The following is a 288358-nucleotide window of genomic DNA, read 5'->3' as shown; positions in this document are numbered from 1 at the left end:
CCCCCTCCCCAAAAAAAATCTGTAAAATGGAGGTTGTGGCACTTCTGACAACATGGGTCAAACCAAGACAAAGGCATTTGTTTCATGACGGTGTATGTTAATTAGCTGACCAAGGCTACGATATCAGTGTTTTGTTTTTTATTCATTGCATACATACCTTTCTGCCAAGGTAGTTTACAATTTAAAATATGAAAACAAACCCACAGTACAAAATATTCTCCAGCCGACTTCAGGACCTTCACTCCCTAACCCAGGCTTACTCACTTCTTGCTTCCCTCAGAGCACCAGGTCTTAATTGGCTGAAAGGAAGGCGGGGCATAAGAGGGTGGGGCTGCCACCTCACTCCTATCAGGTCATTGCTGGTTCCTTCAGGAGCTGGTGGTTAACCCTGGGCCTGGCTTCCTAACTTCCTGTTGTCATCACCAACAGCTGTATGACACCATGCTTGTGTTTTTATACTTGTAAACCGCTTAGAAGCCTATTTTTGTATTAAGTGGGATATAAGAGAATACTAATAGTAACAGCTACTTATTTTCTTTTCACCTCGTGATTGACACTCCCCCTGCCAACCATCGGAAAGGGAAAGGGCAGGAAGTGGGTGGGGGTGGAGTGTAGGCATTGTTCCTGGACACACATCCCAAGAGAGGCCTTGAGTAGTTGAGCCAGCAGTTGATAGATTTCCCCCAACCCAAATCTAAAGACTCTCATCCATAGTTGCTGCACCCATATAATACAAAGGAAGCTGTCTGGTTCACATGTCAAACCACAGTATAGTGTGGAAGCGCAACATGCAGGCTCAAAGAGAGCATATTGCAGTCACTTTGCTCTTTGTTGGTCATTTGGGTGATGCACTAAGCTTAATGGGCTCGTGGTTTAGCTCTCTCAGGCAAACCATGTATTGTAAACATAGGACAAACCTTGGTTATGCTGCATAAACTATTAAATTTAGTTACCTCATGTCACAGAGCCAGAGCAATGCTTCCTGCCCCCCTCTAAACAGGCTAATGTCATTTTTACGTGTGCACACATACGTATTCACTGGATTGTTTGTCTGTTTGTTTGTTTGTTTGTTTGTTTGTTTGTTTGAACCACTTGCCCCTCCAATTTGGCTCAATCCTAACCACAACCAGTTCAGTGCTTACTACAGCAGTAAGTCACAAAAGCCTTTAGGAGCCTAGGCACCAGTTCAGTACAGGACTGTATAACTGTTTCAAAATTATTGGCAGCTGCATTGAATTTGTATGCTGGTTTCCACCCCACTTCCTATACTTGCCTTGTATTAATCTCAATAAAAGCATGTTTCCAAAGTCCTAACATGAAACAATCAATGGACCATATAAGTTAACTAAGAAACAGAGGGAAGTTCTTTTGTAAGTAGTATTTAGAAAATAAAGAAATTTATTTTTGGGACCTGGACCACAAATGCAGATATTCTACTTCCTTCTGCAGGAAACTATTTTCAGCTAATTAACTCTTTATTGTTGCTTCTACATGCACAGCCAGTGAACAGTTAGCAATTTTTAACGTGTCAGATGCATCATCTGCATCTTTATACTGAGAGTAAAAGATCCTTCCTTCCTTCCTTGGCTGTGCTTCCATTTCTCTTCTTCCAGCAATCAAATATAGGTTTCAAGTAGGACTGATCATAAACCACATCTTGTTAACCTATAATTATATGTAACATTTCACCTAGCCTTTCTAAAACATGAAAGGATTAGAGCTGTTCATGAATATTAAGTCCGAAAAAAGGCTCCCTTGCAGCCATGGCCAGGCAGGAATGTTACCGCAGATGAATTCTACCGAGCAACAAAAGGCAGCTCTTAATTACCCACCATGGCGTAATTAGGTGGTAGCGGTAGCAGCAAAGTTCTAATTGCTTGAAGAGAACAACTGCAGCCAAGGAGTCGGATGGGCGATACAAGGCCCATGGCTACAGGACACCCTTGCAATCTGACTTCTCCATCATATTTGAGAATCGTAAGCACCTAGCAACTCCCTCCCACCCAAAACCTAACCCAGCAACTGCCTTACAGGCAAAATCTCTCAGCATTAATTTTGAAAAGGCTTGTGTGGCAAGCCCAGCACTTTGATTGCTCTTAATGCACCAGCTGATAAACCCGTCTGTACGTACCTGCAGTAATATGGATGCTTCTGGATGTTACATTACATTGAGAAAGAAAAGGGTAAACAAAATTGTCTCTTGTGAAAATGGACAAACCTGCACAGCTGCTGAATCAGTTTAACCTGCTGAACTTTCTAAAGGCACCATCAGCAACACTGTGTGTGCCGCTGAGCCAAGGAGAGAGAGACAGAGAAAGAAAGAAAGAAAGAAAGAAAGAGCGAGCGAGCTGCTCTTTAGGATATATTTAGCTATTTCATGGTCATACTGCCCGAAGGCCGTCTCCTCTATCTGTAGAATTCTGGGATAAGCCCTTTCTATCAGGATACATTTCAGTGTGCTTTGGGCTTAGGCAGAAGTCCTACCTCTTTGTGGCACTCCTTGAGCAGACGGATAATAAGGTTGCATTCTTCGCTGTGCAGATGAGGAGACAGATCTGGATGCATCGCAAATTAAGGAGAGCTCATGGGCAAAATCTGAAGTCTTCCACCTGTCAATATTGTGATACATTTTTATATCCAAGAGAATGCCAGATAGGGCATCTTGCCCTATGTATATTTCTTAGCGAAAAGATCAGGACCAAAGCATGATTATACAGTAAAGTACTATTTGCATTTGGCTCTTAATCTTTTGTAAAATCAGAGAATCTATAGTGAGCGATTAATTAATCAGTTTAATAACGATAATATTTTTCATTTATTAACTGCTTCCTACAAGACAGTTAGGGAAGCAGGTGGTGCTGTGGTCTAAACCACTGAGCCTAGGGCTTGCTGATTGGAAGGTCAGCAGTTCAAATCCCTGCAACGGAGTGAGCTCCCGTTGCTCGGTCCCTGCCCCTGCCAACCTAGCAGTTGGAAAGCACGCCAAAGTGCAAGTAAATAAATAGGTACCGCTCCGGTGGGAAGGTAAACGGCATTTCTGTGCACTGCTCTGGTTTCGCCAGAAGCGGCTTAGTCATGCTGGCCACATGACCCGGAAAAACTGACTTCGGACAAACGTTGGCTCCCTTGGCCAGTAAAGCGAGATGAGCACCGCAACCCCAGAGTCGTTCACGACTGGACTTAACGGTCAGGGTCCTTTACCTTTACATGACAGTTTCTTTAAGCAACTTACATTATATAAAATACACAACTGCCTGTGCATAATTTAAACCCAAATACATAGAATAAAACATAATAGAACAGAGATGTATTGAGGAGTTCATCCAACAACAAAAGTAAAACCTGACCCTACTTGTAGATGTACAATACGGATAGGCAATGAATCATACCACAGTACAATGACGATGACAACAACACAACAACCAGAACAACATAATTTAGTTCATGTTCTACAATGGGTTGGTGATTTTAGTTCAGCTCATCAACTGAGAGCAATTCCTCTTTTTCCTGTTTGCCCAATTAAAGGTTCTACTTAGTGGAAAAACCTTACATACTCACTTATCAACAGATAAAATGGGCCAGGAGCCAACAAATTAGGAGACTGGTTCTGTGAGCTCAAAGAGCAGCAAATTGGTTTTGAAACCATAGGGAGTTTCATATAGTTTATGGTGCATCCCAGACACGTAGGGAATGGGGAGAGCATTAGCTGCCCAAGTAAATCAGTCCCATTGGGCTAGTTTAAGCCCCTTGTATGAACCCACAGCTGCAATCCTAATAGGCACATTTGAGCTTAAGTCCCACTGAACTGAGGGTAACTCATTCCTGAATGCTTGTGCAAAAGTCTGCGCTGCAGGACTGGCTCTTTGGATTCTAGCCATAAATCACTGCAAATTTAGTTTTAAATAGAACGGGATCCTCTGAGCCCCACATACATAATGATGAAGAGAATCAGTAGATTAGGCAATGACTCCTTTAGAAGAAAGACTTTTTTTAAAAAAATGGCAGAGAACACAGTTGTCTGATAAAGCACAATTTGTTCAAAATATGTTGAAATTCATACATTGGGTATCAATACATTTATCCCCAGTATCTGTTGGGCTTCTCTGTGTGTCCCTTGCCTGTCCCAATGCAGCTTCTTTGGGGGTGACCTTTTGCTACTAGTTTCTGCTCTGCCACACCTCAGCCTCCATTAATCATTTTTTCAAAGCTGAAGCTCTATTTCCACCTCATCTCTGTTAACTATACAAGAATAGAGCAGCAGTAAATGTCTCAGCTTCTGGCTGCCTGGGTATGTGCACCACTAACCGTGCTTTCAACACGTATCTCTAGGCATCAAGGTGCGCAACTGCTTCAAAAAGTAATCAAGAAGTAAATCTTCCTGCAAGGCTTTCAAGGTTGACCTCAAGGGTCTAGCCATAAGCCCAGAGTATCAGAAATACCAAGCCTGAACAACCAACTTTAATAAACCTGATCTATCGGGTGTTTTTGTGATTGTATAGTATATAGAGAAGGGAGCATGACCTCGGGATAATTTTCCTGTACCCATCTTGAAAGCTATTCAGCTTTGGCAAGTTAGAGGCAACCTACAAAATGAGATAAGGAAGGGCTGTCACACCCCTTTGAGCTTTTAGGGTGAGCGAGAAATCAGAAGCTAGCCGGCCAAGAAGACATATACCAAAGTGGTAAATGGAACAGATAAGAATGTAAAAACCTGAGAAGGTAAGAACAAAGGCCTGTTTAGGTTTCGCATCTTGCTTCTCACCCATGCCAGCGAGAAGGCCAAAAGCAAGGCACAAGCACAATGTGTGGGCCTCCGCTTTGGACAAAGCCCCTTTTGGAGAGATTTTGAACAGACATGAAGGACGGCTTCTATAAAGTAGCCCAAAGATAATTCGGTAGCTCCCGAAACTACAGAACAAATTCAGAAGGTACAAGAACATAAGAAGAACCCTGCAGGATCAGGCCAGTGGCCTATCTAGTCCAGCATCCTCTTCTCACAGCAGCCAACCAGAGGCCTGTGAGAAGCTCCCAAACAGAACCTGAGCACAAGAGCCCTCTCCCCTCCTGAGGTTTCCAGCACCTGGTATTCAGAAGCATGCTGTTTCTGAGCATGGACAGAGCACAGCCATCAGGGTTAGTAGTCTTTGGAGCGGTTAAGAGCCGAAGAGTGTCTTATGTTTGAGGAAAAAATATAGATAAACTGGAAATAAAGATAATATAGATAAAACTATATAGATAATATAGATAAAACTAGATAGATAATATAGACAAAACTAGATAGATAATATAGATAAAAATATAGATAAAACTATCACAGATAGAGTATCTATCACAAAGCATTGGTTTGTACTCATTTCCCTCTGGGGAGGGAGGGGGAAGAACCAAAGAGAACAAGAAAGAAAAAAAGAGCCTGGCTAGGTCAGAACGTAAAAAGAAACCTCCTGGATCAGACCAAAAGGCCTGATCTAGCCCAGTTTCCTGTGTCCCGCGGTGACCAATCAGAAGCAATAGCACTCTTCCTTTATGAAGCCTAAGAACTGCTATTCAGACAAATGCTTGACTGAATAGCGTGACTATGACTATAGCCATTTTTTTATATTATTATTTAAAAGGAGATTTTAAACAACGCCTTCAAGCTTAACACAGTTTAAGAACTGGTATTAGTAACGTAGTTCCAACGCCTGCAATTTATCAAATACAACCATCAAACTTGTTAAATTTACACGCAGAAAATAAAATGCACTGGACTTGGATGCATAGAATAAAGAAGATAAACATTTGTAGTGGACAATGCAACATAACATAAGGGACTTCCAGGTCAAAACATATAAAGCTACAACAACTAGATTTTGGCTCTGTTCCAATAGCTAGCAAACTTTTTTTAAAAAAAGTAGTTTGTTTAAGAAAGAAAAACTTCAGTTCATTTTCTTCTTTGGCATGGAAAAATGACTGAAGCACTTTTTACGTTGACAAAACAAAATATAAGGTTTGCACGTGATACATAAATACAAACTCCTGCTCACCTGTGAAGCTTATAGCATCGCCCTGGGCAAATCACTATCTCCCAGGACAACTTACTTCATAGCATTGTTGTGAGGATATGTAAGTAATTTAAACATTGGAGAGCTGCTGCCAGTCAGTGTAGGGCAGAGCTTTCCTAACTGTTTGTTGTGACACACTAGTATGTCGGCTGCAGTGTGTAGGTGTGTTGCAGGAACACTCCCCATGCTTCTCCCAGGGCTAGAAAGGGGTTAGTTTAGCCTCCATTTTGCTAGTAAAAATTGAATTACTGTGTTGCAAAATGATGCATGTCTAAAAAGTGTGTCACCAACATGAAAAGTTCGGAAAGGTCTGGTGTAGGGAATACTGGGCTAAATGGATCAAATGTCTGCCTCCGTATAAGGCAGCTATTTCTAACCTTTGAAAGCCTGGAACAATATAAAAATTAGTACTTACCTGGGAAATCTGACTTGTGTGCCTGCTGTTATCCGTCAATTCACAACTGTGGGTGGAAAACATGAATGGCATTTTTTAAAAATCAAAATTCTGTCTGCTGAACTTTGTTTTTAAAAGTTACTGCAGTTTGTGTTCCTAATGTGATTGTGTATATATGCTTACTACTGCAAGGACAGGAAGTCAGAATTCAATTAAAAACCTACAAAATCAGAATGTTTACAGAAAACTTGGACCTTGATAAAAACAGGTCCCACTTTATACAACTTGGACTTTGGTAAAACTATGTGAGTTTAAAATCAGATGGATATTTTCAAGAAACGCACAAGGCTTGAAGCCAGTAAAGGAAGGAAAGAAGAAATGTTTGTTTGTTTGTTTGTTTGTTTGTTTGTTTGTTTGTTTGTGTACACATGGATGCGTGTATGTATGTGTGAGAAAACTATTTGGTACTCCAAATAGTACTATTTGGTAGTCCAACAACTGCATAATTTATTATATATAATAGTTTTTGCAACACAATATTGGATACATAGAACATCAAGTTAACACTCCAGCATAGGTTTCTACATTCCCTGGGTGTCATGCAATGGTGATTGGTGAAATTTCTATTGCTATTATTTATTAAATTTGTATACTGCCCTTCACCTGAAGATCACAGGGCAGTGAAAAGCAAGAAAAGTTTACTGTACTGTGTTATACTGCACTCACTGACAGGATAAAGGTGCAAAAGACACACAGAGATGCAGTTATTGACCATAACATTGTTACTTTGTTATAATATAAAGAGAGGCCATAGCTCACTGGTAGGGCACAAGCATTGCATGCAAAAGATCCCACACAACTTCGATAGCTGTCCCTGGCCAAGGTCCTGTAGATAGTGTCAGGTGCCACTGTGGTCTAAACCACTGAGCCTAGGGCTTGCCAATCGAAAGGTTGGCAGTTCGAATCCCTGCGACAGGGTGAGCTCCTGTTGCTTGGTCCCAGCTCCTGCCAAACTAGCAGTTCGAAAGCACGTCAAAGTGCAAGTAGATAAATAGGTACTGCTCTGGCAGGAAGGTAAATGGCATTTCCATGCACTGCTCTGGTTTCGCCAGAAGCGGCTTAGTCATGCTGGCCACCATGACCCAGAAAAACTGTCTTCGGACAAACGTCGGCTTCCTTGACCAGTAAAGCATGATGAGCGCTGCAACCCCAGAGTCGTTTGCGACTGGACTTAACTGTCAGGGGCCCTTTACCTTTTTAAGACTCGGGAGACCCAGTTTCAAATCCTCTCTTGGCCATAGAGCTAATTGGGTGACCCTGGGCCAGTTCTCTCTCGCAGCCAAACATACTTCTCAGGATTGCTGTGAGGATAAAATTAAGCTGGAGACTCTGCGTATTGTCCTGAGCTGCTCAAGAGAAAGGCAAAATAAAACAGTAATGAAATAAATTCGGAAAGGGGCCATAGCTCAGTGGTAGCATGTCTGCTTTGGATGAAAAACGTCTCAGGTTCAATCCCTGGCATCTTCAGGTAGGGCTGGGAGAAACTCCACATGGAACCCTAGACAGCCACTGCCAGTCAGTGTAGACAATACAGGTCTAGACAAATGAAAAAGTTGATATGATATAAGGCAGCTTTCTTTCAGAGACCCATGAGATCAACTGCTGGCCAGAACAGACAATACTGAGCTAGAAGATATTTAGCCTTTGACAAGTGAAGGGTTGTAGCTCAGAGGTAGGGCATCTGCTTTGCATGCAGACATTTGCAGGTTCGGTCTCTGGCATCTCCTGGTAAAACTGGGAATGTGTCATGTTTGAAACCCTGGAGAGCCTCTGCCCAGTACTCTGAGCCACATGGACCACTGGCCTGACTCAGTATAAGGCAGCTTCCTATATTCAGATAATTAGTGGTTTATCAGAGCAAGTATTATTTGCATAGCATCTACACATGTCCAGTGGCTGCATCGCCCTCCCTTCATCATAGAAAGCAAAGGGGGAGACAACTGCATATACACACACAGCTTCGTCCCCAGATGTCTGTTTGCACTCTGCTACTGAGCTATTATGCCAGTGCCTTGCTCTAACCATTCTCTCTTTCCACAGTCAAATCATTCTGCACCACTGAGTTCGCAGAAGAAAATGAGCAAGACTGTTCTGTCAAACTTCAAGAGATGATTTATTTATATTGATCACAAAGCAGCATTATCTCGGCTCAATACATTTAACCTCAGGGTATTAAGGAGCCCCCACAGAAATGGCATTTCTCTTCTTCCTCAGGAGGGAGCGCTGTTCAATAAATAGTAGGCTGCCAGGGTTTTTTTTACTCTCTTACAGAATGAATGGAACAGCTTTATGTCCCCTAAGGAGACCTAACCGTCTACTCTCAGTATATAGGTTTGACAAAATGGGCTAATAGTGAACTCCTTCTCCGAATCAGGTTCTTTAAGTGGCATAAGTGACACCACAAACACACACACACACACATACAGAGGAGGTATCAGGCACCTTGGAGTAACCTCGTAGTTTGCAGAAATACAGAAACAACTCAGACTTATACAACTCAAAAATTATTTTTAAAAACTGCATGCCTCAGACGGTGACATGGGTATTACAGAAAAATTGGTATTGATAATTTTTCAGTCTGCATCAGAACATTTTCTGTTGTCCTACAGGGTGATCTAATTTAGCATGCTTATTTTATTTGCATTTAGTAAACGAAGCTAAACACTTTGAACTGCCAAGATTTCCTTGTATATATTCACAGTTGCCATGCATTAATCATTACTAATGAAATTATGAAATGGAAAATCTTCCACAGGAAAAGGAAGTACTGGAAGAATTTGCACTCCAAGTCACTGGTGTCAGACTTACATAGTACTGTATTGTGATATTTCACTGTGCAGCACAATTGTTACTTAGCCAGCAGTGTTACAGCTGCAGCCAAGCTTTCACCACAGAAACAAGAAAGGCAGATTAAAAATGGATAGTTAGATGTGAAAAATCTACACTTTAAAGATGGGGAGTGTGAAAAAAGCCTCTGAGGGATTGCAGAAAGCCTGACATTGCTGTGGGTGAACAGGTTTTCATAGCAACTGTTTGCTAACTAGCAAGAGTTTTCATCTTCTTTTTAAGGAAGACGGGATCATTTCTCACTGAAAATGGCATAAATGTAGGAAAGCTTCCACCAAGCCTCATTTAACTTCCAGTCCTGGTGTGATTAATATGCACCATTATATTTCTCTCTCTAAAAGCAGGCTGTGAGTTGGTTTCTATTTAAATGCACATAGAAGCTATTTACAACCCACAGGACAACAACAAAGTGTATATAAGAATGACCACAAGGTGGTGCCATGGCCAAGAAAAGCAAGCATAACTATTAAGATGCTTTTCTAGTCACCACCACTATAAAATTCATTCATTCAAACAGTGCTTCTATTTCTATTCCATTTGTAGAATTCTGCTGTCGGAAAGTTCAGAGTGATCCGAATTTATACATAGGCTAGTTTTTGTTCAATATACAAGGTTCAGCCACACCATAAGCTACTTTAAGATCCCAACATTTTCCACAAAAATTACAGTTTCGGAAAACCAGTCATACTGTAGAATGTGGTGCATAAAGTAATGTTGTTGTTGTTGATTTGATTTCTTAGCCATCCTTCACAATAAGGTCCCAGGGTGGATTATAGCAATATTACAAACAAATTACACGCAAGAGAACTGGGTGGGTCCTAAAAATACATAGCTCAGGTGCTAAAGGGGAGGGTAAAGTGATGTATCTTCAACATGCAATCGAAACTATATAGTATAAGTGCCAGACACACCTCTGTGGTGAGCTAATTCCACAACTTAGGGGCTGGCACAGATAATGCCCTCTCCCACCAAAGCCTTCTTATAGTATATAAAATCATAAAATAGTCAATGAAAGAAAAATAGAAGGTAGACGTTGTCAGCGCTGCCCAAGGTCCCAGCTCACACAAGACCAACGCTGCTTCTTGCTCAAGTTTAAAAGTCTTTATTGAAGTTCAGTTTCATTTCCAGACGCGCAGCGCGCAACGCTACGTCTATCCATCAGACCGTAGAAGTCCCATCTGAATCTCCTCCCCCCTGACACCAGCTTAAGATTCTAGCCTTACTCCACCTCTTCCTCTGTTCCCTCTTTCTCTGGGTCCTTCTGCTAGTCGGAGTCTCAGCCCTCCTAGATTCCTCTGACGCTGATTCTGCTGACTCTTCTCCCCCCCTCCTTCTGGCTTTAGGACCTGGCTCCCAATCCGGGTTTTCTGCTGTCCCGCGCTCCTCCACATTTGAACTTGGCGCGCGCGCGCAGCCTCCCACTTTCCTTCTGACCGTTACACTTGTGTCACTGCTCCCCCTTTTGGGGAGGCTAGCTGGACCTGGCCTTCCCTCCGTCTCCCCACTCCCCGATGGAGAAGCTGGTCCTGACTCACGTGACTCTTCCCCCCCACTGTGCTCTGGTGGGGGAACTGGCCCTACTCCTCCGCTACTCCTTTGGGACTCCCCTCTGGTTCCTTGTTTATGGATCGTCCCCCCTGGGACTAGCCTCGCCCTTACCACAGGCGCCCCCTCCTGGGAATCTTCTGATTCGCTGGAGAAGCTCATGGAATCTCTCGGTCCACTGTCATATTCCCCTACGCTCCCCTCTGATTCCTCTCCTCCGCTCTCTATTTGCTCTCTCCCCTGCTCTTCTGCTCCTGAGCCTCTGACAGACGTACAAATCCAGCATAGCTACCCATTTCCCAACACAATATGACAAGGGAGGGGAGAGCTTTATTAGGACAACACTACCATGCAGTGAGCAAGCCTACTTTGAGATTTTCTGCTGTTCCTAATATTGTTTTTAATCACAGTTTTAGTGAGAACATACTAGCATACGGACACATCATAAATCTAATCCATTTTCAAAGTATACAGAAAAATACATAAATGTAAGAACGAAAGGACTGAAAGTACATCTTCGCACAGCATACAGTATTGTTTTTTAAGACTGGGTTTTTCATAAAAGCACAGCACACAGTTAAACTATGGAATTCACTCCCACAAGTAGTGACGACCATCAACATGGGTAGCAAATTCATGATGAATAAGGCTACCTATGGATGGGTTCCATCTCCGCTGTCAAAGGATCTCCGTTCAGATCCTGCTTCCAGGCTTCCCACAGGCATCTGGTTTGCCACTGTGAGAAAATGATGTTATGATATATACAGGCCCTTCGCCTGATCCTGCAGGCTCTTCTTATACTCTTAAACAGCAAAAAATAAAAATACAAATCCTGATTTGCTATTACAACTAAAGTACTGAAATTCCAAAAATATTACTACCTTATAGGCAGAGCAATCCAAACTCCCCATTCCGCTGGACTTGAGGAGATATGAATGGCATAAATGTGTCCCTCCACTGCATTAATTTCAATGGATCTACGCTGAATATGAATTGGTCAGATACAACTCAACTTATATTACATATATACATTACATAATTTCCCCATGATATAATACAATAGATATAAACGGGCAGACAACAAAATTCAACATCCTTGCCATTCTTATCCTTCCTCCTCTCTCACATTTTCGCTCAAAGTCACACAAACACCCGCTTACTGAAGACCCCGCTTCACACCTACCTACCTAAGTTCTGCAAAACTCCCAGCACGCCTGGAACAGCAGAAAATTCAAAGAAAGGGCAAAACCCGGATGTAAGCTTCGTTCAGACCCGGAAGTTGTTGTTTCTTGACCGCTTCCGTCACACGGAAACCCCACCTCTTCTCCTGCTGCAGCTGATTGCACACTATACTAACGCTGGCACAATCGGAACAGGAGACGAGGAACGCTAGGGGGCTTCTGTTGACTATCGCGGTTCGAGCTCTGCGCAGCCGCCAACGCGGCGCGTGGCACCGCTAGGGCGGTGATTGGCTTTGGCGGACGAGAAGGCGGCAGCTGATTGGCTGGTTCAAAGCTGAGGGGACGGTTTGGCGGCCGCGGCGGGCGGCGCCAGTCGTGAGGGGCTCGTAAGCCGAAAAAGAAGATGGCAAAGAGGCGGCGGCTGAACGCCGGAGATGGGAAGGACGGGGCTGAGTAAGTTTGACTTGAGGGTGGGGGATCGCCGCTGAGGTAACAGGGGCTGCCCTTTTCCCTCAGAAGAAAGCGAGCCGGGGAAACGGTACGTTGTAAATCAGTCAGCTTATTTTTATCCGGCTCTTCCTCCGAGGAGCTCAGGACGGCCGTTAACATAGTGGGATCCCCATTTCGTCTTGGCGACAACCCTGTGAGGTAGGATAGGGCCGGGAGAGGAAGTCTCAACCAGTGAGAGCTTCGTGGCCGAGAGGGTTTGAACCCGAGTCACGGCCTTTGGGCCTGGGGTGCCCGATGTCGTGCTCTCCTGGTGTTTGAGACGGCAACTCCCATCAGCCCCAGCCAGCAGGCATAAAGGGCATAGGAGCCCCGCCCCGTAGTCCCGAAAGTAATGTCAGTGAGTGGGTTGGAGTGGGGAGAATGCTGCTGCTCATTGATGAGGATATTTTCCAAATTGTTATAGATCTGGGGGGATCCCCCCAAACTCTAGGAATAAATAACTGTTAGGAGTTTGGTTAAATGGGATGTGGATTAAGACACCAACTTCACAGCTGTGCCAGGCAGGGAATTCCTGGACTGGCTTATGGCTATCAAGGGTACAATAGAGGCGGTTAACAAGACAACGAAACTTCCCTCTTGCCCGCAGGTGTGAACTGAGACTGGGGATTTGGGAGGTTGCCAGGGTAATAGCTGGGTGGGAGCTAGGTGAAGAAGGATAAAAGAGCTGAGATCCATCATTTGGAGTGTGCTGGCTGCAGGCTACTTATACTGCTACCTTTTGGAATGACTATGGTGTAAAATCTGGACTTCCTTCATTCAGACTGAAGGTGTAAATAGGTGAATAAACCATATTTCTTAAAGCATGACATTCTCCGCCATGTCTTCAATTCCCCAAAGGGACACAGACCCCATGTGTCTGCCTAGGACCCCATGGGCTTTTGCCACCAAGATGCTCGGAGACGCTCTGTTATTTTGCATACTTCAAGCATTTTTATATTCAATAACATTTATAGACAACTTGATTGTAAAAACAAAATACCCTCTTACAAAAATATATCTTCCAACAACTCTCAGAAGAAAGTAGGGTCCAATGTACGCTTATGTTGCACTGCTCTCACAAGAGTAAAAGCCAGTATAAAGTGGCACTTACAGTGCCAGACTAAAAGCAGGTATCTGATAGTCCCAGATTCACATCCTCATTCATCCACAGAGTAACCATGCACCAGTCACTTCCTTTCTCAGCCTGGTCTACCTCACAGAGGTTGTGAGGATAAAATGAGGGGAACATGTATTTGGAGGAATGGCAAGATAAAAATAGAATGTACATGTAATTGAACTACAGCTTGCATCATCCCTGACTATTGGCGGTGCTGACTAGGGTTGATGAGAGATGGAGTCCAATAGGATCTGGAAGGTACCACACTGATTACCCCTGTTGTAATAGTGTGTCCTGTACTGGCTTCTGAAGCAGGCTGATGTAGCCAAAACACAGGAGAAAATAAGTATTTAATATCTACTTGTTGTGGATAGGATGATTGATTCACAGTAGGTTCTACTTTATAGTATGACTAGACCTTAAAATCTCAAGTGATGAAGATCTAAATTTGTTGTGATTATCCTGAATTTTGGGAATATGTAGCTATACCACTGAGAGGTTTCTCACCTATACTTTTGCCAACATAATTTTGTAAATATTACTATCCTACCCTCTTAATTATATTTTCAAAACTCCTAAGCTTCTAAAACTTTAGCTCATCTCTTGATTGGAAGGTGTTTCAAACCTGTAATTATTTTAGGGTTGTGGCTGGGGTTTTTGAAGCTTCGTGATACCATTTTAAGATGAAGACAGACTTGTAACAGGATTCCAGATGTGGCTGCAGCAAATACTTATAGTAGCATTTCAATTCTTGCCATTTATTTTCAATCCCTTTCCTACTAATTCTTAATACTGTATTGGATTTACCTTTTTCACAACTGCTGCATGCTTTCTATCTTCAGTGTGTAATGCAGGCATCCCCAACCTGCGGCCCTCCAGATGTTTTGGCCTACAACTCCCATGACCCCTGGCTAACAGGACCAGTGGTCAGGGATGATGGGAATTGTAGTCCAAAACATCTGGAGGGCCGAAGGTTGGGGATGCCTGGTGTAATGTATCTGAATATTTAATCTCTATTTTATTTTGAAGGGTCTTCATTATGGATGAGAGAGTAGCTGAATACATTAGAAGAACTGTGCTGCGAATCCCACGTTCCGAAATGGGGAAAATGCTGGCTACATGGGGGTTTCTGTCTGAAACTCAGCTTCAGTCTTTAAACATCCATCAGCTAAAGGAAAATGTGTCCCAAGAAGTAGTTCGGCTATGTGAGGTGAGAACAGTATTGGAAGGATCATTGTGAAATTTGTACAGATGTCAGTGTTTTTTCTGCATAAAATAAAACACATGCTTACTGGGAACATAGTACCGTACTATTTAAGTACTATGACTGTACTTTTGGTGGTCTGTGTTTTAAAATTACTTTTAATAGGAGTTGGTCTCTTAATACTGAAATCTTTCTCAAGTGCCTTTAATAGGGGACCCACCAGACCTTTGGTGATGTCTTCACCCAAATAAGAGGATGAGGCAGTGATGTGAGCACATGGGAGCATGTGTAAAAAGTAGTGGTCTTTGCAGTGAGAGAATTTTGAATGCACATTTGGGGGGGCACATTATTCTTACATTTATACCCCATCTTTTTTCTGTCACTATTATTCCTTGCATGGGCAATGATGTAGAACAGGCTTCCTCAAACTCAGCCCTACAGTTGTTGTTTTTGGCCTATAACTCCCATGATCCCTAGCTAGCAGGACCAGTGGACAGGGATGATGGGAATTGTAGTCTCAAAACATCTGAAGGGCCGAGTTTGAGGAAGCCTGATGTAGAAAATAGCACTGGCTTTGGCCTTTGGGGTGCATATCTTCTTGTTCCAGTTCTGAGAACTGGAGCATACTGTATCTTCTTGCTCCAGTGCTGGAGTATAGCAGGGCAATGTGATGGAGCTCCTTTTAGCACCTAATCCAGAAATCTGAGCACTGTGTAACTGGAACCCTGGGGCCACAAACCCCTCCCACTGACAGTCTGTTACAAATTGTACATGTTGTATGGGAAATGTGACCTTGGAGCAATTGTGGTGAGGCTCAGGGATACTTTGGCTGTAGATACATTTTGATTTGTATAATGATTCTGCAGAATTTCAACAAACTCCATGACTGTTGTAGCCCTTGTTCATCTGTAATGGAGTGCCCCCAGTTTCTTGTCAACGAAGCAACTAATGAATAACTAATAGATTTTACAGTTTCAGAGCTTAATAATGAAACAATATTATTTTAATACAAATGCCGTTTTTAACCAGATCTGGACATAAGAGTAAGCCATGAATCATGATTTACTGTGAATGAGTAGCATGCTGGTGCACACAGCTCTTTCACATCCACCCCCTCTTGCATGCTTGGAGAAAACAAATCAGGGCATAGACTTGGTTTTATGTGGGAACGAATGCTCACACATTTGCTTACCTGTTTAGAGAAAACAAACCACTAATGCTGGTTCACAAGTAATACAAGGTCACTGTTCTACTTTGTTTTCTCCTAACATAACATGGAGGGGAGGGGGCTGGTGCACCAGTACATTTGGAAAAAACTGTGGCTTGCCATTGTATGCAATTTGGGCCTATATAATATCGTCAAACTTTTTTGATTAGTTGTTCTTATTGTCTTGAAGGAAAACCATGCAACTATCCAGCATGCAGCAGATCTAGACATAATTTGTAAGTGAAGTGTTTTCTTATATTTTGTTGTTGTTGTGATTAGTTTCTGTTTTGGTATAAACCAGTTAGATTTTGGTTAAGCACTCAGCACTTCCTTTTGATTAGATTAATATTTGTCTTGTCGAAAAAATAAATCATTTAACTTTTAGGTAATACAAGGTAGTTGATGACTCCCCTTCCCTCTTAATTTGATGGTATTGTTTTCATTACACAGTGATACTAGGCCCAGCTATCCATGTACCATTTTCAGAAGGCAAGAGTCCTCTCCAACCCAGTAATTGTGTTTAGCCAGTACTGTAATCGTATTCCCCAATGAACATTCCCAAAGCAAAGAAGTTTCTACTAGACTAAGATTTCATTTCTTTGCAGTATACATAGCTTGAATTACATTTAGAGCCAGATAAGGAAATAGGATGCTCTTTTCAACTTAATCCTCTGTTTATTTACAAGTGTCACTGTTTAATTTGGCTTACTGCCACAAGTGTTTATAGGATTACAGTACTATTAAATGGTATTTGCATAACTCACTAAATACAAGCTTGAATATTTGTCAGAATCTGAAGGTTTGAATTCCATTGTGATCTGAAATCAGTAGTATTTGGTAAACATTTACATTGCAGCTATTTATAGTTTACATTGTGAAATGTTAAAATGTAACTACAGTACCGCAGATCATGCATTGATTTCTAGTTTGCTTCAATTTTTGAAAAGTAAATGGAGGTTGAAAGAATCTATATCCAATGTCAAGTTAAGGAACCATAATTTCTCCTCCTCTCATAATTTGGAATAAATGTTTGGGTAAATATTTGATCTTTATTGTATTCACATTTATTGTAAGCTGCTTTATAGTAGAAATAACAATAAGAAGAAATAACTCAACTAGTCACTTGCAGGTTGGATTTGGCTCCTGAATAAATTTTGGGCACAAATGGCCCTATGCAAATATAATCAGAATGATATTAAAATTTGCTGACAATTATACTTGTTAGGGAAGTAAATTTTGGCTGCATGAAGGGATGAGGAAAGTGGGAGTATCTGTGTACAGTATTGTTTAGTAAGACAAAATGTATGACTTAGAGTTATCTGCAAATGTGGCCAATGAGAATAGTATGTATCTGCACTATTTGGAAATCTGTTTATATCTTACCATTTGAAAACACATGTCCTATTTCTGTGAAGCTCTTAATTGTTGGGTGGAACCAGTTTTATTATATGGAAACTGATCATCCATGAAGAGGGTTGGGTTGGATTGTTCTAATCTCCAGAATGTGTAATAGATATGGGTTCCCAAGCATACAGAACTTAGCCATCCTTTCTGTAACAAAGAGCAAAACTGTTGACTAATCAGCAAAATGAAATTCCTGTATTCTGTAGGGAGGAGTTGCTAGCTTATAACAATTATGGATTCTTGTGTTAATAAGCAATGCTGTTTATTGTCAAATATTTTTCCTCAGACAACTACACATACAGGGACAAAAAGCTTTGGACTGTTTATCAAATGACAAAAGAAGGTGGTAAGTGTTTATAATTATCAAAAGCATCATATAAATAAGTGAAGTGCCCAGTTATCTGTTATAGTCTTATTTTGCTTATCCTCACTTTAAAGTGGATTATGTCAGCTATCTTATAAAACTTGCTGGAAACCTCTAAAATTTTGCTGTTTTTCTTGCAGACCTTTGACTGTTTAGCAGAGCTCAAAGGGTTGGGTTTTTCTTAATGCTACTTAAAGGCCAAGATATACTTCTTCCTTCCATAATAAAACATTTCCCCCAGGAAATGAACAGAGCAATCTAACTGGGATGTGTGTATGTATGGATCCACCACCATATCCTAAGCCTCACCAACTCATGCCAGCCAGGGTGGCAGATTAGTTTTCATTACACCAGCTCTAGACTTGCTTTGAGGAAAGAGCAACTTTATTATGCCCTTTCCAGAACTATTGTCTACAGCAGCCATTCCATCCTATAGGAGAAGGTACTGCAGGATCTTTCCATAAACTCTGCTGGAAGATCAGAAACGTTGGCCCCTTCTCTCCTTGAATTCCTGTAATTCCAGGTGATCGTTATAAGAACTGAGAAACAGTGACTAAATTTTATTTCTCTCCCAACCCTTTTTCGTTTTGTATTTCATATTTTTGATTGCATTCCTGAGGGCAGGGATATGAGACCGTCTCAGAAAAGTTTTTTAACTAAAGAGCAGGATTTTTAAATTATTAATAATAAATAAATAATTTGGTATTTTGCATGATTGAACTAAAATAATGCAAGTTATGTTTGGAATGAAGCTTATTTTAAAATGTTTTATTTTATTGGCAGGTGATGAATATGACATTTTTGACTTGGCAGATTTTAAAAAGAAATTTAAAAGAAGTCTTCAGTCAGCTTTGAAAAATGTGAGCATAAACAATGCTAATATTTTGGGTTCTCTTAAATGTTTTGTTATCCTGTTGTATAAAAATAATGTAAATTTATAGTAATTTGGAACTAAATGGAGAAATGTCTACCATCTATCCAATTTAGCAGTGATCCTTGAGTTTGTTTTTGTTTTTTTAAAAATGCAGTATTTAGTATCATATTGGAAGGTAATTAGGTGTGCTTCATATCTCATAACTTCTTTGTATACATTGTAGAAACCATTGTGTTAAAGTAGTTCATGATTTGTTTGCTGCCTCTTGTAACACACATATAAGAAACAAGGATGTCTATACTTCTTGGCCTTTAAATATAGGGTTCTCAGTAATTTGAGTGTCCACTTCTGCCAGCTAGACTGCAATATATATTTTTCCTTTATCTTTACTTCAGGTAACTATCAGCTTTAAAGAGTTTGAAGACAATGCAATTTGGATTCGCATTGCATGGGGAACACAGTATACAAAGCCCAACCAATACAAGCCATCCTATGTAGCTTACATTTCACAGACTCCTTATGTGTTCATATCCAGCTCTAGAAATAAGAACTGCAAACCGTTACTTTTGCAGGTAAATACATTATGTCTGGTAAAGATTTGTTTTTCTGTCATCAAGGTAATTTCTAAACTTAGATTTAGTAAGAGTGAATGAACAAGCAACTGGAAATTACTGCTCAGCTGCATGATATCCTACAGAGGTATATACTCTGAAATTCAATATCAAATTCCAATTCTAAAACAGAAATAATGGAACAACTCTTTCAACTTCAACTAAACTAGCACCTTCATTTTTAATTAAAGGCCCTGCTGATAGCTGCCAGTTACAATGACATCCATGAAATGGACCTCCGAAGCCGTTGTTTAGACTCGCTTAAAGATATTTTACTTAAGCGATGTAGCCAGGTGAGTTATTTAAGTATACTATTCTAAGTCAAATCTTGGGGGTTTTTTTAAATCTTAGGCCTGGTTCTAAAATTCCCAGGAGGTAAGGAAATTTTCTCCTTCAAAGAGATTGCTTATAGTACTACAGAGCTGTACAGTCTTACAATCAGGAAGAGATAATAAGGGCCAGAATTAGTTTCCCTCCTGCTTTTAGAGCCATTATTGAGTTTTTATCATTTCTGTCTGTTATCACTTAATCTCCAAATATGCCATTGAACTGCTTTGCATTACATGCTAAGCTGAACCTTGCTAAGTCACTTTGCTTCTCCCCTGTCCTTTTTGCTATTGTGCTGAGCCAAGGTTTGGCTAGATGTGCTGTCTGAACTGCGGCTTGTGGTTAAGATCTCTGTTCACTAACCATGAGCTGTAGCCAAGGTTTGTTCTTGGCTACATTTCATGGTTAGTGAAGAGAGAATTGAGCCAAGGGTCCTTCACTGAGCACTGGCAAGAAGGAAAAATACTTGGTTTAGTCTAATGTTCAAAGCAGAGGTTGTGGTTTGTTTTCCTCTAAACAAACCACAACAAGAAGTCAGCATTTTTAATATAAATCAGATTGCAGTTTTGTGATGCTAAGCCAGTGATTTGGTTTGTTTCTTCATAAACTAGAAGGAGGAGCAAAACAGCCCTGATGGAGTCATTAAGCATAATATATAGTTAACAGTTTCTCATGGCATGCAAACTGGGTCTTAAGTCAATGAACTTGGAATATTGGTTGTATACAAAGTCCTACTTGGAGTAGACCCATTGAAATTGATGGACCTAATTTAGTCATGCCCATTCACTTCAGTGGGTCTTCTCTAAGTAGGACAAGCATTGAATGCTATGCAGTTTCATACAATCACTCATTAGAGGCAAAAATACACTAACAATGTTCTATCACTATTCTATCTCTCCATGGACCCCCTCCTCCAGAAATTTCAAACACATCACCCACAACCTCTACAAGAACGAAATTGCATTCTGCAAAGAGGTACCCATAATATCTTGGTTTAAAACTCTATATAGCAAAACAGTTTATTTAAATATTAAGAAGTCTGGCCATTGTAAGGAGGCCCATGTTTACAACATGACTATCGGTTTTGGGTGCCCATATCCCCTGTGTGTGCACAGGAAGTGGTTCAGCAAGTTGTGCACTAGTTGGAGAGGTTTATCAATCTTCTAAAATATTTAAATAAATATTCAGAAACTTCAAATAGTGGCTAATATTTATCTTGCATGCATTAAACTCACAGCTGGAAGTTCATAGCTTTGTCTGGTGTTGATCTGTTCACTTTTAGTATGTTTGTTATAGAGTAAATGAATGGGGGGGCACTGCAGCACAATTCATAGAGTACTTCAAGCACCCAACAGTGAACTGCGTGTGTATGTCTTACTCTGTTGCATCATGACCTTTACATCTTTGGAATTCTGTTCAGTTCTGAATGCTACTTTGAAAGGGATAACATTTTACATGAGATTTTATATGGTTCTGTACTTTCAGTGGATCCAAATATAGTAAAGGAAGATAAACTTAAAAAGGAAAGAATTGAAAGAGTTAATGAGGAAGCCTTTGGTGATGGTCCTCAGCCAAAACTGGAGTTTGCACAATACAAGGTAAAATTATATTTAATGCATATTATATAAATTTAATGCACAAATATACATTTATTATGTATATGTATTCTATAGAATTTATTTTTGCACAAAACAATACTTAGGGCTGAAGTGTCAGTTAACTACTTAGATTAATTGAATAAGACTATTTGATCAACAGAAAAAGGTGCCATTAATCAGATTTAAAAGAAATACATGAAACTATATGGTAGGCACCATCTCAGGGGAGGTACTCCCCTGTGTAAGATGCACAAACAAGTTCAGTTTTTATTCTATTACTACTTCAATCCCATTTGTTTACTCAGAAGTAAGTTCCTATGTTCAGTTAGAGTTGTTTGTGGCCTAAAATTCATATAATTGACTAAGTTTTCTATTTCTGCAGCAGCCCTGCAATTTTTTTAAGATAGGCCAACTGTTAGCGTGCAGATTTCATTGTACTAACTGAAAGAGTATTGATTTGTTCCTCCGTGTTGCATGAGTCCATTCCAATACTGTATAGACTGCTTGAAATACAGTCTAAAACCTTGGGCTTAAATGGCTTACTTTTCTTAAATGAACTATTTTACATGCACACAGGATTTCCAGCCGTGCATGCAGATCATTACCCTGTATACAGAATGGTGATATTCCTTTGATGTTGTAATTGATACATCATGGTCTTGAAATGTTAAAGTACTTTTCTCAATTCACAACAACCCCAGAGGGTAGTGTACTGAGACTGAAGTAATTCTTATGCTTTTTAATTGAGCCAATACTGTAGCAATACTGAGACAGTAAATTAGAATATGTAGCTTAGTGCAGTGATAAAAATGCAATCAAAATTGCTGCAGGTGTTTTGGGTTCTTTAAAACTATGAATGAGGCTGTTTTAGGCATTGTTGCCTATTTGCCACAGGGGGGCACTCTTTGGTTTTTTTTAATGCACATCTATTGAACCTGTTTTATTTAATGTCTTTGTGACAGAAGGCCCAAGTAACGCTTGTTTCGTGGTACAAGACAGGTAGAATTCCACCAGAGTGATATAGTTCTCCATATGTTGAGCTCAATCTTCACTGATTGGCTCTGTGTGTGTGTATACACACAAATACTTAAGAAAAGATAAGTACTTTGAAAAATCAGATTGTAAAATCTGAAAAAGTTGCTGTTCCTGTTTGTCAATTTCTTAAAGAAAACGCATAAAGCTCTTTTAAAATGAGGTGCAGGAAAGGATAACTGTTGAATTCTGAGTGGATCCTGAGTGTAATAATCTGTTGGCTGAAAACAAAGTGTAGTTTTAGCACTTTGAACTGTAAAAATAATTATCGGCTTATTATAAGCTACAAAGAGCGCTTTTTTATAAACCCATTTATTGATTTGACTTACAGCTTGAGACTACGTTCAGAAATGAACAAGAAAATGGTATCTTGAACAATAAAGACCCGTTTAGATGTATGGTCAAGTTTTCTAGTCCTCATCTTTTAGAGTCACTGAAATCCCTAGCACCTGCCGGTAAGTGTTCCAGTGTCTGAGAATGCACACTCATAGTATTATGTTTTGTATGCTTATCTGGTGCATAAGGATTCCATAGAAGCAGTAATTCCTGAGTTTCAGTACCACCACTGCCAAACTTATTTTTAATCTTTCAATGTTTTAAAACTGGTTTAGGCTTTAAATGACAGCTGATAATCAGACAACTGGCAAAATGTACTCTGTTTCACTTGTCAGTACAGTGGAACCTCTACTTACGACGTAATCAATTCCAGAGGTCTGGCCATAAGTCAATCTGGGTCGCTGGTAGAAGCGCTGTTGTGTGTGGCAGCCGCTTTTGTGCATGCACGAATCGCAGCAAACCCGGTATTTACTTCTGGGTTTGCCATGGTCGCAACTTGGATCGGGCCCAAGTAGAGGCAGTCATAAGTATAGGTTCTACTGTATTTAAATGCCAAAAAATTGAGTTGAGGAATATTGGCTGTGCCAACATTCCAACATAAGCTAAGATGCAGGCAAATGATTCCATAACATCTTCAGAGCCCTTTAGCACTGCAGCTGAATGTTCGTACTTCAGTTCCTATTGCTTGACTTGCACAGGGGAGTGAGAAACTGAAATGTATCAAACTATGCTAGCAGGAGACATTAGGGGCTGAACTTGACTAAAGGTCCCCTAGTGTGGGGTAGGGAACTATTGGATCAATCCCCATGACGTCTAGTAAGTAAGGCAAATTATGAGAGTTGTAGTAAGCATGGCTAATTAAGGGTCATCAGTTCTCCAGTCCTGGTCTAGTGTAACATACAGAGGATTATAGACTATTATAGTGATCTAGAATAAAAGGCAAGTGCATAAACCAAGTGAAGAGCTGTGTTTAAAAGAAAAGGCTTATGTGACCCTTAAAAGACAGGTCCCACCAAACTGTTTTGTTCTTTGGACAGCTGTACTTTCAAGGCAATATGGAACCATATGCAAAACTTAGAACTGATTCTAATTTTGTTTTCTTCTATTGTAGGGCTGGCAGATGTTCCCCCCTCACCATTACTTACTTGCATCACCCAAAAAGCCAGGAACTATTTTAGAATTAATGAGAGAAAAAGTGCACTATCACAAACCCTTGCAAGCTAATGGCATTTTTAGACAAAGGAGTGGATTACTTATTTCTCTTCAGCAAAATAAAACAACATGGAATGTATTCCTATAAACCTCTTACAATTCAGTTGGTCAGATTACAATATGACTTCTTAGCAGGCTGTAGCCTGCTAGCTGGTGTGACCTGTTGACCAGAGTCTGTATGTACTTCCTGGACAATGAGTAGGTGAACTTCTTTAGCAAATAACTGAAGTTAGATGTAATATCAAAGTGCTTGATTGTTTAAGCAAATGAAAGTTTTACTTATCTTTAACTTTTCAGGCAACTTTTCAAAATTCTTATTGATATGGTATTAAAATTATAATAAACATGGTGCTTGTAATATTAGTTTTTAAAAAAGCTGTGTGATTAAATAAATGAAAGCTTATAACTGCTTGTGTCCAAGTTTTTTCACAAGAGTAAATAAAGCTATTACATTTTACTGCCACTTCCCATTTAATACAGTAGTGTGCTTATCGAAGAACTGGAATTAGTAATGCATTTCCTTGTTCTCTAGTCCAGTGGCTTACACATTCTTGCTGTTTTACCTCCAAATGTAGTCATCAGTAGTGATAGTGATATGATGTATACAAAACTCAAGCTGTGTACAGTATAATGAGACAAACTCTGAAGCAGCAACCCCCTCTGAATAACAAAATACCCTGATTCAAAGCACTGCAAAGTCTGAGCATGTAACTGGCCCCATTAAACTGGTAGTATCTCTTTTATATCAAGTATGTGTGCCTCTGTTGAATTACAATCAGATTTCCAAAGAAGGTTGAGACACAGCATATTTTAGAGAATCAAAGATTTATTTACTATAGATGTAAAATCATTATTTTGAATTTTTAAAGGTTAAACACTGACATTAATGAATATTTAATCCAACTGCTAACGGTATTCCTTCTTCTTTAATATAAGCCTTTTTTAGATTTTCTTCCTATTCTTATTCAATGTCCAAACCTGTTTTGAAGTTAATTCACATGTTGTGGGGTACTCATTTTGACTTGGAAGAAAAACACAATTTTATAGTTCAAATTGGGAAAAATAAATACAGTAAATGGACAAAAGTACAAAGATTCATAAAACGTTTAGGGGTATGCGTACCCCTGTGTCCCCCCAGAAAAAGCACTGTGTGTACATATGAATTTGAGTTCATTTAACAGGTAGATTTGGAATGTAGAGATCTGTATTCCAGTGTTAATGACATCCATAGTTTCATACATATGGAAAAATTCATACTTTTTTTTTGCGCATTGTCCCTGTGTAAAATGGGACTGAGTTCATCTGAGGATGTACACATGGGCGTCGGCAGGGGTTAATAAACTGAGGATTTGCCCCCTAAAATGAAGCCTGCCCCCCCAACATAAATCCTGGCTACGCCCATGGATGTACACAAGTTGCAAACAAACGGAAAAACGTAAAAGGCGGATCTACACGGATCCTCGTGAATTCATATGATTTTTTCATTCAAATTAAATAAAACCACCATGATACTGTAGACCATGTCTTACTCTGTAGAAAGCATCAAAAAAATCACGCATCCACTGTTTCGGGGGGGCGCAGGGGCGCAAAAACATGGTTAAAAAACACGGATCCTCATGGATCCTCATGATTTTTCCACTAGATCAGCCCAAACTCACCATCAGATCAAAGATCATGGCCATGGGCACAGCATCCACCACAAAAATCACGGATCCACGGCTTCCTGGCGAAACCGTGGCCCAAAAACGTGGTTTTGAAGAACGGATCTTCATGGATCCACACGCTTTTTGCATCGGGCCAACCCAAACTCACTGTCAAATCACACATCATTCCCAGTGGCACAACCTGCACCACAAAAATCACGGATCCACGGCTTCCTGGCCACTCCATGGCTCAAAAACGTGGTTTTCAAGCACGGATCCTCATGGATCCTCACACTTTTTGCATTGGGCCAACCCAAACTCACCGTCAAATCACACATGATGTCCGGAGGCACAGCCTGCACCACAAAAAACACGGATCCACGGCTTCCTGGCCACTCCATGGCCCAAAAACGTGGTTTTCAAGCACGGATCCTCATGGATCCTCACGCTTTTTGCATTGGGCCAACCCAAACTCACTGTCAAATCACACATCATGGCCAGGGGCACAGCTTACACCACAAAAAACTCAGATCCACGGCTTCCTGGACACTCCATGGCCCAAAAACGTGGTTTTCAAGCACGGATCCTCATGGATCCTCACGCTTTTTGCATTGGGACAGCCCAAACTCACTGTCAAATCACACATCATGGCCAGGGGCACAGCCTGCACCACAAAAATCACGGATCCATGGCTTCCTGGCCACTCCATGGCTCAAAAACATGGTTTTGAAGCATGGATCCTCATGGATCATCACACTTTTTGCATTGGGGAACCCCAAATTCACCCTTTATTCACATATCTTGTACATAACCACAGATCTGACCACAAACATCATGGATCTACTGCTTCATGGCCCTGGCCAGATGCTACCCTGGATATATTGGCCAATTTTTAGGTGGGTGTGCTGGGATGGAGGAAACGGAGTTGGCTGAATCTCTATCCTTTAAAGATGGGCGTCCAATGGCTGGGCCAGAATAATTTCAGTTTGGTTTGCCAGCTCCCAGCTCTTCATGGGGCGCAATAGTCACCTGTAGCTGCCATCAGGAGTCCCTGTGTGATCCTGGATGCTTCTGTCTCTATGGAGGCATTGGTCACAAATGTAGCCAAACTGGAATTTTCGAATCTATGTCAGGTTAGGCAATCGGTACCGTACCTGTCCCTTTCCAACCTAGCCATGGTGATCCATGCAGTAGTCACCTGCATACAGTGGTACCTCACAAGACGAATGCCTCGCAAGACGGAAAACTCGGAAGATGAAAGGGTTTTTGGTTTTTTGAGCTGCTTCGCAAGACAATTTTCCCTATGGGCTTGCTTCGCAAGACGGAAACGTCTTGCAAGTTTGTTTCCTTTTTCTTAACACCGTTAATACAGTTGCGACTTGACTTCGAGGAGCAACTCGTAGCACGCGGTGTGGTAGCCTTTTTTGAGGTTTTTGAAGACTTTGGTGATTTTTGAAGCTTTTCCAAAACTTTTCCGACACCGTGCTTCGCAAGACGAAAAAAATCGCAAGACGACAAAACTCGCAGAACAAATTAATTTCATCTTGCGAGGCACCACTCTACTAGACTACTTTAACTTGCTGTACACCTGAGCCGGGGAGTGCAGGGTATAAATGTGAGAGAGAGAGAGAGAGAGAGAGAGAGAGAGAGAGAGAGAGATGCAGGGCTACCCTTGAGACTGCTCCAGAAACTCCAAATGGTCTAAAATGCAGATGCATGAGTTCTTACTTGGACTTTGTGGAGAGCCCACATTCAGTTGGTTGTTCATCAGCTGGATTGGCTCCAGGTGGAGTATCAAATCAGGTTCAATGTTTTGGTGCTAATCTTTAAAGCCCTAAACAGTCTGTGACCTTTCTTATCTGTGGGAATTATCTTCCAATACACCCCCATGAGTGTGACGCTCATCTAACAACAACCTACTGGTGGTCCCTGGCCCAAAACATATCCAGCTGTCCTCAACCAGAGCCAGAGCCTTTTTGGTGGAACACTTTGTCTAATGAGACCAGGGCTCAGTGCAATCTATCTCAGTTCTCTCACTTGTCATGGTGAGTGGGCTTGCACATTCCTATGACCCTTGTGAGCGAAGCCGTTGGGAATCTCGTACTCCCAGCAGGGTCACCCAAGGTGGTAAGGTCAAAGAAAATTAAATATGCTCAGAGTCCTGTAGTGATTTCATGCTCTTTATTGCAGCTTGTAAAACAGTGACTGAATTTCCCCCAAAACCTCAGGCTTTTATATACATTATTTACACAATGAGTCCCGTCTGACTGGCTGATTCTGCTTCCCTCCTGGAGCCTGATTGGTCTTTTCCTGCAAGCCAGTCAGTTCTTGCATTCTAGGATCCTACTTGCCTATTGTTCTAGGATCCAAGCTTAGTACATAACAGGGAAGGAGCTAGACAATGAATGATCCAAGAAGTCCTCAACGGCAGGACAGACGGGTGATAACAAGCAGTGTGTTACAACAGCTGTGAAGGCAGATGAAGGCTGCAGCAGATAGGATTCACCAGTTCGTCGTGACTACTCATGCCATCAGAACAGAGCCCTACTGCGAAGACTGTGCGTTGGTCAGTGTGCACTGATCTACACACATAAAACAAATTCACGCACAGGCATCTTCCAAAAACCCAACCCAACCCCCCCAAACCCTCCCCCCATGGCGATCACTAAATGGCTACGGGGGCAGGAATGTGAAGCCCCTAGTCATGAACCGACACATGGGCGTTCAGTCGTTCTGACTCAAGGAATGAGGCAGTTGAGCAGCTCAGCAGCTGTATCCATGACTGAGCAGCCCCTTTTAGGATCCACTATGCTCACCCCGAAAAGGGGAAGGGGCTGGAAACAGTGCCCTAAACATAGTATGCCTCCCTTTTTCCCTGACTGGATTACCGCGCCCAGGTGGAATCTCTTTTCCCATAGTTTGAATCCATTATTCTGCATCCTAGTCTCTAGAACAGCAGAAAACAATCTTGCTCCCTCTTCAACATGACATCCCTTCAAATATTTAAACATGGCTATCATGTCACTCCTTAATCTTCTCTTCTCTAGATTAAACAAATCCAGCTCCCTAATTCTCTCCTCATAGGGCTTGGATTCCAGACCTTTTACATTTTGGTCACCCTCCTCTGGACATGTTCCAGCTTGACAATATCCTTCTTCAACTGGACACAGTATTTCAGGTGTGGTCTGACCAACCAGAATAGTGTGGTAGCATTCCTTCACTTGATCTAGACACTATACTCCTATTGATGCAGCCCAGAATTGCATTGGCGTTCTTAGCTGCCACATCACACTGTTGACTCATATTCAGCTTGTGGTGGACTAAGACTCCCAGATCCCTTTCACTGGTACTGTTGTCAAGCCAAGTGTCCCCCACCTGTGCATTTCATTTTTTCTATCCAGGTGTAGTACCTTACATTTCTCCCTATTGAACTCCATATTGTTGGTTTTGGCCCAGCTCTCTAGGCTATTCAGGTCATTTTGAATTCTGACCCTGTCCTCTGGTGTATTAGCAACTCCTCCCAGTTTGCAGTCATTTGCAAATTTGATTAGCACGCCCTCTATTCCATCATCCAAATCATTTATAAAAATATTGAATAGCACCAGGCCCAGGACAGAACCTTGTGGAACCCCAATAGTCATTTTTTTCTAGGATGAAGGTGAGCCACTGATGAGCAATCTTTGGGTTCAGCCCGTCAACCAATTACAAATCCACCTAACAGTAGCTTTGTCTGGCCCACATTTTACTGGTTGTTTTGCAATAATATCATGGGGGACCTTTTCAAAGGCCTTACCAAAGTCAAGGTAAGCTGGTACAAGGGAAAGCAGGATTGTAATTACCGTAAAAATTACTGATCACTTTGGATCAGCAGTCTCAACCTAACCCGCTATGTGGGGAGAGCCACATGTTCCTTTGGAAGGCAAGTGGAATACAGTGTGATATACTGACAGCTGTTTTAAAAGATGTATCTGTAACTTAAAATCCAGTATCAGAAAAAAACAAAAATAGATGGTCCCTGTGTGGATAGTCATGTTTGCATGATGGGGCCACCTCCAGTGACCATGTGGCCTGATATAAGAGGGTTCTAAAATCAGTCCTGAAAGTAGACTGATTGAGAATGACACACTCATAGCTTTTGCTCTGCCATTAACAAGGTGAGCTGAAGCAAATTATTGCCTCCCTTTGGGCTTAGCAATATTTCCTACAGCATTCTTGTTGAAGGGCATTGGAGAGTTAGGTGAGGGTCACTTTTCTGTTTTTCCATCAAGCCCCCAGACAAGAATGCTACGGCATCAGCCCCAAACACTCAGTCTCATAACAAAAAATACTCAACGGAGTTAGGGCTGAGGGTAGGGGAAGTACAATCATGATCTTTACAGTCCTCTAGAAGCTGACCCTTTTGGTCATTGTGGTCATGGAGCCAAATATCTGTTCCCAAGTTTAAAGATCTAAACAAGTAAAGAACAAGCTTGCCCTTTACATGCAAAAGCCCTGAAATTCAGCCCATTGGGCAACGGATCATGGGGCTGGGAGGAGGGAGGTAAGGACTAGCACCTTCTCTGCCCTCCACCTCCAACAGCTACACCTGAAAGATTCATGATGGGGTTCGATTTGAGAAGCTGAATGTTTATAAAGGCACTTAGCCAATTTCTGCCACAGAAATTCTGAACAGAAACACTCTGCAGGATCAGCCCCCAAAAGAAACTGCTCTATGGTCTCTGTGTTGGGAAATGGGAACAGATCTTGCTCATCACCAACCTTCCCTCCACAAATCAGTATCACTACGAGGCTGAACTGAACAGCTTGCTCTAGAGTTTTAAGAGATACGTTTCTGTGGTGTAGTGGTTAAGAGGGGTGGACTCTAATCTGGTGAGCTGGGTTCGCTTCCCTGCTCCTCCACATACAACTGCTGGGTGACCTTGGGCCAGTCACACTTCTCTCTGAACTCTCTCAGCCCCACCTACCTCACAAGGTGTCTGTTGTGCGGGTGGAAGGGAAAGGAGATTTTTAGCCACTTTGAGACTTCTTCAAGTAGAGAAAAGCAGGATATAAAAACTAACTCCATAAATAAGAATTCTATGGAAAAGGACCATCCCTGCCATGATGATGAAAACTATATGCTTGGATTTTGCTGTATTATACCAACCTGTGGAATATGACAGTTCGCAGTTTCAAAATCTATTTGGCCACAGTGGATTGACAGTCTGGACACACGAAAACCTCTGGAAGATCTTTTGAATCAATGGCTATGCGAAAGCAGTGGTACCAGTCCTTGCAGTTTCCTTCACAGTAAACCATAGTTAGGTCACCACTGGGCCTCCTGCACCCTTCCTTCAAGAAACATAGTGACCAGCAGCCTTCGAACAAGGAAGGTAAAATATCTGAGCAATAGGTTAGTGTATCCTTCCATCCCTCTGGGCATGATCGAGACACAGTAATGTAACTCTCGTTCAAGATTTGTCTCTTTGGGAGGAACAGCATCAATTTCCACTTGAAAATATTTGTCTTCTCTTTCGAAATAGGTTTTCCCACAGGAACGGGGTGTCAGAGACAGAAATAATGGGAGAGGTCCATTGACTGTGAATGGAATATTTTGACAGATAACTAAAGAAGAGAAATAAACTGATTCCAATGTTGCCTTTTGCATTCTAATGAAACAAAATATCTGAAAAATGAAAATAATTTTCCTTTGCTGGACTTGCCTTAAAGAAATGGATACAAATAGAAATTGCTTCCTCTAGAGGGAGCCTGTTAAATTGTTGCTACAGTCTACTTGAGGACTCAACAACTGTCAGATTAAGATCGTGGGACCAGACTTGTTTGACCTTGATAAAGTATGAGCAGGAAGGAAGTTTGGGTGCTTGCTTTATGCAAGACAAATGCCTTGCTGGAACAGATGCATGAAAAGATGGATTTGATGAATGAGAAAATGGACTTGGTGACTGTTGTGGTTAATAACTGTGGACAAGCAGGGAATATTGAGACAGAAACCATTCAAGGACCAACCTATGAACCTGTATTGACTGGGCAAGTGCAGAAGATAATGGAGGAGGATGTGGCCGCATCTCAAACATTACAAATGGAGAGACCCGAGGCCCTACAGGAGCATAAACCGCTGTCATTGAAGATTGAAGTTGGAGTGGGCCAGGGGGAGTCTGGAGCTGAGGAGGTTCTTAACTTTGGAGAGACTTTGAAATATGCTTTTAAATATCTTTTGGAGTACACTGATGACTGTGGAGAGTGGAACTGTGGGGAATGGGCGGCTTTGATGAAGGGAGATGGAGACAATTTTGGATTTGAATCCCCCAGAGATCTGCTCCCCAATGAGAAAGGGAAGAAATTAAGAAAGAGACCAACAATCGACAAGGAAAAGGGCAAGTATAAACAAAAAGAAGAAGATTTGCAGAAGGGGCATGGAAGAGACTTAAGAGCCTCGGACATAAGACTTCCAGGTTGATGGACTAGATGGAATGGACAGTAAGGAATGACACGACCCGGGACCAGGAAGAAGAGACGCTGGATGAAGATTGGAAGAAAATTTATAAAGAAAACTTTTTATTGGGGGAATTAGCCTAAAATGAATGAATATTAGGGAAAATGTTAGAAGGAAACTATATGACTCTAGCAGAATATATCAGGAGTTATGGATAACTGAGCATTAAGTTTTAAGCCTTAAGGCGTTTTATGGTAAGACAAGGTTAAATAAATTAAGGTAATTTGAATAACAGAATATGGGGAAAGATGGAAAGGATCTGTTGAGTTAAATAATAGGTTAAATTGATAAGATAAATTATTTAACAAAAATTGAGAAAGATGGAAAGAATTTGCTGAAATAATTAACTAAACTAGAATACAAAAAGGGAGGTGTGAGGAGGTCAATGAAACAAGCAAATGGAAGTTGGAGATATGTAACCCGGGATTTGTGTTTTTTGTTTTATTTCCTTTTTTGCCGTATTGTTGTATTGGTTTTTATGTTTTTGCGTTTTTCTCTCTTTTTTTCTCTTTTCATGTACTGTAGTTGTTCTCTATTTTCTTTTTTTTTGTAATTTTGAAATTATTAATAAATATTACTTTTTTTTAAAAAAGGTTTCCTCACAGTACTGTATTATTTCTTTTGCAATCCAGGGTCTAATGGCAGCCATATCCTTTTGTATGAACTGTAATTGGATGTTATTGCATCAATCACAGAGTGGTTCAATCCATGTTTGGAATCTAGATAGAACATGGTCTTCCTTTTAAAAATGATTACTATCAGTATCCAGTGGACTTCTCTGTCATTTACTGGAATAATCAAAACATCTTTCTTTAGCACTCCAAATCTCAAACAGTTCTTCAGAGCTTACACTGGCAATCTTTGACATATCTGCATGAAGTGGCAAGTATGGTAAGTGGGAAAATTGTTCCATCATGACCTAGCTCTTTGGCCATGATCACCCTGGAGGCAAGAAAGGCATCTATTATGCGATCATTTATCCAGTTTGATCCTTTCAGTGTGGTTATGTCATAGTCATACACACGGATGTTGCCAACTGAACCCACAAGTCCCATGGTTTGTAGACTGAGTGTGGGGAAGGTACAGTTGTGCCATGGGGAAACTGATGTACAAATCAGTGATTTGTCCAAACACTTCTCACTTTGTGTTGAGAATATGGGGCTGCTATCAAAAGAATCAATATTGGTCACTGTTAAATCCTCTTTCCCACTTTTTGGAGTGGAGGTCATCTGAGGCTGAGTGCTTTCCAGGTGTCTCATAGTCAGTTGGTGATCTTAAGGAGCCAAACCCCTCAGCAGCCTGCACTGAGTCAGCTGCTGGAGCTACTGTTATCTTTTCCTGCAGCCTGGGGAACTTTCTTCCCGATCTACTCTTCTGTCTTTTATTTCACTTCAACTGTGTGAGCTGCAACTGGCAAGGCTTCCCTGGTTCTGGTGGCATGCTGATAGATTTTGTGGCAGCTATAATATGGTAACAAGTCCTGGCTGATGGGTGCGCACACAATGTCCTGTACGGACTGTGCATGCATGGCAGCCCGTATGGCCGCTGTGCGTGTGGCAGCCCGTATGGTCGCCAGGAGAGCGGCTGCCCATACAGCCTGTACGACCGCCGTGAGAGGGGCTGCCTGTATGGACGCTACGCGAGCAGCAGCCTGTACAGTCACCGCGAGAGCAGCTGCCCATATGGCCCATACGGTCACTGCGAGAGGGGCTGCCTGTACAGTTGCTGCAAGAGCAGCAGCCCACATGGACGCCGCACAAGTGGCAGCCGGTACAGCGACCGTACTGTCACTCTCCCCCCAGCATGGCACCCCGGGGCACCATCACCCCGCTGCCCCTTCATAAGTCCCTGCAGTCAATCAAATGTACTATGAACAATCTGAAGTCATGCTGGGCACAATTCACCACTAATCCTGTTCTTTTTCTAAAAACACGTGGTGGACTCCAGGAAAGCTGTCAGCAGGTACCATGATGCCCATGGGCACCACGTTGGAAACCCCCTATTTCAAAGTTTGCACTGACAAAATCTGTTGGCAAGAAAACTTGCAGTTAAACCTCCATTTATAATTACCACCCCCGCAAAGCAACCAACTTTTGTCCCAGAACCATTTGTAGCTGAATTGACGCAAGACAGGTGATTGTTTTTCATGGTTACTTTGGTGGTCTCCATCTAGTTGGTTTGATAATTTACATTCACAGGTAAGATCATCACAATCTCTGCCTTGGATACTCTTGAGGTTTAGCAGCGTCAAAAATTTCCAGGTGCTGTTCTTCACAGTGGAAGCTATGAATATGAATGTCATTTTAATTCAATGTTCTTGCTAATGCAGAACCATTTCAGATAGTGTTTGTATTTCGGTCATTCCATGGACATTGGTGTGATCTTACAATATAATTTGGTGGAGTCCATTTAACAATCATGCCAATCCATGAGGATTAAAGTATTTAATATAGTGTTTGTTCCTTGGCTGTGCTCTGTGGTTTTTGTGGTTCATTCTGTCTTCATATACATCATGTGTGATTTGATAGTGATTTCAGGGTGACCAAACATAAAAAACCTAAGGATCCATGGGGATCTGTGCTTCATGAGAATCTTTTTACAGCATGGCAGTGCCCCAAAGTGATCTGGCCATGAGCAGCATAGGTGGTCGGGTAATGAATATGGGGTGACCAAGAAAACTGTGAAGCCGTAAATTTTAAAAATATATATATATATATTCAATTTTATAAGGATAGGGAAGTACAGAAAGGGAAAAGGGGGAGGGGATAGATATATAGATAGATTAGAAATTTAAAAGACCTATAAAGATTATCAAATCCTACAAAGTACTACTACAACTACTACTAATATATTTGTACCCTGCCCATCTGGCTGGGTTTCCCCAGCCACTCTGGGTGGCTTCCCCCCAAAAAATGAAATAAAAATACATTAAAAAGTCACACATTAAAAACGTCCCTAAACAGGGCTGCCGTCAGATGTCTTCTAAATGTCAGGTAGTTGTTTATCTCTTTGACATCTAATGGGAGGACATTCCACAGGGCAGGCGCCACTACCAAGAAGGCCCTCTGCCTGGTTCCTTGTCGCTTTGCTTCTCACAGTGAGGGAACCACCAAAAGGCCCTTGGTGCTGGACATCAGTGTCTGGGCAGAACAATGGGCGTGGAGATGCTCCAAAAGCATGAGGATCCATGAGGATGCGTGCTTCAAAACCATGTTTTTGGGCTATGGAGTTGCCAGGAAGCCGTGGATCCGAGTTTTTTGTGGTGCAGGCTGTGCCCCTGGACTTGATGTGTGATTTGACAGTGAGTTTGGCCTGGCCCAATGCGAAAAGCGTAAGGATCCATGAGGATCCGTCCTTCAAAACAACATTTTTGGGCCACGGAGTGGCCAGGAAGCCGTGGATTTCAGTTGTTGTGGTCCGGGCTTTGCCCCTGGCCATGATGTGTGATTTGACGTTGAATTTGGGCTGATCTAGTGCAAAAAGCGTGAGGATCCATGAGGATCCGTGCTTGAAAACCACGTTTTTGGGCCACGGTATGACCAGGAAGCCGTGGATCCGTGATTTTTGTGGTGGATGCTGTGCCCCTGGCCATGATGTGTGATTTGACAGTGAGTTTTGGTTGGCCCAATGCAAAAAGTGTGAGGATCCATGAGGATCCGTGCTTGAAAACCACGTTTTTGGGCCACGGAGTGGCCAGGAAGCCGTGGATCTGAGTTTTTTGTGGTGTAAGCTGTGCCCCTGGCCATGATGTGTGATTTGACAGTGAGTTTGGGTTGGCCCAATGCAAAAAGCGTGAGGATCCATGAGGATCCGTGCTTGAAAACCACGTTTTTGGGCCACGGTATGACCAGGAAGCCGTGGATCCGTGATTTTTGTGGTGCAGGCTGTGCCCCTGGCCATGATGTGTGATTTGACAGTGAATTTGGGCTGATCTAGTGCAAAAAGCGTGAGGATCCATGAGGATCCGTGCTTCAAAACCAGGTTTTAGGGCCACGGCATGAACAGGAAGCCGTGGATCCGTGATTTTTGTGGTGCAGGCTGTGCCCCTGGCCATGATGTGTGATTTGACAGTGAATTTGGGCTGATCTAGTGCGAAAAGCGTGAGGATCCATGAGGATCCGTGCTTCAAAACCACATCTTTGGGCCATGCCGTTGCCAGATAACCGTGGATCTGAGTTTTCTGTGGTGCAGGCTGTGCCCCTGGACATGATGTGTTATTTGACAGTGAATTTGGGGTGGCCCAATGCAAAAAGCGTTAGGATCCGTGAGGATCCGACGTTCAAAACCACGTTTTTGGGCCACGGTATGGCCAGGAAGCCATGGATCCATGACTTTTGTGGTGGATGCTGTGCCCCTGGCCATGATGTTTGATCTGATGGTGACTTTGGGCTGGTCTTGTGCAAAAATCATGAGGATCCATGAGGATCCGTGCTTCGAAACCACGTTTTTGGGCCACGGAGTGGCCAGGAAGCCATGGATCCGTGACTTTCATGGTGCAGGCTGTGCCCCTGGACATGATGTGTGATTTAGCAATGCGTTTGGGTTGGCCCAATGCGAAAAGTGTGAGGATCCTTGAGGATCCGTGCTTCAAAACCACGTTTTTGGGTCACGGTATGGCCAAGAAGCCGTGGATCCGAGTTTTTTGTGGTGCAGACTGTGCCCATGGACATGATGTTTGATTTGACAGTGAGTTTGGGGTGGCCCAATGCAAGAACTGTGAGGATCCGTGAGGATCCATGCTTCGAAACCACGTTTTTGGGCCATGGTGTGGCCAGGAAACCGTGGATCTGAGTTTTTTGTGGTGGATGCTGTGCCCCTGGGAATGATGTGTGATTTGACAGTGATTTTGGGTTGGCCCAATGCAAAAAGCGTTAGGATCCATGAGGATCCGTGGTTCGGAACCACGTTTTTGGGCCACGGTATGGCCAGGAAGCCGTGGATCCATGATTTTTGTGGTGGATGCTGTGCCCCTGGCCATGTTGTTTATCTGATGATGACTTTGGGCTGATCTTGTGCAAAAATCATGAGGATCCATGCTTCAAAACCACGTTTTTGGGCCACGGTATGGCCAGGCAGGCGTGGATCTGAGTTTTTTGTGGTGCAGGCTGTGCCCGTGGCTATGATATGTGATTTGATATTGAGTTTGTGTTGGCCCAATGCAAAAGCGTGAGGATCCATGAGGATCCGTGCTTCAAAACCACGTTTTTGGGCCACGGTATGGCCAGGAAGCCGTGGATCTGTGATTTTTGTGGTGGATGCTGTGCCCCTGGGAATGATGTGTGATTTGACGGTGAGTTTGGGTTGGCCCAATGCAAAAAGCGTGAGGATCCATGAGGATCCGTGCTTGAAAACCACTTTTTTGGGCCACGGAGTGGCCAGGAAGCCGTGGATCCGTGATTTTTGTGGTGCAGGCTGTGCCCCTGGACACGATGTGTGATTTGACAGTGAGTTTGGGTTGTCCCAATGCAAAAAGCGTGAGGATCCATGAGGATCCGTGCTTGAAAACCACGTTTTTGGGCCATGGAGTGGCCAGGAAGCCGTGGATCCGTGATTTTTGTGGTCCAGGCTGTGCCCGTGGCTATGATATGTGATTTGACATTGAGTTTGTGTTGGCCCAATGCAAAAGCATGAGGATCCATGAGGATCCGTGCTTCAAAACCACGTTTTTGGGCCACGGTATGGCCAGGAAGCCGTGGATCCGTGATTTTTGTGGTGGATGCTGTGCCCCTGGGAATGATGTGTGATTTGACGGTGAGTTTGGGTTGGCCCAATGCAAAAAGCGTGAGGATCCATGAGGATCCGTGCTTGAAAACCACGTTTTTGGGCCACGGAGTGGCCAGGAAGCCGTGGATCCGTGATTTTTGTGGTGCAGGCTGTGCTCCTGGCCATGATGTTTGATCTGATGGTGACTTTGGGCTGATATAGTGCAAAAATCATGAGGATCCATTAGGATCTGTGCTTCGGAACCACGTTTTTGGGCCACAGTATGGCCAGGCAGGAGTGGATCCGAGTTTTCTGTGGTGTAGGCTGTGCCCCTGGCTATGATGTGTGATTTGACAGTGACTTTCGGTTGTCCCAATGCAAAAAGTGTGAGGATCCATGAGGATCTGTTCTTGAAAACCACGTTTTTGGGCCACGGTATGGCCAGGAAGCCATGGACCTGTGATTTCTGTGGTGGATGCTGTGCCCCTGGCCATGATGTGTAATTTGACAGTGAGTTTGGGCTGATCTAGTACAAAAATCATTAGGATTCATGAGGATCCGTGTTTTTTAACCATGTTTTTGCGCCATTGCGGCACCACGAAACAGTGGATGCGTGATTTCTTTGGTTCCTCCTACAGATTAAGATGTGGTCTACAGTAGCATGGTGTTTTCATTTTGTTTCAATATAAAAATCATATGAATTCATGAGGATCCGTGCCTCGGATCCATGTTTTTGTGGTGCTGCAGCGCGGCAAAGTGTTGGATCCACGTTTTTTATAGTCCAGTTTGTAGGCGTGCCTTCTAAGTGTGATTTGACACTGCATTTGTTGGAATTATTTTTTAAAAAGTGGAGGATCCATGAGGATCCGTGTAGATCCGCCTTTTATGGAGACCCCAAACAAACTTTTGCAAATAACAAAAGAATTTCTACCTATCGGTTCTCAGTTGCGCTCAGGCCTCAGAACCCAAGATCTTTCATATGCAACTGCTGAATGGGGGGGGGGACCACCCTGTTTTGTCCACATACTTATCAATAAGCCATATTCCATTTTACAAATGGAGAGATAGAAAATGCTGGTCTTTTATTTCCAGCCGCGGATAATATCTGGAAGGCACTAGGAGCAAACTGGGTGTGAGACTTGCTTCGTAGAACGCGGGCCCCTCATGAATATGGAAAACGCCAGGTATAAATATGTATGAGCTGCCTGTCAGTCTCTCCGCCGAGTTCCCTTCCACGCTCTTTCTCCCTCTCCTCCCGCCACCGGAAGTGCCCCGCCGGTCGGCGGATCGGGAACGGCCGAGAGCAACATGGCGGCTACGGCAGCAGCAGCGGCGGGGGCAGGAGGAGCCGCAGCAGCCGTGTCACGGGCGCCGCCCGCTCGGCGGCCCGGCCTGGGCCTGGGTCTCGGCCGCCCTCCGCGCTCGGCGCCGCGCGGCCCCCGCGAGCGGCCGTCGAGCCCGTGGGAGCTGGTGAGGCCCTCGGTGACGGAGCTCTCGCGGGCCGTCAGGAGCAACATCCTGTGCACGGTGCCCGGCTGCGGCAAAGTGCTGCCCAACCCGCCGGCGCTGAGCATGCACCTCAGCAAGGCCCATGGTGTGCAGCAGCAGCAGCAGCAGGTAAGCGGCGGCGGCGGCGGCGGCGGTGCCCTCCCCTCTCCCGCTCCTCCGGGGACCCAACGCCTTCCCTCTCCCTCCAGAGGCGCGCCAGAGAGGGGTTTCATTTCAGCCCCACTTTTTAGCATTCGGTTTCTTTATAAGCTTCCCAGGTAACAATGTACTACTGATGGGTAGCTATCAGAATTCAATTATTTTCATTGATGGCGGCTATCTGAATTCAAATGTTAATGTTAATAATCACTCCCTTCCAGCATCGGTTTGTTCACAACGTTCCCAAGTATTGGTGGGTAGCTGACAAAATTCAATTATTAATTATAATATTCAGCCCCTCCTCGTATCCCACGCAATAATTATTAACTGGTAGCTATAGACAGTCAGTTATTAATAATAATAACAGCAACAAAAGCCCGTTTCCTATTCTCCGCACCCCACCCCCTTTTGGTTGATTTACCTCAGATACCCCTTTCCCCTCCCTCCCTCCAGTGGCATTCTTAATATCTTTTTAATGCTCTGTTGTTGTTGTGAGCCACTTTGAGCTCATTTTCTTTGCTTGAAAAGTGGTATGCCAATACAATGTTAAATCAAACCTCAGAGACTCCCTTTCCCATTCACAATTCCTTCTTAGCTTTATTTAAAGGTTTCAGGCATATCTAGCAAAGCTGCCATACAACCATGATAATAAAATAACTTTTAAATAAAGCAAATGTTAGGGAGGGCCCATAGCTAAAGTGATGCACATCCTTTGCATGCACAAAGCTCCAGGTTCAGTCTTGGGACAAGATTCAATTTCTGCTAGTTGTGGCAGATGATACTGGACTGGATGAACCATTTGATCAGATTTGGTGTGAGGTAGCTTCCTAGTTGCTCATGTAGAAGATTCCTTGTTGAATACTCGCACCTCCAGTTAAAAGTATCTTATTGGGAAATAATTATCCTTGAGATCCGAGAGACCTGTGGCCAGTCAAGATAGAAAATACTGAATTAGATAACCATTGGTGTAAGACTGGGAGTAGCCAACATGGTGCCCTCTAGACATTTTGCACTACAGCTGCCACCATCAGCCCCAGCCATCATGGCCAGTGATCAGATATTATGGGGGGATCGTAGTCCATAACAACTGGTGACCACCACATTGCCATTCCTGATCTAAATCATAGGAATATGGTATATGAAAGTGCCATACTGTGTCCTTTGAGTCAGTATAATGGGCTGTATCCAAGGTTAGTTCTACTCAGCGAAGACCCATGGAAACCCAACCCACTGTAACCTCATTTCATATGCTTTGAATGTAGAAGGTTTCAGGTTCAATCATCAGTATCTCCAAATGTTGGGAGTATAGTCAGACTATACTCAGCCTGAAATAAGTTAGTGAGGGTCTTTTAGGGGGGAGGCAAAACACTGGGTTTATTGAAATCAAAGTTAGAGAGGTCTCATACACTCACAAACACTCTGTGATGGAGTGGGGTTTGTGGTGGAAGCTTTACACTGCAGAGATCTTGCCCCTCCCCAAATGGTTCTGTCCCTCTAATACCTTTTATCCCTCAATAACTTTATCATCTGAGCCTCTTCGTCTGTTCACTTAGTACTTCCCAAAATTCTCTAGTTCGTAACTTGGTTGATTGGCATCATAATTGCAAGTAACTTTGGTATTATCAGGATGTTTTCTGTTCTTCCTGGGGAAGACTGGGTACCAGCTATCCCTGGAATGTTATTTTCCTCTCATGCTTCTGGAATTTCTGTTAATCATAGGTTAGCCTGTGACTTCCAAGGACTGTGGCTCTTATTGTGGGTTCTTAGCTCTGTAGCTTCATGATGATTCTGTAGAGGCGGAATTCTAATGCTTTGTTCATTTGTGATACTCAGTATTTCAGCTCAGCTGCCATCCTACTTCCTTTCCTTTAGTAATTTTTCAGCAGAAAGTATCCATTCTAACCATTCATTCACAGAGTTGCAATACATACCGTAATTGGTAATCATCCACCACACATTCTGCTTGACCTAGAACAATGTGTAACATAAGTGCAGTGGTACCTCAGGCTAAGTACTTAATTCGTTCCAGAGGTCCGTTCTTAACCTGAAACTGTTCTTAACCTGAAGCACCACTTTAGCTAATGGGGCCTCCTGCTGCCGCCGCACCGCCGGAGCACGATTTCTGTTCTCATCCTGAAGCAAAGTTCTTAACCCGAGGTACTATTTCTAGGTTAGCAGAGTCTGTAACCTGAAGCATATGTAACCCGAGGTACCACTGTAAAGGGTTGTTTGAGTAACAGGGCTGGGGAAGACATGCCTGTAATATTGGAGAACCACTGATCTTGCTCCCTCATAGTAAGCAGGTTTAGAACCAAAGCCCGAACTAGAAGTCTCAAGTGACTACATAATTTGAACTAGACCTTCCAAACACTTGCTGCTGCCACCACCTATTTAGCCCCATATGATGATATGTCTTTCTGCAAAAAGGAGACAAGTAGTGGCACCACTAATCTGTGACCCTCACCATAAGCATCTGACAAATCCCCTCACTGTGGTCCTCCTGTAAACGCTCTCACACAAACATATTTACACACACAAAAACTTTTTCTGTAAGCAAATATGAGGAGGCGCCTCTTGAAGGGCCAAATAATGAACCCACCCTAAAATCTCTTTCTTAGCAGAGTCCTCAGTAGGCTCTTATATAAATGTACTAGGTGCCGGTCAGGGTTTCTTCAAACTCTCAGAATCCTTCAACTACTATGGCCCACTGATACATGTGGCAGCTTCATGTGGCCTTGTTGCAGCCTTTCCTGATTCCTCACTCCAGCCAAACATCCAGCCTGCCAAGCTGTTGTTAAAATCAGGCAAGAGCATCCCCATTTAAAATATTTAGAAATCCCTTCCTAAGCTCTGAAACTGCACTTCATCTAAGCTTTCTAGGTTCAATGAACAGTATCCCCACACCATCTACATTGCTTTATCGCAACCTGTGTGCTCTTTCATTCCACAAATTCACTCTGTACAGTGGTACCTTGGTTCTCAAACTTAATCCATTCCGGAAGTCCGTTCCAAAACCAAAGCGTTCCAAAACCAAAGTGTGCTTTCCCATAGAAAGTAATGCAAAATGGATTAATCCATTCCAGACTTTTAAAAACAACCCCTAAAACAGCAATTTAACATGAATTTTACTATCTAACAATATCATTGATCCATAAAATGAAAGCAATAATCAATGTACTGCAGTCACACAACCAATCAATCAGTAACTGAACTGGGTTCCACACAGTCACAAAATCAAAACAAAAAGAGCTACAAAAATGCAAAATAAATAGCAAAAACAGACAGACCTCAGCATAACACTCAAAACGGAAGTGTGGCACTCAAAACGGAGCATGTTCAACTGCCGGGGGGAAATCGCAAACCAGAACACTTACTGCTGGGTTTGCAGTGTTTGGGTTCCAAGTTGTTTGAGTACCAAGATGTTGAGAACCAAGTTACCACTGTACCTTTCTTAAAATTTCTGAGTATGCCCCAGGTAAGGACAACTTCATAACCTTCCCAGACCTAGCCTGAAACCCTAGTAACCTAATCACTGTATCTATGAAAGGCTCACTGTATTTAATTACAGATTCCTTCAGCTGCTCTGTGTATTTCAGACTACGGAAGGAAACCTCCTCTCACCAAAGCCAGAATCCCTGCCGCTAATCTTTCTTTTCTCCTGTAACTTTCTCTTCTCTTGTGTTTATCTTGAAAATGAGCTTTGTGCCTGAGCCCATGGTGCTGTTTTCAAAATCCTGGTATTTAAGTGAAGTACTCACATCTTTGCTACTGCCTTTATGGTTGGGTTCCTGCTTCTGATTGTACTTTGTTGATAATATTATTTAAGTTTTAATCTCTTTCCAAATTTGAAATGTGACCTTTAATGGGAAGTGGCTGGCGGCTTCTGCCAAATCCCTTCCAGAAGTGCTTGATAAAACCTCTGGTGGGAAGCTGTAGCTATTTAGAGCAAAACAAGTGTTTATAAAACAATGTCCTCCATCTTGCAGCCAGATACTTTGTTTGGAAAGTACTGACTTAATTAAGATTTTGAAGTAATGTGACAATAATATTGCAACATGTCCTACTTGGACTCCTTGTGATCCCTCCTCATCCCTTTACATATCCCAGGGTGGCATATTGGCTTGTTGGGCTTTTACCTCAGAAATATCTTTTCAGACTTATTTTCACTCCAACCAACAATTTTTCCCCTCAAAATGGTATTCCATATTTTAGTGCCAATATTACAGTAGACAGTAAGATACCTGATAGTGCTTTAGAACTATGAGTACAGTGGTACCTCAGGTTACATACGCTTCAGGTTACATACGCTTCAGGTTACAGACTCTGCTAACCCAGAAATAGTACCTCGGGTTAAGAACTTTGCTTCAGGATGAGAACAGAAATCATGCTCCAGCGGCAACAGGAGACCCCATTAGCTAAAGTGGTGCTTCAGGTTAAGAACAGTTTCAGGTTAAGAACGGACCTCCGGAACGAATTAAGTACTTAACCCAAGGTACCACTGTATATGGAAATCTGTATACCCTTGTGAGTGAATTTTGAAGTGAGACTTGCATTGTATATGGGGAAACTGAGCTCTGTAAAATAAACAGGAAGACTCCAGTCACTGGGTCTGTGAGCCAGTTTTAAGTCACCACTCATCCATGGATCTCACTAGGTGACCTTGAGGCAGTCATTATTCTTCAGCCTAACTTACTTCATGTAGTAATTGTGAAGATAAAATGGATGGGTGGAAGCCTGAGATGAAAAATGTAATAAATAAACGCTGGCAGCTTTTTGTTGTTTTTAAAGATTCTTTTGCTTAAGGTTTGGAAATATTTTTCATTCCTAGGGATTTATATATGCTACCACTGCTGTTTATTAACGGAAGGGTAGGGAGGGCCTGAAGAGTAGAGAGAGTCTTCCTGCATTCTTCAGGACTGAATCGTTGCATTTCAGGTTTTAGCATCTCTAGGCTGTTCTCTCACACTTTCCCCACTCCTTTTTGAAAGGGAAGATAAAAAGAAGTTAGAGAAGAGGTTGGGCACCGATGATGAAACTTACACTCCAGCCAGTCTGAGCATGTGTTTAATTCAGCTGGTTTGGAAAGCCTTGGATTACGAATACTTGGGGACCTTAATGTATAAAGAGAATGCCACACTTTAAAAAGCCTTTAAAAGTTCTGCAGTCCAAATTTTACACCAAGGAAAGCTGTCTCTTTGTATTAATTGAACCACACCCATATACTTCTGCAATCAAACTATTTTGTAATGTTGGGCACTGAATCCCTGTCCCCAAACTACTGGAATTAAGCCCTATCTCAAAGCTACTGGAAATCCTACTGATTTCCTTCTGGCTTCTGAGATTTTAGGAGCCATATCCACGCATATTTCAAGCAAATCTTTCCAACCAGAAGTGCCAGAAACTTTGCGTTTTTTAATATATTATAGGAAATAATATGCTCATTATTCTGTGTTTTTGTCCATTCTTGCTCTGAATCACAATATGCTTAAAAACGTGCTCAAGTTCAGCTATGGAGAGACTGGAGCAATCGGTGGTTCCTTGATCTGGTTCATGGCTCTTGACATCACAAGTCATTGGTATAGCACTAGTCTCCTTAGCTTCAGTTTGTTCTGAATTTAATATTACACTCTCTTGCTGTAAGATGTTTGGTTCTAAATTGGTTGGTCTAAAAGTTCAGCATAATGTTTTCTGCAAAATGTTTCTGTTTCCTAAGTGACAGTGTTCACTCAATCATATCTTCTTGGTTTAACAAACCCAGATGTGAATAAGCCTTGTGTGCACACACACCCTTCCCTCCTTCTTGGTGCCCCAAAATTAGCCCCAGAATCTACACTTATTACACTAGCACTAGGAAACTGGTTAGGTTTGGAACATTTTCAAACCATGGTTTAAAATCCTGGGTGGTTTGGAACATTGTAACTGTGCTACTGGGACCTATTGCTAATTGAAAATTGCCTTGCTTCTCACAGCGTGCCAAGGAAAAAAGAGGCAGCATGAGAATAGCATACCCTCCAAAATTTCTCTGATGAAAATAGGGACATCCCATTCCATAATGATAATTTTACTATTTATACCCCACACATCTTACTGGGTTGCTCCAGCCACTCTGGGCAGCTTCCAACATATATGAAAACATAATAAAACATTTAAAAAAAACCTTCCCTATACAGTATTGCCTTCAGACAGTTCAGGGGTTAGATGACTCCATACCATCCAACATTTCTCCAGTGAAAACAGGGACATACTAAGGAAAAGCAGGACATTCTGGGATCAAATCAGAAACCAGGATGGCTTCTCTAAATCAGAGCACATGAGATAGAGCACATGAGCAAAAGCCTTGTACATACCTCTGCTTATTTAGCCAGGATTGACCCAAACTGGGCTTGTGAATAATCAACTACCTGTCACATAATCTAGGCAATTAGAGTGAGCTGGGATATAAACTACCTAAAGTTTTTATTCCATATAGGGAATAACTGAAACATGTACAGAAGTTTCAAGTGGAGAGTCTCTTCAGTATGCAGGCAGGCAAAATGCTGTATAAAGACAAGCTTTATTTGTATTCCAGATACTTCTGAACCCCAAACATTAGATACAATTTAATAATATTCTTCTCCTACAGGATGGAAAAATAAATCCTGCAATAAGGAAAGACTTGAAAACGCCACAGAAATACTACTGCTGTCCTATTGAAGGTTGCCCTAGAGGACCAGAAAGGCCTTTTTCACAATTTTCTCTTGTAAGACAGGTATGTATTCTAACTACACTATTCAATAAACAGAACAATATAATTTATATGGAACATCTTATTCAAGAGCCATGCATCTTTCTGAATTGCAAGATTTCTGTGTAAATGTATACCATTATAATCATAATGGTATACATATTGTCAGTTGTCTATTGTTTATGGGATCAGTGTGTTGGGAAAGAGCGCTCATGAAAGGGAGCCTGCAGCATCCTTGCACAGGTTTTATACATGCTACTCTTTCGTTAGAAAATTTAACTTATTAAATGTGTTGAGATATGCCTTCAGTAGCTGAAAATGAAAGAAGCAAATTGGACGGTAATTTTGCTGTAGATCTCTGACTAGTTAATTCAGTTACTCCTTTAACTCTCTGTAATATGCCCTCTTTTCACCAGAAGTACATAACTGTGTAAATCTTATAATGGGCCTGTGTAGATTATTGAGAACCTTAACTGCAAACTTCATGCAGGCTGCATGTCAGAGGTCTGGATCTTTTAAGAAATGCATTCTCTGATTCTTAATAACTTTTGATTTTCAGGAATTCCAGAAAAATCTTGAACCCCCTCTATCAACTCCAGTTAGTCATTTAAAATTGCATGAAAATGCATCAAAAATTATGGAAAATTCAGTTGATGACAGCATGCTTAAAAGTGCCTTGTCTTGGATAGAAAAGGCTGGAACTTGAACAGCTTTGTGTCTCAAACATAGTACCACTTTCTTTTGTTTGGGAAGGACCATCGCTCAGTGACAGAGCACTGGCATCTCCAGGTAGGGCTCAGAAAAAGCCCAGTCTGAAATCCTGAAGCTGCTGCCAGTCAGTGTAGACAATACTGACCTAGATGAACCAGTGCTATCCAAGGCAGTTTCCTATAACTTACCTAACTTTTTTTTTATATTTCAGCATTTTATGAAAATGCATGCTGAAAAGAAGCATAAATGTGATAAATGCAGCAATTCCTATGGCACCATATGGGATCTGAAGCGACATAGTGAGGACTGTGGCAAGTCTTTCCAGTGTACTTGTGGATGCCCCTATGCTAGCAGGACAGCATTATTGTCTCATATTTATAGGACACAGCATGAAATCCCTGTTGAACATAGGTAAGAGCAACATTTTTCCTTTGTTAACTGTTTCATATATGTGCACATATATTTGCCTTAAAACATTGGAAGGTGGAGGAGTTCTAACACCATTCTGTGAAGATCACTGCCACTGACAGCTTCCCTTATCTTACCAACAAATTTTTTTTAAGGATAACTAAAGAGGCATGGATTTTTCCAGGCTTTTATACAATCAATTATTATCCAACATGCTGCCACCAGTAAAAGTGATTCTGTTTGAACTATCTAATAATTCAGAATGCATTTCCATTCAATGTGGGGAGGCGGGGTGACTACTGCTTTTGAAGTCCTGTATCAAAATGCTTAATGCACAGTATTATAGACTGTGTGGAATTGCAGTGCAAGTTTTACTTTTAGGTCAGCATTGTTGGCTGCTAAACTGCTGTAAGATTATGCTTTGGTTGAATAGCACAGAGGCACAGAGTTTAACTGTAACTCTGACTTATTTACCCAGCAATGCAGTTTTCTGCTTAACATTACCCTAATTCAGTGTGTTACTATTTTGATTTCTCTAATTATGCTTTCAAGGCAAACAATTCACATTATTCTAAATTTTGTTATAGAAATGGTAAAAGTGGTGGGGTGGGAAAGATTTGGAGGGAATGAAGGAGTATGTGCTACAGCTGTACCTAGTCAAATATTTTGTAATATTTACAGGGATCCACCAAGTAAGAAAAGGAAAATTGAAACCTCTGTATCCAATCAGTTGGTGGGAGAAAAAGTTAAAGGAGCTTCTGCCAGTGTCCAGACCAGATGTACTAGCACTAAAGACTTGGAGACCTCTGAGATGAAGCCAGCAGCTTCCTTTGAAGATTCTAGCTGTTCCTATACTACTAAGCAAACACAAACGCAGCCAAAAAATTCACCAAAGTTGCTTCTGCCAAAGCCAAAAGTGGCTTTGGTTAAACTCCCTGTAATGCAGCTTACTCAATTGCCTATCTTTGTATCAGCACCAGACTCTTCTGTCAAACCCGTTGTAGTTGCCGTTGATGACAAAGGCTCTGTTATGAGTACTGTTCACTTAATGCCTCTGCCGGTAGGATTTATGATACCAGGACTGGAGGCTGAAACACTTGCATTTAAAAGCACCTTGCCCCTTTCAAAAACCAAAAATGCTGGCAGTGTTGAGCCAGTCAGCACAGGTATCCAGGTCAATTTGGGTAAAGGGGCATCAGATAATACAATCCAAGATCTGGAAGCCATATGCTACAAGAACGGGATTTGTTCAACAAATGTGCAGACGGACTTATCTTATATTTCGCAGAACTTTGTGACATCTGCAGCCTGGACTCCTGATTCATCGGTGTCCTCTTGTTCTCAAACAGACCTGACGTTCAGCTCTCAGGTTTTGTTGCCAATTAATGTGCAGACACAGACACTGTTACCCAGTTCAAAGTTGACTTCTTCCATAGCTGCTCAGACAGATGCACTTGCACAGGCTTGCTTTCAGTCATGTGGAATTTCTCGGGAGACTCAGACCAATAGGTCGCAGAAAGATATTGATGGGAGAGTACAAATGGACCAGGCTGTAATGTGCAATGACATTTTTGACAGTGTTAGTTCATCATTCAGTGATTCAACCACAGTGGGACTTCCAGGCAGTAACTTGATGGCTGCAGGCCTGGGTCAAAGTCTGCTGCAAAGAGGAAGCTGCAAATCTTTGAGTCCAGACACTAAGTGTGAGCCAGTTATCAGCTTCAGTGCACAAAATAATATTCTCCCACAGCAGGTTATGACAGACAATCAGACCCAGACAATGGAGTTACTGAACGATCTTGAAACTATTTTTTCGAATAACACAGCGGGTCAGTCATTGGATAACCGTAGTCTTTTGACTGACACTAGCTCGCATGCTGGCACACCCTTGCCTTCTGGCCCTACGCAGAATGCAGGAATTGATTTTGACATTGAGGATTTCTTCACAGCCTCCAATATCCAGACACAGACAGAAGAGACCCAGCTGAACTCTGAGCCAGTCTTGGAGTTACTAGATATTGAAACCCAGACAGATTTATTTTCAGATAATGCCACCCAGTCCTATAGCTGCAGAGGTAATCCCAATTTCTTAGGTTTGGAGATGTTTGACACACAGACCCAGACAGACTTAAATTTCTTTTTAGACAGCCCCTATTTGCCTTTGGGGAGCATCTTGAAACAGTCTACCTTCTCTATGAGCACAGACTCATCTGATACAGAAACACAGACAGAAGTGCATTTTCCTGCAAAAAATTCCTCTAACCAAATGGCAGAAAGCAAAGTCCAGCTGAATAGTGCTGAAACACAGACCATGGATAGCTGCTTTGAAACCCTTGGCAGTTTATTTCTTACTAGCAATGAGACTCAGACTGCTATGGATGACTTTTTGTTGGCTGACTTGGCCTGGAATACAATGGAGTCACAGTTCAGTTCAGTCGAAACACAGACTTGTGCAGAATTGTGTTCTCTGTTTCAGGGTCCTGATAAATCAAACCATTGAGTGCTGTTCTCAAACTCTCTTTTCTTTGAGGATTAAGTTATGTGTGGGTAGGAGAAACTGACATTCAAGTCACCTCCACTGAATGTAATTGACCACATATGGTTGGTTTACAAACTGTGTCCTACTATAAGGTACTTTAACTGTTTTGTGTTTACTAATATGAATCCCGTGTGCATATGTTCACTGCTGTGTGTTTGTGTATGTTTGAACACTTCATAACTGGTAGTAATATTGTGTCTGCCCTCTGCTATGCTGAGTTACATTTTTTTTAAAAAAAACTCTTTTAAGTTCCAAACTCATAGCTGTTAGTAATACCTGTCCTCTGATCTTGACTATTAACGCAGCAGTCCTGTATTTGGGAAGTCCACTAAACAGAGTGGAGTTCTTGAGTAATCAAACATGGAATTGTGCTATAGGTTGTTGTTGTTTTTTAATGGACCAAAACCTAGTTTTCTTTAAATTCTGGCTCATTCCCCAAATCCTGAAAATGCAGCTCTTCTCTTTTTTCTTCTTGTTTTTGGAGTTCTTTGTTGCAATTCAGCTCTACAGGGGTTACATCATGGTTGTGCCCAAGAATTCCTACAGATTCATGCTTCCACATGTTGCTGTGACATAGGCTAACAATTTGGCAGGAATGTGCCCTACATACTTGCAGCAGCTTGTTGCTTGCCAGAAAACCAACCAAAGTACAGAACAAGTTTTTGCTCTCTCTCTCTCTGTCTGTCTGTCTCATCTGGCTTCTAATCCATATAAATTTAGTAAGACTTCATACTTGCGACTGTGGGTAGGTGGACAACTGAATATTGACATCACCATGCTAAGAAAAATGTGCAGCAGTACACTTTGGATTCTGTACAACTAAGCTATACTCAGACTAGGTTTACTGAAATTAATCTAATTTAGTCATGTCCATTAATTTTGGTTGGTCTGCTCAATGTATGACTAATGTTGAATACAACCCAACATGTTTAACATGGGTAAATCCTTGTTGATCATGGATTCAATTTTCTTGAAACAATGTTAGTAGCCTGTAAGACGTTTAGTTTCTGAACAGTCTTGCCAAGTTCTAGCAGACAGTTTGGAATTAAGCTCAATGGCTTGCAAAAATCTATATTAAGTAAGGAAAAGGAAGGAAGGCACCAATGCAGAAATGAAAGAGGATACTTCAAATATACACTTGGATATATGTTATTTAATTCAGTGTATTTTGTGTCAGCAACTCTTCAGAGCTGCTGGTTTTCATTGCCTCTGAAAAGGGATTATTGACTAAAATTTCCAATGTACCTTTTTTCTTTTTAATCTGTCCTAAGAGCTTATGTCAAACAATCACTTTGGAAACATAGCTGCAAGGCAAACTATAAGAAAGCAGTGAGTTCCTATCTGCTCAGGACAAGATTACGAGGAAGCTCTTCTACCAAGTGATAAAGGAAATTGTTCATCAGAGTAGCAGATGGCATGTGTTCCGCTACAGCTTTTACCTGCTGTTGGACATAAAGTTCTGTTTGTGCTTGAATTCTTTAAATTCATGTTGAGCCCTCAGCTCCTCCAAGAACAACCTATCTTTCAAAGGGCAAAAAAACTTAGGGCTAGGATGGAGGATCTATGGTTCTCCAGATGTTCCTGGGCTACAACTGTTATCATCCCTGACAATTGTCCCTACTGGCTGAGGCTGATGGGAGTTGGGAGTTCAGCAGCATCTGGAGAGCACCATGTTCAGTGATAGGGCCTGTTGTTGTCTTTGTATAGTGCTGCTAATGGTCTGTCAGCATAGACCCATCACTTCCACACTGATTTTGTGTCTTACCTTCTAACTCTTACCCAACATACTCTGTGCAAAGTCTAAAGTGTTAGCAACTGCTCAGTGTTATCTGTTGATGTTCTTCAGAAACTTCTATTTCCGTTTTATGTTTAATGAAGAGAATATCCTACACCGGATATTTGCAATCTTCATTAATTGTATGCAGGGTTTATTTTTTCTCTCTCCAAGCATTTATTCCACAGAATTGAGCATCTATTTCCCACTGAGCCTTGGATAAGCATTTGGAAGAAGAACTCTCAACTGGGTCCTGTACGTACATAACACTTTGTTATGCACCAGCTGATTGCTTCAGCCAAAGAGTGGCAAACAGCTTCCAGGTTGATGCAGGTTACACACTGTTCTTCAATCAATCTCTAGATTGATGCTGTTTAACAAGCGATGAAGCTGAAATGATGCAGTTTGGTCAGAGTCCCAGGCAGCAGTGAAGTAATGACATCACTAGGGTGCACTCTTTATGTATCATGCAAGTTGTTTTGATCTAAGGTCAATTGCCAGTCAGGAGTGGAACTGTTATTCCTCCATGGTCACATGAATTATTTATTATTAATTATTATTTGATTTATTACTTGCCCTTCCACCATAAGATCCCAGGTTGGTTCACAAGAATTTAAAATACATTAAAAAGATGGCACTCCAGAGATTTAACTATACTCTTCTTGGGATGCAACTAAAAAGTCCCTTATCCCTCTGAAGCTTAGTGCTCTCCTAGTGCTTCCAGTGCAAAGCTAGTGTCATCTGGCTTGCTGTGGTATACAGCTTGGTACTTGCAGTTCAGAATGTAGTCGCCTAGGTGCACTTTTGATTAAAGTGTCCATGGGCATCTTGAAGTGTGTTTGAATTGTTGATGTGTATCTGTGGTCAGGGTGTTCAGGCACTAATATGAGTATGTATATTAAGCTTTTCCACAAACAAAACAGGCAGCTGTTCTGGGTCCCCCATACCTTAAACAAAGTACCACTAATGCAGTGGAGATCATGTTGGTATATAATCGCCTTCTTAAGTTGATGTGATTGTCTTTAAGCAGCTACTTATAGATGGGTACTGCCAGTGCCAATAGTGCAGATTGACCTTTGGGCTCTATTCTGTTACTGGTATCTTATCCTACATAGGGTGCTTATGCAAGAGCTCGCCTTGAACTGCTGCTGTGACTAAATCAATCCCTGGATTTCTGCTTGTGGGGGAAGAAATGTTCCACACTCCTTGAACTCATAGAAGACGACTTAAAAGCCATCCACAGCTCAGTGTACAAAACTACAGTAGCTTATTTTCTCCTCCAGGAATGGCAGATCTCCTGCTTGCCCCACCTTTGGCTATCTTCTTTCTTTAGTAGGAGATTCCAAGAATATATTTGCTATAGAGAGAAAATATTGACTCAGCCTGGTCATATTTGCAGAAAAGACCTGGTTTCTGAACACCTTTCACGTTCCTGGCATCCTTTTAAAGGAGATTTTGAGCCTGTCTTAGAAATGAATCTTGTAATATTTTGTTCTTTGTTTCTATTGATTGTTTTCCCCCCACCATTTCATCAGAGTGATTGAACCAGAATGTTGCTCAGTTTGCAACTGTCTGCACACAATCCTTGTATTTGATTAATATGAGTTAATTAAAGGGAGTTTGGTGCATAAGCTACATCTTCTGCCTTTGGTTTTCCAATTCCATAGTATTTTCTAGCAATCAGGGTAACCTACCTGCTAATGAGGGAGCAGTAAACAGATTTGAATTTTTAAAGAATTGGTTTATATGCAAATGTTTAGCATGATTGTCATGACCTAGACACAGAGGGCCCACTTGCATGACACAATAGCTACAGGAAGGTAAGTTTCTGTCAGCATGAACCAGCTGACCTGAATAGAGGTTGATACCACATATCCTCCTTCTGAGCTGGAGATTATCCCTTGTTAGATCTAAACCACCCAGCCCTCTGCAACCTATCAAACTCAGCATGTTGTTGTCAAAAGCAAACTAAGAATGCTCAGCTTCTACATACTAATCTTCTACTTCATAGAAGGTGAAAGATGCTAATATACATACTGATATCTTAGTGTTTGACTAGCCCTGATTGATATAGTACTAAGAAACAAGAAATGCCTTTCTCTCAATCTGATGGACGCTGATATATACAGGCATGATCTTCCTTACAATCCCAAGTATAATACAGCATGCATGGTGCATATAGTCAGCTGACATTTACATCAGCTCTAACTTGAGTCCTGTCTTCTATAGGGAAACTCTCGTCCTTGAAATTCTTCACTTTTTCTTCAGTTAAGGGTTAAAATTAACTTGAACTAAAAACCAACCATATTTGTTTTTTGGCAATGATAATAAGTTACTACCTATCGTGAGGCAAGCAACAAGAAACTTTGGCAAGCTGTTCCTCCCAGGGTTTGGTTGCTTCCTTTTTCACGCCTGCTTCTAGAGGGCTTAGTTGTCTTTTTCGAATGTCTGAAAACAGGGCCTAACACTCACTGTACTGGGTGAGTTGCTTAGTATCATTTTAGAAAGTAAAATAACTCATTCACAATCACTGTACAGTAGCCTTTGCCAACCTGGTGCCTTCCAGATGTTCCCATAAGCCCTAGCCAACACAGCCAGGTTGGCAAAGGCAGCGTTAGAGGTTACCTGTGGCAGTAGATGCACCCAGGATATTTGCCTGTCATTGTAGCTGGTTCGAGATGGATGAAAAGAGTAAAAGAGGATGAGCACGCAGGAAATAGACAACCACCTCTTAATTGTTTGCAAAGCTTATATTAACTTTTAAAGGAAAATTCTTGAATATCATTTTGCACCACGAAATAGCACTAGTCTGCTTAATGGATATTTCTAAACTTGAAAACAAAAAACATGAGTTGCAGAGCTTAGTGTGATGTCTTACTCTTTCTGGATCAAAGTATGGTATTTCATTTCATTATGCTTGCTAATTTTCAAGAAAAATTCTAGGTGTGCATACATACATACACATGCTTCACCTCTGACTGCAGATTGAGATGGCGTACACAGACACTGGAAATGAAACTCTGTGAGCCTCTGCATGCTTTATGGGGATTTGGGTTTTTGGAGGTCAGGGACTTGTTTCTGACTAAATGTAGGATTGCACTGTGAATAAACTTGTGTCTAGCCTGTGTATGGGCTGCAGATGGGAACACGTATGCTTGATTACACCTCAGCCCCCCTGCAATTTTTTTAAAAATTCCCTAATACCTAGTTTTCCATATAGAAAATAAGAGGGAACCCTTTTGTATGGAGGAGCATTCAATAATGTGAGCCCCCACCTGCAGCCTAAGCATGGGTATACCATGTCAGAAGCAATACTGTGTCATTGAACAATACCAGTGAACTAAGGGGTTTTGTCCACTGCAAGTTGCCTGAAATGTGAAAATGAGTCAATACACCCAGTTTATCTATTAAAGGGACAAGGGTTGTATCAGAACTTTGGCATGTAGATGAAACATCTAAATGACACCATATTAAATTCCAGCATCGATCATGTATATCATTGAATATTTTCTGTATCCAATTCTTGCACTTTATGGAGCTTTTGCAAGGAAACAACACAGTGCTGCTGTTTCCTAGCCTCAAGAGAATGACTTTCATTTCATCACTGAGGGGATAGGGAGCAGATGGGCTGGAGGAATCCTGAATAAAAATGAAACTGGCCTGTTACCTTGAAGAGGAGGTTGTCATATGATTACAGTTTTAATATCTGGCTGGATATGGGTAAGTGAAAGAAAATCTCATTCTCGTTTGCAGCTGCAATTTTCACTACACCCTCCTTTCTGCCATGTTTAGGGACAGAGTAGTCCTTTTTTTCTAGGGGTTTCCCCCCTCTCATTTGTGCCCACTTTGTTAAAGATCAAATTTATCTACCGCAGTTAAATCTGTTAATCTTTATGGAGCCACAAGCCTCCTTTTTCTCCTCCGATGCATACGTATTCTCTTCAGGCAGCTAATCAAGATGAAATGCCAAAGAGCACATTAATCTTACACGTGCATGCAATGACAATTTAGACCAACATGCAAGTGCACAGTTTCCTCTGCTTTCAGACAGTAAAATGGTAGAACTGACTCTTCTCTGTCCATTAGGTGTTTGCACACACAACTGCATGCATAGAATTGCAAATACTGTGAGCTTTAAATAAATGAACTCTTTGTCTTGAATAAAACTGTTCAGGTTAAGGGCCTACCTGTATATATAATGAAACACATTTATGTCACAAAGATGAACAAATAAATGTCTTTCTGCCTTAACTCACCAGTTTTTCGCCCTGCCTCTTGTTTTACACTAAATGGTTACTTGAACACTTTGCCATTTAATTCCTCTATTGTAAGAAATAGTTGGGTCTAGAAAGTGGATTACCGTATTTTTCGCACGATTGGACGCACCGGACCATAGGGCGCACCTAGTTTTTTGGGGGGGAAATAAAGGAAAAAAAAATTCCCTTTATTTCCCCCCCCCCCCCGCAAAAGCAGGTCAGGGAAACCGAACCAGGTCGAGGAACAGCGGGATAGTGGCGCTGCGCCTCCCTGCTGTCCCCCGAGCTTGTGGGGCTGGCTGATGTCTGCCTGGCGCGAGGGGCGCTCTGCTTCAGGGCGCCCCACCCGCCGGGCGGCAGGCTGCTATCCGCAGCTTGGAGAGCCTTGCAGGGAACTCCTGCAGGGCTCCCCACCCTGCGGATGTCTGCCCGGCGCGAGGGGCGCTCTGATTCAGGGCGCCCCGCCCGCCGGGCGGCAGGCTGCTATCCGCAGCTTGGGGAGCCTTGCAGGGAACTCCTGCAGGGCTCCCCACCCTGCGGATGTCTGCCCGGCGCGAGGGGCGCTCTGATTCAGGGCGCCCCACCCGCCGGGCGGCAGGCTGCTATCCACAGCTTGGGGAGCCTTGCAGGGAACTCCTGCAGGGCTCCCCACCCTGCGGATGTCTGCCCGGCGCGAGGGGCGCTCTGATTCAGGGCGCCCCGCCCGCCGGGCGGCAGGCTGCTATCCGCAGCTTGGGGAGCCTTGCAGGGAACTCCTGCAGGGCTCCCCACCCTGCGGATGTCTGCCCGGCGCGAGGGGCGCTCTGATTCAGGGCGCCCCGCCCGCCGGGCAGCAGGCTGCTATCCGCAGCTTGGGGAGCCTTGCAGGGAACTCCTGCAGGGCTCCCCACCCTGCGGATGTCTGCCCGGCGCGAGGGGCGCTCTGATTCAGGGCACCCCGCCCGCCGGGCGGCAGGCTGCTATCCGCAGCTTGGGGAGCCTTGCAGGGAACTCCTGCAGGGCTCCCCACCCTGCGGATGTGTTCCCGAAGCGCCGGGCGCTCTGCTTTCAGGGCGCCCGACGCTCCGGGAAGCAGGCTGCTATCCGCAGCCTAGACATCCCTGCGGGACCTCCCGCAGGGTTGCCTAGGCTGCGGATGTGTTCCCGAAGCGCCAGGCGCTCTGCTTTCAGGGCGCCCGACGCTCCGGGAAGCAGGCTGCTATCCGCAGCCTAGACATCCCTGCGGGATCTCCCGCAGGGTTGCCTAGGCTGCGGATTAGTTCCCGAAGCGCCGGGCGCTCTGCTTTCAGGGCGCCCGACGCTCCGGGAAGCAGGCTGCTATCCGCAGCCTAGACACAGCTAGCGGAGCGCTAATCCCGAAGCTTGGGGCTGCGGAGCTCAGCGCGCCCCAAGCTTCTGGGTGCCGGCAAGGTCTAGACGGCTAGTGGAGACCTTGCCGGCACCCAGAAGCTTGGGGCGCACTGAGCTCCGCACGCCCCAAGCTTCGGGATTAATGCAGCGCTCCGCTAGCCGTGGGAGAGCTGGGTCTCCCATGGCTAGCAGATAGCTTCCTGAAGCCTGGAGAGCGAGAGGGGTCGGTGCGCACCGACCCCTCTCACTTTCCAGGCTTCAGCGAAAGCCTGCATTCGCTCCATAGGACGCACACACATTTTCCCTTGCTTTTTAGGAGGGAAAAAGTGCGTCCTATGGTGCGAAAAATACGGTATACTGTGAAATGGAACGCAATGTCACACTTTTCACTAGCCCCCGTCAAATTGCTGTAGTGCAATAGCCTTTGGCTGTGTGGATGGAGATAGCATTTCTTTTTTATTCCTTGCCAGAAAACCAAAGTAGTGATAAAGGTTATGGTTTTGCCCTGATGCAAGGGGTTTGCAAATGATGGGCCGTGACTGCAGGAGATGTAGCCATGCTGGCATTCTTTTCCCAGGGCTATGCAAGCGTGGCTATGGTTTAATATGGGGTGGCCAACAGTTCTGAATGCAGGGGCTGCATTCCGTGGGGGAAAGGTGGTCAGAGGCCGCATAATGGCAGTAGGCAAGGCTGGAGCCAACGGATAGCCCACCCCTTTTTCCTCACAGCTTTTCTCCATTTCATCAACCATTCTTCCTCACATAAACCAACCCCTTCCATCCTTACACACAACAGACATGCTTCCATCCTCCATCCAGTCTCAAACACACATACACAAACCCTCTCATACCAACTATTCTTCCTCTCTTCCATTCTGTTTTTCTGTTCGTTTCTCTGTCGTTCATCACATTATTTTATCACTTAGTTGCTATTTTTGCCTCCCTCTCCATCTACTCTTCTTTCCCCTCACCTGTCCTATGCCCCTCCACCTCTGCATCCACAACCCCATCCAGGCACTCAAAAGTAAATGAAAGGATTGCTGTATACAGCCTCCAAAGCTCCCTCAGCACCTCCTCTTTGTAACTGGGATCCCGTGCTTTGCCACCTTGATCCTTCCCTGATCACAAGGGAGCCACGATAGGCAGGCATGCTAGCTGCTGTGTCTGGGGCTGACCCCCACATACTTTTCTGTCTCCAGCAGCAGCAAGAGCCAATCTGGAGAGTGTAGGGCCTACAAGGGCACTCTGAAGGAGTGCCTTGGCCTCTGTGCCTTGACCACACGTGTACAAATGCCTGCTTGAAGCTGTTTTGTTCAGTGGGGCTATGGTATTGGGGGGCATCAAAAAAAGGTGGAGATCCACATCAAGCTCACATCTGTCTCAAGACCACCACCCCCCAAGACCTTCAAAGCAGCTTCAAATGTTGGAAGGGATGGCAAGGGACTGGTACATTTGCCCACAGGTGGCAGTCATGTTCTTTGATAGAGGCGTTTGGGGGTAATAATTTTTTCAATAAAACTAACAATATGACCAAAGAGAACATTTCAAAGACTGACTCCTTTATGTGCAATTCTGGTTATTTCACCAAACTACTTAATTAGTCTACACTAAAATAAAAAGTCTTTATTTTAGCCTCTTTATTGGCAGCAAGAACTGTAATTGGAACACATCAAAAAGTTCTGCAGACTCCTCTGTGAAGCCTTGGGGTTCATCCACACTTCTGTTTGTGCCACACCTAGAAAGCTCAGGTCCAAGTGGCTTCCCCCTTGCCATGCTCGCTTTCAAGGGGAAACCAGCTCTTTAGCTTGAAACAAATGGCAATCTGGGGGAAACCCAAATTGCTGTTTGCTCTGAGTGATGAGGAGTGAGTTTTCACTAGGGAAAAGCAGCAGGACAAGAGGAAGTGTGGATAAGCCCTGTGTTTCAAAGCGCCATTTATTAAAGGACAAACACCAAACCCATGAAGGTTCTTAGAGGTCATGTAAAAGGAAAAGGCTACTCATTTTAATGTGTGGTTATCATACCTCTTAGAACTAAGCCTCCAAATAATTATAAGATTTTGCTGCCATGCTAAGAGAATAATTATAGTTTGAAGGCTGTACTTGATGTATCCTAACTTAATTGGTAATTTTTTTTAAAAAAAGTTTGTGGACTATATTTAGCCCATGTTTACTGTAAAGGAAAATTCCACATTATAAGAATATTATTTTTAAAGTCTATAAAATGCAGTAGGCATTGAGCAGGGAGGGCTTTTTACTCATCAGTAGGAAGGAAGCTCTTCTGCATCTCAGGTAGGCACACCCGGCACAACTAGACTGCCACACAATAGACCTATGTTTTGGGGTGAGGAGGGAAATAATTATTCCACTATAAGCTTTTTAAAAAACAAACAAACACAGGAGTTGCGGAATAACTCTTCTAACTGAAGAATCACGAAGGATTAATAGAATTATATTTTCATAACCAGCCAGATTTCTAATGCTAAGGCTCCCTATTCTCAGCAAATTAGTTTTAGGGTATAAGCTGACATTCAAAATATCATTGCCCCAGTGTTGCAAAAAAAGTATTTTGGATTGTGCTTGATTGCAATTCTAATCTGCAACCTTACAGCACTAATATTCAGTGCCCTGTCTTAATATATTGCATTTTTATTTAATAATAATAATATATTGTAACATCAAAATTTTCAATATTTAAAACACAGCAAATTCAGTAGTTCCCCCACATAAATCTGTGAAAACTACCTGTAAATAGGTTTCTTTCTCCCCCAAACCTCAAATGCTGAATTGTGTTGGACTCAAAATGCTGTCCCTTATTATTGTACTGTAGCAATTCCTATGTCCCATGATTTGGTCCTGGTTTTCCCAATTTTTTGAGGAAATTGGGAGGGTTGGCACAATTGTAACTGATGTGCTGTATCAATCAAACTAATCAAGGCATCCTTGCTTTACAAAACTGGCATCCATTGCTTCATGGTTCCTTGACCTGCTGCAGAGACAGTAATTTCAGTATCCCCTGTAACATTTGGGTCTTGCAAAAAGCTTTCATTCATAGGGAATGGAGGGATTTCCTTCTGGTGGCAGCTGTTCTTATCCTGGGGCCAGAGGAGTGTGCTCTGGAGGGCTTCCCAATGGGATGAGTTTCTCTGGCTGTTTGTGCTACCACTGAAAGGGGCAGCTGGGAAGGCCAGGTGTGCCAAGTGAAAACCACCCATGGTGCTTTGGGACTCCAGATATTGGGAGAAAGAATAACCACCTTAATATATAGCCATTCTGAATTATAGCAACCTACTAGAACCAAAATAGCATCAGAAACCAAGAGTGCCCCTTAAATCCCAGCTCATTGGCCTCACTGGTTTAAAATTAGTCACTGCCAATTAATTGAGATGATCAGTCCTGTTGAGTTAAAGCAATTGCCCTTGCTACTATCATAATTTTACAAGGGCAGTACAAACCATGCAGGTGTTCGTATTGCATTTAGAATAGCAATGATTTGGAATGGAAGATAGCTTGAATGTAATCTTAATTCAGTGCAAAGGAAAAAGTCAAACAGCTTTGAAGACGAGACAAAATAGCTGAGCACCATGGACAAGTCAAAGGGCGATACATGATTTTTGTATTTGCTTTTTCACCGTATTATTCATACCAACTTTTTTTTCACTCTTCTGCTTTACTTTTTTAATTACGTGGCTATAGGAGACTGCGTCCGTGCTGTCCTCTTCCTCAGTTCTCTTGACTGCCGTTGCTTCATGCTTTGAAGGAGGCTCCAGATGCAAATTGATTACATTGCCTTCATCTGGTCTGAAGACCAAAAATGCATTTAGGGTTATACAGCTCAAGCTGTTAGGAGGATTGCCGTGGATTACTCTGGGCAGGCCGATCTCATTATATTTCAGGATGTCAGGTTCTGTCTGCCGTTGTGAGTACTTTATTTCATATTCCTTTATTGGCAAGCTCCTTTTTTCACCTAGGAATGTTTGGATAGAATCTAATTTCCCTCTCTTTCTGTCTCCCTCAGCATGGGCTGTCATCATTGGGACATAGTTGTATGGTTTGATGCACGAAACTTCAATCTTTTTGTTGCTTGAAACTGGTTCTCCTTCAGTAAATTTGCTGTCCATTTTTTGTCTCTCTCTTGCCAACTGTGTTACCCAGGCCATGTTTTTCTTATTAGCAGGCACCATATTCTGGTGCGAGATGCTTGAGACTGTTTTGGTTACTCTTGGTTTCTTGGTCTCTTTTTGGATCTTACAGCATGTGAAAGGAGTAGCTCTCCCCCAGCCTTGTTCCTGGAAGGAAAGAAGGGAGGGGAAAAGATGGTGCCTTTAAATTCAGAGTCTTGCAGCCACACCAAAAACGTGAATCTTTCACTTTCACAAAAAACACTTAATATAATGAATTTCACCAAACCTCTATACAAAACTTGTAGTGAATTTTGGCCAAATTCTTCTTAAACTTTTCAATGTCATGTTAGGTAACTTTTCCATGCTCTCTAGGACTTGCATTTGAAAAATGAGAATTTTCCACTAAATGTTATATTGGATATGTCCTGCTGGTGATGATTTATTGAACCAAGTTAGTAATGAAATCCTATAAAAAGACCCAATGTCAGCCCTCTGGGGGCCCCTGCCAAAGTGGCAAAAGTGTAAAAGCAGGTGTAGTCCTTTTTTAAAAGGATACATCGGCGTGGGAGTCCTGGGAAAATCACCCAAAAATATTCTGGTATAACAGAATCACAGTAGGGTGTCCACAGAACTGGTCAAGTTTTTTAAAATGGATATAAATTCAGGAGGGTCTTGGGGTGCATTTGCGGGGGGTGGGGAGGAATCAAATGATTATTTGTATCTAAAGAAGGCTCTATATTTTTAAAGCTAAATGATTATTAAATTCTGCTGTATTCTCACATTCTTTGTGATGTACATTATCCATGCTGTTATCCCCCTATTTTTCCACATTTGATATAATGATGATTTTAAAAAAAAACCTCAAGTGTTTAAAAGAAAACCAATAGTATGAATTTTTTTTTTAAAAAAACCCATAATTTTTTTTAAAAGAATGAAATCACAGCTAAATTCCACACTGTTATCATTGACAAAGTCCACAGAAGAACTAAGAAAAAAAACTGTTAAATATATATGCTATTTTAAAAGCTAGTTAGCAATACACACTTGTGTTAGTGTGCAATGCTACACACATTTACTTGTGTATGTAATCCTATATACACTTATTTTAGAGCATGCACCATTGAGTATTGGATTGCGGCATCTGTTCTCTTTGTGCAGGGCAGAAAAGGGGAGTTAAAACAAAGGGCATGACCCAACCAACGCTAAGAAACTTTTAAAGTCCCTACTTATTTTCAGTTAGCTTTCTGAACATGCTTAAATCTTTCCCACTGAAATCAGTGGAATATGCATCCTGGCCCTGGACATACCTACCCAGAAGTGGGCCCCACTGTGTTCAAGGAGGGGAACTGGAGTCCAGCCGTCTCCGGAGGGCCACAGCCTTCCCCCCACACCACACCCTTGACTAAGTAATACAAAATTCATACTTTGTTCATTGTAATGCCAAATTGCTTTTTGAAGCTTTCCTAACTGCAGCATCAGGAAGCATGACTTGTAAGTACTATCAAGCATAGCTTTTCAGTTCACTAACTTGGTTTAGCTGGTAAGTAACAAGATCAATCATTTTAGATTCGCTGAAAAGTAGCTGCTATTTATTTTGGTTCACTCATCAATGGAATCATTAGAAAAGCAACTTCAAGTTTATTTATGCTCACAAAGAATTAAAATTTATTGACATTTTTATTCTGCTTGTAATTTTGAAAAATGAAAACACATATTAATTGGTCCTTAAGTATGACATGTTATTTTCTGTAAAGCCATTATTTCACAAGGTACAAGTCTACATAGGTGAAGACTGACAACCATTTAACTACATATCTGTATTTTGTATGAGAGGTAAAACTTTCATCCACTTGGCCTAACAGGATCACACAGGTAACTGACTCAGCAAGTGGTTACAGCTATAGCATGGTTAAGCAACCACTTTGTAAACGACTGCTTGTATCCATCCATTATCCAAAACTTTGCTTAAGCCCTGTTTTGTTTTGTTTTAAACTGGAGCACAGAGTTTCACAATTCTTAGCAGTAAATGTGATGTGCAATGAGGGTAGCAGGAAGCCCTTCGACAGTGTTCAGTAAAAACCAGCATTTCTACAGAAGTGGTAGTAGGAGCAAGAGGAAGGGTTAAGTCTAGCAGCCAACCCAAGAAAAGGCAGGTCAAATTAACAGTTTATAATGGTTCAAGCAATTTTGTCTCCTATAACGGGTAGTGGTGGTGGTGAGGAAATGACACCATTTAATTGGTGGTTCACCTCAAAAATCTTTGCCCTACACTTGTAGAAACAGGTGTGGTTTCTTAAATATATGTTTGTTACAACATTTCTGTCAGTCACTGTTTTAATCCCTTTTTTGTAGGCACTGATGAATCCTGAAAAAATGGTCATGCTATTGAACACTTTTGCTTTAAATAATTTCATGCCTGTTTTAAGAACAAGAAAGGAAGATCATTTTTTCAACTAGCCTACTGTGTTCTTGCATGATGTTTATGCACATGAATTCCTGATGAGAGCCTTTGCTACCATTACCAAAACCAAAAGGAAAAGGCCACAGCTCTCTCTTTTTTTTGCATAAGAACTCAAAATATTTAGTTCAAGGACTACGATCAGTTTATGTGCAAACTTGTTTGTTTGAAACTAAAAAGAATTTGGCAAGATTTTATAATAAAACTAATTGAACAAGTTTCTGTACAGTTGATCAAATATAAGTGGATTCCATGAATCATGGGTGAGTGACATTGGGACTCTTGCAATTGGATATCCAGAAATGTCATTACCTTCCTGCTACTCCAAATGCATCAGATAAGGTGTAGGATAATTATGGCAGATGTTGACAGGAAAATCTCTTGGATTGAAATACTGAGGAACATGCTGTCACTGTGCATACAGAAAAGTATTTTATTGAAGCTATCTAGATTATAAAGCAATGTGAGTTACCTAATTTTGCAGAGGGGGACAAGTCCTAGCTAACATAAACAAATCAAGAAGTATATACAGTCAATTCTACACACACAAATATAACTAAATATTAACTTTGCTTCCTTAGTCTTATCTACACATTGTTTGAACATTAAACATAAAAGAAAACTTTAAAAATAAACTTTTTACAACATCTAAAAACAGCTAAGGCTTTGCACAAATTGGAGGGCGCTTGAAAATAGTACATCATTGTGGCAGAGACTACGCAGATAATTTTTGGTACTTTTCTAGGTTCCATATGGTGAAGCACTTGGTCTAGGCCTGTACAACTGTACAACTCATTGAGATAAATATAGCTCATGAGCAACGTAGTCAGGCCTGACAGATATTTGACAGCCTTCTATTGCCATTCTTGACAGAGAGCAAAAACAGGCATTGTGGCTATGTATGGCTCGATGACTTCCAAATTGTACGGGCTTAATTTAGGCAAAATCTGATCCCTTGCCCATCTATTCTGAGTTTGGTGCAGTAGTTCAGGTATTCCTTGAGAAGACAAACTACACAGGTCATGGTGCTTCTGTAGTGGTCCTTCCCAAGCAAAAGGACTAATAAGAACAAAACAGACCAAAGTAGCTTGCATTTACCATACATATAGTAGGGATTGGAAGTACTGAAACGCTATGCCCAATTTTCTAAATAAGAAATAGCTAGGTGTACTTTTAAAGACAAAAAGTTTTTGGCAAACTGGGGGCATCATCCAGGCAATGCAAATTAAGGCTCATCTCTGAGAGCCTGAGTCTACACTGTAGACTCTATTAGGTCAACTAAACATATTTAAGGATCTACTGAAACCATTATCATATTGTAAGAGGTAATCAATTGGTATTTTAATTTTGTACAGAAATGAGTGGCAGTCAACTCTATTCAAAATAGCACCTATGCAAATTAACAAATCTGCCCAGTATGCTTTACAATGACTTTTCAGTATTTTTTCTCATTATACAGAGTGCTCCAAACAAATCCATGAATAGCCCAACAAGAAATTACAATTTAAAAAGTCAGGTCAGCCTAAAGGGCAATGCAGCTATTGCAACACGGCTGACCGTTAAGGAAGGGAATAGTCCAGAAAGCAGAGGGATCTCCTGTGTTTTTGACTCATTTCCTTGTTTGGTTCCAGTGTGACTCCTGCTTCTGGTGCAAGGGTCTTGCATCTCATTAGCTTTGTTGATTCGCGCTCCTTTTGCATGCAGAAAATGCATGCTGTTGAGATGATTGTGTCTTCGCAGTGCAATTGAATTAGACATGGTTGCCATTTTTGTATCTGGTGCAAATGCACAATGCCAGTAACAACGATCTGGGTTTCTTGAGATGAATGAAGTCTTGGAAAGCCTTGAGTCAAAAGAGGCTATTTCATGCATTTTTATTTGCTCCTTCACTGCATTACACATTGTGTCTATTCTTTTTTCACTCTTTTGCTCTTTGGTTTTAAAAACCTGACCGCAGCAACTTGTCTCGGAAACAGCATGGAATGATTTTTCACTTGCCTGGGAAGTAACAGTCTTGCTTTTCTTTGCTGAAGGATCCAGGGTGGTTTTGAGAGTTGCATCTTTCAGAGGTGGCAGTACTAATGATGGCTTAACAGTAGCAGTTTCAGTGCCAACATGATTACATATGGGAGGCTCGTAGCCTTTTGTGTCTTTGTATTTCACAGTTTCTAGAGTTTTGGGTTTTCCTGTAGTCAGTATACTATACTCCTTTATTGGCACTGTTCTCTTTTCTCCTTGGAAGAGAGGACTCTCTTTCATTAGAAAAAATCTCCTTTCACTTAAAGTAGCTTGAGCATCCTTTAAGGACACTTTTTTCTTTTCTCCTTGGGATGTCTGACCAGAATATATTTTGCCATAACAGTTTTCCTTTTTAGAGTCTTCTGTTGCAGAAGAGTCTATGGTTGCACTCTGTAAAAGCAGAGTATGTTGTTTTTCTGGAATACGATCTGTGGCAGCACATGTACTTAATTTGAAATCAGTTTTCAATGGTTCTGTACCCTTGGGGTCTTGTTCCAAACTTTTGTCAATAACTTGATTCAGATCTAAGCAGTAAAGGCATCCACTGACAGACTGGCATCCACTGACAGACTCACTTGTCTTTGCTTTTCTAGCTTTCTTCTGTAGCTGAAGATAAGCGAATGGGGCTGTTTTGCCCCAGCCTTGGACCTGAGAGCAAAATGATGTGAATATAAGTTAGTATTTTAAGCAGCAGAGCAACTAGATTTACTGGTAATCTCTTGCTAATTTTAACTGTGGACCAATATGCAGGAAAAGATATTATCTGCTCAAAAAAAAGTGTAATTGAAATGAGGTTCCTAGACCATTTTAAAATAATGCCCCATTATCAAGAAAGTCAGATAAGACTGTTCAGCAAACCTTAAATGAGTCATAGTTTAGTACTAAACAAGAAGGTCCAGCACAAGTCAACTCCCGACTTTTGTTTCATACCAATCTACTTAAATAACAAAGCTGTGCATATCATATTACGGCTAATTTTTAGTCTCAAATGGGAGGACCAAAAGCTATTATTCATGTTCTTAATGCTTTCTTTAGAGCTCTTCACTAACAGCATTCCTACCAATGGGACAGCAGAAGGCAGAGGATTTGAATAACTCAAAGCCATTTTACTGGGCACATGGTAGCAAAACAAAAAGGTGGAAAGCGTGGTGCTCTTTTTTATTTGTCCTTTCTAAATGCTTGTCTTCTAAGTTTTTATTATTTATTTCCTAATGTTTCCAGTAGAAAGGAAAATACATATGTCAGTTCCAAGGCTGACATTTATTTATCTCAATTTATTTATTGGGCAGGGGTGGAGTCAGGGATATGGAAAGGATTTAGATCCAAACCAACCCCTTTCTTTGCTCCAACCAACATTTGAACTCTGACATTGGTAAGACAAATGGCCACAGTGACTTCCACAGTGGCTGGAAGAGGCCTTGTGAGGTTCTCCACCCTCAACTTGGAGATTTGAAACATCCAATGGCCCCCTGGCACACCCTCCTAGGGACAATGGGATTTTAGCCTCAGTACTGAATTTATTTTTTTAAGTAATAGAAAGTATAAAATATTTTATAGAAGAAAGGAAGAGACTTGCTTTTTTAAAAAGCAGACAATGGGCCTTAAAAAGTATCTGTACTTCAATGCTCCACAGACACACTATACTAGACTATACTTCAGTGCACAACTGGAGGTGCTTTACCTCTAGAAAACACAAGTTGCTTTTCTCCAGAACAGCCCCATTGCCAGTAGTAGGAAGTCAGCTGTGAAGGCTGCGTAATCTCACCCTGGCACAACAAGTGTTCTGATCAATCCTTTCAGGGTTTTTTTTTTAAAAAATAGTGAATATTATATCTACCATGAACTTCTCAGAGCACCTTACAGTAAACTCACAAGTTATTTTCAATTCAGTTTTAAGGACAAGTCCTCCTAAGGCAGTGTACCATCACATTTAAACCAGTATCATAAAACCACACCACAATTAATATAAACAAAAACAGAATAGACCACATGAAACAAAAGCCAGCAACACCATCCCCAAAAAGTTGCACACAACAACCAAAAAAACTCTTTAAGGCCCATTTAAAACTCTGAAGCAGGAGGCCAATTAAGTTCTTATGGGAGGGAGATCCAAAGATGCAGGACTATCACTGAAAAGGCCCTGTACTTGGTGTCTAGAAATCTGATTGGTCTACCTGTAAAGACAGTCATAAATAGAAATAACTTCACCCAAGGCAAAAAAAGTCTGAATAATCTGTGCCACGCAAAACACTGAAGCATGGTGGCATTGCTAGCATGGAGTCCTATGTACCATACAAAAGCCAAAATAGGTACCATCACAGCAGCCAGGCTGAGCTTTTGTAAGCAAACCCTTAGGTTATGTTAGCTTTGCTTCTGGGAACAGTTATGGTTCTGAAAGCTGCCACCTACTAGTCTGTCAGCATAAATGCCTTCCACAGTAACTTCTCCAGTGGTGCCTGTTAAGAGCCTGAGTTTGAATACAAGGTGGAAAGCTGGATCATGCACTCCTGACTATGTGAAAGTGTTCTTCAAGGACAGCTTTGCTGTTTGGTCAATAATTCCTGGTCTACTGGAGTAACGTAAACTACATCCTCATGCCCATGACAGACAACCACTGCAGAGTAGCCTACTGCCACATTCCTGATTATGACAAAACCAGACCACACTATGGCAAACTCCTTCAGAGATGATCCAGTCCAATTTTTTTGCTCTGAATCAGGATGCATTATCTCCTAACTAGAATCTTAGTTAATAGAACTGAATTTTTATTGTTTTGAAATTGTTATACTTGCTCTGCTACATTGTAAGCTGTTTTAAAAATGTCTTTTGCCTCGAAAAGTAGGATATAAAACAGGCAAAGGACACCCAGAGAAGGGTCTCTGAAGAGAATCTCAGCATTCAGGCAGCTAGTTGTGGCTTCTCAGTAGTCTTCTAAGGCATCCCTTTCCTTTTTTTTTTTTTAAATATATTTTATTAGTTTTTCCATACAATCATTTCACATTAACAAATTGTAATACATTTCCAATTTTTTGACTTCCTTCAGCTTCTCTGAGAATCATTCGAATTCTAATTTTTTGATACACATTTCCCAATTTCTATATTACCTTTATGCTTACCCCCATCTTATATTCTGCTTTTTTGCAATATTCCTTAATCTATTACAGAGCTTCTTTAAATGCCACTAACGTTATTTCGTTATCACTTATACATTCCCAATAATCTGCTAATTTTTTCCAATCCTCGATGAAACTTTGATCTCGCTGATATCTAATCTTCCCTGTCAGTTTATCAAGTTCTGCATAGTCCATCCCTTTCCATCTGAGTCTGGATGGGTCAGTTGATTAGAGCATGATAATGCCAAGGTTGCAGGTTCGATCCCCTTATGGGACAGCTGCATATTCCTGCTTTGTAGGGGGTTGGACATTGCATTAGCTTAACATAAGAGAGTCATCAAGAGGAGGGGTGAAAACTGGCATAGCAGCTGAAACTGGAAGAAAGTGCTTCATGCAACATCTCACTTGGGCATCCAGATATAAGAACAGATCTAAACAAATCTCCAAGCTCTGCATTTAATTCTTCAAGGAAATGCAAAACCACCCAAAATAGACTCAACGTATCAAGCTAAACCACTTATAAACCAATTATAATCAGTACCTCCATCTTGTCTGGATTGAGCTTCAGTTAGTTAGCATGCATCCAGTTCATGCAACCCAGCCAGATGGACAGGGTATAAATAATAAATTATTATTATTATTATTATTATTATTATTATTATTATTACTCATTTCAGACATCAGTTCATCTTATCCACCACCACTTCTGAATTTTACAAGAAAATGTCAGCAGCATACGGATGGCACCTTACTCCAGGATCCCAAAGGACCTCAGGATTTTCAAACAGAAGAGATTCTAAACAGCATAAGAGACAAAATAAATCCCTGCATAATACATTAGTGATAATCTCTCAGCACCACATTCTGAAAATGGCTCTCCACATAGGAACTGAAGCACAATGTCCCAGGAAATATACACCAGAATAATATCATAACTGATGATAACAAAACCTGCTGAGAAATTTAGGAAAAATAGCAGGGTTGCAATCAGGGTTGTGATAATTACCTGCTAGATAACTTTTATTCACAAATGAGAAATTAGCAACCAATAGATGGAACAGCCTGCAGGTTAAGAGAAGGTACATATCTGCTTCCTTCAAGGTGGCTCGGATTGCTCCCTCTCACAAGAAAGCATCACTAGACCTTGCTGGTCATTCTCTTCCCCCAACACTTGCAAGGTGTTATAAACTAGGAAATACAAAGCATGTATACAAGGAAAAGATGGACTCTGGATGAAGCCACTGGCATGATTGCAGCCCTAAAAATAAGTACCATGTGGACATAACCACAGGGCTTCTTAATTAGATACAGAAATCTGGACACAAAGCAGAGCTCAAAAAATGTAGTAAACATGAGCCTAAAAATAGAGTAACAATGGCATGGCAGTAGGAAGAAAAGCTTTGACATTTGCTTCACAATCCAAAATACAAGAAAACTGTAAAAGTAATTACACAATTAACTGCAGTCATATGAAGACTTACTTGGGCATAAGCCCCAGTAAATGCAGGCTGACTTCTTTCCATGCATAGCGCCAGCTGCACATCTTTAAAATGACATATAATGGGAAAGTGTAGAGTACCCTGAGCAAAGAATTAAATTATTGCTACATATACTAACCTGAACCAAATCACAAATACTATCATTATAATAATTTCATCAAAAGCACTGTCTAATTTAAGGATTATCTTTTATGTAAATTTTGGAACCCAACACCACTGACTTTAGTCTGGACAGGATGAAATTATTAATACCTATAATTTATTTTTATTAATTCCTTTGTAAATAGATCAACAAGATTCTTGCCATTCCTTAAAGATTAACACGTTTATCATGGCATAGGTTTTTATGGATTAAAGCTCGGTCTATCTCCCAGATGTTTTTATCATGCTAAATGGACTTAACGTGTCACAAGAGTTTTGTTTTTAAATATTTTCTTTAAAATAATTTTATCCCACATTTGAGTATATAAACTTTCTAAGCAGCTAAGAAAGTTTAAGAACTACAATACAAACCATAAGAATGTCAACAAATGTACCCAGCAGCAAAGGAAGTGTTAAAACAATTAAAAATCTAGGAGAATACAGTTGTATCAACCTCATTCTAAAGGCTGAGAGTAGGTGCCAGTCAATTTGTCCCTGGAGAAAATCTTCCAAAACCAGGATACTATCTGATTGCCACCCACTTTCCATCTGAAAGTGGAAGTACCCAAAGCAAGGCCCCTGATGAATGTCTTAAAAATCAAGCAGGTTCATATAGGAGCAGTCAAGCCTTCAGATACTCTGGTCCGAAGCCATATGAGACTTTATATGTTAAAACCTGTCACAACCAGTATCTTGGAAAATCCTTGGAATCAAATTAGAAGCCACATAAAATTGGCAAGCTACATTCCAAGTGGTAATTGAAGATAACAAATAGTTTCCAAAGGCCTCTCCAAGTCCACTAGACTAGTCAGACTTGGATTTTCCACAGCATATATGGACAAGGCAAAGCTAACTCTGTCTAGGCAGGGCCATAGGTAGTATTGCAACTTAAGGTGAGGGAAGGTGCATGCATCCACAGCTGCAACATTTATATTGAAAAGATTCAGCAAGAGAGACCTGTATAACTAAATGGACTTCTGCAACGGTATCACCTGATGGATTTGAAACCAAGGATATAATTCTTATATTCATCAGAATGCACATTTGAACACAAGATGCTTCAACTGATACTACATTTGAACCAGCCCCTAGGAGACAAGTGGTGCCCATTTATAAACTACACTATATTATAGCAGATTCTTTTTAATGGATAATTTGTGACAGAGTATAAATGTTCACAACATAAAATTCTTACTCACAGCTTCCTCCCATCCTGTTCCATTAGTACAATCCAAGGACCTTTCCTCTTGTTCATTTATGCTGTTACTGATGCTTAGAAGGGTGTAAATCTGATTCCTCTCCCGCCTCTCATTTGGGTAGGTGCAGCGCAATTCTGTTTCCACAATTCTTGTATTTCCAGCGACTCTTTCAGACTCTATTTCATTTTGCTTCTGTTCAGAGGAAGTCATTACACTTGCTGACTCTGTAGGTTACACGCGCTCTGCCTGTGTTTTAAGGATTTTTTAAAACAAAATAATAATACTGCAGTTAGACAATTTATTTTATAATAGCATGAATGAAACAAAATTAGTATGTTTCTTTTTTTACTGATCAGCTGTTGCTGGGTGATAACAAGTAATTTTACCTCTAAAATCCTTTAACAGAATACAAGGACATGCTTTTTTACCCCGTCTTACAGAACTCCTGCTGACTCAGGAACTGCATAGCAGCTCTGGATCACAGCACCTACATTATTTCTAGACTTGTATGATAAAGAAGGGATTGAATAAAATTTTGTTTTGAGATTGGAGCTATGATGGTAAGCATTCCTTATTCCTCTCTCACCCCTTCTAGCCTAGAACAAAGAAGCAGGTATTATTCCTCTCTACCCAGGGCTAATTTCTCAACTCTGCAGCCAAGCTGAATGATGCTCAGGGAAAATCAATCCTGCCCAGCCTCCACTCCTGAAAAGTTTTCCAAATCTAAGTCAGGGGACACTCAGATTTCTTTTTGGAGCCCTTGGAATTCACCTAGCCAAGAGCCAAATATCCACTCCTTGTTCTCCAAGCCCCAAACCCACAAATTACTCAGTAGTGAAAACCAGGTGCCAGATTTAGACAAAAGCCTACCATAAGAAGCCACAGCAATAAAGACAAATACTTTATTAAGAGACCACAAGACTAAAATAGAATCCTTTTCATACTAAAAATTACAATTTAAGAAACAAAAAAACTTTTGGGAATTCAGGTACAGACCAAAAAGAACAGCATTAGCTTGCCTCACCCTACCACCAACCCCGTAGTCACAGATCCCACCAGCAAGCTACATCCAGGTCGTTGCAACACAATCCTTCATCTGAATGGGCCTCCCCAAAATAAATCAAAAGGCTACTTTTTAATACCAAAAAGCCTGGTTACAAGGCATATTTTTGCCAATCACAGCCTAGGGCCTAGTTTTCCCAACAATAGATAATGTACATACTGGAACACTATCCAGCTGCTACTACAAAGTTCATTTTTGCGCCATTTCTACGACCTTGAGCAGGGGTCAGCAAGGCTTACCGGGCATGTGCCGGATCACTCCTGCGGAGATCCTCCATGGGCCAGGCCGATGCAATGCAAGAAATCATGTCTGTGCATGCCTGTGGCGCCAGAAATCGCTTCTGCACATGCCAAGAGGCCGAAAATCACGCCTGCGCGGCTCGTGGGCCTGTTAAACAGCCTTTGTGGGCCGCTTCTGGCCCATGGGCCTTAGGTTGCCGACCCCTGACCTTGAGCAATCTGGCAGCAAGCTCTCCACACTGGTGGCACATTATACTAATTAACTGGGACCTTTCCCTCAGAAAGGCTACACCCAGTAGCCCAAGATGCTTCAAACAGATCAAAGAAATGGGGATTTATTTACAGATATCATCCCTATACAGTGGTACCTCGGAAGTCAAACGGAATCTGTTCTGAAAGTCCGTTCAACTTCCAAAACGCTCGGAAACCAAGGAAGCTTCTGCAGCCAATCAGAAGCCGCGGAAGCCCCTTCGGATATTCGGGTTCCAAAGAACATTCACAAACCAGAACACTCACTTCCGTGTTTGCGGAGTTTGGGAGCCAAAACGTTCAACTCACAAGGCGTTTGGGATTCAAGCTACGACGGTATTACTTTGTCCCCATCTTCCAAAAAAACCCTGTGGTTTGATGTGGGTGTAAGTTGGGTGTGTGGATGTTAATGCTCCAGCCCACTGCCAAGACTGGACTAGCCACACAAACTGGCACAAGTTCCCCGAGTATCGCCCATCAGCTACATGTGCCCCTGAGGAACAGTAAGGTTGTCCACCCCTGCCTTAGAATGAAAGCAGACATCAGTTCTAAAGTGTGATGGAAACCTGTTTCCTAAAGTCCAGTGAAAAGACTGCATTGCTAGGCATTTGTCTTCAATGAAGAGAAGAGCATTAAAATTTTCACCACCTTACATAATGCTTGGGTCTGCAAAGTGTTTTATTAGTTTTGGGGATGTTTTGCCTGGATTGGACAGGGAGCAGGGTCTGAGCACTGACAGTTCTTATGTGAAATGGGTAGCTTGTGGTGCCCATGAGAGTTTCTTCCATTTCCAAATATACTCAGGCCCAAAAACGTTGAGTACCCTGCAGTATAATGAATTGCTGTCTTCACCCTTAGCTTCACCTGTCTTTCCCTACTTCCCCCTTACGTTCTTCCTTCCCATAATTTAATACCATTTCATATTCTTTTAGAAGACTATTCCTCCCTCAGTTACACTGTTGTTCAGAAAACAAGCTGTCAAGTGTTCTCACAGCAAACATGCCCATAGTTCAGCCCCTCATTTCAGAACATGCTGACATGTCCCAGTAACTGCAGGAGGGTGGAAGGCAGTGACTGTGCACGGTCAGGGACACCCTTGTCTTAAAGCACCAGTTACCTATGGGAAGACATTGGGGCTGGTCAGGAGCACCCTTCTTTTTAAAAATCCCAGTTGTGTATGGCTAGCCCAGTGTTTCCCAAACTTGGATCTCCAGCTGTTTTTGGACTACAACTCCCACCATCCCTAGCTCGCAGAAACAGTGGTCAGGGATGATGAGAACTGCAGTTCAAAAACAGCTGGAGACCCGAATTTGGGAAACACTGGGCTAGCCCAACCTTTCTGAACCTTAGGTCCACAGATGTTGTACTACAACTACCCTCATCCTTGCCCATTGGTCTTGCTGGCTAAGAATGCTGGGTGTTGTAGTCCAACAACATCTGCGGACCCAAGGTTGAGAAAGGTTGGGCTGGACCAGTGTTTCCCAAACTTGGGTCTCCAGCTATTTTTGAACTACAATCCCCATCATCCCTGACCACTGGTCCTGCTAGCTAGGGATGCTGGGAGTTGTAGTCCAAAGACAGATGGTGACCCAAGTTTGGGAAACACTCGGGGCAGAGTAAGAGTTCCAGTTACTTTGTGGGAGCGCTCTGCAGGCGCTCAGAGGTCCCTCGCCTCGCCTTGCTTTCCCTCACTGTCCCCGTGGCGTGGCTCCAGTGTCGGCCCGGGTCCTCCGCCCGTTCCCCTCCTCTGGCCCCCTCGGACTCACCCCATAATAAGGCCTCCTTTTGACGTTCCTCGTGCCCCTTCCTCCTCCCCCCGCAAGTCTTGTGACCCGCCTCAGCCTCCTCCTCCGCCTGCCAGTCCCCCACGCGGGACCCAGAGAGGGAAGGAGGGGAACACGGCGACGAGGGCACACCGACGGACGGACCAGGGGGTTGAGCGGCGGCGGCGCTGGCGCTGCTCCGGGAGGTGGGTGGGGCCTCCGCTGCGCTCACAGTCCCCTCGCCGTCCCGCGCCTCTGTCGCCGTCACCGCCCATCCCCTCCCGCCTCAAAGCCGTTGCCCCGGGTGACGGGAGCGGTCGTTGTGAGGGAGGGGAGGAAGGCGCGGCGCGGCGCGAGGGAGGGAAAGGGGCGGGGCCAAGGGGAGGCGGCGATTGTTTAGGAAGGCAGGCCTGAGGGGGAGAAGTAGCGAACAAAGGCTGGCGGGCGGGGCGGGGCGAGAGGGACTCATTACCAGCATTATTCCTTGCATTTATATCCCACCTTTTCCTCCAAGGGATTCAAGGTGGGCCACACGGTTCGCTCTCAATTAATCCTCGCAACAGCCCTGCGAGGTGGGTTGGGCTGGTTACTGGCCCGAGCAAAGTCACCCAGCGTGTGATTTCCGTGTGGCCGAGTTGGGATTTTGGACACGAGTCTCCCTGGTGCTAGTCCTACATGATAACAGACCGTTACACCACACTGGCTCTCAGCATCAGCATCATCCCATAAGCTCTGCAAGTTGAAAGCTAGCACATCAAGAAATGAGCCAAGATAGAACACTAAGATAAAGAGTCCCTCCATCATCATGATCTTGGCCATAGCTGTCAACCTTCCCTTTTTTTGCGGCAAATTCCCTTATTCCAGCGCCGTTTCCCGCTGCTATCCCGGATTATTAGATATCCCGTAGACTGTCCCTGGTACAGGTGAGACTGCTGATCCCTTATTTTCAAATCTGAAAGTTGACAGCTATGATCTTGGCCAGACTCTGCGTGTAACACTACTAGACCAATGGTCCTTCTTGGTCGAGAGTTGTTGAGAGAGGGAGCTTTGCAGCAGCCAGAGGGAAAGGAGAGCTTAGCTCTTCCCCTGGCAACTGTTCGCCCCATAAAACTGCCCCTCCCTGCTCCGCATCAGAAGTCTGAACATGTGCTTCCATCACAAACACAGATGGGACAGGCCACACATGCAACAAAATTCAGCTTCAAAAATGTATTGCTACTAGCAGCGAGGGTCAAGAGAGTCATTTCTTTAGCAATTTTCCGCTATGTCAAGATAATCCGTCACCTGGGAGTAAACATGTCAGTTCAGCTTCCTATGTGGCTGACTCATACAGTGAGCACAGTGCACTCAGAAGAAATCAGAAAAGTGTGTTATGAGGTGTACGTTTGAACCCACATCATGTCTATGAAGCCAGCAATACCCTACTGAGAGAAATGAAGCCTTTTGCGTGAAGTCAGGACATGTGTCTTTTTAAAATGCATATATACCTTTCACCCATATACTCAGCTAAGAACTTGTCACACCAGGAAGTATAAACATATTAGTTTATTACACAGAAACAAAAGACAGTGGGTATATGGGTATTGCTTTGGACAGCAAGTTTTACAGTTATGCAGGCGGCCAATATGATTCATAGTCACACACCTTAGTCTTAAAAAGAGTTCCCAGCTATCCAAAAACCTGGAGCGTGAGAAACAGATTCACACTAAAGAGAAATTAAAGAAATTAAAATAAGAGTTGGAAGTATAACTGATCTTATGAGCAAGTGTAGTGCAAAGTCAAGAATTTGATATCTGTGCCTTCTGCCAGGCCACATTCACACCATACATTTAAAGCAGTGGTGTAACTTTAAACAGTCATGGCTTCCCACAAATAATTCTGGGAACTGCAGTTTGTTAAGGGTCCTAAGAATTGTTAGGAGACCCCTATTTCCCACGCACAGCTATGATCCCCAGTGTATCCTATGGGAAAATAAATAATGAATAATAATTTTATTATTTATACCCCACCCATCTGGCTGGGTTTCCCCAGGCACTCTGGGCGGCTTATAAAAGAAGAAGAGTTTGGATTTGATTTCCTGCTTTATCACTACCCTAAGGAGTCTTAAAGAGACTCACAATCTCTTTTCCCTCCCTTCCCCACAACAAACACTCTTTGAGGCAAGCGAAGCTGAGAGACTTCAGAGAAGTGAGATTGGCCCAAGGTCAACCAGCAGCTGCATGTGGAGGAGCGGGGACGTGAACCCGGTTTACCAGATTACGTCTACTGCTCTTAACCACTACACTGCATATATTAGATATACAGTGGTACCTCGGGTCACATACACTTCAGGTTACATACGCTTCAGGTTACAGACTCCGCTAACCCAGAAATAGTACCTTGGGTTAAGAACTTTGCTTCAGGATGAGAACAGAAATCACGCAGCAGCGGCGCGGCAGCAGCGGGAGGTCCCATTAGCTAAAGTGGTGCTTCAGGTTAAGAACAGCTTCAGGTTAAGAACGAACCTCCAGAACGAATTATGCACGTAACCAGAGGTACCACTGCATATCTAAAAAATAATAAAAGCATCAAGCATTGAAAACCTCCCAATACAGGGCTGCCTTCAGATGTCTTCTAAAAGCTGTGTAATTCTTTATCTCCTTTACATCTGAAGGGAGGGCATTCTACAGGGAGGGTGCCACCGAAAAGGCCCTCTGCCTGGTTCCCTGTAACTTTGCTTCTTGCAGTGAGGGAACCAGCAGACGGCCCTTGGAGGAGGACCTCAGCGTCTCGGCTGAGCAATGGGGGTGGAGATGCTCCTTCAGGTATACTGGTGCCAAGACCATTTAGAAAAAGCCACGACTGTTTTAAGTCATACTTTAAATGTATGGTGTGAAGTCACCTTGGGCTCTTCCTCAGAATCCTACGCCAGCAAGGAAACAAATCTCTCACCTGTTCCTTTGGTCTGCAGTCAAGTAAAGGTAAGTAGCAAAGGAAGAGTGGTTGGAGCTGTTTGCTTGGGGTTTAAGTATACTTTGATCAAACCTAACTTCTATGGGAAGGGAAGGGGCTTACCTAGTGAGTGAGTAACAGAACACCAAAACCTTTGAACTGTTGTTTGTACATATCTTCTGGTTTACTACTACCTTCCTGAGACACAAGTTTGAAATGAAGAGGACACAACCTTTATCTTTACAGTTCCTGGATCATAAATTTAATCTTAAAAGAGATAATTGTCTGTATGAAATCTGGTTCCTGCTTATAGAAGGTTTATAACTAGATATTTATGGCATATACAAAGTTAGGTTCATATTGTTACAAAGTTTAAGGTAAGAATTCACATACCAGTAACTTGTTACTGTAATAAGAGTCCATGAGCATGTTTTATTTTTATAAGAGGTTTGAAAATTCAGAAAGAAAATTGTCCTTTGTCCTTTGAACGTCTTACCAAAAATGGAGTGATCTATTCATGATCACAAAACTGGCTTACAATTTAGAAGTGCCTGGTCAATAAAGGTGCTAAACATGTTTCTGTGACGGAGAGTGACAATCATATATTCCCAGTGCTCAGTCCTTCAGTTTTTCAAATATTTTCTTTTCTGCTATGAACTTTTATAAACGGTTATGAACAGGTGTGTTCTGCAATAAGGTCATTTCAGTGAACATTAACATGACTGTTATTTACACAGCAGAAAGGGTGTTTCTTGTTTTAATCAAAGCAGTGTGACATAATCAAAAGTGAAGTGAGAGCATTTAAACCTCCTTGGCTCATCTGTAGATTTTTCTTTTTAAAATCCTGCATGTCTGTCTAAGCAGGAACAAGCCCTAGAGGAAAATGATAATCACCACACTAAGGGCATGAACACATGACTTGGGTGAAGAAACAGAGTGACTCAGGAAACTCTGAAAGAAGTGCCTTCATATTCCCCTGAGCTAAAGATACGTATTATCAAAACAAAGAATGTATTGTAGTCGTTTATTATTTATTTATTTATCATTTTTATAGTATGCCCTTCATCCAGAGGTTGCAGAGTGGAAATGCATACAATTGAAACCAGAAGTTAAACAATAATATTTTAAAAAGCCAACATAAATTATGTGTAAACAAAACAGCAGCAGCAATTTTAAAAAATCTAGTCCAGTGTACTTCACCCAAAGAGATGCATCTTCACCCAACAAAAAAGCAAGAGCAATGTCATGGTGAGATGCAGTTCAGAAGAGAGGTCATTCCAGAGGCAGGGAGCCAGCACTAAGAAAGCACACTTAGTCCCCACCCCATGGATCTCACTGGGTGAGGAGATCACTACCAGGGCTTCCACTAGAGATATTTGTGCACAGGCAGGGTGATACGTTCTTTCAGAAACTCGGGATTTAACTTTGTCACAACCCTTGAATCCAGCAGCAATCCAGACACAAGAGTCAGAGGCTGCTGAGGCATCAGATGAGGAGACCAACCAAGTTGAAGGCTCTGACTGGAGGTCAGGAGACCACTGCACCAAGGAGGTCAGATAGGAGCCTTCAGAAGAATATCCAGGACCATCAGAGAGACTAGATGTTGAGGCAGGATTCTGGTAGGCACCTTCCCTTCAGCCTGGGGAACCAAATGGCTCCCACAGTACCTCAGTGCTCCAGCAGGACAGGGTGCTCACAAGGCAGAAGGTGATGGAAGGGTGGAGAAGGGCAGATTAGAGGGCTGGTCCTTTAAGAATCTGAAGCCTCTAAAAGTGGGCAAAAAGGTAGTCTGGAGGCAGAGGCTTAGAAGGCCCCAGTGTGTTCTCGGCTTCTGTCAGAAGTTCAGAACAAGTCACCGACTCGGGTCTATCAGTGGTCCTGCAACCTGCCTTGCTCCATGGGAGTGCGTGTCAGACCAAAACACAACAAATGTAATCTACTGCAGACTGCTTTCTCTGCTACACTAATGTTTGTCTCACAAATTAACTATGCTTTCTACCCACCCACCCACCCTGCAAAAAAATATCCATTTTCTACATGAGGGCCCTAGCTCCATGTGCCTACATGAAGTGAGCAGGGACAGAGTGCAGGGACTTCACTGCCATTGAAGTTATAAAATCACTACGCCAAAGTCCGAAGTCACACAGTTCTTGTGATTGTCTTTCAGAAAGGCCATGAAACCCAGCTCTTTCCCAAAAGTCTCTGACAAAGTGGGCATTTCTGATTCTGCAAGAGCACTGCTACAGAATACACCGCTTTTGGCTGTTGTCATTTATGTAATTTTTATTGGGTTTTGTTAATATTGTGTTATTTTGTTGGAAGTCATCTCTAACTTTTTAAAAGAAAGATACAAATGTTCTAAATTGTGTCTGTGTGTGTGTGTTTCAAATAGTTATACACAGAGATTACCTTTGCTAAATTATTTCTCCAGTTATAGAGGTTTGGCAACAGTGTATCTGACATTGCTCAAGAATTCTGAGAAACTAAAAAAAATCAGTGCAGTTTTGAAGTCAGTAGTTAAAAGCAATGGTTTAGAAACATTCAGTCCATCATCTTGAATCAAAATGGCATCCAATCATACCCAAACATAGAACAAAATCTGCTCCTTGATCACAGACATCATCATGCTAAATTTGGTAATGATGGTTTAAAAGGTGTCCAAATGCATAGAGAACAGATGAATGGAAAAAACTACTTTCTGAAACAAATAGATACAAGAACTGAGAGAATCTTTGTCACAGAAATTTGGCAACATCCCTTCCCTCCCCGCCCCCAAAATACAGAAGGAAAAACATAATTACACTTACTTAGTCCTCTCTCCTTCTATATTTATCCAAATTACAGTGCAAGTAAGAGACGGGGGGGGGGACTTTATTAACTAATTCTGAAATATTTTAACATGCTTTAAAAGCTGCTTCTTTTCTACATATATTGCAATTCCTCTTCTGACATAAACACTAACATTAGAGTTTAGCGGTTTACACAAGATAGCAGCTTTGTAAATGATCTGAAATTCATTAAAAATTGACCATGTTTCTCAGTGTTTGAATAAGGATAACCAATTGTTTACAAAAACCTAATTAGTTTAATTAAGTATTGTATTGATGTTTGGCACCTTAGGATGCAAAATCCTTTGCCAGATAATGGATTCCACACTTTCAGCAAGCATGCCTTGCTTAGAATGAGAAGTCCCCAAGGAACACTGCTCTTTCTGCCAAAGTATGTGGACATAAAAGAGTTTTCAGACATAAACCGTTGGCTATTCTTTATCTGAGGATGCATAATTTTACATGAGCTATCACAGGCATCTAATAATCCTAAGAACCTATGATTTATTTGTACATGGTGTGCAAATTGCTCTCCTGAGCGCTGAAAGGATGACCCTTTTTACAAAAAGTGCAGAGATTTTCCAGATAGCTTCTCCACAAGCAGCTTAATAACCACCATATCAGAGAGTTAGATACCATCACCTGCTGAATAAAGAGCAGTTCAACTCTACCATGGTTAAAAGGCCCAAAGTGTGATGCGGGATAATATAGGTTGTATAGACTCCCCTTTGATCAAACCACACAAGCTGTACTTTAAACAAATGTTTGTTTTATTAACAGAATATATAGAATATCTAGAACATGAGATTGTATTAAAATAAACAAAAAAAAAGTTACTTCTCACATGGATCAGCCTAAAATCACAATCTTTCCTTCTTCCCTCTGGCAGATGACCAACATAAACTTCAGGCAATTGAAGACTCTGAACACAGGACTCGGCTAACCCTTTATAGTTTTTTGTGCAGTGCCAAAATTTGACACCCCATCCCAAAGCATATTTGTGGCATTCCCAAGGCTCCACACCCAGTGCCACCAAACTGATCATGCACCCCTAAATCTGCCTCTGATACGTGCATTTAGATCAGGAATGGCGGATAAGAAACCTACTTAGTGATATTTTGGTTTGTTGTTATTTGCGCTAGTATAGAAGATAATATGGAATGCCTTTGTTGTCACGTCTCTTTCTTCCATAATTATTGCTGCTCTAGCCACCTCCAGAGTCCACTGCCTGAATCCTGTTTAAATTTTTTTTTGTTAGATTAAGGGTTCAGGTGGAAACGACAACAATCTTAACTCAGAGATACATCAAAATGGCAGTGATGCTTGGTCTTTCCTATGCTTAGTCAAGCACAAGTCACGTAGTTGCTCCCATTCACTGTAATACAGGATTAGTTTCTCCGTTATTTATGCAATTTCCATAAATCTCCTTCACAAAGCAAAACACGGAGGCTGCATTATATTTAACCGAGGAATATTGAACGGGTGACAAAATTCCTTCTGCTCCCATCGAACTAGCATTATTTTCCTCCCCTGATCTTCCTTATTAAAACCATAATTAACTTTCTTTCAAGAAAATGGAACCAATCAAGCTCATTCGGCGCCTAATGAGTATCTTTTGTTCTTGACCGTGACTGAGCAGCTCTGCACTCCCGAGCGCGGCCGATTTATTGAAAAATGCATTACATGGGATTAAACTGGATTTCCTCCTTTTTAAATCTACGCTGCCAGATCCGGCGCGCAAGCCAGCTGCATCTCCTCTCTGCCGCGGACTTAGGTTTCCCAGGGAGCCTTGATTCTGCTATTCCGGTAACAGGCTGGAGCGGGGAGGGAGGGAGCCTTCTCCGGGGGAATCCCTCCCGCCGCCCCCTCCCTTTGCTTTGGGATCAAGTACTTAAGGACACGGCAGGGGGGGTGGTGAGGGGGAAGAAGAAGAGGAAGGAAGGCGGGTGGCACAATCGTCACAGTTTGCAGGGGGGGGGGCGGGTTGATCGTGAGCCGAGATGACAAGGAGGGAGGTGGCGGGGGCAGAGGAGCGAGCAGGCGAGGCGGAGATGAAGGGGCGGAGAGCGGAGCGGTGATGAATTGGAAAGATGACACGAGGCCCGGGATGCGTATATTTTGCTGCGGCGGCGGCTGCATGACTCCACGACGTCAGCCGCAGCCCGGGAGCCGCGGCGCGTCACGGTGGTCTCCCCCTCCATCGTGCCGGGGTCTGCGGGAGTAGGGCTGCCACCGCCAGACGCGGAGCTCAGCGGGCAACTCACGGTCACAGCAGCGACGTGCGCGCTCGGTTGTTCCCGCGGCCGCGAAGGAGAGGAACGTCTTCCCAGCACCCAGAGAGAGGAGAGGCGCCGCGCCGCGAGGGGCTCCGAGCTGGATCGTGACCCGTCACGTCTGCAAGCCGGCCAAGGTGAGCCCCGCAGCCCAGCCCCGAGGTAGCGGGAAAGGTGCCCAGGCGCGCCATGGCGCCGCCGGAGAGCCGGCTGTAGCCGCCGCCGCCGGCTTGGTGAAGGGAGGCTCCTGCCCGACGGTCCCCTCCGAGGAGAGCGCCCCGCTACTGCCGCCGCCATGGACAAGGCCGGCTCCGTGCACGCGTCGGTGCCCACGCCGCCGCCGCGCCTCTACCTCCCGCGCAACTTCAGCTGCAGCGCCTGCCTCTACGGCAGCCTAGCCGACCAGTGCAAGGGCGGCTGCAGCCCGGAGCCCGAGCCCGTCGAGGGGCCGCTGTCGCTGTCGTCGTCTCCGCCGCCCTGCTCCTCGCCGCCGCCGCCCTCCCCGCCGGTGACCCCAGAGGCGGCGGCAGAGGCTGTCGCCCCCCCGAAGCCGCCCCCGCTGCCCGCCCCTCGCTCCCCGTCGCCGCCGACCTCTCCTCCGCCCGCGTCGCCCTCTTCCCGCGGCCGGGAGCCCACGCTGCCGTCGGTGCCTCCCAGCCCGACCCTCCGGCGCCGGGCCAAGTCTCTGCCCACGCCGGGCGAGCGGGGCTTACGGCCGGCGCTGCAGCAGAGCCCGTCCCGCCGCAAGACGGTGCGCTTCGCCGACTCGCTGGGCTTGGAGCTGATCGCCGTGCGCCACTTCTGCCAGGCCGACGTGCCGCGGGTGCCGCCGGCGCCGCTGGCCGCCTCGCCTTTCCCGCTGCCGCCGCGCGCCGCCGACCTACTCAAGACGCGCAAGCCGCCGTCGCTGGGCGAGCTGGAGCCGGTGCTCTTCGGGCCGCCGGCGCCCGTGCTGGAGCCGCTCTTCCCGCCGCAGCCGGGCGCCAGCGCGGGCTTCGCCGAGCGCGTCCGGCAGCACAAGGTGAGGCTGGAGTGGGTGCGCCCCGAGGCGTCGGGGCTGCGCGGCGCCGTGCGCGTCCTCAACGTGGCCTACGAGAAGCAAGTGTCGGTGCGCTACACGCTCAACCGCTGGGCCAGCTGCAACGAGGTGCCCGCCGCCTACCTGCCGCCGCCGCCCAACGGCCACAGCGACCGCTTCGCCTTCCACCTGCCCGTGGGCGCGGGCACCACGCTGCTGGAGTTCGCCGTGCGCTACCGCGTGGCCGACGCCGAGTACTGGGACAACAACGACGGCCACAACTACCGGCTGCGCGCCAGGCAGAGGCCGGCGGCCGCCTCGGGCCACGAGCCTGGCGCCGGCGCCTGGATCCACTTCATCTGAGGAAGGAAGCGCGCCGGCCGCCCCGCCGAGGTTCTCCGACGGCTCGAGGGGCCTCCTCTCCACCTTGGCGGAGAGCAGTAGGCTCCTTTCCCTCAACGGATATGGCGACACCCAGGAGAGTTTATTTTAGGATAAGGCGCATGGTCGGACTGTGAGGACCCAGGAGGAAAATGATCCGTCGTTAAAGGCAGAGCCGTGGGGTGGCTCTTCTCTGTTATGCTCATCTTTCCTTATGGCCAGTGGATGTGGAAAACAAGAGTCCAAAAGTCCCCTTTCCAAATTAACCTCCATTGGATTGCAATAGGTAATAGCTTTGTTTGTGGCTCACTTTATCCATCTCCAACCACCTTTGAGTTGCCCTCCAACCAGCCTTGATCAAATCTCTCTTGGCAAGGAGGCTTGCAGTTCTAATTAGATATTTAACGGGAGGTAAGCACCATGACAACTCCAGCTTAGTACTCACGCAGAGCAATCTCTGGGTATATTAACACCTAGTACTGCAATGAAGGCAGCCATGATGGAATGCTCCTGTTTTGAAAATAAGAAATCCCTCCACCATGAAAATTGGCATGTCAGAGAGAAGGTTATGAGACAACCCCCTCCCACATGCTAGTTTTCTGTGTGTAGGGATTTTAAAAAGACACTCCCATCATATGAGACATTCCTGCAGTTTGAGGCTGTCCAGCCCAGACATAGGTTAGCTTCCTCAGTGAGGAGTACAGTAGGTGACATACATTATACCATAAACAGAGCATTCACTGTAGAAACTCACTCGCTGCATTTTGCTTAAGTGTAGAATCTTCTCCCATATCTGGATCAGGGAGAACCAGCCTGCAACTTGCAGCAAGAGCTGGCTGTGCACAGTGCTGATTGGCTGAAAGCTAAGTGACATCACTAGCCCACATTTCCCCTTTTCGCTGAAATAGGTTTTCAGCAAGAAAAAGAAACAAATCTGCTCCTCTTTTTAAAAAGAGGAAAGAGGGAGTGAATATACGTTTAAGCCAATCAATGTGCAAGCAGTATCTTTCAAAAGATGGCAGGTAGCCTGCCTGAAGCAGTGGGAAAGGGCAATGCAGGTTACTGAATCAGTACAATTGATTTGTCTGCATCTGGAATGGGGGAGGAGGGATGAGCCAGGCTCAAGCTGCTGGGGGGGTTGGGGAACACACATGATCTGCACGTCCACTTGTATTGCCTAGTGAAATGTGTTTAGGTCTGGGTGGTTTCAGTTCACCATGATGTGAGAAGAATCTGCACAGAAACCCCAGTCTGTAGGGATGTGGTCTGTTCATCGCTAGAATTCAGCAGACCACAGTGCTGCTCTCGCAGTTCCACTGAGGGTTTTGTATGTGTCTGCTTTTGAGAGGTTATCCAGTGAGGTTTCTTTCCAGATCAGGGAAGACCACCTGACTTACTCAAGCCCCACAGCCTTCTCTTCCTCAAGCTGGTCTGGACCACGAGACCTTGTCTCCTGTTCTCATGCGGGTACCTTCTCCTCTGCCGTTCTTCACTTGCTGTGTCTTGAATTGTAAGATGTTCCCTTATTTATATACACCATCAGATGATATTTTCAAAATTGTGTGTTTCCAGGTTAAATACAGATGGTTTATATTTTATATTTTGAGAAATATATTGGGGGGAGGGGAGGAGCTGTTTCAAGCTTCCGTCAGAGGAACAACTTGCAGGCAAAGTACAGGAAAATAGTGTTGTAATAACTTGCAAGGGCAACGATTTCTTACACTGTAAGCTTCCTCCTTTTTTCTCAGTTGTTATGAAACAGCTGCTTGTAGTATAACAAACTAGGATATTGCACCAGACTGTAACAGAGTGGCAAGATGTGTAAACCAGTGGCTTGATACTATTTTTGACTAGGTATTTGGAGCAGAACTGGAAAACTATTTCCAATTCCTAAGCGTGTTGCCATTTTTAGGTGCTAGAGTCAAATTTTGAGGCACTGGCGCTGCAGATGGCTGAATAATTATTTCAAATTTCTAAGTGCTTGGGCTACCTGAGATTGTCCCAATTGTGACTGAAAAAGCAAACAACTGTTCTGCATCAGAAAGGATATGACACCCAAGGGAAATGGTGAAAAAAGCATACAGCCTAATCTGCTTTTTGGCTGTACTTGCAACCTGGGCCTATGTATATGTGTTCTGATGCAAGGGCATTGAGGCTTGCTCTCAAGTCAGTGTGCATGCAGACTTAGGCCAAGAATTTGAAAATGAAAGCACGTGTGCTCTAACAGTTGTTCTGCTGATTCCAAATGACTAGAGATTCGTGTACAAATCCTGTACCCAGCTGATGGTGTTATGGCTTCCTCTTAGCTTGAACACTTGTCCACAGGAATCTGATGCTGGCACTCTGGGAATTGAATATTTTCCTGAGCTCTCTCAGGACTGGCACCTAACAGTTTGGGTAACTGCTTACGATTTTGAAATATTTTTTCCAGCCTTGCTTTCCGGATCAGCCTATTAAAAGTCCACTGAAACTTAGGTGTTCGCTTTGCATGTGCATCAGTCTTTGGCTTCATCAAAATGTGCACTCTTGGTCAGCAACTGGTTTTCCTGTAAAGATGTCTTTGAGTTATTCTGTCACTGCTGAAGCTTCTGTATGCTGTGAACCACTATTATCATGAAATGCATGCAGTATAGCCATGTTTAAGTTGGATGGGAAACAATGGCTATGTCCACACATAACACTAAACCATGATTTAGTGCTACATGGATATGAGTCTCTATGAGCCAGAGTGAAGCATCATGCTTATGCACTCTTCCACCCCTGCAGTTGGAAGGAGCAGTTCTATCAAGTTTAGATTTGCTTTAAAAAACAAAACAGAACAAAACAAAACATTGGCTTAGCTTTATGTACCAACCAAGGATATTGGTCATGAAACTTGCTTGTTTAACTTACTATAATTTGTTGTAAATGGGCTAGTCACACTTCTTTGAAGTCTCTCAGCCCCACTCACCTCACAGAGTGTTTGCTGTGGGGGAGGAAGGGAAAGGAGAATGTTAGCCACTTTGAGACTCCTTCAGGTAGTGATAAAGCGGGATATCAAATCCAAACTACTACTACTACTACTACTACTCTTCTTCTTCTTCTTCTTCTTCTTCTTCTTCTTCTTCTTCTTCTTCTTCTTCTTCTTGTAAAGCAGGGTCCCTGGTTTGTACATAACACTGAACTGAGTTTCTGTGGAGGCAAAACAAAACTCGGCAAAAGTCCTCCCACCTGTGTGGGAGAAGAAGAGACGTGGTGGAAGAATAGGATGAGGACAAAATCCAATTCCTTTCTCATTTCAAGGTGAACATACCTCATTTGTACTTTCCCCAACAATCTGCAAACTGAAATGCAGCCATCCTTTGAAATTCACACTTCAATGAATTTTGCAGAACAGTTCCCCAGACAAGTAATGTGAACAAAAATGCACATACTAGGGGAAAGTGCATCTGTTAATGAAAATAACATAGAATGTATTATAGCAGGATATTGAAAGAAAGCACTGTCAACATACTTGCTCATCCCTAGGGGAGAGTGCACAAATCCATCATTTCACTCGGGCTCATGACGTTTCTTCCACATAGTGCTAAAGCCATGTTTATGTGTTACTTGTGAACTGGATAGGGGAGTAAAACACTCAAACCACAGGTCCGAGTTATGTGGATACATGAAGAAAAAGTCTTGGCATTTGGAAAACAGAGTGAAAAGGAATTGAATAAGAATTTTCTTTAGGCAAGGGCTTTCCCATCAGATGCCATCTAGCTGTACCCTATTCCCCTCTAGAAATTAGAATCAGAATCTTTCTGTTTGTTTTTAGTTATGTGTGGAAGGACACATAGAAGAAATACTGTGTTGAATTTTCATTCCCCCCCTCAGTACAGCGCAGAGGTGGTGCAGATGTTTCTTTTATGAAAACCCTATTATGGGGAACCTTTGGCCCTCCAGATGGTGTTGAACTTCAACACTCTTCAGCCTTGACTATTAGCCATGTTGGCTGCGGTTGATGGGAGAGAGAGCTCAGAAACATCTGGAGAGTCAAATGTTCCCCACCCCTGCCCTATATCTTATCAGGGATGTGATGAGTTGTAATCCTGTTGACTCAAGTGAGATTGCTCGCTTTTCGGGGTGAATCATGTGTGCTTTCCTGAAGAAAAGAGGCCTTATCTTGATTGTTATTCAGGTTGCAAGATGGTGGATAAATTTAAGTGAGAACTTAAACCTCACTTTAAGTCCATTGACTTAACTGCAATGGACATTGGTTGTGTTGACTTTATTCCCTTATCAAAATCCCTCCCACAATGGATGGGCACAAAATATATCCACAAATAGAGCCTGGGCCACTGATGCTGTCAAGAGGGAGAATAATCCACTGAGGAATTTTCCTGTTGCACTCCTCGGAGATGCAGGAGACATTTCAGCAGGGCTGAACTCTCCAGCGGATTGTGGCCTGGGTCTTTTTGTGTTTATTTATTTATTTATGTTTGGGTCACTTCTTTGCGCCTTAAGACAAGAGAGCAAAATTAATGGAATGTCATTTTAAAAAATGACATTCAGATTTATTTATTTTTGCAAGCCATCTCCTTTCTTTTCTCCTTGGAACTTCTTCAGCCCTTATTCAGTGCAACTCACTAGCTATTCCTCATGGAGGGAGAGTTGCTTGGCCTTTGACCAAGTTGGCACCACTTCTGATGATGCAGCAGCCATGCATGGCAACCCAAGAGATGCCGAGCAATTCTGCTTGCCCTGGACTGCAGAAAAAGTCAAGCACACGGCAGGCTGCTGTGTTAGCTCTGTGCTAGAGCATCTGCTTGGCATGCAGAAGGTCTCTAGTCCACAGCATCTTCAGGAAGGGCTGGGACCCTTGTGTGAAACCCTGGAGAGCCACTGCTGGTCATTGTGGACGGTCGTGGGCTGGATGAACTAGTGATATGACTCAGCCTATGGCAGCTTCCTATGCTCCTAGGCTATAAGAATAAATAAGTTTGTAAATATTCCTTATGCTGCTATTTTTGAAACTCACCTTTGACTGCTGCCTGTTTATATCAGGACCAACGTTCTTAGGAAGGGAGGGCTTTTGGCTTAATGTAAGTTTTTAAGCAGAAAAAAACTACACATGGTACAAATAATTTGCAGTTATGAGAGGGATATAAAGCAACTTGTAAAGGCAAAATATATTCTAGTAGTTTGAGCATGGCTGCATCTTTGGAGCTGTTTTGAAAAACAGCCGTTCTCACAGCTGTTGCTTTGGGTAGGAAGACTGAATGCAGAATCGCAGCACTGCACCAGTCAGTTAATGCCCAGCAAATAACAATCATGCTTCATGCCGCTGTTTTAAATTCTGTGTTTCTAAGGGGTATCCTTGTAGCAGCGTTGCCGCCTTCTTTTGTTTTGTGCCTGTGCCTTTAACGCCAATAAGAAATTAAGCAAGTGGTACAGTTCATGGCATGGCAACAGTCTGTTTCTGAGGGGGGGGGCAGTTGAACAAGATATTCTCAGTGAGCCCCCTTCTCCACTTCTTCACCGCAGTTGCACTGCCCATTCAGTTGCAGCTCCCTCTTGACCCGGTGTATACCATATTGGAAGGGGCATGCAGGAGTTGCTGTTCATTCCCTTTGCTCTAGTCAGTGCCAGCAACAAGCAGCAACAGCAAGAATTCAGAGGCTGAGCCTTCCACTGGGACACGGGCACTAGTAAATGCCCAGTGACATCCTATCCTGATGCAATGATAGGAACAGCTTGACTGCTTAATTTCTCTGAACCTGGCCACCTCTGAAGGCTCAGGAGCAACACTAGGAAGGGGGCGGAAAGGTTGCACTATTTGAGAGCTGTGTGCTGCTGCTCGTGTACTCGCATTAACAGTATCTCTCCAACGCTTACAGTTACAGTAGCTTTCCAAATGTCAGTGGATTTATGTGTGCATGATAATATGTGGAACAAGCCTAGAAACAAATATTCTTTTGAGATACTTGGCTTTTGGTCCAGCACATGCTTTAAGCTTGTGTGCTAACTGTATTCCGAGGGGGTGGCAGTGCTTTTCCTCCCCTCCCCTTTTTCTTCCAGAAAGAGTCCTCGGACCACTTAGGTTGCTCGAGTTACTTAATCTGGATTGGGTCTCTTGATCTCCCAGCGATCTTTTTTTAGTAAGTGAGCTGGTAGGGCTGATTTCATACTCAAACATGCTCTGAGCCCATGCTTATATTTTTAAGCCTACATGCAAACATTTTCAGGATCGGGTTCCCAGCATGTAAATTGCAACCAGCAGTTTTCCAAGAGAATATATGGGAAACAACTAAAAGTAACAGCTAGCTACAGTCTGTATATGTTCAAGTGCAGGGCAGCAGGCAGGGAACTGCTGCAGATCTGTGCTTTACTTTCCAGACAAGGAGACCAAAACTGGCCGACAACATTAATACTTAGCAATCCCATATATTGTATCAGTGACATGACCTATTATTTGTATACAGAGCATTAGTAAAATAGTTTCTTTTAAGCACTGCTAAGAACCCTGTAACACTGACGAGGAGCACTTTTAAAAACAAATTCTGTGTGTGCTTGTGTGTATGTATAACGCTGCAGTATGTATGTAGTCAAATGCTTACAAGAGGTTGCTGCCTAGCACTGTGATAGATAAATGAGCTAGAACTCAGTGGTGTTACCTACTGAGCAGCGAGCAGCACTTTTCTGTATATTGACAGCTTTTCAAGGAGCTAGACTTAAACCTGGTTTTGTTGACTGTAACTTCTGTGGACCCAGGTACGAGCCAGTTATTCATGTGAACCAAATGTGTACAGTACTCTCATAAAGCAAAGCTATAAAGCTATATATTGCCAAGGTAGAGTCTAATAGATATATATATAATAGATCTATATATTTTTCCCCTGGAAGGAAACATGAGTGTTTTTAAATGCAATATATTTTTAGAGAAACTGTCTGCTGTATCTGTCTTAATCTTAACACAAACCAGCGCACGCCAATCATCCTTTCCTCATAGCATTAGAATGTTTTCCTCCAAAGAGGAATGTTGAGCAGTGGTTTGAATCTGTGAAACCCTTTAGCTTCCTTGGAAGCTTATAAGGGGTTCCTCCATGAAGAGGAAGCAATAGCGGGCAAGCTTCCCAGATAAAGACAGCTTGTTCACCATGACTAATCTTCACTCACACAGCATAGAGCCTCTGAGAAATGCTGGGTATGTTGCTCAACCCATGAGGGGCAGCAGTGAGGGCCAAAATATCTGGCTAGGAGAGAGCTGTCAGGGCAGGATTTTGAGATCTTAAACCGCAGGTGCAATTGGCTCACCACAGTGTGAAGTAATGCACTTTGCTTCTAACGTGGACTTCCATTAAGTCCACAGTCTGAAATTACCTAACTGCACCACTGCTGGCGACGACTGAATGTGTGGGTGCCCTAGAGAATGTTCCAGAATCCTTTTGTAGCCAAGTGGGGGCTCTGTAATAGACGATCGCAAGATGTGCCATATTGAAGGTGGAATGTTTGAAATCCATGGGTTTAGCAGGTTGCCGAAATGTGTGCGTTTCCTCATTGTAGATGCTTTGTAGTTTAGCTTTTGTGTTCATAAGCTTACTGCCAGCGTAATGATATAGTTTTATGAAATGTGCCATGTTTTATTGAAATGTGCAATATTTCGCCTGGTTCCTTTCATCCATATAGAAAACCTTTAGTAACGCTCTCAACAAATACAGCACTCAGGTAAAGATTTTAGCTGCTCCTTTTTAAACTAAATGTGTTGTCAACCCATGAGCATTGCTTTTAAAAGAGTGATTAAAATGTAGAGTGCCCCCTCTCTACCTCCCTATATAAATTATGCTGTTTAACGTGAGCTTCTCTTAGCTATGTAAAAGTGATTTGAGAGCTCCTGCTCTTGCACCCCTATGCTGTTTATTGAAAGGGGAGCTACCCAGTTGCTTTTGCTCATAAACTACCACATGAACAAATGTTTGTTCATGCATAACATTGTTCTTTTATCAGCCAGCTGAAGCATGGGTTGATGAGGCTCACAGGCAAAAATCTGCAAAATCTATATCCTCAAAAAAGAAGTCAACCCGCAGTGAATTCAGATTGTTTAGGTGCCTTCTAAGGATAATCACTACAACGTTGGATGTGGTCCTTAAATGCTTTTCTTAATTCTTAAAGAATATGTTTTATGGCTTCAGGATGAGTTTATATTGTAAACACAGAAACTGGACTAGCGTTTCCCCCCATCCTGCTGTCAGAACAATGTCCTTTGGACATTTGAGCCAGTGTTTTCAAAAGCCCAATGGGCTTTTAAACTTTTGCTTTTATTGTAGTGAAAGATGTAGCGGTGAGAAATGTCTTTTTGTGCATCACTATGAACCACATTCATATATTGAGCATAAAAAATAATAATATAGATCATAGCGTAATATATATTTGCACAACTCTTATGCAGATGTATTTTTACACACACACATATGTAATCAAATCTTAGGGTTTTTTTATGGGGTTGATTCTGTGCAGAGTTTATTTTACAAATGTGTTGTAATCTTACGCTGCATTGGCACTCCCGGTGGGTTTTATTTCTCTTGCACATTTTTTAGCATTCACACAAAGAGGAAGTTCTTCTCTGAAGGAATTTGCTTTTACATTTTTAATTGATATGCACGACTCTTATGCAAAACTTGAATAAACTTCTGTCGTAAGTGTATCTTGTGTGCACCCTGTGTGTCGTGGGAAAGGCTGAATCACAAGTCCGTTTGTCACATAGCCCATTGCAAGTGTGGTAGCTGTGATCTTGTCCTTTGTAGCCCTTTTGGGGGGGTGGGAATATTTCTTTAATGATTAGCTTAACTTTCTGTAAAGAGTTCATTACACAAAACCATAAAACATTAGCATTGTCTTGTCATTGACTAAAAGTTAGCATGCAAAAAGAGTAAATGTATTTAGAAATATGGTATGTACACTAGCAGTTCCAAAGAGCATAGGTAAACTTTTCTCCATTTAAATGTAATTTGTGCAACTTTAGAATGCTTGGCCTTTGTTCTAGTTAAACATAGTTCCACAAAACATACCATCTCTAAAAATAAAAGCATATATTTACCAATGCTTTTTCTATGCAATAATCTAGTCACCTTCTGTGTTTCAGTTTTTTTATTTAAAAAAGAGAGAGGACTTGAAAAGGACATGACCCTATTGCAATTAAGCACTTTTAAGACTACAGCTCTGTGCATGTATACTTGGTTCTATTGAACACAGGGAGACATACTCCTAAGTAAACTTGCATAAAATTGTACAGCAAGCTCTGTTGTTGAACTTACATTTTAAATTTATTTTCTTGAAGTTGACAAGGGGTTAAGTGTTTCTGTGTTGTGATTCCCTACAGCAAAGGGTTCAGAAAGCTTAATAGCAGCGCAATTAGTCTTAACACTTAAGCAGACACCAGTAGAGTGCTGTAGAAAACTGATTTTTTTTCTCCAGGAAAGTTAAATGAGATCCTTTCTACAATGCAAAATGCATTGTTGCCTTTTTGATAATATGGATTTATAGTCCTATTATATCCTCTGTGTGTGTGTGTGTGTGTGTGTGTGTGTGTGTGTGTGTGTATTTGTGTGTGTACTGTGGATAGTGCTAATGCTAGACAAAAATAATCTGGCAATCATCCACTGTTGTAGCAATGACTAAAATTACTAATTTTAATATTGAACACTTTTATATTGGACAAATAGTTTTTGTTGTTTTTTACTCCGGCCTCACAGGCTAAGTCTTGCAAGCCTATCCCAAGGTTACAAAAGTGTATTTGACAGACAAAGCTAAGGTTGTGATCCTGTACTCAGTTACCTGGCTGCAGGTAAGCCTAATTGGACTCAAAGGGGCTTCCTTATGGGTACACAGGCATAGGGGTTGCCCTGTGAATTTTTCTGATCCAGTCCCATGCCCACAGCAGCTATAAGTTCTGGTGAAGTAAGTGGGATGTTGTTCGGAACATCCATAGGATTGGACCGCAAAGCTTTGTTTCATTTACATAAACACAGTAATTTGGTTCTGGGGTTGAGGACAACATTCTGCTTTTTGAAACCAAACTATAGCCTAGTTTAAAGTAGTTATCTCCCTAGTCATCATAGCACTGAAATCCTGTGCAGGTCTACTCAAGAGTGGGTCCTCTGGGGCTTACTCCCAGGTACGGTAAGTGTGTACAGGAGCACGTTCAGTCCTGAAGCTACTATTCATTTCAGCAGGATTTGCACAGAAAAGCCTCTGGATGGGTTATGCCCAAATTACTAGCTCTTGGAGAAGAGTCCTTATTTAGCAACATGTTCCTGTTGTGATAGTATAACTTTTTTTGTTATTTATTTCCACACATCTTGACTTTCTTCAAAGTTATTTCTTAACTGCTGGACGCAAACTGGTATCTGAATTCTGTAATGTTTGTACTTGAGATGTTGTTTGGTTTGTAGTTTTTTCTGATTAATATTACTGGTATTATTTTGGTTAAAAAAAATACTTCATGTCATTTGATATTAATGCCTTCTACTCTTTCTGAAGCCAGTGAATACAAATGTAATATATCTTGCCTTATGACAACATTACATATCTTGTCTACCTAAAGCATTAGCCAGTCACTGGTTGTACTATTATGGTGAAAAGTAGAATTTATAAATGTGTCATTACTAATTGTCATTAAACTTGAATGGTGCAAAATGGGAGTGTGATCCTGAGAAAATATCTGTTCTGTATGCGTTCTACGTTCATGGGTAACATCTATATTTAGCCTTTCTCGCTAACGTATCCATTCAAAAACTTTCTAGATGGAAGGCAGAGGTTCTCTTGGTCAGAATTTCTAAAGCAGGCATGGGGAATCTCAGCCCCAAAGGCTGAATGTATATCCCTCTCACTGAAGACCAGTAGTGTGCTGTGTCTGACAATTGGTTCTAGTCTGATGTCCGTCTAAGGGTGAAACTATATGTTACGCTTAATGCATCGTGTGCAGCTATATCTTCATTTGGTCTTAATTGTATCTGCCAAACTTCAGCACAGGGACAGAGGAGGGCTAACCTTTCCCAACCACAACAGCATCCAGAAAAGTGCTCTCCCAGGGCAACTATGAGGGCGAGTTTTTTCTTCTCCTTTAAATATTCCATTTGTGGTCTGTAGGTATGGTGGAATCTGGAAGCAGAACCAACAGCTGTGACATGCGTATTTCCCACCAAGCCACAATGAACACCCACCACTTTGCAAACCCTCCCTAATTTGCAGTTACATCCATGTGCAACTGCACTTTGTCAGTTCATTGCATCATTCTTAACATAGTTAAGATTCCTTAAGCATGATTTGATGTGATGTTTGAATTGAGCTGTACTGGTAAGAGTTCCCATAGGTGTAGGCTATGTTTGGGGTGCAGTGGGGGGGCACCATCACTGTTGTTTAGGCTTCCCTTTCTCCAAAGGTGAGATCAGAGCACTTTCCAATGCTCATCTTTTCCCCAAGTACAATTTTTGCCATTGCGAGCCACGATTAAGGCAACAATGGCAGAAGCAGAGATTTAACAAGCAACTGCAGCAGCCTATAAAATTCCTGACTCATTCTCTGCAGTAATAAAATGGAGGCCTCCCAAGGTGCTTTGCTGTTAGGATCTCTCTCTCTCTCTCTCTCTCTCTCTCTCTCTCTCTCACACACACACACACACACACACACACACACACACGAGAGAGAGAGAGAGAGAGAGAGAGAGAGAGAGAGAGAGAGAGAGAAAGCGCGTCCTGCTTCACTAGTTCAGTGCTATATAACCACATTACCACCTGCTTTCTTCCTAATACCCTTTATGCAAATTCCGTGTTCAGAGCTGGCTTTTGGAGTGTATGCCAGACCCTTCCTCACCCCATTGCTTTTAAAACAGAGCACTGTACATGTTTCCGTATTTGTTGGCTTAACATAGGCTATGCTGACATGATACAATGCTGTTTAAAGATTTCTTTTTCCCCAGAGGGATACTCATGTTAAGTTTTTTTGCAGCAGACAAAAAAAAGGTTGAAATGTTATTATGGCATAAGCTTTCATGGGCTGGAGTCTACTTGAGTCTGAGGAAGAAGACTCGAACCCACATTGGCATATGCCATAATAATAAATGGCATTTAAGGTGCCACTTTGTTTTTCTAATGTGCTTGTTCTGCAAATGCATGTTCAGGTTACCCTCCTGCTCTTACAATCTTAAATAAATGCTGATTGGCTGTTGAGACCTGCAGTCCAACAACATCTGCAGGCCTGGAGTTTCCCCATTGTAGTCTTACAGCAGCCTTCGCCAACCTGGTGCCCTCAAGATCCTTTGGACTACCACTCCCATCAGCCCTAGCCAGCACATTCTGTCTGGTGGGAGGGCACCGGGTTGGCGAAGGCTGCTGTAGAGCTTCAACACCATCTTTCATAACTTTGTTTACTAAATAGACAAGTAGATTATATTGGGAGCAAGGGATGCCCACAGTGGAGCAGCAGATCGCCAGAGAGTGGGAGATCCATTTCACCTCACAGAGCTTTAGCTTCTGTCCCCAAAGTTCAATGTGCAAAACCAAAACAAGCCCTGCCTGCTTTTCTCTTGCAGCCTTGCAAAACGCTGGTCTCGGATCCCACGCTTTGCTTATTCATGAGAGCATTGGCTGCTGCTAAAGGAACATTAAGGGCATTTCTGTCAAATCATTGACTCCTGTCAGGCAGCACTTCAGGCAAAGCAGTAATCAAATCGCACAAACCCATAACAGTGTCTTAAAAGCATCTGTTAATCTCGCCTGTTTTTTAATGCCTCATAAAATTATGGCAATATTAGCTTGGAGGAGGCCGGGGGGGGGGAGGCCTCCTTCTTCCACCCCCACCTCCTGGGCCTTTTCCTCTCAGGAAGGGATTGTCCTTTTTTATATATGTACCGTGAGACTGGAACCAGAGCAGTCCTCTGGGGCAGAAGATGGAAATTGTAGCCCCTAACGTCTGGACCCTACCACGCTGAGAAGAGACCTGGATACAGCTGTGAAGCTCATTGGCTGATTCTGGGTTAGTCACTCACTACCTCTCAGGTTGCCCTATCACAGAGACTGTCCATTTATATAAAAAGCAAGGCGTCATCATCTTGGACAGCTTCAAAAGAGGATTAAACAAATTCACTGACGGAAAGGCAATCAGCAGCAGCTAGCCATGATGCTTGTGTTCTGCCTTCCCTCTCGGAGGCAGCATGCCTCTGAATGCCCCTTGCTGTGAATCACAGGTGAGAGGAGGGTCCTACTCAGGGGCTTCCCACTGACATCTGCTTGGCCACTGTGAGAACAGGATGCTGGCCTAGACAGGCCTTGGATGGATCCAGCAGGGCTCTTCTTATGCTAACTTACATCTTGCTTTTCAGTGTTTTTCTCTCTCAGGGCAGCTAACAAAAAAAAACAGCTAAATCAGCAAAAACAATGCAAGGGGGAGGGAAATCAAATGTATTAAAGCAGTAAAAGGAATAGAAACGTAAGCACAGCTGTTGTTGGGAAAGCGCCAAAGTGCTGTCCCCCCTTCCAAATCGATTGCCAGCCTTGAATGTTGAAGTCAAATACAGTGGTACCTCGGGTTAAGAACTTTTAAATTTTCTTAATTTTTTTTTAAGAATAATTTTTTATTAACCGACCAATCACATCAAATGAAACCAAATTACATAAATTCCAAATTACACAGCCGAATTTTAAATTTTTGTTGGGGGTACCCATATTTCAAGTTCCGAAGGGGATCCAATCAACTTCTTGCTTATTGCTGCTGTTTTAATGTCCACAAATCTAACCATATGATGTTCACAGTACTATCCAGTCCTTTCTTATTGTTTTTCCACATCTCTTGTTGTTATTTTCATATATTTTTCCTTTCTCTTTGTGACCTCTGATAGTACCTCGGGTTAAGAACTTAATTCGTTCTGGAGGTCAGTTCTTAAACCTGAAACTGTTCTTAACTTGAGGTACCACTTTAGCTAATGGGGCCTCCCGTTGCTGCTGCCCAATTTCTGTTCTGTTCTCATCCTGAAGCAAATTTCTTAACCTGAGGTACTATTTCTGGGTTAGCAGAGTCTGTAACCTGAAGCGTCTGTAACCCAAGGTACCACTGTACTTGGAAATCTTTCATGTTTTTTTCCTCTGAGCATTCAACTTCATCACCCAGAGAGTGCAATGCCAGCCTTCTTCCACCTGCCACCATTTCCCCTTCCCATGGTCTGAAGCACCATAGCACTATGTACATTTTGGAGGGTAAGGGTGACACACCTTCCCTCCCCACATGCCCCCCCCCGTGTCATCTTTAAAAGAAGTATCCATGCCTTTTTAGTCCTGATTTGTAATAGCAAAAGCTCTGTGATTGAGCTCCAATGACTTTAATTATGGTGTCCTTTTACTTAATTGCTTTAACACGATTCTTCTTCCCTCTCAAAGCCTTTGGGGGGGGAGAAGTGAGCTACTAATCTCAGTTCTTATTCAGAGAACCTCAGTGCCCTCCTTCTTTTAGTTAATCATCTCTCACATTTTTAAGTTAAGCAAGAGGAGGGGAGATTACCTCTATTCCCTTGAAGGCAAGTCTCTCAAATAATGGTCTTCAATCAAATGTCATTTGTGAATGAAATGTTTGGGCCAAGGAAGACCCCTTCTTTCAAAGCCTGTGCTCTAAGCAGCAGCCAGGACTCCTGGAGCAGGAACTTAAAAGGGCATTGTCTAGCTTGCAGCTCAGTGTAGCTCTTAAATAAAATATGGTCTAATGAAGCACAAGTCACGTAGGCCGGTCATAGTTGGTATGCACTGTGAAATGAAACTGGCAATTTCCCACTTTGACTGAACATTGGTGTCGCCTCAAAAATGGTGCCCAGTGCACCAAAACAGATCTGAAATGGATAGAAAGAAAAGGCGTTTTTTTACAGGGGTTTTTTTTAATGCAAGCAATTCACCATGAATTTCCCTTCACCATAAGGACAACAATCATCCATAGAATTTGTCACATCTGAGTGGTTTTGAGGGCTTCACATAAGCCAATCCTGAGCTGCTCTTTTTAACTTGAGCTTTCCTATAATAAAGGGAAGCACAAAGGAACACCTTGGGAGCCTCCAAATGATGGAAGGTCCATTCTGGATCTCTTGACTCCATTCTTCTGTGGATACTCTCAGTTGGAGCAGCAGTGCTGGGGACAAGGAGAGGTTAATGTTCCAACCCACTATAAATCTGTGCCCTGGAACTACTAAACTTGCTGAAGAAAAGAAATGCAAGGACATCTGTCATGCCCCAGCAGGTTAACAGCAGTTTAGTTTGTGTGAGAAAGAATTAAATGAGTGATTTAACATACCTGTTGTCTTTTTAAAGTACCGGTAGCTTTCAACAGTATTGCATCACATGTGTATTTATTGCATATATACTCCACATTTTTCTCCAAGGAGCTCAAGGTGGAATACTTGGTTCTCTCCCTTGTTTAATTCCCACAAGAACCCTGTGAGGCTGGTTAGGCTAAGAGGCTGCGACTGGACCAAGGTCACCTAGCAAGCTTCCTAGCTGAGTAGGGATTTGAGCCCTGGTCTCCAAGGTTTTAGTCCTGCATTCTAACCACTACACTACACTGGCTTCCTTCCTGCAGCAAACTTTGGTGGTGAATGTGTCTCCCCCCCCTCCCAGGATTGCATGGCACAAAGCCGATGTTGATCGTAATCAGCCTCCCCACCTCACCCCAGGTTGCCCTTGAGCGAGGAAAGGGGTGAGAGAAAGTGTGGTCACATTTACAGCCTTCCCCTAACTTGGTGTCCTCAAGATGTTTTATTATTTATTTTATTTATATGCCCATATTCATAAAAACCCCCACAACAGAACAGTTTACAACAATTGTACAAAAATCAATGCAATAAAAACGTATTTCAAAACATAGAATCAGAAATCAAGCTAGCTATTGTGGAAAAACGTACTCTTAATTGCCTGCATAAGCCTGACAGAACAGAAAAGTTTTCAGCAGGAGCTTAAAAGTGTGGGAATGTTCAGGGATGCAGGACAGGATATATTGACTGATTATATCCTTATCCAACTTGTGCTAACAAGTTCCCAATATCAGCAGAGTAAAACATTCCCCTTTATTTAAGTTTGCAACGGCAACGTGTGCTCAGGTTCGCTAGAACCTCTATAATAATTACTCTGGTAATTTCCCCTTTGTTCCCTCTTAAAATAGAAGACATGACACAGTCCTTTACAAAAGTATAAAAAGAGTTTACTCACATTCTGTTCACAATCGGATCCCAGAAGGCAGACAGCTTAATAAAGTAATATACATTTAGAATCTATCTTATAAGAAGATAGTCCCTTTGTCCTCTCTTGGCTGGGAGCCAAGAGGGCATCTTTAGCTTAGCAGATGTTGCTTCTTCGAAAGAAGAGGAGAGAGAGAGAGAGAGAGAGAGAGAGAGAGAGAGAGAGAGAGAGAGATGGCTGCCCCTGCCCTGTGCTTTTATCATTACCTGCACAGGTGAGGCCACACCCACCTCTAGTCACATGCGGAGGAAGTCTGTCCCAGCTCAGAGGGAAACAGGAAGTTTACCTGCTGGCTGGACAAACATCCCTCCCCATGTCTAAACATGTACACTCTAGGAATGTTGTAATTGACTGCTCCTGTGTTTTACATCCCACAAAAAGTTGAAGCAGAAGGTGTCTGCTAAACCTCTGTTTGCAGAGTATTCCACAGGACTGGGCAAATGACTAAAGACTTGGTATCTTGTTGTCCAATGAACCACACCAACTCAGGGCATGACCAATGACACTCCTGCGGATGATCTCAGTGATCAAGGGTTCCTGTGGTACCCTGGACCTAAGCTTTGTAAATACAAGGACCTTGGACCTGAGTCAGTAGTAGATGGGCTGCCAGTGCAGATGCTTTAACAATGCCGTCACTTGTTGTCAGTCAGATGCAACCCTCAGCAATCTTGCAGCCACATTCAATACCAGCTGGAGTTTCCAAAACAAGCCCAGAGTGCATTGCAGTAATCCAGCCTCAAGGTTACCAATGCATGGACTACAGCTGTAGGGCTTTGGACAACACATTTTTTTTACTACAATTCTCATCATACTGTCTGGAGCTGATGAGAGAAGGGCACCAGGTTCAGTAAGGCTCAGTTTAACGTAAAATACAGTTTGGCCCACGTGTATATAACAGAGAGAGGGGCGGGGAAGGAAAATGATGTGGTCCTGGGGAAGGTTAAACACTCCTTCTGCTATGGCTACTTCTCCAATCAAACTCACTCCTCCCTTCCATGGCTCCTTTTAAAAAAATAAAATATTAAGTGACAGAGATACAATCATGAATCATCTGGGACACCTTTGTTTGGGTATGACTTTACTATAGTATTTGATGCCTCTCCTGACAAGAGTCGTCAGGACTCCTAGTATGCTACCAGCACAATTGCTCCTGTTAGAAAAAATTTAAACATATGAGACTGGGCAGAGTCAGAACCCGCAGATGCAGCAGCCATATATTTATAGAGGCCACTTTCAATAGTGGTCCAGTTATACAATCAGCCAAACAGAGTGGCCAGGCTTTTCATGGACTGTACCACTTCAGGCTGCAGGTGACAGTGGGCATGCAAATTTAAATGCTTTGTCTGGGGATAGGTGCTGGTGGGGAGAACACCTGCATAGATACCTAGCATGTCAGGGCAAATGGTCAAACCTAACTGGGCATGCTAAGTTTGCTGTGTGCAGGGAGGGGAGGGTGGGTTTTTTATTTTATTTTTTGCACACAAGCTTGCAGCCCTCTCAAGTTTTGACCATGGTGTGTGTGAAATTTGCACCAAGGATCACATGATATAGATGGACCTTTGGCCTCACCTAGCTGTACCAATGTTATGTGGTCTTACTAACAGATGCTACAAGGAGTTCAGGGCTGTGCTACTTCTCCCTCCTTCTTTAAATCTTAACACAGCACTCGCTTTTTGCACTTCTCCCAGAGGCAAAGATGATGCCTTGTCTCCTGTTAGGCCACGTTTCTCTGGCAGCTGTGCTGCCTGCATCCACGTTCACAGAGCATGTGCCTTCCTGTTTGGAGTCACAGAGGCAAGCGGGAGCTCAGAAACATTACAAAACCAATGCCTCTACTGCTATTTTGAAACTCCTATAGTCCGGGGACCACATGGAAGCCATGGGAAACCCACTGGGATCTCAAGAGCAGAAAGGGAAGCTTTGTACTCGGCAAGATACAGACTACAAGCTGAGGTTTGCTGTTTTTGTTGGAACAGAAGACCCAGGCTAATTTCTGGCAGTCTGTTGACAGTCCCAAAAGGTTTTCTCTACTACACCTGTGTTGCCAACTCTAGGACATTTGCTGCAGCAATTTCTCTCAGGTAAGCATCCTCCAGGGGGGAAACACAGCCTTTTGGGGCAGGCAGAGGAGTGGATAAGCAGGTACTCAAATTCTGTCAAGATTGGGGAATATAAAAGTTGAGAGTATGTCAAACTATAATTAAGATTACTCTCCTTCTCCCTCAGTTTTATACCCATAGTCAATAAGAGCCAGGTTTATCCTTCATTTCAGCCTGTAATTTATTTCATTTTAACAGCACTTTTTACATGACCAGAGTTAGTGTTCAACCAATCACATGAAATGTGTCTTGTGTGAAGCCCTGGAGGACATCCCAAAACTAAAGCTTTACTATACAGTGGTACCCAGCAAGACGAACGCCTCGGAAGACGAAAAACTCGCTAGACGAAAGAGTTTTTCGTTTTCTTAGGCGCTTCGCAAGACGCATTTCCCTATGGGCTTCCTTCGCAAGACGAAACTTGCCCCGCGAGCTCCGGGGATAGCGGGGAAGCGCAGCGCACCTTCCCCTCTGTCCCCGGACCTGTTCTGAAGGCTGGCGGCGGGGAGAAGATTGCTTCTCCCCGTTGCCAGCCCCGCAAGCTCCGGGGACAGAGGGGAAGGCGCGCTGTGCTTCCCCGCTGTCCCCGGACCTCTTCTGAAGGCTGGCGGTGGGGAGAAGAGCCCTTCTCCCCACCGCCAGTCCCGCAATCTCTGGGGACAGCGGGGAAGCGCAGCGCGTCTTCCCCGCTGTCCCCGGACCTGGTCTGAAGGCGGTCTCCATAGGAACGCATTAATTGATTTTCAATGCATTCCTATGGGAAACCGTGCTTCGCAAGACAAAAAACTCGCAAGAAGAAAAAACTCGCGGAACGAATTAATTTCGTCTTGCGAGGCACCACTGTAATGGCAGTTGTTACTAGACATGGTAGGTAAAAAAAGGTTATGTTTATCATTTTAAAGTTATTGTTATTATATTTTGGGTTACTGAACTGTTTTTGAATGGTTTCTGCCTTTTCTGTTAATATGTTACATTATGCCTTCAATATTTTGTTGATATGGGTGTGCTGATTATTATATTGACTGGAATGCTATTTATAGCGTTCCTCCTTATTGCAAACTCAGGCGATGAGTCTCAACAGAACCAGAACCAAAGCTGGGCAGCTGGGAAGGCTCAGCGTGCTCAGGCGAACCCTTGGTGTGCAGTGTGAAAAGTGGGTAGGAGATCTGACTCAACTTTGCCTGCCTTTGGCTCCCAGGCTCCTGCCACCCGTTCAGCAAAGGGGAGATCTCACGTTTCCACCTTCCAAGGGCTGCCAGAGCAATGACCTGCCTTTCTCCACCTGCCCCAGCGATACGCAGTCTCTTCGTGTCCTTTAAATGTCAGGTTTGATTACTCTGCTGTCATCTCGCGGTAGAGATAGCAATCTGAGACCATTGTAAATCCCATGTCTCCCAAGGGATGGAAAGTGAAAGAGAATCTTTTATCCTCTATCAGTTGACGGCAGAGGCACCAGGCAAAGAGGCAGCCAGATTTGTCACTCATTCTGTGATGAAGACATTGAGATGCGCCAGCCACCGTCAGCTTAGCCGACAAAGCTGTTGCGGTAATTGGCTTGCTGCTAATTTAATTTGACACAGGGAGGCTGCTGCGTTGATACTCTCAATGACCCTGCTAACACGTTGAGTGCTGGTGGGGGGGCCAGGGCAATCCACTCAGCATCAGTCGCTCTGCATCCCCTGTTCATCTCGAGTGGGACTCAAGTACTTTCGGCCATCTCCACACACAGCAAGACCGTGTTCATGGAAGACGATCTTACTCGGCTACGAGTGATTGCCAGAGAAGAAGAAGGAGGATCAGGCTGCCCAGAGTGATCCGGGGCTGTTGGGCTGAGGAGTTGGGCAAGTGGCAGCCAAGCATCCCTAGCGTGCCCTGGAGAAGCGGATCCCAGCAGGGTTGAATCCTGCTGCTTTTCAAATCCTCCGCCCACATGGAATGTGTTTGCAGAACAATATCCTGCAGGAGAGATTAGGTAGGCGGGTCTGTATACACGGCCCTATCATTTGCCCCTGGAACAATGCTTTGCTACTTGACACAATTTTGCAACTTCATTTCTGGAATGTATATACCACCTTTCATTTCCTGATGGAGTAACAAGGCACTTGCTCCACAACAGACCTTTATATATGCCCTACAGACACCTGCTGGACTACAGGTCCCATCATCCCTAACCATTGGCCATACTGGCTGGGACTGATGGGAGTTGGAGTCCAACAGCATATGAAGAACCACAGGTTGTGCACAACTTGTGACTTCACCAAGCTGAACTCACCCCCCTCCTACCTTCACCATTAGTTTATTGTGGCCAGATGTGGGGCATGCAAACCCACATCCATTTTGCTGACACAGGCAAGCAGGCAGAAAAAAACAGATGGGTCACTTATAAAAATTTGTACTCCACCTTCAGTAGAAAAATACTCCTAGGAATAAAGCATTACAACAATCACTCAAAAAGCAGTTTAAGCAGCAAATCAATAAGCCTAACAAAAATAGTGCAACGGTAGAAGCAGAATAAAAAATAGCCACATTGGGTTAAAAATGAATTCAGCTAGCATTTTATTTATCAGCTAAAAAACAAACAGGAAGAAAGAGCATATAGTCTCGTCTCCTACAAACCCAAATAATCCTAGGTCTGTTCCCCAGGATGTTGGAATTGGGCCTCTAGTGGGACATTTCCTATCCTTTGGAACTGCCATTATATATCAAACAGGCACTTTCTCAATTGTCTTTTCAGTGCCTGCTAAAGACTTTCCTCTTTTAACAAACCTTCTAAATGGAGATCTTTATTCTAGCTGGTGTCTGCATTGGATCTGAAATGATTTTATGTGTTTGCTGTTGTTTTAACCAGGCACACACAAAAATAGATATACACATCCATATATAGGTATGTATGCAGTTGTTTTGATTTTTTTTATATGTAACTGTTTTGCATGTGCTTTTATTATATTATAAGTTGCTTTGGGGTGCCTCTTCAAAAGTGATTAATAAGCAAACAAAAATGGACTAATATATGTGTTGACAGGATGCCCATCCCTAATCTATGATGCAACTTGGGCATGGACAGGCTTCTGGCTTGCCAGGTCTACTTTTATTTTTCCTTAGGTGCAACAGAGGAGCACATAGGGAGAACAGAGAGTTCCAACAGACACAGGAGTGAAAATTGCCAGCTTGCTTACTCGTCCCATGTCCATAACAAAAATCTATCCTGTGAATGCAATCAGTGTTTGCTGTCTTTGTCGCTTGCAAATGATATGTAATTGATTATGTTCTACCCCCTACAAAGCAAGTTTTCCAAGATTCATTATTCCAATACGGCAAGCAAGCTAACATAACACAGCGGCAAATGGACTCCCAGATCGAAACACACAGCATGAAGTTCCTTGATCGTTGGGTTGCTACTTTAGATGCTCAGAATAAGGACATCAGCACAGCCATATGACTAAATCATATGAATCTGTTGCTAAATACACCATCCAAGCTTGGTGTGGGCAGAAGGCAGAGTCTGCTGGTAGATGGCTGGATGATAGATTGGCAATTTTTTCCTCATTCTGTCAAAATACTAGAATTTGGGGCCATTCAACGAAGCTCATTGTGGAAGATTCGGGACAGTACTGTAAAATGGCTTTTCCCGCATGCTGCATAGTTAAAACTCTTTGTTCCTAAAGAGGATCAGGACAAATTCAGAGGGCAAGGCTTTCAATGGCTACTAGTCATGATGGCTATGTTGAACCTCCATGATATGCCTCTATCTACCAGTGGCTGGGAGTTGCAGTCTGGTCCTGTTTGCAGGCTTCCCTTGGGCATCTGGTTGGCCACTGTGAGAGCTGAACTAGATAGGCCTCTTTTGGGGGAACACACTGCCCTGCATGCCAGCTCAGTGTGCTAATGGTTGATGGGCAACTTAAAGGCCCCTCCTGCTCTCCCTTCTTAGGCTTCCTTAGCTTTAAACCAGACTTGGAGTGGACAATCCTTTAAACAGAGAATGCCTTTTTGTAGAAGACTGTCCTCTGACACACGGTCACCCTACCCATTTGCTCCTTCACCCTCCTTTCTTGACTGCAGTGGAGTGCTGGATACCTGGATTGGATATATCTTTCTTTAAGCTGTTGCCTGTGTTAAAAAGAAAAGTGCAAGCACACACCATGGCTGTTCTTGAATGTTCTCCCTAGGAAGCAGCTTGGAAATAACAGCTTGTCGGTTGTGCCTGTTATTTTCCCAGCAGGCTGCACCAAGTGTTTTGCAGCCGACTGATTGAAAATTAAGGTTATCAAAGGAAAGATACGTCCTTCCTCAAAGGAAGTGCCTTGTGTTTATTCAGACTGTACTAGGCCACAGCATACTGCTGGGTGGGGGTACATAGGAAACTCTCTTATACAGAGCCAGAGCATTGGTCAAGCTAGCTCAGTATTGTCTACACTGACCTGCAGCTGATCTTCCAGAGTTTTAGGCAGGAGTATCTCCAAGCACCACCTGGAGATGCCAGGGACTCGAATCTGTCAAACAGTATCATCATAATATAGCCTTCTGCTATAATCCACTATTAAAACACAGTAAGATCAACAGACCTATGTATACATGTTAACCGTGTTGTATTCTGGTTTATGTTCCTTAGGAAAGCGCATTTGTCTGCTCATGTGCTTCTGCGCACAAACCTGTTGCTTGGCAAAGCACCATCTCCCTCTACTGGAGGGAGTGCAGCATGCACTTTTTAAAAATCCATGATTTATTAGGGTTTTCACATGATCATCTTCCAACCTCACACTTTTTCTTTTTTTAAGCTGCAGTATTTTCATCTCTGTTATTCATTTGTTTAGCATACTATTACAATGTTCGGTTACGTACATTCAGATAAGGATTAGGATAAGTAAGTATTAATGTTCTGCTGTAGTCCTAGATTAGCATCCATTAAGTTGGGGAAGTTTCCATCCCTGCCTTGTGCCTCCCATCGCTTCTAATTTGTGGCTGTTACTTAGTGAAGAGTTCCAAAAATGCAATCCAAATGTCTTGGAACCTTGACTTTTAATGTATGGAGGAGAATTGTCTCATGGGTGACTAGTTGCAGGGGGTCTTGTGCCCAGTTTCTGGTACTTGGTGCCATGTGCTGGCAGATGCTTAGTGGGACACTCTGACCTTGACTTCCTGTGCTTGCCATCACAAATATTTCAAAGGGCAACGGAAGCAAAGGGTCAAAGCACTGGAATGTGTTAAGCAAACCTCAGTGTGTCTTTCAAGATTTTAGGCTGCAGACCATAATGTTCACCTACTTGATCACATATCCTTTTCAGTGCACTATTTTTATTTATGCTGATGGGAGTTGGAGACTAAAAGCATCTGGAAGGCCACTGGTTCCCCTATCCCTGCACTGAACCGATGTGCTTACACAAGGTCCTCTATCATAGATGGGCAAATTTTGACAAATTATCAGATTAATACAATATCTAAAACCAGTGCTCCCACATGTTCAACTGGCAGGTTCCCAACTGCATGGATAGAGCCCAGTGTGTGTATAGCTACATGCAGGGGTCCCCGTTCGGAAATTCTAATGAATGCACATCCAGGACACCCCTCCTGTGTCCACTTCACAGGACATCAGAAAAGGGCTCACACATCTGAACAAGAAATAGGCCAGAGGTAGCTAACCTGTGGCCCTCCACGTTTCATCCTGCTGGGTGGAGATGAAACATTCCCTAAATCCTCTCTCGAGTGCAGCCTCCTGTGGGCCTCAGGGCAGCCTGAAATTGATGGGGCAACCTGCCTGCCTTTCTGCCAACATTCCTATCCCTTACGACATTTGCAGCAAGTGAATGACCTGCTCAAAGTCACTGACAGGAGCAATCATCTCAGCCTCTCGCAAGAGGTATGTTTAGACATCACTTCAAACGGTCTGTGAGAACTGGAGCCAGGTTTGAGGGAGACCTGGAAAAATTGTTGGGACATCCCATTTATTAATGTATGGAGGGGGGAAGAGTTAGGATTTACCAAAAATTGCTCTAGGAGTGCCTATCCCATTCCTGTCCCACTCACTAATGCTTCTTGGGCATTTTTGAATTTGTCTGCAATGGGTTTAATTACTTCAAAGCCTCTGTGGGTGTTTTTGTTCTTACTGTTCTTTCAGCATAAACTTAATGAAAACATCAACCTAGTGTGTGGCAGCAGTGAAAAAGGCAACATTAGGGATCATTACTGAAAGGGACTGAAAATAAAATCCCATACCCCATATCACAGAGCTTTCCAAACTGTGTGTGACAACTCGTTAAGTGTGTCAGCTGCAGTGTGTATGTGTGTCACATGAATGCTCCCCACGCTCCTCCTGGGGCTGAAAAGGGGTTTTTTTTTGGGGGGGGGTAGAATTTATATACTGCCCTATACCCAGGGGTCTCAGGACGGTTCAGAGTTTAACCTCCTGTTTGCTAGTAAAACTGAATTGCTGTGTCGTGAAATGATGCATGTCTAAAAGTGACACCAACATGAAGTTTGGAAAGCTCTGCTGTATCATAATGCAATTATACTAATCTGCCTGTGGTGCAGTCACACTGGGCAGAGCCCAGGTCCCCATACCTGAAAAAGGCTGCTGTAGATCTGGAAAAGGTTCAGAAAACAACAGTGAAAATGATTCCAGAGGTTGGAGCAATTCCCCTTTTGATGAAATGTTACAGCACTGGAGGCTTTTTAGTTTAGAAAAATGGCAAGTAAGGAAGGACATGATAGAGGAGTGTAGAGAATTAGGCATGGCATGGAGAATGTGATTCTTTCCCATAATACTAGGGTCACCTAGTGAAGATGCAGGGCAGACCAAAGGAAGTGCTTCTTCACACTGCATAGTTAAAACTCTGGAACTGGCTACAAGTAGTAGTGATAGCCACCAGGTGGATGCCTTTAAGGGGAGGGGGTTGATAACACAGGAGTCCACCCATTCTTTCCTTTTTCTTAATGTCACTGAGGAAGAACAAAAATCCATGCATCAACCCCACTTTCCCATCTGCAGAGCTGATGTGCCAAGGAAAGATGAGCAAGTGTGGTATAGTAGTTAAGAGTGTCAGATTGGGAACTGAGAGACCTGGGTTCAAATCCCCACTTGGCCATGAAGCTCACTGGGCAACCTTGGGCCAGTCACTGCTCTTAGCCTATCCAACTTCCGAAGGTTGTTGTGGGGATTAAATGTGGAGGGGAAGAACCATGCATACCATCTTGAGAAAAAGGTGAGATATAAATACAGTAAGTAAATAAAATCATAAATAAGAATACATTGAGGGAAATGAAAAACTGTTTCATCTGTTCCCAGACTTCAGAAAGCAGTTTTTCTTGCTGTGTTCTTTACCCTGGACTGGTGCTAAGCCAAGTCTGCTGCCCAAGAAATTCAAGAGACCTATCCAAAAATCCCTCGCATTGTCAGAGGTGGGTAGGCACAATCTGAAGGATCCCCGGGCACATGCCTCAGATCACATGCTGCTTTATCAGTGCCATTAACACAGCTGATACCCCAAGCAGTTGGAGTTCTATTCATTACGGATTGACTGCCTGGCCCTTATCTTCATTGCATCTTTGTCAAGGAAAATGCTTTCAACAACAGTTATTAAAAACGTAACTACAGTGGTACCTCGGGTTACATACGCTTCAGGTTACAGACTCCGCTAACCCAGAAATATTACCTCAGGTTAAGAACTTTGCTTCAGGATGAGAACAGAAATCATGCTCCGGCAGCAGCAGGAGGCCCCACTAGCTAAAGTGGTGCTTCAGGTTAAGAACAGTTTCAGGTTAAGTACGGACCTCCGGAACGAATTAAGTACTTAACCTGAGGTACCACTGTACTACGGATTATTAGACTTATCTTTGACTGCCATTTAACTCCACCACAGGCTGCACATTGACGTTTTCAGTTCCCCAGATAACCTAACCCAGCTCATTTGACCGTTTCAGAACATTGCTTAGAATTTGTAGGGCAGACACTCCAATCAGCCAAATGCATTACACTGCAGATTGATCCTGCACATTCCAAAATGCCACCTGAAAGCTCATCATTTAAATATTAACCCTAGAGAGGCTACTGTAGAACACACACAAAAAGAACAGCAAACACACTTGGTAAAGTCAGGATTTTTTATTAACTTCTGTTATCTGTTCCAAGGCAAAGCAGGGAGCCTTATCTGCAGAGGATGGCCACACCTCCACAGTTTCGCTTAAAAAGGTGAAATCTGGTTCTGCTCTAGTCACCTGGAACCTTCACTAATTCTGAAGGCAGCAATGCAGCCTTAATATTACAAAACGTGATTGAAAGCAGACTGCCGTCTTGGGGAGGGAATAAAACCCGTGGAGCTGAGAAGCACAGTTTGTGCTGCGAAATTAAGGCTGTTACAGTTCTACTTTATCAATGCTTAGGTTTATTTTAGGAACAAAGGTTATTCTACTCCAGATGTAATTATGAACTTCAAACTCTTGACATCCTATAATTACATTTATTTGACTAAAAAACAATACATGTACTAGAAGTGAAGATAGACACGCCACCCCAAATGAAAATGTTTTGACTTGCAGTCACTTGTGGGCATAGATCAGCACAATTTGAATCAAAGGCAGCATATTTTCCTTGAAAATTTCCTGGATAAGCTGCTCAGAGTTGAACCTTCTGTACACCACTAATTTAGGACAATCTACAGTGAAGAAAATGGTCTGCATTGGTTTACTGTTAACATTTGGATCACTCCTCAATAGATTTTATGTATTTTTCATATGCATCTTCACTCATGAGTTCATCAAATTCTGAAGGGTTATCCACAGTCATCTTGATAAGCCAACCTATGAGCATAAAAGCAACTCAATTAGAAGCAGCAGCAGCACACACAACTCCTTGGAGCTCTAGTAAAATGATGGCTCTTGACCATAGCAATTTCCATTCATGTCAACAAGCATAAAAGTCTCATAGGAAATAGGTAACTTTTCACTAGTTGAAGATGAGAATACATATATAAGCCATTACATTCGTGACTACAGGAGAAAAGGAGATAGATGGAACTGCAGGGCCTTTCTGCTGAAATATCAGCAACTCTTGGCTCTCCCTTTCCTTGCAATCTTTTCAGAATGGTCATTAAAAGAACTCTGGACCTAAGAAATAGTGCTGAGTTTGCTTTGCTCCTCCTCTCTCCCTGTCCCTTTTCCGTCAGCCTGAGAGTAGGGATTACCTTATCACTGATATTTATAAAATGCTTTGTGAGCATTTTTCAGCCGATGAATGGGATAAAAATGCTTTCCAATAAACCTCACTGCTGCAAGCACAAGACAATACAAAATGAGTCCCACTGTTATCCTTCCAACTCAATGATGGTGGAAACACTTTTGCAAAGTTAAGATGCCTCCCTTACCATCTTGGTAGCAAGATTTGTTGACAAGTCCTGGATTATCAGCAAGGGCAGTGTTGATTTCCGTTACTTCTCCTGTGAGGGGGGAATAGAGTTCACTAGCAGCCTTCACACTTTCCAAAGCACCAAACTCATCTGAAATACAGAATTGAAGAGAGCAAAGCATTTAATTTAGAAACCGAATTAACTGGGCTTCGAGGAAGTTGAGAGCTACTTTGCGCTGCCACAAGAATTTTCTAAAGGTAGGGAGCCCTAGTGTTGAAAGATTAGGAATTCAGGTAAATCCAGGCTCAATTTCAGCCTAGGTGGTGTACACCTTTACTCTGCATCCAGTGCACTCCCTATATGAAGCCGTGTACACATAGCGTTAGCTACGATCCTGTAGTTTCTTGAGAAATATTGCATTTTGATGTGTTTTCCCCCAAGCCAGCTTTAATCCGATTAGAAAAACATAAGCAATAAGAAAACATCCACATCGCTTCTCCATCCTTTAGTGCAGACAGACAGCAGGCCACCTGGCAACACATCCAACTGTACCGATGTGTGCAATGATGTCCAAATGTGGTTTGAAATGCAGCAGGAAAGAAACAACGCTACTTTGTTTTAAAGCCGGTATAATGTGTACACAACATTAGAGAGGAAAAACTATGTTTCCTCTCCCTCTTTACAAGAGTGGAGGCTATGAAAAGGAGAAGGCTTAGATCTCAGTGGGTGCACAATTAGCTCTCCAGTTTCCAACAACAGGACCCCACCTACCCCACCCCAACTCCACATGACCAACTTTCCAAAGTAATGATCTCTTAAAAGTTGCTTGTGCCGTAACACTGGAGGGGGGGAAACAGAAGGAGCCTTCTATTCAAAGTCCTTAAACACACACACACAACTTGGTATGCTCAAGCTGTTGAAAAATACCTAAATTAGCCTTTGGGGTTCTAATCCAAGAAAGACGCTACCGTTTAAATCAAAATGCATTGCTTTCTGCCAATGTTGCAATGTGTTAAAAGTGCCAAAAAGTAAAGAAAACCGCTTACCCTGTTTGTTCAGCTTTGTTCCAATTTCTGGAAGACTACAATAAACAACGTCTCCTAGTGCTTCCTGAAACAAAAACATTCAGACATCAGCAAAAATTGTTAACTGAGAAAGCTATCAGAAAGTTGGAATCCCACCCGCCGCCTTCCTACTGGCAAGAATTTAAGCAAGGAACCACGTTATAATCCACACACTCCAGAAGCTGGTGACACTATTCCTATTGCAGTTCCCAAAAACCATATCAAACATGGGCTGCAAACCTTCCCACACCTGTCTCTGAATACGCTTTAGTCTGGCAAATGAACTGTATCACAAACAAGTCATAAACATGACTGATTTCTCAAGGATAATATAACTGGCTTCTCGTACACAGCAAAGTCAAACTGGAGGGTGATGAATGAAGAGAGAAGCAGCTGTAGAGTCTCTCAGCCACACCAGCTTAGGAGCACCTGAGACACACAAAGACCCATGTTACCACCATCCAGCCACTTACAGCTGTTGTTAGGGATGGACCAGGCCCCCTTTCCCAGACTACCTTTGAGTGTGTATTGTATTGCAGCAATGGCTCCAACCTCCCTCTTGTAATGCAACAAGGAGAGCAACACTGGCTGCTGATTTTGCCACCAGGCCTGCTTCAAGGATCTTGTGTTAATTTACAAAGCGCTTACGCAACTTGGGCCCAAGGTACCTTAGGGACCGCCTGATCCCTTGTACTCCGCCTTCATCCCTGAAACCCTCTGATCATAGAATTGTAGAGTGGGAAGGGACCCTGAGGGTCAGGTCTCCCCCACCTGCTTTGTGGAACTGCCCACCTGTAGAGGTTCAGCCAGAACCATCCCCTCTTTCAGATATCTTCTGAAAACTGCACTGTTCAGACAGGCCTTTACTGTAAGAATTTTTGTTTAAGCCAACCAGCATCTACTGACTTTTAAATGTTTTATAGAGAGCTAGAGACGGATTTTATTTAACCTGTTGCAAATTTCCTTGTTATGCTGTGAATTATAAATGTTCAAGAAAACAAACAAATAAATAATAGGTTGTGCACCAGGCATATCTAGGTTTAGATAAGCAAGAGCAATGAAATACCACAAGATCTGTGGATGGTTTAAACATGGCCATAACTTTACTGGTTACGGTATCTCTGGCTTTGGCATAGCACAGGGCAACCCTTGCCAACCAGTTGCCCTCCAGCTGTTATGGACTACAACCCCCAAGAGCCCCAACCACGGGTATAGTCCAAAACAGCTGGAGGGCACAAAATTGGCAAAGGTAGGCATAGGGCAAGGATCTGCCTATGTGGCAGTGTCTGCTGGTTAAGGATGGGTGAATCCATCAATTTTCTCTCAGTTTTTCTGAAATTTAGCACTCCACATTTTTATATCAGTTTGCAATTTTTAAAAAAGCCCTCATGAAAATTAATCAGCATTTTAGCACAAATTCCTCCTAATTTCTTTATACTATTTTTTCTAATCTACATGTTTTTGCAAAGCAATATTCCCTAATATGATGCATTTTCTATGCTATTTTCACCAATACAACACGTCTAATTATGCACGCTTTGCCCTAATATATGCATTTCTGTGCACGTTTTTTGACACAATAAAATTTGGCCACGTGCTTTTGGGCTGTGAGGAAAGCCTTTTCAAACAGCTGCTCTTTATTTTTACAGATGAGGAATGGAGGAACTTTTCAAGGATGCCATGAGAAAGCTCTGCTCTGGGTCTTGCACAAGTTGCGACCAGCCAAGCTGGATGCAGACCAAATGACACTTGCAGTCCCAATCTCATTTAAGAAATTACATAGTTCCTATGCAGAGAGCAAAGGTTCAGGTGCTATCCATCACCACCACCACTGCAAACGAGGCAATAAATATATAAGCAGGGCAATAAACATTTCTATTTCTTAGGCTCCAGCACACACACAGCCATTTTGTTGTTGTTCTGTCTGCAAAATCATAGACCCTACTGAAATATTTAGGTGCATAGGGAACTAACCAAGCACCTGGGGATTTTCCAACTCCTGTTACAAGGACGCATTCAGCCCTATAAACACTTGCATTAAAAAGTATTATCAACAATTAAACAAACAAAAAGCAAAAAATGCTTTGAGCCAAGGTTCCCATTGAGTCCTAAGTGTAAGATACAGAGCCAAACTGCTGAAGGGAGGAGAGGATGGTTTAAAGTGGCCAATAATGTTGGAGTTCCAAGTCTACAATTTGGCTCTACATGCAGAATAGGCAATAAAGGAGCCAAAGACCAAGGCCAACAGAAAAGGCTGATAGATGTCAATTTTGTAGCACAAAGCTGAGAGAGAGAGAGAGAGAGAGAGAGAGAGAGAGAGAGAGAGAGAGAGAAGCAGTACCTGTGCAAAGTTGCTGATTCCTACGGTTCCAATACTGTTTTCAACTGTTATCCATTCATGCTTGTCTGTGAATCGACGGGCTGAATGAAGCAAACAGAACATTTTAACACACCTTGCTTTCTCTAAACCTTTATTTTTTTTGCCTCAAGTTTGTACCTTAAAAAGTGTCAACATAAAAAAGCACTTGATTTCCTAGTTCCAAGTTTGCAAGCAGGAATTAGAAAAAGGTAGCCTGCTTTCCTATTTCAAGTACAAAAAAAATACGACTCCCAAATCCAAGATGTAAATCAATTTCATTCATTCATTCACCATTACATTTATATCCAACCTTTCCTCCACGAAGGTAAAGGTGGTTTTATACCTAGTTCTTTCACCTCCATTTTATATTCACATCAACTCTGTGAGGTAGACTGGGCTGAGAGACTGTGACTGGCCCAAGGTAACTCAAGGAGCTTCATGGTAAAGGGGGGACTAGAACCCAGGTCTCCCAGGTCTTAGTCTGGTATAGAGGCACATCTCCCTTTCAACTGTTCCAATTTCAGAGGAGGAAATTGCACAGCAGTGTTCAGAGTGGATGAGTCTTTTTACATGGGGCATAACTAAAAGATCCAACTTCCTGAGCCATCCCAATCTGCAGTCTGAATTGGTAGTCTTAGAATTTGCTGCACACCACATATTATTTCTGCAGTGGTGATTTTTATTATTATTCAGGACTAACACACCAGAAGTCCTAAGGAGGGAAGCTCCTTTGGATAATGTCCATCTATGAATTATGTTTGCACTTCCCTGCAGTTAATTAAAACCAGCGAGAAAAGCTGGGATTCCAGTCAACACACCACAGTCAAATATCATAAAATAGCCCACAGTGCTGTAAATCTGTGGGATGCCTGGACTCCCCTTCTAATTCTGGACCCCCTTTCTAAATCTGGGGTGCCAAACATTGAATTTAGCCTGTTAAAAAAGCCATGTTTTAAAAAAGCCAGGCTGCTTTCCTGATGAAGTAATTGCCTAGAGAGATGGACCATTAGAAGACCACAAAGAAATGGTTGATCAAAGAGGCTATTCACAGAGACTCTCTGGGCAGGAAAACAAATGGGAAAATCCCCTCCTGAGGTGAGAGTGAGTTAGCAGAGACAAAAGCCCAGTTTCAGAAGGGAGGGGCACAACTGCGGTGGGCTTGCGGTTTGGCAAGCAGGAAAGTAGAGGCCAAGTCGAATGTTTGCTGGCAGTTTTTGGATCCAACATGGCAGCTGTGAGAGGAACAGGAGAGCTGCTACTGCCCCTATGAGAGAAGCAAGAGACCCCCTTGGAGTGTAATGCTGCGAACTTCCTCTATCTAGACTCAGGTTGTAAATACTGTACATGTAAATAAACCATATATGATCAAGATGCCACAGTCTCTTCTGCATCTCATTGTCCCAAAGGAAACACAGACCTTGGGCAAGCACGCCTAGTACCCTTGAAATCTCACACCACTCGCACTCCTTTGCCCAATCTTGTGTGATTATAAAGCTGTGCCTCCCCTCCCGGGACCCTCTCCCTAAATCTTTCTCCCCCTTTTTCTCCACCATGAGCAAGCACAACTTAGTGGTCCCACCAATATGCATACACCACTTGAAATAAGTTCTGCAGCACAATCTACCATTCAAGTGAATGAAGCCTTGCAGCACTTAAAATAATACAGGGATGGCAGGGCCTTTTTCTGCCCAAGGGCTGCACTGCCTTGTGGGCAACCTTCCAATTGGGTACAAAAGCAAAAGTGGTGTGGGCAATGGATGGAACTCTTACCTTTGTACAGTAGGCTACATTCCAGCCACATAAACACCCCTGCTCCGTCCAGGCAAGCAATAGGAATTATCAGAGTTCAAGGACACATTACAAGCAGGTAATAGTACAGAGCAGGGCTGGTGCAGGATGCGGCCTAGGGAAGAGTCCTGAAAGCCATACAGAGAGGCATAGAGGGTCGCATTCAGCCACCTGGGCCTGAGGTTACATTAACAGTACTGTGGTGTGAAATCTCATGACCCTAATTCCATATGCCTGCTGCAAAAAACCAAAAAAAAAAACCTCCATCCCCATCTTGCAGAATTTAATCTGAGAAAAAATGAGGGTGCATAGGGGATGACAAGCAATGCAATAAATTACTATGCCGCACAGCAACACAAGAGCCAGTCCAAAGAGTCAGATCCAATCAGAGTGGGTGTGTCACTGGATATGAACGGCAAACTAAGCAAATGCTGCAATAAAATTAACCCTGTAGGGACAACAGTGCTTCCATGGATGTTTATTAACATTTATGGGGTAATGAAGGAATGCAACCCTGACCTCTATTCTTTGATTAAGTCTTGGGCATGCAGGAAGCATGATTCGAATCCTGTAAAAATGTAGGGTAAAGACTGCATAAAGTCAACCTATGAGCCAATAACAGCACAAACTCTGTACTGCACACAAGACAGATTTTAAGTTTGAACACCCATAGCTGGGTCAAGAAGAAGAAGAAGAAGAAGAAGAAGAAGAGTTTGGATTTGATATCCCGCTTTATCACTACCCGAAGGAGTCTCAAAGCAGCTAACATTCTCCTTTCCCTTCCTCCCCGACAACAAACACTCTGTGAGGTGAGTGGGGCTGAGAGACTTCAGAGAAGTCTGACTGGCCCAAGGTCACCCAGCAGCTGCATGTGGAGGAGCGGAGACGCGAACCCGGTTCCCCAGATTACGAATCTACCGCTCTTAACCACTACACCACACTGGCTCTCAACCAAAGCAATCCCTTCCCTCCTGTCTCGAGAGGTTAAATATCCCAAAATCTCATAAGTTTTGCACAATTAAATCCTAGGCATGTTACTCAGCAATGAGTCCCACTGTGTTCAACAGTGCTTACTCCCAATAAATGTGCTCAGGATTGCAGTACTGAAAAGCTCCATCCTAACTTTGTCTACTCAAAAGTACCGTACTTTTCGCTCTATAAGACGCACCAGACCACAAGACGCACCTAGTTTTTGGAGGAGGAAAACAAGAAAAAAAATATTCTGAATCTCAGAAGCCTGAACAGCAAGAGGGATCGCTGTGCAGTGAAAGCAGCAATCCCTCTTGCTGTTCTGGCTTCTGGGATAGCTGCGCAGCCTGCATTCACTCCATAAGATGCACACACATTTCCCCTTACTTTTTAGGAGGGAAAAAGTGAGTCTTATAGAGCAAAAAATACGGTAAGTCCTATTGAACTCAATGGGGCTCACACCCAGGTGTGTTTAGGACTGCAGTTTTTGAGGCTCTGTACACATTTAACTGAGGGACGCGGGTGGCGCTGTGGGTTAAACCACAGAGCCTAGGACTTGCCGATCAGGTCAGTGGTTTGAATCCCCGTGACGGGGTGAGGTCCCGTTGCTCGGTCCCTGCTCCTGCCCACCTAGCAGTTTGAAAGCACGTCAAAGTGCAAGTAGATAAATAGGTACCACTCTGGCGGGAAGGTAAACGGCGTTTCCGTGCACTGCTCTGGTTTGCCAGAAGCGGCTTAGTCATGCTGGCCACATGACCCGGAAGCTGTACGCCGGCTCCCTAAAGCGAGATGAGCACCGCAATCCCAGCGTCGGTCACGACTGGACCTAATGGTCAGGGGTCCCTTTACCTTTACTTACACATTTAACTCATATCCCCCTACCCCCCAAAAAAAGAACTTCAGCAACTGTAGTTTGTTAAGGGTGCTGGGAATTGTAGCTCTGTTCAAACTGCAGTTCCCAGGATTCATTGGAGACAGGGGGTGTGCTTTAAATGCATGGTGTGTAGCAGCAAACAAGCTGCAAATCTATGACCCGCTGCTGGGGGTATAAGCCACGTTGAACTCAAGTGAGGTAAACTCGCATAAGTTTGGGCTGCCCAGCTGCACTCTTAGGCACGCTTACTTGGGAGTAAGCCGCCTCTTGATTCTCAGGGGCTTCCTTCTGAGAAAGGCACGCCAGGCTTGGGTTGCAAAGAAGCAGCAGCAGCAGCAGCACCCCCTCCCTCCACCCAACGAGAGCGACTGAAGCTCCTCCGCCGCTCCCATTCAGTGCAAAGGCTTCCTTGCGCAGGAGTGCTTGCCTCCGGATCGGGCCCCTTGCACTGCACCCTCCGCCGCCCACTTCTCCGCCCCGTGACCCCACGGCGCCCATTCATCCCTCTCGCTTCCTCTCCTCCCCGCCGCGACTCACCGGCGAGCAGCAACGCGGGGCTGGTGCTGAGCCTCCGAGCCGGGGCGGCCTGACTGCTGCTGCTATTGGCCCAGGCGGCCTGGGAGCAGCCGACTAAGGCGCAACGGGGCCTGGCCAAGCCGGCTGCACAAGGAGCGGCGGCGGCAGAAGCCGTGCCAGGCCCAACCCGCCGCAGCGCTCGCAAGGCCGCCAGTGCCGCTGCCATGGCGGGGCCGCTGCACAGAGACGCGGCCGGGGCCAGAGGGGACAAGCCGGCGAGGGAGGCGGCGGCGGAGGACAAGAGGGAGGCGGGCCTTTCGGAAGGGGGCCTGGCTTGGCCTGGCCGGCGAGGAGGAGGAGGAGGAGAGTGCGGAGGGGACGTGCGGGAAGGGGGTTGCCGCGGCAGCTGCTGCTTGCTTTATTTTACTTTAGGCATTTATTAACCGGCCATCGACCGTGTCCTCTGGGCGGCTTGCAAAAAAGAAAAAGTGGCGTGTTTTTTTAATAAAAAAAGTAACAGTAAAAAAATTAAGAGCAGTAGCATTTAGCACAAACCAGCCCAGAAGGAAGAGCCAACACAAGCAGCTCGTCATCCGTCTAAAAGCTTGCTTCAAGCCGTATAAACACGATTCTGAAAAGACCTTAGGAGTTTTGTTTTTACACTCGCCGGAAACAAGTTAGAGAAGTGCATCCCATAATAAGTGGAGGAGTGGTACTTTTTGCACTTTAGGAGCCCATCGTGACAAGCTCCATAGAGCCCTGTTCCCTCTAATGAGAGTCCCAAAATCCAGATAGCTGTGTGCCGAAGAGCAGTGTGGTGTAGTAGAGTGTTGGGACTCCGAACTGGAGGACCAGGGTTCAAATCCCTTCCTCAGCCGTGAAGCTCACTGGATGACCTTGGGCTACTCCATGTCTCTCAGCTTACCTGCATCACAGGTTTGCAGCGGAGGATAAAATGGGGAGGGGGAGAATCATGCACTTAAGGAAATTGAGATATAAATGTAATACATGAATAAATAACTAAAAACATATAGCATAATGGCTAATTTATTAGGAGCAGCTAAAGTGCAATCTAATAATGCATTTTCCTGGGAGTAAACTACATTGCTTACTTCTGATTCCATAGGTTCAGCCATTAAACACACACACTTTAAATCTCCAGCCAGTTGAAATGCAAACTGTGTGTGCAATCAATACATGTCCTAGCATTATTGTTTGTGACTTCCTATGCTCTGTGGACACCACTTCCTCAGTTAATATTTTAGGACAGAGGCGGGGAACCTTGGGCCCAAGGGCCAAACGTGGCTCTCTAGACCTCTCTAATGGCTCTCCCCAGGCCAAAGGCCCATCTAGTCTAGCAACAATTCTCCCAGTTGTGAACTAGATGCCCCTGGGAAGCTGACAAGCAGGACATAAATGCAACAGTGCTCACCCCATCAACTGGTATTCAGAGCAGTACTGCCTCAGACACTGGAAAGTGAAAGTAATCATTGCAGCTAATAGTCACTGGTAGCTTTATTCTCTTTGGATTTGTGCAATTTTCTTAAAGCTATCTAAGTTGATGGCCATCTCTACATCTTGTGGGGAGCAAATTCAACCATTTAATGATGTGCTGTGTAAAGAAGTATTATATTTGTCCTAAATATTCCAACATTCAGCTTTCTTGTATGGTCCCAAGTTCTAGTACTCAGAGAGGTTTCCTCCTCAACCATTTTCTCCACACCATAAATAATTTTATACATTTCCAAATAAAGCATTTTCTAAGAATAAATTATGAATTGAACTGGTAATGATTTTATAATTTGTTATAAACAATGAAGCTGAACAATGCTTTGGATTCTTAGCTTTTATTATACTACACTGTGGAATAAGTACAGAATAAAGCAGTATGCATAATCAAGCAAGCATCAGTTCTATAGTTCTGTCAAGCACTCGTTTTCACATCTATCAGTACAGAGTTAAGGCCAGTATCTTAAGTACAATTATTGGAGAGCACATCAAGACCTCAGTCAATGGAAGTAATCCTGCTGTCTGCCACAACATTTCACAAACATGGAAGCCACAATATCTAAAGGTAGCTGCAACAGCTGTAAGTTGAAGCTGGTAAGAAGACCACTTGTTAGTTGCTCATCACAGGTTCTTCTAGTTTCTTGTCAGAGGCTGGTTTATGGTCAGTTTTACATTTTATTCCAAGGAAGCTGCAAATTTTCTTCAGCATTAGGTCAACAATCTCTTCCTCTTCAGAAGCCTAAAAAGCACACAAGAGACACACACAATACAGTTTGTATGAGTATAGATATAACAGTGAATTGCATCCTGGGCTTGTGTAGAATTTCTGGTGATGATGATAACTACAGGCAGGAAAAAGTAGAACACAAAACAGTCATGTTAAACATTGTGGTAGCACACTGCAGTAAACTGTAGTGTGGCCAGAATACTGTATGTGAATTTCCTTATGAGTGATCGTCAGCCAAACTAAACCTGCTGATTAATGTGCATGTGATTAGGCTGCAGACAGATACTGAAAATTACTGCCAAAAGAAGAAGACAAACAGGAAAATGTATTGGGGGGGGTATTCTTAATTCTAGTTCATAGTTAGTAAACTCAATCACAAGATGAGGTTTGGACAGCACACTGAGCCATACCGTGGCTTAGCTTAGTGCAGCAAGGAGTAAAAAGACTGGGGAGAAGCAAACTGGATTACTGTGTCATGTGAACCAGGCCAGGGCCCCACACTTAATGCTAACACCATGGTTTAGTCTCATGGATGAGTTGTGGCGAGTCCTGCACAGTAGGCAGAGATCTACAGATGTTTGTTCTGTAAGAATTATCTGTTTGTTTTGTTGTATGAACCAGGAATCCTGGCTTTAAACAAACCAGTTACTTAAACAAACTAGCATCACAATCCACAGTTTGAAACTGGCTTGTTCTGAAATTTACCACAATTAGTTGTATGGCAGGTTTCCTGGTTCAAACAGGACAACATTCTTTGAAAATGAAAGTAATGGGAGGAGTGGAAGGGGAGCAGGCAAGCCTGATGTCCATGTACAGTGGTACCTCGAGTTACAAACACGTCAGGTTACAGACTCTGCTAACCCGGAAGTAGTACCTCAGGTTAAGAACTTTACTTCAGGATAAGAACAGAAATTGTGCGGCGGTGGCGCAGCAGGAGCAGGAGGCCCCATTAGCTAAAGTAGTACCTCTGGTTAAGAACAGTTTCAGGTTAAGAACGGACCCCCGGAACGAATTAAGTTCTTAACCAGAGGTACCACTGTACGTAGTACTAAACGATGGTTTAGTAGTGTTACATATGAACTCGGCCTGTGCAGGTCCTTGATTAGTGGGATCTCCCAGTATATATATATATGTACAGACCAGGGCAGATGGCATCCTTAAATGTGGAAATTCACATATTACTTCTGTGGACAAACCTGATAATGTTTCTGTTCCTCACTGAAAGCGACAAGGATCACAGAAATGAAGAGATTCAACACCACAAATGTCATAAAAATGATGCAGGAGCCAATTAAGAAGGAGCCCAAGATGGGATTGTAGTCCAAGACCTGAAAGAGACATATATGTTACAATAAGGGATATTGTTATCTTCTTCAGGGAAGAGAACATTATTTTCAGGGACAGTACTTGTGAATTATTTAAACACTTCAGTTTGCTGGTGTCTTGTGTAAGCATCATGTTTGCCCAAATGCACTCTGCCTTAATACTGAAGAGAGTGCTTCCTTGTATATTTTGAGGATAAGTAATGCTTAAGATGTAGGGACACGGGTGGCGCTGTGGGTAAAACCTCTGCGCCTAGGACTTGCTGATTGCATGGTCGGCGGTTCGAATCCCCGCGGTGGGGTGCGCTCCCGTCGTTCGGGCCCAGCACCTGCCAACCTAGCAGTTCGAAAGCACCCCTGGGTGCAAGTAGATAAATAGGGACCGCTTACCAGCGGGAAGGTAAACGGCGTTCCGTGTGCTGCGCTGGCTTGCCAGATGCAGCTTGTCACGCTGGCCACGTGACCCGGAAGTGTCTGCGGACAGCGCTGGCTCCCGGCCTACAGAGTGAGATGAGCGCACAACCCTAGAGTCTGGCAAGACAGGCCCGTACGGGCAGGGGTACCTTTACCTTTAATGCTTAAGATATGTGTTGCTGTTTTTTTATGTACAAGTTATACTACCGTACTTCAGTGGGAGCAGGGGGTAGCATTATGAAAAGTAAAAAAAATGTGTTCCCTCTTACCTCTCCCATTCCAATGTATCATTGTCTGTGACTTTTGCTCCTCCTTTTCCACCACCCTCACCTGTCCAAAGGTCTCTTCCGGCTTAGTCAACTTTCGTCCTTTCTTCCCCTTTCTTCCCCTTTATACCCAGAACTGCTTTTCAAAACCCCAAAAGGTGATTTCACCTTTATTGCTTTGCTCAAAACCTGCCTTTTCATGAAGCCTTTGGTAAACCACTTACAGTAGTCCCAATACCCATCCACAGCCTTTCCCAGCTTGTTGCCCTCCTGATGTTTCGGACTCCCATAATTGCTGACCATCAGCCATGCTGGCTGGGGATGATGGGAGATGAGAATCAAACAAGGTTGAGGAAGGTTGTCTTATGATAACTAGGGATGGGTGAATCTGTACATTTAATTTTCTCTCCGTTTCTCATTTTTCTCTTCCTAAGTTCAGTTTTCCACATTTCGCATTACAGTGGTACCTTCAGGTTACAGACTCCGCTAACCCAGAAATAGTACCTCGGGTTAGGAACTTTGCTTCAGGATGAGAACAGAAATCGTGTTACGACGGTGCAGCGGCAGGGGGAGGCCTCATTAGCTAAAGTGGTACCTCAGGTTAAGAACAGTTTCAGGTTAAGAACGGAGCTCCAGAACGAATTAAGTTCTTAATCTGAGGTACCACTGTAGTTTGCATTAAAAAAAAAAGTCCTGAAAATTCACCAGCATTTTACTGCATTTCCCCCCATAATAGACACATGTTTATATGCATTTTCTCCCTAATATACACATGTTTGCAAGGCAATGTTCCCTAATATGATACATTTTTGAATGTTACTTTTGCTGATAGATGCATGGCCATGCACACTTTACCCTAGCATTTGCTTTTTGTACAAATTTATTGGCTGGAGAACGGCATTGCAAAATATAGATAGTTTAAGATGGGGTTGGAAAAACTATGCGTGTGGATGGTGCTAAATAAATAAGACAACAGATATGTGGTTCATTTCATTTAATTCAACCTTAGTTACAAGGAAAAAAAACCTCTGAAGGATAAACCATACCTCTTCATAGTTGAAGATTCCAAGCTGAAGACTGACCATTGTCTCCGCAGAATCAAACAGGGTCTTGTAAGAGTTCAACTTCCAGCCGTATATCAAGTTTGTCTGCAAATTATAAAAATGGGAGGAAAACAGTTTCTCACCCAAATCACAAGGCCAGTTAGCAAGTGACAGAGATGACTGCGCAGACTAGGTTCTCCATAATACACATGGGTTTTTTTCTGCTTAGACACAGGGTGTATTGGAGCGGTTGGTGTCTCTTTACTGCAGAGATGAAGGTTTAGGTTAAAGCTGAGGTTGCAACTGAGAAATGAGCCCTGCTTGAAAACATAATTACTGTTGCTGCCAGTTGCTTTCACAAGCCCCCTGCGCTTTAGGCCTCAGCTTCTGCATATGTTTAAAGCGCTCATACCACTTTAAGAGTCATGACTTCCCCCGAAAGAAACCACCTTTGGGTTGTAATTTGTTTCAAGCTGTTTTTAATGTTGTATTTTAAATGGCTGTAACCTGCTCTGGGACCTTAGGGTGACGAGTGTATAGTAAGTTGAACTCATTTTCATCATCCTTGATATCTGGGGCTGATGGGAATTGTAGTCCAACAGCATCTGGAAGGTACCATTTTCACTACATCTGTATAACAGACAGGACTCTAAAAAAAAAAAAAGAGCAAACTAATCCAAATTATGGAGGCTTGGTAGGGGGCAGGGGGAGAGAGCGAGAGCCAGAAAACCGATTGGGAATAGATGGAAGACATGGGTACTCACCGCTATGGAGTAGGCAAGGAACATGATTATAATCACAGTTGCAAATCCTGATATATCCCCCCAGGCCCTCCTCAAGGTTGAGGTGATCATGTTCAGCTTTGGGTTCAGCCGCAGGAGATGCCAGAGTTTCACAGTGGCAAGAAGAACCAGAAAGGCAATCAGGTAGCCCAGAACTGCATCAACAGTTGCTGTCTGATTGAAGCTTGCAAACCTGAAGGAATATGGGAATCGTTATGACATTGTGGAGGCTATTCTGTTAGGGCACATGGAGCACGGCTCCACCAACCTTAGTTACCCTCCACCTGCTTGCCTGCCTGCCCCTCTCCTTCCTTATAACCAGTCCTGGGGCTCTCTCTAGATGTCAGCTCCCTCCTCCTCTTTTGTCTCAGTGTTGCTTTTTAAAACTCACCAGGGAAGAGGATAATAATAATAATAATAATAATAATAATAATAATAATAATATTTTTATTTATACCCGTCCCATCTGGCTGGGTTTCCCCAGCCACTCTGGGCGGCTCCAACAGAATATTAAAAGCACAATAAAACATTAAACATTAAAAACTTCCCTAAACTAGAATTAGTTGGCACTGCCTGTCATTGACCTCCCTGCTCTCTGCTCTACCAGTCCCAGCCAGCACCGGTAATGAGGCAGTGTTGTGTAGTGGTTAGAGTGTCAGACTGGGACTGAAGAGACCTAGGTTCAGATACTGGCTCAGCCACAAGGTTCACTGAATTTTTTTCTTTCTCAGCCTGATCTGCTTCACAAGGCAGGTGAGAATCATGTTTGTCTCCTTGAGCTGCTTCTTGGAGGAAAGGTGGAGTTGGGCAAGTCAACCAATCCGTTCTTTTCTAGTTGAAACATAAGTCCTTAAAAATTGGGCAGCTTCTCTCAGAGCAAAAACCTGGGAGCTGCACATTAATTGTATTTTATATAATCTTTATGGATGCAAGCAGTAGCTATTACAAAGTTGAAAAAACGCCTTGCAAAAAAAAAAAGGTCTATGTGAATTTCATATGACCCATCCCATCCATTTTGAGCTTGCAGTTTAAAAAAAAAAACATCCACAAAATTATATAAAAAACTTGTATTTAAAAACTTTTTCCAAACAAAAAAATCTAAAGCCACATTTTTCTAAAGACCTTTTTCTGAAACCATACATTTTTATTTTAATACATTTTGGTACTCTTTAATGCCAAGGACTGTCCTGCAGCATTTGTACAAGCGCCAAAATCAAAGGATAATTATATTTGGGAGATGCAAATCAGGTCAGTTTGCATTGGAATCCACAGAGATCAAATTCCACAGGGAGCATCCACAGATCACAAATGCTGCTTAAAAATTCTTCCCTTTTCTACCCCTGACGGGATGGAGAGTTTGCAAAGTGGCAGGATGGGGAGCCCTTACTCATCCTTGTGCTCCTGATAGTAGCTGATGTCCCGCAAGCCCAAGATTGTCCGTCTTACAAACACCAACAGGGCGCTCCAGCTGATGGAAATGATGGCCAGTTCCAACAGGTTCCACTTGCTTCGGAAGTAATTCCATTTCAGAGCGCGCATGAGCTTTCCCTGCAGGAACAAGGTGTTCAGTTCCAAAGAATGCATTAAGTGATCGTTAGGGAGAAAGGCAGATTGTGTTGCTACAATGCAACCTCATTTCGATGACTAGCCAAGCATGACCTCATATCCAAGGAGCACACAGTCAGTTAAGTGAGAGAGCTGCTGGAATGCAGAGAGGGTCTCCAGCTTTTTCTGGCTGGCGGCTGCCTCTCCTTTCTAACAGCTGCCTGACCTGCAGAGATTCAACATGGAAAAGAAGCTAAGGAAAACACTTCTGATGACGAGCCTATTCCACAAGGAGCATTCTGCTCTGCAAACTGTTTGTTATCTATTCCCAACCATATTCATGATGCATGTGCAGAGACTTGGGGTGGCCTAAATTTTAAACGGCAAGTAGGAACTGTATGCAATTTCCTGAGTTAACATGGCTGCAAATAAAATCTTGCTGGAACAAAAAAAAGAAGGAAAAGGCACTAAATTTCTTCTAGATTCCACTTCTTTTTCCAAAAGTGGCTTTTACTTCATGTGAAAGATCACATAAAACGTGGAAATCAACAGTTACGGAAATGACAGGGAAATGGAGCAAAGTGCTGTCTGAATGCAGCCTTAGGTACTCCTTTATCTCCAATGATGTTCTGGAAATTTCATGCAAAAGAGAAACCCAATCACTTTGTAGGACAGCATCCCAAAACTTCAGGGTGGTCACAAAAAGGACAGCTGTCTCATTACAAGTCTTTGGCTGCAAGCCTCTGCACACCTACCTGGACAAAGTCCCATAGAACTAAGTGTGGTACTTATTTCTGAGAAGACATCTATACAATTACACTGTCTGGGTTACTTAGTCCGTGCCTGCAAGGTGTGGCAGTTGACTGGCAGCAGGAGTTACAAGCACTATAATAATCAGGAAAACTTAAGTGTCAGGGCTGGTGGCAGCCAGGCTGCTGATAGGATTCGCAAGCCCTGGAACATATGTGACCAAACAATATGGGTGTCTGGTCTCCAGAATGCGTGGGGGACCTGTGTATTCTTCAGATGTTGATGACTTCCAAGCTGCATCAGCCTCAGCGAATATGGGCAATGGCCAGGGATGGTGAGAGTTTCACTTAAAAACATCTGGAAGGACTAATTTGTGGAAGGCTGGTTTAGCAGCATTATTCTCAACTGTGGCACAAGAAATTCCAGGTTCGCTTTCCTGGCTCAGGGTGGAAGAGAATGCCTTCCACTGTTCAGAGGTACCATGCCTCTAAATACCAGTCGCTGAGAACCAAGAGCAAAAGAGTGCTACTGCGCACAGAGGCATGTGGCTGGCTACTGTTGGATGCTGGAGCAAATGGACCATTGGCTTGATCCAGTCTGATATCCTTACCTGTCCCACCATGTAGTATATGACAAAGAGGAAATAAATGACTTCTGCTGCTATCACAAAGATATGCAGACCATCTGTGTATGGATAAAGCCGGACACTCTGCAGCTCAGACCGCGTGAAGAAGGCCCCTGCGAAATCAAAGCAGAAGTCAGTATTCTGTTCTGTTGGACAGCAGGTACAGCTTATTGTGGAGGGTTAAGACAAACTGCATAAATCTGAAATGCCCTCTTCTATGTATTGTAGCTGTTAAAGGTATGGAAACCCTGTTCCTTTTTCTGTCTGGCTCACTGTATCCATGTAATATGCTTGGTTGGTATTGCATTACTACAGTAATGTGGAGACAAAATGTCCCAGAGTAATGTAGGCACTGCTTTTTTCTTACAAGAAAACACTGGCACAGATGTCAGGCTCTTACCTAAGGCATTGGTTTCAAACATGAGGCTTACAATGCAGAAGAGGTTCACATTTGCATTGTAGACAGTGAACTCAACAAACACAGCTCTCGTAAATGTATCCAGCCAAACGTTATTGAAGAGGTACTGGAGGATTCTGCCAAAATACAAAGTGAGGAATGTGCAATCACATGCTGTGGTCCTAAAAATGTTAAGATGCTAAGGAGTCAAGAGGTCACCAAATCCAATCTGAAGATCCAGCAGTTAGTGCATTTCCTGCACTAACAAAGCATTCAATCCAGAGCATTCAAAATGCCCTTAGATCAGCCATTGGTCTAAACTAGCCTTTCCCAACCTAGCACCTTCCAGATGGTTTGAAAGACAACTCCCATTAGCCACAGCCAGCATAGACACCCTCAACCCCACTTTATCTGGCTTGACTGTGCAAAAGGTAAAAAGAACTCTATAGCTCCAGGAGAAGAATACAAATAATATCAATACACCATTGAAATGCAAGCCTTGCCAAACTGTCATTCAAAGTCCCAAACTTCAAAATGCAGTCACACCCTGGAAATGGCATGGACGCAATAAAAAAATGCAGAAACACTGCATACTTGCAAGGAAACGTAAGTTTATCTCTCTGCTAAGACTTTCCCAATCTGTACTAAATCTGGAGCTGCAACTGCATGCTTTGCAAAACATCAACACCCCATCTTCTCTTGATTGGTTGCTTCCCATTGAACTGCTAATGGGTGGGATGGGACCCTAGAACCAGGTGGGGCCAAGGATTCCCAACCCCTGAATTAATCTAACTGATTAAACTACTACTGCTACCACTACTACAGTGGAAGCACAAATAAGCAGAGATAAGCTACCTGGAGGCATTGTGGGCATCTGTCCCCAAGTGAACCACATATCCACCACCTCTGTAGACAGCCAGTTTGCCCCAGATTGGGTGCCCTCTCAGTTTGGACTGGCTCTGATACTGCCATGCAGAACTGAGTTCTGATGAGTTATCAAGGGAAGAGATGTTCCAGTGCGCTCCATAGTCTGCCATGTCCTCCGTGTCGAAAGAATAAGAAGCATGGCACTTGCCAACCGTCAGCTGCAGTTTGGGATCTATTGGGCAGGTGTTGCCCTTCACTCGCACCTGGCGAATCCGGGCACTGCCCACCAGCTTGGAGTTGCCATCTGTGATAAAGCCTTGTTGAAATTTAAGGGGGGGAGGGGGAGAGAAAGTGTTTGAAAAGGCAAATCCTTCCACAGTCATTTGTAATGCTTTCAAAGTTAATTCGTACCCTACCAACAGTTTTATATTTACTCATTTTATTTATTTTATTTATGGCAATGTTGTCTGAGTGACAAGCAAACCCTCGTAATAAAAGCACAAGATGCAAAGAAACAAGACTAAGAAGCAGCAACTGAGGCAGCACAATGCAATGCTAACTGTATTTGCTTGTATAAAAACTTCATAAGGCTAAAATCCTTAAAAAGGCAGATCTTTTTCAGTCAAAGGGCCGCATCTCCTACTGGGCCAGAGTCTGAATGCCAGACAGAGATCCCTGGTGGGGCACATTTGGTCCCTAGGTTTCAGTCTCCTCATCGCTGCCATAAGGATGAAATTGCAGCCAGCTGAGCCTAAAATTATTCCAGTAATAAATTAAAAATATGTCCATGCTAAAACAAGAAAGCCCTTAAAAAATACATCTTAGTGAACTGAGTGTCTCAGTTTGGCAGTGTCTGCTGCCAAAAAAATAAATTAATGTAAGCACCGGGTGAATATCCCAAGATATAGCACTCCGTAACAGAGGAGCCACAAGAGAGACGGTCCCTCTCTCTTACAGCCACTTTCTCAGGGGGTACTTGCAGAATGGCTTCCACTGATGACTTTGGGGTACAGACAGCAGTATATTGGATGAGGAGATGCTTTAAAGCAGAGATGGGATACCTAAGGCCCAGAGGGCCAAATGCAGCCTTCCATGCCTCTGTATCTGGGCTTTGGGACTCTTCCCAGGCCTTTGGCTCATTAAACAATATATGGGCTTTTTGTTTGTTACTCTGTTATGTATTTTTGTGTTTTTATATTGTAAACTGCCTCTGATCTTTGGATGAAGGGTGGTATAGAAATCTAATAAATAACTGAAATGAAACAAAATGAAATGAATTTCTGTACCTTGGTGTGAGCTGTACAAGTTGCTGACTAAGGTGGTTCTGGCCCATTTGAAGAAGTCCTGATAACTGAAGACGTCTTGGAATCCGTCTGTGAAGCTGTTCTCAATGTGTTTGTTCAGGTAATAGGAGTTAGGATCTCGCTGCCCATAGGCAACCAAAAGCAGCATCCACAAGAAACCCAAGTAGGCTGGGGAGAGGAGAGCAAAACAATAGGAAAGCAAAGAAGAAACCCAATAGGTTTCCAAAGGTGCTTCCAGACAGGAGCTAATGCACTGCAAATGGCTCATTCTACTTTGTGCAACTGTAGCACGAACACAGGTTTTTCTGTACCTTTGCAAACACACCTTAAAAAACAATTCAAGAAATGTGCAAGAACACAACAGCAAACATTGCCACCCTAATCCTAATTGAGTTACCTGGGAGTAAGTCCTATTGAATTCTGATTAGATATGGTTAAGATTCCACTGGTTAGGATTATGGCATAATGACTGTGGCATATGTTTTTATGAGGGGCAATATTCATTTCCATTTGGTTCTAATTTTTAAATACTAAGGTCTTGCACACACACAAAATTGTACTGTGCTTACGGTCCCTAAGGTAACCTCCCATGTTTACTTTGTGGACCGCTTAAGATAATAGCGTCTCTTAACTGGGCATGTCCTTATTGGTTTGTTTTTAATGCCCCAGAGGACAATCTTCTATTTGAAGAGTTCCCTATTGCCCAGCCCAAATCCAGTTTAAAGATAAATAACCCTATAAAGAAGAGAGGGCCTTGTTTCAAGGCAGAAGGGGCATTGAAAGTTGTCCATCAACAGCAAGCAGTAAAAAAGGTAAAGAACCCCTGGATGGTTAAGTCCAGTCAAAGGCAACTATGGGGTGCGGTGCTCATCTAGCTTTTCAAGGCCAAGGGAGCCGGTGTTTGCCCACAGACAGCTTTCCGGGTCATCTGGTCAGCATGACTAAACTGCTACTGGCGCATGGAGGACTGTGACAAGTGCCAGAGCACATGGAAATGCTGTTTACCTTCCAGCTACAGCGCCACCCACTCCCTTTACGTTTACCGGTACCTTACCTATTTATTTACTTGTACTGGTATGCTTTCAAACTGCTAGGTTGGCAGAAGCTGGGACAGAGCAACAGGAGCTCACACCATCATGCAGATTCAAACTGCCAACCTTCCAATTGGCAAACCCAAGAGGCTCGGTGGTTTAGACCACAGCACCACCCGGCACACAGTTCACCTGATCAGTCTTCCCCATGGTGAGATTATTGTATTTCTATTTACGTTTACAGTAATCATTTCTGAATGTGCATCCATACATATAAATTAGACAAGCACATTTTATGTGAATCAGTGTCACCTGTTGTCCTCATCTTCTTGACGAGGAAATAAGTAACTACCCAACTCATGCCTCCTTTTAAAGCCCATTCTCTCTCCCTTCACAGTATGTTTAGAATGCAATCATAAAAGTACCCAATATTTCTCTAATCAGGGCAAATGCTTTCTGCTCCTTGATGCGGTTATTCTTCATTTTCTCAATGTCAGTAGAAGGGGGAGGCTGGTAGATGTTGCTTCCGCTGTCCCTGCGGGCTCCAAAGATAGGGTTTGAGTCACCTGTACAGGAAGAGGAGGCAGCAGCCTATTACTACCCTGGAATTTATCAGCTGAAAACAATAGGAGAGGGACAATATTTGGAGACTGTGAATCAATGGCAATAGGCCTATGTCACCAATCTCAGGTAGCACATTCTTGGCTGTATGAAAAGTGCAGTTTCCATTGGGAAAGCCTAATTTAGACTGGCCCTAGAGCTAGTTTTGATAGCCTACATCAGAGATGGGGAATCTTTATCAGCCCGAGAAATCATTCTCTTCTAGGTATCCTTCCAATGGTCACATTTCAGTGGTGGGGAGGGTCAGAAGCAAAAGTGGGTGGAGCAACAATGCTCACACATCCCTGTCTATCCAGGCAAGCAAGAAGCATCATCAGGAGCTCAAAGGCACATTCTAGTTATCAAACCCACCCCAAAATAGCAACAATCTGGGGGCAGGGTTTGTGGTTGTTTTTGCATAAAGTTCTTACTTATTTTTCATGCTACAGAAAATACATTTTAATAGCAACAGTACGATGTGCCCCAAGGACGTTCATACCCCTTTAGGTACCCAGCTCATTTAGAGCTCTGTAGGTCAAGGCCAGAACCTTCAAATACAAAGTCAATAAAAGCTCCTTTGGTTTCTTGACCATTTTCAGGCACAATTATAGACAGACAGATAGGAAGGATTGCAGGCTACTTTGTATATCTCCTTGTAGTCACTTCTTCAGCACGTGGGAAGCCTGTGGTCCTCCAGCTGTTGTTGGACTGCAATTCCCACCAGCTCCAGTAGCCTGGTCAGGGATGATGGGAGTTGGAGTCCAGTAACAGGTCCCCTCCCCCCCCCCCCCGCACTAGCTGATTAATAGTGCGATCTTATATATGTTTGTCGACTCAGAAGGAGAAACCAATGACTTCAGTGTGACTCACTGTTCGGTTAAGCATGTATAGCAATCCTAAAGACACTTACTAGGGAGAAAGCCCTACTGAAAACTATGGGACTTACCTCCAGATAAACATGGATTAGATTGCACTTTGCCTCCACAACATCTATCAGTATATTGTTAATTATAAAACAGCAGCACGATAGTTTGATTTAAAAAAACCACAACTCTCTATAAATACTCAGTCTTCCATCACCCACCGTAAGCTGGTTTTTAATGCTGACTGCCCTTCTGTTTTAGGCTAAGATGCTTATTTGATACAATTGTTTATGTAACCTGCACTGGGTTCTTACTAGGAAAACAAAGGATACACATTTAAAAACCCCTTTAGGAACTTCAATGGAGAAGCTGAATTATTTAGAAATGGAAAATAGCACAAACTTACCCAGTACCTTGGATTATGGACAAAAAAGCGTAGACTGACTGGAGCAAAGAAAAGGTCATCGATATCAAACAGTGCATGTGATCTAACACCCATCATGGCTATTGAAATGGGCAGGAGAGAATATGTTTGGCTTAAGGTGAGATAAAAATAGATCTCTGCACAAGCGAGAAAAGGGCCTAAGTGGAGCGAGGAGCTCTGCTGTACAGCCAGTGAAACTTCCACTTTTCAAAGATGACAAGGAAACTGGGCAGGTGTCCAGTACAGCGTGCTAATTTTGCCAGTGAAACTGATGTGACAACAAGAGGCAATTTCACAAGGGAAACCTGATGCTCCTGAGTCCTGGTTGCCCCTTATGGTCCACAAATTGCAGAAGAGGATGTCCCTTGATATCAGGCTTGTTCGCATGATGTACTGAACACAAGTTCAAACTGTTTCTACCTGTGTTCCAGTGTTTGCATGAAAGAGGGCACACTTGTTGATCTGTACAGCTCAGCGACTATGTGCATAGGTACACAGACTGTATAACAATTGAACATTACATGTGAATAACATGAGTGTGCAACTATTTGCACATGCAGGTTACACAAATTGTGCAGTTATTGGTAGACTTGCCCCTATTCAGCACTTTGCTCTTCCTCAATCCTTTAGAAGTTGAGGGGCAAGTCTACTGTATGAACCTGCCTAGCTGTTAAGAAAGTCCTCAGAAGGCCTTCTCCGCAGTCCCCTTCTTTTGGGAGCTTGATGGGTGGCAAACAGAAGGAGGACTTTAAATTGGAACTACAACTACTTCTAGCTTTCTCTGTCCTACCATCAAAGCCTGGTCGTGATATTTTGCAAAGCCAGGGGAAATAAATTATAGGTCAGTTTTCCCCAATCAGCAGCCCTCCAGATGTTTTGAACACCAAATCCCATCAGTCACAGTCAGCATGACCAATAGCCAGGGCTGGTGACAGTTATAGTTCAGCTACATTTGGAGGACACCAGATTAGGGAAGGCTAATGTTATTCTAGGCCGTGTTATTAAAATAGCTTAATAAGTTACCTGGGGCAGACAATGGGCCATTGATGGATGTGTTTTCCTCATCTTCCTGTTCCACCTTTTTAAGAACCAGAGCAAAGAAAGCAGCAAACCCCAGTACCTGGAAAACAGTAGTTGCAGATATAGAAACATATTTTGGCACAGATAAGCTTAGTGTAAAATATCTATTTCTGACACTATGCATTGGCAGAAAAGTTATTGTGTTTTCTAAATGCAGATGAAGCCTGTGGAATATTGGAAAATTTGGCCACCAGGAATCTGTTTCACTCTTTCTGAAGACAGCATAAATAGTATGCCACTGATTAGTGAAGTTTGCCTTCCACATATCAAATTAAGATAATGCACCGTTAGAACTATGGTTTCTGAAGGTGCCAGCAATTCTGTAGTTAAACCAATAACTTCAATTTCCAGGCTTCTCTTTGTTCAGACTCATGCTTAAAGAGATTTGAAACCAGTTTACATTTGTAGTATAGACATTAAATTAAAAGACAAAACAAAGCCCTGCAATTCTTCCCACATATATTTAGATGGCCTCTTGGTACCCTGATTTGGCCTTAGGCTAGGAACAAGCAGATAAAAGCAGATAAATGAAAGTGCATATCCAGAGGCTCCCATACCATCCCTTCTGCAACTGGTCCACAGAAACAAAACCCTTGGTGAGCAATGCATATCTCCTCTTCATTTCCAAGCCCTGAATATCCTGCTGTGACCATTCACCAACATTCCCACTTGTGCGCACACATGTAAATGAAGCTTCTGCCATTGAACCTTATGTAACTAAAGCCTTTGATGAAAAGGAAGGGCAGTGGTAGAGTATCTGCTTTGCATGCAGAATGCCCCAGGTCCCCTCCCTGGAATCTCCAAGAAGGGCAAGACCCCTGCTTGAAACCCTGGAGAGCCGCTGCCAGTCAGTGCAGACAATACTGAGCTGGATGGACAGCTTTCTAATATTCCTAGGGGAGCCTACCTTTAAGGGTTGTGTGATGAAAAGGCTTTCAAAGAAGGAGATGGCCATGGAGATCAGCCACTTGATGGAGTTGTCCTTCCCATAATGCAGCCCGTACAGCATTGTGAAGAATCCTGATACGCCGCTGGTAATGGCCACCAGGGACCAGCCAATGAAGACACACCACCAGGGCAGGCCTTTGGGTGTTGGTTCCTTCTTGCCATCTCCGAGAACGCTGGGAGTTGGTGAGCCTCTGGTGAAGCAAGAAAGCTGGGCAGTAGGGTTACACAACATAGACAACAGCTCAGCGCAGTGGTTAAAAATGCTAAATAAGCAACTTAACCAGGAGGGGGCAGAATGTTAAATGAAAAAGATAACAAGTGCTTTAAAAGTATAGTACGGATATGGTCCTTGTCATCCCTCAGTCATTCACTCACTGTGTGGCCTTAGATAAAAATCTCTTGACAAATTAACTATTGAATTTTCAAAACAGGGGTTTGAATGTCTGCTTCCTTGGCCCACTCCATCTTAAAACATCTTAATTCTATCCTGCAGACTCCATGACTTCACATGAGCTAACTTTTTTCTCTCATTCTCCCCACCCCGTTTTCCTCCCCCACCCTGTTTACTCTCTTCCTTGATGAAGTGTTCTAGTGAACTCAAAGGCCTGCACGCTACTTTATGACATTTTGGTTAGACTGCATCTATTGCTGGTCATACTCAGAGTAGACCCACTGAAATCAAATGACACAATTAACTTAGGTCTATTCATCTCAGTAGGTCTAATCTGAGCAAAGCTTAGCTGAGTACAACCTGTGGCCCTATGGTGGATTTTTGGCCTCAGTTTTCCCTTCCCCAAACTGTAAACTCAGAATAACAGACCTATTTCATAGGAGTCCTATGAGGAAAAAGCCAACAAGATAAAGCTTGTAAATGTTCTTATGTAAGATAAATGCATGGGCAATGGCATGAGGCCCCTGGACCTTCCCCAAACTCATCATTTTACCTCTCGCTGATGGATGCTGCAGAGCACAGCTGGCTTTCCAGGAAGTCCTTCATGTGCCGAACCTGCCTCACAGCCTGGGAGTAGCTTTGTGGGCTCTGGAATCTATGAGGCCCCAACAGCTCCATCTCCATCTCCACATGCTGCAGCTGCATGTAGAGGCAGCGGTTGTAGTCTCGATGCTTCAGCCTTTCACCCACTCCTTTTTCTGGAGTTGGAGTCCTTGTCTTTTCTAGAGGGAGAGGAAAACTAAAACTTGTTTACTTGGAAATTAGAAGAACACAGTCATTTGCAACAGCTGTTTCATGGTGGAACGGACTCTCCTTCATGGGAGGCTTTTGAACAGAGGTTGGATGGCTACTTGTCAGGAACTCTTTTCCTGTAATTCCTGCATGTCATCTCGAACTCACCTTTTCTGTAAACTAGAATGCCTCAAACGCAGCAAACTTTCCCCATAGGGAGTTGCTCCACCCCTCGATCATTTTGCTTGCTCTTTTCCTGAACCTTTCGCAACTTTACACTGCGCTTTCTGAGTTAAGGTGGCCAGAACGGTACAAATGCAGTCACACCATAGATTTGTATAAAGGCAATATGATATTGGCAGTTTTATATTCAGTTATTTTTCTAATCATTCCTAACATGAAAGTTGCCCCTTTTCCACAGTTGCCTCACACTAGAATCCCAAGGTCTTGTTCCTGGTCAGCCACCAGCAGTTCCAACCCAATGAACATATGTGTGAAATTAAGATATATTTTTTGCCCCAACAGGCAGCAAAATGTCTCAGGCTGGCCCTGGTGAACTGTCTCAGAGAGTGAGCATGTCACCCGCTAGGACCGTGTTGCCTGCCAGATGGTTCTGTGTCCTTGGGAGCTGTTATCACCTTCACTTACCGGAATTTTGCCGCATTGGAAATTGCCAGCTTGTAACTTACCTTGTAAATCCACCAAGCCGAGGGTGATGATAATTGGATCATCTTTCTTCTTGCTCTCGTCATAAAATTCCTGTCCGATCCTGTTCTGCTGGCAGATAATGTCCTCAACCAAGGCCAAGAGCTTGTTGATGTCAGTCGATTTGCCAAAATCAGGGTCTGGGGAAGGCAATGGGGCCTTGAGGGTTTTGAACAGGGAGTTGGCAATTCGCCTGATATCCTGTATGGAATCAAAAGATATGATGGCAATGGGAAAGAAAATCAAAATTTGCCAAGATTATGAAAATACAATCTGTGTTGGTTTCTTGCAGAAAACATGCAAGGTTTTCCCCACCTTGATCCAGGCCCAAACCCTAAAAAACCATCCCCCCCAAAAGAAAGATGAACAGAATCTTGCAATTAGGGCACATGCTGCAGCTCAGTGGTAGGGCACCTGTTCTGCATCCAGAAGGCTCCAGTTTCAATACCCAGCATCTTCAGTTAGGACTGGGAGAGAACCCTGCCTGAAAGCACTGTACAGCAGCTGCCAGTCAGTGTAGACAATACTGTGCTGTATGGACTGTTGTGTCTGGCTCAGTATAAGGCAGTTTCCTTTGTTCCTATATACAGTACCAGGGATGTCCAACTCCCAACAGATTGTGATATACTCACAGTATAAAAAAACTGACCGTGCTCTACCCATTGTCATTAGATGAATCAAAGTTGTTGGGCTTTTTTGGAAAACCAAAGTTATTCAGTTTTTTTGGGAGAGGCAAAGTTGTTCAGCTTTTCTTAGGAAGCCAGAGTGGTTGAGCTTTTTTGAGGAAGCAGTAGTTGTTGAGCTTTTTAAGTTATTTTTTATTTTGGGGGGAAGGAGATCCAGAGATCGACCAGTATCTACCAGAAACACCCCACGATCTACCAGAACTTGAATTCCTTTTCCAAAGAAATAAAATGCTGGAGGAGATCATGAAACTGAGCCTATACTGCTCAGGCATTGTGTCCTTGATTGCACAGGCGCAGTGGAGCCATCAAAGGAGGATTTTGGGGTAGAAATCCCAGGCACCAAGGCAGTCTGCAAAACCAGAACAGCAGTTTACCAGATTCTCAAATCAAGAAATACACATTGCACTTTAAAGAATGGGGCGTGTGGGTGGATAAAATCATCATGCCCAGAGTCTTGTTTGATTGTTTATTTAAATTTAGGAGAGTTTATAAACCATTTCATCAGAGTCCCCAGTGTCAGGTGGAGCAACAGGAACATGAAAGCTTGCCTTGTTACCAGGTCAGGCTATTTCGTTCATGTAGGTCAGTACTGTCTCTTCTGACTGGCAGGATCTCAAACAGAGAACATAGGAAGCTTCCTGATATTTTCAAGACTGACTAGCAGTGGCTGCCAGAGTTTTAGGCAGGAGCTTGTTTTCAGCCCTACCTGAAGGTGCTGGGGATTGAAACTGCGACCTTCTGCTTTTGTCCTTCCCTGACCCTTCTAAGTGGAGATGGCACCTTCTGTAGGCAAAGCATGTTTGACTCAGCATAAGGCAGCTTTGTATAGTCACGTGGCTTGCCTTGATCACAGCCTCCGGAGTGAGTGACACATTCTGGGTGGCTTGGTGCAGAGGCGCAGGTAGGTCGGGGGACACTCGCCCACTTTTCCCTGGCTTCTTCTCTTTCTTAGGCTGAGACCGGATGTTCCTGAAGATCTGGACGATGAGCAAGTTGATGGGGAACATGAGGAGGGAGCTCTCAAAGCCAATCATCACCTCCTGCCACGTGAACTCTATTTTACCTGGCAACATCAGGTAGAAGAGAGGCTTTGCAGTTAGGGATCAGTTAGAATTTTCATTTTCTTTGCATTTTAATGAGAAACTACCTAATATGTACTTCTAGAACAACAGAGTCTTTCTTTCAGGAATAAAAACAAATTCACAGAAAACTGAAGACTGGGATGAAAGTCATTAGAACTACTATTTTCCTAAACCCATTCTCATTCTGCTTATTCCCTCTACTCTCCACTCTCTTGCAACAGCAACCAGCTAAATTCCTGTTAAAGTCCCAGCATTCCATACCTTAACACTCCAACATTCCAAACATATATGCAACATTCCTCCCTACCTAACATTCCATACTCCAAGCAAACTATCCTCCTTTCCTAATACAAATCCCAAATGTGGTTCATTAAAGAGGCATTTCAATTGCAAAATTTGGGATGTCAACACTCTGACCTGATGAATCCATGTTCTTTGCTTAAGAAGCTGAGTCATGCATGCTGGAAAGCTTTTCTAGTAAGCATCACACACTCAGAGTGATTCACATGGATAATCTCAGAAATCTTGCAAACAGCCCTGAAGAGTAGGCCAGTATGGTTATTCCCAAATAACCGAAGAAATGAACAAAGTAGCAGCCTGCTTAAAGTCACCTAGTAGTGATGCCAATCCAAAGCAAGAAGAACCCTTCAGATCTATAGAACCCCTTGCCAAGAATGTTGTTTTTGTTTCAAACATTGCAAATTTTGGATAAAATGGATTGTTTTAAGAAGTGGCAGAGAGATATCTCTAGTTTTGTCTGGCAGGGCAAGAAGCCTCGTATAAAATTTAAGATATTAACAGATGCAAAAGAAAGAGGTGGATTTGCCCTGCCAGACCTTAAACTTTACTATGAATCAGCCACATTTTGCTGGCTGAGAGAATGGCTGCTTCTTGAAAACGCTGATGTGTTGGATTTGGAAGGTTTCAATAATGTATTTGGTTGGCATGCATACTTGTGGTATGATAAGGTTAAACCACATAAAGCATTCAAAAGCCATATTGTTAGAAAAGCATTGTTTAATGTTTGGATAAGATATAAGGATTTGTTAGAAAATAAAACCCCAATATGGTTGTCACCAATGGAAGCAAAGGCTCAGAAAAAACTCAATATGGAGGCTAAATGGCCGAAGTATTGGGAAATTTTGGAACAAGAGGGAGACAGACTAAAATTGCAGATTTTTGAAAAATTAAAAAACAGAGTGCGAGACTGGCTCCATTATTATCAAACAATGGAGGCATATAATTTGGACAAAAAAATAGGCTTCCAAGTGGAAAAATCAAAATTGGAAACAGAACTGGTAGACTCTAAAGTTAAGAATTTGTCAAGAATGTATAACTTGCTGTTGAAATGGAATACTCAAGATGAAACGGTGAAATCTGCTATGATTAAATGGGCACAAGATGTTGGACATAATATTATGATGGCTGACTGGGAACAGTTATGGACCACTGGTATGAAATTTACGGCATGCAATGCCTTAAAAGAGAATTTAATGAAAATGATCTATAGGTGGTACATAACACCAGTCAAGCTTGCAAAAATTTACCATTTGCCTGATAATAAATGCTGGAAATGTAAGGAGACAGAAAGTACTTTCTTTCACCTTTGGTGGACATGCCCAAAGATTAAGGCATTCTGAGAGATGATCTATAATGAAATGAAAAAGGTATTTAAATATACCTTTCTGAAGAAACCAGACGCCTTGCTTCTGGGCATGGTTGGCCAATTGGTGCCAAAGAAAGAAAGAACGTTTTTTGCATGTTGAGTCCCACAATGCCACCCCCCCAAAAAAAATTCACACTTCACACATCAATTTTTGTTTAAGGTTTTTGGCATAATTTTGGCCACAACTTTATTCAAAATACAAAAAATGTGAGTGGTTGCTTAGGCATTGGTTATGACTATCTGTCCTTGCCCTCAGGGACAGAGCTGGCCTTCCGGACTCCGGCGGAAGCCAGCGTGGGAAACAAGTATTGGGTGAGGAAATGGAGCTGGGCAACAGTCCCTCACTTCTCACCCTCATGTTCCTGTGGGGCTTGCACGGCCCAAGTCCGACTCCGGGGACAAGGACGAAAAGAATGGCAAGCCCCTGGATTCCTTTAACGGAATTCCCTTTCCGCATCATTTGGAGGGATAGGCACTTACCCCTCCAAGAACCAATTTAACCAATGCCTAACCGCCAACCTTACAAGTTGTGACGATTTGCTACGCAGTAGGCAAAAACCAAATGGCACCAGCCAATCAGCCAAATGGCAAAATTCCTACCAGGCCCCCGCTCCAAGGCGGACGACCCCATGACAGGCATAGCAAGGTCAAGTGATCAAGAAAAACCACCCTATAAAAGGGAGGGAGGGCGGGTGATCCGGTGCAAAACGGCCAAGAGGACGTCCAACGTCTGGCCCCTGTATTTAAAGACTCTTACCCCTCCTCCAAATTGGCAACAATCAAAACTCCCCAGCAACCCAAATTTAACCACTTAAAGGCTTGGGTTCCTTACCAAATTTGCCTAGTCACTGCAGGGTGGCTTGTTCCCCCAACCGCAACACGTGCTCTCTGTTAGGGAGAACACGCTTTGCGTGTTGAGTCCCACAATGCCACCCCCCCAAAAAAAATTCACACTTCACACATCAATTTTTGTTTAAGGTTTTTGGCATAATTTTGGCCACAACTTTATTCAAAATACAAAAAATGTGAGTGGTTGCTTAGGCATTGGTTATGACTATCTGTCCTTGCCCTCAGGGACAGAGCTGGCCTTCCAGACTCCGGCGGAAGCCAGCGTGGGAAACAAGTATTGGGTGAGGAAATGGAGCTGGGCAACAGTCCCTCACTTCTCACCCTCATGTTCCTGTGGGGCTTGCACGGCCCAAGTCCGACTCCGGGGACAAGGACGAAAAGAATGGCAAGCCCCTGGATTCCTTTAACGGAATTCCCTTTCCGCATCATTTGGAGGGATAGGCACTTACCCCTCCAAGAACCAAATTAACCAATGCCTAACCGCCATGGAGCCCACAGCTCACCGCCAAACCACTCACAGCCCCAGCCAAGACCTCAGCTTGGCCACCACCGCACCTATCCAAGCCTCATTCCCAGAAGCAGAAAGGTGCACGCCATCAGCTCGGAAAAAGGATGGCACCTGAAAAAGAATCTCAGGGTGAAAAAATCACATCTCCACCCAGCTCAACGATCTTTTTAGACACAGCAGAATTGATGCGCTTCCTGGCCCTTTCAGTGGCAGCTGGGCAACGACTACCCTTCCAAACACATCGTTGCAAAAGCTTTGACCAAAATATTTTTGCTGTCGGCACCACTGCCCGCAGCTTCTCCAGGTCACCCAAAATTGCAGCACGTGGTGAAAAAACAGTCCATGGAAACCAGGTCGTTCTCACCCAGCTGCACCCCAACAGCAGTGGGCGGCCCTTCCAGCAGCACCTGCCTCCGAATCAGTGGCAGGAATTCTGGCCGGCGCATTCCCCGTCTGGACAGCCAAGGCAACTGCACATGTGGAGGAAGGCCAAGACCCGGTCCCAATCCAGACTGCCGTGCACTGATGCCAGCCCAATGCATGAGGCTGTGCCCCACCATCCAGATGCGGACAGCTGCTAAACCTAAGATAAAACAAGCAAAAATTGAAAGACACCAATAATGTTAACGAACATAACCTTTGAATGCATTCAATTTCCAACGACCTGTATTTTATTTCCACTGCCTTATTAACACGCTTTCCGGCCTTCACGGTGGTAGTTTGTCTAGGCATTGCTTCCCAACCAGCTGCACCTGACCTCAGCAGGGCACCACTGACGACTGGGCCCCACCATATCGTCAGTACCAGCAAACATTGCGGGGGAGCAATGAATCCCAAGGCAACCGCATCCCGCCAGGTGTCGTTCCCCATAGGGGAAAGATGCGCCCCATCTGCCCTAAAGAGGGCAACAGCCTTGAAGAAAATAGCAGGGTGCAATATTACAGAACCACCTAAAGCAAGGACCTATTTTATTTGTTATTTTATTTTATTTACTTTATTTATTTTATTCTATTGTCCACCACCTTATTAACATGCTTTCTGGCCTGCTCGGTGGTAGTTTGTCTAGGCATTGGTTCCCGACTAGCTGCACCTGACCTCAGCAGGGCAGCACTGACGACTGGGCCCCACCATATCGTCAGTACAAATAAACAGCGTGGGGGAGCAATGAACCAGGATCAGACTCAAGCTCACCCCCAAATGCTCCCAGGGACTCTTGCGTGGCCCCACCCCTCGAAAGGGGTCGACAAAAGCATGGCGAATCCTTGGATTCCCTTAATGGAATATCTTTGCGCATTGGAGGGAACAGGTGCTCCAACCCCCCCCCCTCCAGACCACCTTGAACCAATGCCTTAAATTATTTTGAGTCCAGGGAGAGCTGCCATCAACTCAATCCAAGCCCTCTTGCATGCAGGGATGCAGACTTATGCTGGAGGAAGACAGCAAACATTCTCGCCCAGCTGTACTACCAGCACTGCGGGAGGACCTGCACAGGTCACACTCGACCGCACCAAAGGAAGCATCTCCTCACAAAGCATTCCCCATCTGGACATCCAGTATATGTTCACATGGGCAGGAAGACTGAGATGGCACCGCAGTCCAAACTTGTCAACATGCTTGCCAGCCTAGTGTACAATGCTGTGGCCCAAATGTGCACAGCTGCTCCTATGGGGGGAAAAAAAAAAAGGAAATAACAGACAAGCATCAGCACAGACATCATTGTGACACTTCCTGATATAACCCTTGTCAGCATCAGACTTCCAATGACCCGTATTCACAATCCTGTCTCCTGACAGGCCCCCAGTGTGCAGCCTTTGCAGCAGCACCTAATCGTAAGGAATGAGGCGTGTTCAGCGGTAAGCAAGCCATAGGCCGTAATAACTGGTGCACGACGTAAGCACATTGATGCCTGGCTAATGGGAACCCATTTTCATGCACTAGGAGCGGGCCAGCCCCCAGGGAATAAAAAGCCAAATATTCTGTTATCCATAACCGGGCAAGGGCCCTCCTCACCTGTGGCGGGAAGCCTGATTGTGGCACTCCTGCCCACCAAGTCTGTTTTTGAGTTCCCAACTCTAATGACAAGCTCCAAAGGATAAGGAAAAGTCCTGAAGCAATAAGCCTCCAGACTCTCAGCCCCGTGCTGGCTCCAACAACCATTTCCCAACCCTCAGTGCAAAAATGCAATGGACTACTGAAAGGAGTCTCGCCTTGATCTTTAACCAGCAGACAAGTTTTAACTTGTTGAAGATACTGCATATGTAAAATTGACCGACTTCCTGCCCACTGTCCTATGAGGTTGGAGCCTATTCCAACCTTCCAAGGCCCTGCGCACTACAAACTTTATACAAGGGTCTCCGAAAAATAAAGCTTCAGTGTAACAGACATTGCAGCGGACTGAATTCTGATAGTTATAACCGCATGCCCAATCTGCAGCAGGTGGACCAAATACTGCAGGATCTGCTCAGAGGATGGGGGCCAATTCATCTGAATGGCTGAGGACTGCCAGCTTAAGGCTAAGAAATCCATCCAGGCCTTCCCATAAGAGCTAAAAGCAGAAGGGGAAATGGAAGCTGCTGCTCTCTGTAATTACTAATTGTTGTCAAAATGCCACCGGTGGTCTGGAAAAGTCTGGCAATAGCTGAGTCTGGAGCTCAGGATCTGAAGCGCTTCATCTGAAAATGGGATAGAGTGTCAGCGACATCATTAGAGGATCCCGTAATTTGGAGAGTAGAAAGCACAATATTAAACCTTTAGCGGCGCAGCTCGAAAGCATGAGCGGAGGGGCAGAGACTGTGCTAGAGCGTGAGGACTGTTTTGCCAAGACGCTCACCACTACCTGGTTAACAAACCAAAAGCAGATCTGATGGTCACTGAACTCCTCGGGCCACATGTGAACTGCTACTACAATGGGGAAAACTCAAGAAAAGTTATGTCACATGATTGCCTCACCACACCGGGCTTGAGGCCATAGCTTTGCACACCAGCAGCCCTTGAAATAAAAACCAAAGGGCAAAGATCCAGCAGCACCAGCATGAACCTGAAAATCCCTGTACGGGTTCAAGGTATCCTGCCATGGCGAACTACTATTGCATACATTCAGGAATTGCTACCATCGCCTGATATCTGCCTTCACCACACTTGGTAGGCGTACACAAAGGTAAGGGGACCTCAGGCCGTAGGCAGCCTGGCCTAGTGGGAAGATTAATCGGATCTGATGAAGCATCACTTGCTACAGAGGAAGTATTACAAAACAACTTCCTTCAAGGCAGACAGCTTCTCCATAGGCAAGTGGTATGTTTTAGCAACGATATCCAACTGGATCCCTAAATAAAATGGGAATATGGGCAAAAGGTATTGAGCTATTGCTTGCCAGCTTCCAGCCCCCGCTTGGGCAGGGGGCATCTTGTGCTGCCATCATGATATGTAAATTTACAGGGCCGACGCTGGCCAGAAGCCCTAAAGAAGTCCTGACAAAGCTGCCGCCAAGCCAGCTTCCTTTTCAGACACACACTCTGTGTGCAATGCAAAAACACACTCCGTGCAGTGCACACACACTCCATGCAATGCAACTACACACTCCGTGCAATGCAACTACACATTCTGTGCAATGCAACTACACACTCTGTGCAATGCAAAAAACACGCTCCGTGCAATGCAACTACACACTCAGTTCAATGCAACTACACGCTCCGTGCAATGCAAAAACACACTCCGTGCAATGCAACTACACACTCTGTGCAATGCACACACAAACCCTCCGTGCAATGCAGCTACACACTCAGTTCAATGCAACTACACGCTCCGTGCAATGCAAAAACACACTCCGTGCAGTGCACACACACTCCATGCAATGCAACTACACACTCCGTGCAATGCAAAAAGCACGCTCCATGCAATGCACACACACTTCATGCAATGCAACTACACTCCATGCAATGCAACTACACTCCATGCAATACAACTACACACTCCGTGCAATGCAACTACACACTCCGTGCAATGCACACACACTCTGTGCAATGCAAAAAACACTCTGTGCAATGCAACTACACCCTCCATGCAATGCACACACACTCTGTGCAATGCAACTACACCCTCCGTGCAATGCACATACACACACTCCGTGCAATGAAACCACACCTTCCGTACAATGCAACAACACACTCCGTGCAATGCAACTACACACTCCATGCAATGCACACACACCCTCCATGCAATGCACACACCCTCCGTGCAATGCAACTGCAAATCTCTCACGCAATGCAATGCAATGCAATTGCAGCCTGTGCAGCGCCGTGCCCTGCAACGCACAGAGCAAACTGCAATGCGGGCACGCAAAGGTGCTTTCTCCTACTTGCATATTGCAAACGTGGCGCCTGTTACATCCCTCGCAGTGAGGTAACCACCAAAAGGACCTAAGTGTCCAGGTAGAGCAATGGGGGAGCATGCAGCTGTCCCATACAGGGACCAATCCTGCAACCTAGGCATTACCGGCACTATGCGCTGACCCAGTGAAACCAATGCTTCATGGACCACATGGGGACACTATTCAGCCGGAAACGCTTCCAGGCCATTAAATTCTAGGGCAAAGCCCTAGGATCACCTGCTAAGCCAGGCATAAATGTTTCCACTGAAATAGCAGAGTTGAGGTAGCCCACAGCTTGTCCAGGTACCCCTGCTTGCCCTTTTAGAGGGAAGCACCCCTTCAAGAAAACCCAAAGTTCCTTTATCACGAATGGGCTGAACTACCCAGCAACAGAATAGCCCAAAAGGAGCAGTTTGTTTTGTTTTGTTATAACAATGGCTAAGAGGGGGATATGAACCCTGTCTCCCAGGTCCTAGTCCTATACTTTAGCCACTAAGCCACAATGGCTCGTCTCTAAAATGGCAGTCGCCACTATCAGGGCAAAACAAACTTAAAGAAAATAAACTTGTTCAGAAACAGCATAGTTCAAGAGCATATACAGAGTGCTCATAGTCCTTGGAGGCACAGGGAGCCCCTGGGGCCCTCTGTCTGCCTCAGATATACATTAACAGCAACTGGGCCTGCAAGCAGATACATTCCAATAGCGAGAATGAGTCACGTGTCACAGAGACTTAACAATTAACTGCTACCTGTAGCAGACTTAGGCTTGGAAGTTATGTGCAGGCCGAATAGGCCTCCCTGCTTCTGATCTTGAGAATCTTAGTCTCATAGCAATATTAAAGGAACTCAAAATAGTGCTCCCACCCAAGGCTATCTTAAAATTTGGCCAACAGCGCTGCACACACTCAAAATAAAGCCAACCTTCGGGGATACTATAACGAAAGTGATTCCACCTAAGCTGGGAACAGCCCTAACTAGCCCCACAATTTCAACAAGAGAAATGGGGGAAACCTTTTTGCAAAAGAAAGCCCCTAACGGGGGCTCTCTCCCTATTGGGAAAGGCAAGCCATAGATACAGGGAGAATCTTCCCACAGGGCAGGGTAAGGGGTGGGGGAGAAATTGAACAGGAAAGGGGGGGAATTAAATTATTTAAGGGACTAGAGAGGATTAAAAGGAAAGGGGAAATACAGAAATAAAGAAATGTAACCAGACAATGAGAAGATTGTCCAAGTGCTCCATGTGATCCGGTGCAAAACGGCCAAGAGGACGTCCAACGTCTGGCCCCTGTATTTAAAGACTCTTACCCCTCCTCCAAATTGGCAACAATCAAAACTCCCCAGCAACCCAAATTTAACCACTTAAAGGCTTGGGTTCCTTACCAAATTTGCCTAGTCACTGCAGGGTGGCTTGTTCCCCCAACCGCAACACGTGCTCTCTGTTAGGGAGAACACGCTTTATGTATGCCACAACAGCAGCAGGAATACTTATTGCAAAGTACTGGAAGACGCAAGATCTACCCACCAGGGAAGAATGGCAGATGAAACTGATGGATTACATGGAAATGGCGGAAATGACTGGCAGAATCCGAGACCAGGGAGAAGAGTCGATGGAAGAAGATTGGAAAAAATTTAAAGTATATTTAAAAAAAACATTGTAAAATTAATGAATGTTAGAAAGATGATGGAATGGATTTACATGGTCTTAGCAGAAAGGTTATAAAGAATTAAGAAAAGGACACGACAGGGGTGCCCTATCTCCCCATTACTTTTTATATCGGTCCTGGAGGTTTTGCTTAATATGATCAGGAGGGATCAGTTGGTTAAAGGGATTCAGGTCGGAGTTAAACAATACAAACTGAGAGCATTTGCAGATGACCTAGTACTTACATTGCAAGAGCCAGAAGCTAGCACGAAAAGAGTTTTGGAAATAATTCAAGAGTTTGGTCAACTGGCAGGATTTAAACTGAATAAGTTAAAGACTAAGGTATTGGAGAAAAATTTAACACAGATTGAAAAAGAAAGGTTTCAGAATGAGACGGGGTTGACTGTGGTTAAAAAAGTGAAATATCTGGGTGTGAACATGACAGCTAAAAATGTGAATTTATTTAAAGATAATTATGAAAGAACTTGGTCAGAAGTGAAAAAAGATCTGGAGATCTGGTCAAATCTGAAGCTTTCCTTGTTAGGTCGAATTGCAGTTATAAAAATGAATGTATTGCCAAGAATGTTGTTTTTGTTCCAAGCATTACAAATAATGGATAAAATGGACTGTTTCAAGAAGTGGCAAAAAGATATATCTAAATTTGTCTGGCAGGGCAAGAAGCCCAGAATTAAATTTAAGATACTAACGGATTCAAAGGAAAGAGGGGGGTTTGCCCTGCCAGACTTTAAATTGTACTATGAAGCGGCAGCTTTCTGCTGGCTAAAAGAATGGCTGCTTCTTGAAAACACAGACATTTTGGATTTGGAAGGATTTAACAATATTTTTGGGTGGCATGCATATTTGTGGTATGACAAGGTTAAAGCGCATAAAAGTTTCAAAAATCATATTGTCAGGAAAGCACTACTAAATGTCTGGGTTAGATATAAGGACTTGATGGAAAATAAGACTCCAAGATGGTTATCACCAATGGAAGCTAAGGCAGTTAAAAAGCTAAATATGGAGTCGAAATGGCCAAGATATTGGGAAATCTTGGAAAAGGAAGGGGACAAATGGAGATTGCAGAGTTTCGAAAAATTAAAAGGGAAGGTGAGAGATTGGTTACATTATCATCAAATAAATGAAGTGTTTAAATTAGACAGTAAAATAGGCTTCCAGGTGGAAAAATCAAAACTAGAGACTGAACTGTTAGAATCCAGTACTAAGAATTTGTCAAAAATGTATGATCTGCTGCTGAAATGGAATACACAAGACGAAATGGTAAAATCAAGTATGATTAAATGGGCTCAGGACATTGGTCATAACATTATGTTCGCTGATTGGGAAAAGTTGTGGACCACCGGGTTGAAGTTTACGGCGTGTAACGCCTTAAGAGAAAATATAATGAAAATGATTTATAGGTGGTACATAACCCCAGTCAAGCTTGCAAAGATCTACCATTTGCCTGATAATAAATGTTGGAAATGTAAAGAAAAGGAAGGTACATTTTTTCACCTCTGGTGGACGTGCCCGAAGATTAAGGCATTCTGGGAAATGATTTACAATGAACTGAAAAAGGTATTTAAATATACTTTCCCCAAGAAACCAGAGGCCTTTCTCTTGGGTATTGTCGGCCAGGGGGTGTTAAAGACAGATACAACTTTTTTTATGTATGCTACAACAGCAGCTAGAATACTTATTGCAAAGTACTGGAAGACACAGGATCTACCCACACTGGAAGAATGGCAGATGAAGGTGATGGACTACATGGGTTTGGCAGAAATGACGAGCAGAATCCGAGACCAGGGAAGAGAAGCGGCGGAAGAGGAATGGAAGAAGTTTAAGGATTATTTAAAGAAATACTATAAAATTAATGACGGTTAGAATGATGTTGGGTTTAAAATAAATGGTTACTATTAGTAATGGTTAAGACAGAGAAAATAAGGAAGACTAACATAAATTTATTATAAAATAAGGGAAGATTCGCTGAATAATTGTAAGAACTTGGAATACAGAAACGGGAAGCAAGAGGAAGTCGAGGAAGTAAGGTTTAAGAAATTAGGACATGAAATGGTACTTGTTCTTTGCTTTGTTAATGTTTCTTGTTCGTTTTTGTATGTTTTGTTTGTGTTAACATAAAAATTGTTTAATAAAAAATATTATAAAAAAAAATATAAAGAATTAAGAAAAAATGGATTGTTAATGGGTTAAAGTGTAAAATTTAAGGTTAAATTGCGTTAAGATAAATTATGGAACAAAATTTGAGAAAGAGGGAAAGGACTCGCTGAAACAATTATGAAATAGAATACAAAAAGGGAGGCGTGAGGAAGTCAAGGAAATAAGTAAATGAAAGATAAAGATATGAAAATACTGGATGTTAGTGTTTTTAAATGTTATTGTTTAGCTGTATTGTTTTTGGGTTTCTTTTTTTCTTTTTCTTTTTTCTTTTTAGTATTGTATTTTCTTTTATTTTTGAAGGATTGTAATCTTTTTTATTATTATTATTGTTTGTTTTTCTTTTTTTGTAATTGTTAAACTTTAATAAATATCTTTTTTTAAAAAAAATAAAATAAAACCCCTTCCTTGTTCAGCATTCCGTCTTAGCTCTCACCACAGTTCCAACTCAAGTGGTGAGGCTGGCGTGCAGTTACCTAAATCCATTTTCTGGTCAGCTGGATCCTTAGGCACGCCCCAGAACATGATGCTGGTCAGCATGGTGCACAGAAGCAGTGAGAAGCAGCAGGATACCCTCTGGGCTCGCGTGAAGGAGCTGCGTGGTGAGCGGTTGAAAATGGAGTACCAAATATGCCCATCACGGAAACCCTTTGAGGTCTTCATGAAAAACAGATTGCTGCAGAGGAGCAAAGAAAGTGTCAGGCTGAACCACGAGTAACATTTATTTTAAGCTAAAACGTAAGACTGTTTTGTGGAGACATGGCTTCATGACAACACAGACAAATGAAACCACTGGAGTTGCATAGATCATTCTGGTGTGACTTGTAGTCTTCCCCCTGTTAATAAACTCTAGCTGGGTGGGGAGCATCTGTCTTCCCAGACTGGCCCCTGGCTTGTTGTTCTCTTACACCTAGGAAGACACGACCTCCAACCAGGGGGCCAGGGAGTGGGGAGAAGACCTTCCGCCTCCTTCTGTAAGTTTTACTAGCTAATCATTTCTATGGCAACAAACCTATACTTGGCCAATTCTTCAGTCATGTAAAAAGATGTTTAACATTCTTGGTGGCCATTAACTTAACCACTTCAGTAGTTCCTTCCACTCTAGAACCATAACTTACAGATATAAAGCTACAGGCTTGCAGGGGACACAAAGATGGCATTCATACCAACCCCACTACCCTATTAATTATACACACGCATGCACACACTTCTGCATTACCTACAAAACCCACGTGCAAAGGAATCTCTACATAACCAGTGGAAGCATTTCTGGCAGGGCCAAAGCAGCCAGAGGAAACTGCTCCTTCTAGTCCAGCCTAACATACCTGAACTGCTTCATATCTTCCTCAGTAGCTATGGGGAACACTTTATCGAGGACACAATCTCCGACATCAATGGCTAGCCAAGAGTTGCAGAGGAAATACCATTTCTGATCCGTGGCCACATCATGAACCAGCACACGGTTCACATACCTGTGAACAAAAACAACAGAAAGAAGCTAGCGGCACTGACTTGGGATAGGTTCGCACAACACAAGTGCACCAGAGCCCCCATTGCAAATCCACTCTTGACCATGATTTACCAAGCCAACTTCACCCCTCTCCCTCTCAGTTACCAGCAGCAACCTCCACATTGGGAAAACAGGTGAGCAGCGTCTCCTCACCTGGCTCTGCCTCAGTGGCTGCTACTGCCCATGGGGGAGCTCACCATCCAGCCTATCAGCTGGCTCCTCTTTCCCAGCCCTAGTTTAAAGGGTGCCCCTTTCCCTGTTCCATCTCTTTGCCCCTTGCATACCAGGACGGGCTGCCTCCTGAATTGTCATGCCACAGCCGGATGCTCTGCAGTTCCCCGAGAGGAAACAGTGTACACAGTAGGAAGACATCCACTCCTCCTCGCTCAAAGACTGGCATGTTGGGGTCCACCAGGTGGTGTGGCTCACTCTCCCCTTCCTGGCCGTACAAGGTCAGAGTCACCTGGAATAGCAATTGTTCATGCTTGTACTGTACTTGCGTGCCACCAAATCCTGAGCTGTGAATAGGTGTCTGAATGGAGCAAATGCAGGTGTGCGTGAACACGACCAGGGGCTGTCTCACTATTTACTGATTTATGATTTGCACTTATAGCCTCCAGGGTTTCAGGCATGAGCTACAGCTCCTTACTCGTGTGCAACAATGCCCAGGACCCCATTGGTACCTTGGAGGTTGTAGCTGAGCCTCGACGGTGTCCGGTAAAAACAGTCACCAGGTAGCGATACTGAGCAAAGGGGTCGTTGTCCTCCAACACCGTTATCTTCACCTGGAGATTTTATGGCAGCATCAGCAAAGACATGCAAATGACGAATGAAAATATGTAATGTAGGGAAGAGGAGAATGATTACTAGATCTGAATCTAAGACGTACCTGGAAATAGGACCAGGTGTTGTTGTTTTTTGCTGAGGGATTCCCCACCCCACCCCACCCCATAATTTATTTACACCTCGAAGGAAACACATAGGGTCTTCACAAATGGAATGCTGATTACCACTGAGAGCCAGTGTGGTGTAGTGGTTAAGAGTGGTAGTCTCGTAATCTGGGGAACCGGGTTCGCGTCTCCACTCCTCCACATACAGCTGCTGGGTGACCTTGGGCCAGTCACACTTCTTTGAAGTCTCTCAGCCCCACTCACCTCACAGAGTGTTTGTTGTGGGGGAGGAAGGGAAAGGAGAATGTTAGCCGCTTTGAGACTGCGGCGGGATATCAAATGCAAACTCTTCTTCTCTTCTTCTCTTCCTCTTTGCACCATCTCAAAAATACATATTTTTAAAATATTTCTTAACTACCCTTCTTCGAGAGATTTCAGGGCAGTTTAAAGAAGTATGAAAACAAGTCATATACAAAGGCACAGCTCTATGTAACAACTACAAAAATGTGCCGAAAGGCACAAGACTGTAACATCAACGTATTAATGAGAGGAAGTTTACGATCAAGTAGACAAAAGTCTATTACAATTGCAAAGTGTACATTTCAGCAAGGATGACAAAGAGCCGCACAGTGGAAAAATATTTATTATTGTACAGTTGTACCTTGGTTCTGGAACGCCTTGTGACTCGAATGTTTTGGCTCCCGAACACCACAAACCCGGAAGTGAGTGTTTTGGTTTGTGAATGTTTTTTGGAAGCCGATTGTCCAACACGGCTGACATGGCTTCCAATTGAGTGCAGGAAGCTCCTGCTGCCAATTGGAAGCCACGCCTTGGTTTCTGAACATTTTTGGAAGTCGAATGGACTTCTGGAATGGACTCCGAGAACCAAGGTACCTCTGTATTGAAGAATGCTCAGTTGAAGAATGCTCTAAGCAACCAACAGCTTCCAGATAAAAGTTCTAGCTGAGAACAAAACTTACTTTGGCATCATCTTGGATGTCTTTTCTTCTGGCCCAGATCAGAACCAGCAGGTACACGAGGAAGATGCTGCCCACAGTTGTCACTACCACAGGGTTGTCCACAAAGGTGGCAAACAACTCCACTGTTCTGCTGACGTCGATGGAGTTTGGCATCACAAAGAAGGAGCTCCCAAAGAATGTCAGGTGGTTACAGAGACACTGAGTGCCATTGGGGTTTGTTTTGGGGCCAACCTGCAAGCCAAGGAATAGTTGTCGTTATGACCTCCTATCTATCCCTACATTCCTATAAGAATCCAAAAATACCCACTCACAAGCTTGTGGCTTTGTGCAAAACTTGTGAGTAGATTTTTTGCCTTACAGGAATGGAGGAAGCTGCCTTATCCTGAGCCAGACTATTGTTCTGTCTAGCTCAGTACAGCCTACTCTGACTGGCAGTGTTCTTCAAGATTCCAGGCAGAAGCCTCCCTCTGCCCTACCTGGAGATGCCAGGGACTGAACCTGGGACCTTCTGCATGCTAGGCTGGTGCTCTACCACTAAGCTGTGGTCCTCCCCCAAATTTCATTACCCAGGATGCCCCTCCACTGCATTATATTCTGTCTACTCACGTGGCATCCATAGCTGTTCCAGTTCCCTTGGTGCTCATCCCAGAATACACATTGGGAGACAAAGCAAGTGACAGAAACATTTATGTCATGGGTGGCCATGGACGCCAGTTCTGTTTCTGGTCTCACAATGAAATAGTAGGTCCCTTCTCCAAAAATAAGGTCTTCCGGGTGAAGGATCCAGGAATATACAACATCTGGAACAGATGTGGTTGAGCTGAAGTCTAGGGAAGTATGATCAGATCAAGCAATGCTTATTTCTTTATTTATAACATTTTTATGTGGTTAAACCGTGGCTTTGAAACATTAACAAGAGACCACAAAGGTTTTATAAGTCACAATTAAAAGTCTACTAACAAGATTAAAAGGTTGTTCTTAGTGGGAAAGGTTGTAACGTAAGAAAGGTTACATGTACACATTGCAAACCCCAAATGGACCAACAAGAGTATAGTGAAATAAAGAGGTTAAATGCACCCAGCTTTCCTTCAAACTAAACAGTCTCCCAACATAACATTCTCTCTAAAGATTCTTGCATTAGAGTTGCAGCTCCTCCTCCTTTTTTGGAGTGCTGTCTTCCTTGTCATTGGGACACTCACTTTGATCTGCCTTTCTTCTATCTGGTACCCTCAGGCTACCCAAGCCCCTTACAGCCCAAGCCACAAAGCACTTGCAAACATTGCCTACAGTTTGTGTCTTTCTCAATGGTTTTACCACCTTCCAATTGGTTTCCCAGACAAGTAAGGTTTTATAAACAAATCCCTTAAAACTAACCTGCATGAAAGATTTGTAGTTTTTACACAGGCTTACATCACCCTTTGGTTGATGAGCAAGCAACCAGACCTCTATCAGAGTGTTTATTTTTACCTCTTGAATTTGTGTTGAGAGGAAGGCGTGTCATCAATTCATAGTCAGTCTCATTGGGGTGATAGCCATATCCCAAATATAGGATAAGTGGAATGTCTTGGTCCAGCTGTAGATGGATCACTAGAGATGCATTTACTGAAGTCACATTGACTTGGAGAGCACTGAAGTTTCCCAGATTCAACACATTCGGGTCATTGTCAGTTGCTGAATTCCTTGGCAGCATTATCTGCGTTTAATGTCAACAGTTCAATTCTGGAAATGCCCCCAAACCCTGATAATATTTTAAAAACCTATGCTGTCATCAAGCAGGGAGGCCCAGCTGAAGTATAAATGCAAGTGTGTGTGTTTATATATTACATTTCTACCCCACCTTCTTTCTATGGAACTCCAGATGTCTTTAATGGGGTTTCCCCTTCCCAGGCAGTCTTAAGCCAAGCACTGACCAGATTCAGACTTGTTTGGCTTCAGCAAGGTGCCTACATCAATACCTTAAGACAGAGTTTTCCAAACCGTGTGTTGTGACACGTTAGTATCTTGGCTGCAGTGTGCAGGTGTGTCATGCAAATGTTCCCCGCTCTCCTCCCAGGGCTGGAAACAGGTCAATATAACCTCCGATTTCCTAGTAAAACTGAATTACTAAGAAGTACTGAATGTCTAAGAAGTGTGCCACCAACATGAAAGCTCTGCCTTAAGACCATGTCTTGGATGCTGTGGTTAACCTATGGCCCTCCAGATGGTTCTGGACTACAACTCCCATCACCCTGACCATAGGCCAGGGGTGGGGAACTGTGGTTTGTAGCCTACTAAGTCCTGCTTTGTGTAGACCCATTTAAATTAATAGATCTTAGTTAATAATGTCCACCAATTTCCATGGCTTTACTATAAGTAAGACTAATGTTGGATCCAAGTCTGGATGTGCTTGGTGGGCTGGGCTTCTCCCCTCATCACAATACAGTTAGCAATGATGAATGAACAAAGTGGCCTGTTTTTAGAAAAGCACATGGTCCTGCCCTTCAGAAATGCACACAAGGAAAATTACCTCAATGTCTTCTGTAAGGTTCTTAACTGGAATAACCAGTCCATCTAGGCTGGTGAGGGAGAGGCCTCCCACAGCACCGTGGATATCAAAGCTGTCACTTGTGGAAAAGGGGTTCACAGACAAGCTCACCATCTACAGGAAGAGATTTTTAAGCACCAAAAAGATTTGATCATAGAACTGCAGAGTTGGAAGGGACCTCACAACCCCCCACAATGCAGATGACCATCCAATCTATGTTTAAAAACCTTCAATGTACTACCACTGCAACAACTTCTGCTTCTAACTTGCTAGTTGCTTGTTACACAGATGTCTACAACTTTCAGCATTTTTATAAGTAAAATACAATATCAACACATTCATACAAAACCAGATGAAATTCCTACAAAATACAAATGCATAAAAATTCTTCTGCTGATCTACTTCTTTTCTGCCTCTCAAAGCACCTGAACTTTTTCTTTAGTATTCTTTTTCTGTATGTAGCCTTGTAAAATGTACTTCCTATTTCTGTTTGTTCTAGTTCCCTACACCTTTCCTCCTCCCTCTTTTCCACCCTTTATTGGGCAGGTGGGGAACAGGTGGGTCAGTTTCTATAGTCCCATTGTTTATATTGTTATTAAATACAATAAAAGCCTTAATAAGAAAGGAAGAAAATGAATTCCCAGAGCAAGCTAAAGCGCAGTAAAAATGGGACACTTGCCCTGATGTCCACTGTCTCATCTCTGTCTCCTGAGATGCTGAGAGAAGAGGCAGAGGGCAGAGTGAAGCTGGCAGAGCTGGAGTCAGAGACATGAATGGATGTGCTGTCTGCATTGTCTGTCTGCAACCTTTCCAGAGAAAGATCAGAAAAAAGTCAGAAAAGATGGAAGCAAAGAAGAAAAAATCACAGAAGTAGGAACCAAAACATAGGAAGTTGCTTTATACCAAGTCAGACCATTGGTTCATCTAGCTCAGTATTGTCTACACTGACTGGCAGTGGCACTGACTGGCAGGTTTCTCTCAGCCCTACCTAGAGATGCTGGGGATTGGATCTGGGACCTCCTGCATACAATGCAGAAGGCATAGGAGGCGGCCTTAAACCAAGTCATACTATTGCTCCATCTAACTCTATATTGTCTCCATCACGGATGGGCAACCTTTCTGAGCCTGAGGGCTACATTTCCTTCTGGGTAACCTTGTTTGACTCCGATCTTTCAACTGACTTACAAATGAAACACTCCCCACTGGAAAATCCAGTCATTTTTTGTTGTTAGGGTTGCTGCCTTGCCACATAGTTAATGGGATGCTAGTTGCTGCAGTTATGTTACATTTTTCCTGGAGGGTGATGAAAAAGCAGTATAGCAAAATCTGTTTACCGGTTGATGTACATAGCTGCAGAGGGGGCTGTGAGCACCATGGGTTCATTGTCAGGCAACTTCCCAATCAAGAGAGCACTCTGGAGGTTTTCAATGGTGTTTAGAAGCTGCAGTGACACCAAACTCTAGGACAGAAGAAAGAAACCACACTCTGAACCTTCTTCCTTTGATGGTTTCCCAGCCGGTGCTTCCCACCATTCCTCTGTGTGTCCAGCCAGTCCATGACACTCTTCCATAGCCACAATATGCTATATATACTTTTGCATGCTATAGCTCTTTGACATTTCATAGTTTTGCGCCCACCTGTGCAGTCTCTGGTCCAGCAGTATCCTCTGTCCCATTCTGCACAGCAGCTTCAAGGACGTTGCTCACTGCATTGAACAGATAGCTGGCAGCCTCCTTGCGCTTCAGGTCATCTTCGCCATCTTCAGTATTCACAATCAGCAAGGATTCACTGACATCCTTCAAAGTATTACCGGCTTCCACCTGAATGAGAAAAGAGGCCTCTAAGTGGACATAGCCCTCCAGGCTAAAGAGAACAAACTAGCAGGTGTTTCATAACTCCCTTCTTCCCAAATTCAGGTGATAAGCAAATGACAGGGCAGCACCTCTCACAAACCACTGTAGATTGGTGAGGGCCCTCTGCCAGGGGGTACTTGACACACACACACACGTTCTGCTTCCCTCCAATGAAACTGAACATTGGGAGAGTCAGGACCAAGAAAAGAAAGCATTCCACACAGCTATGGAATCTGTTCCCAAAAAAGGCTGCAATGATGGACACCTATTTGAATGGTTTTAAAATTTGAATGGTTTTAAAACGGGGTGAGCTCCCGTTGCTCAGTCCCTGCTCCTGCCAACCTAGCAGTTCGAAAGCACGTCAAAGTGCAAGTAGATAAATAGGTACCACTCCAGCGGGAAGGTAAGCAGCGTTTCCATGCGCTGCTCTGGTTTCGCCAGAGGCGGCTTAGTCATGCTGGCCACATGACCCGGAAGCTGTACGCCGGCTTCCTCAGCCAATAAAGCAAGATGAGCGTCACAACCCCAGAGTCGTCTGTGACTGGACCTAATGGTCAGGGGTCCCTTTACTTTACTAAAAACATAGACAAATTCATAGAGGATAAGGCTATCAAGGGCTACTAGGCATGGTGGCTATGTTCTACCTCCACTGTTGGAGGCAGTATGTTACTGATAATACTAGTTGAAGAGAATCACAGGTGGGGAGAGGGCCATTGGCTCCTGGTTAGCCAATATGAGAACAGGATCTTGGACTAGGAAGATCTTGGACTAGGAAGAAAGGCTCTTCTTATGTTTGGTACAAGGTGGAGGGTTCCATCAGTCATAGGTGGGTTCCTTTTCCTCTTTGAAATTTCTGTCCCAACTCCAGTTATCTAAGGCCACCAAAGAGGTGACCAACAGTTTTATAAGTACTGCCTTCCTCTAAGAATTAATCATAGAATAGTTCCTTCAATTTCTCTCCCTCCACCCCACTTTCAACCCCCCCTTACCAGTCTGTTAAAAGCACCACTAATCTCAGATTCTCACATTGTCAATACATCTGTTGCCTCTTTGCATGAACCACACACAGTTATGAAGAAATGCACATTGCCCAGACACTCACCTGCGCAGAGGAAGAGAGCTCTTCACTCCTGTAAGTGATTTCCTTGAGCACCTCTGACATCTTAAGAGCCGTCTGCATTGATGTTACATTTACAGCAGAGAGGGTCGTCAGCATAAGCTCTCGCAACTGGGGATGCAAAGACAGATCATTAGAGACAATATAAATACTGGTTATCGATGGTCATGTTTCTAATAGACCTATCCCTGGCAGAACAGGATCAGCTAGTACAGAAGTGGCCAACCTTTCTAGGTCCATGGGCACGTCTGGATTTTTGAGTGAGTTGCCATGGGTACCATCCACTCTGATCACTTCCTTCTATCTCCCCCTGGATCATCCTCCTACCCCAACACACAGAAAGAGAAAGTGCAGAGACACATTTCACATTTCCATGTGATCTGACTAAAACATCAGATCCAGTAGAATTAACCTGAAACTTGAAAAGCACATAGTGGGGAAATCAGGAAGTGGCAAAGAGTGTCCCTTCCAGCTTCCTCCTCTATGTACTTTTCAAGCAAGAAAATGCTAATCACCCTTGCCACTCCAGGATCAGGTGGACAGTGAAACTGGGGGCTCAGGGTTTCACAAGCACCAGACGAAGACCTGCATCTAGAGGTTGTGCATTGGTGACCTGTGATTTGCAACATGCTACTGAATATCATAGGGTGGTGACTCGAAAATGGGCATTTTCAGCTGCTGCCCTTGTTCTGTGGAATGTCTGTCCCTCAGCCATACATAAAGCATCTCCTCCTTCAGATGTCTTATAAAGACTTATCTTTTTGCGCAGCCTTTCCCTGTTTGCCATAAGATTGACTCCTGATTTTTCTGTATGAATCCCCTAAATCTGCTTATAAATAAATGCTTTTATATTTTTATATCTTTCTATTGATTTTAGCCTATATTTTTGTTTTAATGGATATTGTTTTTATATTGTACATAGTGTACACAGCTTCGAGATTTTTAAGTGGTTCAGAAATGCTTTTAAATAAAAATATACATATAGAATTTCCGGCTCCCAATGGTTTAACAATAGCAACAACCAAAAGTCTTTCTCTCCCATGCCCTTCACCTCCTCATTTGGGCTGCCGAAATCAAGAATGCTTGAGAAAGCAGGAATAGATTTGTGGGTAAAATAATTAGGATGCGAAAATAATAAAATAATTAGGTAAAATAATTAGGATGCAGAAAATAATTTTTCTGCTACTGAAAACATATTCCTAAGCTCTGCATGTGCTCAGAGGCATCTTGCCTTGCAATTCTATGTGCACCTTCTTGAGCCAATATTTTGCACTTGGCTTCAATTGGGGACCTCAGAGTCCCAATGGGAAAAAGTAGACCCTCACCAAGCTTAAAGTCTGCCCATCCCTACTGTAAATTATAGGGTGGGAAGTGGTTTTTATGTCTAATCTGAGTTGAAATTCACTCTAATTGCAAATTCCCAGTTTATCTTCCAGTTGACCATATAAATAGAGGAATATATTAACTGCATGAGAGTGAAGGGAATTTATGAATGTGGAATAAATCCATTTACAATAACAAGAGTTCCTAGTGAGATGAACATGTAGCCTTTTTGAGCATAAGTACCAGCTACCCCGTGACTTTCAAAATGATCATTATTAATGCCAATTAAACAATTCTTTACACTTCTCTGGCTTCTTTTATTTGCACATCTAGAGGCATTTTGGCAGTGCCAGACAGGATTTGGATCCCCAAAGCACTAAAATAATACAAACCCTATTTGTGACAATTGGCTTCCAAACCCAAACAATGCTTCAGGAACTGGGGAACAAGGCCATATCTGAGGGATATCCTGCTTATTAGCAAAGGACACATTAACAGGATGAGCTGTAATTTCATTATTTCACACAAGATTACTGCAAAGGTGTCTATGCGGGGACAACTTTGGAAATAGACCCCAAGCTTCATTTTGTGCAAAATGCTGCTGGCATTTGAAGATCAGAGCATATAAATCCAGACTTATTCCACCTGCTGTAGTTATCTATTTGTTTCCAGGATTAACATAAAGTGTGAGTATTGGCTTTAAAATTGAACAGCTTAGGGCCAGGTTGCCTTTCAGAAACTGCCTGCTCCTCCTTTTTTTAAAAAAAAGTTTAAATAGTTTTTATTTTGTCAGAGAAACTGCCTGCTCCTTCATGAGCCTACCAGGCCTTGGAGATTGGCCTTGGAGACCTTGTTCTCTGTAGTGCCTGTATACGAGATCCTGTGTGCAGGCAAGAGAGAAGGAGCCTTCTCAATGCTGGGGCTGGGATTGTGGGGCTGGTGGAGATTTGCTGGACTCCATGTTCCCATCTTTTAATGGGTGGTAAAGCTATTTTTATTCCAGTTAGCTTTTAATTAATGACCCACTGGTTGTTGTTTTTTAATTTATATGTATTTATAAAAGTAATTATGTACCACCCTCTCATAAAATATCAGGCCAGTGTACAACAATATGCACACCATTAAAAACAACAAAGGAATCATTCAAATAACTGGCTGGTGAAAAGGTTGTAAACAGCTAAAACAATTATTTCTTTCCTACCCAACTCTTAATGCTGTTAGCTGAGTGGGGGTTTACAAAGGGGTCACTACCATTGGGCAAAATGCGCTGATGTCACAGAGGGTGTGGGCAGCCTTATGCCCCCACAGCTGAGAGGTAGGGGAAGCACCTGTGGTGTGCCCAGATCAAGCAATGGCACCAGAAGGTATTGATTCTACATTCCATGAGTAGCTTGTAGTAGCTAAACTATACAAATGCTGCTTAGACACCAAAGGAATAGTAAAAATGGTTCCAGGATGCAATATGTGCAGCTAACCTCTTTCCGTGTATCTGTCCGCAGAGATGAATTAACACTCTCTTCTTTTGTTTCTAGATTAAGGACAGAAGACACTGACTTGTACAGCTGGAACAGGGTCATGCTGTTGTTCTCGCCTTTGAGGATGGTGTTCGATTTTTCTGAAATAATGGCTTGCAAGGTCTGGTTTCCGCTGCTTATGTCCTGATGTTGAACCTGATAAAGCAAGGGGGAAATGCACACAGTTGTTCATTCCATAACCACCAAGGACATTCTTGCTGCTGAATGCCAGACTAGATGTGTTGTTATTCTTAGGCTTAGTCCCCTCCTCTAGAAAACAAACAGCAGATGCAGATGCTCAAGGCTGAGGTCAGGACCATGACATACAGCAGAAGGCTTTAAGCTTTTCATCTCGTTATAGTCCTGATCCAAATCAGTTCTCTGACACCTACAGTTTGTAATGCGAAGAAAGTTTTCAGATAGGGGCTTAATATGGTAAATGGGTTGTTGACAACATGTTTCTATAATAGAGGAGACACAGCAGGTGGAATTTTCTTTTCTGAGAAAAGACAACCACTCACTAGGCTGCACTTTCTGGAAACAATTGAAGACAGTTTTGTTTTGACAAGATATTCCAGCTGGATAAATGGTTGCAGGCCCAGTCGTCGTTCTCTCCAGTCCTCTACCCCCAGAGAAATGAAAGACAACTGAGACTAGTTATGGATTGAAACAGGCCACAACTTTATTGAATACAGATGTGAGAGGTTTGGCTTGGGCATGGGGCAAGTAAATACTTCCAGCCCACCTGCCAGAAGTGACGCAATGGTCGATCCACACAGGGGTTCCTAAGACTTAATCAAATAGGAACTGCTGTCTGGGGGAGAGCCAACGTTCCTAGGCCCCGGCTGGGCATGCCGACATGGCCACTCCCCCCGTATCCCTTTAATGGGCTGACTAGCATTTGGAGGGGCAGGCAGAGACTACAGCCTCCTCTCCATCCCAGATTGATATTGCCTCAATGCCCAACCAAGTTGTGACGATTGCTATGAGGTAGGCAAAACCAATAGGCTGGTGACCATTTGCCTGGTGAACAAATTCCTACCCAGCCCCAGAATACAGCGACCACCATAGCCACCCTCTCCTCCCATCAGGGCAGGAGGCCAATCCTGGGATTCCTTGGGGGAGACTCTGCCGTCCAGCAACACTGTGAGGGTGAGTGGACATCTTTGCCTTGAGTGTCTATTTTGTATGGCCTCAGTTTTGTTTTAAATGTATTTACTCGTGTGTGTGTGTGTTTAACTGTGTTTATTGAACATCACCTTAAGACAGCTGTATAGAATGTGATGATAATAATATAGATAGCAAAGGCACAGACAGCAGAAGCCAGTGAAGTCACACCTACCCTGGCAGTGGCATTGGTATAAATGGTGTCACCATAGATGTTGCTCACACCAATTTTAATCCATAAAAGAAAGTTATCGTCTGCTTCTCCAAGTGGAAGGTAAACTGAAGGTAGGACAGGCTCTTGTCCGCAGTGTAGAAGAGAATCTGGAGGAGGGAGGGAGACTGGTTCAGGTGACAGAGTAGGAAACCAATTTTTCCATGACCCAGTTTGACAGCAGCAGCAGCAGGGCATTTTATGATCCGTGTTAGACTTGGATTGCAATGGCCAGATGCACATTTATTTGTCATTTGTCATTTTCTATTTATAGCCAGTGGTTCTAACACAGGGTGGGGTGAGAAGCCTGTGGCCTTACTGTTGTTGCTGGACTACAATGGCCTACAACTGAGTAGGGAGGGGCAAATTTCTCAGTTTCGGTTTCTCATTTTTCCAGTCTTAAGTTCAGTTCCCCACATTTCCACATCAGCTTGTGATTTATTTTTTAAATTCACCATGAAAGTTCATTTTAGTGTGAATTTCTCCAAATACACACATTTCTTATGCAATTTTACAAAACAATTGCCCCTGATATGACCCATTACTGAATGTTATTTTCACTACTACACACTTTAGTAGTAGTTTAGCTACTACAAGCTACTTGTGGAGTGTAGAACCTGACCACTTAGCATAAGGGTGGGGAACCACAGACCCAGCATCCAAATGTGGCCCTCCAAGCTTCTCTATTTGGCCTTCGAGACTCCCTCTAGGCCACACCCCTTTCCTAGGACACACTTCCCCCTGGCCCTGCTCTGCACCCTCTAGGATACTTTTGCCAGGCTGGGATGTGTCATTGAATTGTGAATATTTATTTTATTGTATATTATTTATTTATTTCAGTTATTTATATCTATTTTAATGCCTCTTGCTTACCTGGATGGATGCCCAGAATGTGCCTTTTACTGGAATGTAACCTACTGTATAAAAGTAAGAAGCACCCTTTTCGTTACACCACTTCTGCCTCTAACCCCACTAAACACTGGCATGCCATCCCTATGAGAGAATACAGCTACAGAGGTGCCTTCAGTTAGAACATGTGGACCAGAACCAACCTTAGACAAACAGTGAATGCAAGCAGCCACCTCTGACTCTTACTTGTCTCCAGGTAGAAGCAGTATGTGAGTGAGGAGCTGTCAGCTGGAAGGCACTGATCCACCAGACAGGGAGAGTGGCAGGAGATGGAGAAGCTGGTGAGCACTGATCCTTGAGCAGGAGATACAGTACATACTGGGGCTACAGGTGGAGGCACGGTGCTCACAGTATAGGTGTCTTCACCATATTTGTCCTCACTCATAGCTGGCAAATTTAGAAAGAAAACAAGTCAAAAGTGAGTTTGCTATGGTTTGTGTACTATTGAGACATAAAAGGAGCACTTGGCTTTTTGGATTAATACTACTTATACATTTTGTTGCACTGCAGCAACACCTGTGTGGTCATGCACTGGCCATGCTTCACCCTGCTCCCCCCCCCCAAAAAAAACCCAATCACACCTTAGTGGCAGCATCATCCGTGTCAGCTAACAGCCATTTTAGAACCCCCAAAATGTCGGTCCAGTATGTCTGAAGGAGCGTCTCCACCCCCATCATTCTACCCGGACACTGAGGTCCAGCGCCGAGGGCCTTCTGGCGGTTCCCTCACTGCGAGAAGCCAAGTTACAGGGAACCAGACAGAGAGTCTTCTCAGTAGTGTCGCCCTCCCTGTGGAACGCCCTCCCAGTGGCGTAGCGTGGGTTGTCAGCACCCGGGGCAAGGCAAGTAATTTGCGCCCCCTAACCCATGGATTTGCGCCCCCTAACCCGTGGATTTGCGCCCCCTAACCCGTGGATTTGCCCTAACCCCAGATGTTGCGGCTGGCCCCCCTGCACCCCCCACGCTACGCCACTGCGCCCTCCCACCAGATGTCAAAGAGAACAACAACTACCAGACTTTTAGAAGACATCTGAAGGCAGCCCTGTTTAGGGAAGCTTTTAATGTTTGATGTATTACAATGTTTTAATATGTTTTTGGAAGCCGCCCAGAGTGGCTGGGGAAGCCCAGCCAGATGGGCGGGGTATAAATAATAAATTATTATTATTATTATTATTATTATTATTATTATTATTATTATTACCTGGCAATGCCTAGACATCCCCCAGCAGCCGTTCCAAACGCTCCCACAGGTCCAAAAAAGGTTGGAGCCCTGGAAGAGTTTGTTTCAATGCCCATTGTAGGTTTCATCCTGCAGGGCTTTGAAATATTTGTCGTTCTTTGCACCAGGGAGAACTCTGAACTGCACATTTGTTTTGCTGTTATAATGCTGTTAATAATATGCTAATCTTCTACCTGAAGATGTCTTGGAAACTTAAATTGGTTAAAAATGGAGCAGTCGTATTACTGGCTGGGGTTCTGTTTAGTTCTTGCATAATCCCTGCTTTAAAACAGCTGCTTTGGTTGCCGGTTCATTTTCAGGTTCAATTCAATGTATTAACAGGTTTAAAGTTAAAACTTTAAATGATTCAGGCCCTCAAAACCTGAAAGACCACCTCCTTCCCTATAGGTCGGCAGAGGAGACCCTCTTGGTTGTTCCACCACCCTCAGAAGTTCAGTGGGTAGGGCATTCTTTGTGGCAGCCCCTAAATTGTGGAATGCTGAAGCACACATCTTTTGTTTTTGACACCTGAGATGTACCCACCTTATTTCTGTGATTTCTGTGTTTTAAACTGTTTTTAACATTGTCTTTCAATTGTTTTAAACTGCCCTGGAGCCTTTGAGTGAAGGGCAGGTAATTATTAGTAATAAAAATAATACTCAGTAGTGCTTAGAGCAGCTTACAGGTAGAAAACAAACAACGCTTGATAGCATGCAGTATTAAAACTACCAGTTGGAAGCAAACAATTACTACTAAAGCCATAGTAAATGTAGATTATCCAAATTCTGGCTCTCCCACCTGTTACTTTAATTCGAAACGCTTCTCCCTGGGTTTGCAAGAAGGAGCTGTTTAGCACCAACATTGGTGTGCCAGTCTGAAGCAAAGTGAGGGAGCTTTGTGGGAAAGCGTTCAAGGTACAGCTTGGTGGAAGAGGATTGGGCTGGTGAGGGGAATGAACCACAAGGGAAAGAGAGAGAGAAAGCAGAAGAAACATGGATTAAAACATGGACTTGTGGTCACCTTTCTGCTATGTCTAGCAAAGAGACTGTTCTCAAGGTCTTCACCTAGTTCTCAAACAGCTGCGTTAATATCTCCCCTGTCCCTTTCAAAAGGATAACCAGCTTTTAATAGTCCTGCCTTCTATCTCTAAGGGTGCATCCAGACTGCGGTTGATTTCAGGTCATCTAGCCTCCTCACAGAGAAATCAAAATTTGATTTTTAAATGTTTTATTAAATAGATACCTTACCCGGGGCAGCAAACCCATCAATGATGCAGTATTTTAAAAAAATATTTATGTAAAACATTTTAAAACAACTGAAAACATGTAAAAACAAAAATCACAATAAAAACATAAAATAAATTTAAAAACAGATGTAACTATATCATGTGTCTGGATAGGCCTGCTGAAAGATAAAATTGGTCATGAAATAGCCAATGTCATCTAATCTCCCTGCAAACAAATCAAGATAAACCCTCAATAAGCAGGTTGTCTGCTGCTGGCTGTTTAGTGAACATCCTTCTGATTTGTTTGTGGGAAGGTTAAATGATGTTATGTCAAAGCAAGTGTCATCTCACACACAGGATGGATCTGTCCATTTCTGTTCTCTCAGTTTTTCATTTTTTACAGTCTTAAAATCTGTTCCCCACATTTCTGTAGCCATTTGTAGATTTCTTTGTAAATAATTCTCACGAAAATTCATTAGTGTTTCAATGCAAATTTCTTCAAACAAACACATTTTTAATGAAGTTTTGCAAGTAATTTTTCCTAATATATCGAGTTTTTGTAAACATTGTTTTGTCGGGGAACTGCATCATAACATTCAAATAAGTACAAATTTTGAAAAATGGCTGTGTTTTGTTTTTCACATTGTTTCAGAACGTGCAAATTTCATTGATTCAACTTTTGTGTGTGTACAGAATTTCTGACATGGGCAACAGGCTCACCTTTCTGTGGAAGGTATAATCTAAGTACCACTTGTACAGCGTAGCCTTTGAGTCTGTCCCCACGGATGCTAGGAGCGTCACGTCTTCAGAAACATTCACTGGTTTGCAGTTCATTTTGCAGCTAGGAGGAAGGCAGGACCTGCAGTTAGCAAGCTAAGGGGAGCAAACTGTGCTTGCCTACCAAATGAGCTCTGTGCTTTTGGGTGGAATGATATAATCAATGCTGTGCATCTGTGATAATCAGAACTGGGATTCTTGAACGTCTTCCTGTTGAACAGATCTACTGTTGCCTAGTTGGCTTCCCCAAGCACACCTGACCTGTCAGGGTAGCATCTTGCCATCCTTCAACCTCTCCATGCAAGAGCCTGGCTGCTGGATCAGGCCAGTGGCCCCTCTAGTCCAGCATCCTGTTCTCCTGGTGGCCAGCTGGATGCCCTAATGGGAAGCCTGCAAGTAGGACCTGAGCACAATGGCACTCTAGTCATTTAAGATTCCCAGCAAGTGGAATTCAGGAGCAAACTGCCTCTGACAGCTTCTGTATGAGGCTTTCACCTGACACTGTCAGAACCTCAGAGCGCAAGGAAATAAATAAAGTGCAGCACACCTGATCTGCAGGCTCAGATCCTGCTTTGCTGTAATGTAGAGACATTGCTCATCCTGTTTTTCTTCTTTCTCTGGGCTTTTGACTGTAACTTTCATGGTCACTGCAGAGCTGGGAGGAGGTAAGCAAGCCGGCGGGATCCGGATCTCTCTTTGGTCTGTGAGGATGGAATGCTCTTGCACACATTGGTCCCATTCAGGCCAGCAATAACCTTCAAAGGCAATTTTCAGCTGAATCATTTGAGAGAACCCAGCACCCAATGTTGTATTTTTATAATTGACACTTTACTCCCATATATGCATTTTTGTACACATTGTGTGACTGGAGAACTGCGCTGCAAAATCAGAGGTGTCAGAATGTCAAAGGGTGGCTGTGTGCATGTGTGAATTAGGTAGGTTCACCTTTAAATGTGAACTGAATCAAATGGATCTCCCAGCCCTAAACTCGGATAAACAAACCAAACACATCAGCTCGCTTAGAGCATGAGGACACTTTCATATGCTTTTGAATTTATGATGATGATGATGATGATGATGATGATGATGATGATGATGAATGGAGAGTTCTGGTCACAATTGTAAAGGGGAGAAGGCAGTGAAACACAACATACATACCGCAAGACCAGGTGTAGGTAGAATTAGTGCTGTCATCAGGCCAGCCAAGAATGATTGTTGTGAAGAGACTGGCATGGCGGCTGGGCTTAATGTAGATCTTGTTTTTCCCTTTGTCATCCTAAACCAGAAATGATGAAGAAAAGTAATTGTCAGAGCAGTTGCATCTTTTCCTTGGTTTAAGTACCTCTTGCCTCCTTGATACCTGGTGAGAACATTCCCTTTTTAAAATCTTGTCATGGTATAAGCCATTATCAGTCCCACATTCCAGACAGGGAATGAAGGCTGGAAGAATGGACATTCCCAAGGCTCCACAGAGACTTCATAGACATGCAGGAATTTTTTAGGCATATATTTTCTATTATTAACTGGTTTTGTTGGTTGGCTGGTTTTGTCTTTGATAGTTTTGCTGAAGCACAGCCAAACATAAAACGTAGGCTTCCGTACTAACTCCACCTACTTGGGAGTAAGTCCCATTGAGTTCAGAAGGACTTACCTCAGAGTAAGCATAGTTAGGATTGTAGCCTCAATAAATACAGTGGCTTATACCCAGCATTGGTCCTACTCCAAGTAGACCCACTGAAATTAATGGACATGACTAACTTAGGTTTATTCATGTCACTGGATCTACTCTGAATACAACTTACTTGGATACAACCCAACAACAGCGCAATCAAATGCATGCTTTCTTAGAAGTAAGTCCCACTGTGTTCAATGGGGATTACCCTCAGGCAAGAGGGCATAAGGTATCAGCTTGAATAAATCCAGTGTCTTAACCAAGAAGAAAGAAAAGCCGTTCATTAATCCCTGTCAAATATTTTCAAAAGGATTTTTTCCGTTATTTTCATTCTTTCTTTTAATAGATACTCACAACTCTTTTTTCACCATTTACATTGGACTGTTCTTTGTCCTCAAGAGGATCTGTTGAACACAAAGAATAAATCAGAAGGCTTCAATAGCACCTGCAAATGCCATGCTGAACTCTTCTGTATAAATCAAGGTTATTTTTCCAGGTCTGTGTGAAAGTTACAGAGCAACTGGTAGAAATTGCTCCCCGAAGCATCACAGTGTATAAGGATTCAGTTTGTTCATGGGAAGGAGGGAGACAGACTTCATTTATCAGGGCCTCATGCTGCCTCGTACTAAGCACCCAGCTGTTCCATCTGGTCCCATGTCTCCATTATGTGGAATCCATGCGCAGCCCAATGCAGAGGGGGAGGGGCAACGCTTTTCAAGCCTGATGGCTACATTACCTTGTTAGGAACCTTCTGTGGAGTCCACACACCAATGTGATGTATGTGTGTGCAAGAAACAGGGGGGGCGGGTGGAGAGAGAGAGAGAGAGAGAGAGAGAGAGAGAGAGAGAGAGAGAATGGGAACAGTGGGAGTGTCAAATCAAACCAGAAGTGAAACCAGGGATGGTTCCACAGGGATATGTTACCAACTGCAGGAGTGCTTGTTTGTTTCCCTTGTCCTCTGATTACCGTACTTTTCCGTGTATAAGACTAGGGTTGTTTTTTTTACTATAAATTAAGGTTACAAATCTGGGGGCGACTTATACACAGATAGTGCATATGCCCATTTTCTAAATTTGGGGTCCCCAAAAGTAGGGGGTGTCTTATACCTGGGGTGTCTTATACACGGAAAAATACAGTATGTACAGTGGTACCTCAGTTTAAGAACAGTCCGGTTTAAGAACAATTTGGTTTACAAACTCTGTAAAACCGAAAATAGTGTCTTGGTTTGAGAACTTTACCTCAGTCTAAGAATGGAATCCGAACGGTGGAAGGGCACCGGTGGCAGGAGGCCTTATTAGGAAAAGCGTGCCTCGGTTTAAGAATGGTTTAGGTTTAAGAAGTCTGTGGTGCCCTCTCATCAAAAGGATACCAAATCCTGTAATGCTGTTCTTGTGACTTCGTACCACTTGGAAGTGGGAAGCACACAACAGTATGAATAAAATGCAAAGGAAAAGAAGACAGAAGTATACCGTAATTTAAAAAGTATGATTGCTCTTCATTTTATGAAGGCATCATTTGGCATAATCAAGAGCCTGCTATTACCTTCTTCATGAGAACTGTTAAATGAGACGATTACAGTTCCTGCATCAGTGCTCATGTTCGAGAAGGCATTAACAGCAAACACTTTGACCTGGAAGGTACCTGGAAAGAAGACACGGGAAAAGGTAAATAAGGGCAAATAAGAAGCTGGGAACCAAAGATCCACAGAGCCAGGCAGATTAAGGAGTGAAACTTGTTAGGGCAGGTGCAAAGTCTATTGGTGCCAATCAGGGAAGGGTACCACCTTGTAAAAAGGGGGTGGGAACATGGATTCATGTGGCTTGATGGACAAAAAATGGAGCCAAAAATATTAGTACAAGATAAGTCCCTTTCACCCATGATTTTATAGCAATTTGAGTGAACAAGGTGCTTTAATTTATGCAATATCTATATCTGTTATTTATGAATGTATCAACGTAGTCCTCTTGGCAATGCACAACAATTTAGTAAAAAAAAATTATGAATTAAAACACAAATCAAATATCTCATCCCTTGGAACAGTGAAGCGGGGGGGGGCATACATTAGCGGTAGAGCATCTGCTTTGCAAGCTGAGGGCTCCAATTTCAATCCCTGGCATCTCTGGGTAGGGCTGGGGAGACAATACTGTGCTAGAAGGACCAGTGGTCTGACTCATTATAAGGCAGCTCCCTATGCAACATCTGGAGGGCCACAGGTTCTCCATTCATAAGATTGGGCTTTGGTTTCATCCAGCCGGGTTCTTCTTATCTTCCGTCCCAAATACTGCTCATCTGACCAGTCTCAGGGCCAGCCTCAGTTTTGAGGGTCCCCTTGTGCCAGATGCCCCCGGTGGGCCCATTCCTCCTCCTTGCTGTTGCTCACTTGCTTTCCTTCAGCCACACAGAGGGAAAGGGGATGGGAGCTCCTCCTTCTCACCCCCATGTGGTGTATGTATGGTACACTGCAAATTCCCCCTTCCCTTCTCTTTCTCTCTCATTTTTCATACTTTTAAAAGAAGACTCATCTAGCTCAGTTACACGTTTGTGCTTTTGTGTGGAAGTACCTTCAGACTTCACTGGGATGCTGTAGGTCTCCGCTTCTCCTTCGGTGAAGTCCTTCAAGTGGGAAAAGGTCTCATTCAGCCCGGTCACCTCAAACCTCAGTTTTTCAGGAGACCCATGACGTACAGAGACTTTTATCTCCAGATCTTCTCCTAAAACCACAGAGTGGGAGCTCAATATGGCCTGAAGACCAGAGATTGCTTCGACTAAATGAACTGTCAGGACTTCTGAAACGTCTGCTTCTGTGGTGTTGCTGGACGCAACTATTTCAAGATGATGTACACCAGGACCAAGCAGCCGTTGGGATGTGCCATCCAGGGTGAGATTGTGAGGAGCGATTCCTTCCTTCACCCTGGACTCCATCAGAGTTTTGTTATCAGCCAGCACGGTATAGGTCACTCCACTACCTGAAAAAGAAAAATGGTTTCCAAAATGTGGTGTAAATTATATCTCGTTTCTCATCCTTTTGCAAAACATTTAAAACATTTATTTTAGGTACTAAATACTGTATCAGTTTATTTACCGTAATACTATAGCAATGTGGTTTATTTACTTATTTGGCACCATCCATGTGCATGGCATTACAAAAGAATCAAATATAAAAATAATAAAACCGATTAAAAAGAAAGCAGAGGCAGATGTCAAACACAGCAGCACTGAAACAAGCAAAAAAACAATCCATCAAATTTACAGTTTTAAATGACAGAAATCAGCTACAACATGCCTTTGGGAATAAAACTGTTTTCAACACCTGTCTAAAATGGGAAGTCAATGGACCTTACCTGGTTGGAGAACCACATTTCAAAATTTGGAAAAGTGTTAATTTCAAAGGAAGACTGTGCTTTGGGACGTGTATGGTTTAAGAAAGTCTGAATTACATGGATTTGCCTTCAAATGCAAATTGAATTGAATTTCTCCCTAAGCATGAAATGTGTTTTGTTTTTTAAAAAGGACAGTTCCAGCAGAGGTCTCTCCTATGTGCTCTGAAAGTACATTGTTCAAACTACTATTGATCTGCCAAAGAATATATAAACAAAAACGAAGTGATGGCTCTGACCTCCATTAAGTTCCACTTGAATCCATAACACCTCTTCATAAAGAGTCCTGCAATGTGAAGTGTTCCCTACTTCATATTTGCTGAAGCACCCGGTCACCAAAAGCTCATCCATTTTGTCTTGCACGGTGATCAGTTTCTGAGCTGTGACGTGCCACTCGCTGGTTGTGCACTCCACAAAGATGGTGAATTCGCCAGGAGATGTGAAGCGATGGGTCACATTGCTAGACAGGCTTGAGGTGCATAATGGAACATGTTAGAAGCAGAACAAGCCAAACCTGCAACAAAATGTTGCAGCGCGAGTGCTCCTCTTTAGGATTTTAGTCAACCAGCAACCACACCCTGTTCCAGGATAATCCATTCCATTCTCCAACAATGCTCATATGTGCATTTTTCAAGTTAAAATTGCATCATTTTTGCAGCATTTAAAGCATTCATTTCATTCTTTTGCTGTGGCATTGGGAAGCCTTTCTCTCTCTCCTACCTAGAAAAAGTGTGTTTCAGTCTGAGAGCCAGGGGCAACCATTGACCCTCAGTCCACTTTCAGGTGGGCCTCAGCACTGCAGCCTGGCCACTCTGTCCTGCTTGTGCCTTTGGGCTGAACTGATTCCAGCACCATACCTGGCACAAGCAGAATGCAGGCCAGGGCCGTCTTACCCATAGGCGCTAGGGGTGCGGGGCACCCGGGCGCCAGGCTCTCAGGGGCACCAGGCCAAGAGTCCAGGGCCCGAGAGTTGAGTCCGGGGAAGAGCCCGTCCGTCGGTTGGAGCGCCGCAGCAGGCTCTTCTGCGGGCAGCTCTGCGCTGCAAGTTTGGAGGCGACCGAGCCAGTGAGACGCTGAGGCGGCTGGCTGGCTCCACCCTCCTGTGCACCTGGGACTGTGCAACCTGGGGGGGCACCAGGCGGATATTTGCACCCCAGGGCCGCATATGCTTAAGACCGCCCTGATGCAGGCATATGTGGGAGCCCCTTAGAGACATGAGATATAGCATGCTGTACCATGCAAAGCTAGAGGGGAATGAAAGAGAGGAAATGGATGGCAGACAAGCAAAGAAGCCAGAGAAGTGTGAGAGAAGAAAAGGGAAGCGTGGGAAGGAGGGAAGTGTTTTGTGGGTCAGGCAGACCAAGGCAGAGGAAAAGGAGAGCTGTTTGGAGCTGCTACTGCACCTTCTGGCCTCTCCACTTCACACTCACACCCCAGTCATCCTTCTTTCCAGCCCCTTCACTTTATACCCTTCTGATGTTCCAGGAGCTGCATGCTGGTGGTGGGCGTGGCTAGAAGCAAATGTGGGCGGAGCAATGGAAGGGACTCTTACTTTGTACAGGGGGCTACATTACAGCCATGCAAAATCAAGATGTCTCAACAAACATACACCATTCCATCTGCATCCGGGCAAGGAAGATGCAGTCTGACAGCTCAAAGACACATCCCAGTCAGAGGTAAGGTCTGGGGTGATGGGGAGAGTCTCGAGCTGGGTAGTCCTTAAGCTGGGTAGTCCTTAAGGGATTCAGTCCCCAAGGATGAGGTTCTGCTCTCCTGATTTGGGGCATCACTGACAACTTGAAAGGTGTCTTCAATCATCACCATCATCAAATAAGAAAACAACAAAACCTTCACTTCCTCATCGCCTGGCTGCAAAAACGTAGACTTACGTTGGAGGATAGTATGGATCAATAGTGTTTCCGTCTCCGGTGCTAATGATGCAGGAGAGATTGCCAGAATAAGGAGAGAGGAGCCACTTCACTGATATGGTGATGTTTTCAAAGATAAAGCTTTCCTCCGTCACAGCCAGTCGCAAGCCTGTAAAACAGTGCACAGAATAATAGCACCTCTCTGCATCCTTGGAGAGGTCATGTGGGTGAAATTGCCTTGTACCGAATCAGGCTGCACTGGTCCATCTAGGTGCAAGCTGGTCACTGGGAGATGCTTCCCAGCCTCTTTATGGTACCTGTGGGTGTGGGTGTAGAAAGTGCTGCTGCTTACCTTCCATGCAGTGGTATTGAACGGACAGGTAGCTTCCCAAACTTGGACAAGGATCTCCAAAGAAGGTCCCATCAGCTGCCACCTGGCATGCTTGGAGCCCATGGCACTGCCCTGCAAGGTTTGATGCAACAGCATGTCATTTTCGCTAATATAATGATTTTCAATGTACACTCTACCACAATGTATGCATTTTATATGCATTACTTGGCTAGAGAACAGGATTTTGAAGGTTGGCTGCGTTTCACTTAGCGCCTTGCTTTGCCACATAGATTTGCCTTTAAATGCACACTGAATCAATTTTCTCCCCCATCTGTGTTCAAAACACTGAAGTCCCCTTAGCCTTACCTGCAACTTCATCCTTTACACTTATCCAGCTACATTCCTCTTCGACATCGAACTGTAGGGGAGTCTCTAGCACACAGAAGTGAGGTGTTTTCCGTCCATAAAAGCTTTCTCCAATCTGAATTACTTCTCCTGAGCCACACTGCACTGTGGCATTGAAGTTGTCGCAGGCAATGCTGTGGCCTGATTCTGTGCACACACATACAAGAAACACCATGAGTGTGTGGCATTGTTGGCTAAAGACACAGTCCACTTAAAAGCAAGTATACATAAGGCCATCACTATTAAAACAAACATACATAGAACCATCATCATTAAAAACAAAGAGAGCTTTAAAACAGTGCTCTGTGGGATTGCGGAAATTTAAACGGGTTGCTCCAAGCTGACTGTTTAAAAAAATGCGTCCAATCCTTGTGAAAAGCACACTAGCATTATTTTTCCTCTTAACCCTTCCCTGCCCCAGACGACAAATCCCATGCCTTTACTTTTTCCAAAAAGTTGAGTGGGAATTTCATAGAGTTGAGAGCACTTTCAGAATGATCCTCTAGGTGGCATGAATAAGATTCAGAAAAGAAGCAGGAGAGAAAATTCCAGCAACCACGAGTGAGACCTGCAACAAGATGTTGCAGTGTAAAATGCTCATCCCACATCCCTTGCAGCCCCAGAGTTGGGTGACGGGTTCTTCAGAAATCATTCAAGGTTCTGTGTCCACTGACCAAGCTCACTGAATGGGACTCCATCCTTCTTTTGTGCTTCTCCAAGCCCCTGGGGTCACCTGAGCATGCTGAAATGGGCCTGATTTGGCCCATTACTGCTGACACTCCCCACTTGAGTTCATTATTGAAGAAAATGAGAGCATGGTATTGTGCACACGCTGAAACTGCTAATAAACATATTTAAGGGAATAGCACTAATGAAGCGAGCTACAAATATACATTCTCAAATGCATGGGTTAGGTTGCTTTACACAGGACAGCCTTTTAAGTGTTCTGTGTTGCACCTATGATTATAAATAAGCATATGTGTTTTGCTGCAGATCTGTGTTCTGTGCAAATCTTATTTTTTAACTTTTTTGGGATGATGTGTGGTGCAAGTAGTTACCCTTAAGTTCAGTTCAGGACCTCTTACCAAACTCGCAAATAAAGTCAAACTCCTGGCTGCAGTTCTCTGTTACACCCCAGTCATAGCCGGCGTTTTTCAGGATATAGCCACATGACGATGAGAGAACGGAAGGCAGGTCTTGGTGCCACTTGCTGTAGGTGATATTCGAGGTATCGAGCCAAACCATGGACCCTGCATGGAAGGAAGCTGCATCATGAGTGCACATGCCACTCCTACTTGAACAACTGGGATGAGTGACTCTGTCAATTTATGTTTCTCTCAGTTTCTCCTTGTTCCAGTCCTGAATTCAGTTTAGCACATTTCTGCACGAGTTTGCAGTTTTTAAAAAATCACAAAAATTGGTCAGCATTTTAGTGCACTTTTCCTAGCAAGCAATTTTCCTCAGTATAATACATTTTTGTATGTTATCTTCACTGTTATATGCATTTTCTGAGGGGTTTTCTTTTCTTTTCAATTTTAAAATTCAACCATTAAAACCAGATACTTGCCTTAAGAAAATAAGATGAAAGTGGAAATATCCAGTATTCTGCATTTTCCATTAGTTAGATATTGATTGTGGGAGGTGGTCACATTTTTGCATATCTTATGGGTTCAGCTCATATAGGACTATGTCGCTGGGACTCAGCTGGCTAATATTTCATCAGTAGCACAGTGAAAAAAATCTTAGCATAATTTAATCCACTGACATCCAATGTGCTTGTTTATTACATTTTTACTCTACCTTTCTTCCAAGGATCTCAAGATAGCAACATAAAGTTCTTCTCAGCCCTTGTTTTATCCTCAAAACAAACCTGTGAGGAAGACTAGGCTGAAAGAGTGTGACTGGTTGCCCCAAGGCAATCCAACGAGCTTCATGGCTGAACAGATATAGGAACCAGAGTCTCCACAGTCTTGGTCTGGTACACTAACTAACCAAGGTGTAGCCAACCATGGTGCTCTCCAAATCATAAAATCATAGACTTGGAAGGGGCCCCAAGGGTCATCTAGTCCAACCCCCTGCAGCCTGGCCAATGGCCAAGGGTCATGGGAGTGTAGTCAGCAACATCTGGAGGATCCCAGATTGGCTACCCCTGCTCTAACCTCTAAACTGGGAGTGAGACACCTATGGCCCTGAATATGCTGTCAGACTCCAAATCCCATCAGTCCCAGCCAGCATGGCCAATAGTTAGGGATTATGGAAGTTATAGTCCAGCAACATCTTTAGGAAGGCAGGTTCCCCACCCCTGCACCGCACCTTGCCAACGTGTCCCCCCCCTTCAACATTTCACAAAACAGGGATACTATTTTTCCCTACCTTCAGTAGTTTCATTGGAGGAAGAACTGTAGGTTATGCCGATCCACCATTCATTGTCCTCAGAGATGTGCTCCTGCAGAAACATCTGGGTTTCTTCATTTTCAATAAAGACCAGGTGGCCCCCTCCTCTCTCACACCAGCTCTGGGCACTCGTGAAAGTGCGCTGGAGCCTCACAAACTCATAGCATGAGCTATTGAAAGCCACTTGGTATTTTGAACATGGTATACCCTCCACAAGGGAGAAATCCTCTGCAGTAGAACTGACAACAAGAGGGATGATGAGGCTTATGATGAGGAGCTTCATGTTCGATTCAGCTGCTTACCAAGTCCTGTTTTGGAACTGATGCAGCCCACCACTCTTTTTGACCTTTTCTGCAGATATTTGAGGTGTCATTCTACTCTGGAATATGCTTTTCTCGCCTCAACCTTCCCTTCCCTGGACAATACTAGCAATGGCTCTGTGGAATAGCTTGCTCCCAATAAACAAAGGTTATTGCACAGGGGAAAACATTTTTTCTTTATGCCAAGATGTGCCGATGGATATGAGACAGGCCATTGTACAATTGTTCAAATAAAGACGGTATACACAGTGGGCTTTAATTTATAGCCTTTCATGTGAGTAGAGAAGATTACTTTGATATATACACCCACTGGACATATGGCAACTAGAGATAAAGGACCCTGTAAAAGAAGCTATTGTACCTTAGAGGCTGGGCATTCAACCTCAAAATAACCATTTAGAAACTCAGAAAGCTGGTGCACCATAATAATCAAACAGAAATTCTGTATCTGCAATGAAACATTGGAGTTGTGTTTTTCCATTCAGTGTGTGAACCAGGGCATGCACTAGAGAAGGGTGCATCCATCCATGTTGGTTTCTTGTTTTTTTCCTCAATTAATTTCAGTTTTCCACATTTCCACATTGATTTACAATTTTATTTATTTTGAAGACGTCGTGAAAATTCATCAGCATTTCAGTGCGAATTTCTCATGAAATACACATTTTTATATGCAATTTTGCCTAATATTTTCCGTGATATTTTCACTATCAATGCTTGTGCACACTTCACCCCATTATATGCATATTTGTTTTATTTTATAATAATTTTTATTGGTTTTTACACATATTTTCCAGCATATCATTCTTTTAAACATCATTTCAAAATCTTTGGCTATCACAGCCTAAGACCTCCCAGAAGTCCTTCACTTTCTTACATTCCCACCACATATGGTAAAAAGTACCCTCCTTTTCTTTACACAGTATATGCATTTTTGTACATATTACCTGGGTGAAGACCTGCAAGGAAAAATTCAGAGAAGTGTGGATTTTGAGAGACGGCTGCAATAAGCTTATTCTGCAGGCTTTGCTTGATGGACTGGGGGACAGACAATTTCCTCCCCTGATACCAGTTATAAATGTGGTAGAGATGTATTGGCCAGTGCCTATGAAATTACCAGCACCAGTGAGGAACTAGACAGTCTATCAAACACATAAGGAGAGGGATAAAATTCAGTTGTCAACCCAACATTCAGCTTTTGTTTGTGTGGGTTTTTTTGTTTTTATATATATATATATAAACTTTGCTTTTGAATAGTTTTGTGAAATTGGGGCAGGGGGAACAACACTCACCGATGCAGAAATTTGATCAACTGAACCTCAGACTAGAAAATGAGAAACTGAGAGGAACTGAAACTGGCAGATTTGTCAGTTTCTACTTGGTTGCAAGTACTTTACCACTTAGAAAAGGATGCTTTGATTACCAATAACTGGTAAAAAAGAAGATTATTTTCAAAAGATGGACTCACACTGAGGCAGGAAATGTATCATGCTATATGGCTTTTAGCCTCTGACATACTGGTACTGGCAAGTACCGGTATTTACAATAAATACTCTGACCTTGCCTTGATAACTAGCCTGGTGGTTGTTATGCTTTTTACCAGACCTGTCATCCTAACAGAACATGCTTCTGTGATGCTAAGCTCTCATAATGTCTTTATAGCTGTGCTGCTCCTAATCAGTTTCGCAGCTGGCAACTTAGGTGGGACTGCTAAATGCTTGATCAGCCTTCTGTTATTATCATAATGCAATGTCTGCTGAGGGATGGAATCAAGGCCTGCTGCATAGGCACCCCAGAGTCTGCAGAAGCCTAAATCTACCTTAATTGAGCTTGCACGGGTACGTCCACTGTTAGTCATGCTTCCCTTCTCTTCTCTAGCTTTCCGAAATTTAGAATATACGATCACTGGAGCACCAAAAATTAGGGAAGAGGCAGAAGGTGGCCATTAGTCAGCGCTGCCATTTTTTTGGTGGCAAATCCTATTTTCCTCTCAGAATATCCTGGAATGACAAAATATCCAAGATATTTTGGAAAAATAAAATGATGGCTCCTGGGAGTCAACAACTAAAAGAAGCCTTCCATACCCAAAGGATTCATAACTGAGATCCTTTTTTTCATATTACATATGTCTCTATCCTTTCAAGAAATCACCCCCTTTGATATGCAACTGTGTGAGTTGACTCTTACACAGAACGAGCATTTTTTCAGGATGTAACACTTGCTGATCTGAAATCATTTACTCCAAATAGTCCCAAAGAAATTGTCCCAGGATGGTGCCTCATTCCCCACAAGTTCTTATTATACTTTACAGCCTCTTGGCTCATGGTATAGACTGCCCTCAATGGAAGGACTGTCATGCCACCCCGTTCCAGCCAGCTCAAAAGGGCATAAGAGGACAAAGGGACTTTAAGGTAAAGCATTATATTGTAAGTCACATCACAGTACACAGGCATGCATTGTTTAGCTGGTGGACTCCTGGTATGTTTTTCATTATGTTCCCTTAGCCAGAAGGGGCCATAGCTCAGTGGCAGAACACACGCTTTGCATACATAAATGTTTTGTGTCAGCTCCTGGTGTATCATGTAGGTTGTGAAAAACACAAAGGAGAAACACTCCTGGTCTGAGATGTCAAGACGTCCTGGGTAGACTCCATTTAAGGCAGCTCCATATGTTCCTGGAGGCAGGCAAATGTTGTCTCCATCTTCAAAAGGTGGGGAAAGAAGACCCAGGTAACTACCAACTGGCCAGCTTGACGCTGATACCAGAAAAGGTCCTAGAACAGATAATTAAACGATTGGTTTGTGAGCACTTAGAAAAGGATGCTGTGATTACTAAGACCCAGAATGGGTTTCTCAAAAACAAGTTATGGCAGACGAATCTCATTTCTTTGATAGAGTTACTAACATGATGGATCAGGGGAATGCTGTAGGCATAGTGTATCTTGATTTCAGTATGGCTTTTGACAAAATCCCTCATGATAGTATTGTTGAGAAGCTGGTAAAATGTGGGCTGGGCAAGGTAACTGTTAGGTAGATTTGTAGCTGTTTAACTGGCCGAAACCAAAGAATGTTCATTAATGGATGCTCATAATCCTGGAAAAAAAGTGACAAGTGGGGTGCCACAGGGTTCTGTCCTGGGCTCGTTGTTATTCAACATCTTTATAAACGACTTGAGTGAAGGAATTGAGGGGATGTTAATCAATCTGACACCAAACTGGGAGGGGTAGCTAATGCTGCAGAAGACAGAATCAGGATTCAAGATGACCTTAACAAATTGGAGAACTGGGCCAAAACTAACAAAATGAATTTCAGTAGGGACAAATGTAAGGTTTTACATTTAGGCAGGAATAACCAGCTGCATTAAATATAAGATGGTAGACACCTGGCTTGCCACTAGGACATGTGAAAAGGATTTGTAGTCTTCGTAGACCACATGCTTAACAGCAGCTAATTTTATTCTAGGCTGCATCAACAAATGCATAGTATGCAGGATAAAGGGAAGTAATAGTTCTGCTCTATTCTGCCTTGGTCAGAACCCACATGTAGTACTATATCTAGTTCTGGGCACCACAATTTAAGAAGGATATTAACAAGCTGGAACATGTGCAGAAGAGGATGACCAAGATGATCAACAGTCTGAAAACAAACCCTTATGGAGGAGTTGGGTATGTTTAGCTTGGAAAAGAGGAGACAGAGAGGAAATATGATAGCCGCCTTGAGATATCTAAAGGGCTGTCACATAGAGGATTGAGCAAGCTTGTTTTCTCCAGCTCTGGAGGATAGGACCTGAACCAATGGATACAAGTTACAAGGAAGGAGATGCCAATGAAACACCAGAAAGAACTTTATGGTGGTAAGGGCTGTTTGACAGTGAAATGAACTCCCTTGGAAGGTGGTGGACACTCCTTCATTGGAGGTATTTAAACAGAGGTTGGATGGCCATCTGTCATGGATGCTTTAGTTGAGATTACTGCATTGCAGGTGTTTGGGCTAGATGACCTTCAGGGTCACTTCCAACTCTACGGTTTTATGATTCTGTTATTCTACTATTAGCCACAACATCCCTGAACGTTGGGCATGTTGGCAGAGGCTGATGGGAGTTGTTGCTCTTGTTTTTCTTGTAGGAGAACAGTCATAGCTCAGTGGTTGAGCATCTGCCTTGCAGGTAAAACTCCCCTGCAGTGCTTGTGTTGACAGTTCAGAGCTAGAAAAACCAACATGATATAAGGCAGCTTCCTATATCCCTCTATGCAGAAGTGGGCAATATTTATGGTCCCCCATCCCCCCAGATGATGTTTAGTTACAACTCCTACCATCCTTTACCATTGGGCATGTTGACTTGGACTGATGGGAGTTGAAGTTGAACAGCAGAAGGAATGCATCACTTTGGTTATTCCTACTGGAGGGGAAGGACTGTGACTCAGTGAGAGAGCACCTGCTTTACAAAGAAAAGGTCCCAGGTTCACTCTCCAACATCTCCAGACAGGGCTGGAAATGTCCTGTCTGAAACCCTGAAGAACCACTGTTATTAATTGTAGACAATAGTGAGCTAAATGATCCAATGGACTGACTCACTATAAGGCAGCTCTCTGTGTTAGCTAACCAAAAGGAAACTAGGTTAATCCATCCACCTAAGGAGAGGATCAGACAAGGTACAGACAGCCAAGGAGACTGATAGTAGCAGTTTTCATTTTTGCACGTTCCCATTCACTCAAATGTCCCCCTGCCCTCCACTTCCAAGCCACTGTGCTGAAACGTGTCCCCTTTTTCTGGCAAAGAGATTTCCTTGATTCCTCAAAGCTCATTTCACAATATACATTCTTCTGTATTGTATAAGCTGAGTCAGCTGCTCCAGCTAGTGCTGTCACAAGGTTATTGAGGTGTTTATCTTAATTGGTAAGATGTAATAAACCTTCCCTTGATAAGCTATCTTGACTGGGTACAAAAACCAACACATTCTCAGTACACGCACCCAAAGTTAGCAATGGTAGGTTAGGCTGGGAGACTGTGGCTGACCTGAGCCCATCTAGTGAACTTCATGGCTGAGTGGTCTCCCAGCTCTAGACCAGGCATGGCCCAAGTCCGTTTTGGGGGCCTAATCCGGCCCGCCAGTCAGTTTAGGCAAAATCCTTAAAAAAGCTCAACAACTTCAATCCTAAAAAAAAGGTGAACAACTTTGGTTGGCCATTACGGCCCTTCACTCCATCAAATCTGGCCCTCTTTGGAAAAGTTTGGACTCCGCTGTCCTAGACACATACCCTCAAAGTGTGGCAAATAAATAAATGTTGCTTAGCTGTCTATTGAAAGATTCAAGAGCCTCATAAATATATGTTTTGTTTACTAAAGAGCTGTTCCGGTGACACTTGTGGGTGGAATGAGTGCATGCTTGGAGAGCAGTGGTTGCAGCTAGGGTTCACATGGGTTTGTTTGAAGGTTTGAAGAAAGCCTATGTGTGTACAAGCATTCCACTCTGGAAGGCAGGATGGCCCAGAATACCATTTGTTCAGCATCACACATGGGGAGAGTTGCATTCAGGTCCTGCTTGGGGGCTCCCCATAGGCATCTGCTTGGCCCCTGTGAGAAAAAGATGCTGGACTGGATGAGTCTTTGGCCTGGTTCTGCAGGGGTCTTCTCAGGTTCTTAAGCGTACGCACAGAAACCTCTCCGCAAAATGAGGAACCTTGGATCAGCCCTCAGCTATTAAATACACTTCTACTTTATTGCCAACAGATATCACTTCCGCAAGGCAATCTCTAACAATGATAATGGTTAGACCTTGCATCTCCTGGCACAAGGAGATAACAACTCCCAATCAATTCAGTAAATATATTGCTATGTTCTGAACTTACCAATTTTGCTGTTGCATCTGCTGGCTCATAACACACTGCCCAGGCAGATTCATATATGCATCAAGCTTGCTAATACTTCTATTTACAGACCCTGCTTTTACTACGGAATTATGCAGTTTTAAGTGCACTTGATAAGAGAGCCACGTTTAAAACAGTTAAGTCTCCTCTGCTCCATACAGCAACAGAGATAAATGGCAGGTTCAAAGGTAGCTAGCTGTTACCTGATGTCATGTAACTGCTGTTGACTATGATAAACAGAAGAAGAAGTGAACAAGTAAGACCCGCAGTAAAATGTTGCAGTGTGGAGTTACTCCTGCTCAGATTTCCAAACAGGATACTCCATTTTCCATTCCATCATCCGGCCACCAGTGTTTTGCAGTGGAGAAGGCTGTTCTCCTTTGGTACCCAAACAGTTTGCCAGCTTTCCATTTCTTTGCCATGCTCTGGATATGTTTTTGGGATCATACACTGAATGGTCCTGATAGCTCCACTTTGAAATATGCAATGGATAGCTTAATGCTGGAGCACAAACATGGCGTGCAAAATGTGCCAGGTTCATTGCTTGTTTGCTTTGATTATGTCTACTGTACTCTGCTTTTCAAATCAATTTCCAAAAGCAGCTTCCATCAAAAACCAAAATATAACAATAAAATACTGCATAGAAATAACAAAAAAAAAGACGTACAGCTGTGCTAAATTCCAGCAACCCCTGCCCCTGCCCCTGGAATAAAAATATATTCGAACACCATATAAAATTAGGAAGAAAGAGAAAGTCTGTCAGCTTCCCATGGAGAGAATTCTATAACTTGTGAAAGCCTAAATAGTGTTTTGTTTATATTGGAGAGGCTGATGCTGTGAGTGTATCTTACATATTGATTAATTGCCACAGATTATGTGGGAGGGTGATTAAAAGCAGGAGGACAACACAGAAAGTGCAGAAATGCAACAGACTAACAGTAACTTTGCCTGGATTCTCTGTAAAAGGCAGAGATGCTCCCACTTACTCATTTTCCACAGTAACATATCTTTCTAGCCTTGGTTTTACAGCCAAAGGAAAAGATCAGCATTAGGGCTCCTGTGGTTTTCACATAATATGTGGTGCTGCCCTTCAACAACCTAGGAAATTTTTTTGCAGATCTAAAATATTCCTGGACCTAGTTTCAAACTTATGCAGCGAGAGCCTTATTCAGTAAAAACTGCCATTTAGTTCTAGCAGACGCATATGTTAATTGCTTAATTGGTTATTAAGAGAGATTTAAACACATTTTGGGACAGCGGTTAATAAGCTTCTGATTTTCTAACTCTAATTCACATGAGATTTTGTGACATGCAATGGGTCGTGCAGAGTCTTCATGTGGAGTATGTAACCTCACAGTTAGCGATGTTCAAGTTTCAGAAGGGAGAGTAAGAGTCAACAAGAGCTATTTTTACTAGCATTCAAAATTAAATTATATTATTATTATTATTATTATTATAAATCATCTGAAAGCCTTTGTTGTGACTATCTTCTATTTTCTGATACAAATTACTGGTAAATCGCTGTTGGATGGATATGTGGGGGGAGCGTGCAATTTTTGAAAAGTTGTTAGTGTACACATATTTGCCTCAGTTTCCCTTACGTCTCCCTCTGCTCCCTGTTCCCTGCCATAACTGTCTATTTTCACCCACTTAGGCTGGTCGCTTCCTTGTAGAACAGATCTGGTCTCATGACCCCAGACTTGAGCAATAGCCAAAGCACAAGAGACTAGGGAGGATGAGCCAGTCAAATGTGTGGCTGCAGTACTGCCAGCTGAAGGCCATGTCTAGGTTCTTGATACCAAACCTGTAGGGTTGAGGTAGAGCATCTGCTTTGCGTGCTGAAGGTACCAAGTCCCTGGCATCTCCAGGCAGGGCTGGATCCTCCAGATGTTGTGGGGCTCCAAGTCCAATCAGCCCCAGCCAGCATGGCCAATTATTAGAGTTGTTGTTCAGGAACATCTGGGCATCCACAGGTTTCCCACTTGACCACTTTGATCTGCAGAACAGGCATTTTATAAGTGTAAAATAATGCTTGCTGTGCAAGCAACTGATATTTTAGTGCGGCAGTTCCTATTCTCTGGAATACACTGCCTAATAATATTAGGCAGGTAACTTCATTGTACACTACTTTTTAAATGGCTGCTAAAAACTTGCCTCCCCAGATGCGTACAGTGGTACCTCGGGTTACATACACTTCAGGTTACAGACTCCGCTAACCCAGAAATATTACCTCGGGTTAAGAACTTTGCTTCAGGATGAGAACAGAAATCGAGCGGCGGCATGGCAGCAGCAGGAGGCCCCATTAGCTAAAGTGGTGCTTCAGGTTAAGAACAGTTTCAGGTTAAGAACGGACCTCCGGAACAAATTAAGTACGTAACCAGAGGTACCACTGTACTTTAATTCTGTACATTTGTGTTTTTATTTAAAACTGTTAATTTTATCTACCGTATATACTTGAGTATAAGCCGACCCGAGTATAAGCTGAGGCACCTAATTTTACCACAAAAAACTGGGAAAACTTATTGACTCGAGTATAAGCCAGTTCAGCACACCAGAGGCTGGTGGCAGCAGCAGCGGAGGAAGAACAAGCAGCCCTAAAGGGCTGCTTTTGAGCTGCTCGTTTCTCCGTCACCTCCGCCGACAGCAGCAAAGGAGGAGGAGGACGATGACGAAGGAGCAGCCCAAAAGGACCCTCACTCCAATATAAGCATTAAAAAAGTGCTGAAAAAGTCAGCTTATACTCAAGTATATACGGTATGTTTTGATTATTTTAATCTGCTGTTTTTAAAACCTGTTTTTATTGCTATTTTTAAAATGGATATTTCATATGCCTCTCTTGATATGAACATAATACTCAGACCCTTAGATTTTATTCTATCTGTGGAATGCTCTCCTCCAGCTGCCACCACTGTTGGCATTGTTCCAGTGCTAGGAAAAGGTTTACACTTCCCCCCAAGGCTTTTGATACACTAAGGCAGCAGTTCCCAAAGTTGGTGGTGCTGTGGGATTACCCAGGCAGGTGCTAAGAGGTAAGGGCATGGGGTGCTGGAGGTGCCAATGACTATCAAACTTTGAAAAGCTGGTATCCCTGGATCAAGTTCATCAGTTTAATTGAATCAATTAAACTACATAGTTTTAATTGGATTTTGAATATGTGCAAATGTTACTGTTTTGAATTTCATTGTGTAATTATATTCCTTAGTGGGTGGTGCAAATTGCTATTCTGAATAATGCTTTTCATAGAGAAGGCTAAGGGGTGCTGGGGGAGGGAGTTGTTACTGGTATACTCCCAAAGCATCCTGTGGCTGTTACGGGGTTTGTTTTGTTCCGCTGTTGTGGTATAATGTATATTTATTTGTTTTAAACGTGTTGCAGGTAACCTGGAGACCTTTTTGCAACAAGCAACTAACACGTCTAATAACAACAACAATTAATAATACCATTTTATGTAAACCACTATGTGGTATATTAACCTTGCCAAATAACAGTATGATTATAGCAGAAGTAGTAATCTATTACATATCGAAGCAGTGGAGACAAGACATGCCGAATGAAGCAAACTTCCCAAGCTAAGGAGAAGCCGATGGCGATTTGGGAGGGATTTCCTCTCCTCCAAACTAGGTGATCCTAAACCCCGCAACTTCGGGACGCGCGGACTAGCCTTTGCAGAGAAAGTGTGAAGCTCAGCAGAAAAGTAAAGAAAGTCCTGCGGATTAATACTCAGCCGTTTAGAAACCACATGGTCACCCTTTAGCCACTAGCAGTCGGCTGGGGGCGGACTTCACCCTTTTACCCCGTAAATATAAATAACCAGAAAAATCGGCGGGTCCCCCCCTCCTTCTCCAAAGCCTTAGATGGGAAAGGAAAGCTGCAAATCGCAGCGTCAGTAACGCCGGCTGGGACGATGGCAGCACCTGTAGGGATGATGGAAGCGATTTTTGCCAGAAATAAAGAGGAGCACCCGGAGCCCCTCCGAGCAGAAGTGCAGGGTAAGTGCAACAGGCAGCTAGCCAATTGCGAAGGAACTCAGATTTTTTTTGGGGGGGGGGGTGCTCCTGCCTTTCTCCAGAGAAGACTTCTTTTTCCTAGACGTGTTTACTCAGAGCAGGTCTGCCTGAGCTGAATGGGGTCCACTTCCTAGTAAACAAATATCGGATTGCAGTTTAGGGATCGCAGATAAATTAGATTATTTCTCTCCCCACTTCCTGTTTATGTGCATTTCCTATCACCGTCTGGGAGGGAATGTGGCTTCACTGCCCTTGGACTTGAGCCTCAAAGTCCGGCTGAGGTGGACAAGTGGCGTAACACTTGCCCAAATACATTTAAACCTCCAAAACAGCTGGGGGCAGGTTGTTTTCCTCGGAGCTAAATAGGGGGAGGGGAGTCGTACTTTCACTTTTTCCTGGTGGTGGTTTAACGTCGTCTTCTTCCTCCCCCTCGCCTCTCTGAGCTTTCATCTGCCTAGTCAGCAAGTTGACCATTTCCTCAATGCTTGCACCTAGAGATTGCTACACCCCCCACGCTCCATTTTTCTTAGTTTTATTTATCTAAGGCATTTATATACCTAAGCAATGTACATGAAATAAACCACACAAAATAAAAATTCATCACCTTAAAATACCCGCTGGAATAACTAAGGACGTTTTAGGCATGTGCGGAAGTTTAGCGAGGAGATTGAAGCGAAAAATGTCTCCTTTCTTACATTTTGTTTACTTACTAATTTATTCCTCCCCCCCCCCAAAAAAAAACCCCACTCAGCTCCTCCAAGAAGTTCAGGGCAGCATACATGATTATTCACCCATCCACCTGTGATCCTTGTCTAACAACAAACCTGAGAGGTAGATGAGGCTGATATATAAGAATTCTGGGAACTGTAGTTTGTTAAAGATGCTAGTAATGGTCGCATTGTGATAAGAGAATCATAGATTCTTTGGGGAAGTAATGTGCTTTCAATGTGATTTAAATGTGTGCTGTGTACACACACACACAGAGAGAGAGAGAGAGAGAGAGAGAGAGAGAGAGAGAGAGAGGCTGGTTGGGGGCTCAAGTACGCCCAGTGAGATATTCATGGCTGAGTTGGAGATGTAAACCTCAGTCCCATCATGGTTTGCCAACTGCTACACTGCACTGGCTTACACAACCAACAACATACACTAGACAACAGATATAGGGAACTTGTGTCTGTTCAGATATTTTTTGGACTACAACTCCAACCAGCCTCAGGCAACCTGGCAGGTAGTTAGGAATGATGGGAGGTGCATTCCATCAACGTTTGATGGGTGAAAGTTTCCCCAACCCTATATTAGGATAATATGTAGTATAGATTTGTTGCTCTCTCTTTTAGCAAACTCAGCTGGTAAGCGCCAATAGGTTTGTAACCAAACTGGGTTCACAGAGAAGCAACCTCAGAGGAAACTACAGTTTTGCAGAAGTAAAAAAAAACAAAAAACCCCCAAAACTTAACCTCTCCTTCCAGCAAAAGAATTAAGCATGTTCAGTATCCACAGAAAATTGACTGTTGTGGGGGGCACACAAAATGAAGGTGGGGATGGAATGGAGAGTCTTTGTGGCCATGGTTGGCTGGCACCCTAAAGCTTTTAAGAAGTGTGACTGTGCTGCAATCTTTCGTTGTGGCTTGCACGCTTGGAAATTTAAAAGTGTGTTCCCAATATGATTCAGGTGTGTGGAGAAAGTTGTACCCAGCCGTTGGGCCATTACTGCAGTGTGGGCAAAGTCTTGTTTCAACATTGCACATGAACAGGAATCTCATAGCATGGGTGCACAGCAAGTGAACCCATTGAGGTGACCAGGATTCCTTATGATGCACAAAGCATTCCTCCACCTGTATCCTACCCATCATAATGACAGACATTTTGCTACTTTAGTAAATAAAATCTCATTGTTCTAAAGAAAGGCCTTCTCCTATTTTTCCTTCAAAACGACAACCAACAACTAATGAGGGAATATGAAATATTCTTCATTGCATTAGCATACCAGATCCAAAAATAGCTTCAAAGCCAGACAAGTTCAAGACCCATCAGCACTGTGAAAGATTCAGGTTTAAAAGATTTGGTTGACTTCTACTGTGCATTGCCATTTTGATTTTTTTAAAAAAAATAAATTTCCAAATTAAATTAGTTTAATACAAGTTCTTAAAATCCAAATTACGGAGGAACCAACCACAAATCATGCTGGAGACATGAAAGTATTAGCTCCCCCACCGACCCCTGCCACACATACCGTAGCACCAATCCACATCAGGGACTCTCACAAGAATAAAGCTAAGTTTGGCATTTCAAACCTGAGACACCAACATATCCTGCAGTCTGGACTTCCTTCCCTAGGGACAGGAACTAAACTGCCTTCCGGCAAATCAAGCTACTGAGAATCAAGTCTTGGCCTTATGTACATAGCTTTGCCTCAATGCCTTATTCATGTGGCTAAAATCCCCATATAAAAACAGAAGAACAGCATCTTCTCTGCCTGCCTGCCTCCTGTCTCCCTGTTTGGTGTGTGTGTGCATTTGCACGTCTTTCACTGTCAATCATCATGTAATGCAAATAAGCATGTTAGATAAACCTAGCTCTTTCATAAGGCATTCATACTGGATTAGATCAAGCCATTTTGTAAGAAATATGTTGCTGTTGTAAGAGGGTAGCTTGATTTGGGTTAAATATTAGGGCAAACGTATCTTGGCACAAAGGATAGTTAAGTAAGAGAAAAGTTGCCTCAAGTTATAAAAGGAATAATAATTAGGGGGACACACAAGTTATGAGATTGACATCATTGGAAATGTTTGTGACTCAGACAGGATAAGTAAGCATATGTAGTATTGCTGAGGAATGCTGGGAGTTGTAGTCTGAACCATCTGCAGGGCACCAGGCTGCTGAAGGCTGGCTGAGTGAGATCCAAGAAGAGGCGAGCTCCCTTGGATAATTTTCCTTCTTTACTTGTTCCTTTGAACAGCCAAGTTCCCTTCATTTTCAAAAGCACTTCGCAATGTGGCATGAGGAAGAGGGTTGTCGAAGGAGGGGAATTATCTAAAGCTCCCTTGAGTTTCACTGGCCTAGTTTCAGAGCCTTTGGATCCTGGTTTCCTTTTTCTGACATGACCAACGGCTTGAAGATATTGCTGTCATAAATTCTGCCATGGTCAGTGCGTCATAAGTCTAGCACTGGCATTATTACTGTGACTTGGCTCATCTGGGATTTACATCGGCATGAGTGCCTTTGTGAAATGTGTTGACATCCACTTCTACAGATACACACAGAACTAAGTTATAGGTGGATTTAAATAGACAGTGTGATTGTCTTTACAACAAGAGAGAATTCCCCATTTGCCACTCAAGTGAAAATTGCAGGGATGTAAAGAGGAGCGCTCCTGGTTTCAGCTAAATCTACAGAGGTAGTCTCTGTTTCACATACAGAAGGTTCCAGGTTTAATCCCATGTAGGGCTGGGAATGTCCTTCATCCAAAACTCTGGAGAGTTAATATAGACATTACTAAGCTTGGGCCAAGGTTCTGACTCAGTATATGGCAGCTTCTTATGTTCCTATCTAGTCCAGTATCCAGTTTCTCATGGTGGCCAATTCTGTGTAAGGGATGGTCCACCACCACTGCCTCTAAACATGTAAAGTCCATAGAGCCGCACTTTAACTTTTCATGGTCAGAATTTGGGGGGAAAGTGCGGCTTATATTCAGGCCAATACAGTAACAAGTAGTACCTACAACAAACAGTTCAGGATTCCAGCCACTTTATTCTCTTCCCACTGGTTTTTCATTTCTGGCCCCTGCCTTGCAGCCACCAGTCAGCATTCTGTGGCTGCTGAGTTCTCATTGGTCTGCTTTAGATAGTTCCTCCGCCCCGCCCCCCCCCCACTTGGGGTTATTTCTTAATATTTATTTGCTACACTTGCAAAGTTCTGGCTTCTCCAACTCTGCTGATAACACCCTCTTGCATGTGGGTGTCGCCACTTTGGCTATATAAACAATGGCACTCACAAACAAAACATCAGAAATAGAAGAGATTATAGGCCTACTCTCTAAAAATCCATGTAACCCATGATAATTGCTCAGCCAAACTGCTTTATTCCCCAGACTGCAGCTGGATGAGATAGGTTCAAGGGTTAAGCCTCCCTTTTGGTGATCTTCCACTTCAGACTGTGTTGCCAGTGGCTGAATGGTTGGGGGAGGGGTGTCTAAACATACTTACAGAAATACATGCAGTTTGTAGGTCCATCCTAACAGTTGGGAGAAACAGAAGTTTGAGTAGTATGGGGTTTTTGAATGGTTTCTTTATTGGGATGGTGCCACCCTACTGACTTAATACACCTTTTTTGCCTAATGCATCCGACACCTGGTAGCATCCTTACATTTCTAAAATCACCAAACAACCTTCATCCTGTCACTTTTGACACATTGCAAAATTGATCTCAGCATGTCATATTAATTTGGCAAGAGTGAGGGCTGGGCGATTGGGGGTCATTCAACAGAAATACTTCTGGAGTTCCATTGAGGCAGAAACAAATATCCTACTGCAAAAAGTCCCTTTCTTTTCCAGGTGAGATCCCAAGCTGGATGGAGGGAATCCTTCTCCGTAATGGTCCAGGCATGCATACAATCGGGGAAAGTAAATACAATCACTGGTTCGACGGCATGGCTTTGTTGCACAGTTTTACAATTAAAAATGGTAAGCTTGTTTGTATTGCATATCTATTAGTAGTAGTAGTAAAAACCTATCTGTCCACCCAGGCTTTCCCTGTTGCCTTTGGTAACTGTTGTTTACTAAAATCTATTTTTCTTATTGAATTTTGTGTGTTTTTTGATGTGAAACTGTCTTGGTATTTTCTGGCATAAGTTTAAGGCATAGCTATCTTTGTATTTTCTGGGTTGGCAGAAGCAGTACAAAAATCCATTTTATAATTATAATAATAATTGTTGTTTAATTAGTATTATTATTTAATGGAGGGCACCCTATTGACTGTCTCTGGTTTCATGTATCACCTTCCTTATCCATTTTGGTATCTTCAACTAAAACAATGCCACGGATCTTATAGTCAGAGGCATCCTGAGATGCCATACAGGTAAAATTGAATAACTCATTGTCAAATGCCTACAAGGTTGTGCCCAGCCTTCTCTTTTCTGCAGGTTTAAAATATTCAGTTTTGCGAAGTGTTGGGCTGACATAGAGAAGGGTTTTGTCCAATATATAACTTGCGGGTTTATGAACATGTGTTTTTAAAGAAGGAAGGCCAACTTCCATTCTGAACAATGTCTCAGGTGTACAATGTGGGACTACAACTAGTGTACACCATAACTTATTTTTGGTTATACCGAATTCCTCTCTACTAGGGTTATCCCAGATTTCTGCACCATATCACAAAATACAAGTTCAGCAACAAAAACACTTAATGCCAGTTTTAACAAAACATAGCCTGCTGTATAATACAATATCTTTGTTATCCCTAATAAATAGGCAGAGTGCCACTGAGTGATTTTGCAAAAACGAAGTCCAGTCAGATGTTGGATAGAGCCCCCTTCTTCCCCGCCACCGGCTAATAGTCAAACTGAAGAGGAACATAGGAAACTGCCTTCTATTGAATCATACCATTAGTCCATCTACCTCAGTATTGTCTGCACTGACAGACAAGGGCTCTACAGGATTCTAGGCAGGAGACAGACCTGGAGATGTTGGGGATTGAACCTGGGACATTGCATGCAAAGCCTATACCAGGCTTCCTCAACCTCGGCTCTGTTTTTGGCCTACAACTCCCATGATCCCTAGCTAGCGGGACCAGTGGTCAGGGATGATGGGAATTGTAGTCTCAAAACATCTGGAGGGCCGAGGATGAGGAAGCCTGGGCTTATACTCTGTCACTGAGCCCTTCTGCACACAAATGTGCAATGCACCTGAATGGAAAGTGAGTGCTCAAAAGGCAGATTTTACCTCCAGTTACCACAGGATGGAGACACACCACAGGAGATGAGCAGCATGGTGTCTTATGCCACAATAAATGCATTAGTCATTTGTGATGCCAGAGACACGCCATAATTAATGTGCTAAAGCTTTTCTGGGCAACAGGTCATGGCTATCTCTGTCAAGCTCTGCATGGATGTTTCCCAGAGGCATTGACTAGCCACTGTTGGACAGCGAATGCTAGTTTAGGGGAAAAGCTGAGATCTAATCCAAAGAAAAAGCTTCTCAACTTCAGATCCAGTGATGGCAATCTCCCTTTCTTTGTTGTTGTTGTTGTTTAGTTGTTTAGTCGTGTCCGACTCTTCGTGACCCCATGGACCAGAGCACACCAGGCACTCCCTTTCTTTATCATACATTCTAGCACTGTTTGGGCTCATGGCTTAGATCCTGTTTCCTTACACCCTGGTGCAGTTTAAAGGAGGAACTGCAACCCAGTGGAAGACTCATGACTTAGATCCTGTTTCCTTACACCCTGGTGCAGTTTAAAGGAGGAACTGCAACCCAGTGGAAGACTCATGACTTAGATCCTGTTTCCTTACACCCTGGTGCAGTTTAAAGGAGGAACTGCAACCCAGTGGAAGAACAGCTTGTTTGAGTGCAGAAGGTCCCAGATTCGATCCCTGTCATCTTCAGATATTTGCTCAGCTAGCAAGTGATGGGCAAGACCTCTTCTTGAGACCCTAGAGAGATGCTACCAGCTACCAGAGATGATAGGAGTTATAGTCCAAAACACCTGAAAGTCTCCAGGTTGGCAAAGTCTGGCCTATGGAATTGCCTGCTCGGCTAGAGGACAAATATTCTGACCTGGAATAAGACAGCTTCCGAACTGTACATGTGATGGTGGGAAGGTACTTAGTGACTTTCACTTCTGCGTCATAAAGAGAAAGTACTCCACATATGTTAAGGGGCACAGCGTTTTCTCTGCTCTTGCCTTTTAGGTTGAAAGTCAGTGAATTATTTTAAACAGGGATGTGGAACCTTTGTCCTTCCAGATGTTGTGGGACCCCTGTCCCATCAGCTCCAGCCAGCATGGCCAAGGGGTGATGGGAGGGTCATGAATTTCCCAGTCTTGTACAGCTCTTCAGCTATTTGGGACTATACTGCCCATCATCCTTGACCTTGGGCCATGCTGGCTTAGGCAATTTGGAATTGTAGTCCAAAACATCCGGAGGGCACCAGCTTGGAGAAGATGGTTAAAGTCATTTTCTCTGAGCTTTTGAACCCAGTTGCTGAGGTCTTAACTCTGCTCCATGATCAACAGACCTGTCCAGGGAAGCAGGTCTGCACTGGTGATTTCTTTCCTTCCTGCTTCAAACCATGAAGTAGAAGCCTCTTTATGGAGGCTGGCACCAGGGAATGCCAGGTTGCCCATAAAAAAATCTATAAGATTCACCTTTATGGTGATGCACACAAGATCTGATGGGTTTCCCAAAGGTAAAAGGGCAACATGCTACATTAGCCTAGTTTTCAGTGACTTAAGTCTGCCCTTCTGCAGTTTTTTTTTAGCTTCTGAAGCCAAGCACGAAAGTAGGCCACTTGTGAAACAGGTTTCACTCTTCAGCCTATTCATTATATAGTAATGAATGACCCCAATACAGGGAGTAGCAGCAGCCAAAACAAAGTGACCTTGGCTTGGTCAGGAGCAAATAGTTCATATGATCCTTTTCTCTGCCTTCCCAATTACTTCTGGTCTGAATTTTGCCATAATTCTGAACACCTGAAAAGTAACCACTCTGTGCTTTCTGTTTAACACAGCACAAACTTGAAGAGTTTGTGTGTTTCCAGGACAGTAGATGCTGTCTTTATTTGGGATTTCACTGTTATCATATTCTTATTCTGGTGTTTTCTTTAGTTTGTAAACGTGTTTCCACAATTTGCATTTTTACAATGCAGCCAGTGAAGTGAAGTGAAGTTTGATTTTTCTAATCAGGGTCATTGGCAGGCCCAGCAGATCTGGAATTGTTATGGGTTTTCTTCCTTGTTCTGAAACAAATGCCTTTGTATGCTTTGATTATAAAAGCTTCTAACCTTTTCTAGACCCAGTACCTTCTTACACAACCTGGATAGCTCAGTCGGTTAGAGTAGGCCGCTTCCCTTCCCAGGGGGGCGGTGTTGCAGGCAAACCACACGCTCTCCCCGTGTACAGTGGGGGGCGTGGTGATGCCGCCATGTCACAGGGAGTCCTGGCTGCATCACGCCCCCCAGCCGATCAATCTGGCCGGCCGGGGGCGTGGCTTGCATTATTTAAACAGCCACGCGGCCAGAGGGTTCTCCCTTTTTACCTCCTCTTTCGTCGGATCTCTGCCGCTGCTCCCGTTCTGCTTGCCTTAGCTTCCCACTTCACTGTGTAAACAAGCGGTAGTTTTCTTTGTTTCTGCCTCTTTTGGGTACTGAAGCAGCCGGTCGCCTTCGCGTGCAACTTGCGGTTAAGCATTGGTAAAACCTGGTTTACCTGTCCCTCCTCTTTAAGAGTATTCCGTTAAAGGAATCTGGGGGGTGTGGATCTTGTCCAAAGCCTGGGTATGAGCTAGGGCCATGCCACAACCCCATCGGGGACCCTGGGGGAGCTCTCAGTTGATGTATATCAACATGGCTTCTCCTACTGGTGGTTGACCCTTACTAGACTACCTGCATGGCGGGCAGGAGTCAGATATAGTCGGTTCAATTCCAGTGCCTAAGCCAATACCACTCATATTCTGTAACCAATAAAGTTGTGGCCTTAATTATCCCATTTACCTGAAATACTGGTGGCCGTGTGTTTTATTATTCAGCAAATGGAGGAGGACTCAGGGCCTTGACATGCAATGGTGCTGATGCTAAGGTTGCAGGCTCAATCCCCATATGGGACATTTGCATATCCTGTAATTGCAGGAGGCTGGACTAGATGATTCTCAGGGTCCCTTCCACCTCTCCAATTCTATGATTCTAACCCTTGTCCTGCATCATGAGATTTGTTTTGTATTTTTCATGGTAAATATTTGGGATAGCCTATGTTATGCCTTCCAGATGTTGTTGGACTGCAATTCCTATTGGCCCCACTGCCTGGGGTTGATGGGAGCTGGAGTCCAACAACATCTGACTCACCTTTAAATGTGAAGTGCATTGAATCTCTCCCCTACCACAAGCTCAAGCGCTGTTTGCAGGCTTCCCATAGGCACCTGGTTGGCTACTATGAGGACAGGATGCTGAATTAGACGGCCCTTTGGCCTGACCCAACAGGGTTCTTCTCCTGTCCTTCATATGTGGTCCCAAAATCATGCTTAGAACTATGTCTGCTGAGGTCAAACTAAGGTGTGCCTTTTATACAAAAGTATCAAATTCAGTTTGCATAATGAGTGGGAAATTGGAACCATATTAATCAATCCATGTGTGGTTTACGTGTGCATGTAAAGCTTTTTCTTTTCTTTTCTTTTCTTTTCTTATCAGGTGAAGTTTTCTATCGAAGTAAATACCTCCGCAGCGACACATACAATTGCAATATTGAGGCAAACAGAATCGTGGTGTCAGAATTTGGAACGATGGCTTATCCAGATCCATGTAAAAATATATTTGCCAAGTAAGCAAGTCTTTCTATACACAATGTGATGCTCTTCCCTGCCTCCCTTTGAGGCCTAGCTCCTCAGTGCCCCTTCTCTCAGGTCCTTCAGGAGGAACCAGGGTTGCCATCTGCCCACCCCCTTGTCACCATCCCCATTACCTTGCAGGAGTGGGAGGGCAACCATCTGCAGCACAGAGCCTCCTGCACTCAAGGAAACGCCCCACACAATATAGAACCCTGATTTTCTACGCTCATAGGAAGACAAGAAGCTGCCTTACTGAGACAGACCATTGGTCCCTCTAGGTCAGTATTATCTACACTGAGTGGCCACAGCTCTTCAGGGTTTTAGGCAAAGAGTCTTTCCCAGGCCTACCTGGAGATGCCGGGGATGGATCCTGGGACCTTCTTCATTGCAAAGCAGATGCCCTGCCACTGAGCTACAACAAGCTGCAGATGGTCAACTTCACAACTCATGGAAGTTGACACTAGCCTGGTTTGCACCTAATGCTAAACTATGGTTTATTAAACTATTGCTTAACATTACATAAAACTGTTGTTTATTTAAGATGTTTACCATTAACCATGGCTTAGCATTACATGTGAACCAGGCCACGGTCGCGGCACAGCGTTGGCACACTCGTCCCTACTCTCCCTATTCTACTTACTTATGAATATAATGCCTCCTTACAAAGCACTGTTTTTCATATAGACACAGACACCTGCCCCTTCAGTTGACAGTGAACCACTGGCTTTTAACCGCTAAGTTAATGGGCTATTAACTTCTAGCTATAGGTTTAACAAAGGAAATTGTTGTCCAGCCACCTTAAAAATACCTACGTGAGAACAGGATTCCTCTCCCACCTTCATTGACTCAGAGGTCTCCACCTCCCTCTGCATACATAACAAATGCAGGGATTTGTTTAGTCAAATTAACATAACCATATCACTTGCAAACCCAACATTGGCATAAATCGGAGGGTATGTATGTATGGAATTTTGCCCAGGTCACAATGATTAAATTGTAATGCAAGCTCTGCATACCTGTCAGATACAAATACTATTTGCCACCAATCAGCTGAGTCTACACCTCCCCTCTCTGCTATTCCACTTGTGCTGATCAGAGGGAAACAGTTCAACAGCAAGGAAAAGGGGGCCTAGGAGGAGAGGCAGATGGAGGAGAGGAAGTAGGCCTGGGAAGTGGCTGTGAGTTAGAGAGGGAGGCCCTTTGGGCCACATAGAACCCTTGAGCCAGAAGTTCCTGACCCCTCCCCTATTTTTGATTACAATTACATGTAACATATAAAGTAGAGTGGGGAATGTATGGCCCTCCAGATGATTTTGGAATCCAACTCCCATCAGCTCTAGCCATCATGGCAATGGCCAAGGATGGGAGTTGTAGTTCAAAGCACCTGGAAAGCCAGCGGCTCCTCATTCTTGATACTAAGGGTCACTACTTAAGCTGGGAAATGTGTGTTTATGTTTCAGCATTACAAAGATACCTGGGTGCTTTCCAACATGCATTTTGCTGATGTTAGTAGAGGAATGTGACATCCTCGCTACCTAACAGTCCATTATTCAGAATTTCAAAAATTTAGTAGATACTAGCAACATGACAGACAGGACACACAAGAGTATCTACTGAATGCCGTTCTTAGCTCAACACACCTGGTGCCATTTTTGTCAGTTTTTAGGTGCCAGGCTAAGCCCTCTCTGTTTACCCAGGCCTTTGGTTAATTGATGTTGCCTCCTATAGTGGTGCTCCTTGGTCCTTGGATTAGCATCTTATGTATATTACATTGCCAGTGTTTCTCAATTTTTCTGGCCTTATTTTGTTTCTGTGTGTTGTATTTTTAGTTTATCAAGTCAATTTGACACTTTTTAGTGTAAAAATTGTCCAATAAATAAAATATATGACATTTAATCCACCAATAGGCCGAATTCACAAACACACCATCCCTTGAGTATTGTACAAGTGGTTCCTTGCATGTGTGAATGACCTATCACAGGTGTCTTCCCCCAACCTGGTGTCTTCAAGATGATTTGGACAAACAACTGCCCCATCCCTGCCTTGGTGGCTTGGGCTGATGGGAATCATAGTCCAAAACATCTGAGCAGCACCAGGCTGGAGCCATAGGTAGAATTTAGTTGCTGCCTGAAGTACCATCCTATTGAATGTGGTATACTTACAAGTTCAGCTGCAGATTAACACACATTGTCTAACCAAATAATGTGCATGCATATGTACCACACCAGTTTTTCACATTTTCTTAGCATTTAAAGATGTATCCTGGTGAAGCTGATAGGAAAGATTATCACTGTGATGCAATTTCCCCTCCCTCCCCTTGTCCACAGGGCTTTCTGTTATTTATCCCACACAATACCTGAGTTCACAGACAACTGTCTCATCAACATAATGAGAAATGGTGACGATTACTATGCTACAAGTGAGGTTAATTTCATTAGGAAAATCAATCCTCGGACTCTGGAGACCTTGGAGAAGGTAAGCATTGGTGTCTTACGAGTAGACCCCATAAGGCAAAAGGCCAGCAAATGAGAGCAATGGTGGAGTTGGTAAAAATGGACCTCAAATGATAAACCACTTTGCTGCAAGGAGATGATTTGACAGATACAGAGGGCATAGTTGTAAACCTAATTCCAAAGGAACTTGTGTAGGGGACCCCACTGTGTTGGGCCACATCTGCACTATTGTACCACAATCATGGCCTCCCCCAAAGAATCCTGGGAACTGTAGTTTGTTAAGGCTACTGATAGTTGTTAGGAGAACCCTATTCCCTTCACAAAGCTATAGTTTTCAGAATTCCCTAGGAAGAGGGATCAATTGTTAAACCAATCTGAGAACAGGCAAAAGAAAGGAAGCGGGTGTCTCTCAACACAATCTCCTTCCAGAACCAAGCTCCCAAGTCCTTTCACACAAAAATCCACTTCAGGCTTTATTCCAAGCATGCCTTTTCATCCACCTAAATTAGGAGGGGGAAATACTTTTTAGCTGTTGCTGTTGTTGGACAAATTGAGAGTTTGAAACCCTTGCAAATCACCCAGACATCTACCTTCTGCCCACCCCTGCTTCCAGTGTACCATTCAGTGCAATCCTATACGTGTTTGCTGAGAAGTAAGGCCAACCACAGTTTCAGTGGGACTTAATTCCCAGGACTGGATCCTTTCTCAACATTTCTTTATTCATGTCATTATAGCACTCGGAAGACAACTAAACCTGGGAGGGGGGGATGCCACCTCCTGGTCAGACCCTTGATCCCTACATATGGATTTTCTCTTCTACACAGAGCCAGTCATCTCCAAACTGTGTGTCCATATGCTCTGTGTACAAGAGCTGTTCAATGCATTGATGTCGGGACTGGAGCTAGCAAACATGATTCAGCTCTGCCACTGAGTCCCGGCATTGATTATCATCATACTTAATTGTCCTCATAAATCTTACAAGCTTGGCCAATGCAGATGAATCTGTCAGGTGTAATTAGGTTTAGTGGATCCTATCACAGTGGAACTTTTTGCATATCTTTTTGCATGAATTATACTTTGGATTTGATAAAGTGAGCCTTCCATATCATCCTATAATTCAGTCATGCAGCCACCAGTGGTCACCGCCAGATGGCTTGTTTATGGAGCATCCATCTTGATTCATTTGTGGGCATGTTTTATGATGCCCCACACTTTCCAGGGCACTTTTCTATCCCTTTCATTGCTGCAAAAAGTTCATCTTTACAATAGTGAGTTTTTTGCCAGTTTGTGACTGAAACTCATGCACCAAAATAGTGACGGTCTGGACGGAACCCTTGTGGCCCACTGCCATTTTAATCTTTTAAAGTCCCTTCAATTCTAGTACTCTTAAACTTGCAGGATCTGAATGAAGTATATTTCTGAGTTGCTTTAGTCTGGGGTGGGCAACCTTATCTCTTCTGCATTCCCTTGGGGGCCAAATGTCTGGTGCTATAGCTAGCACTGGATGAGGCCAGAGCCCAGATTGGATGGGCCATTCCTTCTCTCTCCCCACCCATCCCACCTTTCCCCCCATCCTTTCCTCTTGCGTGAAATTAAGCTAAAGGCCACATGTTAAATACCATTGTTTTAGTCTTTGCTCTTCCTGGTGAATTGCCCAACAGAATCCTTGGCAAGGGTAGCCGTAGGTTCAGTGCAGGCTGGTTCTCATTAGGACTGGTAGGACAGAAAGCAAGGAGGCAAACAGTAGGTGGAGCCAATTGAAATATACTCAGAGTCGCAAAGTGATTTCATGCTCTTTATTCAGCTCATAGTGGTGAGGAGGAATGAATGAAAGTCCCCTCAAAGTATCTGCTTTATATACATTATTTACACAATGGGCTGCACATGATTGGCTAATTCCGGAATTCTACTGTAAGCCAATCAGGTTGTGGATTCACTTCTATCTGGAGCATGATTGGGTAGTTCCTGCCAACCAATCATACTGCTGCATTGTTCTAGGACCAATCAGACTGCTGCATTCTGAATCCTATTGTTCTAGGACCAATCAGACTGCTGCCTTTTGGATCCTATTGTTCTAGGACCAATCAGACTGCTGCAGTTTGGATCCTATTCAACTCAGTACATAACACCCCTCCCCTCTAAGTTCCAGTCCTGCCCGGGAGGTCGCATTCATAGTCCTCGAGGTACGCTGGCGGCCTACGTGTGCGTTGCGGCCTGGGGTGTTCCCTGGTCCGGGGTTCAGGTTCTGGCTCGTGTTCCAAGGATGCTGGCTGTGATGGGGCTATTTGGTCTGGCGCAACCGGCTCGCTCAGTCGTGGTTCTGGTTCCGGTGTCCTTTCGGCCTCGCAGGTCCTCTCTGTATTTACTGATTCTGCCTCTCCTGCTGGCCCCTCGTGCTCTATGGGCCTCACTGCCCCTCTGTTCCCTTGGGACTCCTCTGACCTTTCCTCCTCCTGGTTTTCTCCCGGGAATCGTTGCCGTATCTGGTCGCAGTGGCGGCGCCAGCATTGCCCCCCATCTGTTAGCACCTCGTACGACACGGGGCCAGTGACCCTGGTGACTGTGGCGGGTACCCATGCTGGGCCTGCCCCAAAATTCTTTGCGTACACTGGGTCCTGGGCCTCGAAGGTCCGGGGGTTCCTGCCTTCCCCCACCACTACCTCATCCTGAGCTCTATCGGGGTGAATGCGGTCCAATCTGATTGCAAGGCGCCGACCCATTAGTAGTTCAGCGGGGCTCCGGCCAGTTGTTGAGCTGGGGGTGCTGTGCTGTGCTAGAAGGAATGTGGCAAGGCGGTACTCCCAATCCCCTTGCGTCATGCGGCGAAGGGTGTCCTTGGTGGTCCGCACCATGCGTTCTGCTTGGCCATTGGTGGCAGGATGGAATGGCGCCGAACGGATGTGGCGGATGGCGTTCTGCGCTGTGAAGGTTTGGAATTCTCCTGACGTAAATGCAGTCCCGTTGTCTGAGACGAGAGTGTCAGGGAGCCCGTGGGTTGCAAACAGCCTGCGTAGTACCCGGATGGCTGCGGACGTAGAAGTGGACGGTACCAGTGCGACTTCCAGCCATTTGGTGTAGGAGTCCACCACTATGAAGAATGTTTTCCCCTGAAAGAGGCCAGCGAAGTCTACATGCAGGCGTGACCATGGTGCTCGGGCGGACTCCCAGGACTGGACTGGGGCCCTTGGGGGATCTGGGCGGGATTCTTGGCAGGCCTGGCAGTGTTTGACCCAGGCCTCTATCTCTCTGTCGATCCCCGGCCACCACACATAACTCCTGGCAAGGGCCTTCATTCTTACTACCCCTGGGTGTGTCTCGTGTAGGGCTGTGAGGACCCTTTGGCGGAGGGGCTGGGGAACAACGACCCTGCTTCCCCATAACAGGCACCCCTTGTGGGCCGACAGTTCATGTTTGCGGGTTGTGTAGCCGGCGAATTCTGGCCCGGGGCTGCTGCTGGGCCATCCCCTCCACACCCAGTCCAGGACCCGGGAGATGACCCTATCTTTCTTGGAATGGTGTGCAACTTCTTGTGCCTGAATGGGGCGGTCGGGAAGCAGCTCCAGGCTCATAACCTCTTGTGCAGGTGCTGGGTCGGGGCCTGTTTCCGGTAGTGGTAGCCTGCTGAGGGCATCCGCATGGCCCATCGCCTTCCCCGGACGGTGAATCAGTGCATACTGGTAGCTGGCAAGGAAAATTGACCACCTGAGGACGCGAGGAGACAGCACTTGGGGGGTCTGCTTTTCAGGGGCAAATAAGCCAAGCAACGGCTTGAGGTCAGTCACCACGGTGAAGGGCCGCCCGTACAAGAAATCATGGAATTTTTTTACTCCCTTCACGATTGCCAATCCCTCCTTGTCGATTTGCGAGTAGTTCCGCTCGGTTGCGTTGAGTGTCTGGGAAAAGTATGCCACCGGTACCTCTCTTCCATCCGGGAGTTGGTGTCCCAGGACAGCGCCAATTCCATAGGGCGAGGCATCGCATGCTAGCACCACCGGCAGCCTCTCGTCGAAGTGTGCCAAGACCGAGTTTGAGACAAGCAAGTCCTTGACTGCCTGGAATGCGGCCTCCTGGCGCTGGCCCCACACCCAAGGGGCCCGCTTGTCCAGGAGTCTGTGTAGGGGCTCTGCTACCGCCGCCTTGTGGGGAAGGAAGGAATGGTAAAAGTTCAATAGTCCCAAGAAGGCCTGAAGTTCAGTCTTGTTCTTGGGCGCTGGGGCATCACAAATGGCCCGTACCTTGTCCCCAGTCGGGTGGACCCCTTCTGCGTCCACCATAAATCCCAGAAAGTCCACCTGAGGCACTCCTAGTAGACATTTTTCCCGCTTCACCTTGAGACCCGCCGTCTGGAAACGGTGCAGAACGGTGCGGAGGCGGTCCTCAAACTCCTCTGGTGTGGGCCCGGCAATCAACACATCATCGAAGAAGGGGGTGACGCCAGGAATCCCTTTAAGTAGAGAGTCCATTAGATTCTGGAATATGCCTGGTGCCACGCTGACACCGAATTGCAGCCGCTTTACCCTGAATGCTCCTCTGTGCGTCACAATCGTCTGTGCCTCTGCTGTGGCCTCATCTACTGGCAGCTGTTGATATGCTTGGGCCAAGTCTAGCTTGCCAAAAATTTTCGACCCAGCCAGGGTGGCAAGAACATGGCTGACCACTGGCACTGGGTATGCATGGGCCGTGAGGGCCTTGTTTATGGTACATTTGTAGTCTGCGCAGATGCGGACTGAACCATTAGGCTTGACGGGCGTGACGATTGGGGTTTCCCAGGGGGCATTAGGCACCGGCTCCAGCACTCCTTGCTCCACGAGCCGGTCCAATTCCTCGTCTATACGAGGTTTCAGGGCGAACGGGACCCGGCGGGCCTTGAGCCTGACCGGTCGTACTGCGGGGTCAAGCTGTAGAGCAATGGGGGGGCCCGTATACTGTCCCAATTTCCCATCGAAAACCCCCGGAAATTCCTTGCATATGGCGTCCACGTCCACTTGTAAGCTAGTGTGGTTCACCCCGGTGACGGCTAGCCCCAGTGGTCCAAACCATGCTAATCCCAGTAAGCTAATGTAGGGGCCCTTGACCACAAGCAAGTCCAGTTGCCGCGTCCGCCCTCGGTATTGCACCCTGAAGGTCCCCACCCCCATTGTGGGGACCTTACGTTTTTGGAAGTCCCGGAGGGTGAATGGGGCCGGCCTGAGTTTGGGACCCCCAGTAGGACACAGTTTCCTTAAGGTCCTTGCCGAGATTATGGATAGAGTTGAACCCGTGTCAAGCTCCATGCGGCATGGGGCCCCCTCTATCTGTACGTCAACATAAATTTTCTCTACGTTGGGGTGGGGCAACTGGTATACCTGGAAGTCCGTGAGCTCTGTCGAGTTGCCTTGGTGCGTTGGGCCCCGGGACCTGGGGCTCTTGGATTGGTCATCTGATGCCTGGCGTCGGGTGGGCCGAGCCCGACACACCCGGGCGATGTGTCCCAATTTTCTGCACTGCCTGCACTCTGCGTTGCGGAAACGGCAGGTCCTCCTCTCGTGACTTTCTCCACAGCTTGCGCAGTTCCCTCCTCGTCGAGGCAGCTGTGGTATGTGGGCTGCTTGAGTGCGCTGCTGTACTCGGTGCACCTCCTCCCTGTCGGATCCTGAGTCATCGGTGAGGTCTTCGTGGTGGACCCTCGGTTGGGACAGCTGGCTCGGCCGTGCCTCTTGCGTCGACCTCTCAGCAGCTTCCGTTGCCAGGGCCTCCTCCAGAGCGACCTGGAACGTTAGGTCCTTCTTAGCGTACAGGCGTCGTTGCAGCTTCTCATCCTTCAGGCCACCGACGAGGCGGTCACGAAGCATGTTCTCCAGCTCTGAGAAGTTGCAGAACCGGGCGGCTTGGCGGAGAGAGGTCACAAACCCAGTTATGGTTTCCCCAGGGGCTTGCCGCTTTGCGTAGAAGGCATTTCGACGAGCCACCACTGAGGGCTGCGGCGAAAAGTGCCCCTTCAGCTGTTCCATTATTGTTTTGTATGGAACAGTAGCGACGTCTTCAGGCGCAAGGAGGGCCCGGGCAATTTCAAACGTCTCCTCTCCGCAGACGCTGAAGAATATCGCCCTCTTCTTGGCGTCTTCTTCGTCGGTGACCCCTTTGGCTTCTAGGAGGAAGGTGAAACGGGAGGCGTACGCTTCCCAGTCTCCAGATGCTGGGTTGAATGGCGAGAAGCTGTTGTCGGTTGCCATTCTGAGTTCCTTGTGTCCCGGAGCTGAAGCCTGGATACACGGTGCGAGGCAGCGGTGCGGCAGGTGGCGGTGCTGCGGTGCTGTGTGTGGCAGTCAGCTCAGCGGGATCCCATCCTCGTCGCCAGTGAAATATACTCAGAGTCGCAAAGTGATTTCATGCTCTTTATTCAGCTCATAGTGGTGAGGAGGAATGAATGAAAGTCCCCTCAAAGTATCTGCTTTATATACATTATTTACACAATGGGCTGCACATGATTGGCTAATTCCGGAATTCTACTGTAAGCCAATCAGGTTGTGGATTCACTTCTATCTGGAGCATGATTGGGTAGTTCCTGCCAACCAATCATACTGCTGCATTGTTCTAGGACCAATCAGACTGCTGCATTCTGAATCCTATTGTTCTAGGACCAATCAGACTGCTGCCTTTTGGATCCTATTGTTCTAGGACCAATCAGACTGCTGCAGTTTGGATCCTATTCAACTCAGTACATAACACCAATGTTAGTCAGAGTTAATATTTTCCTCCTGAGTTCTACAAGGGCAACACTGAAGCTAAGGAAGAGGAAGGCAGCAGCCAGTGCCACCCTCTGAACTGTTAGTTAAGTAGGAAGGGAGGCAGGTGGGAGTTGCATGCGGGTAGATGTGAGTCTGGTGGGGATTTGCCCTAATGGACCAGCCTCCCCTGAACAGATTCCTTAGCAAAGGTACCAGCACTTTCTGGGATGTGAATTATGATCATTAACACATCCCATCATCCTTCTGTCTTCTTTTGCTATCCTGTGGTAGGTTGACTACACCAAGTATGTGGCCATCAATCTGTCAACATCCCATCCCCATTATGACAGTGCTGGAAATGTTCTCAATATGGGTACCTCCATTGTGGATAAGGGGAAGACAAAATATGTTATCTTTAAGATCCCTTCTTCAGTACCAGGTAAGAGGCACAAGGAGCTGGCATCTCTGAGCTCCTTATTAATGCGAAATAAAGCAGGATCAGGTGGATTTATACAACACGTTGTGCTTGGAGAACACGAGGGGCGCTTCCTCTCCTAACAGAAATAGCAGCTTGGGGGGCATTTTAACCAGGATCATAGCAAGGGAACAAACATGTTGTATGGGTAGGTGGTCTATGAATTAAAAAATGACCACGTGTGGGTGAGCAGGGTGTGGGTGTGGGTGTGGGTGTGTGTAGGGGATGAAGGATGAATCTGAATCTGCATTTTAATGGGAAACTACCTAATGTGCACTTCTCAAACTGAGCCATCCTTAAGAATTCACACTTTATTGAATTTTGCAGTGCAGTTCTGCAGCTGTTATGTGTACAAAAATGCATGTGCTCGATCAAGTATGCATAAAAATACATACAAAATTGAACTTAAGATGGGGGGGGGGATAAGAAACTGAGAGAAACCGAAATTGACAGATTTGTTCCTTCCCTACTAAAGGGTTGTTTTCCTGGCCCCCTCCCCTCCTAAATTCATGCTTGAAAGAAAACTTCTATAGCTGATAGAAAGCATTATTCAAGTCTCATTATGGCAGGGGGTATGGTTGTAAGGGAAGAACTGGTGTGGCAGTTCTCTGGTTTGCAGAAGAGCTCACAGGCCCCAAAATGTTGACAGCCCTCGGTGTATGTGTTCTTTTATTTATTTAGCAAGCGAAAAGAGGAAAAAGAAGTCTTGCTTGAAACACCTGGAAGTCATGTGTTCCATCCCCTCTCGCTCCCTGCTCCACCCAAGCTATTACCACAGCTTCGGCCTTTCGGAAAATTACATCCTCTTTATAGAGCAGCCCTTCAAACTGGATATACTCAAGATGGCAACAGCCTACATCAGAGGGGTGAACTGGGCCTCTTGCCTCGTGTTCCATAAGGATGACAAGGTATATATATATACCTTTCCCCCACCCCCTCCTTTCTTGCTGAGTACAGCAGTAGTGAATTTTCTGTAACTGCCTATTAGTTTTATACAGCTCCCTTACTCCATCCAACATATTATTTGTTATTAGCATGGACATTTCTTTTGGAATGCCGCACCTCACATTAAATTACAGGTGCCAAAGCCCATATTTTCCTGAGAACATGGCTAAGCAACAATTGGCAGGCTGTTTGCTTATGTGAGTTTTCTTGATGTGATGACTCGGAAATCAATAAACCCCTGGAATAACATTCACACAGTCTTGGCTGTCACCTCTGCAGTATAAGGTGGTCACATCTGCATGTTGTCTAACTAACATTTGGAAGTTTATTTCCTTGCATTGGATTCCATTATTTTATTTCAAAAATTATATATTCAGAGCCGGTAACAACATAAAAAGCCCAACACTGACTAAAACAGCCTTTCCTCACCTGATGTTCTTCAGATGTTTTAGACCACAACTTAGGATGGAGAAGAGATTTGATTCTGTTTGCATTTTAATGGGAAGCCAGCTAATTTGCACTCTGCAAACCAATATATGAACTGAAACACAATTAACCTTCAAAATGCACATATCTATGAATTTTGCAATGCGGTTCTCCAACCCAGTAGTGTTTTTTTAAAAAATGCATATATTTGCAGGAAAGTGTGCAATTTAAAATGAAAATTTTAATGAAAATAGCAAAAAAAGCATTATATATGTTCAGAACTGCATTCAAAAATGTGTATATTACCAGAAAAATCAGATATGCTGATGAGTTTTCATGAGGATTAAAATAAAAATTACAAGCTGCTGAGGACATACAGAGAAGTGAATTTAAGACTGGAACAATGAGAAGTTGAGGTAAGCTGAAATGGATCCCTAACTGTAGTTCCAATCAGCCCCAGCGAAGACTTGATGTCATTGGCATTAAAATGTCAGCTCGTATTCCACTCCTCCCTTTAATCTGGCATTATTCTTCATGGCTTAAAACTCTGACTTGGCCATTGAGCTCATTGGATGACCTTGGGCCTGTCACAGTCTGTCAGCCTAGCCTACCCTACAACGTGAGTACAGGGAGGGGAGAACAATATACACATCTTCAGCTTCTTGGAGGAAAGATGGAATATAAATGTAATAAATAAATAAAAAACTATTGAGATTTATATGCTGCCTTTCAAACAGCAGTCCCAGGTTGGGTTAGAAAAGCAGACAACATAAAATAAAATACAACCCATATACAGTTTTTAAAACAAAGTATCTAAAATGAAAATACAGAATTATTCAGTTTGATTGAGTAATGTAATTTCCATCTTTATGACAGCAACATTCTTAACCAGAAGTTGTGTTGCCATTTTGTAGACCTGGATCCACCTTATTGACAAAAGGACCAAGAAACCTGTTTCTGCCAAGTTTTACACAGATGCCATGGTCCTCTTTCACCACGTGAATGCTTACGAGGAGGAGGACCATGTGGTTTTCGACATCATCTCCTATAAAGACAATAGCTTGTACCAGATGTTTTATTTAAAAAACCTGGACGGTAACTTTGAAAACAACACCAAACTCAATTCTATACCAACCTGCAAGCGATTTGTGATTCCTCTGCAATATGACAAGGTAATTCTAAACTGTATCTTTTGGTCCTGATTCACATAGCAATGGTGAACACAGCATCTACAAGCATAAGAACAGAGAGGGCAAGTTTTGTCAAGGCGATGCAATGCAAACTTACATGTTGCAAACTTACATGTTGCAAAATGCAAACTTACATGTTGGATCATTTGAGTAGGGACATTTCCAGACTATTGCTACTTTGGGATGGGATTCAATCGCATACAGTGAAATTCAGATTGCAAAATCAAAGCTGTTTTGGAGTTCTTACACAGCAAATTCACATTTTACAATAAGCAAAGTGATGGCAAAATGCATCTTTGCTTGACACATCATCTAACCTCTGCAAAGAAATCAGGATGAATGCTCAATAACCAGGTTATCTGGATGCAACCTTAGATTGCTCTTCTAGAATGTTATATTTCCCCAGGAACAGTCTTATATAAAACTTTCTGGTGCTCCCTGCAATGTCTTCTGCTGCTTACATGGAAACTCTCTATAAGCTGAATTAATGGTAGCACACACAAAAAAAATTCTGATGAGGCCTGGGGCACTGCAAAGAGTAGCAACAAACTTCTCCAGCCAGGCCACACCTCTGAATCAGCTCTCTAGGAGCTGGGCTCCGGGCCATAGCTATGTCTCTTAAAGGGGCAGCATGCCTGATATAGTTGATAATGCTTACATTACACTTCCTCCCCACATCATTGGTAGATAAGACCTGGCAGGGCCAGGCCAACCATTAGTCAGAGTGAGGTGACTATCTCAGGCAGCATATGCTGGGGGGCAGTTGGTGGTCCTCAGCTATCCCTCCTGAGCTCCCTGACTATACCCTTCTGTTGGAGAAGAGAGCTGTGCATCACAAAGCTTGCCCTCCACCCCGCTTATCTCCCTCCAGGGCAGAGCAGTGCCCGGTTGCTAATACTGAAATAGGATTCACTGCTATATGTGGAATGGGTGCATGTGTGAACCATACTGTCCTTTGCCTCAGGCAACAAAATATATTGGGCTGGCTTTGAGACCTGGGCTCTGTGGGTGAATCATTGAGACGGTATGCATTTCCTTCCACAATCTCCAGCTGACCTGGCTTGTTTTCTGGGTCAGCCAAAAGAAAACATTGTCAGAAGCACGTTGCCTTCTGAATGACCTGGGCACAACCCAGGTAAGCCAAATAATGAAATTAATTCATTGCATTATTTACTTCTACTGCGCAACGTGTTTGTATAATTCTGGCAGCCAATGTTTCGGCTGATCTATGCGAAAATCACACATATATCCACACACCCATCTCCCACACTTGGGAGAATATCCTTTCCCCATGCAGTCTCTCTTGCCTGGCTTTTTCTCCCACAAAATCCTAACTCCACTCTTTCCCACTCCCTCCTGCCCCAGGTCCCACTTCCCAGGTCTCAACACCATAAGCACCAAACTAGGAACATACTATCCATGACATTCATAACTGCATGAACCATTTTTAAAAAGTGAACTGCAGGTGCAGGGAGGGGTGGATCAAGAAGGGAAGAGTGTGCCTCACCATCACTAGAGCCGGATCCATTGAGGTTAATGGGACATTGACCTTCTAATTTCAGACTACCCTCAACCAACCCCTATATGCCTGCCTTACTTGTGCACTGTCCAGTGGGCAGCACTTCCCAGCAGCTTACTCTGAGGTGCCCCTTGTAGAATTCAGCAGAGGGGAGAGTTGGCTCCGCCTTTCATTGGCTCTGGCTCCACCTACTCCTGGCTTCCTTGCCTGTTGATCTACCAGTCCCAATGGACAACAGTCATCAATGAACATCATTGCAGGTTCAGAAGCTGACCGGAATGGTAGTTCAACCTTACTCCAACATTAGCAATGGGACAATGTCCGCCACAGTGCTTAAGGGCAGCAGCCTAGTTGAGAAGGTGCAAAATGTGACCCACATAGCTCCGTCCTCCAATGGAGGCAGAAGACTCGAAGGAGGGGCCTCTGGAAGGATAGATGGCATCTGTTGCCACTTTCCTCCACCACTCAGCATCCACTACCTGAGGCATCCGCCTTGCCCTGTTTAACAGGGCCGGTCCATTGTGCCACATTTTCTTTCAAGGTCACATCCATACCATACATTTAAAGCACATTATTACTCCCCCCAATCCTGACAACTGTAGTTTGTTAAAAATGCTGGAAATTGTAGCTCCATGAGGCGTAGACTACAGTTCCCACGTTTCTTTGGGGCAAGCCATGTGCTTTCAATGTTATAGTATGGATGTGACCCTTCTCTACTTTGCTTGGGATTTACATTTTCTGAGAGGTCACCCGGCTGCATTGCACACTGCAACTAAATACACCAGAAAACAGATTTATTTTTAAAAACATGAGTTTAAGTGAATGCAATGTGAGGTATGTTCATGAAAACACTGCCCATTATTTCTAAATTGTTTATTCAGAATCAGATCCCATTTGTATAAGAATGAGGAGGGGGAATAAGATCACATTTTGGTTAATTCTAAGGTAACTTGAAATGTATTTCTTCATGTTTCTGAAGAGTGGCGAGTGGGGCACCGGCATGGGAGTGGCTTGTGCATAACAAATGCACATGTGTCTGTTTAGCTGCATGTATATGCGCTGGGGAACCTCAGTGGGCTGTGGCAACCAAGGGTGGTTGCAACATCTATTACATGTGCCTATGCATCTGAATAGCAAAATAAATACCAATGGTGTAATACTACATAGCATTTATTATAGTACTTGAGGGAGTGCAAAACACTTCACCAAAATTTATCAGCATTTATTATCGCCAGGATCAAACTGCATGTTGCGTGGCGGTTGCAAGACCGGAATGCCCTGCAATTTTGTGTTTCTTAAAAAGTATCTGGAGGCAGGGGTTAATTGGATTGAGGTGGGAGTAGAGAAGTCTAACCCTTTGCCTCTGAGCTGGTTTCCTGTATTAAATCCCCTCCCACTGAAGCTGTACACAAACTTGTACATTTTCCTCTATGCAGCTAGTACCAATTTCATCAGAACATAGGAAGCTGTCCTATTCGGTATAAATCAGGCCATTGAACCATCTAGCTCAGTTCTGTCTACACTGGCTGACAGTATCTCTCCAGGATTTCAGATGGGGGATGTTCCCAGCCTACCAGGAGATGTCAAGGATTGAACCTGGGACCTTCTGCACACAAAGCTGATGCCTTACTCCTGAGCTACAGCACTTCCTCTTTCAAGCAAGAGGAGGAGTCAGATTAGGGCTGAAGTAGGAGGACAAAGATTTAGACCAGGAGTGGCAAACCTGTAGTCCTCTGTGAGTTCTTTTGTGGAGCTCCCAAGACCCAACTGCAGAGCTCCGAAATACTATGTAACGTAGCTTTCAAAACACCCCTGTAAGGTCAACCAGCATTATTATAAAATTGTAGATGGAGGGATATAAGAGATGATGGTGCAGTTTGGTAATTTTAGACTCAGGGTTTAATGGCCTTATTGCTACCCCACTTTAGATGTTGATACAGCATCTGCCTTGCATGCAGAAAGTTCCAGTTCAATCCCAAGAATCTTCAGGCAGTGTTGGGAATGTCCCCTTTCTGAGGCACTGCCAGTTTAGATGTCTAGATGGGCCTGACATCATATAAGACAGCTTTCTATGTTTCTATTCTGCTTTGTTTAAAATGTACGAAGCCACCCAAGTGGGCTTTGGGACCCTCGTGCTCTTTCTACTGAGTGGAGCCCTGGACTTCTCCCTTCCACCTCCCATGGTACCACTGAGGTCACCAAGTGAGTTCACAGCTGTAGTAAGGTTTGCCCTGGGGACTTCCCAGTTCACAGTCTTAACTGCCAGCTCTCATGTGACATAAACATGATTTCCAACAGGGAAGTGGTACCTGTGTCAAGAATCCCATCACATCTGAAGCAGTCCTGGAACTGCCTTGTCTTTATTACATTGTTGTTTTGTAGGGACAACACATTCTGCCCATCAACCTGTCTGACAAGTTTAGGCCTGCCGCACTGTGGAATGGCTGAGACAGTGTTCCTTGCTACGCCTTTGAAACAGGGCTATACTAATGCTATGAAAACACAGCTCTGTACTAATAACTGAGATTGCATCAGTTGTTGCCCTCGATATTTTTCTTCCTTCCTGATCTGTAAAGAATGAAAGGTGGCGGGGGGGGGGTTTGGCCAAAGTGAACTGTTTTTAGTATTTTCCCTTAAAAATCTGCATAGCAAATCTCAATGCCTTCAAATCTTTTATACTATGGCAAGTGGATCCTGCAGCACACTGTCTTGATGTATTATCATCTCTCAATAAGTATGCTCCTGTTCAGAGTGCTCTCTAGCCAGCCAGGGCCCTCCCTCCAGCAAGCCATTCCATCTCCATCCCAGACCCAATTTCATCATCATTACAATTATTATTATTATTATTATTATTATTATTATTAAGTCACTTATCTTGCCTAGGACAACCCAAAGCTACTTACAACCAACCAGATAATAAACCCTACATAGGTACATTAAAACCAAAAAGGAAAGAGAATTACATTAAAAATATCCCACCCACTTAAATAGTTAAAGGCCAAAGGTCTGGTTATAGAGGAAAGGTTTTGCCTGGCACCTAAAGATATATAATAATGGTGCCAGGCAAGCCTCCCTGGGGAGAGCATTCCACAAATGGGGAGCCACTGCAGAAAAGGCCCTTTCTTGTGTTGCCACTCTCTTGGGGAGGGGGCACATGAAGAAGGGGTTCAGCGGTATGAAATTTACGGCATGTAATGCCTTAAGAGAGAATATTATGAAAATGATATATAGGTGGTACATGACACCAGTCAAGCTTGCAAAAATTTATCATTTGCCTGATAATAAGTGTTGGAAATGTAAAGAAAATGAAGGTACATTCTTTCACCTTTGGTGGACGTGCCCAAGGATTAAGGCTTTCTGGGAGATGATCTATAATGAAATGAAAAAGGTATTTAAATATACCTTCCTGAAGAAACCAGAGGCCTTTCTACTGGGCATGGTCGGCCAATTGGTTCCAAAGAAGGACAGAACTTTCTTTATGTATGCAACAACAGCAGCAAGAATTCTCATCGCAAAGTATTGGAAGACACAAGATCTACCCACCTTGGAAGAATGGCAGATGAAAGTGATAGACTATATGGAATTGGCGGAAATGACTGGCAGAATCCGAGACCAGGGAGAAGAGTTGGTGGAAGAAGATTGGAAGAAGTTTAAAGACTATTTGCAGAAACATTGTAAAATTAATGAATGCTAAAATGATGTTGGATTGAAATGAAGTGGCTTTAGCAATAAGGTTAAAAAGAATATGTAAAAATGGACTGATAATTAGATGAAAATATAAAGTTATAATATGTTAAGATATAGAATTAAGATAAATACAAAGAGGGAAAGGATTTGCTGAATTAACTATGTGAACTGGAATACAAAAAAGGGAGGTGTGAGGAGGTCAGGAAACAAGTAATTGAAATATAAGATACGAAGAGATTGATTTGTTTTTTAATTGTTTTTTATTTCTTCATGTATTTTGTATTTTTCTTTGCATTTTTGTATCTTCTTTCTTTTTCTTTTTCTTTTTCTTTTCTTATTCTGTAATTTTCTTTTGTCTGTAAAATTTCAATAAATATTTTTTTAAAAAAAATGAAGAAGGGGTTCAGATGATGAGTGTAGGGTTCAGGTCAGTTTATATTCTCTTTTTCAGGTGACACTCAGCATTCCATGGTTACTGTGCATGCTCAGTTCTCATTGGGTTTACTAAAGAATAACCCATCTCTGTGTTTGAAATTGGCCTTGTTGCAGCCAAGTTGCTTCTCATCCCAATTCATAATTTTGTGAGCTGTTTTATACTATGAAATACATCCTAGTGCAAATTTTACAAGCTTCCTTGGTTCCTCTGTATTCATTTGGCACTGGAAATGCACCCTTTGCACTATGTCTTTCTTTCAGGAGGCAGAAGTAGGCTCGAATTTGGTCCAGCTCCCATCCACCACTGCAACTGCGGTGAAGGAAAAAGATGGAAGCATCTACTGTCAGCCTGAATTACTATATGAAGGTGAGAGGCCATTGCATCTTCTAAGTCTCATAATTTCTATAAAATATGACTGTGCTTGAAAATATTCCACCACCTTCCTTGTGGAATGCCCATTGAAATGATTAGCGACCTTATAGGACAGGGCTAGCTAACATGGTGCCCTTCCATTAGTTCCAGACAGCATGGCCAAATGCCATGGAAAATGGCTGTTGGAGTCCAACAACATTTTGAGGATGCCATGTTGATACCCATGCTCTAGGAACTTGACTCCAGATATGATCACAGTTGCAGACATGACCAGCTCCCAGAGGGATTACACAGGAAGTCAGTCTTACTGTATTCAGTACTATAGTCTCTTTAGATATATTTACCCGTATATCAGCAGTGATTCTGTTTACCTCTTGTTGTTTATGAGTACAAATTGTTCTACTTCCCTTGCAGGAATAGAGCTGCCTCGCATCAATTATGACTACAATGGCAAAAAGTACAGATATATCTATGCCACAGAGGTTAAATGGAGTCCAGTTCCCACACAGGTATGCTGTCTAAAAGCACACTTCCTCTTATAACATGTCATTGTGCAATGCCAATAAACATTAAACTGACTTTATTATTTAAACAAAATCTGTTTAAAGCTAAGGTTACCTTTCCTCTGACCTACAACTTTGCAAGATACTCCGACTGCCATTTGCAGGCCAGGGAGCTAAGTACAAGCACAGCAGTGTTTGAAATAAGCTGCCTAAGGAGGAGGTGGCATCTCCTTCCTTTCAAGTTCTCCACAGAAGTGCTTTAGATTCAAGGTGGGGAACCTGTGCAGATTTTGGAGTCCAGCTCCCATCAGCCCCAGAAAGCATGGCCATTGGTCAAGGATGATGAGAGCTGTCGTCCAACAACATCTGGAAGGCCACAGGTCCCCCACCCTTGCTTTAGATGCTTCACTGAATCACGTCCATTTCTATTGTCCGTGGCCTATTTTCTTTCTCTTGTAATTGATGATGCCACCTAACACAATTATATACATAGATCACAGCTTTAGCAACAACCAAAGGGCCCTGAATTAAATTTGCTTGACATGCATGTTTTGTTAACCCTTAATTAAGGCTGTTGCTTCTTCCTGAGTTAAGGTCAAGGAGGACAATAGGGTGAAAACAGCTGAGAAGAAACTTCCTTTCATAGCTGTCAATTTACAGATTTGAAAATAAGGGACCAGCAGCCAAAATAAGGGACCTGCAGCCTCACCTGTTCCAGGCACTCCAGTCTTCCTGTCCTCCTGCAGTCTGGTCAAACTCATGCTGGTAGCTTTGAGAACACTGTCCAACCAACTTTGTAACCAGAGGTTCAACTGAATAGAATCTGAATCACATGCACCACAAGGCCTATGCAGCCTCAACTTAAGATGGCTCCCTGGCTTGGCTTTGCACTGCAAAGTTTGCAGCAGCACGTGCAACAAAATGGCGTCCAGCATTCAAAAAACCCCTCAGCTTGCATTAACTAGCCACACACAAGGCATGCAAGCTCCACCCCCCAGTCGTTCTTAGACTTCTTATTGGGTGAGCAACACAGCCAAGCAACACAGTTGGAGCCTCCCTCCTCTCTGGCCAGCAGGGAGGGAGGGAGAGGAGCTGCTTCCTTTGAAATTTAAGGGACATCATTTAAGGGACCCATCAATAAGGGACAGCAGCGGGACATGGCGCTGGAATAAGGGACTGTCCCTTCAAACAAGGGACACTTGGCAGCTATGCTTCCTTTTTCAGCAGCAAATCTGACCCAGAGTTCAAAGGTTTTCCAAGTTATTTTGGCAACTCTGGAAAGTTGCATGAAATGTGACTTTCATTCCATAATTATTGATCAAGCCAGAGATACGGAAGTGGGACCATGAAGTAATATCCATATGTCAGGACCATATCCTGTATTCTAGACTCCATCTTAGCATTGCCATAGTTCAAAAAGTACGAACCAGGACACCCCCAAAATTGTTGAGCTTTTTTTTTTTAATGCAATTTTTCAATTGACTTGCCTAAGATCCAGGACAAAGTTCTGCCTTTCGGAAATTCCTCCCAAACATCAGTTCTGCCTTTGAAATCCCAGTAATGTCGGGGGAAATCCAGATATATGGCAGCCGTACTCTGTCTACATATAATATCTAGGGATGGGCAAATCTGTCAATTTCCATTTCTCTCAGTTTCCCATTTTTCCAATCTTAAATTCAATTCCCCACATGTCCAACTCAATTTTCAATTGTGAGTGTGTGTATTTTTAAAGTCCTCATGAAAATTCATCAGCATTTTAGTTCAAATTTCGTCTAATTGACACGTTATGTGCAATTTTGCCTTAATAAAAATAATACACACATTTTGGGGAAGCAGTTTCCCCAAATATAATGCATTTTTGTATGTAATATATGCAATTTCATGCACATATTACCCCAGTATGTGCATTTTTGTACACATTACTTGGCTTGAGAACTGCATTGCAAAATTCAGAAAAGTGCAAACTTTGAAGGATGCTTATGTTTCAGTTCATGCATTGCTTCAGGAAGTGCAAATTAGGTAGGTTCACTTTTGAATGTGAATCTGAATCAATAATAATAATAATAATAATAATAATAATAAATGGGGATGTTGGACAGAAAAGTTAAGTGAGTATGTTGTTTGATTTTTTTTACAATCGTAATTTTAATCTCACCTTTCAGGATATAAATCTTTTCAAGGTGACTCACAATGAAATATTAAAACAATAATAAATATATTTAAAGAAACTATATATTTTATTTACTACCTGTATATACCCCATTTCTGCTCAGGGTAGGTCACAGTTTAAAATCATGACTTATAATCTAATAGACACAATATAAATAAAAATGGGGAAAAGAAAGAGCAAAATACATGAGCTGGGAGGGGAGAAACAAAATGGTAGTAGCTTCCAGCCAGGCCAACTGATAAGTCGTTGCTGTCTCACGTCTTCCTCAGTTGTCCCCAGACACGTTGAAGGGGGTGAGGATTTGCTGCAGCATCCCTCCCTCTGAGTCAGGCAGTTGGAATGGGGATTGATTTTATTTTGGGGAGGCATGCAAATCTAAATCAGGAAAATATTTGAAGAATTCTATCATAAGAATGCATTTCCCCTCTTCTTTGTTCACCTAGGTAGTTAAAGTTGACACTCTGACGAAGACGGCACTTCACTGGGAGGAAGAACATTGCTGGCCAGCTGAACCAATCTTTGTTCCTAGTCCTAATGCCAAAGAGGAAGATGATGGTAAATGACATGATGGTTCTAATGAGGGAAAGTGTGAAGATTTGCGAAAGTTTAGACCCATTTTAAAGGGAATGGGATTTCATTAGTCGTAAAAAAACAATATTTTTATTTAAAGTCTTTCTCTTTCACAAATAGAACAGGCTTTAAGAAGCTGCTTTTACCAGGAATGGAGGCAAACAGTTTTTAAAAAGGGATTTGAAGGTAGTATAATACAGGCCTTGTTTACCTTACTGTGATGTAGATGCTCATTTATTATCCTGCTGCTGTCTCTGGTCAAACAAGTTTGGGAGGCTTTGGGAGTATTACAGAAACCTGCAAAACCAGTGACTAGACAGCCAGCTTTCTCTCTCCCTTTCTATCTCTCTGGTTTTGTTGTGGGAGAAGAAACTGCTCAAATTCTGCTGGAATCACAAATGCATACATACATCATTTTATCGGTATGCTGCCTTTTTATAGTTAAGACCATGCTCAAGGCGGCTTACAACATGGGGGGGGGGGGAATATTACAAATATAACAAAGGTCATAAACAATAAATAAAACACATCAAAAAGTGCACAACCAAACTGAAATAATTTCCACATAAATCCTAATATCTAAAAATAAAGATACTAAAAAATAATAATAACAGCAACAACCCCCTGCCAAACAAGAAACCACTAAACACAACCCCAACTCAAGAGCCAGGCAGATTTATTTGTTAAAATATGTTGGTCATCATGCCAAAAGTACAAACTGTATTAAGGTATAGTGCAGATAGGACCTGGTATTCAGAGACATGTTGCCTCTGTTCCTGGAAGCAGTATATAACCAACATGATGAGTAGCCACCAACTCTTAGGTGCAGGAGAGGAAATCTATCTTCCAGTCTTGCAAGTTAGTGAGTGTCCAGAATCTGAGGCAGATGGATTTACCTGATATTCTTTCAAATTGGAAGTGTTGAATTTATGAGCAGTTACTAAGGTACTGGGGTAGGTACTAAGGTGCCTACTCCAAATGGAGAACTGGATTTTTAATGACTAGATTGGCAGATGTCATCCTTCCATAACAGCCCCTAAACCTTGTTTGTATCACCAGTAGAAATTTCTCGACAATGCAACTCACTTATCCACTGGCAATGCACAACTCAGAACAAAGCAAAGCTACATTTTGCCTTGACAGGCACAGAGGCGTGTACAATGGATCTTTCATGCAGCCTATTGGAATGGCTTATCATCAAAGGGCCCCGTCTTAAACTGTGTAATAGTCCTGGAGATTAAGGCTGTTTTGTCTAAGCTAAACAGCAGACTCAGCAAACACAACAGCAGTTGTTTCATCACACTCTGCCAGTTCTGTTTTGGAAAAACTGCAGATAGGAGCAAGACATAAATATATGCTATAAGTAAATAAGGCTGTTAACTAATTGAATATATTTTAATGGACAATATCTGCCTTTTAATTATATATTCATTTAACTGATTACATGGTAAATGTTTGAAAACCAACAAAACCTCAACATAGGAGCTTTTTGATGTATTGATGGAGATGTGAGAACATCCAGTTTAATAAACAAAAGTTCCTGCTCAAGATTATAAGTCATAGTTAATAGTTTCTCTACCTATTTCAGTAACTTCAGTTTTCAAGCAAAACTGATCCTTGGAAGCTTATCAGGGTGAACAATCCCTGGAATGTGCTGGAATGAGCAATGGGTTCTTTGCCAGACAAAGTGCCCCTGAAGCTAGAGAGTTTGAAAACCACTACAGTAACACATAATAATAATAATAATAATAATAATAATAATAATAATAATGTGTGCCATTAACTTTGCATGGGTTCAAATCTCCTAAGTAATATTATAAAGTATTATTATTATTATTATTAATTCAAATTTCTTTCCTACCCTTCACCATAATGTCCCAGGATGCAACTCTTTGGATTTAAACTTTGCAGGCTTGTCAATGACTCACTTAGTCCATGGCATGTTGGCTAATGTAGTCTGAAAACAAGTCTTTATAATCTGGGCTACATTCCTGCTTAAGTGAGTGCTCAGCATTTGCACACATGTTGAGAAACCATTCCAAGAAGCACGGAACCATTATATCCTTGTGGTAATGCTGACTTAATTGGGAATCTTGACATCCACACATTGCGGCTTTTGACACATGTCACTTTCCTTTGTCAACTGTCCCCATTGCATTTATTTGTCACGTGTGCCCTGCACATCTTTCAAGAAGCTCAGGGTGATGTATTTGGCTTTCTCCCATTTTATCAACATAATAACAGCTCTGTGATATGTTAGGCTAAGGGACAACAATAATAATACATAGGATTTATTTTTTAAAAAAGAATTAGTTTATATCAACACAACAAGCACAGCTATAACAGAAAAAGAACCTGCCTTACACCACTTGCCCATCTCCCTCAGGGCTGTCAACTGACTGGCAGCTGATCTCCAGGGTCTTGGGAAAAGAGGGGTCTTCCCAGTCACCTGCTCTCTTTTTAACTGGAGATACCAGGAGCTGAACATACAGGCTTTTGCATCCAAAGAAGGTGCTCTATTACTGAGCTATGGCCTCTCCAGTTTCTTTACTTGGGGAGTATGTTTTTATTGTAATTTTATAATACTGAAATCATACAGGCATGCTACATATAAGAAAAACAAACAAGAGAGTATCAGTAGTGAAGAAAACAATGCAGGGCATATAAAATCATATCAAATAAGCCATTGCATTCTCGTGTTAACATTACGTACTCCATTAAAGTGACCATTCAGATTTTTCCATCAAATAACAGTTAGCTTGTTTCCAGTTAATTCTTTTGCTTTTTAAGCGGCCAGCAGGCTATTTCTTCCATGCAGCAACAGTGCTTTCTTTTTCATTGCAGTTTAGTAGGAAACTATTAACTCCCTGTGCCAGGGCAAGCTCCAAAAGTTAAGCATAAATTAATATCCATTCCATGCCCCCACTGCCCCATCTTCTTAAAAAAAAAAAAGCCATATTTCAGGAAAATCTGTTTTAGCATATATTCTGTTGCAACTTTAGGTATCATCTTGTCACCCATCGTAACGTCAGATCCCCAGAAGCCACCTTTCCTGCTGATACTGGATGCCAAAACGTTCAAGGAAATAGCTCGGGCCATGGTCAAGACAGATCTGCACCTGGACTTACATGGTCTCTTCATACCTGAGAAGGATTTGAAAGTGGAGCCTGAGGCAGATTTGGACAATGAACATGAATAAAGTAGACTGTTTCCTGCTATAATCAAAACATTAAGTCTTGCTGCACACTGCTGAAAAAATTGCTGTGATACTCCAGTCCTCAGCACATGCACCTGTATATTACCTGCAATGCTGGACTAATGGCCTGGTTCTTGGCATATGGTGCAAGCTGTCTGCAGTATTTTCTGGGTGCTTTTGCCAAGCTTTGCAAGATGTCTGTGCAATGAACATACGACTTAGTTGCTTGAACAAAGTGTGTTTACAATGTGGTGTGTGCAACATGAATCACACTTTCCAAAGTTTGAAATCTTCAAGGATTGTGTTCAGCACATAATTAGAAGGAAACCCTCGATAATCTGAGTTTGTCAGAAATTCTGGTGTTTAATCGCAATTCATTTGAGATTCATTGTCAGCTGATTACTTTGGTGCTTCATTTGCTAAATTCAATGACCAAAGTGAAATGTCAAGTTAAGGTGCTAAAAGATTTCTTGACCTGACATTCTGTATTATTTCAAAAGAAGGCAAGGCTCATCCTCCTTCCTGTGTGGAAAAATGTTTAAATCCAGAATGCTTTTATATTATTTTTAATTATATTGTAATTATATTTAAAGCAAGCCTTTTTCCTTTGAATCCTTCAGATGTACTTATTTTTAGATCTTTTCTTTAGGAACTTCTAATGCAAGTTCAGTGGGCTTACTGTCCTTACTGTCTCATAAGTAAATTATGCTTTGCGATTTCAGCAGAAGCGAGTTTGTGCTCGTATATTAATTCTGTTTAAGAGAAATATAACCAAGCTAAGACTAAGCACCGTATCCAAAGAACCTAACAATTAGTAGTGACAAAAGTAATTTTACATGCCGCAGACAGAAATATTTCTCTCATATGGTATTCCCTAAGGTATATTAAGCAAAATATTGTAATAAAATAAAGATAACCTTACCTAAACATACTGTTCTGAAGCCAAGGGCAAAAGAAACCAGAATATGATTTGACTTCAACTTTAAATATGTCTGACTTTAAAAAGGAAAGGTCCTAATAGGTAAGTATTGCAACAAATGCTTAACAAATGGCATCTGTCATTTTGCGAGCTGCAAAATACTCATGCAGAAGTCTTACTTCTGAATACATATAAAGAGCATTGCACTATTGATCTCAGATTCCCCCTCCACCCCCAACTGCACCCCACCCCCGGCATGTCTTGTTATTATTTTCAAATATCCAAACATACCGGTAAATAACATTTTCCTAGTCGTTCTGCAACAAACCCAGTTCAACCACTGCCTTTTCATTCGAAGCACATTTAACTCTGCACCTCTTAAAGAAAACTAGCTGCTGGGAAAACTAGCCACCCATTCTGTAAAAGGGTGTGTTGTTCTGTGGGCTTTATTTATTTACTTCATGAAATTTATACACTCTGAAAAACCTCAAAGCAGTTTACAAAAAAGAGAGAGAGAGAAATCCACAACAAACATACAAAAGTTAAAATACTAAAACACCTTAAAATTACCTGGACTTTCTAAGCATCTGGATAGGCTTGTTTTAGCAGGTTTCTAAAAGAGTACACTGAAAACGCCTACTTGATCTCGAAAGGCAGGGAGAACGCTAAACAATCGAGTTCTTGCAAAGGTGGATTAGGTATTATGTGGCATCTGTAGTAGTGCCAATTTCACCGACTGAAGGGGTCAAGTGGGCACCTGTGGGATAAGGCAATCTCATCTGTAAACTGGTCCCAAGTTGTTAAGGGCTTTACAGTGGTACCTCGGGTTACATATGCTTCAGGTTACATACGCTTCAGGTTACAGACTCCACTAACCCAGAAATAGTGCTTCAGGTTAAGAACTTTGCTTCAGGATGAGAACAGAAATCGTGCTCCGGTGGCGCGGTGGCAGCAGGAGGCCCCATTAGCTAAAGTGGTGCTTCAGGTTAAGAACAGTTTCAGGTTAAGTACGGACCTCCGGAACGAATTAAGTACTTAACCTGAGGTACCACTGTATATGCTAATAGTGGCACCTGGAACTTGGCACAGTAGCAAATCAATAGCCAATGAAGATCTCTGAGCACAAATGTTATGGGCTGACAAGGTCTCTTTGTTCCAGCCCTCCTCACAGCTCAATCCAACACATGTTTACTTGGAAGTAAATATCACCGTAATCAATGTACTTCATCCTTCAAAAGGATGCATTCTTAAGCACTATACAAGATCCAGCCCTTTCTGCCACCATAGCAGTTGACTTGTCTGCGACTCACTGCCCATTTTTCTATAGCAAGAAAAGTGATATCCATAAAGCTTGGAAAACAGCAGAGGGACACATAGCCCTGACGTCTTCATGTTCTCATTTGAAAGCCACCATTTTGTGGCAGGGTCATTGCCATTTTTATATTTTGACCCTCTCCTTCCTCCAGGTTCGATTCCCCGGCATCTCCAGGAAGAGCTAGCAGAGACCCCCATCTGAAATCCTGGAGAGCCACAGCTACTCAATGTAGAAAGTACTGAGTATATCTGGCAGTTTCTCTGGAAGGCAGTTAAGGCTCCTCCTGCTGTTATTAAATCTCCATTCTTCCAGTACTGCTGCATACTCAAAAATGCATACAGTTGCAATTTAAACCAGCTTTCCTCAACATGGCATTCACCAGGTGTTTTGGACTACGGCTCCTAAACCAAACCATAGGAGTAGCGTGCCAATTTTTTAAAATAAAAGTACATTGCCTGTACAATAACAAATGAATCCTCAATCTGGAAAGGAGGGTGATTTGGATACTGTATTCTAACTGGGTGGCCGTTCATGGACAGAAATCAAACCTAATTCTGTCTTAACAAGGAACTTGGCATGGTGCAAGGAGATTACAGCCCAGGTGCCATTGCATTATTCTGTCTCATGCTAGCTTTACTTTCACTTCGGCTCCACCTAGAATTTGATATATGTCTTTGGAGCTGAAGAATGTTTCAAACCAGAGGTAATTTGGGAAATCACCATAATGTATATAAACACAGTAAGCTGTCAGATGCATTGAAATTAAGTTAAATATCACACAGTTCATGCTTCATTTGTTCCAATTAACTCCAAGGGGCATGGTATATTTACTGAGGGAATTTCTGATGGGAAGCTAAAATCCCAAGTATATTCAATAGAAACCAACATGTTTATTTTAGACTGTTAGCAACTGAGTACAGTTTGCATAATCCTTCAATGCTTTTTTAAAAAATTAAAATTACACGTGACAAAGGAAAAGGTCTGTGCAAGTGTTCCCCTGACCCACAGAGTCTCCCAGTTTCAATGCTCAGCCTTAACAATTGTTAAGCTTGTGGTAGCATCATAGTTTGAGTTTGTTTGACTTGGGTCTCTTTTTCTCAGAATAAGTTGTCAAGATTTACAATTCCTGATGGAGTATGACTAAAATGAGTATGACTTTTTTTTAAATGCAGATAATTATGTCAGTTCATTTGGTGAAAATGAATATATCGATATTGCAGCATAATTTTGTTATGATGGCCAATGGTGAGGGAGCCATGAAGTAGTCTGCAAGCGTTTGTGTTTTGTTAAGTGACAAAACAAATTTGGAAGGGAGGAAAGTTTGGAGAGAGAAAAGATGTTGTTGAGCATGATTTTAAAAAATAAAACAAAAACAGTCTACTGTCACAGCCACACCATACATTTAAAGAACCCTGTGGAACTCACAAAGCTATGATTTCCAGCACCCTTAACGCAATATAGTTCCCAACATTCTTTGAGGGAACCCATGTGCTTTAAATGTGTGCTGAATGTGCTTTAGTAACCAAAGATGGAATAGAGGAGATCAGGGCTGGTTCTGGATTTGAGGGTAGCCTTCTTATTAATATGGGAAGAAAACCAAATATGAAGGGTCATGATGATAGAACTATATAAAATTAAGCATCCTGGACTATGGAGGAAGTGGATAGAGCATGCCTCCACAGGGCATTTTATAGTGGAGTTTGCGTTGCTCACACAGGTAGCTTTTTTGCAGTAACCACAATACATTGTCTTTCTCAAAATGCCATCCCATCCTTCCTCCCCAATTAATTCTGGATTTATCATTTCCATGTGAGTGTTTTGTTTTGACTTACTGCATTTTATGTGTCTATGGTAAATCTGGATTAAGTGGGGAAAACATATGGGATGGCATTTTGCTGAGGATCACTTCATGTGGATGCTGTGTAAAACTTTCATGCATGAGAAGCACCGAATCCACAATAAGCTGCTGTGTGGAAGCACTCAGATAGCTACCATATTTTGCTCCCTCTGTCATCATACTAGAAGCTGAATGGTGGTAGATTCAGGTCTGGCATAGTTAAACTACAAACTATGCTTCCACAAGATGTAGTGATGGCTACCAACTTAATGACTTTAAAAGGGAATTAGCAATATTCATGGAGGATAAGGCTAAAAACTGCTGCAACATCATGTGTACAGCACCCCAAAAAGCTCGTGAGCTTCTAATCAGCATCTGGTTGATCAGAATGAAAACTAGATTACGGACTAGATAGACTTTTGCTCTGGTCCAGCAGGGCTCTTACTATCCCATTCTTCTTCCTCCCTAAGAAGCCCAATGGGCAAATAGTAAAAACAATGCAATTGAGATAAAACATGTTGTGAACAATTAAATACAATTAAGAACATCTAAAACATGTTTAAAAAGCCACATACAACTAATAATTTCAAGGTTGGTGAGAACAGTAAGTTGTGGCCAATACTACTTCTGCTCCGAGTAGTTCCATTGTAATTAATGGCCATGACTAATTTAGGTCTATTAATTTCAATGGGTTTGCTATGAGTAAAACTTAGTTGGAGACAACCCACTATCTTTCAACCATCAAATTCCTGGGTAATCAGGAAATGTTTTTAATTTCCTCCTGAGTGTTAATAATGTCTTATTTTGTTCTTAATACTGAGAGTTAGCTTTTAATTGATAAAATTAGATACATAGGGCACTTCCAGACATGCTATTTGGGAAAATGTAGGTTGCGCAACTAAAGCTAATTTGGAGCTCTAACACAACACACCTCCTTTCCTGAAATATCCAATTTTTGCACTACATAAAGTGATGGGGAAATGCACAGGAAATTGTGGGATAATATTTGCTTGATGCAACATTGTCTAACTTCCTCCAAACAAATCAGAATGAATGCTAATTAAATAGCCAGTGTCATCTAATTCACCTGCGGTCAAATAAAGATAATGCTCAATAAAGAGGTTGCCTGGAAGTTCCATGCTTTGGAAATGGAAACTGAACCAAAGAGGGATGGATGACATTACCCCACATCATCCCCACTGAGTTAATGGTTAAGTAGGGTTTGAATTCAAGTTACCCAGATCGGACTATTAACATACACTCATAGGATATGCTGGATCTTACAGGCCTTTGGGGCTTTCTACTTGAAGGGGTTTGTGCAACTTGAAATCCTGCTACTCTAATCAACAGGTTCAATGCAAATGTGAGGAGTAGGGCTCAGCCAACCATGGCCTTTAAGCTGTGCTATTGCAGGTACTACTAGAAATCAACACTGGTGGGCCAAAAGTGGTGTTCTATAGCAGATGGCTGAAGGAACGCAGGTGGCGCTGTGGGTTAAACCACAGAACCTAGGGCTTGCCAATCAGAAGGTCGGCGGTTCGAATCCCCGCAACGGGGTGAGCTCCCGTTGCTCGGTCCCTGCTCCTGCCAACCTAGCAGTTCAAAAGCACCTCAAAGTGCAAGTAGATAAATAGGTATCGCTCCGGCGGGAAGGTAAATGATGTTTCCGGGCGCTGCTCTGGTTCATCAGAAGCGGCTTAGTCATGCTGGCCACATGACCCGGAAGCTGTACGCCGGCTCCTTCGGCCAATAAAGCGAGATGAGCACCGCAACCCCAGAGTCGTCCGTGACTGGACCTAGTGGTCAGGGATCCCTTTACCTTTTATGGCAGATGGCTACCTAATGTCAGGGGCAAACCTTGGGAATATGCCACCCTGTGCAAGGCCATTTGACGCACTCACAGTACCTGCTTAAGCTGGGCTTTGGGAAGGAGGTACAAGGCTCTGGCAGGGTCCTAGATCCCACCTATCTCCTTCCCAAAGCCCAGTAAGAACTTGCCTGGCTTTGGGAAGGTAGAAGGAGCACTCTAGGACCCTGTCAGGGCCCACATGCCTTTTTCCTGAAACCAGGCAACCACTGACCAGGCTTTGAGAAGGTGCCCTTTTTGGTTGAATGCCCGGTGCGCAACCACTTGCACTGCCCTAAGTCGACTCCTGCTGGTGTGCTGTTAACCTCTCCTCTCCCTGGCTACATAAAGAGCTGGGACATCAGGTAAGGCAGTCCTGAAGCAATTTCACAGAAAAAGCAGAGGATAGGTAGGGTAATAAGATCAAGAAATTGGAAAATCCAGGTTGAAGGCACTTGGTGGAAAGCCAGTTTTGGAGCAACATCAGTGTTTTGCTCTCTTATATCACAGCCAGAGCCCTACATCCAGCCTTGCTTCAGATCAGTGATTGCATCATACCACAAGGTCACATCCATACATACCAGAGAATCATGGGAACTGTAGTTTACCCCTCACAGAACTACAATTCCCAGCATCCTTAACACACTATAGTTCCCCCAACATTCTTTAGGGGAAGTCATGTCCTTTCAGTGTATGATCCACTTTGCGATGTAAACAGCCTTGAGTCCAATAACATCCCTTTGTACTGAAAGCTTTTGTCAGACAAACTTGCTTTGGGTCTGTTTTAGAGCCTTGATTCCATTGCCACTGAAGTAAATGGCCAGATCTTTGTCTTCAGGGATGCAGGGTCAGAACATAAAGCTCAGCATACAATTAGGGCTCTTGAAATCAATACAAGCACTTAAGGAGTTGCACCATACACCAATATCCTGGAAAAAAATCTCAGGCAGAGGATTAAAATCAGGGTGAAGCTGAAAACATACCGTCACTTGCAGGCAGGCAATATAAAAGGGTGTGTATGTTTTTGTGGAGCAGGGCAAGGCTAGTCAGGAGAACTTGCTTAACACCAAACCTATGCCACTGCAATGACTATCCTAAAGTTAGATCAGGTGATCTTGACATTAATTTGCATGAATAAAACAGGACGACTGTTTCCCCTCTGACCCAAATGTTGCAGTGCAAGCTACTTCACGTGATGTTTTTCCTGCACAGGGGTCATTAAAAAACACTCACACATGCCCTACCAACTCCATCCTTGCATTTAAAGTGTAATGCTGAGGTTTATTATGGACAGTGGCTTCCTCGCCTTCTTCCTGTTCCTTGGCTGTCATCTAGCAATAGCCTACAGCAGATCTACTGAAAGCCTTTGGGCTCATCCACACTTCCTTTGGGGCCACATTTCTAAGCACATGTCCAGGCTTTCCAGATTCAGGTTTGATCAGTGGGGTTTTTTGTTTTGTTTTGTCCTGGTACTTTCCCCAGGAAAACTTGAGTTTTACCGCTGAATCGGAGCAAATGGTGATAGGGTTTTCTGCAGATTGTCATTTGCTCTGATTCTGCTGTAAAATGCTGGTTTCCCAAGAGAAAGTGACGGGGGGGGGGGGGAGAGAGGGGACAGACAAACCCTGCTCAAACACGGACCTGGAAAACCTGGACCTGTGCCTAGAAAGCATGTAGCAAAGGTTAGTGCAGACAAGCTTTTTTCCTCAGTGGTCACTTAGCAATAGCCGCTCCATCAGGCTGGAGCAGAGAATCAAGGCCAATGCATCAGCTCTACTGAGAGACAATTCTCTCAGCTATATCCATCTCAGCTGGTCAACCTGCTATCTAAATTTTGGAGAAAATTTGGAAAAGTGCAAATTTGGAAGGATTGCTGTGTTTTGGTTCAAGTAGTTTTGGAAAGTGAGAATTAGACAGATTAGCCTACATAACTGTGAATTGAATCAAATTTCTCCCCCATCCCTACCTTCAGACCTCACCCTTCTTTTCTCCTGGAGGGAGGGATGAAGGGAGAGAGCCAGCTGGAAGAGGATGGCTGGGCCATTTCCTGTTTTGTTTTCAACAAGCTTGTTTCCCATTTTTTGCATCTAGGCTTGTTCTTCCTTGATCCACCATCTGTTACATCACCTGCTTTCCTTACTGACCTAGATAGGTGACTTGAGAAGCCAAGTCATTGTTTACAAGTTGAAGGGAAAACCAAAAACACAGTTTTGCTTCCTTACATCATAATCATTAACAGGTGACAGCAGAAACAAATTACCGTACTTCTCTTGAAATAATTAAGACAAGGTCACCCAAATTATTGGCTTTCACATTACATGCAGTCAAAGCACAACACCCTTGGTTAGGAAATTTCCAAAGCAGCTGTATTAATGGAGAAACACATGGGCCTTCTTACAGGTGCAGTTCCTTGAGCATCCTCAGCTTTGGGAGTTTATTGAGCACGAGGCATTGGGTTGTTCCACATTTCTTTCTCTTCCAAGCTGACTGGGACAGATCATATTCAGTGCAGCACACCCCATCCCACACCCAAAGGAAATCATTGCATTCTGTGCGTGCATGAATATGTAGGGTGTAATTCTGTGTTGTGCTATGCCAAATGTTCTATCCGCTCAAGCATTTCTGCTTGCCTGATGGAATCCCCCCCCGTAATCCATAAATACTGTTCTGGGGGTCTTGCTGACCACCCAGAGCCAATTTTGGGGAAGGAGAGGGGGAAAGCCCCATTTCACAAGCCAAAATCTTTGCACAGGGCTCTTTAGGTGAATCCTGCCTGTAATGTCTGCTTCTTGTAATGTTATGGACAGATGCAGAGTACCAAAGTTTGCGCTTTATGGTGGGATCTAGAATACTAAAAGCTGGTCAACTCCAACACACAGCCTCAGAATCTAGGACAGAGATGGGGAAATCTCAGGTCTAGGTGGGCGAATCTGTAGGCCTCTCTATGTGGCCTTTGGGACTCACTCAAGGTCATACACACTCTCCAGCTACACCCCCCACCATCCTTGGGTGTTTTTGGTTAGCTGCAACATGTCCTCTATCTCTGATAATGGCTCTTGCTTGCCTGGATGGAAGATAGAGGGGTGAGTGCGAGTGTGTAGAAACCAGTCTTCCGTACAAAGCCAAATTTACATTAATTATTCTCCTCATTTTTGTCACTGGCCTCACAAAGGTTTTGTGACCCCTATAAAAGTTTTCCAGAATGAAATGTGGCCCTTGGGCTAAAAAATAGTCCCCACCCTGATATAGGATGACCCTTAGGATTTATTTAATTGTTCTTTTTATTAATATTTTTAGGCTGGTTTTCTGGGCAAATGCCTTTCCAAAGGAGCTTACAAGCAAAATAAAAGATAAAAACGGTACAAAAAGTAAAACTTTAAATCACTCCACATCAACTTCTAGGTGCACTATGGTGATAGCTGCCAGAACTAGCACTAAGAACCTGCAAATCTCTGCATTGTTGCCCATGTGGCAAGGTACAAGGCCTGTGAGTTACAGCATTCCCAGGGTAGCAAATGCTTCCTGGACTTCCAATGCACCCATGCAGGCCAATGGCTTTAGAAATGTAATAAAAGACTTCCTTTTCTGACTTCACCTGGGCAACAACAATCTCCCCTGGCTTTTGATGTTTGGGAATGAGACTGAGGGTGAGGATTGCATCCCTCCTCCTTTATGTGTACAAGTTTCAGTATGGGCCTACATGTGCAAATGCAAACACAGGTTTTATTTACATATGTACCACCCTTTCATGAAACATCAGGGCGGTGTACAGAATTGTAAAAACATTTTTAAAACCAATAAAAGCAGCACAAAACAATCATTAAAAAGACTGGCTACTCAAGAAAAGTTTAATCGGCTGCATAGGCCTGTCCACATAATAAAAATCTTAAGAGATGTCTACCAAATGTCTCTTTGAAGCATGTTCCACAGCATGGGATCAGCAATACTAAATGCCCAACTTCTGGTTGGGGCCAGTGTAATAATTGGGTTGTATTCAACTACATCCCAGGCAGAATGCACCCACTGAAAAGAATGAACTTGTTAATTCATTTCAATAAGCCTACTGTGAAATTACTTGGGCTGCATTCAGACAGCACTTTATTCCATTTTTCCAACATTTACTTACCTGACGATTTCTGCATTTTATCTTATCTTTCACATGATGCTAAAGTCACATTTGGAAATCTAGTGGAATCTAATGGAATTAGCACTCATTTCTATGTTAAAAAAATCTGTTTGAAGCCCCGTTAACCTGGGAAATAGTAGGAGTTTTGTGTGGCAATGTTTACCACCGTTCATGTGATGAAATGGAGTGGTTTATAACTTTAGCATGAAAAATTATTGTCTTACATGACAAGATAAATCATGCATACAAAACATGGATCCAACTCTGAAATAAAGTCGAGCAAATGGATGGAGGCGCTGAAGACACCAGGCACCATTTAATCCAGGTCTGATGTTTACAACAGCATTCTTCCAAAAAATACATGCATAGTCTCAGCATATAACAACACACTCCTATGCACAATTAGAAGTACGTCCTATTAAGTTCAATGGGGATTACTTACAAGTAAATATGCATAGGTTTGTGCTGCAAATCTCTGAACATTATTTGTTGCTTAATGCTGTGAGCATGTTCGTCTTCCACTCACTCCACACATCAGGAGTTTGGGCATGGCTGGCTAATCTTACGCTTCTTAGAGAGTCTGAATATTAAGCAGTATAGAAACACCTACAATAAATAAATAATAGCCTATGGCTCCCCGGATGTTGCTGGGCTCCCATCAATCTCACAAACACGACCTCAGGGGCAATTGTATTTATAATTTATATATTTATAATTCATTTGGTTTTTCAAATTACAGTTTTACGATCACATATCCAACATACAACAGAAAGGCAAGATTCCATAGAATCTCCTGGACTTCCCTCCTCCCCTTTGTGGGTCCTATTGTTAATCATTTCCTCCTGCATCTTTTACAATAACCCAAATCTTCATTTATATTATATCCAAAATCCACCATCAAACTACAAGTGCTATTCTAACCCTACTCACAATTTTAACTGTTTACAGTAGTTTTTAAGCTAAATTAGTCAATTGGGCAATTGGAATTCAGCAACGTCCGGAGGGCCATAGGTTATGGCGCGCGCCCCCATAACCTAAATGAGCAAGCTCAGCGCAAGGCAGATGGAGAGCCGCCTTGGTGCCTCTGAGCATAAGCAGAGCGCCCGCCCTTCTTTGCGCGCGTGCCAGTAAAGAGGATAAAGCGTATGATGTTATTGTTGCTGTCATCCCGCGTGGTGTTCATGACACATGCCGTCCGTTTCGTCCAGCCTGGAGGAGATAATCGCGGCTGCCTAGTTCCTTCCCCTCCATCCCACCGGCGGCGGCGGCGGCTCCACCGGCTCCTCCTCCCCGGCAGGCGGAGCCGGGATGGGCCGGCGCGAGGATATGATGTCAAGGCCGGAGCCGGGGCTGGGATGTATGGTGGGGGACCGGCTCGGATGCGAGGAGCCGGAGAGCGGCTGAGGCGTGAGAGCGGACGCGAGGCGCGGAGGCAGCTTCGGCCTGCTGGGCGCGTGAGGAGGAGGAGGAGGAGCGGAGAAAGGCCGCCTTGGCCTGGCGGAGTCAAGCCCCTGAGGAGAGAAGGAAAAGGCGCGAAGGGAGAAGAGGCGGCGGCGGCATCGGCGACCACCACCGCCCCTTAACTCCTGCTGCTAAGAATTGGGCTCCGTCCGGTTGGGGACGCCGCGATGTCGAGCGGGGCAGCGGGCAGCGCCGTGTCGGACCCCCAGCACCCGGCCCGGCTCCTGAGGGCGCTGAGCTCCTTCCGCGAGGAGGGCCGCTTCTGCGACGCCCATCTGGTGCTGGAGGGCGAGGAGATCCCCGTGCAGACCAACATCCTGGCGGCCGCCAGCCCTTACATCAGGTGAGGCACGGCCTTGTCGTTGGGTCTTACTTAACCCCACGAGCATGTGCAGAGTGCACCAGGCGGGTGTGTTTGGAGGGGAGAGCATTTCCTGGCTGCACATGCGCAGCACACGCGTGTCATTGTTGTCGTTATTACCACCATCTCGGAATTAGCTGGCAAGCTCGGCTGGAGGCAGTGCGGTGTAGCGGTTAGAGCGGCCGCCTAACATTGGGGGCGGGGGGGGGGCGGGACCCGCGTCCAGATCCCCATTTGGCCGCGAAGCACCGCGGGTGACATTGGAGCAGTCAGCTGAAGCTACCTCACAAGGTGGTGAGGATGAATTTTGGGGAGAGGTTAACCATGTAGGCCGCAGTGAGCTCCTTGGAGAAAAGGTTAGGATGTAAACACAATAAATATGAAAGTCTGCTCCTCAGTAAGGAACTTGAGCCCTAGGAGTCCTTGGTCCTGCTCTCTGTGAGCAACAGGGGGTGGTGAGATGTCTCTGGGAACCTGGCAGGTAGCACCTGTTGTTTAAAAAACACGTTTCCTTTTAAGAATCAAACAGTTGGTTTGTTGGACCAGGACTTCCAATTGTAGCTTAAGGCAATACTTGCTAAGGACAGCAGGAGAGCCTTGCTGGATGAAACCAGGGTGGGTCTATCAAGCACAGCATTTCCAACCGTAACAACCAGAGGCTTCTGGAAACTTGACCTGCAAGTCCTGATCTTTCTAGCAGGATTCATCATGGTTTCTTAAAATGTGTTGCTGCTTGTGAGCTTCGCAGAGGCATGTAGCTTCTTGACCACCGTTGACAACAGCTTTCAGTTAGTTGCCTTGGAAATTCAAAAGTAGGTGATGGTAGTGATGGCCATCTCTAATTTTTGTGTGTGTGTGTGTATGCCGAGAACATACTTTTTATGAAAAAATGGAGGTCTCATTTAGATATGATTGGTATACAGTGGTACCTCAGGTTAAGAACTTAATTCATTCCGGAGGTCCTTTCTTAACTGTTCTTAACCTGAGGTACCACTTTAGCCGCCACACGATTTCTGTTCTCATCCTGAAGCAAAGTTCTTAACCCGGGGTAATATTTCTGGGTTAGTGGTGTCTGTAACCTGAAGCGTCTGTAACCCGAGGTACCACTGATGAATTATTCTCTATACTGATGAATTGCAACCCTCCACAAACACATCTTCAGGATTGAAGAACTAAGACTCCCAAGATGGCTTGAACCCCATCACTCCTTATTAAATGCTGTGTGCCATGGTTGAGCCCAATATCTTTTGACAGAACAAAGACTTATTCTTGAAACTGTGTTGCCAGCTTTTAAAAAAACAAAACAAAACAAAAACTGCTACTGTTTATGACAGACAGAAAGTGTTTCCTGGCTTGTTTTCCCTTAAGCATGCATTTAAAAGGTGGAATATTTTTTTTAACTCTCTTAACCACTCTGGATAGTTAATACTCCTTACAGATATGCAGACCATATTTAGTAATCTTGGGATGTACACTTAGTTAATCCTTTACAAGTCCCCACAATACTGGGGTTCCATTAGAGAGAACATTTATTTGATATATGAATGCTGCAGCTGCATGCCAGAGAATTAATGAAAACAGGGGGCATGGGTTGTTACCTCCTTCCACTGTAAAACATAGGAAGCTGCCTTAGACAGACCATAGGCTTATCTGGCTCAATACTGTCTACATTGACTGGCAGCGACTCCATTGGGTTTCAAGCTGAAGATGCTCTTCCATTGAGTCACAGTGCTTTGCAAAAGAACTAAAGTGAGACCTGCAGTTCCTAATTTTTCTCTCTCATCCAGACACTGACCAGGCCCAGACCTGCTTAGCTTCAGCAAACATACTGCTCAGTCTCCCTCCATACTATGCCCAGGGACCATGGTTTATGGGAAAGTAGATAAGAGTATATGAATGATTAAAACAGCAAAAGGAGCTGTCTGTAACAGGAACAAGACTATTAACTAACCACCACATTATGGATTCAGATCTTTCTCGTTATTAGCTTTCATGGGTTTTCTCATTTCTTGTTGACCCAGTTGGTTAGCTAACAACCTAGCTGCTCACTCCCTTTTCTCTTTTTCTCTCTCCAGCCCTGCCCTGGCCTGCTGTTTTCCTCTTATCCACACATTTCCTCAACAATAGAAAAAGAATAGATTAAAAAGTGCAGACAAAGTCCTGACTGTTTTAATAAAACACCAAATAGGTCCATACACAGACACAGAGTTGTATAGCTCAGCGCTGTCATTTTGACCCCATCTTGTATTGCATGCCCTTTAAAAATTTCTGAGCTACTTTAAAGCACATTAATCTCATTGTGCTGTAAACAGGAGAAAGCATGTAGCTGTACTTTATGATTCAGAAAGGGAGGCAGAAGCCTAGACTTGGACCAATTCCATAGGTGTGTAGCTTCTGGGGGTGAGTGCTTGCCATAGTCAGGAGGTTATTGCCAAATTCAAGCTCCCAAGCCACTTATACTTCCTTTCGCTAGAAAGGAATACAGGAAGTATCATTTCTTTGTTTAGCAACATTACTTATTGACATCACTATCATCAATCCCTGTTTGATGTGATAAACAGATTCTTGCAAAAATCAAAAGTGGCAGTTTTCATGGTGAGGGGTGGTTTTGAAATTATTGGTTAGCAACTAACTGAAAGGAAGCCACCTGGGGGATTCATGCTTTGTGTGCTAAAAAGTTCTTTCATGTATATAGAACTGACATTATTAAGACTGACAATAAATAGTAGAGATGGGAGTTTCACAATTTGTTACATATATCTTGCAAATGCACTACTTATGCATAAGGCTAAAGTTGCTGTCTTTATAATGTTAACTATGTACTTCCTGTGCTTCATTATAAATATATGCTTTAAATATGCTTTAAATAAAACAACACACACCTGTCTAAAAGCTGACTGGACATTTTAACTTTAAAATGATATCCTTCATTATAATATGCAACTTGGTGTTTACACAATACCGTGACACCCTTAGAGAGAGAGTGTGGTGCTTTGTTATTTCCTTCTTGTGATGAACTAATAAATAAGCTCATCATCTTCAGCTGCCTGACCCAGCAGGAAAGGCCTGTCCGCAACATTTTCAGCATTAGATTGTTCTCTGCTCTCCCTACTTTGATAAGTAGTTTCAGATCAAATGCATGCTGAATATTTAATCATCACTCTTTGCATAATTTGCATTGAAGCCACTTTGCCTCTTTTTGAAATGTTATGACAAATAAGCTTTGTTAAATATTGGTATTTTGACAACTGACATTTCATCACATAGTTTATGGTTCTGGCAGCTTATAAGGCAGTTACTATCCTCCTTTATTGGTTTAAGTGTAGAAAAAGAAGAAGCTTGCTTTAAAATTATTTAGATTTGTTGCCAACACATTTGATGTCATGTTATGCTGATTGCCAATGAATATGCAGCCTACATACTGAGGCCATGTGCACATTACCGATAATTCTGCCTCTAGTGCATTCCCACTGCCGGTGTTTAAAGCTGTGTACATATGACATCAGTCACAATCCGTATCTGTTTTGTAGCTTCTTGAGAAATACTCCTGTTTGGTGCATTTCCACTCAAACCAGCTGTTAAACAGAGGTGTGTACATTTGAGACAGCCATTGTGCATGCACAGATGACAGCTTCATGAATAGGAGGTTGGGGTGTGTGTTGCAGGCATGGAGAAATAAATGGGTAACACGCACTAGGTGAAGACATCCCTGCCCCCTCTCTGGTGTGTACAGCAGCATGTCAGTGAGACTTGAAATTAAGCAGGAGGAAACAACCTTGCTGCGTTTTAAATGCTCTAAAATGCACTAGTATGCAACTAGTATTAAACAGTATTTGGGTGTCTTCTAAAGCCTCAGTTGCTAATCCTTAACCACTGTGGTAGCATGTAGTTTGAGTTCGCTGGAGAAATCAAAAACATTATGCCTAGCATAGGCAGTCTTTTAATTGACAGTATTTTTAGCATCAGATAGAAATAATCTGATAATGAATTATAACAATATATAAAAACATGTCTCTATACAGTGGTACCTCGGGTTACAAATGCTTCGGGTTACAAATACTTCAGGTTACAAAGTCCGCTGATCCAGAAGTAGTACCTTGGGTTGAGCACTTGGCCCCATGATGAGAACAGAAATTGCGCATCAGCGGTGCGGCGGCAACGGGAAGCCCCATTAGCAAAAGCGTGCCTTGAGTTAAGAACGGTTTCGGGTTAAGAACAGACTCCAGAACGAATTAAGTTCGTAACCAGAAGTACCACTGTAATCTGTATTGGTCCAGAAAACATGAACAACTGGCTCAGAAACATGAAAAGTTAGTTTATCTAGTGGGACTTGTTCAGCTTTAGCCTTAGTGAGCTAAAGTATTGATGCCTAGTGAAATAAAGAGTTCTGTAGTTTTTTTTTATTGGCACAACACACACACAATAGTTTTAGGGACAATAATAGGAACAACAAATAAAATATTTGTAGATGGTTGTAAGCATTGGTATCCACATTTGTTCCAGAGAATTTGAGAAGGATGAGATAAAATCTTTTTCATTGAATCAGTTATTATGGGTGTAGGAGTGTGCAAGTGTTTTTCAATGCATAGGGTTTGTTTTTTTTAATTTGGAATGGTATCTGGAAAGGGAACAAAAGTGCATATTTTTAGTCAAATTGCATATTAGATGATGCTAGGTGTACATTTTTAAGTGTTTTTATCACTGCCTGTAGTTTTAAGAAAAGAAGCTGTTGGAGAACCTAATCAGGAATGCAAAGAAGAGCTTTCAACCCTGTTCCCCTCAGTGCCACACCTTTACAAAACCATTCACCTCTTCTACTTCTCCTGAAGGTGCTTTCTGCTGCCTGTAGTAGTGGGGCTGGGCTGGGATTTTCAGATGGAAATGGTGTGAGAGGAAAGGATTAACCCCTTATCATGGGCTGCAGTCCCAGCCCAGATCTAGGACCTGTGTAGCTACTTTTTCTAAAAATAGGTGCTTACCATAACATGTAATTTGACCTGCTGTAAAAATGGAATGTAGCTAAACTAAAGCAAATTTCATTGAACAGTAAATAGTATTTTGGCCTAGCAGAGGTCCTATTCCTTAATTGTTTGTGGCTAACAGAAATACAGCATATGATTTATTTATTTTAAGTTTCACTTTACTGTACATCATTTATATTTACAATGTCATTTAAAGGCTCAATGCATCTTGAGTGCACTGTGGAACAGACTCCTTTGGAAGCTTGTGGTCTCTCCTTCCTTGGAGGTTTTTAAGCAGAGGTTGGATTGCCATCTGTCATGGATGTTTTAATTGAGGTTCCTGCATTGCAGGGGGTTGGACTAGATGACCCTCAAGGTCCATTCCAGCTCTACAGTTCTATGATTCTATCTGCAAAGGACCCAGGCTAGGAGAAAACCTCTGCATTTTCAAGTTAGTCCAGAGTTTTGTTTTCCCATTTCATAAATAAGATTTCTGAATAGATTATAAAAATTAGTGTTTTATAGATATTACTAAATTATAAGGAAGGGGTTTATTTAGATGGTTATTGTATTCTGGTACAGCTGGTTTAATAAATATAACTCTGCATAATTTAGAGGTTATTTTTGCAGGGAAATCCATTATGCATATTTGAAACCAAAACCAGGGTTTCCTATTAATGCATCAGGATTCTGTGTAAGGAAACTCTTCCTCCTGAAGATATGTTTTATAATAGGGCATTTTGCTAAAGTATATGTAATGTGCCCCTAGACATAATGGGGAAATGGAAATGCTGATGGATGAAAAATGAATGTCAGCCCACATGTCTAATTAAGAAAGGGAGAGGCCAGAACCAGACAAAAAGCCTGTTGCCTGAAGCGAGGGGACAAGAATGAGAATTAAAATTGCCTGAGAACAAATCCCAGCTGCACAGTTGCTAGAAATCATAAGGACTTGCCAGAGATATGTCTGTACTTATGATACTGTAATGGGTAGGTTTGCAAAGATGCTGGTAAAAGATGCAGAACAACAGTTTTCAGATTCAGCTGGGAAGAATTGACTGCTTTTAATGGTGCCATGCTACTTTTATTGTAATTATTTGTACGTTTTAAACAGATTTTATATATGTATATAGTTTTAATTCTATTAACGTTTAACTGTTTCAGTGATTGGTTTTCTATGTTCATGGCAATTCTTGTTATTTGTAAGATGCCTTGAGTCCCGTCAGGGAAAAGGCTGGGTATAAATAAATTATTGTTAATAATAATAACAGCAGTAATAAGACATTATCATTTTTAATTGAAGCACTTGTTTATACTGTTAGGCATCCTGGGCAACACCCCTGAATTTACTCTAACCTTGGATTTGTTTACATTTAAATTTTTGATTCAGAAACGGAAGTGAGTCAAAAGAGAATCAAGAACAACTGGCAATGACTTTTTTTTAAAGAACACCTTCTCTTCATCCCAAGATCTGTGAACTTTGGAATGTGTGTTTGTTACTGTTTTTGGAAAAAAACAAAGGGAAAGGTTGATGTAGCTCGCAGTTTTGTAGAGAAATGTGTGTGCCTGTGAATGACTTGGAATAGTCAGCAAAGTGATGTATGGATTAGTCACCTATGGACGCCCCTTCTTTGATTAATGCTGGATCTAGATTGAGTAAACAACCATTAGGGGTTTTTTTATGGCTATAACAGCCTCCCTTTGTATCCAAGATAATATGACCATATCATCCAACCCAAAATAACAGTCCTGGTTCATATGTTGCAGTAAGAAGAATGTGACTTACCATGACTGTGCTAATGTGTTGGCTCCCGGAGAGGAGCTCACACCAGCGTTGTTCCTCTCTGGAGTCTGACTCTAGGTCAGCACAAGACAACAGCTAAGCCCAAAGTTTGGCTTTAGCGTGCTGTCCAAAGCTGTGGGTTTTCTCTCCTGCTTAACCATAGAACAAATCTTGGCTACAGATGATGGTTAAGAAGGAGAGTTCATCACCATGATCTTTGGTTCAGACATTACTTGGGCTTAGTTGTTGTGTTATGCTGGCCTAAAAAGCCCAGGGAGGGGTAAAATAAATGTTATTTATTACTCCTTTTCCGGAATGAGCATTTTTGTACTACTCCATGGTTTGGCTTAGTGTGAAGGTGCAAACACAGCCAGTGAGTAAGTTCCAGGTTCTAGTTTCATCTCTGCCACAAATTCACTCTCCCATGACCTCTGCTCCCTATCTTCAATATGAGACTACAGTGGTACCTCGGGTTACATATGCTTCAGGTTACATACACTTCAGGTTACAGACTTCGCTAACCCAGAAATAGTACCTCGGGTTAAGAACTTTGCTTCAGGATGAGAACAAAAATCGTGCGGCGGCGGTGCAGCGGCAGGTGGAGGCCCCATTAGCTAAAGTGCTGCTTCAGGTTAAGAACAGTTTCAGGTTAAGAAGGGACCTCCGGAATGAATTAAGTACTTAACCCAAGGTACCACTGTAATAATGTTAGTTTACCTTTTGTTGTGTAGTGGTAACAGGGCTGGCCTCCCCATGAGGCAGACTGAAGCAATTGCCTTGGGCAACAGAATCCTGTGGGGTGGTGTCCTTCCCGCCTCTGCAGCTGCAGTGGTGGCTTCCAATGAGATCTCACAAGAGTTCCATGAGTCTTGCCAGAAGCCACAGCTGTGTGACACCAGTAAGCAAGTCTTCGGCAGAGTGGGGGGCATCTTTCCCTTTTTCCTCAGGCGGCAAAACAGAGTGGGCCACCCTGGGTGGTAAGAATTATAAGAAACTAATGTTCGTAGAGTGCTTTGAACATTCAAATGTGCTATACAGATGCTAATTATTAGTATTGTCATACATCCTAAAGGGGCAGGTATGAGTTTAGTGGTTGGCAAGTAGAATACAATTCAAGCTATTTTTATCCTGTGTAAACTATTCAGATATCCAAGATATAATAAGAATAATCCTCTTTAATTTTATAAGACATTTAGCCATATATTAAATCAGTGCTTCAAGTATTCTGAGAAAATGGAAATATGTTTGATATGACTTGGATACACTGAGTGTGCCAGTGAGTTGGCATATTAGCATATCCATAGAGAGCCTTGTCTGAGGGGTGGGTGGGTGACTTTCAGTTTTTTCCTTTTCTTTTTACTTGGCCTATTTCTGTTAGGTGTGGGTCTGTAGAGCAGAGTAACACAGGTTCCCACTGATTTGTCGTGAGACTGTTTGGATTACAATTCTAAATTCTGATGTTTCAAGGACTGAATAATTAAACAACTAGCATTTATACAGAGCATGTGTGTTAAAAATGATATCCATTAATTACTTCATGATCATTGCCCAAGTGGTAACTTATAATTTGCAGATAACCACTTGCTAACTGCATTGTTCTGCAAAGAGGTGATAACAATTTTAGCATCCCTCTACTTCTTCCAGATCAGGTTCACATATACACTGTGATTACATTCAAGACACAAGTGTCACGGTTAACAATGGTGCTGTTTGCAGGGTCAGGGAAATATTTAGTGAAATTCCTATTGCCAAGATCCTAAAATAGCCTTTTTACAGGTGCTTGATACTTAAAATATAGTTTTAATATTTCTACATCTTATTGTAATGTTTTTGTCTTGTTATTAGCCCAAAAGGCTCAAATGATTCTTGAGTAAACTTGTTCTGTAAACTTGTTATTTCTGATGTACAAATGTCTTCCTAGAAGACATGGTTAAAAACTACTAAAATAAAATAACCATAAATAGATCTAAAGTTGTTGCTATCTGCTGTGGCTGAAAGAGGGTGTGGGCCTGCCTATTCTGTCTCAGACTTCTTTCTTCTTTCTACTTGGCATTGTCTGATTTTTATAGCATTTTGATTGGTTTTTATTGAAGCTTGTGAGAAGACAGATGACTAAAGCTCCTTAGTCATTGCATAAATTTGGTGGTGTGCATCACTTGGCTCTTAATTTTAATGACTGAGATTTAAATTCAGTTCGGGAGATTATGTAAGAACATAACTGGGTGAGTAATAATGGTAGTCGTGCTGTTACTTTGAGTGTTTTTGGCTAATGGAAGTGTTAGGCAACATGGGTTAGCACATTCCCTTCTGCCTTTATGTGTAGAATTACCATTTCTGTTACATCTTGGCATACTAGGTTGTATTTTGGTTTTTTAATGTGATTTGTAGGCTGTTGCAGTTTAAACCCCCAAATAGCATGATTATTTTAAAAAAACTTAATAGATCAGAGGTTTTGTGTAGCGGTTTGTTTAACGAAGATAGACCCTTTTTATTTGAGCTGGTTATCCAAATTTGCATTAATATCTGAAAGATAAACATATCTCCCCATATTTATCCTTTAAAAGTTGGTGTGATATAGCTAAGAACATTTGTTCAAGATTACTTTTGAACATAAACTTTTGTTCCTTGCTGGTCAGCAGCAGCCATTTCAGAAAGAAACCATGAAAGAGGGGGAGATTGGACAAATAACGGATTAGAAATGTTCCCACTGGAAATAATGGAAATTGTCAGCTTGTTATGTGAACACTCGCCTAATGAATGATTTCCTGGGTATTTCATTGTGTTCAGAAAGGGAGACCTGCATGTAATATATACAGTTTCAGTTGTGAAAAATGTCTAGGGTAGACCCTGAAATTACAGCATACAAATTGAAGGAATGTCAATTTAGGAAGGTGGTAGCTGATCTCTCTTGTTTTATCCTGTCCTGCTAGAAAAGCAGGTCTTGTGTTTGTTGTGCATTTAATTGTGCAGAATTCCTAGTCCCATTTTCTTATGACATTGAAAGTGCATTAGCTGCACTGAATGTACCCCGTGGCCTTGATTGAAATTCTCTGTTGCTCTTATCCTAATTTGCTATAACCATATTTTCATGCTGTGAGCACAACAGGTTTTCCAAGTTCATGCCTTTAGTGTCTGCAATATGCAGGGGGCTCCATGGCAGAGGATTCTGGGCTTAGAATCCTGTTGCAGGGTGGACATTCATGTGGGGTGCTGACCATACCTGTTCAGTTTGGCAGCCTCCTCCCTCCATTGCCAGCACCCAGCACATGGAGGGTGGAACAACGAGGATTGCCCTGGCACCATGGGGCGCTGGGTGAAACCGCTGCAGTTCTCTCTGCCACCAGCACCCAATATGCAGAGGTAGGGAGCAGGTGGAGGAAGGTAAGACGCAAGCAAGTCTCACCCATGATATGCTGCCAGGTGAAGTTGCCATCATGCTCTGGCCCTCAAACTGGTCCTGGACAATGTATTGATACATTGTCCAGGCCTACGCACCGCCCACTCTTCCACCATGGAGCGCAAAGCTTCCCAACAAAAACATGGCAAGCCAATGGCTTACACCGCCTAACAGACTTCTACAGAAATGACAAACCCATACCAGCACAAGAAATACAAGATAAACTAGGGAACACCCAAATACCCTGGTTGAACCAACACCAACTACACACCTCCTTAAATAGCCCAGCAATCAAAGCAGCAGGCACTAGACCTCTCACCACCTTTGAAAAACTCCTCCTGACAGCAGAGGGACACAGCAAGTGGATGGTATCCACAATGTACAAAAAACTACTCCAAGATTCTACCAAGCTCCTCAACACAATCAAAGACCAATGGGAGCATCCTATAGGTTATGAAATAAACCCTACCCAAACTGTGGTCTAAACTACCCTTTTAAGTCTATCTCATCCAAAAGAAGGGAACTCAGTTTGAAACTTATTTATAAATTGTACCTAATATCTCAGAAGCTGGCACTGATACACCTAGGAACTTCAACTAAATGCTGGAGAGATTATACCACCACAGGCACATACCTCCACATGTGGTGGGAATGCCTCCAAATTCAACCCTTTGGAACATCAGTCCTTCAAGAAACCTGTAAAATAACAAAGCAGGTACTAGGAGCAACTCCAGAACTGCCCTTTTAAACATTTTCCAAGACAACAATGCACACTCAGATGACAAAGAGCTCATAAGCCACTTACTCTCAGCAGCTAGGAGTGTCATAACTAGACACTGGAGGGACCTGTCAGGAGTAAACATGGACCACTGGTACCAAATTGTATGGGGAAACAACCCTACTAGGAAAGCTAACCAACAAATTGAAGCTAACCAGGGGACAAACAAAAGAGGATGCCTTCACCCTGGTATGTTGTTGTTGTTGTTTAGTCGTTTAGTAAGTATTGGAGCCTCAGTTTCAGGATCTGTCCTTCCAGTGAGCACTCAGGACTGATTTCCTTAAGAATGGATAGGTTTGATCTTCTTGCAGTCCATGGGACTCTCAAGCGTCTCTTCCAGCACCATAATTCAAAAGCATCAATTCTTCAGTAATCAGCCTTCTCACCCTGGTATAGCTCCCCTTTATTACATATACATCCCAACAAGGCAACAATGTAAACGCCCCAACAGCATACAAATCAGAGTGATTAACCAGATCCAACAACCCCACCCCTTCAAACAAACAAACAAACCCCACTGCAATTGACTAAATGCAACCAACTAAGCTGTGGATTCTCCAGTCTCTCGCACCGCCTTCAAAGAAACAAACAGACAAATGAAGGACCTATCTTCACAATGCTGACACAAAAACTGCACGTATACCAAGCAAAAGAATGAATGTTTATTCCCTCCTTTTTTCTGCCCCCCTCCGATTATTTCCCCCCACAACCTCACAATGTGTATGACAGCAGTGTCTCACACTAACTGTAACTGACCTGTAGAAAGGACTCTGTGAATTGAAAACGGAAACATTGCGTGTACCCTTGTTAACTATGGAAATCCTTTAATACAAACATTTTTTTAAAGGCTATGTTGCTAAACTCTGCTACTAGTCCAGGCAGTGCCAGCTCTTAGTTTTGCAACATTGTAATTGAGATATTGAGACATGACCAGCTATGTCATCATTAGCTTGCCTTTGGCCTATTAAATGCTACAAATTGCAAACTTTATAATACAGTACCTTATTTGACTTCACAAATTCTGAAAGATTAAAAAGCTGACTTTTCACCAGTTGAAAACCAATTTTTTTATTCCTTATTTTAAGAATTTGTAAGCTGTTTAGTACAAACTATCTAAGCAATGAACAAGAGTATACAAAAATACATAAAATATACGGTAATCAATAATGAAGCAGAATGACAAAACATAATAAAAATCCATCATAGATGTTATCAGCTGCAAACTAAAACAATAATTCAGCTTGGAAAGGGCCAAGTGGGGAGAAAAAAAAGATAAATGCCATAATTCTGGTGACACCATACTGAACACATGGCACTGCCAGGAAGGCCTAACCAGCTGAGTGCAGAGACAAGTACCCTGGTTTTTATACAGAGATGCTGCAAGGATTTATTTTTATTTCCTTTGAGTTCTGAGGTTGCTCATCATGTACAGAGCACCTGAAAACAAGTACGTAAGCAAATTTTTTGGAAAATTGCCACTCAGAGCAGGGTGTGGTGAAAGTTGATATCTTTAATGTGCACTGCCAAAAGGCTAGGGTGTGACCTGGAACAGAAGGTGAGGGGAGACAGAAACCCTTGTTAATTTGTTGAACAAATCTTTATGGGGAAGGGGTTTAACCTTAAAGTGCTGCATCATGTTGATGTGGAATATAATACTCCCTGAAACATTTTCATGAGCCAAAGGCAGAATTTGCAGCAAGGAAGCATTACAGGTATAAAAACAATAATGATGGCTTGTCATCTTTTATATAATACAATTAAGCAATACTTCATTAGGACTAACATGGGGATGTTTTCTGGCAGATCACAAATCTTCATAGAAATAAGTTAACCTAACCGTGTCTTGGTGCCGTCAGTTGATACCAAAAGCTACCCATATAGACTTCAGCAGTAGAGAAATCTGCAGTCATTTACATTGACTTGCAGCAAAGGGCACCTGGTGGTTTTGGATCTGTGTGTGTTTATGTAGATCTGCCCCCATAATAACTGAGGGGGGTGAGATATAAAGTGCAAAAGGCTAACATTGGCACAGTGCTATTCATGCCCCTCCTTCAGCCCCCTCAAGGTGATTTTCTTCAGACTTGAATAATTTCCTGTATTTGTAGCTGGGGGGGGGGGGGGACCTTGGACAGCAGACGGAAGGCGAGGTAAAAGTGGCATAAGTAGAGAAAGCTTAGCACCTCAATCTTTGTGGTTTCGATTCCATACCTGCCCATTGTTTTACATATAATTGAGGCAGGTTGTCATTTAAAGCTGTGTATCTTCTGTCATCAAGTGTAGTTGGGCCCTGAACTTTGTCATTAGTAAGATAACACGTGATACAGAGCAGGATTGTTAATTACCTCTTCCCTGTGGTAAAGGAGTTGGGTGTATGTGTGCCTGAGACGCAAATCAGACCGAGACTTCTCTTTAAATTACAACACCTAAACAGACCCTGAAGTGTTTCCAAAAGTGGCTAATACTGCCTTTGAATATAGGCATGAGATCTTCATTCCAGGTCCTATTTATGCCTGTGTAATGTGTTTACTGAAAAAGATACCATTCTTTTGTTCAACCTTAAGCAATTGCATTCTGCTGAGTCAGTCAGTGTTTACTTGAGTGATTTGTAATAGATTTGTATATCTGATATTACTAACATTTTTACTTTGTGTTTTGATATCCTGCCTGGTAGCTGATCTTTCCTTAATGAGGAGATGTAATTTCAGAAGTATATAGCTTATTCTTCCTTTTTGCATACACACAGAGAGATAGCTAAAGAGAGAGATGCCTAAAGACACTTCACAGACCACCTGTAGCTCTGCGTTATGCAAATCCCACTTTGTGTTATATACATACACTGAAGGTTAAATATTAAACAAAGGTCATTTTGATGATGAGTAGGATTTGTTAAACATTCAGCAAAATGATTGCACGGGTTTAACTTTGTGACTATGCCCTCTATAAGCTTTCTGCTTGAAATGGAATGCAGGTCATTACTTGTGAGTTGATCTACTGGCCAGTAGGCAACCTAGCCTACTGTTTAAATCTGGAAACCTTCAAGTCAGTTTTACTCCTAAAAGAAATGAAATAGGAATAAATTATTTTTTTCTCCTTCCCATTTTGTTTTCCTGAGCTGTTTTCAGTTGCCGTTGAAAGCTCATTGAGAATGGGCTTAGATGGGCCTCTTCAGGCAGAGATGATTACTTCGTTACTGCTGAGGCCTGTTGGCATAAAACCTCAAAGGCCCTGCCATTAGCTGTCTGAGATTACACATTGTGATAAGATGGAACTTGCAATATGACTGAGAGAGTATTGGACTGAAACCTGGGAGACTGGGGTTGTAACCGCCACTCAGCCTTGAAGCTCACTGTGTGACCTTGATCCAGTCACTGCCTCTCAGCCTATCCTACCACATAGTGAGACAACACATGTGCACCTTGAGTTCCATGGAAGAGAGATGAGATATGAATGTAATAAAACGTGTGAATGAATGGCATTGTCTCCAGATCAAAAAGGACATGTGGGAATGAGCATTGATTTGCTGGATCAAATTAAGGACCAACTGATTCACAATGCCCCTCCCCCCAGTTGCAGCCAGCAGCTCACAGTCCTAAGGCTTCACATGCCCCTAATGGATGGATAATAATTTCTCATTATAGCATATATCAAGACTATTCAATGCAGGCATTGCTAAGTATGTTATATTCTTGTTCTGGCTGTCCCTTATATCTGCTCCAGTACAACTTATGCCTTTCCCTATTCCAAGCCTTTCATTGTGGCTAGCAAAGTGTGGTCTCCCTTAGGCATCCAGATTAATGTGTGGTCATTTCCACTGTAGCAGATTTAATGAATGTTGTTTCCCAGGAAATGTGTGAATTGTTTTGCAACCTTAGGTTTATATCTGATTGGATTTGGAAAACTTTATCTTTTTATCACTTGAAATAATTCTGTACAAATCCTGTGCTGTGAACTGAGCAGATTTAGGGAGTGTATGCATAGCAAATAAGAAATAATGTGTTAATCAAAATTCCTCTTAAGAAAACAGAGTTAACTTCCTATATTTAACAGCTGGCATAAAAGAATTTTATACTGTGCACTAAACATCCACAGGCTGATACCATTAAGTGATACTACAGACTTAAACAGCTGCTTTTTCTCCTTTTCTTAGTACCTCTGTTTAATAGTGTGTGTTCATATGTAATTGAAAAACCTATTCTGAAAGCTGAGAAATTTTCGTATGTGACCTTCCTTTGTTTATGTCTTGTTCTAATTGTTTTGTAAAAACAGCTATGTTTTCTGATTTCAGAACAAAGCTGAACTATAATCCTCCAAAGGATGATGGCTCAACATATAAAATTGAACTTGAAGGGATATCTGTTGATATTATGAAAGAGATTTTGGACTACATCTTCAGTGGTCAGGTTTGTGTTTCCAAGGTTATTCCTACATATCTCTGTATTTCAGTTCTAGTCATAATCTACACCTTCAAAAAACCCTTTGAATAGAATGGGCAGAAAGTAGATTGAGGCAGGACGTATTATCTGAGTGGCTGGTCAGATCCCAGTCAAAGTAAAAAAAAATTCTCATGCAAGTGCAGCTTGAGCGTGAGCTGCTCTAACAGAAAGAGTTCCTTTATATCGCCAGCTTCAGTCCAAGCTGATACCAGTGGGGCTTCCTGTAAACTCCATTCAGCAGATCAGTGCTAATAACAACCCCTGCTTTGGGCAGAGATGATCTTTGCTACAAAGTTCCTAATTGCAGCTGATCCCAAATAACACAGCCAATCCCATGGGGTTTGCTTTCACTGCCAATCAGCCACATCAACAGCAAGCCTCACTTGCAATTAGGAGGACACTTCAAGGCTCCTGGTGATTCCTCTGCATCTGCCTCTCTCCCTGCACCACACCTAATGTCAAATATGGTGGGTGTTGTTTGGGGAAAATAGCCTTGCAGGTCAAATTGTTAACCAAATCGTCAGGCCTAATTTGGTCCACAGGCCAGAGGTTCCATACTCCTGAAGTAGACTTGTAGTGGATTGCAGACCAGTTTCCCATGGACCATCTCATCCCTGTTGCTTGCTGAGATTCTTGCAAAGTTTGCTAAATGAGGTAGAAGCTGGTCTGATCCTTACGTTATTTATCAAGAGGGCACATTGTTTTGTTTTAACAGTTGAGAGATTGTGAACATGATCTTACATACAGTAAAAGCACAAGAAGACTGCTGGATGAGACCACGGGTCCAACTAGTGTAACATCTTGTTTCTCATAGTGGCTAGCTAGAAGCTTTTAGGAAGTCCAAATCCTGGGTGTGAATGCAAATGCCTTCTCATGTTTCTTCCCCCGTGACTAGTATGCAAAAGTATACCACCTATCAACCTGCAGGTTTCGTTTAGGTGTCATGGCTAGTGTCTTTTGACAGACATATCCTCCATGAACATTTCTGAGCCCTGTCTTAAAGCCATGTAAGCAAGTGGCTCTCACCACATATTGCAGCAAGCAAATTCCAGTATTATACTGAAATCATCCTACCTCTGACTCCAGGAGTCACTTTATATCACAGGTGATCAATGTGACAAGTGACACAGGCAGTATACTGGAGGTGGAGGAAAGAAGGCGCATGGCATAAGTACGGCATACACTTCTACTTCCCTCTCCAGTGCTGTGCTGTTACCTTCTCACTAAAGTAGAGGCAAAACTCCACCAAGGTACGAAGGGGCTTGGTGGAGTTTTGCCTCTACTTTAGTGAGAAGTTAGTTGCAGTAATGGACACTAGTGCTGCACTTTCATACTTGAAACTGAACTAGTTGTAATTTCCTCTCCTCCAAAATAAATCTTTTGCAGATCAAGCTAAGTGAAGACACCATCCAGGACGTTGTGCAGGCTGCTGATTTATTGCTGCTTACAGACCTGAAAACTCTGTGCTGTGAGTTTCTGGAAGGTTGCATTGCTGCAGAGAACTGTATTGGAATCCGGGACTTTGCACTACACTATTGTCTGCGTCATGTTCATTATCTTGCCTCCGAATATCTGGAAACACACTTCCGGGATGTTAGCAGTACGGAGGAGTTTCTGGAACTGAGTCCTCAGAGAGCAAAAGAAGTGCTGTCCTTGGAAAAGCTGAATGTTGGGAATGAAAGACATGTTTTTGAAGCAGTTATTAGATGGATCTCCCATGACCCTGAGTTAAGAAAGGTACAGAATTTGAAGTTACGTAATGCTGCTTCAGAAAAAATAATCAGCACTTCATTGTACTTGGGTGCTTCAAATTGCAATGCATTGTGGGATTTGGGTCCATATTGATGTTAGCAGCATCATTCTGTCTGTACCCAGACATTCTGCACTAAGAAAAGCTGAATTCTGCAGCATATATAGATTAATCTGGCCAAATAACTTTACATGTTTTGTTTACATTAATTTCCTTAATTCATTCTACATTTTACTAATTTGTATAATTCTAGCAATGCCTAGTCATAGAGAGGAGCAAGTTGCTGCATAGTGGACTCCTGTCCTGCCCCAACTATTCAGCTGCCCCTTGAGATTCTGAGATGTAGGAAGGTATTCTTCACTCACTTTCTAGCCTATTTTCTCAGCCATAAGGACTATGAACTTGTTTTAAAATGAAAAATTAGATTAAAGGAAGCTGATTTGTGCACCTAGTGCCATATTATGTACTTCTGCAGAATTGCAAAATAGAGACAGCCCTCCATATTACCAAAATAATGCATATGCTGTACCATTTTTCGTGTCAGTGCTTCCTCTTCCAAGTCAGTATATCCTGGTATTGTATAAGCAGGAATTCTGAGAAACAAGCTTTCCATAAAGCCATATGCTCCTGTGACTGTTTTATGATTCAGCTTGTTTGTTTGCCTGAAATATCTTTTTGCCTCTTCAGGTTCACATGAAGGATGTAATGTCAGCTGTGTGGGTATCTGGGCTAGATGCTACCTACTTGCGTGAGCAAATGATGAATGACCCACTGGTACGGGAGATTGTCAAAGAATGTAGCAACATTCCACTCACTCCGCCACAGCAGGGGGAGGCAATGCTAGCATCTTTTAAACCCAGAGGATACTCAGAGTGCATTGTCACTGTTGGTGGTGAAGAAAGAGTGTAAGTGGCTCAGGCATGCTATTTCAGATCTCAGAAGTGAATGGGGGTTGGAGAGGGATGATACTCGAGTAAGTGTCCTATTGTTGGTTATATTTGAGATTAAGCTGCAAAACTACATTGTGCTTTATTTTTTCTTGTATGCCTTATAACTATGGGTTGTATCCAAAGATGCACTTCCATTTGTGGGAGGTTTCTTCTGTTCACCAAAAGGGCAGTTTTGCGTTTGGACCAAGGTGCTGCACAAGGAAAATAAATAAACCAATTCCAGATATTTTCTTCTGTTGTGCCACCTCTTGCACAAGTGGAAGCATGAAAACTACTCTAAAGCCTACCACTTACAGTGCCATGTGCACTCTTACGCAAGTTAATGTGCAAATGTTTGTACAACAGGGCTAGCAGCTATTATCTTTCTGCCCACTGTTCCTTGATTCCTGCCCATTAGCAGTGTTGCCAGTGCAAGGAAACAGGCATTTTTCTTCTGAAGCAAAGGTTTATGTGCCTTTGACATGCATACTACACATACTACCATTTAATTGTTTATAACATTCATTCAACATGAGGAACTTGTAAACTGGCCAAAGACAGAGGTATGTGAGCTGAAAAACATGGAAGGTGACCGACTTATTCAGAGTTCATTTATTTGTACAAATTATTGTCTAAGTCACCAATGTGTGAAGCCCTGTGGAAAACCACCTCCTCCAAACACCAAGAGGGAACAAATCATGTTTTATTTCTATAGGAATACTGCATAACCCATATCTCACCATGCTGGAGTACCAGATAACCTTGCAAGCATGTCTACAAAAACTGCCTGCTCACTGTACTTGTATGTACAGTAGCCTAAAAGAGAGAAGGGAAATGTGCAGCTTCTGTGACTTGTTGCTTAGAGGCATTTGTCACTCAGCACAAGTGACTAGACAAGTGGCTCTCTACAAGCCTGGTCTAAACACACGTGCTTGGCAGAATAGAAATGCCAGGCCATAACAGCTAGCTCAATATTGTCTGACAGTGGTTCTCCGGGGTTTCTGACTGTGGACATTCCCAGCCGGGCCTGGAAATGCCAAGGATTGAACGTGCAACATCTGCGTGCAACCTATGTGCTTTACCACTGAGCTCTAGAGCCTTTCTCCTGACTTGCCTGACCTATTGTGCCACCCTCCTGCCACACACACAAAAAGGATTTAAGTCTCAAACAAAAGTCAGTATAAAGTATACAAACAGAATGGATGCTTCTACACTGAAGTAGAAACCCCATCTCCTCTGCATTGTTGGGTTCTAATCAAGATTTGCTGTATGGGCAAGGTTGCTGAGTTAATTTATCCTTTTTCTCCTGTTCAGATCTCGGAAACCATCAGCAGTAATGAGGTGTATGTGCCCTCTTTATGATCCTAACAGGCAGCTATGGATAGAACTGGCTCCTTTAAGTACACCTAGGATAAATCATGGTGTTCTTTCAGCAGGTAGGAAAGTTATTTGTTTCTTTAGTAGGAGAATATAAGGCTAAATCTCTTAACTCAGGGGTCAGCAAACTTTTTCAGCAGGGGGCCGATCCACTGTCCCTCGGATCTTGTGGGGGCCAGACTATATTTTGGGGGGGGGGGAATGAACAAATTCCTATTCCTCACAAATAACCCAGAGATGCATTTAAAATAAAAGTACAGTGGTGCCTCACAAGACGAAATTAATTCGTTCCGCAAATTTTTTCGTCTAGCGAATTTTTCGTCTTGCGAAGCACGAAATCCCATAGGAATGCATTGAAAATCAATTAATGCATTCCTATGGTCAAAAAAAGTCCAAACAAAGCCAAATTTGGTACAACAAGAGTTTATTAAGTGCTCTTTAAAGTCACACATAGTGTAAAGAGCATTTCAAAATTCAAACCCAGAATTTTTTTTTTGAAAACAGCAGAGTGGCACAGAAAATCATAAAAATGCAGGGGGGAAAAAACAAGCTTCCAGATTCTCGCAAACCCCTCCCCAACACCAAGTCCTTAAATTCCAAACACCCCAACCCAAAATCCAAAACCCCCCAAAAAGTTTTAAAAGCTTAACTTACCAAATGGCTGCAAAATAAGTTTTGGAAAAGCTTCAAAAATCACCAAAGTCTTTAAAAACCTCAAAAAAGGCTACTATGTACACTGCGTTCTATGAGTTGCTCCTCGAAGTCAAGTCGCAACTGTATTAACGGTGTTAAGAAAAAGGAAACAAACTTGCAAGACGTTTTCGTCTTGCGAAGCAAGCCCATAGGGAAATTCGTCTTACGAAGCAGCTCAAAAAACGGAAAACCCTTTCGTCTAGCGAGTTTTCCGTCTTGCGAGGCATTCGTCTTGCGGGGCACCACTGTACACATTCTGCTCATGTAAAAACACCAGGCAGGCTCCACAAATAACCCAGGGATGCATTTTAAATAAAAGGACACATTCTACTCGTGTAAAAACACACTGATTCCTGGACCGTCCGCGGGCTGGATTTAGAAGGCGACTGGGCCAGATCTGGCCCCCGGGCCTTAGTTTGCCTACCAATGTGTTAGCTGTTTTCAAAACCAATATTGTTTGTTTGTTTGTTTTGCTTCTTTGATCACAGCCTTGGAGAATATTAACCTGTGAAATACTTAAGAAGGTTCTCAAGTATTTTGGAGGACAACCAAAGGGTGGAGACTCAGAGTCAAGATTGGCGACATATTTGGTAGATCCTGCATCTGTCGTTTGTCCCCCTCTGCCCCCAAAGCTCAGGGAACTTTCCATGAGAAACAAAGTGTCACCACCAAAAGATAACATTGGCAAAACAACAGCCACAACATATGTGTATCAACTTCTTTGGAACTTCCTCATATAGTATATACTGTATACAAATAAAATAAAATTTGACAAACTTGGCAATAGGAAAACTACACCCATTCCAGACTTTCTGTGTTGCATCACATATTCAAGCATCGATAGATTTTGTAAAAAAGAATTTAATCAGTTTAAAACTGGTATCAAAACCCATGGCTTTGAAGTATTCTTATAAGCTTTGAAATGCCGTTTGGTATCTAGTAGAAACTTGTTAAACATGTTCTTACAAGAACGTTCTGCTTTAAAACAACTGGAATTTTGCTCTGTGTTATCTCCTAAATGAAAGAATAAAACTGTTCCCAGTTTAACATTTTTATTTTTATATGTTCATTGGAATATAGTTACCACAAACTAGTGTTCTAGAATAAATAAAACATCAAGCCATCTTTCACCTGTTGCAATACGCATATTATAAGGTATAAAGACTAAGCAGCAAAAAGAAAGAAATATCAACACTGATTTGGACCTGTAACTGCCCTAATTCTGGATACCTGATAAAAGGTCATGATGGTCATTTGTGATTATGGCTTCCTGGAACCTCCATGTTCCAAGGCAGTATGAATACTCATTGGTGGGAAGCAACCACGGAAGAGGGCTATGGCCTTCTATGTCTTGCTTGTGGGCATCTGTGGGTGATAGACCTCTGGTCTGATCCAGCTAGGCTCCTAGTTCTCATGAATACCAGCTAGATGTGCCACCAGTGCAACTTGCATTTCCAAATCATTTTGTGGTCTGTTTTTCAGAAGGGTTCCTGTTTGTACTTGGAGGTCAGGATGAAGATAAAGTCACTTTAAACTCTGGAGAAAAGTATGATCCAGATACCAATTCATGGAGTTCTTTACCACCAATGAATGAGGCAAGTCTGCCTTTTTATTAGCCGTCGCCCCCACCCACCCCAATTTCTGCAGTTTTGTTCTGATCAGATCTTTGGATATCCATTTATGTTGGTTAACAAAAGCTAGGATAGTTATTTCTGTTAAATTCTTCAGTTTCTTTTGTAAAGTGAATAAATGCTACTCTACTTATTTCCAATAGGCACGGCACAACTTTGGCTTGGTAGAGATTGATGGAGTGCTATATGTTCTGGGAGGCGAGGATGGAGAACGGGAACTCATGTCTATGGAGTCCTATGACATTTATAATAGGACTTGGACGAAGCAACCAGACTTGACAATGATTAGGAAGGTAGGAACTAAGCAAAAACAGGATGCTAATTTTTCAAACTGTTTCTAAACTGCTGCATTTGGTTTAATGTTGCTTGGCTTCTGAGCTGCTCATTTCTACACTTCTTTCTCGTGTTCCTAAGTTCAGAAAGGTGGCTAAATCTCAAGCTGATACAGAGCAAGGTTGAATTCCAGAAGAGCAATCTTGAGCCAGATAATGGCTCAAAACACTTACCTCATCAACTGTTGTATTTTCTGTTTAAATTGCATTAGGAACGGTAAACTTATTATCTGTTGGTTAATGTGTGAGAGAACTCCTCCCCCCCCCAAAGTATTTTGATTTTAAAGGGCTCATGCTTCACTTTATTTGTTTTCTTCTTATTATTACTGTCTGACATATACATTAACCAAATGACAAACGGTGCATGATAGCTTTGGATTTTGCTTTTTTAAGATTGGTTGCTATGCGGCTATGAAAAAGAAGATCTATGCAATGGGCGGGGGTTCGTATGGCAAGCTTTTTGAGTCCGTTGAATGTTACGACCCAAGAATCCAGCAGTGGACAGCTATCTGTCCGCTAAAAGAGAGGAGGTTAGTAAATTACTAGTAACATGTATCATTGCCTTAATCCTGCATACCATCCAGTGCTCCACAGGTGAAAATAGAGGCACATATATGTGTTTATAAACCACCCTTATTTCTTGCAGCAAGGATCGTTTCCTGAGATGTTACATCTCCCCAATTGCTGAAGGCTCCTCCTCTTTACATGGTCTACATAACTGACCACAGTATTGTTGTTGATGTTTTTATTAATTTAAATTTATATGCTGTCCTTCATCAAAAGACTACAGAGTAGTTTACAACATGGAATGCAAATGAAAGTACATAACATGATAGCTATACAATGTGAAAATCAAAACAATTATAGAAATTATGATAATAAGAAATATGTAATAAAATACAGATTCTCATAACAGCAACATCATAAGAACTAATGGATTTCAGAGTGTAAGCTGCAACTCAAAACACTGTCTATTGATAGGCAGTTATGGTTGTAGATTTTGTCTGGGATGCTGTCTTTAGTTTGTGCAGTTGATTGTTCCCTTTTTTGGAAAACTGAATTGCATTTTTGTAAATAATTCTTAGTGTTTAAGTTGCTGCTACCAAGGGAGGAACTTGTTAGGTCTCAGGAGTTATGGTAGGTTTCAGTGGATATGAGATTCATAGACAGATGAACAATGGGGATGGCAAGGCAGCTTAGAAACAAATACAGTGGTACCTCAGGTTACATACGCTTCAGGTTACATATGCTTCAGGTTACAGACTCCGCTAACCCAGAAATAGTGCTTCAGGTTAAGAACTTTGCTTCAAGATGAGAACAGAAATTGTGCTCGGCGGCGCGGCAGCAGCAGGAGGCCCCATTAGCTAAAGTGGTTCTTCAGGTTAAGAACAGTTTCAGGTTAAGTACGGACCTCCGGAACAAATTAAGTACTTAACCTGAGGTACCACTGTAGTTACACTTTTCTAAACAATCAATAAACTTATAAGATTAAAATAATGGTGACGAGCAAGTGTGAAAGGCTTGTCAGCTCAGGTAGCTGATGTTGTGGCTTTTACATGTGTGTGATACTGAGATCATACTGTCCTCTTTGGTTTCCATGCCTTCACCTATACAGCATGTATTACAGTGGTACCTCGGGTTACGAACTTAATTCGTTCAGGAGGTCCGTTCTTAACCCAAAACTGTTCTTAAACTGAGGTGCGTTTTCGCTAGTGGGGCCTCCCGCTGCTGCCGCCGTGCAATTTCCGTTCTTAACCTGGGGCAAAGTTTGTAACCCGAGGTACTATTTCCGGGTTAGCGAAGTTTGTAACCTGAGGTGTTTGTAACCTGAGGTACCACTGTATTTTCCTTGACTTCATGTTGCTTTTATTTTACGAGTGATGGGGTCTCTCTTTTTTATAGCATATATCTCACTACATTAGGCCATAGTTTGTTTGTTTTAAATCACTCCAAATGTTAGTAGCTCTGTCAAATTCTGCTTAATGTCAAGAGAGCAGGAATTCTGAGGTAACCTGGACACCCAAGATTCCTCTTACATCTTTTTTTTTTTTTAAGGTTTGGGGCTGTGGCCTGCGGAGTTGCTTCAGAACTCTATGTCTTTGGTGGAGTGAGAAGTCGTGATGACAATCAATCCAGTGAGATGGTGACGTGTAAATCAGAATTCTATCACGATGAATTTAAAAGGTAACAACTGCTAAGATAGCTCACTAACATGATCTTACAGCCTCTAAAATAGCTGTTGACCTTTTTATCACTCACAGTTTAATTGAATAGTTGTAATGCACCTGCATATGTGGAGGTGCCCTGTAGAGGCTGTCTTTTTCTGAGTCTAGCCCAGCGCAGTCCGCTCTGATTGAGAGTTTATAGAGGTGCTGCCAGACTGATATATTTTCCAACGCTAAGTGTAACCTGATATTATTTAGCCTGAAATTCCAGCCAGGGACAGTCTGCATGCAGTACATGGGCTCCATTGCTGAGTTATGGTCTCTCCCCTTTGGGGGAAAAAAATAAAATATATGCCCTGTTGCATGAGTAAATCTAACCCCTGGCATTTTTTTCCAGATAGAATAATAGATTTATTTTTATGAAGTATTAGTGTATGCCAGCCTTGTTTGGTTTTTCATTTAAATCTTAACTTGACCTGTAAGCTGCGTCTGCATAGTTTTCATGAGAACTGGTTCAAAGTTCTTGCTTCTGTGGGTTATGCCTGAAATAATAAGCAAGACTGAATACTTAACAGTGGTGCCATACTAATTGTGTAATGTTAATCTTCCTGTTCTGGGAGCATGTCTGCATTCAATAAATCTTTCTAGACAGGTGGTTCCACTTGTTTACATCTGTTAACCAGAAGATGGTGCTATTTTACAAGGATGGACTGTTTTTTCGACCTCTCTCTCTCTCTTTTCTCTTGTTATAACTGTGTGCCAGACAACCATTTTTGTGTCCCTGCTTTCTTCCTGTACTGGGACTGCAAGCTGCTCTTTTGTTCGTGCACATCTTTAAAGTTACTCAAGCAGCTCTGTGCTCTTAAACACATGCCAGCAAACTTGCTGGAGTGAATACAGCAGAGGAGGAAGAGTGGCTCAACAGTGAGGATTAGAGACATTGCAAGAAATTAATGAATACAAATATTTGAACCCTATATTTAGATTTTGAGTTGCTGGTCAGCCTAGCACAGCATTGTCTGCTGTGACAGGTGGCAGCTCTCAGATGGAGTTGTCATACCACCTGAAATCCTTTCATTTGAAGATGAGATTGCGCCTACGGCCTTCAGAATCCACTGAGTAATGAAGCCTCCCATCATGTAAAGGTTGACGCCTGTTAGATAAGATGCTAATATTTGCACTAAAAAAATGGAGCACTGACAAGGGCAGGACACAGGAAACAGTGTACATTTCAGGTACTAATTGTACAAAAGACAGCTTGTATGGACATTTTGACATCCACCTGCTTTATTCACGAAAAGGATTCTGGTATGCAGTCAAGACCCAACCTAGATGAGTAGGGAGGTAGGCCTCAAGGTGTAACACAACATCAGGTTAGAAATCCTATTCTTAAGATATCCACGGACTTTCATTCATTTTTTTTTCCTGGGGTGAGTAAATTTGTGAGGCGACTATCTTTGGCATCTGTGTGTCTCTTGGTTGCAAAAAGCCCTGTACAAATTATACTTTAAAGGTTGCCTTTTCTTGCAGGTGGATCTACTTGAATGATCAGAACTTATGCATCCCAGCCAGTTCTTCGTTTGTGTATGGAGCTGTGCCCATTGGGGCTAGTATCTATGTGATTGGGGATCTTGATACAGGTTAGAGTCTAAACAATATATCTTGGTGTTTTTTTCTTTTATTGTATGTATTTGTTTCTCAGAGGACATACTGTAAGGCAGAGGTAGCTAATGTGCTCCTCAAGAGTTTTGCTACTTACATTTTTTGAGTACTGATAGTATGAAACTCTTTGGTGATTCCATGTTTAATTCTTTAGTTCTTTTGTAACTTGTTCCACTTGCTTAAAATTAAATCCCACACTTAAAATATATAAGGCAGATTAGGGGAGGAGACTTCATTCATCACCTTTCTATCTGAGTGCCTTTTGGAGAGCAACCATTCTAAGTGTTTCACTTTAATGAACGTTGTTGATGTGAAATTATAGCTGGGAAAGCAAATTATCTTGTTTTCACTTATTTAAAATAAGTATAACCTAGCTTTCTTTCTATTCTATCATGCATTTTGTTCTAATAAGCTTGACTTGTTCAACCAAACTGAGGGTAATTCACTTTTGCCACCGATCCCTGTCTCTTTGAAAAAAGTAGCCATGTTAGTTCACTTCAGTAAAAATGACCATTCTGTGACATCTTAAGTAATTTGTTATGTAATTTGTCACTTGCAGTTCACAAAAGACTCATGTGATAAAGTTGACTCTGGTCAATGAAAACTCATTGCACAATAACGCATATTCTGGGATTTGAAAGCACCATCTACTACTTGAATTGCATTTATCTGCCTTGTTCATTTATCTGTTTTGGCCAAGGCCTTTTTTTGTATATTCAGAGCAGTTAATCTTGCCAAAGGATTAGGATATTGGCATTCTCTCATCAGCTTGGCAAGTGAGTCAACATAGGCTCCAAAAACCATCTGTTGGTCATGTTCAGCCTTTACTCATCCATCCAGTGTTTTCCTCACATCTTTAAAAACAGTCACTGAAAACTAGGACATAAAAGGAAATTTTGAAGCCTTCTGCAGTATCACTGCTAAACCACTTGTCTGGCTTCTTCCCAAAAGACAAGCCCAAATGTCATCTCAAGAGCCAAAGGTGTCCATTAATGTTGCATTTGTTGCATCTTAGCCTTTTAACATTTTGCTATAAAACTTTTCAGACCTGTGCTATACAAACTTGAATGGGGGGGTTGTTCTTAGGATTTGAATAGTTTATATGTTGCTAGCTCCTGTTCTTAAATGGTCCATCATTGAAATACCACATTCTGTATTCTCAAATATCATTTTACAACTAACAACTATCTCTTTCTTGGTGTGTTTAGGGCACAGCAAGTAGGGGAGGGGGTTGGGTAAAAAATGTCAGAAATAAATATATCCTTAATCTGCATATTTGCAATAGAGCCTTCCCATATAATAACAGTGTGAGATGCAAGATGCATTTGTTTTTGAACTTTGTATTGCTTTGCATTTTTTTAAAGTGAGGGAAACCCAGTTCTGCAACAGGTTTCCATTTCAAATTCCACTGATGCTATTGAGTAAATCTTTTCCCATATGCTCTTTAAATCCTAAAGCTAAAAATATATTTTCTAATAGGTACCAATTATGATTATGTTCGAGAATTTAAAAGAAGCACCGGAACTTGGCACCATACGAAGCCACTCTTTCCATCGGATCTTCGCCGTACTGGATGTGCAGCTTTGCGTATAGCAAACTGCAAGCTTTTCCGGCTCCAGCTCCAGCAAGGATTGTTCCGCATCCGTGTTCCTTCTCCTTGAGAGAACTTCAGAAAACAGAGGAGATGGGAATAATTTGAGAGGCACTCCACCATAACAATATATCTTTATATAAAGGATAAACAAACATCTTGCGGCAGAAACTTAAACTGTATGCTCGGCTTTGGTATGGTATCTGTCCTGTTTTTTTAACTGCTTAAATGCTTAAGCCTCAGCATTTGCTTTGGGGCAAGTCATTGTACATTGAGAAACATGGTTGAGGAGGTATCTTAAGTTCAGTTTATCTAAAGATACTAAACCATGCTATTGAAGCAGTTCCTTTGCTTCAAACCAGGAGGAGTGGATTAAAAAAAAAAGAAACCTATTGAAATTGGGACGGTGGGGGAATCAGTAAGGGACATTTTCATCAAGGAGAATTGTTACAAATAACTTTGCTGTGTTGACATTAGATGACATTGATAACACAGGAAATCCTGTATGAAAACCGATCTCACTAGTATGCCAAAAGAGACTGTTAACTCTACTGTGGAGAAAGATGGGCAGTTGCACCTTTTACTTCAAGGCCTTCCTGACAATTTAAGGCCTGTGCCTGAAAGGATAGAATTGTACATATGTCACTTTTCAGTGTGTTTTCACTCCTAATAATCTTTTTAAAAACATACCGGTATGTTTAAAATGGACTAAACTGAGCTAAAGATTTCAGTACAGTAGAGAACTGAGTGACACAGATTTTTTTGTAAATCTTGTGTACGTCAAATGATCTAAAATGGTGTGTCATATGTGGACCAGCACAAAGCCACATGCTGCAGTAACCACTCACTTGAAAAACGGTGAGTGAGGTTGGGTGGGTGGGTGAAGGCTGGGTTTTCCAGAATCGCCATGCTATTACTATCAGCCAGTTTAGGCAGCACACAAATCTGATTCTGAATCTTTTTTTTTTTAAGAGAAATACAATAAGGAGTATTTTTCCAAACAACTTGAAAGTTGCTGCAGGTTTACAGGGCTGAAAACTTTAATACCTATCCTAGTGCAAAAAGCGAGGAATGTAAAAGACTGATTTTTAACTTGTGGGGAGGGTGGGAGTGGAACTATTAAACAGTAATACATTTCAGACTTGCTCTGGAGAATTATATTGGGATCAAAAGCTGGTGTACAAATGACCTATTTCTAAGATATAGTCTTACTGAGTACTGTTGAACTTTAGAGTGCAGTTATAGTGAAGTATTTTTTTCTGGGTTTTTTTGTAACTTTTTGCTCACAAATAATAATATTTAATTGATAGCAATTTTTTGCTGGTAGAACACTGTTTACCTCACTACTGAAACTTTATTTTGTTACTTTGTTAGTGAAACACGATAATTTTAAAAAAGAAGAAATGGAAAGGGGCACAGTCTCGCACTACAACCTTTGCAAACTATATCCTTATAAGATTTAGTGCTTTCCACTTTGGAAAGTTGTAGGACCTCAGTTGTGCCTGTTGCACTGCAGTGTTGCAGGGCCAGATGTTGCTCTTGTTTACGCTACGATAAACCCAGAGGGGTGCCTGTTGTCTTAGAAGGTAACACTGAAAGAGAAGTGACAACTAGTACCACACAACAATGCTGTATTAATTCTATTGGAAGAGACACTCCAGAATCTAGGAAGTTTTGACAAGATTAAGCACATTTTAAGCCTCATTTAGTTCAAGAGAAGAGATTTACCACGCAATTTTGTGCATGTCTACTGTGAAATAAGTCCCATTAAGTTCAGTAGGTCTTGCTCTTCAGTAACTGTGTTTAAAATTGCAGCCTTAAGCACATGCTCAACATGTCCACTGTATGTTAGCTTGATCATGGCATTCGTTCTTAATAAGATAGGTCAATCATGTCACACTTACACAAAGAGTGTATTCTATACATTTGTGCCATTGGGGATCCAATTCAGAAATTGAAGTATCAGAATTCTGACTCTGCTCAGAGGTTACAATCCAGAATAACATTTGGCTTGACTCATGCAAGCAATGGAACCACAACTCTGCCCCACTCCCCAAACAGTGGGAGCTGAGAGATGCTTCTAAGTTCATTCATATAATACTATAAACTATTTTCTCGTCAACTTCAGAAGTTTTGCAGAAAATCCAAAGGCTGCAATTCTCAAGTAATCCACCCTCTTTTACAGTCTCCCAATTTTCCCTCTCAGCTACTTATTCCTTACAGGCAGCTATTCCCCACCCCGTTATGCTTTGTGCTTTTGTGCTGAGGGATTCTTCACATATTTTCAGGCAGAACAAAGGACTAGCGAGGGATAATCTTGAGTTGCTTATGATCCTATTGGGGTGGCAGCATAGGGAATTAACAGATAGTTTCCAACTGAATCCTTACCTGTGTGTTGTCCTCCCTTTGGAGTTAACTGAGATGCACTCCAGTCCAAACATCTGGACCGAAGAAGACCAGTTTATGTACAAAAGTAAGAGGGAGACAACTGACAAAAGGGGGAGATGTGTCTATTGTTTGCTTAGCTTGTGAGAAGCTGGTTCATTAGAGGTGATTATGAGTTTCGTTCATGAGTTATACTCTTTCGGGTGGAGTTTTTGGTGTGTTTGCCGCTCTGCCCTCTTAAATTTGCTTTCTGCATGTCTGTCCCTTTGGAAGTTAACTGGGAAGAGTGCAGGAGTGGCCAAACCACTCCAAGGAGCCTTTCTTTTCCATGGCCCAAGGCTGCCTGTTTCGCCAAGTAGCAGGGAACATCCTAATTCAGCCTTCCCTAACCCAGTGCCATCCTCGCAACTGTTTTGACCTACACTCCCATCATCCTTGACTAGCTACCACAGGGTGATGTTTGAAAGTTTAAAAATCTGGAGGGCATCAGGTTGGAGAGGGTTGCTAATTGTTCGGAGAGGCTGTCCTTGCCCTGGCCGTGTTTATAATAGTGAAATTCTAATGCACCTTACTAAGGAACAAAATTCCATACAGTGAATCTTGTGAGGAGCAATCTTATTTTGATTTCGCTAACATTTAAAATAAATAAATAAATGCAACGTTCTTGTTGAAAGAGAAACTGAAAACATAATTTATAACGTATTCCTAAGGAGGATATCTTAGTCTTCTTGCTTGTGAGCTGCTGCACAGGAAATATTTAGGGTGAGATGCTGCTACTGCTATGTATTGCATTGTTAAAGCACACTTAATTGCAGAATACAGTCACTCAAACCCAGCGTTGACAAAAAGCTGTTGGGTACATGTAGTTAAACAGAGGGGCAGCGTCTGATTGGGAAGTGACTAGTAATGAGTTGCATACACGGGTACTGTATTGACAGTCACTGCAGAGCAATTAAGTCAGTGCAATTTTAGGTACCTGATATTTGGTTTTGAGCTTTTCTAGAAGAACTTGCAGCTGATGAGTTAGTACAGTAGGACTAACTGGTCTCATTTGCCAGCCTTGGGATCCTACAGTTAGCTACACAAGGAAAAGCTTCTCTGTCTACCATCATGGCCATGTCTGTAGAACCATTTTGCCAACTTGGATCTTGGAGCCAAACTAGATGTTGTGACAGCAGACCTGTGTGTTGGAATTGGATTGCTGTCTCATAAAGCAGTGTTGTAGCAGCGACTTAAAGCTGGTGGGAGTGAGGCAGAAAGTAACCTGCCCCCACCTTTTCTCCCCTCTATCAACCGTCTCTCTCTCTCTCTCTCTCTCTCTCTCTCTCTCTCTCTCTCTCTCTCTGTATTTCACCTAGGGAGAAGCAATTTCAAGGAGAAAGGCATTGAAAAGGGGTCAGTTTTCTACTTGTGGCACTACCATTTCTAGTTTTGGTCCCTTTAAGACTAGGCTGCAGGTTCTGTTTATTCCACTGGACCCTGCACAGAATAATATCCAATCCTTGGTTTTGAGTTTAGCATATGTTGCTACACTACCTATGATGGCTTGATCTGTGGCTTTGGTTGCATAGCAACTATTTATGCTTCATTTTGATTGTAAAGTAAGCCTTAGTTAGCATCGTGCAATAGGTGTGCTTCTGGATGTAAATCAAAACTACTTGTTTATCTTATGCAAACTCTGCTTTATGTTCAGTTTGGAAAGAGCAATCAAAGCCTGTTGAAAATCTGATTGGAATCACCTCTGAGATCCTGGTTTAAAATACAGTTATAATCAATTTTATCTTCACAATTTTAAAAGTTAAGAGTGGAGAGAATATGAGCCACATTCTGCAAAGAATGGGATGTATATCAGAATCCTTAAAGAGACAGCTAGTGGTACAAATAGGAATATTTATTTATTTGTTACCGTTTCTGTCTTCGATACTTTTGTCAATATAAAGCTTCTGAAAGCATGGAGCCTACATTTGTTGCACATAATGCAGTATGCAATAATGAAAATAAGTGCCAAGAGTTCTCTTTCTACGCAGGTATTGTGGATCTCATCCGTTAGAGCACAGGGATGTTTAAGACCTTGAGCTGCAAAAAGAATGGTAGAATTCTTTAGTAAAGAAACTTTGCACATCTAAGAAATGTTCAGATCAAAGTTCTGCAGGGTCTTATTATTTTGTCTTAATTTATACTCAAAAACTGCCTCAGAAAACATCGCTGCCTGCAGGGCATATGGGCACTCTACTGCCCCATTGGTATTCTAGTGCCATGCATTTAAATAGTAAATGGCAGCTGACCATTTTTATTTTTAACTTCGTATAAATATTTAAAAGTGTGAACTTGATCCATTCCCTGTGGGTGTATTTGGACTCATGGGAAGGCATCATCATAGGTCTCACTGCAGCCTGCTTCTCTCCATCTCCTTTCCATGTGCTCTGCAGCATGCCAGCAATTGCTCTTAATGAGAGCCTGTTACTCAAAATGAGTATTTCATGGCCAGGGCCCTTAGAAGAAGAGAGATGTGGCTGGATGTGTATGTGAGAGCTGCATACAGGACTCTCATTGCAAGTTATGGCTGAGAGCAGCAGTCCACATACCCCAAGGAAGAGGGAAAAAGAAGAGAGTCCTTTGTTGATCCCCGTGTCAGTCCCCTCCTGAATCTGCAGCTCTTTCCACTGGGCAACAGATCATGTCCAGTGCAATTTATTTTAACTGATTTTGCTAACAGAAGGAAAGTTGCACATCTCAGGTTCTGTAACCCTAAATGTGAGTTACCATAAAGGGGCAAGAAGTACTGATCAACTGTAAGATTTATGGACCTCATGATGAGTATACATCATTGTGCTTCTCTCCTAGCATGATTGTTAGACATTAAAAATGCTTCCGAAGTGTTCTGGCATATTTGGAGATGGGGTCGTGTCTTGTTTTTATTTATTTAATTTATTTATTGGCCTTGGTTTTTCCACTGCAATATCAGTAGGAGCATAAATGAGGAACTGAAAAGAACTGCAATTTGTTCTTAATCCTAAATTAGCCTGTTATTAACTTGTTAACATTATGAAATTGTCAACATTTAAAATAGTTTTGAGGTATTTTTCTTCTAAAGAAGCCTCAAGCGTAAACAGGAAGGTAGGGTTTTTAACTGTTACTTAACTTATTTTATCAAGTGCTCTATATCCAACTGTAAGGGACAGGTATAAAAGTACCAGATGTATCTGTTGTCTGGTTGCTTAAATTACAAATGTTTTACTTGCTGTGGGTGCAGTCCAGAGTCATTAAAGTCGGTCTTCTGTTTGACCATCAACTTGATATGCGTAGGATTTTAATGTTGTGGTCTTTGCCTTTTTATTGTAAAATCATACTGACTGATTTTAAAGTCTTGGTTGGTTTTGAAAGTTTAACTAGGAATGAAAGTGTAGCTGTCCCTTCTGAGTCCATACCTAACGTACACTAGATTCTTCAAATAAAACATTCCTCATGCACTTTGTTAGAATTCACCATTTTAATACTGCTTTGGCTGATGTAACTATTTAGTGTGTTTGAATCAACTGGGGCAAACTAGGCAATGGCAGTTATCATTGGCATTTAACGCTGCAATCCCATACGCCCTTACCGGGGAATAAGCCCCGTTGAACACTGTGGGGCTTACACCTGAGTTGACATGCACAGAATTGCACTGTAAGTATTCTTGCTGGATAGTTAATGTGTTAAGTGGGTATTTCTCTATAGGCGGCCTGTGGGTTCTCTTTAATACTCTTAGTAACACAAAAAGGAACAGTTACTTAGCTTAACAGGAAGAAGATTGCGGAGTGGCATTTTTTCTTCTGTTATTTCTTTAGAAGCTAGCAGAAGGCCCATCATTATAGTGGTGGTGTGTGTGTGAAAGTAGGCTTTGCATATTCCAAAGGGTGCAGAGCACATAGATGTTGAATCCTGCCAGGAATACAGTGTGCAGGACACCCATAAGAGAGGTTTTGGTGTTACTGTGCCATTATCCCCATTGTGAAGAGGCTGATCCTCTTCTACTTCTCTGTTCCAGCTGCCATCCAGACCCTCTGAGTCTCCATCACTTACCAACCCCTCTGCAAAAAAAGGGGAGAGGGCAAGACCCCTTCCATTTCCATTAACCCAGTTGTGTTATATCTAGTTTGTTAATCACCTGAGACTAAAAAGTGGTTGGATATAACTCATTAAGCTGAAAAGCTATAGTTAGCTGTACAGTGTAAAAATGAAATTCAGCATTCTGCTCCATATCATGTTTTGACTTCAACTGCACTGAAGTAAAAATTACAACAGTGTTATGTCATAGCTTGAATTTTTACTATTAACTATAGCAAAATAAGGGACGCAGGTGGCGCTGTGGGTAAAAGCCTCAGCGCCTAGGGCTTGCCGATCGAAAGGTCGGCGGTTCGAATCCCCGCGGCGGGGTGCGCTCCCGTTGCTTGGTCCCAGCGCCTGCCAACCTAGCAGTTCGAAAGCACCCCTGGGTGCAAGTAGATAAATAGGGACCGCTTACAAGCGGGAAGGTAAACGGCGTTTCCGTGTGCAGCTCTGGCTCGCCAGAGCAGCGATGTCACGCTGGCCACGTGACCCGGAAGCGTCTCCGGACAGCGCTGGCCCCTGGCCTCTTAAGTGAGATGGGCGCACAACCCCAGAGTCTGTCAAGACTGGCCCGTATGGGCAGGGATACCTTTACCTTTTATAGCAAAATAAAACAACCAACAGGCTAAAGCAGGAATTTCCAGCCTTTGCTTCTCAGGAAAAGCAGAACGATTGCTTAACATGTGTGCAAAGACAACCTTTGCTTACCCTGTGTGGTACAATCAGTTGTGTTTTTGTTCTGCTTGATACCAAGAGCCTTGTTATATTCTTTAAAGGTGCTATTTTGACATAACTCTTGAATTCTTTAACACTGTGCTTGAAAAAATCGAATTGATCCTTTACTTGAATGTTAGCTATCAATTGATGGTGAGTGGTTGCTCCTTTGTTCTTTCTTAGTTGAGGTCAGGGAAATTGTCCATATTTAAGGTACAACTTTTCTCTGTGAACAGCCTGTATACTGTCCGTACTTACACCCTTCATGAAATAAAATAACTGCCCTTCACTGAACAATAGGCTTTTTTATCTAAGTATTGCTGTAAAATGTTGAAGTGTTCAATTTACATGGGGACTCTTTCCTCATGTATCTCATTCCTGTGAAATAGTTTTCTTGAGTTGCATCCAGTTCCCAGGAGGTGTCAGATAAGTACGAAACATTTACCTGATTGATTCTTTTTTAAAAAAGTTACTTTGAATGCACTGTACCTTCCTCTTGTAGGCTTTTAAGAAGTCCTATACCATTTCACTAACTATTAATCATGGAAAGTTAAGCTGCCCATCCCCAAATACAGTGAAGGTAGGATAGTAAAGAGAGGCAAATTGAAAGTTTGTCAAGTTTTCTGAACTTAATCAATGGGGGAAGAAACATGCCCAGAGCAGTTTCAGGCAGGTTGATTTTTGGTGGCAAAATTATTCCCCACCTGCTTCCCCCTGTTTGCATAATGGCCCCACTCTGGATTGAAGCCAACTGCGGCTGCTGTTCTTAAAAGGGAGAAAGGGCAGGCCAACAATGACTTGTCTCTTCTGGAGGAAGTTGAGTGGAAGTTGTGCCTGTTATACCTAGTTGAGGAAGAGGGAGGCTTTTGTAGAGGTAAGATAAAAGCAGGCAGCAATACTTTAGGTTTCCTTCCCAATTTTGGTGACAGTGGAGAAATATGAATATAATCTTCCATGCCATTTATGATCTCCCTGGGTAGGCTTGGTGTGGGGAAAACCTTTCATTATTATTTTTAACCAGATGTTATAACCATTGGGGTGAAAAACACAATACAGTTAAATCGATTGCTTCTTTGTCCTCAGGTTGTCCTTGCAATTTCACTGCATCAAGGCAAGGCTGCTATTTTAGTAACTTTCTTATCATTGCCTGATAAGGAAGAGAAAGGAAAAGAACGTAACATGGATCAATAATTTGTTCATGTGTTCTGAACCCTCTTAGTGGAGCCTCTCATTTATTGACACCTCTCTGACTAAGTCTTTTGTTTTGTTTTTGCACTGGGATTTGAAACTTTGTTTTTATCAATAATAATTATAGTTTGTCTTCTTCAAGCACAGATCCATTCCTGGCTGCCACAGGAAACCCCACCAGTTGGAGGCTGCTTCATATTTTGGCAGGATGTTTCCCATCAGATCTGTATTTCTTCAGTGTAGGTTTGGTTTGCTCTATGCCAGAGGTAGGCAATCGCCTTCTAAATCCGGCCCGCAGATGGTCCGGGAATCAGTATGTTTTTACATGAGTAGAATGTGTCCTTTAATTTAAAATGCATCCCTGGGTTATTTGTGGGGCATAGGAATTCGTTCATATTTTTTTTCAAAATTTGATCCGGCCCACCACATGGTCTGAGGGACGATGGACCGGCCCACGGCTGGAAAAGGTTGCTGACCCCTGCTCTATGATGGACCGGCCCATGGCTGGAAAAGGTTGCTGACCCCTGCTCTATGCTGTAAGGCTGCCTGCTATTCTGAGCTACACATTTGCATCCATCCAACCATTGGATACAAAAATGAAATGTCCTCAGACTTTTCTAGTATTCAGGATGTCATAGCAAAAAGACAGATTGTGTGGTTTAATTTTTTTTATAGAGAATATGGGCCCAATTTAATGATAAATACATGCATGTAACAAACCTCCAATAGATCTCCACCCTCAACCATTTTCAGGGGAAAAAGTTTTGGTAGGGCTTAACATCTTCCCTACCTATCATTTATCTGCCTTTCCAATTCTCCTCTCCGCCAGGCAGCTGTGTATTGGGGGGGGGTATTGAGTGTCTGTTGCATGTGTTTTAAATGCAGCATCTAATTCAACCATCTCTTTTCCAGTTGGAACTTAAGATGTTTATTCAACTTTAGAAAGACCTACTTACATTATCTTTATAAGCTAATGCCAACTTATAGCAAATTCAGGTAAATCTCTTTTTTCCTATACAAATCCATAGTGGGCAAAACTATGACAAGAACTGTATGCAAGAGGAAGTTAGTAAACCATAACCACCTCTCCACCTTCTTGTTCAGCTCAGCTATGCAACTTTTGTTTGTATGCTCTTCTGAAAGGACTATGCAGACAAAAGAGAGCAACAACCTCTAACTTCTCTGTAAATACCTGTGCTAAGAAATGCCTTCTGCCTCACCTCATTTGGCTATTTAGCATCTCCAGTCAAAGTGATTAGTCCAGATTTGGAAGGGAGTTGGTTTCTTGTTTCTGCTGAAATGCGTTCAGAAATGCAGAGGGGTGGGCAGGCAGACTGGCTAGTGGGTTTTTTGTGTGTGTTCCATTTACCTCTGAGCAAGTATTTCATGTCATTTGTCGTGTTTGAGCTGCTTCACTGCTTCACTTAGCACAAATGAAACTAATTGTTTTTTGTGGTCTCTTGTTAATCTAAAAATTGCCTTCCAGAGAAAGTTGTATGCATATAAGCTTTGTTGAAATAAATGGGAGAGCACTGTTTTTAACCCTGTATTTATAGCAACATTTGTTTCAACAGGACTTCAGTGCAGCTAATTTTCTGTGGATTGTGCTCACAGCTTTATTTCAATGAGCTCAAAGAGAACTTAGATTTAAATATCATGTTTCTTTTCTTAATTGAAAAATACATTAGATACTAGGATTTTAAATGTAGTTTGACTCTGTATAGCCAAGCCAAAAGGTAATTATACATTTCTTGTTCTTCCGACACATCCACAGTGTGTGTTAACAGAAATGCAGGTTATTTAAGGAAACATACAATTTTTGTACTTTGTCAAAGTGGCCTTTTTAGAGGAAGCACACAGTACATTGATTAATGTTGTGTAGCTGTATAATTTCAGAGGAACTTTTTTCGTATTGTAATGACAGAATTTGTATACATTTTTCAAAATAATATGCTCTTTTGTTTAGAAGTGTGTAGACATAATGGGCAAAATCCAAAATACTCCATTCCACAATTCCCATCATTATATATTTTGCTTGGCTCTGTATATGTTGTGGGCAACCCCACAGTCCTCAGTGGCACGTATATTCTCTAAAGACTATTCCCTAGTAGTGAAGGGAATGGACCAGCTCCTTCCTCCCATGCAATATGAGACTTACAAAGTATCAGGGCTGTTGGATGTCTATGAGAACACTTTTAACTCCATCCACTTAGTTTGTATATTTACCATATTAAGGGAGTGAATTGTAGACATGAAGTGCAGCTTTATGACCCTAGATGTATAGAACAATCTCGTAAATGTATGATGTCTTCCATTGGGGGAAAAAGAGAGATTCATAGTTTCAGAGTTGTCAGACGCAAGCAATTTGCAAAAATAAGAAGTTATCACTACACATAACCTGCCTGGGGGATGCAGGCCACTCCCAGCTTTTGAGACCCTGGCCATAAAAATAAAATAAAATGATGATACACAAAAACAAAATAAGGCACCAGAAATAGGAACTGAGTATAATGGGGGGGGGATGTATTTAACAAATGTTTTTCTATCCTTTTTAAAATTCCTGATACTTGGTTCTTGATGTTTATGGCTGACCTGCTGAATTTCCAAAAACTTTATTTTTCTTGCCATAGCTGCTGCTTTTAATTGCCATCTTGACAGTTAACATGAAAAATCCAGAAATTTTAATGGTATGAGAATTGGAATCAGACAAAATTATCTATGCATATATTCTGTTGGTTAGTGCTCAGTTTGCTTTCGTCTATGGATTCTACTAGATAGCATTAGGGGAAATGTTGGCAAACTGAATAATTGGAAGAGTCATACAAGAATAGGTTTCTGGGTTGGATTTTAAAATGGGATGTAAATGTCCCTCAAGTTATTTATGCAGTTCCACTGGAGTGTTTGCAATGCTAAGTAAGGCCTGTAGATTGCCAAAAATAATAGCAGTAATAATATTAATACCCTTGATGTTGTTGATGCTAATTCACAATTCTCTGCAAACCATAAGGGAATTCTGTGTCTACTAGTGGACCTCCAAGATCACTTTTGTTTTGTCAGCTCGGTCAACTGGGTTTGTTCAGATATCATATGTCTCCACAAGACACTCCAAGGAACCCCCTCCTGTGCTGAATAGATGACGCAGAAGATGAAACCAAACCAAGATGTGAAGATATGGCTAGAAACTACATTGAAAGCTGTTGTGTGGAGTCAGTCCTGAGCTAGCAGGCCCATTGCTCCAGACTTGGACCAGTAGCAACTTTCCCATCTTGGGCTCAGGTTTTTTTCTAGCCTCACTAGCCAACATTCCATCTTACCACATCTGCATCTGCATACAAAGCCAGCCAGAAGAAGTTTCTTTTTTTAAAAAAATATATTTTTAAAAAGTTAGTGGCATGCTGCTGGCTGTGTTTTTTTATTCCTTGCTTACCCTTTGTAATTCAGCTATCAGTCAGTGCTGGTGAGTATAATATATTTACTCTGCTGCAGGTGTCCCCCAGCTCCCTCAGTCATGGGACAGAGCCCATTCCCATGGCTGCCCTTCCCATGAATGACAAAGTGATTTTAAGCTTCCAGCAGGTTCTTGGTGAACTCATATGGCATCTGAACAAATCCATCGTTAAGTATGCATGGCTTGTTTTTTCCTGATTTTGTTGTGTAAGGGATCCCGCATCTCTTGCTAGTTGGGGAGGGTGGTTAATTTTTTTTTTAAATGTAAGAACAGCTGAAGTTGGGCTAATTTGAATGTTACGCATGCTAACTTGTACGGTTATGTTTGAAGAAGAAGAAAAACGTGCAATTCTGAAGGCACTTTGTGATCAGTTTATGAAAAATGGGCTTTGCAATGGAACATATGATATTAATGCGTAATTAATAAGTAGTGTTGTCTTTGCTATCTGTATATCCTTCTCAAGTGTTTTGTCAATGCCTCTTTTTTAAAAATGTTGTGCTTCTGAGAAATCTTGTTCAACTTTGTTAATTAGCTAAGAAAAAACAGTGGCTGTGATTCAATGTGATGCGCACACGTAACACTTAAGTACAGGGGTTTCCCCCATTCTTTGACCAGTGGAATTCTCTGCTCCCAGTGGGAAATTGCCTTATACTCGTAATGTGTTTCTCTTCCTAGAATAAATATAGATGTAACATTTGAACTGAGGTCACAAAAGATCTTTCACCTGTATCTTAATCTTATCTAAAGCAAAACTATAAATATTTAATGAACAGCTGCAGTATTGCTACAGTGAATTTGTGGGGAAGAAAGGAGTGTGTTGGTGACATCTCAAGTACTAGCCAATTGGCACTGTTCACCTAGGACTTTTCTGTGTGCACCTGCCCTAGGACGGGAAAAGTTTTATGCTTGGATTGTTCAGATGCTCCCAACCCTCCTCATCCATAAAAAGAGCCATGTTGGAACAGGCCAAAGGCCCATCTAATCCAGCAGCCTGTTCTCACAGTGGCCACCCAATGAGAAATCTGTAAGCAGGACATGAGTGTGATGCACTCTCCTACCTGTGTACCCTTGCAACTGGTATTCAGAGCAATACTGCCTCCAACAGTGGAGATAGAATATAGCCATCAGGGCTAGTAGCCATCGATAGCCTTAAATTGATATATACACACGCTCATTGCTCTGCAAAGTTTATGTCAGCCTTCAGTCATCAAAGAGAATCCTGTCTGTGAATCAGAGTTTATGGGGTGTTGGAACATGCTGAATATCTGAGTTTGTTTGCTTTAGGATCCTTTTCACATGTCCTTTGTCCATCAGTCTGTTTTCATGGATAGCCTTGCATGGCAGGCATTTAAAAATTACAATTCCTTCATTGTCGTTGGTAATACTTTTGAGGTTTACATATTCTAAAGATGCAAAAAAAAGGGATACAAAACAGTTCTTGGATTAAGTAGCACTTTGTTTACATGTTCAGTATAATGTTGGGCAAGTAAGGGTCTTTTATTTTTTATTTTAATTTAAAGCACATAGATTGTGCTCCAGGGGCTTTGTAGCCATTGTGTGTAAATTTGGTGTAATGATGTTTTAAGGACAGGTGAAAGTGTGTGATATTTTTTAATGTAGTTTGTATTGACCGGGTTTTATAAAATGTAAGAAAAAGAGTGTTGTATTTTGACCTGAAATCTGTGTACGGTAAAGTCACTTTGCTTTATGTATTGGAGGTTTGTTGAAAACTTGAACTATTTTATAGAAGGGTGCAGACCAAAATTGAATTGTCTTAAAGTTGAACTAACCAAATAAACATTTTATGGTTTGCGTACATTTATTGTCTCTTGCATTAAATATTTTCTTTCTTTTACTAAAAAAAAAAGGATACAGTTGAAAATAGTCTTGAAATGAAGCTGAAGTTATGTAGAGAGCCACCCTGGTACAGAGATGGCCAGCATCTGTCTTCTTAGAGACGAGTTTTGATATTTTCAATTACTTGCTCTGGGAAACGGAAGTGTGATTTGCCTCTCAATCTCCTAAAGCAGGACTGGGGAACCTGTGGCCTTCCAGGTGTTAATAGATTCAAGCTCCCATTGGCATCAGCCATCATGGCTAATAGTGGTGGGAGTTGGAGTCCAGCAACATTTGGAGGGCTACAGTTTCCCCAACCTGTCCTAAAACCTCTGTAATCAAGTCAGAACGACTAATTATAGGCATGTCATAGTGGCCACAGCGTTACATAGAAAACTTGCAGATTAATCAATTTATAAACAGCAGTCCTGCAGTCAGTTGACAGCCTGAATTCAAACCCTAATAAATGCAACCTTTCCTTTGTGGGTAAAGATGGGGAAATGGTCAATAACCATTTAAGAGCAAAAGAAACTGCTGCACTTAACAGTAGCAACAAATGTTTATCCATCAGGATGCTTTTTATCAGCAGGAAAGGCTGAACATTATATCTTGGGAAAAGGGTAAGAGTCCGTTCCCTAGATCTCAAATTCCCACTGACACAGCTTTCCTGTTACAGTACAGCTGAATTATTTTAGGAAAATGGAGTGTGGTTGGGTCTTGCTTACACTTGTAAGCAAAATAAAGGTTTTACCCCTCAAACCAAGTTCCTGAAATAACTTGTGTGAAGCAGCATTGATATGCAGGATATTTGATAGAATCACGACACTTATGTTTAGTGCTGATTTCCACTGATATCTCAACTCTCCATACACACACAATATGAGACATACAGTACTGTTGCTTTGTGTGTTCACAGTTGTGTGTGCATTGGTGCGGGAGAGAAGTTCTAGTGGCCCAAAGGGTCGGTGCATCTGGCCGTTTACCAGACCGTTTGGTTGTACAAGCCAACCCAGGGAAAACTGGGGGCAGGATTGCTGCATTGCAGAGGGTTGGACTAGATGACCCTCAGGGTCTCTTCCGATACTACAATTCTATGATTCTCAATCCCACAAAGATCCTTGCTTCTTGAACAGGAACCTCCTGTCACCTCACTTCACAGGAAATCACAGTAATTCCATTACTGTGCTTTGATCCATGAACTGGGCCTATTGATTCCACCTCCTCAAGATGGCACCAGAGCTCAGCATCACTGAATGCAAACCTGGGACCCAAGCAGCCATTACTCTGCTGTAGAAATGAGATGAGAATAATCTGGGGATTACATATGGATTTTGAATAGATAGGGTTGTTTGGCATGTCAGGTGTTTAGCAGGAAGTTTCCTTTCAATGAATGGTTAGTGCAGGGGTAGCCAACATGTGCCCTCCAAATGATGTTGGCCTACAGGTCCTATAAGACCAGACCTTTGGCCATGTTGGCTGAGGCTGATGGGAGTTGGAGTCACTGCATTGGCCTCGCCTGGGTTAGTGTATACCTGTGAGATCTCAGTCAGCAACTGATTTTGCCTGTGGCTTGCTTTGACAAGGAAATGGAGCTTGCAGAACATGGCCCTTTGCCCAGCCTCAGAGTGGTCTGCCGCCAGGTGGCATTGCCACAGAAGTTGCTCTGCCATGCTTACCTTTTGCTTCTCAATTTAGAAATGATGGCTAGGGGACCACATGCACAATTCTGGGGGCTGGTTTGGCCCAAGAAGCTCCCCACATTGATATTTGTGGAAGCACAAAGACTCGTGATAGTAACACCTTTCAAGCATTCAGATGTCCCAGATATCAGGAACCATGTTTCCAAGGCCTCTTATTTCTAGTTACAAAAAGTTTTCATGGAATTTGAGGGTTAAAATATTACCTTGTTTGCCACGTGTTCATTCTGCACATGTGTGAACAATTGGTATCTGTTTCCACCTGTAAAATGTGTGGCGAGTTGAGTAAGAATGTGGAGGTACACATTCAAATGCTAGAGGGACAGACTGCATAAGAATTACGATGCAGTTGGTTTCAGCCAATGATGTACACATACTGAAGTCTGCCTAGATCTCCATATTTGGGATCTCCAGAGACTTCGGGTTCTTTCAAATCTAAATCTTTTTGCAATCAAAATCTAAACACAACAACAAAATAATGGTAATTGAATGGTGGTGACAGACCTTTTTGTAATGCAATGGAACTGTGTTAAATGCGCATGCTTTCTCCTTAAAACAAGTGTCTCTCGAAAAAAAACCCAAATGCCTCTGAATGCTGCAAAGGTGTGTCCTAACTGGAATACAGTGGCACTTCGAGTTACATACGCTTCAGATTACATACGCTTCAGGTTACAGACTCCGCTAACCCAGAAATAGTACCTTGGGTTAAGAACTTTGCTTCAGGATGAGAACAGAAATCGTGCTCCGGCGGTGCGGCAGCAGCAGGAGGCCCCATTAGCTAAAGTGGTGCTTCAGGTTAAGAACAGTTTTAGGTTAAGAATGAACCTCCAGAACGAATTAAGTTCTTAACCAGAAGTAGCACTGTACAGTCATACCTCGGGTTGAATATGCTTCGAGTTGAGCACGTTCGAGTTGCGCTCCGCAGCAACCCGGAAGTAATAGAGCGTGTTACTTCCAGGTTTCGCCGCTTGCGCATGCGCAGACGCTCAAAATGACATGCGCATGCGCAGACGCGGCGAAAAGCGACGCGTGCGTGCGCAGACATGCCGTCGCTAGTTACGTTCGTATCTAGAGGTACCACTGTATAGGAAACTGCTTAATACCAAGGCAGTCCATTTTTTGCCCGTAGCTCAGCATTGCCAACACTGACTGCCAGTGGCTCTCCAAGGTTCCACACAGGAGTCTTTCCCCAACCCTACATGGAGATTGAAACCTTTCGCATGCAGAGCATGTGTGTACCACTGAGCTTCCACCACACCTTAGACTATGCACCTGTCGTTTGCCCAGATCACCAGGCACTAGTTAAAAGCATAGCCGCCCTCTTCCTTTTGGGCAAAAGCAACCATTTTGTCCATAACATATGAGCTGAAAGTTGCACAACATGGACAAGCTTGAAGGAATGTGATGTGCCCACGAAGAGCTTTGTGAAACCGCTGGTGTGGAAATTGCCCGTGGGTCCTGATGGAGAAATTGTTTCTCCCTCTTTCCTCCGCCCCTCTCGCCTTCTCTGCCTCTCCAGACAAGTGAAGAAGAAATGTGAATGAAAGGGGTGAATGGAAAGAAACGAGGCAAAGCTCCTTTTGACATGAATGAGAGAGACTTGGGAGTTGTCTAAGGACAGGCAAGCTGCGTCTGAGCTTCCCTTCGACATGTGAGGAAGTGGGCCACAGTCCTCTGCACGTGGAGTTGCTGCAGCTAGAGCGATGCACTCCCTGTAGTCCAGATCCTCATTCTGACAGGATTTAGCATTTCAAAGCACAGTGTTGAATTGCAAGTCCCGCCAGAGGCTTAAAAATAGCTTTATGGTTATTTATAGAAGCCACACAGCTATTCTGCTTGGGTATCCTGATAGGGATTGCATGGCAGGGAGTGGGGGAGAAACCCTTCCCCCCCTTCTCTCAGTTCCAACAGCCTGTATAGGAAATGATGGGGCGGTTTTGAGGTTTTGGCTTGTGCATCTTCTCAGCATCTTTTTAGACAGAGGACTGCAGGTCAGAGACGGTGAGGGGTAAACTCTTTGGCCTTCCTTTCACTTAGGTCTTGTGAAATTCCTCCGAAAGAGAGGCTGCCAAAACCATAATCTTCTAACATTTTCTCAGTGAGGTGTCCCTTTTGTAAATGGATGCGCTCTACTTACAAATGTCTCATTCACAAAGAGGCCTCATTCACAAACAGGTGACAAATTCCCTTCTTATTTTTAGTCAAAGTCTTTATACATCCCTTTTCCCCCATAAGCCCTTCTCTGTGTGCCACCCCACACCCAATATGTTTGGAAGGTGGCAACAATAAAACAGACATGTTCTGTGGTAGCCCCTCATGGATGAAATGCTCTTCCGGGGAAGGTCTCCTGACAATGACTTTTGCCATCCATCTGGCTAGGATATTTTTGTTCTTACTTAGCTTGTGCACAGATCCGACACTGATGGCAACCCTTTGGCACCCACTGCCTGAGGCGACATCTTTATGTTACTTCTAAAGCCCCAAACTGGGAGAGAGGCTGCAGAACATGTTACTTCTCAGGACATATACAGGAAGTTTGGAGCGAGCACAGCTGGCTAGGATGTTACACTATTTCTGTGGAAATTGTCTCATTATTTGGCTGTTGATTATCTTTTCCTGGGATCTGACCAATGCTTAAATTGCATTATTTCATTTTTTAAAGGGGGGGGACATTGATTTTCTTTTTTATTAAATCACACGTACACAAAAACAGTGAGTGAGAAATTATGCACCCCTTTCCTTTGGGGTCCAATAATAGCAACAATGATCAAGTTTGTAGTTCTGTGTGTGTGTGTGTGTGTGTGTGTGTGTGTGTGTGTGTGATCCCCACCCCCACCCCGTTCCATGTTCTTCCTTTGATCATCTTGAAAGAGAAAAGGAAAAAACTCGGTGATGAAATGATCACTAGAGCAGAAATGTCAGCATGTCCCTGGCTCCTTTTTTAAACTACTTATTACGAATGGAAATCCAAATGGTAAGATAAGAACATTTTACTTACTGATTTACTTACTTACTTACTTACTTACTTACTTATTTCCTTACTTACCTATTGCATTTCTATCCCACTATTTTCTCCAAGAAGCTCAAGTACATGGTTTGCTCTCTTTCTCATTTTAATCTCAACATTAGGCTGAGAGACTGTGACTTGCCCAGGGTCACCCAATGAGCTTCATGGCCAAGTGGGGATTTGAACCCTGCTCTCCCAGGTCTTAGGCCAACACTCTTACCACTATACCACATAAGAAGAGCCTGATGGATCAGGTTGATGACCCATCTAGTCCAGCATCCTGTACTCACAGCAGCCAACCAGATGCCCATAGGAAGCGTGCCAGCAGGACCTAAGCACAAGAACCCCATCCCCTCCTGCAGCTTCCAGCAACTGGTATTCGGCAGCAGACTGCAGTGCCTCCAGCCAGAGAGACAGAGTATAGATGGCTTGTGTAAGCAAAATAGAAGCAAAACTCAGATTGCAGTTGGGGCGCATTGTGTAACTGCCCACATTTTTAGAAGCGAGAGCAACGCAAGGGAGCATTTTGCAATACCCCTTCAGGTGTAGGTTGCTAATGGCTAAGGGCTCTAGTTATCTCCCGCTTGGACTACTGCAGTGCGCTCTACGTGGGGCTACCTTTGAAGGTGACCCAGAAACTGCAATTAATCCAGAATGTAGCAGCTAGACTGGTGACTGGGAGTGGCTGCCGGTCCTGAGAGATCTGCATTGGCTCCCAGTACGTTTCTGAGCACAATTCAAAGCGTTGGTGTTGACCTTTAAAGCTCTAAACAGCCTCGGTCCTGTATATCTGAAGGAGCGTCTCCACCCCCATTGTTCAGCCCGGACTCTGAGATCCAGCACCAAGGGCCTTCTGGCGGTTCCCTCTTTGCAAGAAGTGAGGTTACAGGGAACCAGACAGAGGCACAGAGGGTTTTTAACACTTGATTGGGATTCGCCCAGAGTGGCTGGGGAAACTCAGCCAGATGGGCGGGGTATAAATAATAAATTATTATTATATAAGGGCAAGCACTTTTCACTGGGGAGAAATATACTGTGCTATCTGCATGCTGCACCCTAGCACAACTCATGACATTGCATCAGCCCCGGGATGTTTTATGAATCAGAGACACAGCACTTTAATCCACTTGCATTCCATCCCTCCGTATGCAATGCCTGTCAGTTTCAGAACCACGCCCACATGGTTCTCCAGGTTAATGATTCAGGTATGTTCTAATCACACCGTATCTTTATGACCCCTATAACTTTACTTTATCGGTGGAAATTATGGCTGAAACTCCATCATCCTCAATCCATGTTGATGAATGGTGAGCTGCTTACCTGGAAACTCACCTCTCCTTTTAACAATTTATCGTGCCTGTTTGTTTCAGATGAGGTAAGAAGGAAGATAGGATGCCACCTTATGTGAACTTCTCAAGATTTCATTTGAACTGGGGGCTGAGGCCAAGCATCTGCTTGTGATGGAAAGTTTCAATAGTAGGTTTTAGGTAGCAAAAACAAGGTTCAAATCCCTTCTCAGCCACAAATCTCACTGGGCTGGTCACTCTTATAGGCTAACCTACCTTACACAGCTGTTGTGGGAATAAAATGGGGAGGAAAAACACATGCAGCTCTGAGTTTCTTGGAGGAGTATAGACAATCTTTCCATGAATTTGTTTAGCTAGAAAATCTGTGCTCTCCTTTAATAAGTTAATTCAATCAATGTCACAATAGACCAAATTTTCTGAAACCAGTGGGTTGTATCCAATTAAGCTCTACTCAGAATTGACCTATTGAAAGAAGGGGGCACAAGTTAGTTGTGTCCACTAAGTTCCAAAGGTCTACTCTGCGTAGGACTTTGTTGGATGGAACCCAACATTTTTAGCAGCCATTCTATGTGGTTGTACCCGATGGAGAGAAGGGAAGCAGGGTGACCCTCATCAGCTCCACTGAAAGACCAGCTCCATTTTGTTCCTCCTCTCCATTCAGGCTGGTTATTAAAAACTACTATATACTTTTAAAAATGTGTCAAGTTTGTTTTCTTCCCTCCTCATTTCCTTTTCCTTTGGTGTGTCTTTTTGATTATAAGACTGTGGGTAGGGTCTGTCTTATTTTTATTGGTGGTGGGGAGTTCTTTGTTCACCTCAAGTTGAAACAAACTGCAGTAAAGTACACTATCCTTTACTATTCCAAAGGCATAAATCCTGTACACAAACACAGCAATGGCAGGAGAGAGTAGTTCAGGAGTAAGGTGTGTGTTACTTAAATTGCCTTCCATTGGGCCTGTCCACTTGGCTCTTGGAAGGTTGGCCAGATAAAAATCTGGCCCTAAGACCACCAAAGGTTCCCCAGCTCTGGACTAGAGTGCCCTGCCAGTCAATTATGTAGCCCCAGTGGTATGGGAACTACCAGTTGGAAATATTCTCCTCATATTATCATTTAGCAAATTGGGGAGGTGTGTTGTGTGTGTGGTTTGATGTATTACGGTATTTTAATATTTTTTTGGAAGCCACCCAGAGTGGCTGGGGAAGCCCAAACAGATGGGCGGGGTATAAATAATATATTATTATTATTATTATTATTATTATTATTATTATTATTATTATTATTATTATGTGCTGGGTCTAAGATTGGAACCAGTGACAGCCTGATTTGCAGCCCAGTCTCTTTGCTGCTTTAGTAGACCATGCCTGGCAAGTCGTTGCAGAATTTCTCAAAAGGGTTTCTGATTCTGCCTTCCTCCAATCCCCCACCCCAATCCCTTTGTACCTCTTTCTTCAAAAGCCAGTTGCGAAAGTGACTTAGTTCCAGATGAATGATTTGCGTTTACTGTCTTCTGGCCACGAAGAGTTACGGAGGCTTGCTGGCCTGTATGACTGCCATCATTCCTTTGACATGTTTACTCCCTTTGCAAGTCAAAACAAGTTTCTCTCTCTGCTGGCTTGCTCTCTGTAGCCTTCATAGTTATCAACCCTGATGCACTCGTTACTATTGTCCATGGCCAATTAGTATTTATGCTTTTCTGATGCTGTGAGAAGCATAAAACCCCATGATCATGATAAGCGGGAGAGGCTTTGAAGATAATGCTTGATAAAGTCTCTTCTCTTAATGCAGAGGGAGGGAGGGAGGAGAAAGGCCTACAGAATGATTTTAAAGGTGCCCCAGAGTCAAACTAATAAGACCAAAACCAGTTGAAAACTGAATGTGAAACTACCATGGAACAATTGCTGTTGCCCGTGGTTTCCAACAAATGGCATTGAGAAGCATACTATCTCCAACCGTGGAGGCAGAAGAGAATCACCATAGACTGCTAACCTTGACAGCTGCGTTCTCCCTTCATTGTTGTAGGTCGTTGGAAACCACAGGAGGGGAGAGTGGGGCTGTGCTCAGGCTCTGCTTGCTGGCATCCCATAGGCATCTGGTTGGTGACTGTGAGAACAGGATGCTGGACTAGATGGGTCACTGGGCTGATCAATCAGACTCTTATTTATTTATCTATAATTTCATTTACACCCCCGCCCTTTTTTTCTCCAAGGAGCTCAAGGAGGCATACATGGTTCTCCCCCTCCTCATTTAATCCCCACAACAACCTTGTGAGGTAGGATTGAGCTGAGAGGCAGTGACTGGCCCAGGGTCACCCAGTGAGTTTCGTGGCCAGCTGGGAATTCAAACCCTGCCCTCTCGTCTCCCAGCCTGATACTCTTAACCACTACACCACTCTCATGTCTTTATACTAAGCACAGAAACATAGGAGATGTAATAGTGCATTTTAAAGATTAAAAATCTGACTATACCACCATAGCTCTGCCGCTGGTTGTGCAAAAGCTAAAATCTTCCCCTTAGCGTTGATGGGCAGCATTGAGCAACCTTATGTCGTCCCAGTAGATCATGCTGACCCCTTAAATACGCCTGAAAGTGAATTTGAGTACTGCAAAGAACTGTTAGCCTGGATATGTTTGCCTTGCATGCGTAACACCACACCCCTCCTTCCCCTCTCCCACAATCTAAGCTTCAGTGGCCAAACTTGTTTCCTGTTGAAAACAATGCTCTGAATCATACTTCTGAAGCAACAGTAAAGCGAAAGCCCCGGGGGGGGGGTTCTTGTTTGCATATCAGTCCACCTCCCAGCCTTTGCCTCTAGATGGGATACCAGTATACCAGGGGTGGGGGACCCCCTTCATCCCAAGGGCTGCATTCCTTTCCAGGGGACACATGCCAGTGCTGGGTGGGGCTGGAGGCAAAAGTAGGCGGAGCAACAAATGCACATGTTACTGTTGTACAGTAGTCTAGTTTCTACACTGCACTCTATCTTCCAGCCAGACAAGCAAAAAGCTGTATCAGAGTTCAAGGACAAATTGCAGCCAGGCAAAAACTCTAAAAGCAAGGTCAACAGAAGGTGTGGCTGAAGAGGGGGTGTTTACTGAGGAGACTCCTGAGAGCTAGACAGAGAGGATTGGAGGTTCCCTAAACCTGTTGTATACCTTGACTTCTGGCATTTCATAGACGGAAGGAGGTGCAATAAGTGAGAGCTGCAACATAATGTTGAAGTATGAAGTGCTCCTGCTTTCCAGGAATTCCATTCCACCACTCACTCCTATTTTCCTCTCTTGAACCCTGGCAGTTTCCCCAAGCCGAGTGTGGGGTACCTTTGGCCCTCTAGTTGTTGCTGAACCCAGCAAGCATGGCCAGTGGCTAGGGACAATGAGAGTTGCAGCAAAGGTTCCCCACACCTACCCATGACTTCTGATACCTCCATCTTTTTTTTTCTTTTTTTGTGTGAATAGTGGTGCTGTTTTAGTTAGACAAACAGAGACCTCATGCCAAGGATCACTTCCCAACCCCCGGCCGCACTATTACAAGTTGCAGAAGGCTCTGTCCCACCTGCATTATGAGTTTACTTTGTCAACACGTATCCTCCACTGATTTTAAAGCTCAGGGGGTGTTTGTTCATCTGGGAAATGATATCTTGGCAGTGGCGGGTGTGTGTGGCAATTGTCATACAATCTGTTATCCACAGTTCAAAATGTACCTCAGCAGCCAGCTGTGGAGTGCGTGAAAGGGCAGGCTGTGCACTGCATGGTTCCTTGGGGTTTATGTGTGTTCATGTGCATGTATTGCCATGGATGTGTGCTACTCACAAAAGGCCTCTGTCCTCCCACTAAATCTCTTAGCTTCCAGGTCAGAGTAGGGAAACTTGTAGCCTTACAAACGTTGTTGTTGGACACCTACACCCATCAACACTAGCTGGCATGGCCAGTGGTCAAGGATGATGGGAGTTATAGTCCAGCAGCATCTGGAGGGAAACCCTGTTGCACAGGAGCTGGGAAAGGAGCTAACTCTAGAGGCCCTGTGGGCAACTCTTTGATTTTATGTTTCTAGTTGTCTCTGCTTGTCACTGGATCTGGCTCCATCTGTCCTATCCTGTGGTTCCCAAGCAACTGTCATGCCATCTCTGACAGTGGAGTTAAAACACAGCCATCATGGCTGTTAGCCTGTGATAATCTATCATCCATTAAATTTATCTGATTTTAAAGGCATCCAAGTTGGTGGATATATACGTATATATATTAAAGCATCAGGCAGCACTTCAGACAAGTTTGTTCTAGATCCCAGAAGGATTGCTGTTAATCACTATGATCATGTATTTATTACAGTGACTAATTACACTTCTAAATATTCCACCCTTTGCATTCTAAAAGTGCCCCTAGCTACCGTACCCTTTTATTCGCATCGGGAGGTGGGAGCAGAAGCACTTTGCTTTAAGAGTTTAACATGTATGTTATGTTAGTGCATATATTTGCAGATATTGATTTTTAATTATAATGAATTTGATGGATATTGGAAGTGTACATTCTATCCTATTGATGCATAAGACTATGTCTACTGATGGAGCAGATGTTATTCTACGATTCTTAAGCCTCCCTTGTGAGAAGGAAGTTGGAAAGAAAATGCTGGGCTTTTTAGTCCTTGGAATCAACTAACAAAGTCAGTTATTACATTTAAAAGGAACCCCAAATTTATGGGATGAAATGTACCGTATTTTTCGCTCCATAAGACACACCTTTTCCCTCCTAAAAAGTAAGGGGAAATGTGTGTGCGTCTTATGGAGCGAATGTAGGTGGGAGGGAGGTGGGAAAAGCCCCATACACATTCCACGCAGCTCTTTTCCCCGAGGAGGGAGAAGGGCAGTCTGTCACTGACGGGCTGTCCTTCTCCCACCTCATAGAAAAGCCGACAAGAGCCGCACTCCCTTTAAAGAGCGTGTGGCTCTTGCGGGAGGTTTGGGAAGGGACAGAGGGCAGCCCCTCAATCCCTTCCCCCACCTCCCGGAAAAGCCTCCAAGAGCCGCACTCCCTTTCACGAGCCACGTGGAGCATGTCCTTCTCCCTCCTGGGGAAAAGCCTGCAGGCGCCGCACACACGCTCCACACGGCGTGAAAGGGAGAGCTGAGCAGAGGCTAGGATGCATACAGGCTCTGCTCAGCGCTCCCTTTAAAAATATTTTTTTCTTGCATTCCCCTTCTAAAAACTAGGTGCGTCTAATGGTCAGGTGCGTCTTATGGCGCGAAAAATACAGCAGTTTAATTCCCATGCCCAATTAGCAAAGCAAAGGGATGTTGGAGATGCAGTGATGAAAGCTGGCAGAATAAGAACCTAAGGCGAGTCTGCTGCATCAGAGTAATGTCCCACCTAGCCCAGCATCCTGTTCTCACAGTGGCTGACCAGATGCTTGCAGGAAGCTTGCAAGCAGGAGATGAGCACAACAGCCCTCTGCCCACCTGCGATTCCCAGCAACTGGTATTAATCATTAATACTAAGCAACACGTAAGTGCCAGAGATGAGCAAAAGGTTACAGAGCTTTCTAGAAAAAATATACTCCTGCCATGCTTGTTGCTGAGATCAGAGTCCAGGAATCATTATGCAATGTCCAGAAACGCACTCGACTGACTTTCATCCCTAGGTTGCTAATCCTCTCGGGATTTCCACACTACTTCCCCACCAGAAAGAAACTGATCTGGTTTCTGTTAGGTCTTTCCGAGTTCTGCCTGGCATACATATCAGCCAGAGCTGGAATTGGTTTAATGGGAATCGCCTGCCTCTTTGTCAAAAGCAGGAAGGCTCAGAGAATGCGTGTGCTGTTTGGATCCTTTGCTAGAGCAAGGAACACGAGGGAGAAGCTCCGACTCGTCCCAGGAGAAAGAAACATGCTGTTCTGGCTCCTGCCCTCAGAGACACAGTACTTGGACTCCCGGCTTGAGGAAACCTGAAAGAATCAGCACACGGCCTGAACCTCAGCATAGAGCACAGGACACACAGTTCAAAGGTCCATATGCAGAGCTATAGAATATCTTCCCAATAGCTGACACGCCCTTCCCACTCCACTTTTAAAGAGTGGGGCAGAGTACATCATTTGTATGGTTCTTATGCTTAAGCAAGAAGACTAAGCTGCAAGCAAATGCTTCTTTGGCAGTTGCTAAATCTGTGCACGCCAGTGCAAAGAGCAGCAACAGGGCCTGAGTCCAGTTCTCTAGCTGCCTCCATCCATTGGCCAACCGGCTTTTCAGCTCCCTTGGGAAGGTCATTCTCTGAAGGCAGGGTAGAGACTGACTCAACTTTTCCCTCATGGTGTCCTGTGATGGCAGGACAGAGCCCCATCCCTCTCACTGCCTGAACTCCAGTCCTGGGGTCCTCCTCACAGACAGGTCCTGCCCCACCATTCTATCACAGTTGACAGCACAGGGTCAAATATGCATACCCCCTTCGTTTGTTAATTGTGCACTGTAAATGAAAGAATCAACATATGTTAGGGTAATGTTTTACTTATATCTGTATCTTTTCTTATTTACACACAAATGAGGGCTGCAGCAAAATTTTGTTGTCTAGAGTGCTCCTGTTCAGGGTTCCAGCCAGCCACGACCTTTTCCAACATACCTTATTCCATTTTCCTTCTCCTCAGTTTTCCCACCCAGTCAGTCATCCAGCATTCCATGCCCACAGAGGACTTTTAGTCTTCATTGTGCTATTTTTGAGTCTTGCCCCTGCCCCCTTAGGGCTTTGCC

At 43.1% G+C, this 288358-nt stretch overlaps 8 protein-coding genes and 1 long non-coding RNA gene across 20 annotated transcripts in view; 6 read left to right on the top strand and 3 right to left on the bottom strand.

The window, feature by feature from the left end:
- CMC2 (C-X9-C motif containing 2) overlaps positions 1-75247 on the bottom strand; it is a 77355-nt gene extending 2108 nt beyond the window's left edge. Inside the window, exons 1-5 of one of the 10 annotated variants that reach the window (XM_053399569.1) lie at positions 74960-75246; positions 71643-71888; positions 65229-66338; positions 60764-61378; positions 39988-40250 (exon numbers count right to left, since the gene is read on the bottom strand). In XM_053399569.1, the coding sequence (XP_053255544.1) occupies positions 40215-40250; positions 60764-61378; positions 65229-66338; positions 71643-71852 (1971 nt within the window). In that variant the 5' untranslated portion in view covers positions 71853-71888; positions 74960-75246 and the 3' untranslated portion in view covers positions 39988-40214. Of the gene's footprint in view, positions 1-2484; positions 2610-6456; positions 6503-11768; positions 11983-12070; positions 12250-39987; positions 40251-60595; positions 61379-63716; positions 64084-65228; positions 66339-71642; positions 71889-74959 lie in introns of those variants that run through there. The other 9 variants (XM_053399568.1, XM_053399571.1, XM_053399570.1 and 6 more) reach the window with 9 other exon arrangements.
- On the top strand, positions 12424-23922 carry CENPN (centromere protein N). 3 transcript variants are annotated; one of them, XM_053399581.1, is made up of 11 exons: positions 12424-12521; positions 14704-14884; positions 16276-16321; positions 17776-17832; positions 18637-18713; positions 19123-19299; positions 19530-19631; positions 20583-20640; positions 21151-21263; positions 22627-22750; positions 23743-23922. In XM_053399581.1, exons 1-11 carry the CDS (start codon positions 12472-12474, stop codon positions 23853-23855), a joined length of 1098 nt encoding a protein of 365 aa, XP_053255556.1. In that variant the 5' UTR covers positions 12424-12471; the 3' UTR covers positions 23856-23922. The 3 variants fall into 3 exon arrangements, with proteins under 3 accessions (XP_053255556.1, XP_053255555.1, XP_053255557.1); XM_053399580.1 differs by having other exon boundaries at positions 12425-12521; positions 17776-17835; XM_053399582.1 differs by having other exon boundaries at positions 12449-12606; positions 17776-17835.
- Positions 45246-53116, top strand: ATMIN (ATM interactor). Its single transcript, XM_053399579.1, has 3 exons — positions 45246-46077; positions 46976-47175; positions 47854-53116. The coding sequence occupies exons 2-3, from the start codon at positions 46982-46984 to the stop codon at positions 49670-49672; spliced, it is 2013 nt and encodes a 670-aa protein (XP_053255554.1). The 5' UTR covers positions 45246-46077; positions 46976-46981; the 3' UTR covers positions 49673-53116.
- Positions 75248-82746: 7499 nt separating the features above from the next.
- Positions 82747-85499, top strand: LOC128419162 (protein phosphatase 1 regulatory subunit 3E-like). Its single transcript, XM_053399567.1, has one exon. The coding sequence runs from the start codon at positions 83284-83286 to the stop codon at positions 84367-84369; it is 1086 nt and encodes a 361-aa protein (XP_053255542.1). The 5' UTR covers positions 82747-83283; the 3' UTR covers positions 84370-85499.
- Positions 85500-110792: 25293 nt separating this feature from the next.
- On the bottom strand, positions 110793-119896 carry GCSH (glycine cleavage system protein H). The gene is made up of 5 exons (XM_053399566.1): positions 119639-119896; positions 115453-115532; positions 113094-113157; positions 112066-112197; positions 110793-111502 (listed from the first exon to the last, which is right to left on the bottom strand). Exons 1-5 carry the CDS (start codon positions 119841-119843, stop codon positions 111405-111407), a joined length of 579 nt encoding a protein of 192 aa, XP_053255541.1. The 5' UTR covers positions 119844-119896; the 3' UTR covers positions 110793-111404.
- A 1552-nt stretch (positions 119897-121448) lies between these two features.
- PKD1L2 (polycystin 1 like 2) lies at positions 121449-178588 on the bottom strand. Its single transcript, XM_053399564.1, has 43 exons — positions 178218-178588; positions 176930-177094; positions 175806-175991; positions 175461-175571; positions 175130-175277; positions 173480-173709; positions 172425-172829; positions 171406-171504; positions 170218-170267; positions 169350-169467; positions 168739-168946; positions 168135-168255; positions 166988-167129; positions 165158-165358; positions 164027-164172; positions 162646-162840; positions 159833-159958; positions 158515-158697; positions 158212-158336; positions 157557-157683; positions 156860-156991; positions 155821-156046; positions 154960-155180; positions 154354-154584; positions 153167-153268; positions 152768-152946; positions 152299-152445; positions 151450-151649; positions 139531-139751; positions 137987-138203; positions 137059-137287; positions 136074-136305; positions 135110-135206; positions 132625-132765; positions 131151-131336; positions 129853-130180; positions 129001-129134; positions 128586-128713; positions 127068-127228; positions 125663-125873; positions 124902-125003; positions 123050-123181; positions 121449-121865 (listed from the first exon to the last, which is right to left on the bottom strand). Exons 1-43 carry the CDS (start codon positions 178519-178521, stop codon positions 121737-121739), a joined length of 7476 nt encoding a protein of 2491 aa, XP_053255539.1. The 5' UTR covers positions 178522-178588; the 3' UTR covers positions 121449-121736.
- A 9567-nt stretch (positions 178589-188155) lies between these two features.
- On the top strand, positions 188156-223336 carry BCO1 (beta-carotene oxygenase 1). Its single transcript, XM_053399563.1, has 11 exons — positions 188156-188410; positions 192982-193110; positions 197824-197953; positions 200288-200435; positions 207412-207559; positions 208277-208503; positions 209881-210138; positions 216059-216164; positions 216585-216679; positions 219287-219398; positions 222416-223336. Exons 1-11 carry the CDS (start codon positions 188326-188328, stop codon positions 222610-222612), a joined length of 1635 nt encoding a protein of 544 aa, XP_053255538.1. The 5' UTR covers positions 188156-188325; the 3' UTR covers positions 222613-223336.
- A 10590-nt stretch (positions 223337-233926) lies between these two features.
- GAN (gigaxonin) lies at positions 233927-264956 on the top strand. The gene is made up of 11 exons (XM_053399562.1): positions 233927-234456; positions 249679-249793; positions 251213-251563; positions 252264-252481; positions 253820-253941; positions 256058-256170; positions 256350-256499; positions 256932-257068; positions 258594-258722; positions 260234-260343; positions 261845-264956. The coding sequence occupies exons 1-11, from the start codon at positions 234281-234283 to the stop codon at positions 262024-262026; spliced, it is 1803 nt and encodes a 600-aa protein (XP_053255537.1). The 5' UTR covers positions 233927-234280; the 3' UTR covers positions 262027-264956.
- Positions 264957-269035: 4079 nt separating this feature from the next.
- Positions 269036-275598, top strand: LOC128419157 (uncharacterized). Its single transcript, XR_008331811.1, has 2 exons — positions 269036-270799; positions 270846-275598. It is a non-coding gene; the product is annotated as an uncharacterized LOC128419157 (long non-coding RNA).
- Positions 275599-288358: the final 12760 nt, after the last annotated feature.

This window comes from Podarcis raffonei, chromosome 8 (assembly GCF_027172205.1).
Source record: "Podarcis raffonei isolate rPodRaf1 chromosome 8, rPodRaf1.pri, whole genome shotgun sequence".
NCBI lineage: Eukaryota > Metazoa > Chordata > Lepidosauria > Squamata > Lacertidae > Podarcis > Podarcis raffonei.
This window is presented reverse-complemented; position numbering and strand designations above follow the sequence as displayed.

What these genes read in the sequence shown, in the direction of transcription:
- CENPN (XM_053399580.1), top strand. Translation starts at nt 12,472, where the DNA reads ATGGCAAAGAGGCGGCGGCTGAACGCCGGAGATGGGAAGGACGGGGCT. An exon ending in AAGTAGTTCGGCTATGTGAG is followed by an intron (nt 14,885 to 16,275) that starts GTGAGAACAGTA and finishes ATTGTCTTGAAG; the next exon opens with GAAAACCATGCAACTATCCA. An exon ending in TGGAGTTTGCACAATACAAG is followed by an intron (nt 21,264 to 22,626) that starts GTAAAATTATAT and finishes TTTGACTTACAG; the next exon opens with CTTGAGACTACGTTCAGAAA.
- ATMIN (XM_053399579.1), top strand. Translation starts at nt 46,982, where the DNA reads ATGAAAATGCATGCTGAAAAGAAGCATAAATGTGATAAATGCAGCAAT. An exon ending in GAAATCCCTGTTGAACATAG is followed by an intron (nt 47,176 to 47,853) that starts GTAAGAGCAACA and finishes TAATATTTACAG; the next exon opens with GGATCCACCAAGTAAGAAAA.
- LOC128419162 (XM_053399567.1), top strand. Translation starts at nt 83,284, where the DNA reads ATGGACAAGGCCGGCTCCGTGCACGCGTCGGTGCCCACGCCGCCGCCG.
- GCSH (XM_053399566.1), bottom strand. Translation starts at nt 119,843, where the DNA reads ATGGCAGCGGCACTGGCGGCCTTGCGAGCGCTGCGGCGGGTTGGGCCT. An exon ending in GAATCAGCAACTTTGCACAG is followed by an intron (nt 113,158 to 115,452) that starts GTACTGCTTCTC and finishes TTTTTGTTTCAG; the next exon opens with GAAGCACTAGGAGACGTTGT. An exon ending in CAAATCTTGCTACCAAGATG is followed by an intron (nt 111,503 to 112,065) that starts GTAAGGGAGGCA and finishes TTATGCTCATAG; the next exon opens with GTTGGCTTATCAAGATGACT.
- PKD1L2 (XM_053399564.1), bottom strand. Translation starts at nt 178,521, where the DNA reads ATGAAGCTCCTCATCATAAGCCTCATCATCCCTCTTGTTGTCAGTTCT. An exon ending in AGCTCTCTTCCTCTGCGCAG is followed by an intron (nt 158,698 to 159,832) that starts GTGAGTGTCTGG and finishes TTTCTCATTCAG; the next exon opens with GTGGAAGCCGGTAATACTTT. An exon ending in GCTCAGCTACAACCTCCAAG is followed by an intron (nt 152,947 to 153,166) that starts GTACCAATGGGG and finishes TTGCTATTCCAG; the next exon opens with GTGACTCTGACCTTGTACGG.
- BCO1 (XM_053399563.1), top strand. Translation starts at nt 188,326, where the DNA reads ATGGCAGCACCTGTAGGGATGATGGAAGCGATTTTTGCCAGAAATAAA. An exon ending in GATCCCTTCTTCAGTACCAG is followed by an intron (nt 207,560 to 208,276) that starts GTAAGAGGCACA and finishes TTATTTATTTAG; the next exon opens with CAAGCGAAAAGAGGAAAAAG. An exon ending in GGAGTCCAGTTCCCACACAG is followed by an intron (nt 216,680 to 219,286) that starts GTATGCTGTCTA and finishes TTGTTCACCTAG; the next exon opens with GTAGTTAAAGTTGACACTCT.
- GAN (XM_053399562.1), top strand. Translation starts at nt 234,281, where the DNA reads ATGTCGAGCGGGGCAGCGGGCAGCGCCGTGTCGGACCCCCAGCACCCG. An exon ending in ACTACATCTTCAGTGGTCAG is followed by an intron (nt 249,794 to 251,212) that starts GTTTGTGTTTCC and finishes AATCTTTTGCAG; the next exon opens with ATCAAGCTAAGTGAAGACAC. An exon ending in GTTGGTGGTGAAGAAAGAGT is followed by an intron (nt 252,482 to 253,819) that starts GTAAGTGGCTCA and finishes TCTCCTGTTCAG; the next exon opens with ATCTCGGAAACCATCAGCAG.